Source organism: Elephas maximus, chromosome X (assembly GCF_024166365.1).
Source record: "Elephas maximus indicus isolate mEleMax1 chromosome X, mEleMax1 primary haplotype, whole genome shotgun sequence".
NCBI lineage: Eukaryota > Metazoa > Chordata > Mammalia > Proboscidea > Elephantidae > Elephas > Elephas maximus.
Window position 1 is genome coordinate 37,410,643 of NC_064846.1, and position 288,358 is coordinate 37,699,000.

A 288,358-nucleotide genomic window follows, 5' to 3' on the forward strand; every position below is an offset into this window, starting at 1 on the left:
ATCATTAATGCCTGGTCCTCGGTTTATTTTAATAGCTCCAGGCTTAGTGAGTCCACATCTATTGTAATAACCATAAAGGGGGCTTGGGTCCTCTTGCATTGTGGGTTGCAGCCTTTAGTGGAGAGCCTATTGTCCCTTTTTAGGAAAAAAAAGTCTATATCTGAAAAAGACCTAGGCGGAAGTTTATTTTATATAAATTCTGCACAATATTGTGCATCTAGGCTGTTGCAGAAAAAGAATAGTAGGCTTGAATTCATCCTTGAGTAGGGCTGTACTTTGGCAAATCAACATTCAACAAAAATGAGTGCCTGATTATGGGAGAATCTTCCACTGGAGTGCTTACTAGATGCCAGGCAACATACTAATTGCTGTACATGTTTTATCTTAACACTTACAACACCCCTAGGAAATAAGGCTAGCTCCACTATATCCCCACTCTACAGATGAGGAAACTGAGGCTCGGGGAGATTAAATGACTTGCCCAAGGTCATACAGCTAATAAGCAGCAGACCCCATTGCCACCGTGTCAATTTTGACTCATAGCAACTCTATAGGACAGAACAGAACTGTCCCATAGGGTTTTCAAGGCTGTAATCTTTACGGAAGGAGACTGCCACGGCTTTCTCCCACGGAGCAGCTGGTGGGTTCAAACCACCTACCTTTCTGTTAGCAGCTGAACTGTTTAATCACTGTGCCACCAGAGCTCCTAATAAGCAGCGGAGCCAGGATTCAAATCTAGAACTTCTAACCAAAGAAAAAAAAAAAACAAACGCGTTGCTGTCGAGTCGATTCCAACTCGTAGCAACCCTAGAGCCCCTGAAATCTTAACTATCTAATAATGGTCGTTACCATTTATGGAGGACATATTATGTATATGCTTTCAGGTTCTATGGTAGCTGCCTTGCATAAATTATTTAATCTTTGCAGCAACCCTCTGAGGCAGGCATTATTATTATCCTCATTTTATAGATGAGGAACATTAAGGTTTAGAGAAATTAACTTGCCCAAGGTCCTCAGAGCACACACAGCTAGTAAATGGCAGAGTCCAGATTTTCAATCCAGAACTGACACCAGAACAGAACTAACTAAGCTATATCACAATTCAGTACTTGGCACACAAAGAAAGCCTCTAGGACTAAAGAGATCTCCTGAGCATTAATGCATGCAGTGCAGACCCAGTCTGTTAGCAGCCCTTATATATGCCGGGTATGGGCTGTGGCCTCAGGAGTTTTACTTGTGCGCGCGCATCACCTAGCCTATCATTTTCTTTTAACGTTGTGGCTTGACAGACATGGTGCTTTACTCTTCACACAAATCTCATGTTACAGGCAAAACCCACTGGATTTCTGAGCACTAATGAGGAGCTACAGAAATTGAAAAACATTCACTCGGACTCCAAATTTGGATATGTTTATCTAAAATAAAGATATACGTCCTCCATTGACTAGGCTCATTTAGCAAAATGCAAATGCTACCGTTTCTCTTTTAGAGTGAGCTTTGAGGTCGGGCCATAATCACACCATAATCTTCAACAGCACTGCAGTCTCAGCACTATGTAAGTGCAAGTGCTAATCCTCTGCTCTGAATGGCTCGAGCCAGGCGAAGATGACGGATGGTAACCGGATGAAAATTGGTTAACTATATTATATCTCTGGATTAATAACCACAGGAATAGGAAAGGTGGGGCACAGTACTTTTTGGAGAAAGCTCATTCAGCTATGCCAATCCAAAGGCAACATGCCAGTGCCTTTTGGATGCACTGGGCCTGAATTTCATTTTGCTAATGTATTGGGAGTGTTCACAGGTCACACCACCAAGTTATTCCTTGATAAATGGATGGCTGAGGATTGATTTTCAAAGAAAGCTCTTCATCCCAGAAGCTTAGACCCATAGCTGTAGCATGTATGTAAAAATAAACTGCAAGCAAGCAAAAACTGCATTTCAGATATTTTTATTTCTTCAAACTTTTTATTTATCAGGAGTGACTGAAATAAAAAACAGAACTGAGTCCCATCGTCATCAACACAGAAATGACTTTAAGAGAAAACTGGTCAGATGAATATTATTGCTTCCCATTTTCAACCAGCAGATAGTTGCTGTTGATAGACAGCCAACAGTCTGTCAAGAATGTTCAAGATATGTTATATATAACACAATATGCCTGTTCACAGGGGTAAACAAAGTAGGAAATAAACTTATGTGAACTTCTTGATTTCATCATACAAGACAAGCACAAAAGCACCACCCATGCCTCTGAGCACATTGGACCATGCGCCCTTGAAAAAAGCTTTGCCGCCTTCATCACGAGCAATCTTCCTCCAGCAGTCAAGTGTGCCTGTGTACATGATATCAGCTGCAAAGAATAAACATGGAATTGGTGACTGAGGGCAGATGAAAGGCCGAAAACTCAGTAGGACAAGAAGGGAGCCCTGCCTCCCTAAAAGCTAGTGTCCATTTTTGTAAACCCAACATTTACACATTCCCGTGAGCAATCGTCAACTATTAATGCTGTGACTAGAAAATAGGGATATGCAAACAACCCATTGGTCTTAACCTCTAGGACCATTTAAGCACTCTCATTCAGTCATCTAACAGCCTACTCAAAGGCAGCTGTGACACAGAAGCTATCAGTCCCAACCCAGGATCCAAAGACTGCCATTTTTAAAGTCAGGCACTGCCAGTTTGTGGCCACAGCTTGCCCCATGCCCACGTCTCTGACTATCTCCTGCTCAGGTGGAACTTACTTCCTTTGCGCCCTGACTGCATCATCATGCGGCGACGAACAGTGTCAAATGGGTAGGAAGTCAACCCAGCCACGGACGTGACGGTCTGAGCTATCATCCAGCTGATGATGATGTGAGTATTCCTGGGATCTGGAAGCATTCCTGAGAAAAGGAAAGGAGACACTTTGACCAAAAAGCAGAGTTCTACTTAGTTGTGGTTTTCCACAACCCCCAAACATTTCCTCATTTCTACACTGGATGACCCTGGCTTTCTTAAGCAATTAAAAAAAAAAATCTCTGGAAAATTAGGCTGGCATAACAATCTTTTATAAATGGTCTCTTAACAATGCAGCTTCAAAGTACATCGCAAACTTACCCTTTGCAGTGTCATAGACACCGAAGTAGGTAGCTCGGTAGATGATAATACCCTGCACAGACACATTAAATCCTTGGTACAGGCCCTTAATCCCATCAGATTTGTAGATCTTAGCCAGGCAGTCACCGAGGCCTTTGAATTCCCTTTCGGCACCAGCTTTACCCACGTCAGCTGCTAGACGGGTACGAGCAAAATCAAGAGGGTATACAAAGCACAAGGATGTGGCCCCAGCAGCACCACCTGATGCCAGATTCCCTGCAAAGTAGCGCCAAAACTGGGTCCGCTTGTCCACACCACCCAGGAAGATCTCCTTATATTTATCTTTGAAGGCAAAGTTGAGAGCCTGGGTGGGGAAGTATCGGATGACATTGACCAGGTTACCACGCCAGAAGGACAGGACTCCCTGCTCCTTGGGGATACGGACCACACAGTCGATAATGCCCTTGTACTGCTTATCTGCAGTGATTTGCTTGCTGGCATGCTGCACCTGAGAGAGAACAAGCGGGCCAAGAGGGACATTTATAACCATGTAGAAGCTGAAAGGGAGGCGAAGATATCATCTCAATCAATGTCCTTTAAGGTTAGCTACCCGCCCCGCCCCGCGCCCCCGCAACAAGTCTAGCCTTGGGTATCATACAGGTTGGACCCTCCTAAGCCCTGAAGCTGTCTCAGGTGGAAGAGGTGACATGCACCCTTACAGGCATTAAGCCTCCACCCATTTGGGTGGAGAGGGGGCACCCTCAAGAAGACTGTCACCTTTCTATCTGAGAGAAAGGTCATTACCTCAGACCCAGGTTCACGGGCACTGAGTCCAAGGTAGGGTGCGGTCACCTTGATGACCTATACCTCAGGTCTCCTGCACTGCCTCCCTCCTGCTCCGCCCCAGCTCCTCTCCTAGAAGCGACTGTGCCGCCACCCCGACTTTCACCCAGGAGCTCCCTCTAGAGCCGGAGCGGAGAATGGCGAGGCGTAGGATGGCTGGCCGGGAGGCGGCGGCTGCGCGGGGGAGGTTGTAGAAGCACACGCGCTTCCCGGCACCGACTTCCGGCCCGGCAAGGTTTGCGCGCCACCCACGTTGGGGGGCATGGGACCGGCCGGCTTGGCCTCCCCCGGGCTGTTATTTCCTTGCCGCAACCTTGAGGTCCTCCGTAAGGCCCGGGGCTCCTCTTTCTCGCGCCTGCATTCAGGCTTCGCCCTTGACCCCAAAGCCCGGGGAGATAGTCGCTCGCAACTTGCCGCATCCGGGATGCTGAGCGCCTGGCCTTCCTCCCCTCCCTCCATCCCGAGCCCTTCCTAGGCACCTAAACTTTAAGTCCCTCGTGTTGGCCGTTTGGTCCGACTTTGTCGCGATCTCCGCCCCATCCCGTCACTTCCCCGGACACGTTTTAGAGTTGGCTCCCCTTCGCCCCTGGGGACCCTGGCTTTGTGCGCGACCCCTCCCCACTTCCTGGTTGGGCTCGCGACCCCTGGACTTACCTGCAGCAGGAGCTTGACCCGTTCGATGGGCGCTACCGCGGTCTTGGAGATGGCCGCAGCCACTCCACCTGCCAGGAAGTCCTTCGCGAAGGACACAGCGGCATCTGTCATGTTGAAAAAAAAGAAGGCAGGCGACAGCAGCAATGGGACACAAACCGGCTTTGACTCCGGGGCTTTGGGGCGGAGCAGAGCAAATGGCTGATTTATATACGGAGAGCCGGCGCCAAGGCGGCCGGCGTTGGGGGCGGGCCCCGAGCGGGAGCTGAGCCGCGGCGCTCGGGGCGGCAGCACCGCTGATTGGCTCAGGGCGCGGAGGGCCGAACCTCTGGGACCCGCCAGGGCGCCGCTCTCCCCGCGGCTCTGGGCCGCCACAGCACCTGGTCCGGCAGAAGGACGGGGCGGGCCCAGGGAATACCCAGGATCTGGGCGCTGGAGCCTGAAGGGGGCGGGCCCTTCAAGGGGGGAAAAAGGGTGAGATCACGTGTGCTTGGACAAACCCCCCTGGAGCAGGGCCAAGACCAGGGTGAGGGGAGTGAGGGACTCGTCTCAGACACAATACTTAAGAGGGCGCCAAAAAACTCAGTAATCGCAACAAATAGTATTTTAAAGCAATATTAAAAAAAAATTCCAATAAGCAATCTATGGCCGGTGGGCCAATCACCTGCTTTTTTAAAAATAAAGCTTAATTGGAGGCAAGTGAGGCAGGGACATGCAAGTGCAGGGTCAGATCCTGTCTTTATTTGCAATTTTGATAGTATGTTCAATCGTGGATTTTTTGCATTCATTTATTACTGTGGTAAGTATACAGGTAAGAAAACATTTGCCGTTTCATCATTCTTCACATGTACAGTTCAGTGCCGTTAAACATGTCCATCATGTTGTTCATCACCCTTAACCATTCCCGAATGTTCTGCATTAATTTTCATTCTTTAAAATAAAAAAAAAAATTTTTTAATACTGCATTAAAAATTATCTATCTTGATTACCGAGTTGTTTTGGCTCGCCACCCCCCCCTTAAATTTTGTGTTGAAGTGAGTGCCTCACTCTCGTCACCCTATTCCTGGCCCTGCCATGGAGCTTCACCAATGAAGCCAGAGGAGGTTGGGGTAACCGGTCACAGCAGAGTGGAAACACTGCCGGCTTGTACCAGACCCTGGTTTGCAAATACAGTTTAACAAAGATCTTGCCAGAAATTGGCTCAGGAGAACCCAAAGCCTGGCAGAGGTGTAATTAAGGTATGGCAGGCAGGGCATGTGCCCTGGACACTGCTTGAGGAGGGGCGCTAAGGAGCAGTTTCTATTGGCCATGGCAGTTTTCATCACTAGTTTGTAGCACATCATTCGACCATTTAAAACTAATTTCCCTTTGGTGAGTGGCGTCTGCAGTCTTAAAAGGTAGCGAGCAAGCATCTAAGACACATCAATTATTCTCAACACACCTGTAGCAAACAAGAATGAAGAACACCAAAGACAGATGGAAAATATTAGCCCAAGAGACAGAAAGGGCCACATAAACCAGAGACTCCACCAGCCTGAGACCAGAAAAACTAGATGGTGCCTGGCTACCTACAATGACTGCCCTGACAGGGAACACAAGAGAGAGTCCCTGACGGAACAGGAGAAAAGTGGGGTGCAGAACTCAAATTCTAGTAAAAAGATCGGACTTAATGGTCTGATTGAGACTAGAGGAACCCCAGAAGACCTGACCCCGGGACTCTCTGTTAACCCAGAACTAAAATCATTCCTGAAGCCAACTCTTCAGACAAAGATTAGACTGGATTATAAAATATAAAATGTTACTCATGAAGAGTGTGCTTCTTAGCTCAAGTAGATTGTTGTTGTTGTTGTTAGGTGCCGTCGAGTCGGTTCCAACTCATAGCGACCCTGTGCACAACAGAACGAAACACTGCCTGGTCCCACGCCATCCTTACAATCATTGTTATGCTTGAGCTCATAGTTGCAGCCACTGTGTCAATCCACCTCGTTGAGGGTCTCCCTCTTTTCCGCTGACCCTGTACTCTGCCAAGCATGATCTCCTTCTCCAGGGACTCATCCCTCCTGACAACATGTCCAAAGTATGTAAGACGCAGTCTCGCCATCCTTGCCTCTAAGGAGCATTCTGGCTGCAGTTCTTCCAAGACAGATTACAGTCCATGGTGTATACTCAATATTCTTTGCCAACACCACAATTCAAAGGCATCAAATCTTCTTCGGTCCTCTTTATTCATTGTCCAGCTTTCACATGCATATGATGTAATTGAAAATACCATGGCCTGGGTCAGGCGCACCTTAGTCTTCAGGGTGACATCTTTGCTCTTCAATACTTTGAAGAGGTCTTTTGCAGCAGATTTGCCCAATGCAATGCATCTTTTGATATCTTGACTGCTGCTTCCATGGCTCTTGATTGTGGATCCAAGTAAAATGAAATCCTTGACAATTGAATTGAAATCCTTCAATCTTTTCTCCATTTACAATGATGTTCTGCTCATTGGTCCAGTTGTGAGGATTTTTGTTTTCTTTATGTTGAGCTGTAATCCATACTGAAGGCTGTGGTCTTTGATCTTCATTACTAAGTGCTTCAAGTCCTCTTCACTTTTAGCAAGCAAGGTTGTGTCATCTGCATATACAGGTTGTTAATGAGTCTCCTCCAGTCCTGATGCCCCGTTCTTCTTCATACAGTCCAGCTTCTTGGATTATTTGTTCAGCATACAAATTAAATAGGTATGGTGAAAGAATACAACCCTGATGCACACCTTTCCTGACTTTAAACCAATCAGTATCCCCTTGTTCTGTCCAAACAACTGCCTCTTGATCTATGTAAAGGTTCCTCAAGAGCACAATTAAGTGTTCTGGAATTCCCATTCTTTGCAGTGTTATCCATAGTTTGTTATGATCCACACAGTCGAATGCCTTTGCATAGTCAATAGAACACAGGTAAACATCCTTCTGGTATTCTCTACTTTCAGCCAGGATCCATCTGACATCAGCAATGATATCCCTGGTTCCACGTCCTCTTCTGAAACCAGCCTGAATTTCTGGCAGGTCCCTGTTGATATACTGCTGCAGCCGTTTTTGAATGATCTTCAGCAAAATTTTGCTTGCGTGTGATAATGATATGGTTCTATAATTTCCACATTCGGTTGGATCGCCTTTCTTGGGAATAGGCATAAATATGGATCTCTTCCAGTCAGTTGGCCAGGAAGCTGTCTTCCATATTTCTTGGCATAGACGAGTGAGCACCTCCAGCACTGCATCTGTTTGTTGAAACATCTCAACTGATATTCCATCAATTCCTGAAGGCTTGTTTTTCACCAATGCTTTCAGAGCAGCTTGGACTTCTTCCTTCAGTACCATCAGTTCCTGATCATATGCCATCTCTTGAAATGGTTGAATATCGACTAATTCTTTTGGGTATAATGACTCTGTGTATTCTTTCCATCTTCTTTTGATGCTTCCTGCATCATTTAATATTTTCCCCATAGAATCCTTCACTATTGCAACTGGAGGCTTGAATTTTTTCTTCAGTTCTTTCAGCTTGAGAAACACCGAGTGTGTTCTTCCCTTTTGGTTTTCCATCTCCAGCTCTTTGCACGTGTCATTATAATACTTTACTTTGTCTTCTCGAGACACCCTTTGAAATCTTCTGTTCAGTTCTTTTACTTCGTCAATTCTTCCTTTTGCTTTAGCTGCTCCACGCTCAAGAGCAAGTTTCAGAGTCTCCTCTGACATCCATCTTGGTCTTTTCTTTCTTTCCTGTCTTTTCGGTGACCTCTCGCTTTCTTCATGGATGATGTCCTTCCACAACTCGTCTGGTCTTCAGTCATTAGTGTTCAGTGCGTCAAATCTATTCTTGAGATGGTCTCTAAATTTAGGTGGGATATACTCAAGGTCATATTTTGGCTCTCGTGGACTTGCTCTGATTTTCTTCAGTTTCAGCTTGGACTTGCATATGAGGAATTGATGGTCTGTTCCACAGTCGGCTCCTGGCCTTGTTCTGATTGATGATATTGAGCTTTTCCATCGTCTCTTTCCGCAGATGTAGTCAATTTGATTTCTGTGTGTTCCTACTGGTGAGGTCTATGTGTAGAGTTGCCGTTTATGTTGGTGAAAGAAGGTATTTGCAATGAAGAAGTCGTTGGTCTTGCAAAATTCTATCATTCGATCTCTGGCATTATTTCTATCACCAGGGCCATATTTTCCAACTACTGATCCTACTTCTTTGTTTCCAACTTTCGCACTCCAATCACCAGTAATTATCAATACATCTTGATTGCATGTTCAATCAATTTCAGACTGCAGCAGCTGATGAAAATCTTCAATTTTTTATCTTTGGCCCTAGTGGTTGGTGCATAAATTTGAATAATAGTCGTATTAACTGGTCTTCCTTGTAGGCGTATGGATATTATCGTATCACTGACAGTGTTGTACTTCAGGATAGATCTTGAAACATTCTTTTTGACAATGAATGCAACACCATTCCTCTTCGAGTTGTCATTCCCAGCATAGTAGACTCCATGATTGTCCAATTCAGAATGGCCAATACCAGTCCATTTCAGCTCACTAATGCCTACGATATCGATGTTTATGCGTTCCATTTCATTTTTGATGATATCCAATTTTCCTAGATTCATACTTCATACATTCCAGGTTCCGATTATTAATGGATGTTTGCAGCTGTTTCTTCTCATTTTGAGTCATGCCACATCAGCAAATGAAGGTCCCGAAAGCTTGACTCCATCCACGTCATTAAGGTCGACTCTACTTTGAGGAGGCAGCTCTTCTCCAGTCATCTTTTGAGTGCCTTCCAACCTGGGGGGCTCATCTTCCAGCACTATATCAATGTTCCGCTGCTATTTGTAAGTTTTTCACTGGCTAATGATTTTCAGAAGTAGACTGCTGGGTCCTTCACCCTAGTCTGTCTTAGTCTGGAAGCTCAGCTGAAACCTGTGCTCCATGGGTGACCCTGCTGGTATCTGAACACTGGTGGCATAGCTTCCAGCATCACAGCAACGCACAAGCCCCCACAGTATGACAAACTGACAGACACGTGGGGGAGCTCAAGTAGATAAAAAAAAAAAAGTAGATACGTGGGACTAAATAGGCAGTTCCTGTCCAGAGGTGAGGTGAGAAGGCAGAAAGGGACAGGAGCTGGTTGAATGGACATGGGAAATCCAGAGTGGAAGGGGGAGTGTGCTGTCACATTACAGGGATTGCAACTAGGGTCACATAATAATGTGTGTATAAATTTTGGTATGAGAAACTAACTTGAGTTGTAAACTTTTACCTAAAGCACAATTAAAAAAAAAAAAACCTAATTGCCATAGGCGGTATTTTCTGTAAATGGACCCCTGCCCAAAGGACTGGGTTGAGGGTGGGGAAATGATTTTAGCTAGAAGCCAAATATAGAGGTTGTACCGAAAGGGTTAAGAGGCTGTGTGAGCTAGGCTGGCGTTTGGCTCCCTGGACCCCAGGTAAAGTACTCTTGGAATGGGTAGATTTCTGAACTCCAGAAATATTTAGAGGAATCAATAAAATTAGATTGACAGCCATTGGGTCCATCGAGAAGTGTCTACCAAACCCAATTAGTCTGCATTTACCGCACATGCCCTTCAAAACTTATTGGTTGGCGTGATGCACTCTGAGGTTCAGAGCCGGAGCAGATAGTGTAATCACAAATCCTATGGCTAAAGAAATCACAACAGTGCTTCCAAAAATATGGATGACTGCTGAAAACTGCAACTGCAGCTGAAGTGTAGATGGCCACACTTCAGGATTCTGAAAGACAAAATGCCACAGGCCCTTGCATGCTGAAGGCATACTGGGCGTATCCCTCATTTTTCTTTCCTGCCCTCTCCCACCTCCTCCAGAAAAGACCTGCCTGCTAAAGGACCCAGTTGTTGTTAGGTGCTGTTGAGTCGATTTTTCATTCACAGCCACCCCATGTGACAGAGTAGAATTGCCCCATGGAGTTTTCTAGGCTGTAACCTGTGCGGCAGCACATCTCCAGATCTTTCTCCTGCAGAGCCGCTGGATAGGTTCGAACCGCCAGCTTTTAGATTAGCAGCTGAGCACTTAACTGGTGTGCCACCAAGGCTCCTTTTTAAAGGATCTAGAGAAACTTACAGTTAGGGTTCCTCCAGGATTGTCAACCCTTCCTCTACAAGTATACTTTACAATTTGGTAGTTTTCCCAAGAACCCCCACAATCTAAAGTGACGAGCGCAAATGACAGGTGTTCAAAGAAGAGCACTTTTGAATCTAGTTTTGTGGACTTGGCGAGAAATCTTCGAACGGTACCATTGAGAGGCTGCTATATTTCTCATTAGCCTATTATAACAGAGATGCAGCTGGATACAGAAATGACCTTGCAGTACTACAGCTTAAGGGGATGGTAAAGTATATTCCCTGAACATTAAAGTCACTCCTTTACCTCTACTGGTGAGAGAAACATCCGCTCCAGCAAAAAACTCCTTAGGTTATTTTATTTGGAGGGGAAGTGGTTTTTCTAACCCAGTTCAAAATAAAATGCAAAATCTTTCTTGTTTGAATTCTTGACATTCCTTTTAATGCATTTTTTTCAAATGCTAATTGCTCCTTGATACACCTTGCCACATCTGCTGCTCCCTTTGAGCACGGCCCCATTGTTAAGGAGTTAACAATTGTTAAGGATTCTTAACAATGTTAAGGATTCTGACTCATAATGGCCCTGTAGGACCAGGTAGAACTGCCCCATAGGGTTTCCAAGGCTGTAACGGAAACAGGCTGCCTCATCTTTCTCCTGTGGAGCGGCTGGTGGGTTACAACGGCCAACCTTTCAGTTAACAGCTGAGCGCTTAACCACTGTGCCAGCAGGGCTCCTTTTGAGTGTGAAGCCCCCACTATATTCCCTCCCAGAACTCTTTTACCGGTTTAAGCATTCCACATTTACTGTTCTGTCAGATTTCTATCTCCACAAAAAGATGATCAAGTTAGAATTTATCCCTTCTTAAAAAAAAAAATTTTTTTTTTTTTAGTCTTTGGTGTAGAATTAAGGGTAGTTTTATTGAAAATGAAATACAAGATGGGCCATTTAAAAGCAACTTCATGGCCTGGCTTGGTATTCTGCTAAATCCACTGTGAGCTGGAGCTCCCCTGGTTGCCTATTATCATGTACACTTCAAGAAGTCAGACATTTCCGAAGTCAATATCTTTTGCTGTGTATATTTTTATCACACACATACACACACAAACCTGTCAAGGCCATGAAAGAAAAAAAAAAGATGGCAAAACTGCCACAGATTTAAGGTGACATGATCACAAAAGGCCATGTGTGATTCTGGATTAGATCCTGGACCCCAAAAAAGGACATTGGCAAAAGAACTGGCAATATCTGAGGAAGATTGGTAGATTAGTTAATAGTATTGTACCAATACTAGTCTTAGTTACTGTGGTTATGTAAGATGTTAACATTTGAAGAAGCTGAGGGAAAGATAATGTGGAAATTATTCATATTATTTTTTGATAAGTCTGCAAGTTAAAAGAAATTAATTCACTGAATACAATAAAATATATATATTTTAATTTTAAGTAAAAAATGAAAGAAAAGGAACCAGGAGCAAGAGCCCATGAAAATAGAGAATAATACTAATATCGATAGTGATGATGATGGTGATGATGATGATGAGATATATGGCTGGTCAACTCATTAAAAACAAATTCCTCCGGTGAGGCGTAGTAGGGGCTCTGTGCTAGTAACTATTGTGTTTCTGGAAGCTATGTAGAAAGAAAGTATAATAAAGAAAGAGCAACTAAAGCTAAGGCAATGCCTAGCATTGCTCAAGAAAAAACAAGGAAGAGGGTCAGAAATGATACTTAGGGCCTTGGATATCTATGTACCAACACCCAGAATATGGGTAATAAAGTGAATGTAAAATGTTAATACAAGGAGGAAAACAGTTTTATAGGCATCATTCAGTCTTGGTAGGATGGGACTTCTGATTGGCATCTGGAAAAAGAAGGATGAACCTGATCCAGAGAGGTACCCTATATGAGAGGAAGAGTAGTAGTATATGAAACAATTCATTGGCCAGATGGTGGAAAGTATTCAGTAAGATTGAAAAGGAGGGGAGAGGAGGAGTGTGCTGTCACATGAGAGGGACAGCAGCTAGGGTTACATAGTGAGGTGTGTATAAGTTTTTGTATGAGAGACTGACTGGATTTGTAAACTTTCACTTAAAGCACAATAAAAAAAAAAAAGAATGAAAACAAGAAATGAAAGAGACTGGAGTTGTGGAAATATACAAGACACTGCCCAGATAGATAAAAGATATAAATAATGCTTCATCAAACTGTCACATAGGCAAGAAACGGTGATCAGAGACATAAACCACCTGAATATCTGCTGGAAGTTTTATTGTTCTAACAGCAACCCATCTGATACTTCTTGACTCTCTTGCTGATAATTAAGCTCTCATAAGACTGAAGAAGCTAGGGGTGAAATCGCTAAACTGGGCTTAATCCTGACAATAAATAAAGAAGATCTGGTTAGCAAGGTGAAAGGGACAAGAATCTTGGGGACAGTGACCATGCCATCTGGATTTGTTACACAAAAGAATGTTGGGCATGGCATGGTTAGATAGGTTAATTAAGTAGGTGTGTGTGTGTGTGTTTGGGGGTGGGGTTTAGACTTCAAAAGGACCAGAGAAAAGTATGACCGCCTGGTCAAACACCAAAAGAGAAAGATAGCTCAAAGGAAGAGGGATTTCAAAAATAAAATTCAGAACTGTATAATTTGGAGAAATTCCAGTGAGAAATTAAAAAGGGAGAGAGATAGTTAATAAACTAAAGTGTCCTTATCGATTATTCTCTGATGAGCTCAGATTTTAAAAGGACGTGTATAGATGACAGAAGGAGGGCTAGGTTTCCAAGGGCAAAGACCAAGGAGTATCGTGGATTTCTAGGAACTGAGTCATAAAGGCTAAAGTCCAGAATAAACCCAGGCTTATAAAATGGGAAGTACCATAATAAAGGTTCTAATGCTCTATTTAGTGCAAGGCATTTAAGGACGAGAAGATAGAGCTTAATGGTAGAACATGCGAGAAAGGACTGAGGGTCTTCGCTGACTGTGAGTTGACAGTGCCAAAAATGCTCATGAGTCTTAGTTGGACTATGAGAATGGTAGTGAACAGATCAGGGGGCATTTCAGTCTCACTTAGGTCTCTGGTGGCCAGCCCATAGAATTTGGTGTTCAATTCTGAATGCCATGTTTAAGAGGGCTTTGACAAATGGAAACATATTTTAAAAATGCAATCAGGAAAGTGAAGTGATGTCATACAAGAAATGGCTGAATGAATGAGAGATATTTAACTGGGAAGGAGATTTGGGTGAAGGGGGGACATCATAACTGTCTTCATAACTGAAGAACTGTCAGGTATGGAATTAACACCAGCTGGTAGAAGTTTCAGGAAGGTTGACTCTAAGTCAACAAGAAATAACTTTCTAAAATCTGAGCGACTTAGAGGTGGAATGGGTTGCTTTATGATGTGGTGAACTTCTCGTCACTGGAAATGTTAAAAGTTGAGATGGAATAACCACTTGTTAGGGACACTGTGGAGATCGCTATGTTGGCTGGGAAGAGAGTACTATACAGCCCCTTCCAATCCTAAGATTCTGTGGCTCTAATACTTTTGTACATATAATATTGAATAGACTTGAGCATCTGATTTTAGCAATCTGGGACAAAATAGAGAGAAGTAGTTTAGCCCAATGGTTAAGAGGGTGAGCTCTGGAGTCAGACTGTTTGAGTTGAAATACTGGCTCTGCCACTTGGTAGTTGTCAAGCCTTGGGCACATTGTTTAACTTCTGGACAGGTGATTTTATTCAGGTGTAAAATGGGAAGGATAATAGTACCCATACCTCAAAGGATTGTAGGGACAATTAAATGAGATAATGGATGAATAGGACGGAGTCCGGGACATAGTGAGCATTCAAAAAGTGTTAGATTTTCATTAATATTAAGAAAAACACTAACTTAGGTCGAACAACTCTGAGTTTTAATGAACAATGAACTCCACCCTGCTTAGGCAGTCCTCGGTCTCACGTACCCAGGTAAAGACCCTACCTATAATTTGTCGACTGTGTCAGAAGCCACATAAGCAAGATTTGAGGCCCTAAGAGGTACCAAGAAAAAGCACTCTCAGTTTTCAGACCTGGTTTACATTTTCAATATGGAAGACTGTAATGTCACAGTTGTGTTTGCACAGTGTAATTACCGAGGAGAGAACAAGGTTCATCGTTTGTGGGCCAGTCTTCCTGCCTCTAGTCCTTCACTACTCCAGTTTCTGGAACAATCTTGCTCACATCCAGTTTTCATCACGTTGCCTATGTTGATCAAGAAACTCGTGACTCCTCCTTGCTTATTAGATCAAACCAAAATTCTTCAGCTTATCTTTTAAAGTCTTTTCTCCCCCTCCCCACCCCAAATCTGCTGCAAAAGACCTCTTTAAAGTGTTAAAAAGCAAAAACATCACTTTGAGGACTAAGGTGCGCCTGAACAATTGCCTCACATGCATGTGAAAGCTGGAGAATGAATAAGGAAGAATGAAGAAGAACTGACGCCTTTGAATCACGGTGTTGGTCAAGAATATTGAATATACCATGGACTGCCAGAAGAACGAACAAATCTGTCTTGGAAGAAGTACAGCCAGAATGCTCCTTAGAAGCAAGGATGGCCAGACTTTGTCTCCTGTACTTTGGACATGTTATCAGGAGGGACCAGTCCCTGGAGAAGGACACCATGCATGGTAGAGGGTCAGCGAAAAAGAGGAAGACCCCCAACGAGATGGATTGACACAGTGGCTGCAACAATGGGCTCAAACATAGCAATGATTGTGATGATGGTGCAGGACTGGACGGTGTTTTGTTCTGTTGTACATAGGGTCACTATGAGTCAGAATTGACACAACGGCATCTAACAACAACAACCTACCCCCCAACCCAATTTGTGGAAGGATTTTATTTCTGGACTCTGGCAGGCTTAGAAAGCATTTGGTAGATTCCATCCTTGGGGTAACTGCTTTAAAAAAACAACACAACAGTCTTATTGAGGCATAACTGGCACACAGTAAACTGTACATATTGAAAAGTATACAATCTGATAAATTTTTACATATGTGAAAATATCTTGTCTTAGGCTGGGTTCTCTGAAGGAGCAAAATCAGTGAAACATGTGTAAGTATAAACACATAGAGAGAGATTTAATTCAAGGAAATGGATCACACAATTGTGGAGACTGGCAAATCCTAAATCTGTGGGCCAGGAGTCAGACTGGAGGCGTCTCCCGACTCACGCACCCAAAATCTGCAGGTCAGGCGGCAGGCTGCTGGCTCACATCCCACATCCCAAGATCCAGAGGTCAGAAGATGAGGAGTCGGACGCAAGATCCAGAGCAAGAGTGAGCCTTGCTGTAACATCTATTTATATACTGGAGGCAGGATATGTCCTCAAGGAAACGCCACTCTCAACTGATTGGCTGCTCATAGCAGACCTCATTGTGGAGGTGATTACATTATATCAGATCTCATCATGGAGATGACTACATTATGTTACAGTATGGAAGAGCAATCAATTCAATGTCTGCCAAATTACCGAGAATCATAGCCTAGCCAAACTGACACATAACATTAACCATCACACGTTTCACACTTGTGCGAAAACACCTGTGACACCACCACCACAATTAAGATAGTGAACATATCCATAACCTCCGACATTTTCTTTCTTGTGCTTCTTTCTCTCCTCTCCATCCCTCCATACGCAAGTAACCACTGATCTTCCTTCTGTCACTTTAGTTTTCATTTTCTAGAGTTTTCTATAAATAGAATCATACAGTATGTACTTTTGTTTTGGGGAGGGGATTAGCTTTTTTCAGCATAATTGACATTCATCCATGTTGTATGTATCAATAGTTAACTCCTTTCTATTGCTAAGTAATATTCCATTGTATGGATATACCACATTTTCTTTATCCATTCATCAGTTAATAGACATTTGGGTTATTTCCATCTTTGGGCTATTTTGGATAATACTGCTGTGAACATTTGTGTGCACATGTTTTCATTTCTCTGAAGTATATCTGTAAGAGTATTGAATTGCTGGGTCATACGGTAACTCTACATTTAACCATGTGAGGGATTGCCACACTGTTTTCCAAAGTGTACCATTTTGCCTTCCTAACAGCAGAGTAAGAGAGTTCCGGTTCCTCTGTATCCTGAGGCCTTTCTTTAACCACCATTTCCTTGATGTCATTTCTTGTTGCTTCCCCCTCACAAGAGTTTCTTCCCATTCACTACTTTGGTGGTCCAATTCTGTACCTCGGTGCCATCTGTCTGCTTATGAAACTGAAATTTTATACCCGGTTACCCCTCTCCCCTTAACTCCAGATTTGTCTTGGTTTGCTTAGGACAGTCCTGGTTTATGCCTCTTATTCTGATATAAATTATGGTGTTGGCGAAGAACATTGAATATACCGTGGACTGCCAGAAGAATGAAAAAAATCTGTCTCGGAAGAAGTTCAACCAAAATGCTCCTTAGAACCGAAAATAGCAAAACTACGTCTCACAGACTTTGGACACGTTATCAGGAGGGATCAGTCCCTGGAGAAGGACATCATGCTTGGTCAAGTAGAGGGTCAGCAAAAAAGGAAAATCGTGAACAAGATGGATTGACACAGTGGCTGCAACACTGGGTGTCTTAGTTATCTAGAGCTGCTATAACAGAAATACCACAAGTGGATGGCTTTAACAAAGAGAAATTTATTTCCTCACAGTGGTTGTTAGGTGCCATCGAGTCGCTTCCAACTCATAGCGACCCTATGTACCAGAGAATGAAACACTGCCTGGTCCTGCACCATCCTCACAATCATTGTTATACTTCAGCATAACATTGTTGCAGCCACTGTGTCAATTCATCTCGCTGAGTCTTCCTCTCTTTTGCTGACACTCTACCAAACATGACGTCCTTCTTCAGGGACTGATCTTTCCTGACAACATGTCCAAGGCGACATCTTTAGTTTTCAACACTTTAAAGAGGTCCTTTGCAGCAGATTTACCCAATGCAATGCATCTTTTGATTTCCTGACTGCTGCTTCCATGGGTGTTGTGGATCCAAGTAAAATGAAATCTTTGACAACCTCAATCTTTGCTCCGTTTATCATGATGTTGCTTATTGGTCTAGTTGTGAGAATTTTTGTTTTCTTTATGCTGATGTGTCATCCATACTGAAGGCTATGGTCCTTGATCTTCATCAGTTAAGTGCTTCAAGTCCTCTTCACTTTCAGCAAGCAAGTTTGTGTCATCTGCGGAACACAGGCTGTTAATAAGTCTTCCTCCAATCCTGATGCCCTTCTTCATATAGTCCAGCTTCTTGGATTATTTGCTCAGCATACAGATTGAATAGGTATGGGGAAAAGATAAAACCCTGATGCACACCTTTCCGGACTTTAAACCATGCAGTATCTCCTTGTTCTTTGAATGCCTTCCAACCTGGGGAGCGCATCTTCCAGCACTATATCAGACAATGTTCCGCTGCTATTCATAAGGTTTTCACTGGCTAATTCTTTTCAGAAGTAGACTGCTGGGTCCTTCTTCCTAGTCTGTTTTAGTCTGGAAGCTCAGCTGAAACCTGTCCGCCATGGGAGACTCTGCTGGTATTTGAATACTGGTGGCATAGCTTCTGGAAACCCTGGTGGTGTAGGGGTTAAGTGCTATGGCTGCTAACCAAAAGGTTGGCAGTTCGAATCCACCAGGCACTCCTTGGAAGCTCTACAGGGCAGTTCTACTCTTTCCTATAGGGTCGCTATGAGTCGGAATCAACTCGACGGCACTGGGTTGGGCATAGCTTCCAGCATCATAGCAACACACAAGCCCCACAGAACGGCAAACTGACAGACACGTGGCGGTCCTCACAGTAAAGTAGGCTGAAAGTCCAAACTAAGGGCATTACCTCCAGGGGAAGGCTTTCTCTCTCTGTTGGCCTTCTCATCAATCTTCCCCAGACTATATGCAGGGACTCCGGGCCCAAAGTACCCACTCTGTTCCTAGCACTGCTTTCTTGGTGCTATGAGCTCCCCCTGTCTCTCTGCTTGCTTCTCTCTTTTATATCTCAAGAGATTGCCTCAAGACACAGTCCAATCTTATAGATTGAGTCCTGCCTCACTAACACAACTGACACCCATCTTCCCTCATTAACACCATAGAGGCAGGATTTACAATATATAGGAAAATCACACAATACCAGAAATCATGGCCCAGCCAAACTGATGTACACGTTTTTGGGGGGACATAATTCAAGCCATGACAGTGGGTTGAAGCATAAGAATGATTGTGAGGATGGCGCAGGACTGGGCAGTGTTTCGTTCTGTTGTACCAGGGTTGCTATGAGTCGGAACTTACTCGATGGTACCTAACAAGAACAACATCCTGAACCATAACTATTAATAGTATCCTGGTGTATTAGCTTTCTATTGCTGTTGTAACAAATTACCACAAAATTAGTGGTTTAAAACTACACGAATTTATTATCTTAACAGTTCTGGAGGTCAGAAGTCTGACATGAGTTGCAGCAGGCTAAAATTGAGATGTCGGTAGGGTTGCCTTCCTTTCTGGAGGCTCTCAGGGGAAAAGCTGTTTCCTTGCTCCTTTAGGTTGTTGATTGAATTCAGTTTCTTGTGGCTGTAGAACTGAGGTCCCTATGTCCTTGCTGGCTGTCAGCTGAGGGCAGGTCTCAGCTTTTAGAAGCTGCCCACATTCCTGGGCATGTTCCTGGAATGTCTTCAAAGCCAGCAATGGCAAGCTGAGTCCTTCTTATGCCTCACTTTCCTTGCCTCTACTTCTGTCTTTGCATCTCTCTGACCCCTTCTACTGCCTTCCTCTGTCACTCTTAAGGACTCATGTAATTAGACTGAGCCCACCCAGATAATCCAGGATAATCACCCCATTTTGAGGTCTTTAATGTAATCTCATCTGCAAAGTCCCTTTGGCCATGTGAGGTAACATATTCATAGGTTCTGGGGATGAGGAAATGGACATTTTTGGAGGACCATTGTTCTGCCTACCATAACCGGTTTGGACACGGAGAACCTATGCTCCAGCCGACTGACCACTGGACTTCTCTACTTGGATGTCTCACAGGCATTTCAAATTTAGCATGTTCCCACCAAAACTGTGACTCTCCATAGTCTTCCCCACATCAGCAAATGGCAACATCATCTACCTTGTTACCCAAGTCAAAAGCCAAAAAACCTAGGTGCTGTCCTGGATCCCTTCCTTTCTTCTACTTCCTACATTCATCCCCTCAGCAAATCCTGCTGAGTCTAACTCCAAAATGTCTTGAACTCCTCATTCACTTGTCTCCATCTTTTTTGCCACCAATTCTGATCCAGGCAACCATTATTTGTTGCTTGGCCTTCTGTAATATTGTCCATTACAGGCTTGCTTCTCTCCAATCCATTATCCACACAGCAACCACAGTGGTTTTTTAAAAATGACTATCAAGTTGTATCACCTCTCTGCTTAGAAACCTTCAATGACTTTACTCTGCATTTAGAATAAAATCTGAGAAATGAAGTCGTGATGCATGCCACGACATAAACCTTGAAAATATTATGCTGAGTGAAATAGTCACAAAAGGACAAATACCTTATGACCTCACTTATACGAAAGAGACAAATACATAGAAACTAAAGCTTATTAGTGGTTACCAGGGGTGGGGGAGAGGGGGAAAGGGAGATTTACTGTTTAGGAGGCACTGAGTTTTCTGGTTTTACTTTTATGTAAATGGTAGTGGAATAAGGACAGTGCCAATGGTTGCACACCATGAAGATTGTAATCAGTGTCACTGAATTGTACATATAAAAATTGTTGAATCAGCAAATGTTCTGTTATGTATATTGTTGTTGTTGTGTGCCTTCAAGTTGATTCTGACTCATAGAGACCCAACGTGACAGAGTAGACCCAATGTGACAGAGTAGACCCAATGTGACAGAGTAGAACTGCCCCCATAAGATTTTCAAGACTGTAATCTTTACAGGAGCAGATTCCCAGGTCTTTCTCTCACAGAGCCTGCTGGGTAGATTTGAACCGCCAACCTTTCGATTAGGAGCTGAGCAATTTAAGCATTGTGTCATCAGGTGCCAGAATAAAATCTTAACTTCTTGGTCTGGCTCATATGGCTATGTATGATCTGGCTCTCTGTCCAGTCTCATCTCATACTCATCTCTCCCTCACTCATCACACTCTGGCTACACTTGCCTCCTTTCTGTTCATCAAGCCCTTTTCCATTTCCAGACTTTCGCACTTGCTGTTCCTTCTGCTTGGAATGTCTTCTCCCTATTCTCTGCCTGGCTGGCTCATTCTCATTCTTCAGCTCTCATCTCAAAGGTCTCCTCCCAAGGAGACCTTCCCTGGTTCCCCGATTTAAAGTATCTCCCTCATCCTCACCTAATTCTCTAACAAAGCACCCTGTTTATCTCCCTCATAACATTACAGTCTATAATTACCTAACTTACTGATTAGTTTGTTATTCACTGCTGCCCTCAGTAGACTGTAAGCTCCATGAGGGCAAGGACCTTATCTGCCTCGTTACTGTTAGCTGCCACTGAGTTAATTCCGACTCATGGCAATCCCATGTCTGCAGAGCAGAACTGGTTCATGGGATTTTCAAGGCTGCGACCTTTCAGAAGCAGATCACTGGGCCTTACTTCTGAGGTGCCTCTGGGTGGGTCTGAACCACCGAGCTTTCAGTTAGTAGTCCAGCAACCCTATAGGACAGAGTAGAACTGCCCCATAGGGTTTCCAAGGCTGTAATCTTATAGAAGCAGACTGCCACATCTTGCTTTTTCGGAGTGGCTGGCGGGTTCGCACCACCAACCTTTTCGTTAGCAGCCAAGAGCTTAACCACTGCGCCACCAGGGCTCCTTTTATCTGCCTTATGTACTTTATCCATAGTGCCTAGCAGTTGTTGAGTGAACATGAAGCCAGTCTTTTTACTCTATCCCAAACACCTTTTGTTTGCTTCCATTTCCGTGACACTGTATATGCCCTGCTTCAATCTGAAACGCCCTGCAACCTATTCTTAACCAATTAATGTCCCCTCACTTCCTTCAAAACTTAGCTCAAGACTCACTACCTCCACAAACTCCTGCTCATTACTAGTCCCCTCACCTGTGACAATCCCTCTACTCCTCTTCAATAAATATATATCGAGCCCCTTGGCAATCTGGTAACCAGTCGATACTATACCATCATATCTTTGCTTGTATTTGCTTTGTAATCATAGTTGTTTCACACATGTAGGCAGGTTGTGTTCCTTAAGACAGTAAATGACTCCTGGGTAAGTACCGTATCACACTTCTTTATAATTCTCCTAATGTATGTAGTCCAGTGTGGCGCCCACTCCCAGCCGTAAAGCAGAGCACTCCCCACATAGACCTCCAATCACATGCCTTTTAGGAACAGAGCTACAGTTTTAAAGAGTTGTTTTGCAATTAGAAAAATGAGGCATATCCTTCTTCCCATTAAGTTTATCGAAAAAATAAAAACTGCAGCTCAGAAAACATTCCTATATATAACATTAGGAAGGGCTTGGTTATCTATCTCATCGTATTTGTAGATGAATATATAGAATGTATTAATATGCTATAAATAACCTGGTTAGGCTTTTAGATTTAGTAAAAATAAAAAAAAATTTTTTTGCAGCTTTCAGAACCTTCTAAAAAGTTGTACATTTCAAGGCAAATAAAGAGTAACACACATTAACTATTCACCGTGGGTAAAGAACTTGCCACCCTCTGAACTCTAACAAAGAGCCCTGGTGGCACAATGGTTAAAGTGCTCAGGTGCTAACCGAAAGGTCAGAGGTTTGAACCCACCAGCTGCTCCATAGGAGAATGACGTGACAGTCTGCTTCCGCAAAGATGGCAGCCTTGGAAACTCCAGGGAGGCAGTTCGACTCCGTCCTACAGGGTTGCTATGAGCTGGAATCCACTTGACTGGCAACGGGTTTGGAACTCTAATGGACTGGGCTAGAGATGAGATTTTCGTGAGAAGATTAACTGCCATTCCCCATAAAACACACAGTCTCCCTCAGCAGCTGGAAAAATGAGTTAGTTTGGTATATTTAAACAGGACAAGCTTCTGAGAGTTCAGAGACCTTGGCCAGTATGTATTTAACCATAGTTCTTGTAACTCTAATTAGAAATAAATGACCAACACGTTACTTTTCTTTAAAAATAAATTTAATAGGAAAAATACTTTCAACATACTGAAACACCCTTTCTCTCTCTTTCTATATATATGAATTGACAACTTGATATATTAATATTTTTCAAATCCATAGAAAGGCACTATTCGGTGGAATAATCCTGAAATTTGATTTAAAAAAAATCTAGTACCCTATGGAGCACAGTTCTATTCTGATACACATGGGGTTGCCATGAGTTGGAATAGACTTGATGGCAATTTTTTTTTTAATGTAAGACGTAACCATCGGGCAAAACCGAAAAAAAAAAAATCTAGTGCAGATGATTAGCCTGAAGTGCTTTTATTCAGTTACTTTTGTTTTTGGTATATGTGTCAAATGATCCATTTGATCCTTTCTAGGCAACTGGGACATCTTGTGAGCATAACTTATCTAAATAATTTATTTTCAGGATAGGCTTGCAATGCAAGTTAAAAATGCAGAGAATCCAGGCTGTTTGAACAGTTTGCTGTGTGTCCTCAAGCCAATTCTGGCTCGTAGCGACCCAGTATGACAGAGTAGAACTGCCCCATAGGGTTTCCTAGGCTGTAGTCTTTATGGGAGCAAATCACCAGGTCTTTTTTCCCTCAGAGAGGCTGGTGGGTTTGAATCTCTGACCTTTAGGTTAGCAGCTGAGGGCCACCATTGCGCCACCAGGGCTCCTTGCTTGAACTATACATGACTTCAATTGGAAGATGGTTTTGGGGGGCATAATTAAGCCATCTTGGTCAAATCTGCCTTCCTGAAATACAAGACTCTAAGCCTGGGATGTTTCAAATTTAAATAACAAGAGGATGGTTCTACAGCAATAGTGATCTTTTAAATGTTAAAAAGCTTTCATTTCATTTCATTTCTGGTAAAGCGTAATTTACACTGTGGTAGGTGCGCTCAAAAGGCAGCCAGAACAACTGTATTCACGAATAATTGTATTATGAAGCCTTGGGTCAAACTGAGTGAAACCAGGTGGTAGCTGAGCTCATGAGGTGGAATCTGCTCGGCTACTGCCACTTCGACTGGTTGCTTTGAGAGTCATGGCAATGCCCCCTTCTTTGGCATCTAGTTTCTTCTACTCAGCATGTAAAGTGCACATTTTCTTATTGCCAGGCTTTGGTTATAAGATCGTGGGGGAGTGTCACCATGAAACAGTGGTGCTGGGAAACCTTCCCATGGGACAGGTGTCTGCAGGGACATCGCATTGGAGCTCAGCAATGGCGTCAGGCTAAGCCTTCTCATTTCCAAGAGCAGCAGACAGCAGGACCCTCTCATCGCTCTGCACAGGCACAATTATGAGGTTACACTCATCTGTGCCTGCAACACACCTTTAGTCAGTGCACATCCAGGTCCACGCAGTTTTACAGAGTTGGTTTTTTAGACTTTAGTGTTCTAGTTTTGAAGAATTTCTTTAATTCCCGTAATTCCTGAGGCTTTAAACTCTGATCCACCCCAGGGGTCAATTTATAACTCAGAGGAGACACAATGTAACCATTTTGATAAAGACAGATTCTCTTGCAGAACTCAAAGGTGCTAAACATAACTCCAAAATATGGAACTATCTGTTTAAAAAAAAAAAAGAAATGAAAATCATGTTAAAATCCAGTTGAAGATACCTCTATGGGATCAAGGTGATGACAGCAACTTGAAAGGTTAGATAGGAAGCTTAGGGGGCAGTGAGTTTATGTTAATGGCAGAGAAAACAACTCAGGAAAGGAGGGTGAGAATGGTCACACAACTGGAAGAATGTAACCAGCATCACTGAATTGTACATGCTGAAACGGTTGAATTGGTGTATGTCCTGCAGTGTATACACAACAACAAAATGAAATAAATCGTTTGAAAAAATCCAGTTGAAGAACGAACATAATTCTTAAAGAGAAAACATTAGTGTGTCTGCAGTCAACTTGGATCAGGGCAAACTGAGGTGAACGCTGTGGACAGGACAACATAGTAATTCTTGGCGGAATCAGGGAAGATGGTCAAGTGAAAGCTGGCACTGTGTGGGTGGTAGGAGAGGAATGAAGGTAACTGAAGGGTCTGCCCTGGGGAAGCACTGGGTCTGGGTTAACAGGCATGTAGGCCATCTACATTGCCTATCAACGTATACCTGCCTGGATTGGAACAGGGGCGGATTAACCAGTAAGCAAGGTACACACAGGCTTAATTGTGTTTACTTACTAATCTGTAGTGCATTGTAGCACTATGGATCAGTAAACACAATTAAGCCTGTGCATACCTTGCTTATTGGATACTCTGTCGCTGGTTCAGAATCATTTATATGACAACTACTGCATGAGCTCTTAACCTTTTTATTGGTCATGGAGTTCTTTGGGAACACAATGAAAGCTATGGACCCTTTCCACAGAGAGATGCACATATGCACAAACACACACACTTTGCATACAACTTTAGGATGGGGGCTTAGGCTCCCCATAGGGGTCTGTGAATTCCTATGTTAGGAGCCTCTACACCAATTCTCAGTTCCTCTGGGATGGGGTATGAAGACACACCAACAGTGTATATGGTCTCTTCTCTCCAGGGCTGATGGCCAGGCTGTTCTCACGGGCTTAGTGCTACTATCGGTGCCAGAGGGGGGGTTTCCATGAAAACTGCGGGGGGCAATGACAAAAGAAGAGGGTGGAACTGGAAGACGCAGGGAAGCAGTAGAGACTGGCCACCCCTCTCACCTTCAGTAAGTTGGCTGTCAATCCATTCCAGAGCCCCAGCATCCCTTGGGTCTTTATAATCTGCCGGAAGCAGTCCACTGCTCCTGAGAAATGGACATCTACTCCTCCACAGTGGGGAAGATAGGGGCTATGAGCCTGGCAGGAAATGGAAGGTGGGATCAGGCAATTTAGTCACCAGGACATAAGTATTCTAGTCAAAGTAGCCAGCGTCTGAAGCCTGGACTCTAGGTGCTATGCTCCCGGCCAAAACGATGGCAAAGAATGGCTGCCACAGGGTTCTTCTGGTTCCATGGGCTTAGAATGTTAACATGTAGTAAAGTCATGACATCCCCATTCACATATTTGTGGTTTATTTTGCTTGGATAGAAGAAGCCATTTGGGATAAACTCAATTTCACACTTACATTACCTCTCAACCTATGCCTTCTGGGCATGATAAACACACCCCATGCCCTTCACAAGGAGCCCTGGTGACACAGTGGTTAAAGCAATCGACTGGTAACCGAAAGGCAAGCAGTTTGAAACCACTAGTGGCTCCGCGGGAGAAAGATGTGGCAGTCGGCTTCCATAGAGATTTACAGCCTCAGAATTGACTCAATGGCAGTGGGTTGGGGCTATGCCCTTCACCTTTTTTTAGTGCCCTCTTGCTTACTGAGGCAGTGGTGGTTCAGTGGTAGAGTTCTTGCCTTCCATGCAGGAGAGCCAGGTTTGATTCCCGGCCAATGCACCTCACACGCAGCCACCATCCATCTGTCAGCGGAGAATTGTGTGTTGCTATGATACTGAATGGGTTTCAGGGGAACTTCCAAACTAAGACTAGGAAGAAAACCCTGGGGATCTACTTCTGAAAATCAGTCAATGAAAACCCTATGGATCACAATGGTCCCGATCGCAAGCCATCATGACCAGGCAGGGGTCACCATGAGTCAGGGGCCAACTCGATGGCAGTTAACCACAACCTGTTTCCTTGTCTTAACTGATCCCAGGCTCAATTGGAGACCTCCTTTCCCTGTGAAGCTCTCAGGTGGGGGTTGCTCGTTTCCTGACATCACAGAGGCTACAGGGTGGGGACTGGAGTGATGGGGGCATTCCCAGACCCCTGCACTTGCATGCCAAAAACTCTCATCTGGTGCTCATGTCATTGAACCACACTCCTTGCCACTATTATCATCTATGGACCCCCTGGCCACACTGCCACATTCACTGAAGACTGTGACACCCTCTCCTAGCCTCACCATCATCCCAGGGAACTTCAGCAACTCTAAAGACAACCCATCCCATATCCAGTTTTTGGACCCCAACCTCAGTGATCCTCGCCTTTACACCATCTTGGCCACCCACTCCTTCAGTTACCCCATGGAGGTTATCACCGCCCCAGAACTATCCTTTCTGAATACTGTCATCACCAAAATGTTCCATCCGTGAAATGAACTTCTTTTTGTTCTTTAGAAAAACAATGTTAATGATCAGATGAAATGACTTTTGAATATTCCGTCTACATACAAAATTGGCACTACTCACCTGCTGGGAGGACATCCGTTCATAGCTGGTTTTCAGAAATGGTGATGAGTTTACATTGAGCTATGCACGAACCCTGGTCTGTTGCTGAAATGTCTACTGGGGGCCAGTGTAGCATTCTGTTGCTGTGGAACCAAGATTTCCCACGTGGAAGGGGCAGTCTAGTATAACAGTAAGAACACCATAAACTCTGGAGTCAGACAAGTTGGGCTCTAGTCCTGGCCTCCTCACTTACTGGCCATGTTACCCTGGGCAAGTTACCTAACCCTCTTGAGCCTCAGTTTCCTTATTTAGAAAATGGGAGTAGTACCTGCCTCACAAGGCTGTTGTGAGAATTAAATGAGACGCTGCATGTAAAGTACCAAGCAGTGTCTGACACATAAAAAAAAAATTTTACATGACACATAGTAAGGATCAATAAACACACGCTAATATTGCCATTACTATTACGTGGAAAGGTGACCTCTTAGTGCAATGGTTAAGTGCTCAGGTGCTAACCGAAAGGTTGGCGGTTCAAACCCACCAAGTGGCTGTGCAGGAGAAAGATCTGGCAATCTGCTCCCGTAAAGATTTCAGCCTAGGAGACCCTAAGGGGCAGGTCTACTCTGTCACACAGGGTCGCTGTGGTCGGAATCGATACATTATGTAGAAAGTATTCCAAATAGATATCAAATCACTTACTTATTAGTCCTATGTGTTCACTTCTGAAATCTTACTTTCAGAACTGTTCTGATCAGTATCTTCATCCATCCAGCTCCCCCACCTCCTTATTCTCATTATTCATAATGGCTCATATCATTAACCCCCTATACACTTGCCCTCTCCTTATATCCCAGGCCACCACTTCCCTGCTGGTTCACGGTCCCCTTTTTCACTCATGCAGCTCTTTTTTTGTGCTCCTACTTGCAAAATCCTTACCCCTTGTCCTTCAGCTGGTTCCCATTCCCCACAAACCCCTTTTCTGCTTCAAGCTGCTGAAGACAAATTCCCAGAAGGGCAGATCACTGCCACTAAAGCTTTATGGTCTCTCTCCTCACCTGGGCCCTCATACTGTGAAGCCAGCCTTCCCATTTGTTAGGGACTGAATTGTGTCTCCCCAAAATATGTGTTGTAAATCCTAACCCCTATAAAAAAATAATCCCATTTGGGAATGGGTTTTCTTTGTTATGTTAACGGTGTCTGAGTCAATCTCTTTTGAGTTACAAAAGGAATAGATTAAACAAGCACAGATGGGGGAAGACAGAGGCCATGCCACATAAACATCATCAAGGACCCAAGAAACAGAAGCTGAAAGGAGACAAGGACCTCCCCCCAGAGTTGAGAGAGAGAGAGAGAAAGGGGCGGGGAGAGGGGGAAGGAGGGAGAGAGAACGCCAAGAGAGAGAACACCATCCCCTAGAGCTTAGCCTCCTAAACTGTGAGAAAATAAATTTCTCTTTGTTAAAGCCACCCACTGTGGTATTTCTGTTATAACAGCACTAGATAACTAAGACATCTTCCTCACAGTGGCTCAAAGTCCTGCACCCCACAATCATTCCCTTCACTCTATAGGAGGGTGGTCTTGCCTCCTAGTTCACAGGGAACACAGATTTTACCAGGTCTCAGCTTTGGCTTCTTTGCACAAACATCTTTTTCTTCCTACTAGTACCCAGGACCTCACACCTTTGAATTCCTCTTGGACACCCTTCCCAAGAGAACTGATTTCTCCCTTAGCAAATGAATAAACATATGTCCTTCTCATCTTAAATATATCTCTTGCCTCCAATCCTAACTTTGCCCTTCAGATACTGCCTAATCTCTTGTTCCCAAATTACTCGACAGTAAAATTGACTTTTTTGGGGGGGGAGGGGGTATAACAGCTCTATAAGTTTTAACACATGCATAGATTTGCGTAACCACCACCACACTGAGGATACAGAACCATTATGTCAGCCCCCAGGTTCCCATGTGCTGCCCCTTAGTAGCCAAGCCCTCCCCCACCCTCACCCCCAGGCAACCACTGATCCGTGCTCCATTCCTATAGCTTTGCCTTTTGAGAATAGCATATAAATGGAAGCATGCAACCCTTTTAGACTGGCTTCTTTCACTCAGCATAATGCCTTTGAGATTCATCCATGTTGTTTGTTTATCAATAGTTTGTTCTTTTCACTGCTAAGTAGTATTCCATTGTGTGGATGAAACACAATTTTGTTTATCCATTCATCTGTGGAAGGACATCTCATTCCCTTTTCATTTGTGTTTCTTGAAATAGTTGTCTATACTGGCTGACTCCGCTTCCTCACTTCCTACTCACTGCTCCACTCGTGAGCAATCCGTCTCCATCACTCCCCTTAACTGATTCTTTTCCCTGCTTTTATTTTCTCTAGAGTTAACCAGTTGCCATCAAGTTGATTACGACTCGTGACAACCCCATGTATGGCAGAGTAGAAGGGTTTTGGGAAGTAGATCACCAAGCTTTTCTTCCAAGGCACTTCTGGGTGGATGGGAACCACCTTTCAGTTAGCAGCTGATCATGTTAACTGTTTGTACCACCAGGGACTCCATAAGGACACTCAATAAACCATATAGTAAAACGTCACTAATTCCAACTAGCATGTTTGTGTGTGTGTGTGAGGGATTTATGTATATTAGTGATGCCTGAATTATGAAATGTTTGAAAGACATTCCATTTTATTATATTCAACTGAAGCTGTATTAATGAAGGGCAAGGGCAAGCTTGTAGAGAAACATTTCAGGCCTCACCGTCATGCATAGTTGAGTGGTCTGTAGAAGCCTGGGCAGAACACAAAGTTTATGTGCATGGGCTTTGGCGTCAGACACCTGGATTTGAATCTTTGTCTCTTCCACTCAGGAGCTACGTCATCTTAGGCAAGTTTCTTAACCTCTCTGAGATTCAATTTCCTTATTTCAAAAACGGAGATTATAATACCTATCTCAGAGTTGCGGTGAAAATTCAATGCGTCAACGCAGAGTTCCAGGAACATAATAAGTGTTCAGGAATGTTAGTCATTATTATTAGCATAGATATTCCAATAGGATTTAAAAGCAGCTTCTTTGGGTAAAGAGTTTAAATATCCCCCAATAGTGGTATGTACATTATTAATTTGCTTAAAAGGAGCCCTGGTAGCATAATGGTTAAGTGCTCAGCTACTAACCAAAATGTTGGTCGTTCAAACTCACCAGCAGTTCTGCGGTAGAAAAGACCTGGCGATCCGCTCCCATAAAGATTGTTGTTGTTAGATGCTGTCAAGTCAGTTCTGACCCATAGCAACCCTATGCAAACAGAATGAAACACTGCCCGGTCCTGCACCATCCTTAAAATCGTTGTTATGCTTGAGCTCATTGTTGCAGCCGCTGTGTCAATCTACCTGGTTAAGGGTCCTCCCCTTTTCCGCTGACTGTGTACTCTGCCAAGCATGATGTCCTTCTCCAGGGACTCATCCCTCCTGACAACATGTCCAAAGTATGTAAGACACAGTCTCGCCATCCTTGCCTCTAAGGAACATTCTGGCCACACTTCTTCCAAGACAGATTTGTTCGTTCTTCTGGCAGTCCATGGTATATTCAATATTCTTCCCCAACACTGCAATGCAAAGGCGTCAATTCTTCTTTGGTCTTCCTTATTCACTGTGCAGCTTTCACATAAATATGATGTGATTGAAAATACCATGGCTTGGGTCAGGTGCACCTTAGTCTTCAAGGTGACATCTTTGCTCTTCAACACTTTGAAGAGGTCCTTTGCAGCAGATTTACCCAACGCAATGCATCTTTTGATTTCTTGACTGCTGCTTCCATGGCTCTTGATTGTGGATCCAAGTCAAATGAAATCCTTGACAACTTCAATCTTTTCTCTGTTTATCATGATGTCGCTCATTGGTCCAGTTGTGAGGATTTTTGTTTTCTTTATGTTGAGCTGTAATCCATACTGAAGGCTGTGGTCTTTGATATTCATCAGTATGTGCTTCAAGTCCTTTTCACTTTCATCAAGCAAGGTTGTGTCATCTGCATAACGCAGGTTGTTAATGAGTCTTCCTCCAATCCTGATGCCCCGTTCTTCTTCATATAGTCCAGCTTCTCAGATTATTTGTTCAGCATATAGATTGAATAGGTATGGTGAAAGAATACAACCCTGACGCACACCTTTCCTGACTTTAAATCAATCATTATCCCCTTGTTCTGTCCGAACAACTGCCTCTTGATCTATGTAAAAGTTCCTCAAGAGCACAATTAAGTGTTCTGGAATTCCCATTCTTCGCAATGTTATCCATAGTTTGTTATGATCCACACAGTCGAATGCCTTTGCATAGTCAATAAAACACAGGTAAACATCCTTCTGGTATTCTCTGCTTTCAGCCAGGATCCATCTGACATCAGCAATGATATCCCTGGTTCCACGTCCTCTTCTGAAACCAGCCTGAATTTCTGGCAGTTCCCTGTCGATACACTGCTACAGCTGTTTTTGAATGATCTTCAGCAAAATTTTGCTTGCGTGTGATATTAATGATATTGTTCGATAATTTCCACATTCAGTTGGATCACCTTTCTTGGGAATAGGCATAAATATGGATCTCTTCCAGTCAGTTGGCCAGGAAGCTGTCTTCCATATTCTTGGCATAGACCAGTGAGCACTCCAGTGCTGCATCTGTTTGTTGAAACATCTCAATTGATATTCCATCAATTCTGGAGCCTTGCTTTTCGCCAATGCCTTCAGAGCAGCTTGGACTTCTTCCTTTAGTACCATCAGTTCCTGATCATATGCCACCTCTTGAAATGGTTGAATATCGACTAATTCTTTTGGGTATAATGACTCTGTGTATTCTTTCCATCTTCTTTTGATGCTTCCTGCATTGTTTAATATTTTCCCCATAGAATCCTTCACTATTGCAACTGGAGGCTTGAATTTTTTCTTCAGTTCTTTCAGCTTGAAAAACACCGAATGTGTTCTTCCCTTTTGGTTTTCCATCTCCAGCTCTTTGCACATGTCATTATAATACTTTACTTTGTCTTCTCGAGAGGCCCTTTGAAATCTTCTGTTCAGTTCTTTTACTTCATTAATTCTTCTTTTTGCTTTAGCTCCTCGATGCTCAAGAGCAAGTTTCAGAGTCTCCTCTGACATCCATCTTGGTCTTTTCTTTCTTTCCTGTCTTTTCAGTGACCTCTTGCTTTCTTCATGGATGATGTCCTTGATGTCATTCTACAACTCGTCTGGTCTTCGGTCACTAGTGTTCAATGCATCAAATCTATTCTTGAGATGGTCTCTAAATTTAGGTGGGATATACTCAAGGTCATATTTTGGCTCTCGTGGACTTGCTCTGATTTTCTTCAGTGTCAGCTTGAACTTGCATATGAGGAATTGATGGTCTGTTCCACAGTCGGCCTCTGGCCTCGTTCTGACTGATGATTTTGAGCTTTTCCATTGTCTCTTTCCACAGATGTAGTCAATTTGATTTCTGTGTGTTCCATCTGGTGAAGTCCATGTGTATAGTCGCCATTTATGTTGGTGAAAGAAGGTACTTGCAATGAAGAAGTCGTTGGTCTTGCAAAATTCTATCATTCGATCTCTGGCATCATTTCTATCACCAAGGCCATATTTTCCAACTACTGATCCTACTTCTTTGTTTCCAAGTTTCGCATTCCAATCACCAGTAATTATCAAAGCATCTTGATTGCATGTTCAATCAATTTCAGACTGCAGCAGCTGATAAAAATCTTGTATTTCTTCATCTTTGGCCCTAGTGGTTGGTGCATAAATTTGAATAATAGTCGTATTAACTGGTCTTCCTTGTAGGCGTATGGATATTATCCTATCACTGACAGCGTTGTACTTCAGGATAGATCTTGAAATGTTCTTTTTGACGATGAATGCAACACCATTCCTCTTCACGTTGTCATTCCCAGGATAGTAGACTCTATGATTGTCCAATTCAGAATGGCCAATACCAGTCCATTTCAGCTCACTAATGCCTAGGATATCAATGTGTGTATGCTCCATTTCATTTTTGACGATTTCCAATTTTCCTAGATTCATTCTTCGTACATTCCAGGTTCTGATTATTAATGGATGTTTGCAGCTGTTTCTTCTCATTGTGAGTTGTGCCAAATCAGCAAATGGAGGTCCCGAAAGCTTTACTGCATCCATGTCATTAAGGTCTACTCTACTTTGAGGAGGCAGCTCTTCCCTAGTCATCTTTTGAGTGCCTTCCAACCTGGGGAGCTCATCTTCCAGCACTATATCAGACAATGTTCTGCTGCTATTCATAAAGTTTTCACTGGCTAATGCTTTTCAGAAGTAGACTGCCGGGTCCTTCTTCCTAGTCTGTCTTAGTTTGGAAGCTCAGCTGAAACCTGTGCTCCATGGGTGACCCTGCTGGTATTTGAATACTGGTGGCACAGCTTCCAGCATCACAGCAACATGCAAGCCCCCACAATACGACAAACTGACAGACACGTAGGGGCCATAAAGATTACAGCCTAGAAAATGCTTTGGGGCAGTTTTACTCTGTCCTACAGGGCTGCTATGACTCAGAATCAACTTGACAGCACCTAGGAACGACATTACCAATTTGCTTACTAAGCCATGGGTTATTACAATTTTAAATTAGTGACATGCAAATTAATGAGGTTTCATAGTTCTTTACTTTATATTAATGATTGTTTATCATTAATTCACCTTGAAGGATCAACATTGTATGCTTTAAAAATACAGAGTCCAAGAGAACCTACAGATTGGGAGAAAATTTTCAGGAGCCATATATCTGATAAGGGTCTAATATTAAATAAATAAATAAAACTTCTACAATCTAACAACAAAAAGACAACTCAGTTAAAATCAGGCAGAGGATTTGAACAGACATTCCACCAAAGAGGATGTTCAAATGGCCAACAAGTACATGAAAAGATGCTCAACGTCATTAAAAAAAAAACAAACAAACCCATTACTGTCAAGTCGATTCCAACTCATAACGACCCTATAGGACAGAGTAGAACTGCCCCACAGGGTTTTCAAGGAGTGGCTGGTGGATTTGAACTGCCGATCTTTTGGTTAGCAGCTGAGCTCTTAACCACTGTGCCTCCAGGGCTCCTTAGCCATTCCAAAAGCAACCAAACTCACTGCTGTCAAGCTCATTCAGACTCATACCTACCCTACAGGACACAGTAGAACTGCCCCGATAGGGTTTCCAAGGCTGTAAATCTTTACAGAAGCAGACATATCTTCCTCCCGAGGAGCCACTGGTGGTCCCTAGCCACTGACCTTTTGGTTAGCAGTCGAGTGTTTTAACCACTGCACCACCAGGGCTCCGGTATTAGCCATGAGGGTTGCTGTGGAGTTGATTCTGATGCAAATGAGACACCACCTCACATTCTTTAGAATGGCAATGATAAAAAAAAAATACGGAAAACAGTAGGTGTTGGTGAGGTTGTGGAGAAACTGGACCCCTTATCCATTCCTGGTGGGAATGTAAAATAGTATAGCCACTGTGAAAAACAGCTTGGTGGCTCCTCAAAAAGTTAAACACAGAGTTACCATGCCCAAGCAAGCCCAGTGCCCTCGAGTTACCATATGACCCAACAATTCTACTGTTTACCCAAATGAACTGAAAGTAGGAACTCAAGTAGATACTTGAGATACTTGTACACCGATGTTCGTTGCAGCACTGTTCACAACAGACAAAAGGTAGAAAAAGTGTCCACCAGCAGATAAATGGATAAACCAAATGTGGTATATACATACAATGGAATATTATTCCACCATATAAAGGAATGATGTTCCAGTACATGGTATGAGATGGATGAACCTTGAAAACATTATGCTAAGTGAAATAAAACCAAAACCAAAACCCAACCCATTGCTTTCTAGTTGATTCTGACGCATAGTGACCATATGGGACATAGTAGAATTGCACCATAGGGTTTCCAAGGCTGTAATCTTTATGGAAGCAGACTGCCACGTCTTTCTCCTACGGAGTGGCTGGTGGTTTTGAACTGCCAACCTTTTGGTTAGCAGCTGAGAGCTTTAAGCACTGTGCCACCAGAGCTCCAACTGAAATAAGCCAGACACAAAAGAACAAATATTATATGATCCCATCTATATGAAATATCTAGAATAAACAAGTGCATAGAGACAGAAAGTAGATTGGTGGCTACCACAGTCAGGGGGTAGTGGGGGATGGGGAGTTATTGCTTAATGGGTACAGAGTTTCTATTTTTGGTGATGGCAAAGTTTTAGAAACAAATAGTGGTGAGGGTTGCACAAACATTGTGAGCGTGATTAACGCCACTGGATTGTGCACTTGAAAATGGTTAAAATGGTAAATTTTATGTTGTGTATATTTTACCATAATTAAAAAAAATAGTACAGGGTCCTTCATTACGGTGATGGCTGAAACTTTGGTGTTAGGTCATCCCTTTGAGGTACAGTAACAACCAAGCACAGTCCCAGGGTATGAGAAACAGAATATGAAATGGATGAGCTGGTCTCCCAGCCTGGAGTTACAGGAGCCAAAATGATCAGGGGTCTTTGGTGAATGCCTTTATTTTATTTTTTCATTTATATTGTAGTGAAATATATGCAAGCTAATGTTTCAACCATTTTTACTTTGACAATTCAGTGACATTATCTACATTCACTATGTGTGCAACAATCAGCATTATACATTTTCAAGTTTTTTCCTCACCCTTAACAAAAGCTCTGTACCCCTTAAGCATACCCCTCATTCACCGCCCCCCTCCCCGACTTTTCCCTGGTAACCACAAATGGACTTTGGTCTGTACGCATTTTGCCTATTCTGGGTAGTTCATATACGTGGGATCACACAATGTTTGTCCTTTTGTGTCGGACTTATTTCACTCAGCCTATGTTTTCAGGGTTTGAATGTTTTCCTTTAAAATATTTACCCCAGCACTGTTCAGCCTTGGCTTCCTTTCCTTCTCACTTCGTGGGTAAATACTGCTGTGAAACAAATATTAAGCCTTTTTTCCCCTTAAAAAATCTGCTTAATCCTAAGACTTCAACTTTCTCCTGCTACTTAAGACTGAAATATTGAAAAGAGATTATGTTCATGCAGGAAACTACTCTTATAATTCTGCTATGAAACAATATTATTGATTTATCTTCTGCTGCTTCCTGGTCAAAACTGTAAAAAGCCCTGAAAAAAAAATTTTTTTTAACGTGTCAAGGTAATCATTCTGCAATCTGTTGCCCCCTGCCACAACTAATACAAAAAGGACACTAACCAAGTTGCATGAGTTACCTATATAATAAGTCAACTATAATCAACTTGTGATGAAACACAGGGTCATTTACATTCAGTCTTTGGAAACCCTGGTAGCATAGTGGTTAAGAGCTACAGCTGCTAACCAAAAGGTCAGCAGTTGGAATCCACCAGGCAGTCCTTGGAAACTCTATGGGGCAGTTCTACTCTGTCCTACAGGGTCGTTACTGAGTCGGAATTGACTCGACAGCAACGGGTTCAGGTTTCTTAGGACCTTAACCATCTTTCACATTTCTCTACTTCACTTCCACTGCCAAGCCACCACCATCATTGCTCACATGGACCATCATAGCAGCTTCCTTAGTGGTCTCCTTACCTTCCCACTCTACAGTAGCTAGGCTGATTTTTTTGTGTGTGAAAATATACACAACTAAACATACACCCATTCAAAAAATTTTACACATACAGTTCATTGACAGTGTCGTTAACTTAGACTCTGGCCTGGGTGGTATTTTAAAAAAGGAAATCAGATCTTTTTACTCTCCTAGTTAAAATATTTTAATAGCTTTATATCATGCTTACAATAAAATTCAAGCATCTTACTGTGGCCTACGAGCAGTAGTGTAGTGGTAAATGTTTAACAACTGGTTCTCTGGGTAAAAAAAAGACCTGAGTTGTAGCTTTTACCAATTTCCATGGTGTAAATTCTCCCACCATGGCTGATTTCAAGCCACCAGCCGTGAGGTCCACCAGCCTGCAAATTTTCTGAAAGTTAACAATCAGCTCTCCTGAGCCAGTAGGAGCTGGCTCCAGCATATGACTTGCAGATACAAAACCCTACATGATCTGTCCCTGGCCACCTTTTCAACCTCATTTTATGTCACTGTCTTCCTCACACACTAAACTTCAAGCACACTGGCCTACATTCTGTTCTGTTTGCCTAATGATTTCCAAATTTATATCTCTAGCATTTATCTTTCCTCTGAGCCACAGGATCGTGTAACCAACTACCTATTTGACATCTCCACTTAGAAGTCAAATAAACATCTCAAATTTTACATGACCCAAACAGAACTCTTGATTTTACTCTACTCCAACTCTACAGTTTTCCTCATGTCAGTAAATAGCACCAACATCAACCTTTTTACTCAGACAGAAGCCTGATTCACCCTTAAGTTCTCTCCTTCTCTCACCTTTGAATATCTAATCCACCACCGACAAGTCCCAGTGACTTTAAAATGTTGTCCGAAATCTATTTTTCTCTCTTTCCACTATCATCATCCTAGTCCAAGCCACCATCATCATCTTTCACCTCTACTACAACTGCTCCTAGCTAGCTAACCTGCTCTTATTCCCCAAAGAGCAGTCAGAATGATCTGATTAGGTTACTCTTTTGACTTGAACTCTTCAGTGGGTTCCCATTAGTCTCAGGGTTACCAGGCTCTCCATGACCTCCTGCCTACCTCTTGGTCTGACCTCTTGCTACCCCCTGCATTGTATTCTCTGCTTCAGATACTTCCCCACTGCCAGTACCTTGCATCATCTCGCACTTGAGTGGAAGCAATAGTTTCTTTACCAGTCTCCTAGCCTCAGGTCTCTGCCCTCTCTAATCCGTCTTCCACATTCCAGCTAGGTACCATTCCAAATTAATTAGATGCTTCATTGCTTTGCTCAGAAAACTTCATCAAGTTTTCCAAAGAAAAACTTTCAGATCTCTTAACATAATTCAAAATCCTCTACTATTTGGCCCTTACCTGTCCTTTCAACATCCTTTTTCACTATCTTTCTTCTTGACCAGAATAAAGATTTCCTCAGGGAAGTCTTCTTAGATCCCTAACTACTAGGTCAGGACCCTACTGGACACTTTTGGCCACCCTGTATTTTTCCTTCATGGCACTTGACACCATTTGTAGTAATTTAGTGTGTAATTATTTCTTTATGTATATTATTTCTTTACTGTGTACTTCCCCCCCATCTCTGAGACTGCCATAAGGCCAGCGGCCATGTCTGTCTTGCTCCTTCCTGTTTTTATCCCCAAAGCCTATCAACATACCTGCAGAGAGGAAGTGCTCAATGCCTAACTGAAGGAAAGAGAAACAATCATGCAGTAGATGAAAATGAAGAACAAATATTACAAAGCAAAGTACTTGATTGTTTCTGTGAAGTATTTCAACAGAGGTGGCATTTTAGATTATTCGTTCTTTCCATGAGTATTGAATTGAATAATATTTAGAAAAATGTAAAATGCACATACCCTTTGACCGGAGCAATCCTACCTACAGGAATGTATCCTACAGATATATTTGTACATGTGTGAGATGATGTAGTTACAAGGATATTTACTGCAGCATTGTTAGTAACAGCAAACATTTAGAAATAACCTAAACGTCCACCGATAACGGACTGATTAAAGAAATAGTGCATCATACTATAGAATATTCTACGCCACGATTAAAAAATATGCGGCAGCTCCATCTGGATTGATATGCAGCCATCTTCAAGATACATACTCAGGTAAAAAAAAGAGGGAAGGGGCACAGAAAACTCTATGTAGTATGCTGCTGTTTATCTAAAATCAAGAAGGACCTAAATATTTGCATGCTTATGTGTGTATCTGCACAGACCACCTTTGAAAAGACACTGGTAAGAAACTGTTAGCAACAGTGTAGCCTCTTGGGAGAAGTGGGTGGCTAAGGGACACGAGTTGGGGAGACTTACTTTTTAATGTATCCTCCTGGCACCTTTTGGATTTTATATTGTGTGCATGTATTATCTACTCAAAAAGACAGAATGCTTAATTTTAAAAGAGCATTAAGGAGGGACAAAAGAAAGAAAAGGATAGATAGAAATAGAGAGCAGAAAAGGGTCTGCCAGGTGGAGCAAACAGGACCTGAGAACCTTTTGCTTGTTATTTGAAAACAACTTTTATCTTCAGTAAATGTAGAAGATACAACCTAAAGACCAAGCTATCCAATTCCATAACCATCTAAGGACATATATGCATGGTGTGGCACGAGGCTATAGTCTTTTGGTCAAATCCAAAACCTGCTGCCGTCGAGTTGATTCCAACTCATGGCGACCATGTGTTACAGAGCAGAACTGCTCGATAGGGTTTTCTTGTCTGTAATCTTCACGGAAGCGGATCACCAGGCCTTTCTTCTATGATGCTGTTGGGTGGGTTCAAACTGCCAATCTTTACATGGGCAGTCAAGCACAACCCTTTTGCACCACCCGGGGACCTTTTGGCAAATCCCCAATAATCAAGTAAGCAAATGAAAAAAGTCATTCGGAAGGACCTTTTTGATGTCCTGTGAGCCACATGACCCATGCTTTGCTTGGCGCAGCCAAGACCCAAATAGCTGTGCTAATCCCACCTGGAAAGTACTGTAGACTCCACGGCAGGGATGTTCACACAAGTGGATATAGGCAGTTACCCCCAGCATAAAAAATAAAAAAAAATCATAGAATGCTTAAAAGCTACTCTGAACTGCCCTGCCAGAGTGAATGTCTCGTGCCTCAACAGCAGGGCACAGGAGCAGCTTGCTGCTCACAAAGCCTGCGATAACACCGGGGGAAGCCAGCAAACACACAGCAGACTAGTATTCCACTTGGACAGAGAAAAAAGCCAAGAGTTAGGTCCTGTGCGGAAACTGCAGCTGGGGTGGGGAGGGGAAACCAAAAGTTAGGCACAACTAGAGAAAGCAATTGTGATGCAAGTGAGCAGCTCCTCCAGAGGTGAGCAGCCAACTATTAGGGTATTACCTTAACTGGGGTGGTGGGGGGGGGGCGGGAGATGACAGCTTTCTGAAGGCTAGGAATATATAGACATATGGTACACTTGCACATGGTGGCCTCTTGGTAAATATTTGTTAATCTCACCACACAAATCATTAACTCTCCAACCATCCCTGCTCACAATTCTCTATAGAAATAGAGGGTCTTTTGAAGTTTTGTGGTCTCAGCTCCTTTGCATGTCTACAGCGATCATAGGGAACAAAGAAACACGCCTGGTTCAAACCAGGCCTTCCAATGCCATCCACAGACTCTGAAGAGATGCTTCAAGAATACAAATAGCACCTAGGTGTTACTATTTATTACGTGCCAGGCTCTGTATATGCATTAACCTAATTTAATGTTCTCTGCAGATATATGAGGCAGGCACTGTTTTTATCCCCACATTTTACAGATGAGAAAGGTGAGGCTCAGACAGGTTACAGAACTTGTCTAAGTTCATGAGGGAATAAGGGGGCAGGGCCCACACCCTAACCATGGAACTAGACTGCTTGTGAAAGCCTCAAGATGAACACAACCATCAAAGACAAATAAGCAACAGCTATGTGTAAAAAAAGGATCCCTGGTGGCGCAGGGATTCGAGTGCTCGGCTCTTGCCTGCCCACTTCTGAGCTTGCGCACTACTGCCTTTCTCAGCTCCTCTTGTACCGAAGCTGTGAGCTCCCAGTCTTGGGGTTAGGTGTTCCTTTCCTTCATCTTCCATTCCCACATCAGCGGCAAGGAAATTGAAAAAAAAAAATTTTTTTTAAACTCATTACCTGACATTGGGGAACAAGCTCCTGTACTCCTGATGGATAGAGTATGGACCTAATGAGAGACCCAGGTTTGAATCCCAGCTGCACCACTTACTACCTCTGTGACTATTGGACAAGTTAGTTAATCTCTCTGTGCCTTGTTTCCTCATCTATAAAACAGGAATAATAATAACCAAACCCGTTGCCATCGAGTGGATTCCAACTCATAGCATCGCTATAGGACAGGGTAGAACTGCCGTATAGGGTTTCCAAGGAGCGGCTGGTGGATTCAAACTGCTGACCTTTTTATTAGCAGCTGTAGCTCTTAACCACTATGCCACCATGGCTCTGGAACAATAATAGTACTTATTTTATAGGTCTGATAAAGAGTTTAAGTGGAATAATGCAATGGGATAATAAATGCCTTGCACAATATTAAGTGACCAATAAATGGTAGTTATATTATTATAATTTCTTAATCCCAAGAAAAGCTTTCCCTTTCATCATTTCCCCCGATCAATTTTGTCCCCATCCTTAACCTTGTCATAAGCCTCCCCACCAAGGAAGAACAGATATTTACATATATTCATTCAGATCAAAGTCACAATTACTGAAATCAATAAACTAATGAATATGAACTCTATGATGCTATGATTTGTCCCTGGGTGGCACGAACAGTTAAGCACTCAACCACCAGCCAAAAGGTTGGAGGTTCGAATCTACCCAGAGGTATGTAGGAAGACACGCCTGGTGATCTGTTTCTGAAACGTCACAGCCTTGAAAACACTGTGGATCTACCCTGAGACCAGAAGAACTAGGTGGTGCCTGGCTACCACTACTGACCATTCTAATCAGGGCCACATAGATAGACCCTGAAAGAATAGGAGAAAAATATGGAACAGAACCTCAAGTTCCTAAAACTAACAACAACAACAATAAAAACCAAACCAAACCAAACCAAAAAAAACCCAGCCCTACTAGACTGGTTGAAACTGGAGGACTCCCAAGACTATTGCTCTGAGATACTCATCAAACCTTGAATAGAAACTAACCCCTGAGGTCACCTTGTAGCTAAATAACAGATTGGCTCAAAAAATAATTAATATTACTGATAAAGTACTGTGCTTCTTTTAAAAAACCACCTATACGAGACCAAATGGTCAAGAATTACTTTAAAACAAAGATGAGGATAAGTAAAGCATTACTGAAAAAGAAGAAGAAAGTGGGAGGCCTCACTCTACCTGATTTCAGAACCTATTATACAGCTACAGTAGTCAAAACAGCCTGGTACTGGTACAACAACAGGCACACAGACCAATGGAACAGAATTGAGAACCCAGATATAAATCCATCCATGTATGAGCAGCTGATATTTGACAAAGGACCAGTGTCAGTTAATTGGGGAAATGATAGCCTTTTTAACAAATGGTGCTGGCATAACTGGATATCCATTTGCAAAAGAATGAAACAGGACCCATACCTCACACCATGCACAAAAACTAACTCCAAGTGGATCAAAGACCTAAACATAAAGACTAAAACGATAAAGATCATGGAATTAAAAATAGGGACAACGTTAGGAGCCCTAATACAAGGCATAAACAGAATACAAAACATTACCAAAAATGATGAAGAGAAACCAGATAACTGGGAGCTCCTAAAAATCAAACACCTATGCTCATCTAAAGACTTCACCAAAAGAGTAAAAAGACCACCTACAGACTGGGAAAGAATATTCAGCTATGACATCTCAGACCAGCGCCTGATCTCTAAAATCTACATGATTCTGTCAAAACTCAACCACAAAAAGACAAACAACCCAATCAAGAAGTGGGCAAAGGATATGAACACACATTTCACTAAAGAAGATATTCAGGCAGCCAACAGACACATGAGAAAATGCTCCCGATCATTAGCCATTAGAGAAATGCAAATTAAAAGTACGATGAGATTCCATCTCACACCAACTAGACTGGCATGAATCCAAAAAACACAAAATAATAAATGTTGGAGAGGCTGCGGAGAGACTGGAACTCTCATACACTGCTGGTGGGATTGTAAAATGGTACAACCACTTTGGAAATCCATCTGGCGTTATCTTAAACCGTTAGAAATAGAAATACCATACAACCCAGAAATCCCACTCCTCGGAATATACCCTAGAGATACAAGAGCCTTCACACAAACAGATATATGCACACCCATGTTTATTGCAGCTCTGTTTACAATAGCAAAAAGCTGGAAGCAACCAAGGTGTCCATCAATGGATGAATGGGTAAATAAATTGTGGTATATATTCACACAATGGAATACTACGCATCGATAAAGAACAGTGACGAATCTCTGAAACATTTCATAACATGGAGGAATCTGGAAGGCATTATGCTGAGTGAAATGAGTCTGAGGCAAAAGGACAAATATTGTATAAGACCTCTATTATAAGATCTTGAGAAACAGAAAAAACGGAGAAGAACACATACTTTTGTGGTTACAAAGGGGGGAGGGAGGGAGGGAGGGAGAGGGTTTTTTATTGATCAATCAGTAGATAAGAACTGCTTTGGGTGAAGGGAAAGACAACACTCAATACAAGGAAGGTCAGTCTAATTGGAGTGGACTAAAAGCAAAGAGGTTTCCGGGATAAAATGAAAGCTTCAAAGGTCAGCGGAGCAAGGGCGGGGGTCTGGGGAACATGGTTTGAGGGGATTTCTAAGTCAATGGGCAAAACAATCCTATTATGAAAACATTCTGCATCCCACTTTGAAATGTGGCGTCTGGGGTCCTAAATGCCAACAAGCGGCCATCTAAGATGCATCAATTGGTCTCAACCCACCTGGAGCAAAGGCAAAGGAAGAACACCAAGGTCACACGACAACTAAGAACCCAAGAGACAGAAAGGGCCACATGAACCAGAGACCTACATTATCCTGAGACCAGAAGAACTAGTTGGTGCCCGGCCACAATCGATGTCTGCCCTGTCAGGGAGCACAATAGACAACTCCAGAGGGAGCAGGAGACCAATGGGATACAGACCCCAAATTCTCATAAAAAGACCATACTTAATGGTATGACTGCGACTAGAGGAATCCCGGAGACAATGCTCCCCAGACCTTCTGATGGCACAGGACAGGAACCATCCCTGAAGACAACTCATCAGGCATGAAAGGGACTGGTCAGCGGTGGGGAGAGAGATGCTGATGAAGAGTGAGCTAATTAAATCAGGTGGACACTGGAGAGTGTGTTGGCAACTCTTGACTGGAGGGGGGATGGGAAGATAGAGAAAGAGGGAAGACGGCAAAATTGGCACGAAACGAGAGACTGAAAGGGCTGACTCAATAGGGGGAGAGCAAGTGGGAGAAGGGAGTAAGATGTATGTAAACTTACATGTGACAGACTGATTGGAATGGTAAATGTTCACTTGAAGCTTAATAAAAATTAATTAAAAAAAAAACAAAGATGAGCATGTAATGGGGCAGGGAAACTAGATTAATGGAAACAGAACAACTAGAACGGAAATAATGAGAATGTTCATGTATTGTGAAGACTGTAACCAATGTCACTGAATAACTTGTGTAGAAACTGTTGAGCGGGAGCCTAAACTGCTGTGTAAACCTTCACAGAAAACACATTAAAATTCTATTTAAAACAAAAACAACAACAACCATGTGGAGCAGTTCTGCTCTGTACACATGCGGTCACCATGAGTTGTAACTGACTCGACGGCAATTAACAACAACATGATTTGTGAAGCATTACCAGGCACCAAGCAAAGTGGTAGGAGATTGGAATGAAGAGGAAAGTGTAGATCGAAATGGTGTCCTTCCGATCTGTCCTTTTAGCATGTTTGCCTATTTTGAAATGTGAACAGGTGTTTGTGTTGAGCTACACAGAGCCTGACTGCTACGGTAGGAGATGGAAGACCGTGCATCACCAGAGAGATGAGCATAGGCAATTTTCGATAGGGGAGAAGCAGAGGGTCCCTTAGGGAAGCAGGCTGAAGAGGGGGCAAGCCTGGGTTTCCTGTCTTCAGCGTGAGTAGGTATAGCCACACAGGCTCAGGGTTCACCCAGTGGCAGTTTAGGTTCAATTCTGTACCCACAAACAGTGAGCTCTTAAAAGCCAGCCCAGAGCTTCATTCATTTTTTAACAAGTATCAAGGTGCTGTAGGGATATACAAATGTATAAGACCCCACTTCCCATAAGCAAAGAGCTTGCGATCTAGAGGAAATAATGGATATAAATAATTCTAATACAAGTGACACGGGCCATAAGAGAGTGACAGCAAGAGTGAGCTATGGGCATTCAGAAGGCGAAGAGGACTCTGCGTGGGAAGGACAGAGAAGACTCTAGGAGGTGGTTTTGATAGTGAGGAAACAGCAAAGCAATGGTGCCGAGATGGGTAAAGACAAGGCATGTGGAGAAGAGACATGGAAAATAAATTGGCTGGATCAGAAAATAAACAGGCTAACGGTATCATTTAAAAGTGGAGTCCCTGGTAGTGCAAACAGTTAACACGCTTGGCTACCAAGTAAAAGGCTGGAGGTTTGAATCCACCCAGCGGCACCTCAGAAGAAAGGCCTGGTGATCTACTTCCCAAAAATCACCCACTGAATGCCCTATGGAGCACAGTTCTACTTTGACACACGTGGGGTTGCCGTGAGTCAGAACTGACTTGATGGCAACTGGCGGTGGTGGTGGAGGTGGCAGATTCACCCACAAAGCTCTTGAAAGAAAATAACTGTGCCCTTTGGGTGGGAGTGGTGGAGGATAGAGCAAAGATAGTATCTGCAATTATCGATAGAGCACATTGTTGGTGAACTCAGCTTCTCCTGCCCTAGACTCTCCTCTGAAGTGGTCCGGAGCACCCCTGTTGTGGCTCTACAAAGGCAAAACATCTGTGTTTATCCATTAAGAAAGCACAGCTGTCTTGGGGGTGGGAAAAGCCGCCTTTTTTTTTTTTCTTCATCAAACAAAAGCAACAGATATGTGTTAGAGTAGGTCAGAAGAGAGATCCATCACTGAGGCAAATCTCGGTTGAACTTTTAAGGAGATGAGGCTCTGTGTTCTAGGCAGAGGTAACTGGCAACTGCGAATGCGAAATACACTTATCCTTAGGGGAGTTGGGGAGGTGGAACTAATCAGATAGTGTGGATTTAATTAGAAGGCTGAATAGCACAGATGTCACAAAAAAGCATCTTTTGTTTGGCCCAGCCAGTATTTAGCACTTTTTTATTTGCCAACATTGAGCAACTGGGAAATGTTACAGGAAAATCTGGATTTTAGGCTTCTCTTGAAAACTGGGCCTGCATTTCTACATGGCACCCATCCATTGGCGAAGGAACTGGCCACAGCCTCCACTGGCTCCCTCAATTTTTTTCTGCTATCCATATGTAGATGCTGATCACATTTGGAGAGTACTTGTAGGGTCAGCTATCCAGAATGCTTTCTAAAGCCGTGATGGCTCAGAATATATTTGAAAGCATATTCTTTGGAGGTGTATGTCTGTTATCTAGATTTCCCTTCTCTTTTTCGCGTCACTACTGCAGGCATTTTTTTTTATTGTGCTTTAAGTGAAAGATTACAAATCAAGTCAGTCTCTCATACAAAAAGTTATACACATTTTTTTTTTTACTGCAGGCATTTTTTTTTACTGTGCTTTAAGCGAAAGATTACAAATCAAGTCAGTCTCTCATACAAAAAGTTATACACACCTTGCTATGTACTCCCAGCTGCTCTCCCCCTAATGAGACAGCACACTCCTTCTGTCCACCCTGTATTCCCCGTGTCCATTCAGCCAGCTCCTGTCCCCCTCTGCCTTCTCATTTTGCTGCAGGCATTAAAAAAAATTTTTTTTTGTTTTAGGTGAAAGTTTACACAGCAAATTAAGTTCCCCTTTAACAATTTGTAAATAAATTGTTCTGTGCCATTGGTTACAATTTTTACAATGTGCCAGCATTCTCATTATTTCCATTCTGTTTGTTCTGTTTCCATTGATATAGCTTCCCTTCCCCTCCTTGTCTTATCATCTTTGCTTTTGGGTAACTGTTGACCATTTGGTCTCATCTAGTTAACTGTTTAAGGGAGCACATTACTCATGGGTGATATTGTTTATTTTATAAGCCAATCTATTATTTGGCCGAAAGGTGACCTACAGAAATAGCTTCAATTCCAAGTTCAAAGGATATCCGAGCGTGATAGTCTCATGGGTTTCTCTAGACTCTATCAGTCCAGTAGGTCTGGCCTTTTTTAGGAATTTTGAGTTTCGTTCTACATTTTTCTCCCGTTCTACTCAGGACCTTCTATTGTGTCCCTGGTCAGAACAGTCCGTAGTGGTAGTCGGGCACCATCTAGTTCTTCTCGTCTCAGGTTTGAAGAGGTTGTGGTTCCATGGGCTATTAGTCCCATGGATGCAGGCATTTGGTTTTGTAACTTCTGATATAGAGGGCGTCTGTGAAATGGGGGTGGTAAACTTGGTGAGGTTTGCATGCCTGGCCAAGCGGCTCAGGCTTTATGCTCTAGGGGCAATAAAAAAGAACACAACACAGCCAGATTGTAAGAAAATTAGTTCGACAGAAGTCTCTGTGCTGGGCTGGAAGGGGTTGAAATGAGTCTTGACCCTGGAGATAGGCTGTTCTTGTTGGGTGCTGTAGAGTCGATTCTGACTCATGGCTGACTCCATGTGTTATATATTAGAACTGCCCCATAGAGTTTTCATGACTGTAATCTTTATGGAAGCAGATTGCCAGGTCTTTCTTCCACAAAGCAGCCTGTGGGTTTGAATCACCAACCTTTCGGTTACCAGCCAAGTGCTTAACCATTGTGCTACCAGAGCTCCTTTGGAAACAGGCTACCTGGGCTTAAATCCTAGCTCAGTTACTGGATGGGTAAACTTGGGCAGGTTAAAGAATCTTTCAGTGCCTCATTGTTCTCATCTGTAAAATGGGGTTGATAATAACAGTACCTTCCTTGTAGGGATTAAATGAGATAGTGAACATTTTAAAGCACTTAGCACATATTAGTGCTCGATGCTTATGCTCATTTTTTAAATTAATCCTGTAGACCAATTAAAGGATTACTGAAATAGCTTAGGTATGAGCTAGGTTCTAGACTAGGGTAGGGGCAGTGAAAAAAGGAAGGACCAGGGGCTAGGGTGGGGGGTGTGAAGAAGAACCAACTGAGCTCAGTGCTGCCTGGATGAGAGGGAAGAGGAAGAGTCAAAGACAACTTCTAGATTTCTAGCCTGGGTGACTGAGGGAGTGATGGTATTAAAATGGAAAACTAGAAAGAAAGTTTTAGGAACAGGGTAAGTCAGTCTGATATATAACAATTTAGAGATGACAGTCAAATGGCAATGTCCAGCAGGCAGTGGGAAAAGTAGGACCAGGGCTCTGGGGAATGGTCAGAACTGGAGATGCAGAGCTGAGCATGAGAAAGCATGATAGGGGATGAGCTCTCTGAGGGCTCATGAACAAAGTGCCCGTGTCCAGTTCAGCAAAGGCAGCACAAGGTGTTAAGCATTTCAGTCCAATCTGGCATCTCTGTCTCTGCAGGCTTGGGCCTCGGTTCATTCACTGACCATATATATATTCTGCTTGGTCAGCTGTGTCACTGGGATACCACCTTTGGTCCTTCATCATCTGTGCTCTCAATTCAAATGCTGACCTGGCCCAATCCTGCTTATCTGACGAGCCTTGAATGGGTCAAAGTCCACCGGGGTATAAAGCAACAGGCGGATAGCTTGGTTTTATGTTTGAGGAAATGGAGATGCCTAATACGGACAGCAGGAGAGAGTATCAGGCAGAGTTGTGAGGCGTGCCTCCTCCCTGAGCCTTTTGGAGGCCTGCCTGGCTCCCAGGCGCTCACGTTCTAGGCTGCTCCCTGGACTGTCTGGCAATGTCTCCCAAATTGTCTCCTTTTTTCCTCCACATGCACCTGTCCAGGGTACCATTTTCTCAGGACTCCCTCGTCCTTATGAGGGGCCCACAGATTAATTAGATAAATCAATCTCTCTCAATATTTACCCCTCCTCTAGGGTCACTACGAGCTGGAATTGACTCAACAGCAACGGGTTTCTATGTCTTCTAGAAGGCCTGGTGGAACAGTGGTTAAGCACTCTGCTGCTAACTGAAAGGTCAGTGGATCGAAACCACCAGCCACTCTGCAAGGGAAAGATGTGGCAGTTTGTTTCGGTAAAGATTACAGCCTTGGAAACCCTATGGGGCAGTTCTACTCTGTCCTATGAAAACACAGTAGAACTCATAGGGTCACTATGAGTCGGAATTAACTCGATGGCCATGGGTTTTGGTCTGGGTCTTAAGTCCTCTTAATACACTAAGTGCTGCCAGCACTGGGCCAGGTGTTGAAGATACAAAGATAAAAAGGCCAGGACCTACCTGGAAGAGCTTGAGCTAAAATGCACTGAAGAGTGGAGAGGGCAATTTTAGGCAGGGTGGGCTTGGGTGACTCCTTCCATTTGTGCACAGGGCTGACTTCCCTACCCCCTTCCCACCAGAAACCATTCTACCAAAACATGCACATGCATATGTTACCTCCCCATTCTCTAGGAGCCAACCAGAAGCCAAGGCAAGAAAAAGGAATAAAATAACTAAGTATGGTGATGGAAGGGCGCAGCTGGTTAAACAAGACTTGTGATTATTGCCATTAGTGTTGAAAGCAGTTCCAACCTGAGGTGGCATTAAATGGGCACAGTGTGTGTGTGTGTGCGCGCGCGCACGCAGGGGGGATAAAAGTACATTAGGAGAGTGAGGCATTCAGACAAAGTGGCCAGTCAGGGTGGGGCTTGAGAACATTCCCTGTCTAGCTGGTTATCCAAGACACCTGATGTTGATTTGCTTCCGGAAGGGCGGTACAACAAGGAAGCCAACGGAATGCAAATGTTATCATTAAGTGTGCTTACGTCAGAGCAGCCTGGTTGCTCTGCAAAGGTCCCTCATTACAAATTCTGTTGGCAAACCCTGCTCCCATGGGGGGAGACTATCCTTAAAGCTCTCTCAGAGAATTTTGCATTGTGTGCTTTGCAGAAAACGAAACAGAATTTAGGGTTAGTTTGTTGTTTCTAGGCCCCTTATCCTCCAAATGGATGTATTTTGAGCAGGGATCATGAGGTTGTTAACTGGACTGAGAGATCCCTGAACTGCAAAGCTCGAATACCCACATAGTGCTGACGTATGCGCTACTGACTACAGCGCCATCTAATGGTTAGAGAAAGCAATACCATGTTTGCATTTAAGGGCAGCCCTGTGGTTCTGTCTTGGGGGTGGAGTTTTTCAAAATATAGGATGGACAAGGTATTATTATGTTTATTAACCCCTGAAAAAAGAAAACTTTAACCAAAACCCTAGGAATTCACTTCCTTTATGATTGGATGGCACTTATGATACTATTCATACTTAGATGCTGATCATATTTTGTGGAAACAGCACAATTAACCTCTTCGGAGTTTTTTTTTTTTTTTTAACATTATGACTTTGCATTTATTTGAAAGTTTTCTCAAAGCTCTGTGTGTGCATTATCTAGAAGGCTCCCCGTACACGAGAAAATGTTACCAATATTACCCCTAAGTATCCACTTCTAGTGTATCTTAGGAGCCCTGGTGGCACAATGGTTAAGCACTGAAAGGTTGGCCGTTCAAGCCCACGCAGTGGCTCTGTTGGAGAAAGACCTGGAAATCTGCTGCCATAAAGATTATAGCTTAGGAAACCCTATGCAGCCGCTCTACTCTGTCGCATGTGGTCGCTATGAGTCAGAATCAACTCAACAGCAACGAACAGCAACAGTGTACCCTACTCCAGTTTGTAGGAGATCACTGTGGTAAGGATATATTCTAGTGGAGAATGTAGCGCTGGCTAGATTGTCCCAGAGGAGGCCACTGTTCTAGCTCCCAGGTGGAGAAAGGAAAGCTTAAAGTTTATTGGGAAGACTGAAATCCCCACCCCCATGTTTAGATGTCACTGAGCTTCACCTGAAACGGTTTTGCATGTGACTCCCCTTCCCCCACAGCTCAAAGCCCTGGTTTTTTTGCTATGGGCAGAAGGAGCTCTGGTGGTGCAGTGGCTAAGCACTTGGCTGCTAACTGAAAGGTCGGTGGTTTGAATCCACCAGCTACTTTAGGGGAGAAAGATGTGGCAGCATGCTTCTGTAGAGGTTTACAGCCTTGGAAACCTTATGGGATCACTATGAGTCAGAATCTACTCAAACGCAGTGGGTTTGGTTTTGGTGGGCTGGTTATGCGCAGGAGGAGCTCTGGTGGTGCAGTGGTTAAGCTCTTGGTTCCTCACCGAAAGGTCAGTGGTTCAAACCCTCCAGCTACTTTGGGGGAGAAAGATGTGGCAGTCTGCTTCCGTGAAGATTACAGCTTGGAAACCCTGTGGGGCAGTTCCATTCCGTCCTATAGGGCTGCTATGAGTTGGAATCAACTCAACAGCAATGGATTTGGTTTTTGGCTATGGGCAGGAAGGAAGCTGAGCTCACCACACCTCGAGCGATGTTCTAAGAGGTGGTGGAAAGTGCTAGAGAGATGCCCCTGGCTCCACTATTTCAAAAAGTGATCCTCGAAGCATGGATCACTGATATCCTTTGTTTCATGCATTTTCTGATGAGCAACCAGTGAGAACCTATTCTCATTCCTGACAGTAAGTGAGATTTGGGGGGCCAGGATTTTAAATAAAATGAATAATATCCTTGTAGTATACCATACTTCCTTCCCACTCCACCCCCCCTTTTTTTAAAGAAGTTATCTTTCTGAGAAAGAGTATAATTATTATACGAGGAAAACAACTTTTCCAAGGGCTGAACCATAGGAAATTGTCATTTATGTATGTCAAGAAGGCCAAATATTGGCATTTTCCTCTTGTTGAACCTAATGCATGAAGACTGAAACTAAAGCAGGGATATAATATATTCCTGAATAAAAGATTGAATATTTTATACAAAATTATTACAATTTTATAGGTTTGACAGAATTCTAATCAAAATCAGAAGCTAATTGTAAAGTTAATCAGGACGAATGAGGATAACCAAGGAAATGTTCAATAATCAAGGAAATGAGAAGAATAATCAATGAGGATGAGGATAACCAAGGAAATGTTCAATAATCAAGGAAATGAGAAGAATAATCAGTGAAGATGAGGATAACCAAGAAAATAATCAAGGAAATGTTGTAAAGAAGACCAATGAGGAGGTGCATGCCCTGTCAGATATTAAAATGTATTATAAAACTATAATAATTGAAATAGTGTGGTACTGACTTAAGAACAGACTGACAGATCAACAGAACAGAACACACAGCTCAGAGATAAACCCTAGAATATCTGAACATTTAGTGTGTGGTAAAAGTTGGATCAGAAAGTAGTGGGGAAAAGAAAGATTATTCAAAAACTGGTGCCTGAATAACTGGTAAACCACTTTTTTAATAGCTAGATCATTATCTGACATCCTAACTCAGATAAATTCTAAATGTATTAAACTGTTAAATGTAAAAATTACAACAGAGAAGCATTAAAAGAACACATAAGTAAATATTCATATGATTGTGGGATATGAAGGCTTTTTAGGCAGAAAAGCAAAGTCTGGAAACAAAGAAAAAGTAATAGATATAATTGCACAAAGATTTAAAAAATATGTACAACAACAACACATAAACAGCATTAGAAGCCAATGTTAAACTGTGCAAAATATGTGCAATGTATGACAAAGGAAGAAAAGCCTGGTGATCTACTTCAGGAAATTAACCTATCAAAATCTTGTGGATCACAACAGAATATTGTCTGACTTGCTCGCTTTGGACACATCATCAGGAGGGATACACTGTTAAGGAAGACATCATGTTTGGTGAAGTAGAGGGCCAGTAAGGGCGAAAGAGACCCTCAATGAGATGGATTGGCACAATAGCCACAATGATGGACTCTAACATGCCGGCAATTATGAGGATGACAAAGGACCAGACAACATTTCGTTCTGTTGTACATAAGCTCATGAGTCGGAGTTGGCACGATGGTATCTAACTACCTACCTGTCTATATCAATGGGAAAGTGTTAATATTCTTAATATATAGACTTCTTACTAATCAATAAAAAAAGCTAAATTGGCAACTGATATATGGAAAATATGCAACTCCACTTATACTCAATGAAATTAAAATTAAAACAATATGATACCATTTTTCAGCTATTAGGTTCACAGTGATTTTAAATAGTGACAATAATTAATGTTGATGGGAGTATAGGAGTTAAACCAGTCTCACTTACTGCCAGTGGGAATGTAAACTGTTACCACCTTTCTGGAGTACAACTTGTATTAAGAGCCTTGGAATTATTCCTATCTTCTGACCCAAGTCAATTTCTGGGAATAGGGTATCATCACAGATGTGAAAAAATAGAAGAGTGTTCTTTGTAATGTAATTATACTAAATAATTAGAAACAGCCTAAATATTCAAAAAGAGGGAAACTGAAAGCAAGATACTAATTTTTATATATTTCCACTGCCATCAAGTCGATTCTGACTCTGACCGACCCCCTAGGGTTTCCAAGTCTGTAAATCTCTACGGAAGCAGACTGCCATACCTTTCTCCTGTGGAGCCACCAGTGGTTTCAAACCTCCAACATCCTGATTTGCAACCAAGCACCTTAAACACTGTGTCACCAGGGCTCCTTAATTTTTATATATAGTATGAACAAAATTTTGTAAAAAATAACCTTACATATACATGTATTATACACAGTGAAACCTGTGAGAACTGGAACTCAAATGGACTGCCTTGTTTTGCTGGGTCTCACAAGTTTTTCGCCTTTGATGGTGCAGTCTTACCACTTTTTCACTGCTCTCTATTAGTGGAAAATATTTGAGCTTTCCTTCTCCGATGGGGTTTCTGCCTTACATAGGTTCCAGCTTTCTCAGGTTTTACTGTATATATTTATATTAATACATATATATAGATACATAAAAGAAAAACTATTGATCATTATAATCCATGGGTGTTAGCTTTATGGGTATTTTCTTTTTTGCACTTTTTTATTTCCCAAATTTTCTACAATTAATGTGCATTACTTTTAAAATGAGAAAGAATGGTTTTTATAAATAAGCATGCAAAAAAAAAATTTTTTTTAAGCAGGCTCTAGGAGTCCTGATGGCGCAGCGGTTAAGCACTCAGGTTCTAATTGAAAGGTCAGCAGTTGGAACCCACCAGCTGCTCTGCGGGAGAAAGATGTGGCATTTATCGATTGTATAAATCAAGATTTATCGAGTGTATAAAACAATTTATCAATTGTATAAATCAAGACTTCCCCTAGAAGAGGCCAAGGAGGCAAGTAAGCCTGGGGAAGCCCAGTTTTAAGGGAGGCGAAGGGAGAGTTAGCAGGGTTAAGGGACAAAGCAAGGTTGCAGCCCTGTTTAGACTCTAACCCTGCCCCTACTATACAGATGGGGCTGTAACCCCCCAACCTTATTTGAGTCAATCTGATTTTTCTTTTCTCAAAATTGTCTTATTCTAGGCTAAGCCAATTATTCACTTTGGAGCCCCTGATACCAGGCTTTTGTCTCCATGGTCTATAGAGAAAACGGGAGTTTTTCCAGGTAATGATTAGGGAAATGCATGCCCAATCCCACTGTAACAGTGACCCATTTGAAATGACAGTTACTTCCTCAGTCAAGGAATCAGGGACTATTGAACCACTGATATTTATGTTGTTGTTGTCTTATGCCATTGAGTCAATTCTGACTCATAGTGACCCTATATGACAGAGAACTGCCCCATAGGGTTTCCTGGACTGTAATCTTTATAAGGAGCCCTGGTGGCTAATAGAAAGGTCGGGGTGGTTCAAGCCCACCAGCCACTCCATGGGAGAAAGATGTGACAGTCTGCTTCTGTGAAGATTTACAGCCTTGGAAACCCTATGGGGGATGTTCTACTCTGTCCTACAGGGTCAGTATGAGTTAGAATTGACTTGATGGCAGTGGTTTTTTTTTAATCTTTATGGGAGCAGATCACCAGGTCTTTTCTCCTGTGGAGCTGCTGGATGAGTTCAAACTGCTGACCTTTCGGTTAGCAGCCAAGTGCTTACCCCTTGCACCACTAGGGCTCCTTCCTGATATCTCTAGTTCCCAGATTATTTTCCATCTCTCCAGTCTGTTTCACTGAGGTAAGGTGCAGCTGTTGAGGTAGCAAGGGGAGCGAAAGTGAGCAGGCTCATTCTACTTCCTGTTGGTTTTAGAGGAAGGAGAACCACATGTAATGTAATGGGTGGTGGGGGCCATATTACATTAGAGGAAGGAAAAGTGCCTCTCACCTGGAGGGTTGATAAAAGACGGAAAACAGCATGGGGAGGGGGCGTGGCTTGGCTTGGGCTAGAGCCAATAGGCTTGAGGTTAGCAGCAGCAAGTAGGGGGTGGCAGTTTGCGTGGTATTTGTATAAGCAGTCCCGATCTCCTTGGAAACCCGGCATCACTCAGGGTTGGGGTCCTTTGTACTTGCTACCCACCCACAAAAGCTTCACGTCCCCCCTCCCCAACTCCTCACCTGCATCTTCCTCTTCACCGTGTCAAAGGGAAAGGAGAGGGTCTGCGTCACTGCAGCAGCCAGACAGACATTGGCAAAGTTCTGGAGGAGAGAGAACCGATCTCGGGGTCCATTCCAGATTTTCTCTAGGTTCATGTAAACAAGAAGGGAGCCAGCAGAGAATGGAAGAGCACCTGCAAAACAAGGCCAGGAAGACGCTGCCTATGTCTAAAAAAAAAAAAATTTTTTTTTTTTTGGAGACCCTAAATTCTGTGGGGAATCCAGGGAAAGTAAACAGGTGGGGCCTTGAGCTTATTAAAAATCACTCCAACCAGCCCTGGGGCAGGGACTGGAAGGCAGGAGGGAACAGGAAAGCTGGTAATAGGGAACCCAGGGTTGAGAAGGGAGTGTGTTGACATTTTGTGGGGTTGTTAGCCAATGTCATACAACAATGTGTGTACTGTTTGATGAGAAACTAGTTTGTTCTGCAAACCTTCATTTGAAGTACAAAAAAAAATCATTCCAACCGAAGGAACACGAGGGAACTTTCTTGCATGATGATAATGCTCTATATTATGATAGGGATTTGTGTCATTTGTTAGAATGCGTCAAATGTCTCACTAAAGATTTGTGCGTTGTACTGTAAATTTTACTTAAAAATAATCATACACAAATATTACAATCTAGTTGATGATACACATGCTGAAGGGTTTAGGGGTAAAGTGTACTGATGTTTGCAGTTTACCCTGAAATCATTAAACAAATAAAATGGACTACTGAATGGCTGGGCCATTGGTGGTTCAGGTAGAATTCTCGCCTTTCACGTGGGAGACCCAGGTTCGATTCCTGGCCAATGCACCTTGTGCGCAGCCACCAGCCGTCTGTCAGTGGAAGCTTGTGTGTTGCTACGATGCTGAACGGGTTTCAGCAGAGCTTCTGGACTAAAGCAGACTAAGAAGAAAGGCCTGGCAATCTACTCCCAAAAATCAGCCAATGACAACCCGATGGATCACAAAGGTCTGATCCACAATGCATCATGGGGATGGCACAGGACTGGGCAGGGTTTCATTCCATTCTGCATGGGTTCACCATGAGTCGGGGGTGACTCAATGGCAGCTAACAACAACAGTGATTGGCTAGAGGAGAGAACAGATGGATAGATAGTTGACAAAGCAAATATAGCAAAATATTAACTGTACGATCCAATTGGTGGGTATGTGGGTGCTTACAATTCTTTTAACTTTTCTGTATGTTTGAAACTAATAAAATAAATAAATAAAATGTTGAAAAAAAATCACTCCCACATACACAAAAAACCCAAAACTTAGTGGACAGTACCTAATCAAGTTTTGGAGGTTAGGCAGGAGTGGTCTCTGTTTGGGAAGAAAGGATTTTGGGAAAAATGGATAGTTAGAGGTTCTCAGCAGTGAGGGAGCTGAACTGACCTCACCTTTGGTAATGACATAGTTATATTAGGGCTCAGCGGACCTTACACTATGTGGCATTATCACCTTTCTAGGGAAAGATGGTGAATCAAGTAGTGCAGTAGGTAGCACTTTCAGAAACTTCTAGAAACTCTGGGAGCCATCTTAAGTTTATATAGAGACTGAATTTCTCCTTCAAAATGAGATTTAAAAGAAGGGATGACACAAGTGGGCTGCCTAGCTTTGGAAAAAAGTAATACTTATTTAATAAATGTTTATTAAAAATGACTCTCCAACTCCCCCTACCCCCCAATTTACCTTCATTCAGAAAACATTTGTGGAGCTTTTGCTATGTGCTGGGAATACAAAGGAAACCCTGGTGGCGTAGTGGTTAAGTGCTATGGCTGTGAACCAAAAGGTTGGCAGTTTGAATCCACCAGCTGCTCCTTGGAAACTCTATGGGGCAGTTCTACTCTGTTCTATAGGGTCGCTATGAGTCGGAATCAACTCAACGGCAATGGGTTTGTTTGGGTTTGGGAATACAAAGAGAAGTAGGTTAATTGCTGTCCTGGAAACGTTCATTATCTAGTGAGAAGACAGCCAGGGAAAACAAATATAGCACCCCTGATATCATGGATTGAATTGTGTCCCCCACAAAATATGTGTCAACTTGGTTAGGCCATGATTCCCAGTATTGTGTGGTTGTCCTCCATTTTGCGATTGTAATTTTCCTATGTGTTGTAAATCCTAATCTCTGCCTGTGGTTAATGAGGCAAGATTAGATTATATTAAAGAGGATGAGGGTTGGATTATAATACCCTTACTAAGGTCACATCCCTGAGCCAATGTAAAGGGAGTTTCCCTGAGGTGTGGCCTGCACCAACTTTTATCTCTCAAGAGATAAAAGCAAAGGGGAGCAGAGAGTGGGGGACCTTACACCACCAAAAAAACAGTGCAGGGAGCAGAGCGCATCCTTTGGACCTGGGGTTCCTGTGCTGAGAAGCTCCCAGACCAAGGGAAGGCTGATGACAAGGACCTTCCTCCACAGCCGACAGAGAGAGAAAACCTTCCCCTGGAGCTGACACCCTGAATTCAGACTTCTAGCTTACTGGGCTGTGAGTGAATAAACTTCTCTTTGTTAAAGCCATCTGCTTGTGGAATTTCTGTTATAGCAGCAGTAGATGACTAAGACACCTCATATGTGCCATAATAGGGGGCTATATAAAGTGCTTTAGGTACAGGAGGAGAAGAGTGATTAATATTGCCTGGGGAATCAGGAAGGACATCACAGAAGAGACCTTTTGAACTGGGTCTTGAGGAATGAGTAGGAGTTCATTAGACACCAAGAGAATGGAAAGGCATTTCTGGCAGAGGGATCAGTATGTACAAAGGTGTGGAGTTATGCAAGGGAGTGTTATTTCCAGGAAATGCAAGTATTTCTGTATGGCTGGAGCATGAGTGCCTGTGGAGACATGGCAGGAAATGAGGTAGGACAGGTTGGCAGGGGCCAGGTAGTAGCCCCTCACCAGAGTCTGGGGGAAAGATGATGAGAGCGTTGCCTAAGGCAGAGGGGATGGGGATGGAGAAGCGGGGATAGACTTGAGAGCTAAGAGGTCAAATTGACAGGACTTGACTGTGTGAATTGAGAATGGAGTGGGAGCAAAAACTGAAGTGATTCCTGGGTTTCTTCTGGCTTGAGCCACTGGGTGAAAGGAAGGGAGTATCATTCACTAGGGAATACAGGAGGAAGAGCAGGTTTGAGACAAACAAGGATATCAGGTTTGGTCTGGAATTTGAACCTGGGTGGTGCAAATGGTTAATGTGTTTGGCTACTAACCAAAAGGTTGGAGGTTTGCCTCCATCCAGAGGCACCTTGGAAGAAAGGCCTGGTGATCTACTTCCAAAAAATCAGCCATTGAAAATCCTATGGAACACAGTTGTGTTTTGACACAGACATGGGGTTGCCATAAATCTGAACCAGCTCCACAGCAACTGGCAATGAAGGTGTCCAAGAGCAGATAGATATTCATGCTGCTATTGGAAACTGGTATAAGTCAGTGGTTAAGACAGAGGGCTGTGGAGTCATATTGCTAGGTTCTTCCACTCTCTATCTCTGTGACCTTGGGCAAGTCACTTAGCTTCCCTAAGCATCTATTTCTTCATCTGTAAAATGAGGCTTAAATGGGATTGTATATGGAGCATTTAGCAAAGTACCTGGCACATAGTAAACCAAAAACTAGATGTGCTGCCGTTGAGTCAATTCCAACTCATAATGACCCTATAGGATAGAGTAGAACTGCCCCATAGAGTTTCCAAGGAGCGCCTGGTGGATCTGGACTGCCGACCTTTTGGTCAGCAGCCATAGTAGCTCTTAACCACTGCACCACCAGGGTTTCCAGCACATAGTAAGCACCCAATAAATGTTAGTCGTTGTTGTTACAGAGACAGAGATTGGGAGTCATCAGAATATACTGATGCTTGTTTGAGCCATGAGCTTAGATGAGGCCACCTAGGAAGGGTATACAGGGTGAGAAGGAAGCTACGGTAGAGGGTGAGAAGGAAGCTAAGGAAGGAGCTCAGGGCAATATGTAGGGGGCTGGCAGCATTAGATGAACTAGAGGACCACAGGAGTCAGATGAGAAAGCTGCCAGAGAGGTGGGAAGACACCCAAGAGGTGGTAGGGTCCTAGAAGTTTCCATAAGGGGTGATCAGTCTAATCAAATCCTGCAACAAAGGTCAGATAAAGGATTGAATGTCTACTTGATTTGGCAGTTAGAGGATCCCTGGTGACCTATGTGTATGTATAGCCCCAGCAAAGGGACATACACACACACTAAAGACTTCTTCCTGTAATCAGATAGGGAGTGTTTAGGCTCATGCTCCTTCCAGTTTGTACTAAGGCATCTCCAGTTTCTGCCCTACTCCCCTCTCTGGGCTGTGACTAGCCAAAGTTAGGAGTGAGGTATATGGTTATGGAATAGAATGAAGCTAATTGGCTCTATGTAGATTGAATCCATACAACCTTGACCTCAGTAAATCAATTTAACTGGTCACAAAGGTATATAATACATTCATATATATCAAAGAACATAGCCTTTTCTTGGACAAGGTGAGAAGTTTCATCTTACCTAAAACAGTGAGGGAAACCCCTCGATAAAGGGCCAGGAACCCTTCCTGTTGATAAATAGTAGCCAAAGCATGGAGGATGCCTTTATAAGATGGTTCCAGCATGTTCTGTACAATCAACCGGGTTTTGATGAGGTCTGTAGGGTATGTCACAATGGTGGACACCATGCCTGCAAGACTCCCAGCCATGATGGAGCTCCACTGGGAAATACGGCCCAAGTCGTCTGTGAACAGTATTACAAACCTGGGAGAAAAGGGGGAAAGCTCAAGGGAGTCAGTTATGGATTGTGCTAGAGTGTTCAACACTGCTTCTTGCAACATTTCCCAGCATTTAAGGTGTTTTACAAAGTGAAAATTACTACATTAATGTATTAGGAGTAATGAACAACAGATTTAATTCTACTATATTTATATAATGCTATGAGTCAGAATTGACTTGATAGCAACGGGTTTGGGTTTTTTTTGGTTTAGTTAGCTATGAGGTCCCTGGATGGCACAAGCAGTTTGCACTTATCTATGAACCAAAAGGTGGACAGTTCAAACCGACCCAGCAGTGCCGCAGCACAAAGGCTTGGTGATCTGCTTCTGTAAAGATTACAGCCAAGAAAACTCTATGGAGCTTAGTTCTACTCTGACACACATGGAGTCACCATGAGTCAGAATCAACTTGATGGTAACGGGTTTGGTTTTAACTAGCTTTAAGGAAGAGACGGCCAACCTTCTTATTTATATCTACCCTAAATCTTTCCCACTTCAGTTTTAGCCCTTTCTCCTTTTATCTGCATAACTGTCAACTCTGGCTTGCCTGTGAGGAGTAAATACACAGAAGTACTTGCCCAACACTGAACTGGAATGTACACCTTTGGTTCTGTTGAAACTTGAAAGGAATACAATTGCTTGAATTAATAATTTTGAGCACCCTTAGTAATTAGGTGTTTAAAATGTATTGGTTTAACGACTATAAGAGAAGGCGTTTCGCGTCACTAGTTATCAGGGAAATGACAAGTCAAAACAATTACAACATACCATGGTCCAACCAGCAGACTGGCAAAGATGACAAAGTCTGATGATATCAAGTGATGGTGAGGATGTGTGGAAACAGGAACTCTCATTCACTGCCAGTTCAAGTGCAAATTGGTATGGCCACTTTGCAGTATCTAGTAAAACTAAAAAGACACCTACCTTCACCCCAGAAAGTCCACTTCTAGGAGCATACCCTAGAGAAACTCTTGTACATGTTCATATGAAGACATATAAAAGGACGTTAACTGCAACACTGTAAATGCGAAAAAGCTCAAACAACCTAACATTAGTAGGGGTAATGGATAAATTGTGTAAGTGGGTTCAGACATTTGTGATCAACAGGGTTCTCATTAGCTGATTTTCAGAAGTAGATTGCCAGGCCTTTCTTCCTAGTCTGTCTTAGTCTAGAATCTCCACTGAAACTTGTTCAGCATCATAGCAACACCCAAGCTTCCACTGACAAACAAGTGGTGGCTGTGCGTGAGGTGACAATCGGTTGTGGAGTCAAATTGTGGGGTATCTACTATTTGATGCATTTGAAAACCATCCATGAGGTATTATTCATTTGTTACAAAAACCTAGTTCCTAATAGACTCTTCTGAGTAAACTTTTGATCCTAAATGCAAGTACAGGCAGTCCCTGGGGTATGAATGAGATCTATTCCTAAGAATGTCCCTAAGTCGAATTTGTAGGTAAGTTGGGATAGGTGCATACGGTTCTTAATGAGCCTTACTTTAGTGCAAGAAAAGGAGTCCTGGTGGCACAGTGGTTAAGTGCTCAGCTGCTAACCAAAAGGTCAGCATTTCGAATCTACCAGTTGTTCCCTGGAAACCCCATAGGGCAGTTCCACTTTATCCTATTGGGTCGCTAAGAGTCAGAATTGACTCAGTGGCAGCGGGTTTTAGTGCAAAAAAAGGTTTGAAGCCTTTTCAATGATTTAAAAGCTGCACATGTAGCAAGTGAAGGCCATTGTGATCAAGAATCTGTTGCAGGACAACTGTTTCAAAATAAGGGCAAATTTACATAACATTAAAGGGCAAGTAAGTCCGGAGCAGATATTTCAGCTGTGGAATGGTGGACAGAACCAGGGTTTCAAACTGGTTAGTTCCAGTTGGAATCCCTGCTGGGAATTTGCAATTCTAACAAGTTCCCAGGGGATGCTAATATGGCTGGTTAGGGACTGATTCTGAGAACCACTAGTAGAGCAGTGGTTCCCAAAATTTATTATACATAAGAATCACCTGGGGGTCTTGTTAAAATGTAGATTCTGATTCAGTATCTCTGGGATAGAAATGCAAATTCTCAGCAGGGGCTTGGATAGGAACAAAACAGTTTGTTCTGGTTCAAACCCTGGACAGAACCCTACAGTAGGAAGCCAGAAGATCTGTTTTAAGCTCTCTGAGGGAACAAATTACTGGGCTGAGGGCTGTGGGGACCATGGTCTCAGGGAACATCTAGCTCAATTGGCATAACATAGTTTATAAAGAAAACGTTCTACGTTCTACTTTGGTGAGTAGCACCTGAAGTCTTTAAAGTTTTCGAGCGGCCGTCTAAGATACTCCACTGATCTCACCCCTTTGGGAGCAAGGAAGAATGAAGAAAACTGAAGATACAAGGGAAAGATTAGTCCAAAGGATTAATGGACCACATCTACCTCTACCAGACTGAGTCCAGTAGATGTTTCCCAGGCACGACCACCAACTGCTCTGACAGGGATCACAATAGAGGGTCCCGGACAGAGCTAGAAAAAAATTCTAACTCATGAAAAAATACCAGACTTACTTGTCTGACAGAGACTAGAGAAACCCCAAGAGTATGGCCCTTGGACACCCTTCTGGCTCAGTAATGAAGTCACTCCCGAGGTTCACCCTTCAGCCAAAGGTTAGACAGGCCCATAAAACAAAGCGAGACTAAAGGGGCACACCAGCTCAGGGGCAAAGATGGGAATCCAAGAGGAGACAGGCAAGCTGGTAATGCCGAACCCAAGGTTGAGAAGGGGAGAGTGTTGGCATGTTGTGGGGTTGTCAACCAATGTCACAAAACAATTTGTGTATTAACTGTTTAATGAGAAACTAGTTTCCTCCGTAAACCTTCATCTAAAATACAATAAAACAAACATCTATAAAAGACCAGAAGGTCAACAATTATTCTAAAGGAAAGATGAGAAGAAAAGGGAGCAGGGAAACTAGAGTACTTGAAACCAAATAACCAGAGAGCAATTAAAGAGAATGGTTACACATTGTGAAAAATGTAACTAATGGCACTGAACAATTAGTGTAGAAATTGTCAAATGGGAACCTAATTTGCTGTGTAAACTTTCACCGAAAACAATAAAATATTATTTTAAAAAAGATGTAGATTCTGATTCAGTATCTCGGGGGTAGAAATGCAAATTCTCAGCAGGGGTTTAGACTGGACTGAACAGGTTCGTTCTTGTTCAAACCCCTGGACAGAGCCCTGGAGTAGGAAACCAGAAGATCTGGTTTCAAGCTCTAGCATTGCCACTAACTGTGTTTGCAGACAAGTCATTTACCCACTCCATTCCTTGAACATTCTGGATGTTTATGCTATGTTCAAATCCATGACCATAGGCTGTATCATTAACTCCAGTCAACTGTTTTGCAAATTCATAGTCAGGACAGAGTAGAAATGAATCAGCATAACGATGGACCAAAGGTGTCATCTTCGGCACTGTGATCAATCAACCACTTTGCTTTCCGTCTAACTATGCCTTACCCCAAACCAAAAACCAAACCCGTTGCCATCGAGTCAATTCTGACTCATAAGAACCCTATAGGACAGAGTAGAACTGCCCCATAGGATTTCCAAGCAGTGGCTGGTGAATTTGAACTGCCAGCTTTGTGGTTGCAGCCATAGCTCTTAACCACTGTGCCACCAGGGCTCCAACTATGCCTCTCTATTCACCAAAATATGCCCTTTTAGTTTCTGGGGGAAAAAAAATGATCTTGCAGGAAAAAATTATTAGTGAACCTAGCCTGGGTAACTATCTGTCCTTGCTTTCCCACCCATCTTGTCCTCTCCCCTCCCACTGTCACCACCCGACTTCAGGCGCCCTCAGCTGCAACTAGTGCAACAGGTTCCTAACTGGTCTTGCTGCCCCCAGGCTTCTCTCTAGTCATCCTACCCTGCCACCAGGTGACAATAATTCCTGTTGAATTGCTTTGATCACCCACACTCCCCTGGCTCAAAAATCTCCCACAGTTACCCTTGCATACCAAGTAAAGTCCAAACTCCTTAACCCAGCCCTCCAAGATCCCATTCCAACCTGCTTTTCTGGCTGTGTTACCCACTCTACCATAGACACACCTTATGCTCCAGTCACGCTGAATGCCTGCCCGCCTCTGCAGCTTTGCTCAGTATGTAACTGCAATCTCTCTCCCCATCTTCACCCAGCAAACACCTACTCATTCTTCTCAGGCCAAACTCAAATATTTTTTCTCCTCTGTGAAGCCTCCTGGGTGGTACAAATGGTTAAGCACTGGGTTGAAAGTTTGGAGGTTCTAAACCCACCCAGAGGTGCCTCAGAAGAAAGGCGCAGTGATCTGCTTCCAAATGGTCACAACCATTGTTATGGACTGAACTGTGTCCCCCCGCAAAATATGTGTTGTAAATCTTAACCCCCCTACCTGTGGTTATAATCCCATTGAGGAATGGGGTTTTCTTTGTTGAGTAGCCATATCAGCAGAGGGTGTGTTTTAAACCAGTCACCTTTGAGATGGAGCCCTGGTGGCATAGTGGTTAAGAGTTCAACTGCTAACCAAAAGGCCAGCAGTTCAAATCCATCAGCCGCTCCTTGGAAACCCTATGGGGCAGTTCTATTCTGTCCTATAGGGTCACTATTAGTCAGAATCGACTTGACAGAAATGGGTTGTTGGTTTGGTACCTCTGAGACATAAAAAGAGTACATTAGGACAGAGAATCGAGCAGAGATGGGGGAAGATAGATGCCATACTACATGAAGACCACCAAAGATCCAAGGAATAGAAGCTGAAGAGGCAAGGACCTTCCCCCCAGGGCCAACACAGAAAGAAAAGCCTTCCCCTAGAGCTGGTTCCCTGAATTTGGACATCTAGCTCCCTAAACTGTGAGAAAATAACTTTGTTTGTTAAAGCCACTCACTTGTGATATTTCTGTTATAGCAGCACTAAGAAACTAAGACAGCCATGAAAACCCTGTAGAGGGCTTTCTACTCTGAAACGCGTGGGGTCACTGTGAGTCGGCATCACCTTGCCAGCAACTGGTGGGCGTGGCAGTCTTTGCACCTCCCTCCTCCTCATCCCGCATCAGGAGTGTAACTTTCTGCGATACTTTATCCACGCCAATCATATCCCACCTGTGTATTATGGTTACGGGCACACCGGTTTCATTCTTCCGGTACCTTGTAAGTTCCTGGGGCATACGTACCATGGCCCTTTCATCTTTGCCTTGTCCCCAGCATCATACACACCAGTAAACAACCTGTTGCTGTGGAGTCGGTTCTAACTCATGGTGACCCCATGTGTGTCAGAGTAGAACTGTGTTGCACAGGGTTTTCAATGGCTGTTTTTTCAGAAAGTAGATTGCCAGGCCTTTCTTCCAAGGCACCTCAGAGTGGACTTGAACCTCTAACCTTTCGGTTAGCAGCTGAGTGGATTAACTGTTTGCACCACCCAGGGACTCCCATCATGCAAGCAATGCATACTTAATGAGGGCTTGCTAAATTAATATCGGAGGAATGGAGAGAGAAAGGCAATGTAAAGTAATAGAAAGAGAATGGGATTTGGGGTCAGAAGGCCAGGTGGCGGAGCTCAGCTCTGTCACTGATGAGTGGTGTGACCAGTCTGAGTCCAATTCTGCACCTGTAAAATGGGAATAATAATAATGCTTCCTGGCTCTGCCCTTATAGGGCAGGAGACACGTGGTGTAAGAATCCAATGATGTACATATACTAAGTACATTCCTGGCTAGTACACCTCATGAGTAGTCACCACTCATCTGTCTGTGGAGGCTTCCGTGGTGCTACGATGTTGAACAGGTTTCAGCAGAGCTTCCAGACTAAGATGGACTAGGAAGAAAGGCCTGGCTATCTATTTGCAAAAATTAGACAATGAAAACCCTATGGATCACAATAGTCCAATCCACAACCAATCATAGGGACAGTGCAGGAGCCCTGTGGTATAGTGGTTAGGAGCTCAGCTGCTAACCAAAAGGTCGGCAGTTCAAATCCACCAACAACTCCTTGGAAACCCTAAGGAGCAGTTCTACTTTGCTCTGTAGGGTCGCTATGAGTTGGAACCAACTCGGTGGCACCTAACAACTATATATATATATATATATATATATATAAAATCCATTGCCATTGAGTCAATTCCGACTCATAGCGACCCTACAGGACAGAGTAGAACTGCCCCACAGAGTTTCCAAGGAGTGCCTGGTGGATTCAAACTGCCCACCTTTTGGTTCACAGCTGTAGCACTTAACCACTACACCACCAGGGTTTCCAACATATATACACAGACTAGGTGGTTAGCAGAAAAGCCACAATACTTAAATCAGTCTTAAAGTGTTGCCTCCCCCACCCCCCCACCCTAATACACATTATATCCTATCCAAAGGAAGATTTCCATACCACTTTGTGGAGCACTCCCTCCGTGCTGCAAAGGGTTAAGTATTTGACTACAGGTAACCCAAAGGTTGGTGGTTCAAATCCATTCAGAGGTACCTTTGAAGACAGGCCTGGTGATTTGCTTCTGAAAGGTCACAGCCTTGAAACCCATAGATCTCCATGAGTAGGAATCAACTGGAAGGCAACTGGTTTGGTTTGGTTTTGTGGAGAAGGGGGTGAAGTGGAGAGCAAGTGAGTCATTAAAACTCAGAGTACTGTTTACAGATTACAGACCAGATATTGCTGAGGGCGAGGGGTAGGGTGGAGAGGGAAGACAGCCTTGAGAGAAATTCCATATTACCTTCCCCACTCAGAGGAAGGAAAGGTAACGACTCTCAGGCATAGTGTTGGCCTAGAGGAGTCAGTGATAAGGATGGTCCCACTGGGCTTGTGAGCTGCCAAATGGGCATTCCAGCTCTGGCCTCCAAAGAGAAGTGTAAAGGCAAAATCCTTTGACTGTTAAGACTACTTCTCCCAACCCTGAGCTGTTTGCCTAATTCAGAAGCAAGGCCAGTCTTCAGAGTTGGCACTGTGTCTACTGAATAAGGAACACAGGGACCATCCCAAGTACAGAAACGTCTCTACACTTTCATTCTTTTAGGTTTTGTTTTCAGTCAAAATTCATTCTTTTAGGTTTTGTTTTCAGTCTCTACACTTTTATTCTTTTAGGTTTTGTTTTCAGTCAAAATGCACAAGTCTCTGAGCTTTGAGAGAAGCTTTATTAAGGCTCATACTTTTTTTTTGTACTTTAGATGAAAGTTTACAGAACAGTTTCTCATCAGTTAGTACACATATTGTTTTAGGACATTGGTTAACAACCCCACGACATGTCAACACTCTCCCTTCTCAACCCTGGGTGCCCTATTACCAGCTTTCCTGTTCCCTCCGGCCTTCCGGTCCCTGCCCCCAGGCTGGTGCACCCCTTTAGTCTTGTTTTGTCCCATGGGCCTGTTCAATCTTTGGCTCAAGGGTGAACCTCAGGAGTGATGTCATTACTGAGCTCAAAGGGGCCATACTCTCAGGGCTTCTCCAGTCTCTGTCAGGCCAGCAAGTCTGGTCTTTCTTTCTGAGTTAGAATTTTGTTTTACATTTTTCTCCAGCTCTGTTGGGAACCCTCTATTATGATCCCTGCCAGAGCAGTCAGTGGTGATAGCTGGGCACCATGTAGTTTTACTACACTGAGTCTGGTGGAGCCTGAGGCTCATACATTTTTAGATCTTTTCCAAAGAATGTGGCCAGTTAGGGGTGAAAAAGTAAACTGAGGGGATGGTTTGCAGCTTGGGGAGGGAAGCTGCAGCCCCTGTCGGACCCCTAAGTCAAACTTCATTTAGGTGGTGGTGGAGGATAGAGAGGAGTCCCTAGGTGCGGCAAACAGTTAAGCACACCTCAGAAGAAAGGCCTGGTGATCTACTTCTGAAAAATCAGGCATTGAAAATCCTATGGAGCGCAGTTCTACCCTGACCCACATGGGGTTGTCATGAGTTGGAACTGACTCCACTACAACTGGTTTGGTTTTGGTTATTTTGGGGGCGGGGGGTAGAGACCTGTGGCCTTTTTGTGCCAAGGGATTGGGCCTTCCCCCCTACCAAGCATTTTCTTCTGGTGCCTTTTGTCACCCAGGCACATACATACACATACCTTCATAAGGATCTCTCTCCTCCTAAGCCGGCCAAGGCACATCTTTTTCGAGTTGGTGGAAGATGGGAATGGTTAGGAGCCATCTCTCTGGAGATCTTGTCTCTCCTTTCCCCTCATTCTACCTTTTAGGCTGTCCAGCCCATAGGCCTCTCTGGGCCAGGATTGCGTTCCACAAAACTGCACCTGTTGTTAGGTGCCCTCAAGTTGATTTTTGACTTACAGCGACCCCCACATGACAGAACAAAACTGCCCCACAAGGTTTTCTAGGCTGTAATCATTTGGGGAGTAGATGGCCAGGTATTTCTCCCGAGGAGCCGCTAGGTGGTTTCAAGCCTCCGTTAGCCGCTGAGCGCTTTACTATTGCAGCACCACCAATGCTCCTTCAAACCACGCACCTAAACAAACAAAATCAACTGGCTTCTGACCCATAGCGACCCCATAGGACAGAGTAGAACTTCCCTACAGGGTTTCCAAGGCTGTAATTTTCAGGGAAGAGGAGCCATGGTGGCGCAGCGGTTCAAGCACTCGGTTGCAAACCGAAAGGTTGGCGGTTGGAACCCGCCAGCCGCTCTGCAGGAGAAAGGTGTGGCAGTCCTCTTCCGTAAAGATTTACAGCCTTGGAAACCCTATAGGGCTGTTCTACTCTGTCCTGTACAGTCGTTATGAGTCAGAATCGACCTCAAGGCAACGGTTTGGTTTGGTTTGGGAATCTTTCCGGAAGCAGACTGCCACTTTCTTCCGCAGAGATAGGTTCGAGCCGCCCACCTTTCGGTTATCAGCCAAAATCCCCATAAAACTTGCAAAACCTTGGGACTGCACTTTGGGGGCCAAACTGCTCCGAGGGGCTCCCACGTGATTCCGAAGGGTGCTGTAGCCCACTAAAGGGCCCTGCCCTACGAAGCAGGGCAGCGTCGGCCAGCGGAACCCCCCCGCCGCCGAACTCTGGCTCCGCCCGGCCCCGCCCGCCCGCGCCAGCTCCCGGCTCTTACTTGCGGTAGGCGGCCAGCTGCACTGCGCTGCAGGGGAAGAGGCGCAGGCACGCCACCCCGTTCCCTTTCCAGAGGGCGCGCGGCCCCTCGGCTTGCCACACCTGGAGCCCAGTGGCCCACGGCCCCCGGGCGTGGCCGCGCATGGCGCCGACCTGGGCCAGCACGGCGGCGAGCTCCAGGGGCGCGGTGAGGCTGAGGCTGAGCGCCCCCGCCAGCCCGGCGCACAGCAGCCGTTGGCTGCCGGTCAGCCGGCTGTCCCGCCTCCACGTAGCCATCGCGTTCCGCCGGCCTCTGGGGCCGAGCCGGCAGAGCGCGCGGCTCGGGCCTGGGCCTGGGCCTGGGCCTGGGCCTCCCGGGCCTCCGGTGAAGGGCAGGGCAGGCGGGAGCCTCCAGGGGTCGGGCCAGGCCTCGCCCGCCCCGGCGTGGGACGGATCCGCGGGACCGACGGGAGGCCCCGCCCACACCGAGCCGGGCCTGGGTGCTGGGGGTGGGGCTGAGGACCAACACCCAGAGGGTTGAGGCCTGGTGGATTTAACGTCTGCGTTTCAGTTGTCCAGCCGGGAGTTTCGATTTTCAGATGACAAAGAGTCACCATGTTCTCACCTGGTCTGGCCAGCGAGACTTTTCCTAAGTATTCAGCGCGCCCCCGTCTCTCCTCTTGTTTGCCCTTTCTTTTTCCACCTTCCATCTCTCCCTGTTCCTCTCCTGGCTTGTGTTCCCTTACCTCCAACTTCTTTTTTGTGCCCCATGAAAAAGCCTTGGACGTTTAGCAGTGCAGAAGGAAAAAAAAACTTTCTATAATTATAGCAACCGTGGCTGCTACCCATCTGACACTTGTCAGGTATGAGTCACAATACAGCAGCCCTTAGTACGTATGTATTGTTATTGTCCTCCTTTGGAGAGGCTGTAGGTGTGGTAGTTACAACCTGGACTCTGGAACCTGCGTTAGAATCATGGCTCTGCAGCTTACTAGCTGTGTGGTCTTGGGTAGGTCACTCAGCCTGTCTGTGCCTCAGCTGCGTCATCTATAACCACCACTACCCATTGCCGTCTAGTAGACAGTGTCTTCCCCTTAGGGGTTGTTGTACGGATTAAACGAACAATGGCTGGTACGCACAAGCACTGTATATGTGTTAGCTGTGATCAGATTTCATTTTGCAAAAGAGGAAACCAAGATGCAGAGAGACTGACTTGCTGAAAGTCACACAGCTACTATGAGAATTCAGATCTAGTTTGGTTTAATGGCAACATCCACCACAGGCTACAGTACAGGTTCACTAGGACTGTAGAGTATAACTGGAGTAGGGACGTCTTCAGTGGTTTTGTCAGCTAAGAGGAAAATAGAGGCAAAGAAGGGCCAAGAGTGACTTGACCAGGATTTTGATTAGCTTAAAGAAATTGCAGATTTCTCCGTCTCGCTTTTTAAAGGTGTGGTTGTGGGTGTGTGCATTGTTCCTTGTGTTTTATTTTCGTGCTCAGACAAATATATATTCATTTATATGAGGCTTTCTTTTTAGTTAGCAGCTGAACACTTTACCACTGTGTCACCAGGGCTCCTTTTGAGAATAGCAATGGAAGGGAAATTGGCTTTTCATTGTGCATGCTTTTGTACTATTTGTTGTTGTTGTTTTAAACCATGGGCATGAATTACCAATTTAAAAAAATTTCCAGCATCTATATTATCTCTTGAAGCATTCCCCATTGAGTGCAGCGTTTTCTGTGACATTGTCTTGCCACCAGTGGTTTTTTTGAAATAGTAAGTTCTTAAAACAAAATACAGTCTTCCTTCTATTTACGTGGTACGTGCCTTCCTGAAAAAGTCTGTGTAATAAACACAGTGCAAAAAAAAATTTTGCATTTATGAGTAAAGCAGAGTTAAGTTCTCAACTCAGATCATTATAAACAGGTTTCCCACCTACCTGAATGTTTGTTGGGATCTTTGAAAGCCATGCAGGAGGCAGGACTATGCCTTACAGTAGCATCCCTGGCTTATGCCCATTAAATGCCAGTGACCAAAACCTGTTGCAGTCGAGTTGGTTCTGACTCATAGTGACCCTATAGGACAGAGCAGAACTGCTCCATGGAGTTTCCAAGGAGAAGCTGGTGAATCTGAACTGCCGACCTTTTGTTCAGCAGCTGTAGCTTGCTGTAGCTCTTATCCACTAGGGCTCCAAATGCCAGTAGAGTGTCCCCCCCCCACCCCCGCCGCCAATTTCCAAAATGCCTCCTAGGAAGCGACCCCATTCCTGTTGAGAACCACTGTTCTAGCTGCTCCCTCTGCCTGGAATGTTCTTTCCCCACATGTTTGCAGAGCTGGCTCCTTCTTGGCATTCTGAGCTCAGCTTAAATGTTATTTCCTCTGAGAGGGCTTGCCTGGTTACAGAGCTTCCGTTCACTCTACCACATTATTGTTGTTGTTGGGTGCCATTGAGTCGATTCTGACTCATAGTGACCCCATGTAACAGAGCAGAATTGTCCCATAGGGTTTTCTTGGTTATGATCTTTATGGAAGGAGATCTCCAGGTATTTCTTCTTCTAGTTCTTCTGGGCTCAGGCTGGTGGAGGCTGTAGTTCCTGTGGTCCAGTAGACCTTTGGACTAATATTTTCCTTGTGTCTTTGGTTTTCTTCATTCTTCCTTTGCTCCAGACAGGATGGGACCAATAGATGTATCTTAGATGGCCAGATGCAAGCTTCTAAGACCCCAGACACTACTCACCAAAGTAGGATGTAGAACATTTTCTTTATGAACTATGTTATGCTGATAGACCTAGATTTCCCCCGAGACCATGGTTCCCTCAACCCCAGTAACTTGGTCCCTCAAGATGTTTGGATGAGCATAAATGTTTAATTTTTAGAAGATCCCAGTTACGTAGTCTGTCTTCTGGTGTTTGTGTATTATTAGTTATGGTTTGTATCCTATTTATTCTGTATATCAGGGCCCTTAGTGTTGACCCTGTAGGGCTGCTAGGAGTCAGAATCGACACAATGGCAATGGGTTCGGTTTTTGGTAGTGTTGATCTTGTTTTTTCTTCCATGATCTTTATAATTTTTGGTTTTATACTTAGGTCTTTGATCCATTTTGAATTAGTTTTTGTGTATGGTGTGAAGTATGGGTCCTGTTTCATTTTTTACAGATGGACATCTAGTTTTGCCAGCACTATTTGTTAAAGAGATTGTCTTTCCCATTTAATGGACTTTGGGCCTTTTTCAAAGATCAGGTGACTGTACGTGAAAGGATTTACATCTGGGTTCTCAATTCTGTTCCATTGGTCGATGTGTCTGTCATTGTACCAGTACCAGGCTATTTGGAACTCCGTTAAAAGGTAGCATTCTATAGGTATATCTTTGGCACTTTGTTTTTTCACTGAAGAATGTAGTCTGGATGTCACCACACCAGTTCATAAAGATTTTCCCTCTTTTTATGGCTGCATAGTATTCCGCTGTGAGGCTATGCCACATTCAACCATTCTGGTATATGTAGACTATATATAGAATTCAGGTTGTTTCTAAAATTTCAGTTACAATGTTGTAATTAATAACCTTGTGTGTATGTATTTTTGCATTGGTGGGGGTTTATCTTCATACCCATTTCCAGTTTAAAATCCCATTTGTAACTACTGACCTATGATGAGTTTAACAGAAAACAAAACAGAAAAGAATGACGCACTGGCCTGATTCCTAAGCAAAATTGTACATACTTTTACATACTTCGTGTACTAAAGGGTTGCCAGCTCAGGAAATCACGTGTTGATGTATGATGAAAATAATACATTGATGTGCATGGACCTTCAGGATACAAGGCTCCATACTGGTGCTCTGGGTTGTGAAGTGTTTCCCAAAATGACAGTGCTTGTTGGCAATGGGCAGATAAAGGAAACAAGAGGCTAGGGTGCTGGGTGATTGGTCACGTGAATGCTGAAATCACTGAGAATGATGGGATAAGTTGGGATAAAGAGGACAGGCTGTGTGAGTCAAGAACTGAAGTCTTTGCAAATGAGGGCAGTGAGCAGGAGGGTGACAGTAGACTGCCACCAGGATGGGGGGAGGGTGATAATGAGGGGAGGGTGTGAGCCAAGATGGAGCCAGAGATTTCTCCGGAGAGAGGGGAGCAATGATCAGAAAGTGGCCTTGGAAAGCAAGGAGAGCTCCAGCTCCACCTCCTGGCCTGCCCTGAGGCACTTGATGGTAGGGAGACAAGAGAATAATAAAGTCTGCACTTTTAGAAGGGTCAGCAGACAGGCAAGGTTTCAGTAACATCAGGGAACAGAGGGAACATCCTGAGGAGAGGGTTTGAAGCTACTGGGACTTAAAACCAAAAAACCAAACCTGTTGCTGTCAAGTGGATTCCTACTCATAGCGACCCTTCAGTACAGAGTAGAACTGCCCCACGGGGTTTCCAAGGCTGTAATCTTTATGGAAGCAGACTGCCACATGATCTTTTTCCCACGGAGTGGCTGGTGGGTTTGAACCACTGAGCTTTTGGTTAGTAGCCGAGTGCTTACCATTGTGCCACCGGGGCTCCATTACTGGGACTTAGCCTGTCACAAATTGGGAATTCTAACCCGAGTCCCTGGATGGTGCAAGTGATTAATGCAGCTGACTGCTAACTGAAAGGCTGGAGGTTCGAGTACACCCAGAGGTGCCTCAGAAGAAAGACCTCTTGATATACTGCTGAAAAACCAGTCATTGAAAACCCTGTGGGACGTAGTTCTACTGTGACGCACTGGGGTTGCTATGAGTCGGAGTTGCCTCGAAGGCAACTAGTTAACATCTAACTTGCAGGTAGTAGGGTCCAGCAGTTGTAGTGTAAAGTATTCCTTTACCTGTGGGTCAGCTGGTGTTGGCCTGAGCAATGAGCAGCAGCTGGCTGCAACGAGCCTTAGTGCTCTTTGTCACTGGGGCACCGGGAGTGGTTTTAAATGTCTCTGGTGGTTATTTTCCAAGGTTGGGCCTGAGGGCCTGGTTGTGGGTCACAGGGCTGGGCTCCTCTTGCAAGCATGGTTCTGGAGTTTAATGTCCTCAAACTAAAGACTGGCCGTATGGACCACAATACTACCGTGCTGCTGCTATTTTGTATATAATTTGCATGAGACTTGCGGCATTTAAAAAGATGTCAAGGGGTAAGGCTGACTGAGTACTTAGCCAGCCCCTACTGTCTATTCAAGGAGCCCTGGTGGCGCAGTGGTTAAGTCCTCGGCTGCTAACCGAAAGGTCAGCGGTTTGAACCCACCAAGCTGCTCTGCAGGAGAAAGATGTGGCAGTCTGCTTTCATAAAGATTACAGCCTTGGAAACCCTATGGGGCAGTTCAACTCAGAATCAACTTGATAACAAGGGGTTTGGTTTTGGGGTTACTGTCTATTCCTTAGCTTTGTGGATCCAGAGATCCAGCTTTATCTGTGTACCCTGCAGTGAGCTGACTCAGGGAGCTGACTCTTGATAATCAGCGGACACTCCTTTTGAGTCTCCTTTGTTGGTTCCTCCTTATCTCCAGGACCCCTAAATATCAGAGTGCTCCCGTCTCAGGCTTTGAACCTCTCCTCTATTTCCACTGATTCACATAGTATTATCATCGAGTCTCATGGATTTAGATACCACCTGTCAGTTTGTCCTACTGTGGTGGCTTGTGTGTTGCTGTGGTGCTGGAAGCTATGCCACCGGTATTTCACATACCAGCAAGGTCACCCTGGTGGACAGGTCTCAGCAGAACTTCCAGACTAAAACAGGCTAGGAAGAAAGTCCTGGCTACTGCTGAAAATTAGCCAGTGAAAACCCTATGGATCACAACAGAATATTGCCAGATATAGCACTGGAAGATGAGCCCCTGAGGTTGGAAGGCAGTCAAAATACACAGTGGCATGCTGCAACGGACTCAAGCATACCAACCATGGTGAAGATGATGCAGGACTGGGCAGCGTTTTGTTCTGTTGTACGTGGAGTTGCCATGAGTCGGATCTGACCCTGATGGCAGCTAGCAACAACATGTGCTGATGACTCACAAATGTATATCTCCAGCCTAGACTGCCCCTTCAACTCCAGATTCTCATACCCAGCTGCCTTCGTAATAGCTCCACTTGGATATTTAATGGGCATCAAGACTAATGTGTCTCAAACCAAACGCCTGAGCTTCCCCACCAGATTTGCCTCTGCCCTAGTCTTCCTCATCCCAGTAAATGGAAATTTCATTCTTTTGGTAACTGTCTTAGTTATCTAGTGCTGCTGTAACAGAAATGCCATAAGTGGATGGGTTTCACAAACAGAAATTTATTCTCTCACAGTTTAGGAGGTTAGAAATCCGAATTCAGGGTGCTGGCTCTAGGGGAAGGCTTTCTCTGTGTTGGCTCTGGGGGAAGGTCTTTGTCTCTTCAGCTTCTGTTTCCTGGTTCCTTGGAGATGTCCATATGACTTGGCATCTATCTTCCCCCATCTCTGCTCTTTTTATATCTCAAAGGGGTTTGGCTTAAAACACACCTTACACTGACACACCCTCTTGACATAACGAAGAAAACCCATTCCCAAATGGGACTATAACCACAGGTCTAGGGGTTATGATTTAGAACACACATTTTGGGGGGACACAGTTCAACCCGTAACAGTAACTCAGGTCACAAATTTTATAGTCATGCTTGACATTTCTTTTTAAAATGTATCATCTCTCCCTTCTGTTATTGAAATGGCCTCCTGACAGGTGTCTCTGCTTCCACCATGCCCTCCTACAGTCTGTTCTGAGCTCAGCAGTCAGTGATCCTTTCAAAATGAAAATCAACAGTGGCAGGCAGGAGGGAGGGGAAAGGAGGACTCAGTGCTTAGGAATGATAACCTGGCTTGTTACTGGGTGCCATCGAGTTGATTCCAACTCATGGTGACCCCGTGTGACAAAGCAGCACTGCCCCATGGGGTTTTCTACGCTCTGATCTTTATAGAGACCTCCAGGTGTTTCTTCTGTGGAGTCACTGACTGAGTAAATTTTGGTTAGCAGCTGAGTGCTTAACCATTGCACTACCAGGGCTCCTTAACCAAACTATAAACCAAAAACCAAACCCGTTGCCATCAAGTTGATTTGGACTCATAGGGACCCTATAGGACAGAGTAGAACTGCCCCAGTACGAATAGAACTGCCCTGTAGGGTTTCCAAGGCTGTAATCTTTATGGGAGCAGACTGCCACAGCTTTCTCTCGAGGAGTGGAGGAGTGGCTGGTGGGTTCAGACCACCGATATTTCAGTTAGCAGCTGAGCGCTTAACCGTTGTGGCACCAGGACTCTTTAACCTGACTATAAAAAAATATGCCCAAAATGGAGTCATTTATGCTAAGCCCCACGTTAGCAAACCAAAACCTAAGTTTCTATTTCTTGTGGATGCGTGACCTTCCCAGGAGCCTAAACCCAAGTCAATCAGTTGATTCTCTGGGAACGGAAACCTAAGCTAACCAATTAGAACCTGCCTCCTCAGTTTAACCTGGTTCAGAATTTCCCCTTAATTCCAGATACGGAGGGACAATGCCTACCAGCCAATCCAAAATTTGCCCAGAGTAGTTTCCCTGTTCCTGTGTGTCTATGCTCACAAAAACCCTTCCACTTTGTACTGCACTTGGGAGCTCTTGTCTGACTTTCAGACCAGATGCTTCTCTAATTTATACATTACAAATAAAGCTTATGAGTTTGTACACAAATTTAATATCGCGGAAATTTTAACATTAACAGAGGACACTGAGCTCCTGTTAAGGGTAACGGTATAATCTGGGGATGGATAAGGGTGGTGGGTGAACAACATGATGAACATAATGTCACTGAACTGTACGTGTGAAGATTGTCAAAATGGCCAATGTTATGTTACCTAGATATTTACCACAATTAAAAAATAGACTAAAAAGAAAGGCCGATGATGTCACTTCTCTGCTCAGAAGCTTCCAGTGGCTGCTCATCTCACTCAGAGTAAAATCCAAAACCCTAACATTGCTCAGCAACCCCCCCCCAAAAAAAAACCCACCGCAGTCAAATTGATTCCAACTCATAGCGACCCTATAGGATAGAGTAGAACTGCCCCATAGAGTTTCTAAGGAGCGCCTGGTGGGTTCAAAACTGCTGACCTTTTGGTTAACAGACATAGCCTTTAACCACTACTCCACTAGGGTTTCTATAAAGGCACTGCTGGGATTTGAACCCAGGCTCTCCTGTTTACTAGACAGATGCTTTAACCAACTAAGCCACGGCGCCAATGCCCTGTACAATCTTTCCTTCCGCTCCACCCATTGCTCTCTGACTCATCTTGTACTACTTTCACTCTGCTTCAGTCCCACTGGTCTTTCTGCTGACCCACAAACAGGCCAGGAACACTTCTACCTCAGGTCAGTGCACTTGGTGTTTCTTCTGCCTGAAATGCTCTTTGCCAACTGTCTTGTCTGGCCACTTCCTTCACCTTCTTCAGATTTTTCTAAATTGTCTTCAGTGAGGCCCTCCCTGAAAACCCAATTTAAAATTGTAACCCCTACCCTGACCTCCTTTCCCTTCTTTTTTTTTCCTTATCGGATTTATCACTATCTGACATATTATATACAGTAAAACCTGTGAAAGATGGAACCTGTGTAAGACAGAAACGTGTCAGAGAAGGAAAATGCAAATACTTTCCTCTAATAGAGAGCAATAGAAAAGTGGTAAGACTGTACCCTGCCAAAGCAGAAAACTCTCGAGACCTGGAAAAACAAGGCAGTCCTATTGAGTTCTGGCTCTCACAGGTTTCACTGTACTTTCCTTTTTTTAAAAAAAAAGAAACAAATTGTCTCTGTTTATCCCACTAGAATATAAGCTCCATGAGGGAAGGGGTTTTTGTCTGTTTTGTATATTTTAAAAAAAAATTGTGGTGAAATATATATAACAAAAAGTTTGCCGTTTTAGCCCTTTTTAAGTGTACAGTTCAGAGACATGAATTACATTCTGTTTTGTGTGCTTTTATATTTCTGGCATCTAGAACAGTGCCATGGCACGTAATAGGCTAGTTAGTAGGCATTCAATAAATACTGCTAACCAAAAGGTCGGCAGTTCAGATCCACCAGCCGCTCCTTGGAAACCCTATTGGGCAGTTCTGCTTTGTCCTGTAGGGTTGCTGAGTTGGAATCAACTTCATGGCAACGGGTGTGGTTTTTTTGTTATAGGAATGAATGAATGATCCAACTCATGAGATACCGATATATGGACCAGAATGTCTATTTATTAACTGACAGTGAGAAAAATAATTGCTAAGCAGGCCTGAATACTCACATTGAATAATCAGGGCAGCTTCTTCCCTGTAGATGAGTCTCAATGGGCAATCACATTACAGTGAGAAATTAGTCTAGAGCATAAGATTATGGCAAAGGGAATTAATGAGAGTCTCTTTACAGGTAATGCTATCACCTGTCCACTGTAGGAGTATGCCTTCCAATTGATATCTTATATTCATGGAACCTGCTCTGTGATCACTCCTGCACAGGGCTCATTAGCTCCCTTCTAGTTTCCACATAGAGGAAACAAGGATAACTTCTAAATTTTTGACTTGAGCAAATGGGTGGATGGTGGTGCAACTAACTGAGATGGGGACCGTTTTGAAGCTTACTGATGACTTCAGGACAATAACTTAGACTGAAGGTGTTGTATCAGGATACAGCACGAAGGGTGTAAAAGCCATGGCTAATCCAACAGGAGGGCTTGCTTCATGTGTTCAAGCTGTTACACCACAAGTCAAGTCTACTAGGGCAGACACTGCATACCAGTATCCATGTGCTCCCTACATTTCCCAGGTTTCCTTTTGCTAAGTGGAGCCATGTGATTTTATTCTGACCAATGAAATGTAGTGGGATTGATAAATGCCACTTCCGGACCTGGCCTGTAAAATATTCCTCGTGATTGTTTATTCTAGATCTCTCTGCTGTTGGCACAGCTAGAAGCAAATGATTCAGAGATGGCAGAGGACAATGCAAGGAATCTGGAACCACCCAGGAGATTTTACTGAACAGAAACAATCTTATGGGACTTTGTGTGAGTGAGAAATAAGCCTTTGTGTTAAGTCACTGAAATTTCAGTGTTGATTTGCTACCACACCAGAGACTAGTCTACCCTGACTAACATACCTACTCACTGTTGTTCCCCGGAAAGCCCTCTCCCTCTGAGCTACCCACGAAGATTTAAGAGAAGCGCTCAACCCTTATCAGTCCTGGTCAGGACTTTCTGTCTCATCTTCATGAAGAGATGGACAGTAATTATAAATAACTACTTTTGCTCAAGGAAGTCGCTGACTTTCTTAAGGAAAAGTCATCACTTGACTAATTGAGTTTCAAGGAAAATCTTATGTCTCTCTGGAAAAAAAAAAAAACCTTTCAGTCCTGAATGATCATAAACACAATTAGGATTTGCTTTGAATAACCCAAATTTATGCTCTTCTGGCAAACTTCACCAGTGTTCTACCACGCAAGAGAAACTGAATGTGAGGATTACAAAAAATGTAGCGGCAGCACACATACTTAGATGGAGATTGTGAGGTTGGGGTGTTAAATGGTTTTCATTGTCTGAATTACCTGGTTGTGAATTCAACTGAAGATTTTGCTAAAAATATTTTGATCATAATGAAGAGACTCTTGAAATTCTTGATTAAGTGTCTTTGGAGAATTTTCCCAAGGTGGATGGCAGTGGTGAGTGGCTAATTGTGCCAATTTGGGTCCTCCAGGAAGCAGATGCTAATATGGAGTTGAGAATGCAAGATGTTGACTGAGGATACTGCCTGTGATAGATAAAAGGGCAGGGAGCAAGAATGAGCAGGGAAAGCCTTCAAACCATAATGTAGATCTGACACATGTGAGGGAGCGGGGGAGGCAGAATTGGGCAGAACTGCCTTTCACACACGCCTTTTTTTTAGACTGTAAGGCAGATGTGACAAAGTCTTGGTCAACCCAATGGGGAGTTCTGAGCAAAGACTGCCTGTTAGAGGACTGCTACATTCAGTAGAAATGACCAGGCCCCAATACTCTCACCATGCTTAGTCATTGGCTGGAGGCTGCCCCGGGAAAGCATGGCCTTGTCAAGAATGCTGCAGACATCTTAGAACATGCTGCAGCTGGAGGCTGTCTGCTAGGTGCGGTCCTCACAGTTATATGGCAGTTTCTTCCTTGAAGGGCAACCTGAGCATTCAGTTATCTGTAAAGCTTGGGGTCTTAGTTATCTAGTGCTGTTATAACAGAAACACCACAAGCAGATGTCTTTAACAAAGAGAAATTTATGCTTTCACAGTCTAGGAGGCTAGAAGTCCGAAATCAGGGTACCAGCTCCAGGGGAAGGCTTTCTCTGTGGGCCCTGGGGAGAAGGTCCTTGTCATCAATCTTCCCCGGTTGAGGAGCTTCTCAGCAAGGGACCCCAGGTCCAAAGGACACACCATTCTCCTGTCTCTTGTTTCTTGGTGGTGTGAGGTCCCCCATGTCCCTCTACTTGATTCTTTCTTTTATATCTCAAAAGAGATTGGCTTATAGACACAATCTAATCTTGTAGACTGAGTCCTGCCTCATTATCATAACTACCTCTAATCCTGTATCACAGAGGTAGAATTTACAACACATAGGAAAATCACATCAGATGATAAAATGGTGGACAATCACACAATACCGGGAATCATGGCCTGGCCAAACTGACACATATTTTTTGGGGGGACACAATTCAATCCATGATACTTGGTGACTGTAAATATTATGTTCTGAGTTTGGTCTTTAGGTTTTTCTGCTCTCCCATTGAAGGAGATGAGGATCCCTTTGGTAAGCTACCAAAAAGGCCCTTTGGCCTTCACACTTAGTTTTCAACGATTAACTGGCCTCAGCAGTTTCATTATTCCTCCATAGGTTTTTGCTAATGCGACTTAATAACAGCCAGCCAATTCCACTGTCTTTGTATACAATGTTATCCACTTGTACTATTCATTGCACCTGCCAGAGCATTTTTGTTTTTCATCAGGAAATTCTTTCAAGGAACCACTAGTGACAGTTTTAGCAATGGGGTCACCATCTTGTGCAAGGGACTAACTGTGCCCCACATACCACCTGGAATGAGGTCCTCATTTCATTTTAGGTAGTGATTCAGTGCTAAAACCGCACCTGACACCTGCTTCCTGAGACCACTCCTGGTACCAACAGTGTCAGTTCAGGTCCTCATGAAAGCAGACACTAGGCCAGAGTTAGGATTGCAAGAGGTATATTGGGGGTACCATACCAGTCAACCCCATGTGTGCAGAGTATAACTGATCCATTGGGTTTTCAAGGCTGTGACCTTTTGGAAGCAGATTATCAGGACTTTCTCCCAAGGTGCCTTTGGGTGGACTCAAACCACCAACCTTTTGGTAAGCAACTGAGAGCTTAACCATTTGCACTACCCAGAGACATCTTTACTGGGGATACTGCGTGTGAAATATAAAAGGGGATGTCTTAGTTATCTAGTGCTGCTATAACAGAAATACCACAAGTGGATGGCTTTAACAAAAAGAAATTTATTCTCTCAGAGTTTAGGAGGCTAGAAGTCTGAATTCAGGGTGCCAGCTCTTTCTGTTGGCTCTGGAGGAAGGTTCTTGTCTCATTTCAACATCTGTGGGCCTGGCGTTCCTTGGAGATCTCCATGTGTCTTGACATCAATTTTCCTTACTAGGTTCAATCAGCATAATATCATTAATGTAATGGACTAGTGTGGCGTCTTGTGGAAGGGAAAGGCGACCAAGGTCCCTGTGGACTAAGTTATGACATAGGGTGGGAGAGTTGATATACCGCTGAGGTAGGACAGTGAGGATGTATTGCTGGCCTTGTTAGCTGAAGGCAAACTGCTTCTGGTGTTTCTTTGAAACTGGAATTGGAAACAAGGCATCAGCCAGCTCACTAACTGCATACCAGGTACCAGGAGATGTATTAATTTGCTCAAGCAATAAAACCACATCTAGAAACACAGCTGCAATCAGAGCCACCACCTGGTTAAGTTTACAGTAATCCACTGTCGTTCTCCAAGATCCATCTGTTTTTTGCACAGGCCAAATAGGCGAGTTGAATGGGGATATGGTGGGAATCACCATCCCTGCATCCTTCAAGTCCTTGATGATAGCAGTGATCTCTGCAATCCTTCCAGGAATGTGGTATATTGCTTTTGGTTTACTATTTTCCTAGGCAGAGGCAGTTCTAATGGCTTCCACTTGGCTTTTCCTACCATAATAGCCCTTATTCCACTTGTCAGGGATCCAGTATGGGGGTTTCTGCCAGTTGCTGAGTATATCTATTCTAATTATGCATCCTGGACTTGGGAAAATCACTACAGGATGGGTCTGGGGACCCACTGTGAGGCAAACCTGAGCAAAGACTCTATTAATAACCTGACCTCCGTATGCCCCCACTCTGATTGGTGGGCCACAGTGACATTTTGGGTCTTCTGGAATTAGTGTCAGTTCAGAGCCAGTATCCAGTAATTCCTGAAAATTCTGATTATTTCCTTTTCCCCAGTGAACAGTCACTCTTGTAAAAGGCTGTAGATCCCTTTGGGGAAGGCTGGTAGAAAGATAAACAGTATACATTTTTGGCGGTGTAGTGTGGCCCTTCCTCAAGGGAACCTGGATTCCCCTTCATTCAAAGGGTTGTGGGTTTGTAAACTGGCTCATGTCTGGGAATTGGTTGAGGGACCTTGACTTTCTGTTTTGGTGACTTGAGTTAGGCTGCTGTTCACCTGACCTAGAATTCTTTCACTTGTACAGATCCAGTGAATATTTAGTAGATTTCCTATCTATTTCACTCCTCGGCACACCATAACTAAGTAGCCAATGCCATGAGTTCATATGCGTCAGACTATTCTGATTACTGCTTTGACTGTGCTGTCTATTACAGTAACCATGCCCACCTTGTCTTTGTCGACTGAGTGCCGCCACTTGGCCCCTACCACCACAGGGTCCAGTCAGCCCCACTGTAGTTAGGTGTCTTAATTCACTTAGGGCAGTTCCCACTTTCAAATCTGACTTACATAAAATAGCGATCTCATCAGTCTTCAGGGATGCTGGGGCTCCCTTCACAAATTGATTGGAGCTGCTAATCAAAAGGTTGGTAGCTCAAATCCACCAGCCGGCCCTTGGAAACCCCATGGGGCAGTTCTGCTCTGTCCTCTGGGGTCACTATGAGTCGGAATTGGTGGCAACGGGTTTAGTTTTTGGCATTGTAGTAAAGGTGTGTCCTCTGGGCACTCCATGTGTGGGTCTGTGGTCTTACCTGATAAATTCACTCTAACATGCCAATTTCCCTAAGCCTTTGAATACCTTCTTTCACAGTATACCAAGGCAGGTCTGGTACTTCAACTTGATTTAGTGTAGGCCACTGTGTAATCCATGCTTCAGTGCCCAAACAAAGAAACTATTAGATCCTTTCCTGACCTCTTGAGCTGAAACACTGAATGAAGATTCTGTGCTTAGTGAGCCCATATCAATAAACTCAGACTGATTCGACTTTATGTTCCTTGCACCATTATCCCACACCCTTAATAGCCATTCCTACACATATTCCCCAGGTTTCTGTTTGTACATATTAGAAAAGTTAAGCAGTTCTTTTGGACTGTAGTGTACCTCCTGGGTCACACTTTATACTTCACCTTTTGGGACTCACAGGGGCTTAAGTCTAGTTATAGGTCTCGAAGCCAAAATGGGCTGTGGGGGTGTGTTCTGAGAACATTCAGCAATGTCTTATAAAACATCTGCCTCAGGTGATGCCCCAGGCAATGACTCAAAGACTCTTCAGACACAGCTGGGTTAATCTCATCAGGTGGGGTGGAGGGGCTAATGGTTTTACTGGGGAGGATAGTTAACCGACAAAGATGGAGTGATCTCTTCAGAGGGGAGCGAGAGGTCCGATTCTGCTTGTAGGAATAATTCAATGGAATTTAGGGCCTCAGTGTCCCCAGCTTCCTGATTATCTGCCGGTATGTCCCCATTCCAAGTTTCAGGATCCCATTTCTTCCCAATCAGTGCCTTCAGTTTAACTTCAGACACTGTTTGATGTTGGGAATTCAGTTGGTGTTGCGATTCAGCCACTCTTACAATAAGACCTTGGGTTTGGTTTTCAGCAAAATTAGCTCCGTTGCTACAAGAAATAAGACTTTCTTTCAGGGCACAAGTGGAAACTTTGATGTCCTTTATGCAGTGCTTGAGCTGTGACTCTGAAGCCCTGAGCTCATCTTTTTCTTTCACCACTTTGTCTAGTGAAAGTGGGACTAACCAACCAGTTTCCTTATACTTCTCATTCTGACAAAATAGTAGAAAGGTATCAGACATGCAGTCACCCAGAGCCTCACCACTCACCAATACTTGGTGATATTTTGTGTTTTTCTATTGCTACCTCACTGCATAGATTACCAGTGCCCTCTTTACTATTGGAAGCAGAGTCATTAACATCTTTAAGACTAACCAGAATTGAGAACCAGTTTAGAAAACTCATCCTTACAATTTTGTTTCTCAAGAACCAACCCTGGTGGCAGCATGGTGGTTAAGAGCTATGGCTGCTAACTAAAAGGTTGGCAGTTCGAATCCACCAGGCACTCCTTGGAAACTCAATGGATCAGTTCTACTCTTTCCTATAGGGTCGCTATGCATTGGAATCAACTTGATGGCAACGGGTTATGGGTTAGAACCATTCTTGGTAAGAGATGTCTTAAGCTCGGTTTGATGGATTGACATAGTAGCTGCAACAATGGGCTCAAGCACAACAACTATTGTGAGGATAACACAGAACTGGGCAATGTTTCGTTCCGTTGTATATAGGGTCACTATGAGATGGAACCAACTCAATAGCACCTAACAACAACAACAAGATACACATACACACATATATGTGTGTATACATAGAGAGAGAAAGGGATTTATCTCAAGGAAAGGACTCACATGGTTGTAGAGGCTGCCAAGTTCCAAGACTGTGAGTCAGGTGTCAGACTGCAGGCTTCTCCCAACTCACGTAACTGCAGGGGCTGATGAACCAAAGATTAGCAGGTCAGATCGCAGTCTGCTGGCTCAGAGGCTGCAGAGGCCAACAAATCCCAAGATCGGCAGGCAGTACAACAGACTAGTGGTTTAAGTCCCCAGAACTGGAGGTTAGATGATGACAAGCTGGATGCAGGATCCAGAGTGAGCAAAAGCCAGTGAGCTTTGCCAGAATGTCTGTATGTATTGGATGTAGGCCACACCCTCGAGGGAACTCCCTTACAACTGATTGGCTGATCACATCAGATTGCATCGTGGGAGTGATTACATTATATCACAAAACGGAGGATAACTACATCATTTCATAACTGCCAAATCACTGAGAATCATGGCCCAGCCAAGTTGACACACAACCTTAACCATCGTAGGGGAGGAAGTAGGATTGGGAAGGAAATGCCTCAGACTATGATGCAGATTGGACACTTGTGAACAGAAAGGGGAGAGGCAGCAGAATTGGAAAGGGAGAGCCCCTGATGAGATGCAGGTCTGACCTAGTCTTGGCCAACCCAACAGGAGCTCTGGACCCAAGATTGCCCTTCAGAGGAATCTTGCAGTGGACAGAAATAGCCAGATCCTAGTATCCTCGCTGTGTTCAGCTATTGGCCGAAGGCTGCCTGGGAAGAGCATGGCTTTGGTTCACATGCTGCAGTGGATCCCGAAGTCAGCTAACTGCCCTCTTTGGAGTGCCCATCAGTCGTCCACTGTCAAGTCCGCTTGTCAAGGTCCCCAGTGACTCTTGTGTTGACAAATCTAATTGAAACCTCTCCACTCCTGCTTAATGACTCAGCAGCATTTGACACAGTTAGCCACTCCTGCTTTCTTGAAACTTACTTTTGAAAGTATGGTCTGCTGGATCCTTCTCCTCTAATCTCTAAATTCCAGAAGAATCCAGGGCTCAGTTCTTGACCCTTTTCTCTTTATCTACATTCACTTCCTTCATAATCCCTTCTAGTCCCATGGTTTTAAGTACCACCTATACTGATGACTCTCAGATTTCTATCTCCAGTCCACACCTTGCCCTGAGCTCTAAGCTTAGGTATTCAATTGCCTACTTGCCATCACCACTTGAAGGTTTACTAGATTTCCAACTCATCATGTCTCAAGCTGAACTCTTTTTTTTTTTTTAATTCCCCTCCTGCCTGCTCGTCCTTGCCTGTGGGCTGCTGTGCCCATTTAGTCTCGTTTTGTTTTATGGGCCTGTCCAATCTTTGGCTGAAGGGTGAACCTCAGGAGTGACTTCATTACTGAGCTGAAAGGGTGTCCGGGGGCCATAGTCTCAGGGTTTCTCCAGTCTCTGTCAGGCCAGCAAGCCTGGTCTTTCTTTTTGAGTTAGACTTTTGTTCTACATTTTTCTCCAGCTCTGTCTGGGACATTCTATTGTGATCCCTGTCAGAGCAGTCAGTGGTGGTAGCTGGGCACCCTCTAGTTGTACCGGACTCAGTCTGGTGGAGGCTGCCATGTTTGATGTGGTCCATTAGTCCTTTGGACTAATCTTTCCCTTGTATCTTTAGTTTTCTTCATTCTTCCTTGTTCCCAAAAGGGTGAGACCAGTGGAGTGTCCTAGACGGCCGCTTACAGGCTTTTAAGACACCAGACGCTACTCACCAAAGTAGAATCTAGAACATTTTCGTTATAAACGATGTTATGCCAGTTGAGCTACATGTCCCCAGAATGCTTAGGCCAATAATTTGATCCCTCAGGGAGTTTGGATGTGTCTTTGGAGCTTCCATGACCTTGCCAAGGCTGTAAATCATTACGGAAGCAAATTGCCACATCTTTCTCCCGAAAAGCGACTGGTGGATTCAAACCGCCAACCTTTTGGTTAGCAGCCGAGTGCTTTAACCACTGCACCACCAGTGCTCCTTAGGGTAAGTAGAAAGCACAAATTAAGATGATAGAAATGAGTGTCTCAAAGATTCTTCAAGATTTGTAATGAGTTACAGCTCATTTTCTTCACATGGGACCATAAGTATTATAGCATTTTTCTAACACATGATACATTTTAAAACAATTTTCTTTATGGTTTAAATCCCTTGTAAATCTCAAATCTAAAGTATAAAGCTATAAAATTACATCAATTTCTAACACTCAAATAAGCTTGAGAGAACACTGCTAACTACCTAATGACAATACTGTAGTTCTTTATTTGATATCCCCAACGTGGTACTTATTCTTTTTAAAATATTTTTATTGTGCCTGAGGTGAACGTTTACAGCACAAATTAGTTTCTCTTTTAGAAGTTTATACATGAATTGTTTTGTGACATTAGTTGCAGTCCCCGCAATGTGTCAGCACTCTCCCCTTTCCTTTTCCACCCCGGGTTCTCCGTGTCCATCTGTCCAGTCTTCCTGTCCCTTCCTGCATTCTCGTCGTTGCTTTTGGGCAGGTGTTGCCCATTTGGTCTCCTATACTTGATTGAACTAAGAAGCATGTTCCTCACGCGTGTTATTGTTTGTTTTCTAGGCCTTTCCAATCTTTGGCTGAAAGGTGGACTTCAGGGGTGGCTTCAGTTCTTAGTTAGCAGGGTGTCTGGGGACCATAATCTAGGAGGTTCCTCTAGTCTCTGTCAGACTAGTAAATCTGGTCTTTTCTGTGATTTTGAATTTTGTTCTACATTTTTCTCTTATTATTTTAATTGTATAGTTCTATTGAGTTGATAAACATGCACGACCTTTCTTAAGACATGTTAATCACTGTGAATGTTGCTATAGCAATCCTCTAGCCATTTACATTTTCTGAATATTTGGTATATCCATGCATTAATTTCTATCATTTAATGAAATGACTAAATCAGGAATTAGAATGCTGTGTGTAAGCTTTCTTTAATTAGAAATGGAGACATGAAAGCAGGTAGGGTCCTTAGAAAAAACAGTTTGATATAAGATAGACATGTTTTGGGGAAACCTTTCCCAAAGAAAAAGACAAGCATGTAAGATAGAACCAGAATGGTAGAATAGGAATGACCTTAACATTTTGCTACAAGAAGCGCCCTGCTTTACATTTGGAGAAATTGAGGCATAGAAAGATTAGTAGACTTGATCAAGGTCACACAGCTAGACAAGGACAGAGCTGGGCCTGGAAGTCCGTAATGACAGGGAAATGTAGAAAGCATGCCAATATGTTACCGGTTAGACATGTAAAATACTGAAGGCTGGCCCCTAGGAAGAAAGTGCAAATTAAGCAGAGTTTATATTTAAATCTTTCTCTCCTCCCTCATTTTCTTCTTCCTACCTCTTGGAACCTCCTTAGCCTCACTCTCTCTTCTAGGAATAGGTGACATTTGCTGAATGCTTATTATGTGCTGGGCATTGTGCTAAGCCTAGCTCATTTAATTCTTGTAACTATCCTATGCAGTAAATGTTATTATGATCCCATTTCACAGATGAGGAAATGGAGCTTCAGAGAGTTTAATTAACTTGCCCACAGTCTCCCAGCTTGTAAGTGGCCGTGCTGAGATGCAAACACAGGCAGAGTCCACATTCTTAACTACTCTACTATTCTGCATCTTCCTTCTTGCCCACCACAACCATATGCTTGCACCCCCTTTATACTTTGCCCAAGGACCCTCCCTGGAAGCCTTCCTTACACCTACCTTCCTGGAAAGGGTCCTGCATTTTGGAATCAACTCTTGGCCTCTGCTTGTTGCAATGATAAGGTGGTGAAGAAAGAAACCAGCTGGCTGTGTGGACAGGGCCTCCCAGGGGTCCCAGGTCTGCTGTTGAAACAATCTAGGATCTGTTTCTCAGATTTGAGGATTCAGAAACCTTGTCTTGTTGGCTTCCCCAGGAGTGTTCAGGTCTAGAGACTGAATTTCCCTACCTAAGTTTACAAGTGGTTGATTGCTAATCCAGAATACCAATTTGGGAATTTATATTGAGAAGTATAACTGCCAAGTGCTGCAACCAAACAGCAGTATTGGAAAGGGAGAGCTGCTCCAACAGGGCCTTGCCAGAGGTCCTTTAGTGAGATCCTAATGCCCACGTTCTGGGTCCTGGTCTCCCCCAACCCAAAGGACTAGGGCAAGTAGGGTGAGAGTGCAGCCCACAGGCTTGACTTCTGGGTAGCAGGGTCCCAGGGGCTGGGTTATCTCAGGACTTTTCCTTAGGCAGCCTGAGGCCAAGAGCCAGACGCTATGTGGAGAAGAGCCAAGGTTCTAGCAGGGAAGCCAACTCCATGAATTGAGTCCAAAGGATGTGGGAGGACAGAGAGGGGAATGTGAAGAGGGAATTCAGTAGCTCCGAGAGCCGGGGGCAGGCGAGCTGACATGCCCAATTCTTGGCTTACTCTAGAACTTTGGAGGTAAACCTGCATCAGGTCATCCTGCTGCTTAAACCTCAGCTTGTTCCTAAGGGCTTCGACTTGATTTAACCTTTAGGTTTTTGGCAGCTTATGCTGCCTTGGGTAGAAGCATCACGCTCTGGCTCTGGCCCCGGCCCCGTAAAACCCAGTCCTTCCCAGGAAGGGAGGATTCAGATCTTTAGCCACAAATGCATGGTGCCCGAGTTTCCCACCCTGGCCATGTGGATTTGTCCCTGTCACCCTCCACTCTCTCAGCCTGTGATGCTACAGGAGGAAAAAGCCGAGCTCCATGGGTGAGCTTTCACTTTGGCAGCGCAAAACTGACAAGTGAGGGTAGAGTTGATTCCACAGTTGGTTCCAAGAGCTAGAAAGGCTTTAGGCAAAAAGTTTTAGGAGACACATGTTACATTTTTTCCAAAGTTGCTTGCTTTTGTCTTTTTGTATCATTAGATTCACTTTTTTCTGCCTCCGTCCTGTTCTTTCTTACTTTTGGACATCATGGTGATAGACATAAACTTATTTTATTGTTGACGTGTGCTGTCGAGTCGATTCTGACTCATAGCAACCCTATAGTACAGAGTAGAAATGCCCTGTAGGGTTTCCAAGGCTGTGATCTTTACAGAGCAGCTGGTGGGTTTGAACTACTCTGACCTTTCTGTTAGCAGCTGGGTGCTTAACCAGTGCGCCACCTGGGCTCCTTCTTATTTTATTAGTAGCCATTAACCTACACAATGGCTCATTAGGGTTTCTAAAGGGCCAGATCAACTGCTTCTGGGGTTTGGTCACCTGGTCTGGCCTCTGCAGTCAACTAAATGGGCGAGCCACCTTGGATCAGAGCATTGTCTGTTCATCACCAATGGGCACCAAGCACCTGGCGTATAGCAGGGACTCGAGAAATATTTGTTGAATGAATGAATAATATGATTGTATGAATTGCTGAAGACTCATTTGTAAACTTTGCTTGGGGTCCAGTTTGCCCAAACAGTCACAAGAAAGCAGGCTGTGGTAACTGCTCTTGCAGTAAAGTTATGAGCTAGTTTGTGTCTTTTTTTTTTGTTTGTTATTGAGAATATATACAGCAGAACATACACAAATTCGACAATTCCTCCATTACGACTCAATGACATTGGTTACATTCTTCAAGTTGTGCAACCATTCTCACCCTCCTTTTCCAAGTTGTTTCCCCCATAAACATAAACTCACTGCCCCCCTAAACTTCCTATTTAACCTTTCACGTTGCTGTTGTTGATTTGATCTCATATAGTTTGTTTGTGTCTTTTTTAATCGCACAGGTAATGCTTGAATTACATTCTCATCGTGGAAGGTTCAGTCATTAGAGAAGTATAAAACCCCACTGCTGTCGAGTTGATTCCGACTCATAGCGACCCTATAGGACAGAGTAGAACTGCCCCATAGAGTTTCCAAGGAGTGCGTGGCAGATTTGAACTGCCGGCCTCTTGGTTAGCAGCCGTAGCACTTAACCACTACGCCACCAGAGTTTCCTAGAGAAGTATATAGAACAAAATTTACCTCCCTCCCACGACCTGCACCCTCCATGCACCTCCCTCCTCATAGGGAACCACTGTTACAGTTCAGTCAGCTTACTTCCCGTTGACTTGCCATACGTTTACATACATATGTGTTCATATGTGGAGATGCCTTGATGGGATTACATTATATTTATCTCATAAATGGGATTACATTATATTTATTGTTTTGCAGTGTGCTTTCTTGGGTTTAGCAGTATATCATGAACATCTTTCCATGTCAGTACATCCACTTCATTCTTTTTAATGATTGCTTAGCATTCCACAACATGAATATACTACATATTGGTAGGCATTTCGGTGGCCTCCAGTTTATCTCTAATTCCAACATCGCTGAAAAAAAATCATTGGTATTCATATTTATTGCAGATGTGAGAGTTTCTAGGGTCAAATATTTATAATTTTGATAGCCTTTTGCGTACATTTTATATCTTACATAAGACATGACAGTCTTTAGCTCTAAAGTTTTTCTCCCCTGAGGCAAAGTAATATCGTAGGTATGGACATGGGCTCTGGAGCCACACTGCTTGAGTTTGAGCTCAAACTCTGCTAGCTGTGTGACCTTGGGTGAGTTACTTAACCTTTCTGTGCTTCTACTTCTTCAACTGTTAAAGAGGAAGGATGATAATAGAAATTGCCTCATGGGATTCTTATGTGGACTGAAATTTATAAAGCACTTAGAAGAGTTCCTGCCTTATAAAAAAAAGTGCCAAAAAGGTGCTTGTTAAACAAAAATGACTGACACATTATCTGCCAATGTCGAATTCAAAGGGTTCTGCAAATTTGATAATCCAAATACACCTGTTCCTTCAAAAAGCAGAGGAAACTGAAGTTTATGTTGTACTGTTGGTGTCAACTCCTTGCCCCTGTAAGAGCGAAGTGGAGAACACCCCCTTATACAGTGAGCTCATGTTTTGGGTTTTTAGTTTAGTCTGGAAAGATGTTTGGAAATCTTGGTGGCGTAGTGGTTAAGAGCTGAGGCTGCTAACCAAGGTGTCAGCAGTTGGAATCTGTCAGGCGCTCCTTAGAAACCCTATGGGGCAGTTCTACTCTGTCTTATAGGGTCACTATGAGTCGGAATCAACTCGATGGCAGTGGGTTTTTTACGGGAAGGATGTTTATCATGGTGTACCTCAAGGCCTGTGATCAGGTGAAGCCTTTGTTACTGGCTAGTCTCCCTATAATCTTCTGTGTAAGGAGCCCTGGTGGTGCAGTGGTTAAGCGCTCAGCTGCTAACCAAAAGGTCAGCAGCTCAAACCCACCAACTGCTGTGGGGTAGAAAGATGTGGCATTCTGCTTCCATAAAGATGACAGCCTTGGGAACCTTGTGGGGCAGTTCTACTCTGTCCTATAGGGTCACTATGAGTCAGAATTGACTCAATGGCAATGGGTTTGGTTTTTTGGTTTCATCTTCTGTGTAGCCCATAACAGCTACTGTTGGGATCTCCTGCCCTGCCTCTAACTCCTATTCTGGAAAATTTGACATCAACCTGGAAAATGCCCGGGCTTCGTACAGCTGCAGCTTGCAAGAATACCCAGGGCTTCGAGTCTTTGTGCCCTACAGAATGGGAGATGAATAGCACCCAGCTCTTCTCCAGCAGCCTCTAATATGGAACCAGGGAGGAGTATTGGCAAAACATTCCTAGGTCCCACAGGAGAAAGGAAAGTTTGGCAGCTACACTATGAGGTGTTGCCTGCTCATCCCCAAAATGGGGTAAAGCAACCTATTACAGATTGAATTGTGTCCCCTAAAAATATGTGTTGTAATGGTTTATCTTTGTTATGTCAGTGAGGCAGGATTAGTGTAGGGTGTGTCTTAAAATATAAAGAGATTAGCCAAGCAGAGACGGGAAGAGAGATGCCAAGCCACATAAAGATCTCCCAGGAGCAGAAGCTCAGAAGAGACAAGGACCTTCCCCCACAGCAGACAGAGAGTCTTCCCCTAGAGCTGGCACCCTGAATTCAGACTTCCAGCCTCCTAAACTGTGAGAAAACAGATTTGTTTGTTAAAGCACCTGCTTGTGGTATTTCTGTTACAGCAGCACTAGATAAAGGAGACATTACCTTCTGTTTCAGACCCAGTCCCGGGAAAGCTTCGAGGGACAATACTCGATGGCTTGGCTACAGTTGCTGACCTTGCAAGCCTACAACTGATCTGATTAACTTGAGGCTGGAGATAGGGTTGGGACCCAGGGCTACCATGTGTGGTAGTGTAGTTTGTGTACTGCACAAATGTTCTTAGCTAAAAGGACCCGTGGCAACTGAAATCCAACCTGTGCTGTGTTTCCCAAGCTGAAGACTCGCAGAGCTGTGTTGCTCAGAAGATACTTTTTCTCTTGTTCACAAAAGCACTGTAAATGTTAATGGTGGCCCTGTGGCGACCCAGGAAAGCTAAGATGATCCCCTCCTCACGGCTGGATTGGGGAAGGAATTGATGTGGTTGGCAATAAACACAAATTCCCTTCTGGCACCAGTGGAGTGAACATGCTACCATGTGGGTTAGGGGTGCCTGCAGCATGTGTGGTAGGAAGTATGGGTGCATGGCCCAAGCACCTTTACAAATACTCCTGGGAAACCACAGGACCTGCTGGTAAAGGGGAGACAGGCTGGCAATCACGTGCAGGTAAATGTTTAACAATCTGCTCTTCAGAAAAAAAAAAAATGCTGATTTGTGGCATTTGCTGATTTCCCTGCTGTAAATACTCCCACCACGGCCCATTTTGAGCTGCCAATGTGATGTTACTGAATGGGAAGTTGGGAAAGAGATGGGCACAATATGCTTCCAAGAGTTGGGAGTTGGCGCTGCCAGCTTTGGAGACAGACACTGCTTTGGAATGTGGGGAGGATTTGAGTACAGATGTGCCTGAGGTAAAATAACTTGTAAAACTTTCCTCTCATGTAGTATGAATGAAATGGATTATTGCAAAAAGGGATATCATTTCCAAGTAGTGTTGATTGTTCCAATTTGAGGTTTTAGAGGGACTCTTGCATTAGCATGGTATTTGCAATAGTTTGTACATTGTGGCTGAGTAGCATTTTGCAATATCAGACAATTCATATTACTCTTTAATTTGTATATATGTAGGTCTAGCTATAACATAGGAACCTGGGTGGCACAACCATTAAGTGCTGGGCTGCTAACAAAAAAGGCTGGCGGTTTGAACCCACTGAGCAGCTCTATGGGAGAAAAGACCTGGCGACTTGCTCCTGTAAAGATTAGCCTAGGAAATCCTATGGGGTAGTTCTGCTCTGTCACTCTGGGTCACTACGAGTCGGAATGGACTCTATAGTAAACAACAACAGGCTCTAACATGCATGAAGAATGATGCCAATTCTTTGTGTTACTTCAGTATTACTAGATACTGGTTTAAGAAATGGTAATAATCACGATATAAGTAATGGTGATTTATGTCACCAGATTCAAACCTTTTGTAGTATTTTTTCTGATAGTGATGCTTTATCATCTATAACCCCATTATGATGTTTGAACATGTTCTGTAAGACTCAGGATTCATTTCTGAAACTAAGTACAGTGCTAAGAATCGTCGATAAGTTCAGTTCCTGCTGACTCAGCAGAGAGAAGCTTCTCCAAATTGAAATTCATTTAAAAAATTATCCAAGAACTACAGTGATTCACGCAAAGTGGTCTGATTTGACTTCATTGACAATAGAACACAAATTTTGTGAAAATCTTTATTAAAACAGCATACCTAGTACCTGAGCTAAAATGAAGTTAGGTAAAAATTTGGAAGAAACATATAATAGACTATGAATTATATATGTTTTTATTACTCATCCAAGCATTGCTGGTCCATCAGTAGAACCCCCAGGCATGTGTGATACAGGTAGTCTCCCACTCATGAAAGGGCTCCATTCCGACAACTCCATCATAAGTCGGCTCTGATGTAAGTTGAATACTTCAGTTTTCTAGTTTTCATTCTTATTGCCTTTTATTATCAGTATCTTTATAAATCTGATCTTTGTTTGTCTTTAGGGGTTGGAAACATTACATGTAAACTTACAGATGTGATACCAGCAAATTACATACTGCAACATTGTATACAGTACATATTACTACTGATAAGATGTCCCCCCCCAGAAAAAAGGCAGTCGCTAGGAAGTGTTTCATAAGTTGGGGACTACCTGTAATTACAACTAGTTGTTGATATTTTGCTGACTTTCAAGCATATAAGAAAAAAACATCGATTTACACATATTTTTCTATTTATCATTAGTAAGGTATTTTGTTAAAGTAGGAAGTTAGAATATATTTTATTTAAGGCTTACTTTATAACTTTCAAATTTGTGAAAGTATGATAGTTGGGCCTCCATTTGTACTCTTGTCTCTGAGCTCATAAATGTTAGGGTTAGGCCTACTAGAAACTTACTGACTCTTTCCATGATTTTTATGAGGGTTATTAAACTATAACTACCCAATGTTTTTAGTTTTTGTCTATACAATTAAATTACGTTTAAAAATAGGCAATACTTAACACAAACAAAATGCAAAGGGTACCAAAAAGGGTAGTGTGAAGTTTATCTCCTTCAGTCCTGTGCCCTAGCCACCCATTTTGTCTTGCCTAGAGATAAACAACCTTACCCATTCATTTTGCAACTTTAAGAGGTATTCTATGAATGTAATTATAATAGCTAACATTTACTGAGTACTTGCTATGTGCCAGGTGCTGTTTTAATTGCTTGAGCTATATTAACACATTTAAGACTCACAATAAGTTGATGAGATAAGTTATTATTAAAAAAAAAAAATTACCATCCAATCAATTCTGACTTACAGTGACTCTACAGGACAGAGTCGAGCTGCCTGATATGGTTTCCGAGGAGTGGCTATTGGATTCGAACTGCCGACCTTTTGGTTAGTACCTGCGCCCTTGACAACTGTGCCACCAAGGCTCCCTCAAGTTACTGTTACTGTCCCCATTTTACAGAGGAGGAAACTGAAGCACAGAGAGATGAACTAACTTGTCCCAGGACCACATAATTAGCGAATGGTGAGCTGGGATTTGAATCCTGGCGTTCTGACTTCAGAGTTCCTGCTCATAACCTCTCATGGAATATATATAAACATACAGAACTTTACAAGTGTACATATAAACATAGACATGTATATACTTATACCTTTCCATTCAGAGTATTTTAAAAATTCCTATTTTTGTAATGTTTTTAGCATTTTATTTTTGAGACTTAAATTGTTGATCTACCTGGAATTTCTTTTGGTGTATGATGCGAGACATGTATCCAACTATATTTTGTTCCCGATAGCTACCATTTTTTACAATGCCACCTTCATCATATACTAAATTCCTGTGTATATTTTTGTCTCTGAACTTTTTATTTTGTTCCATGAATCTGTCTATTCATGTGCCAGTACCACATTGCTTCATTGTAGTTTTGTAATACGCATTAATATTTAGTAAGACTAGGCCCCCTTGCCCTGTTATTATACTTTTTCAACAGCTTCCTGGTTGTTCTTCCTTATTTACAAACATTAGATAAACATCACTAGTTCCAAAAGCAGGCATTTTGACTGGGATCATGTTAAATTTATAAATTAACACACAGCATTGACATATTTTCATGTCGTGTGTTCCCATCTAAAAATATGATGTGTCTATTTGTTTAATCTTTGTCTGAAGTGCCTAAAAAGGTTTTATTTTCAAATTATTATTTAAAAATGAGTAAATGTCTTAAAAATTTTAACCCACTTGTCGTTGTTAGGTGCAATCGAATTGGTTCCAACTCATAGCAACCCTATGTACAACAGAACGAAACACTGCCCAGTCCTGCGCCATCCTCACAATCGTCGTTATGCTTGAGCTCATTGTTGCAGCCACTGTGTCAATCCACCTTGTTGAGGGTCTTCCTCTTTTCCACTGACCCTGTACTCTGCCAAGCATGATGTCCTTCTCCAGGGACTGATCCCTCCTGGCAACATGTCCAAAGTATGTAAGACACAGTCTCACCATCCCTGCTTCTAAGGAGCTTTCTGGCTGTACTTCTTCTAAGACGGATTTGTTCGTTCTTTTGGCAGTCCATGGTATATTCAATATTCTTCGCCAACACCACAATTCAAAAGCGTCAACTCTTCTTCGGTCTTCCTTACTCATTGTCCAGCTTTCACATGCATATGATGTGATTGAAAATACCATGGCTTGGGTCAGGCGCACCTTAGTCTTCAGGGTGACATCTTTGCTCTTCAACACTTTGAAGAGTTCCTTTGCAGCAGATTTGCCCAATGCAATGCGTCTTTTGATTTCTTGACTGCTGCTTCCATGGCTGTTGATTGTGGATCCAAGTAAAATGAAATCCTTGACAACTTCAATCTTTTCTCCGTTTATCATGACGTTGCTTATTGGTCCAGTTGTGAGGATTTTTGTTTTCTTTATGTTGAGGTGTAATCCATACTGTAGACTGTAATCTGCTCTTCATTAGTAAGTGCTTCAAGTCCTCTTCGCTTTCAGCAAGCAAGGTTGTGTCCCATAGGTAACGTGGGTTATCAGTTCAGGGTGGTAATCTATGAGACACAGTCTCTCTCTGTCTCTCTTAAAAGAAATGGAATCATGCAATTCATATCATTTGCAGCTTGCTTTTTTTACTTAAAATATCTCATGGGCAGCTTTCCATGTCAGCACACACATAGCACTGCCTCAATCTTTTTAACTGTGGCAGAGCATTCTACTCTGTGGGCATACGATATTTTTTAAAAAATGCAATGCCCTGTGATAGACATTTAGGTGTGTTCAAATTTTACTGTTACAAACTATGTATAATAAACATCTTTATAATGCAGCGTTACACACATTATTTGACTATTCCTGTAGGTTAAATCCCTAACAGTGGAGTTGCTGGTGTCCAGAGGTACTGTGCATTTCAAATTTTGATTGATATTGCCAGATTGTACCAGTGGTAAGAGAGAGTGCAAGTTTTTTCTTAACCTTGTCAGCACTAGGACTACCAAGCTTTTTAATAACTGCTGACCTGTAGTTTTGATTTCTGTGTCTGAATTAAGGGTCAGGTTGAGCATTTTTTAATATGCTTATTGACCATTTGTAATTTGTCTTCTGTGATTTACCAATTCTTGTCCTTTGCCAATTTTTCTACTTTTTTAATCATTTCTTATTGATTTGTTACAGTACTTTGTATATTACTAATATTAGTAATTTGCTTGTCATAGTTGGTACAAATATTTTCCCCAATTTTATGCCTTTTGGCTTTGTTTATGATGCTTTTTGGGTGTTCACAAGTTTTAAAATTTTATATAATCAAATGCTTGCAACTTTTCCTTTTGGGTTTCTGGATTCCAAGGTTATAAAAAAAATCCCCCCATATTTTATTTTACTTTCTGTATTGTTTTATTTTTTCTAAAATTAATTTTGTTGTTGAGAATACACAGCAAAACATACATCAATTCAATTTTCTACATGTACCATTCAGTGATATTGATTACATCCTTTGAGTTGTGCAACCATTATCACCCTCTTTATCTGAGTTATTCTTCCTTCCTTAACATAAACTCACTGCCCCTAATCGTTCCCATCTAATCTTTCCAGTTACTGTTGTCAATTTGATCCCGTATAGGTAGTTCTTAAAAGAGCACAATGCTCAAGACAGACCTTTGTTACTAGTTGAGCTGAACTATTGTTTGGTTTTAGGATGACTTCAGGGGATATTTTTGGTTTAAGGTTTAAAGATGATCTCAGGGCAATAGCTTCAGGGGTTTAGCCAACCTTCATGGCTCCAGGAAGTCTGGAGTCCTTGAAAATTTGAAATTCCATTCTGCATTTTCCCTTTTTTGATTAGGATTCTTCTGTGGAACTTTTGATCAAAATGCTCAGTAATGGTAGCCAGGCACGATCCAGTTCTTCTGCCCTCGTGGTAAAGGAGGGAATTAGCCACACATTCCATGTCCTCCTCCTATTTTTGACTCCTCTTCTTCCTCTGTTGCTCCAAGTAAATAGAGACCAGTTTTTTATTGTGCCTTGGATGACTGCTTGCAAGCTTTTAAGACCCCAGGCACTACACAATGAACTAGGAGGTAGAACAGAAGCACTAAACACATTATTAGGCCGATTCATTGGGATGGCCCATGAAACCATGACCCTAAACCTCCAAACCAAGGAACCAAATCCCATGAGGTGTTTGGTTGTACATAAGCAGCCTCAGCAGCTACCTTTTTTTTGTCATTGTTGTTAATATATCTATCACACAACTTTTGCCAATTCAACTTTTTACAGGTGTACAACTTATTAATAGCAATTACAATAATCAACTGTGCAACTCTACCCTTAATCGGTGTGATGTTTCCACCACCGTTAACCTACCCTTTCCCCTTCCCTCCCACCCCTAGTAATCACTGATAAACTTTGTTTTCCGTATATTTGCATTTTCTTGTCTTTTTACATAAGTCAGGTCATACCATATTTGTCATTTTGTGATTGACTTATTTCATTCAGCATAATGCCTTCCAGTTCCATCCATATTGTAACATGTATCAAGACTTCATTTCTCCTCCTGGCTGAGTAGTATTCCATTGTATGTATGTACTGCATTTTGTTTATTCATTCACTGCTGATGGGCATTTAGGTCGTTTCCATCTTTTGGCTATTGTGAATAGTGCTACAATGAACACTGGGGTGCAAGTCCCTTTTTGAGTCTCTGCTTGGAAACCCTGATGGCGTAGTGGTTAAGTGCTACAGCTGCTAGCCAAAGGGTTGGCAGTTCGAATCCACCAGGCACTCCTTGGAAACTCTATGGGGCAGTTCTACTCTGTCCTATAGGGTCGTTATGAGTCAGAATCGACTCGATGACACTGGGTTTGATTTTTTTTTTCAAGTCTTTTGAGTATATACCTAGGAGTGGAATTCCTGGGTCATGTGTAGTTCTATTTTTAGTGTTTTTAGGAACCACCACACTGTTTTTGCACAACGGCCGTACCATTTTGCATTCCCACCAGCAGTGGATAAGAGTTCCAATTTTCCCACATCATCCTAGTGGGAGTAAATGGTATCTTATTGTGGTTTTGATTTGTATCTCTCTGATGACTAATGACACTAACATCTCTTCTTGTGTTTGGTGGCCATTTGAATGTCTTCTTTGGTGAAATGTCTGTTCAAATCCTTTGCCCATTTATGACTGGATCATTTGTATTTTTGTTGTTAATTTGTCAAAGTTTTATATATATTTTGATTATTAGATTCTTGTCAGATATATATGTTTGTGCTTTTGTTATTATATTAGATAATCCATTTTTGAAAGCTAGGCCAGATAGCGCTGCCCCTCCTTGTTCTTCTGAAACTTTTATGGTTTTAGTTTGCACATTTAGGTTCTTAACCCATTTTAAATTTGTTTTTGCGTATGGTGTGAGGTGTGGATCCTGTTTCATTTTTCTACATGTGGAAATTCAATTTTTCCCATACCATTTATTGAAAAGACTCTTCTTTCCCCAGCAAATGGATTTAGCACTCTTGTCAAAAAATAGTTGACCAAAGATGTGTGGGTTTATTTCTGGACTCTCAATACTTTTCCATTGGTCTGTTTGTCTATTGTTATTCCAGTACCAGGCTGTTTTGATTATTGTAGCTGTATCTAAAAAAACAAACCTGTTGCTGTTGAGTCAATTCTAACTCATAACAACCCTATAGGGCAGAGTAGAGCTGCCTCACAGGGTTTACAAGGAGCAGCTGGTGGATTCAAACTGCTGACCTTTTGGTTAGCAGACAGGCTCTTAGCCACTGCGCCACCAGGGCTTCAACCAAACCCATGGTCATCGAGTCGATTCCAACTCATAGCGATGCTGTAGGACAGAGTAGAACTGTTTCATAGGGTTTCCAAGGAGTGGCTGGTGGAATATGTTTTAAAATCAGGAAGTGTGAGTCCTCCTACTTTGTTCTTCTCTTTCAACAGTGTTTTAGCTATTCAAGGCCTCTAGCCATTCCATATAAATTTGAGGATTGCTTTTTCTTTTTTGTAAAGAAGGCTGTTGGAATTTTGATCAGGATTGTGTTGAATCTATAGATTGCTTTGGCTAGTATTGACATCTTGCCAATATTAAGTCTTCCAATCCATGAACATGGAACATCTTTCCATTTACTTAAGTCTTCTTTAATCTCTTGCAGCAGTGTTTTATAGTTTTCATTGTGTAAGTCCTTTACGTCCCTGTTGTTTTATTTTCTAATTGAAATCTAAAGTCCATCTGGAATGTAATTTTGTATAGGCAGTGAGATAGGGATCCACCTTGTGAGTTAAAGATCTTTGACTATGGGTAAAGAAGCTAACTGAAATGAGCTTAATGAGAAAAAAAGGGAATTTACAATACGAATATGGAGTATTTTTCTGGTACTCCAGGTCTGAAATGGAGCTTAATCTTCAAAAAGGCTGGAATCTGGAGAGGAAAAGTTGAGAGGAAGGCAAATAGTAATTTCTTTCCACCTCTCATCTCTGCTTCCTTCAGAGCATTTGCTTCATTCATGTCTGTCTGGATTAGTTTTGTCTGGTAATTGCTCCTGCTGGTGGAGGATGACTATGCCATAGCTCAGCAACTAAGGTTTTAGGTCAGCTCTATTCAAAACTCCAACATTTCAGACTGGAAGAGATTCTGATAAGCTCATCTCAGGTCAAGGGTTCACCTCTGATCCATTCACAGGTTACATTCAGGAGATATGGGTTACTTAATAATACATATGGCTGTTGTGGGCCCAAGGAACCCTGGTGGTACAGTGGTTAAGTGCTTGTCTGCTAACCTAAAGGTTGGCGGTTTGAACCCACCAGCTGTTCCACAGGAGCAAGATTTGGCAGTCTGCTTCCGTAAAGATTACAGCCTTGGAAACCCTATGGGGGCAATTCTACTTTGTCCTCTAGGGTCTTTATGAGTCAAAATTGAATCGACGGCAATGGGTTTGGTTTTGGTTGGTTGTGGGCTCATCCCTGAAACTCTTTGGATTGTAACGGGGAAGATAGAAGATGGAAATTCTCTAGGAGTAATCATTGTGACCTGGACAGAAACATCTATTACACCATTTGCCCCAGCTTATCCCCACTAATGGTCTATTCACTCTTCTACTCTCCTGGACGACTGTTGCCCATTGCATTAACAGCAGCAGGCCAACATGGTTTAACTGCTAAAGAAGACTCACAGGACCCAAAATGGCAATGCTTACAAATGTACAGTTTATTTTAGCACAAGGATACAAAATAACAAGGACACACACATGACAGCCAAAGGCTGGTTTACAGCAAGGGGTTTAGAGAGGTCAGGTGCAGAATCCTGTTGCCCTCCTTTATAAAGGCTGTGGAAGGACACGCTTTCTCACTCAGACCAGGAAGCACTGATGTGTATGTAAAGCACCTCAAAACCAAGCAGCCTAAAATGGAATGCAAATGGAGTCCAAAATGGAGCCTTGGTAGTTAAAAAAAAAAAAAAAAGTATTTTGCTGGTCACATAGGTATATTTCTGCTATGTTACCTGCCTCAACACTAGATCCCGGGAAGGAGGGGGAGTTGTGTAATCATTCCTTTTCTGAGTTGTTCCTCTCCCATTAACATAAACTCACTGCCCCCTAAGTTTTCTGTCTAATCTTTCGACTTGCTATTGTTAACTTGATCACATATAGATAGGTCTTAAAAGGGCACAATGTTCAAGGCAGACATTCTTTGCTAGTTAGGCCAAACTGTTGTTTGGTTTAAAGAAGACTTCGGGGGATATTTTTGGTTTAACGTTTAAAGATTATCTCAGGGCGGTAGTTTTGGGGGTTCATCTAGCCTCAGTGGTTCCAAAAAGTCAGGATTCTATGAGATTTTGAAATTCTGTGCCACATTTCCCCCCTTTTGATCAGAATTCTTCTATAGAATCTTCAATCAAAATGTTCAGTAATGGCAGCCGAGCACCGTCCAGTTCTTCCGGTCTCATGGCAAAGGGTATCATAATCTTTTAATTATTATGGCTTTATAATGCATTTTATTACCTGGTAGAGTTAATCCTCACTTATTACCCTTCTTTTCCAGGATTTAATGCAATTTATCATAATTTTGTCAAATTCCTCATTTTTCTCTTCAAAAAATTTCTTTTTGCACAACTGGACTAAAGCAAAAGCTAAGAACTTTCCTGAATGCAACCAAACACTTTGAGAGACAGAATAGCTGGGGCTGGGGTCTGGGGACCATGATTTGGGGGGACATCTAGGTCAATTGGCATAACGAAGTTTATTAAGAAAACGCTCTGCATCCCACTTTGGTGAGTGGCGTCTGGGGTCTTAAAAACAAGCGAGCGGCCATCTAAGATGCATCAATTGGTCCCAACCTACTTGGAGCAAAGGAGAATGAAGAACACCTAAGACACAAGGAAAACATGAGCCCAAGAGACAGAAAGGGCCACCAGAGACTCCATCAGCCTGAGACTGGAAGAACTAGATGGTGCCCAGCTACCACCGGTGACTGCCCCGACAGGGAACACAACAGAGGGTCCCTGATGGAGCAGGAGAAAAGTGCAATGCAGAACTCAAATTTTAGTAAAAAGACCATACTTACTGGTCTGACTGAGACTGGAGAGACCCCAGAGGTCATGGTCCCTGGACTCTCTGTTAGCCCAAAACTAAAACCATTCCTGAAGCCTACTCTTCAGTCAAAGCCTTAGACTGGACTATAAAACATAAAATAATACTCGTGAAGAGTGTGCTTCCCAGTTCAATCAGATACAGGAGACCAAATGGGCGGCTCCTGTCTGGAGGCAGGATGAGAAGGCAGGAAGGGACAGGAACTGATTGAATGGACGCAAGAAACCCGGAGTGGAAAGGGAGAGTGTGCTGTCACATTATAGGGATAACAATTAATGTCACATAACAATATGTGTATAAATTTTTGTATGAGAAATTAACTTAAGCTGTAAACTTTCACCTAAAGCACACACAAAAAAATTTTTTTTAAAAAGGATCAAAAAAATTCTTTTTGGAATTTTGATTGTGTTTGTGTTGGGTTTCTAGATTAACGTATGGAGAAATAACATTGTTAATAATATCGAGCCTTCCTGTTAAGAGCAAGATGTGTCTCCATTTACTGAAGTCTTATTTGATAGTCCTTAATAGTTTTATAGTTTTCTTCAAGAGGTCCTGCATTTTTCTTGTTTAGTCCTAGATATTTTATGCATTTTATTGCTATTGTGAATGGGATAATTTCTAGTATTACAAATTCTAACTGGCTGTCAACTCTTATGTGATAATCTCATAACCAGTCACCTCAGATAAAAAGTCTGAGGAAAAATGTAAATAGTACATTTTTTTTTTACTTGTTTTGCTTCCCTAACAGGGATGCTTGACATGTCTATTTCTGCATATTGATATTTTAACAACTTAACAGGTTTTTTTTGATCTGACAGATTTCATAAATCTGTTTTTCAGTAATTAAAGTTCCGATGCTCTGTTTGGTTTTCCTTACTTTGGATACTTAACTGAGTTCAAATTTACCTCCAAAACACCTGCATTACTTTACGAAAGCAGCAAGAATTGAGAACTCTTTATTCTGTAGGTAGTGAACAGCTTTTTGAAATTTGACTTGTCAGTCATTAAGAAAATTACTTGGACAATTCAGTTCATTTCAAAACTCTTATGTCAGCTTTTAGATTAAAAGTAAGTTCAACTTGCAGTATTCGAACAACTGTGGAAGCCGGTTCATTAATGGGCCAATAGTGTTTCGAAGCCATGCAAGGCAAAAACATCTCACCAAAAACATCTTTCAAAAAACTCACAATTAAAAAATATTTTTGGAATGGAATCACTTTATTTCAAATCTGCTTTATAAATTGAATGAACTGAAATGTATTCAAAACTAGAAAACCGTATTGCTACCATTTGATGTGATTTGCATGATATAAATGTCATATTTTGCAAAAGGCCTGGAAAAGCCCATAATAGGCTGTCTTATTCATGTTTGCAGAGGTCTTAGAGAAGCACATGGTCCCATTAGTCCCTAGGCATTGTCAGGCCAAATACGCAGAAGCATTCATCAAATACACAGGAGTCTCAATTAAGCAGTAGTTTTGGCCCATAATATAAAGAGAAAAGTGCCTTGATTAAAGCTGGGGGTAAGGAGGGGATAGAAACCACACCAATTTGAGCAATTTGGCCCCTTTGCAGATGTCTGATTAGCTATGAAAAGGGAACATGTTCTTTCTAAGCTTTGGGTTAATAATCGTAAAAGCTATTTCTGTGACTCTTGTTAAAAAACAATCAGATGTGACACCATAGGTATAAACCTTTAAAAGAAAAGAGTGAAAGCTGAGGCCACATTTTAAAAAACCAAACTCTGTATAAAAACACCATAAAAAAAAACCCAAACCCAGTGCCGTCGAGTCGATTCCGCTATAAATAATGTCAAAAGTAAAACAACGTATTGGGGAAAAAAATTTGCAACATATATGCCATAGTTCTAACAAATTTATTAAAAAGAAGACACACACTCAAATAGAAAAACAGCAAAGAACCCAGTCATGATACACAGGAAAAACAAACAGAAATAAACATAGAAAGAGCCGTTGTGCTTCACAGGCGATCACAAACATGCCAATTAAAATAACATTACTATTTTAAAAACGTATTAGGGTGGCCCAGATTAAAAGATTATTAGTATCGAGTGCTTATAAAGGTGTGGGGAAAAGACATTCTCATCCATTCTTGATGAGAAAGTCAATCGATGAAATCTCTTGGAGGGCAATTTGGCAACGTGTCAAAACTGAAATGTGCATACTCTTTATTTAGCAATTCCAGAATTCAGAAATATATCTTAGAAGGATATTTTTGTACATAGGCACAAAAATGTATGTTTAAAGATATTCGCTGCAGCCTTGTTTATAATTGTCAAGAAGGTAACAGGCTAAATGTGCATCAAAAGGGAACTTCATAAATAAATTATGGCACTCCTTACACTAAGCAACTTTTTAAAATAATGAAGTAGATCTATATGTGCTGATAGTAAAAAATCCCAAGGTCTGTTACTGAGACAAGCAGATTTCAAAACACAATGTATGATCACAGTCTCCAGGTCTACTCCTTCCATTCTCAGACTCACTCCAGCCAACTCTTGGCAATTTCTCTGTTGCCATGGACTTCCATGATGCTGAATTACTTGAAATAATTGATCACCCCTTCCACCTGGAAACATCTTTTTCACTTGGCTTCTCCACACTCTTCTAGTTTCTTTCGACCTCACTGGTTGCCTTTTCTCATTCTCCTTTATTCATCCCTCTTCCTTTCCTCAACCTCTAAACTTTACGGTGTCCCAGAGCTCCACCCCTGGTCCTTTCCTTTTCTCTCTGTATACTGGCTTCATATCCAATCTCATGGTTTCAAATACAACCCATGTACTATTGATTCTCTGGTTTACTTCTTTAGCCAGGATCCTTTTTCCTGAACTCTAGACTTATATATCCAGTTGCCTACTTTGTATTTCCTCTTAGCTGTGTAATAATAATCATAAATAAAAAACAAAGGTAAACAACCAGTTGCCATTGGTTTAGTCGACCCTGACTCATGGCAACCGCATGTGTGTCAGAGTAGAGCTGTGCTCCATAGGATTTTCGATGGCTGATTTTTTGGAGGTAGATCACCAGGCCTCTCTTTTGAGATGCTTCTGGGTAGATTCGAACCTCCAGCCAACCTTTAAGTTAGCCACTGAGTGTGTTAACTGTTTGCACCACTCAGGGACTCCAGCTGTCTTTAAAAAAACACACACAAAACTCGTTGCAGTCGAGTTGGTTCCAACTGCTGGCGACCCTTGTGTCACAGAGTAGAACTGCTCCATAGGGTTTTCTTGGTTGTGATCTTTACAGAAGCAGGTCCCCAGGCCTTCTAGTAGTCAAGTGCAAACCGTTTGCACTACCCAGGGACCTCCAGCAGTGTAAACGTCATCTTAAACTTCTCATGTCCCAACCCGAACTTCTGATTTTTACCTCTGAACCTTCTCTCCAGTCTTCTACATCCTAGCAAATGGTAACTCCCCTCACCCAGGTTCTCAGGCTAAAACCCATGGCAACATTCTCAATTTTCTTCTTCTCATACTCCACCTCTAATACCAAATTTACTATGAAGCTAATGGAATTTAAGTGTTAGAGCCCCTCACTTGCAGTGGCCCCTTATAAGGCCTAGCAGTGGGATCACATGCTTTTGTAATATTTGCAAAAGTAAAATGTTTCAATTGCAATCAGTTAAGACAACAGTCTTGTTCCACTCCAACTTCCCCTCTGTCATATTTGTCCTCATGTCGGGGTTGGCACTGGAGTGGCTGTGGACAGTTCTGGGGTCACGCAAAGGGGTAGTTGAATTGAGGTTACATTTAGTTTGGGTTTGATCAGATATATTTACATGGCTTGTGGTCACTTTCATGTAGAGTTAAGCCATTATAAGCCACCCCTGTAGCAATAGCCTCCAGGAAAACTCCTACCAGTGCTGACCAATGGAGCAGGGCCAGAGATCGTATCTTGATACTAACGCATCCGACAGCACTCAGAGTTGGAAGTATGTGTAGTGAAAGAGAAATGAGATTTGGAATGTACTGGGCGAGAAACTAGTCTGTGGAAAATTCTTCCATTCACTGGACATGTAAAACTATACATGAAGAATTCAGTACTGCCTAGTCAGATGGGACTTTTCTTCTGTCACTAATATACATGGTAATGCAACATGCACAATTATAAATACACCATGAATTTCAAAATATTTTTATAAAAGTCTTGTGAAATAGAATTTATCAGAAATCTTGTGTTTGCAGAGCGCAAGCCTGTAGCAGTATTGCAAATAGTGGCTTTGTCTGTGTATGAAGTTGCATGTTTTATGCATCTCAACAGGTTGGATTATGTTTTAGGAGATCTGACTCATCTTCTTCTGATGAAATCTGGTAGTTTCAGATGAAACAGCACATAAAATTGTCAGAGATTTACAGCAAAATCGCCTGAGGAAACAAGTGTTCCAATCACAAAAAGCTGAAGCGTATTAATCAATAATTCAATGTATGAAGTGTTAAGAGTGATTTGATTATACAATTACATACATACATAACTCAGTATGCTGCACTGTCAATTTTAAATATATTTGATTGCTCTTATAAATGTCTTATTTTCAAATTCATTTTGTATTTGCTTTTCAGAATTTTTGTTGAACCAAAATTTTAAATCTGACAGGAAGGAAGGACCCTAGTGGAAGCCAAATGTATAAACTGAAAGACTAGTGTGTCAAAACACACTTATTAAGATCACAAAGGCAATTAAAAACTATCGATGATGAAAAACAATAAAAAGTGTCAATAATAAAACACTAATTTTGATCAACCAAGCTTGAGGAAGATTGAATTTTCTATTCTCTCTGGAGAAAATATTACAAAATCATCGTGGGGGGAGATGAATGAAGAATTTGCAATCAACAGTACAGGAAAAAGGTTTTATAGGGTTTGTCAGGAAGTTAATTACTTAAAATATTATTTTCCAAGATTTTCTGGTTGTATTATTTGTCAGATATTATAAGTTTATAATATGCTGTGATTTATTTTCTCATTTTAAATATATATTCATTTTTGTATCTCATTTTGTATTCTTCTTAACATGGCCCCAAATTGTATGAACTTCAGTCTCCGCAAAGCCTAGCTCTCCCTGGACCTATATCCAGTCCTTCAGCAAATACTGCTGGCTCTACCTTTAATGTATGTGCAGAACCCCAATGCTTCTCCCCATCTTCACTGCTACCACCCTGGTCCCAGCCACCATCCTCTGTCACCTCGATTATTGCAAAAGCCTCCTAGTTTTGCTTCCTGCTTCTTGTATTACCCTCCTTCAGTCTAATCTCACCACAGAAGTCAGAGTGACCCTTTTAAACTTAGTCATGCCATGTTCCTCCTTGGCTCAAAACTGTCCACTGGTTTCCATCCTCACACAGTATAGAATCCAAAGTCCTTTCTATGGCCTCCAAAGCCCTATGTGATCCGTGCTTCTCCATACCTCTCTAACCTTCTTTCCTACTTCTCTGCTCTAGTTTACTCCATTCCAGCCGTTCTGGCTTTTTCGCTGTTCCTTGAGCATGCCAAACATATTCCTGCTTTGGGACATTGGCATTGCTTTTTTTATGGCCCCTGCCTGGAATGATCTTTCTCCACATAGCTGTATGACTTGTTTGCTGCTTCTTTCTAGTCTCTGCTCAAATGTCGCCTTATCAGTGAAGCCTTCCTTATATAAAATGACAACATCCCCAGCACTCGTTATCTCCTTTCCCTGCCTTACTTTTATATTTATCATTTATTCCCATAAAAAAAATTTTTAACATAATATGTACCTCCTTGGTTATTTGTTTACTTTCCTTCTCCCCCAATTAGAAGTAAACACCATACTGGGAAGGACTTTATTTTGTTCACTAGTGTATACTCGGCCCCTAGACATGTGCTTGGCCCATAGCAAGCATTCAGTAAATATCTGTTGAATTAATGAATGAAGAATGAATCCTATCTGCTAGCATAAGTATTTGAGTTAGAGGGTGAACATCTCTTTCTTCTTTACACGCTCAGTTAATGCCTGAATTTCTTACAACCAATATTTACTATTATAATTTTAAAAGGCCGTTTCCATTTTGGGAACAGACTAATCAGAAATTTATATTCATTGTCTAAAATGATAATTGAGAAAAGACTGTGTTCCTCTTCCTCGAACAGATTAAATGTGAAGCTGTCCAGCTTTTCAAATGATTCATTAGTGTGTTCTCCTGGGAGCCTAAATATTCAGTACCAGCTGTTTTCCTTACTCATATGTGAATTTAATATTTTACCTTGAGAAATTTGATGCCAAAGGAATAGTAAATATTTAACCACTTATGATATCATTTTAATTGGTTAACATTTTTTTTTCTTTACTTACAGTTTGACTATTTAACCATACTTTGCAGCTCTTGACATCATAATACAGGGAAGGGAGGGAGGAAAGAAATTGGCATGAATTGAGAAGCAAAGCAGTATCAGGTGCTTTGTGGACATGTACAAAACAAAAAACCAAACCCATTGTTGTCAAGTCAATTCTGACTCATAGTGACCCTGTAGGACAGAGTAGAACTGCCCCATAGGGTTTCTAAGGCTGTAATCTTTACAAAAGCAGATGGCCATATCTTTCTTCTACAGAGTGGCTGGTGGATTTGAACCAATGACCTTTTAGTTAGCAGCTGAGCGCTTAACCACTATGCCATCAGGTCTCCTATGTAGCATGTATAGTGACCTCCGTTTCCTTACATCCTAATCACTCATCAGTGCACTCCACGGTGACTTTCGTCATCTTCATTTCACGGAAAACGTTCTTGACAAGGTCATCAGTGATTTCCCTGTCACTAATTTCCAACAGCTTTTGTTAGCTTGACCTCCCAGCAGCAGTCAGTACAGATGATCATCTCCTTCTTATCAAACCCCTTCTTCCTTTGGCTTATCATCAGAGCTTTTGGATTCTACTTCCTAAGCATTTTTATTGTCTCTTCATATCCACTGTCATCACTTTAGCTAGTCTTGGCCACTATCACCTCTTGCCTGGGCTACTGCTGTAGCCTCTTAACTGACCTGTTTGCCTCCAGTCCCCTCACCCCCCATCCATTTCCCACTCAACTACAATGATCTTTTCCAATTATGATCACACCACTGGGCTTGGTTATAACTTCTCAATGGATTTCCCTTGCAAGACTTCATCTTGCTTACTTTGGACATGTCATCAGGAAAGACCAATCACTAGAAAATGATATTGTGTTTGGTGAAGTGGAGGGTCAGCAAAAACAAGGGAAATCCTCCATGAGACAATAGCTACAACAATGGGCTCAAATGTATCAAAGATTATGAAGATGGCATAGGACTCAACGGCAACTAACAGCAACAACAGCAAAGTTCGGTGTTCTTACTGTAGCCTACAGGCCCCTTTCACCACCTGATTCCTGCCTGCCCTGGCAAGCTCAGCTTGGGTCACTCTCCTTTTTGATCTTTGTGCTTGAGCACACACTCTTTCATCTCTGGATCTTTGCATATGCTCTTTCCTCTGTCTGGACCACTGTTTATTCATTTATTCATTCATTCATCCAACAAATATCAGTTGAGGGTCTATAAGGTCCTAGGCATCACTCTAAGTATTAGGGATACAGCAGGGACAAAATAAAGATTCCTGTGCTTGCAGAGCTTGCAGTTTATGAGAGGTAGAGAGATGAAAATTATAAATATAATAAGTAGACTGCATAGTGTTTTATGAAGTGATAAGGGCTATGGGATAAAGAAAAAGTAGAGAGCAAGGTAAGAGGGGTCAAAAGTTCAGAGGAGGGTAGCTGGGTGAAATCTTTAATGGGTAGGTTAAGATAGGCCTCATTGAGAGGGTGATATTTAAGCAAAGACTTGAAGGAGATGAGGGTCTAAGCCACGTGGATATCTGGGTGAAGTACATTCTAGGGAGAAGAAGCAGTCAGTACAAATCTATGAGGTGGGATCCTGCATGGTGTGTTTGAGGACCAGCAAGGAGGATCGTATGGCTGAAGTAGAATGAGCGAGGGGAAGTACAGTAGGAGATGGTGCTGAAGATACAGCTGGATGCTAGATCATGAAGGGCGTTGTGGGCCATTTTAAGGAGTTTGATGTTTTCTCTGAGTGAGCTGTGAAACTATTAGAGGGTTTTGAGCAGAGTAGTTATGTAATTTGGAGTCCCTGAGTGGTTCTTGGCTGCTAACTGAAAGGTTGAAGGATGGAGTCCACCCAGAAGCACCTTGGAAGAAAGGTCTAGAGATCTACTTCCAAAAGATTACAACCATTGTAAACCTATGGAGCACAGTTCTACTCCGAAACACATGGGGTTCTCACGACTCGGAGTCAACTCTACAGCAACTGGTTACAGGCAGTTATGTAATCAACTTTATATTATAAAAGGATCCCTCTGGCTGCTGTGTTGAGAATAGGTTGTAGTGAAAAAAGGGTACAGGGGCAAGAATAATGGTCAGAAGGCTATTACAGTAATCAAAGTGAGAGATGATGGTGGCTTGGGCCAGAGTTGGAGCAGTTGAGGTGGTGAGAAGGGGTTGGGTTCTGGATGTATTTTGACAGTATAGCCATCTGGACTTGATAATTGGATATAGGGTGGGAGGGGTCACATATAGCAGCATACCTTACATGTAGGACTTGAAGCTTATATAATTCATGGGGTCTTGTTTAAGGAAAATTAAGAAAAAGAATGTAAAACTAAGTGCAAGATATGTATTTGAAGTAAGAAAAAAATCACAACAATCAGTCAGACTTTGCCAGAACAAGATGGGTCAAATGCTCTAAGACATGATTTGATCCACTGGGATTCATAAAACATGCTATTTCACACACATACTTGTTGCTTGTAGAACTACTACAGGTTTGTGCCCTACAAATGTAGGAATTTTGATCATTTCTATTTAATAGGATTTCCATCAAAAAAGAAGAACAATGCTGCATTTATAATTGTGTATGCTACATCGTCAAGTATATTCTTAACAGGAGAGAAAATCTATTTTATCTAGGCATCAATAAGAACCAAATCCTCAGGATCAAACTGACAACAGCAACTTGAAAGATTAGATAGGAACCTAGGGAAAAGTGAGTTTATGTTAATGGGGGAGGAACAATTTGGAAAAGGAGGGTGAGAATGCTTGTACAACTTGAAGAATGTAATCAGTGTCACTGAATTGTACATGTAGAAACTGTTGAATTTGTGTATGTTTTGCTGTGTCTATGCTCAACAACAACAAAAACCGAATTCTCTGCTTATATTTCTAGAATTTGGAAGAATTTTCCACAGACCAGCTTCTGGCTGTGTACATTTCAAATTGCCTGTATACTACCAGTGCCAGGTACCATCGGACGGATTCACATCACAGTATGACTTCTGGTCCTCTGCTGTTCTGTCACAACACCAGGTAAGTCAGGACAGTGGGGTGTAAAGGAATGTTCCAGGAAACCAGGCCTTCCCTGTACCATGCTGCCCTGGGACAGCAGGCAGCATGACAGGAAGTGACTGAAAACCACCTAAATCTCACCAAAGCCCAGCTAAATGTATCCCCAACTCCATTTTATCTTAGTTGGATCCCAGAAATGCACATGAAGACTCCAATACCACCCAACACGAGGAGCAATATGATAGAAGGAAAGAAGTGGAGAGAGACTGCAGTCGAACTGACTGCAGTTGAAAGATCTTCCTTGTCCAAATTTTATAAAAATATAGGACTGTGTTAACACATTCCTAGGGACCTTTACAGGGACTTGGAAGGAGTTTTGGAATGTGAGGAGACCTGAAGCTAAAAGTTTCATTAGCTTCAAATGAAAAAGCTGGCACCAAGGAACCTTGGTGGTACAATGGTTAAATGCTGGGCTGCTAACCAAAAGGTCGAAAGATCAGTAGTTCTAAGCCACCAGCGTCTCCTCAGGAGAAAAGACCTGGTGGTCTGCTTCCATGGAGATTACAACCTAGGAAACACTATGGGGCAGTTCTACTCTGTCCTATAGGGTTGCTATGAGTCAGAACCGACTGGACAGCAAACAACAGCAAAGTGGCACTGGGTATGGGGTGTGGCAGAAAGAGAGGCATTAGGACAATTCCAAAGTTTGGGGCCTGAGGCGTAAGAAGGATGGCAGATGTTACCATTACTGAGATGCTGAAGATGGCAGGAGGAGCAGGTGGATGGAGGTGGGAGGGGGAGAGGAAAGATCAAGCGTACAGCTTGGACCATTTTAAGTTGGAGATGCCAAGCGGAGATGTCAAGTAGCTCTCCTCACCATTCCTTTTGCAGCCTGCTCTGAGGCTGGGGAAAGAACCACCTGAAATGATTAGAGGGCACTGTGCCTTTTTTTTTTTTTAGTGCTTTGCACTTAGGAAACTGTGGCGGCACATTACAATTTTGGATTTGTATAGGGTTGCTGGAAACCCTGGTGGCATAGTGGTTAAGAGCTATGGCTGCTAACCAAAAGGACACCGGTTCGAATCCATCAGCTGCTCCTTGGAAACCCTATGGGGCAGTTCTACTCTGTCCTTTAGGGTCACTATGAGTTGGAATAGACTCGACAGCAACCTGTTTGGTTTTTTTTATTTTTGGTGCCTTACACTTAAACACAGGGCCCCAAATAGTGCTTGTTCCCACTAGGCAGACCAGAAAAATTCAAAATTCACCAGGCATTGAATAATGCCTCAGGAAGGTCCCTCATTAGTGAGAAATAACTATCCCATTTAAGCACTGCTGCAAACCCACCTCAGCAATCATAAACCAAAAACCAAACCCATTGTCATCAAGTCGATTCCAACTCACAGCGACCCTATAGGACAGGGTAGAACTGCCCCATAGGGTTTCGAAGGCTGTAATCTTTACAGGGAGCCCTGGTGGCGTAGTGGTTAAGAGCTCAGCTGCTAACCAAAAGATCAGCAGTTCCAATCCATCAGCTGCTCCTTGGAAACCCTATGGGTTTCAGTGACCTCTTGCTTTCTTCATGGATGATGTCCTTGATGTCATTCCACAACTTGTCTGGTCTTTGGTCACTAGTGTTCAATGCATCAAATCTATTCTTGAGATGGTCTCTAAATTTAGGTGGGATATACTCAAGGTCATATTTTGGCTCTCATGGATGAATCTTCAGATAGTTATGCTGAGTGAAAGAAGCTAGATAAAAAGAGTACATAATGTATGATTCTGTTGTTGTTGTTAGGTGCCGTCGAGTCGGTTCCGACTCTTAGTGACCCTGTGCACAACAGAACGAAACACTGCCCGGTCCCGCGCCATCCTTACAGTCATCGTTATGCTTGAGCTCCTTGTTGCAGCCACTGTGTCAATCCACCTTGTTGAGGGTCTTCCTCTTTTCCGCTGACCCTGTACTCTGCCAAGCATGATGTCCTTCTCCGGGGACTGATCCCTCCTGACAACATGTCCAAAGTATGTAAGACGCAGCCTCGCCATCCTTGCTTCTAAGGAGCATTCTGGTTGTACTTCTTCCAAGACAAATTTGTTCGTTCTTTTGGCAGTCCATGGTATATTTAATATTCTTCGCCAACACCGCAATTCAAAGGCGTCAACACTTCTTTGGTCTTCCTTATTCATTGTCCAGCTTTCACACGCATATGATGATTGAAAATACCATGGCCTGGGTCAGGTGCACCTTAGTCTTCAGGGTGACATCTTTGCTCTTTAACACTTTGAAGAGGTCCTTTGCAGCAGATTTGCCCAATGCAATGTGTCTTTTGATTTCTTGACTGCTGCTTCCATGGCTGTTGATTGTGGATCCAAGTAAAATGAAATCCTTGACAACTTCAGTCTTTTCTCCGTTTATCGTGATGTTGCTCATTGGTCCAGCTGTGAGGATTTTTGTTTTCTTTATGTTGAGGTGCAATCCATACTGAAGGCTGTGGTCTTTGATCTTCATTACTAAGTGCTTCAAGTCCTCTTCACTTTCAGCAAGCAAGGTAGTGTCATCTGCATATGCAGGTTGTTAATGAGTTTTCCTCCAATCCTGATGCCCCGTTCTTCTCCATATAGTCCAGCTTCTCGTATTATTTGCTCAGCATTCAGATTGAATAGGTATGGTGAAAGAAAACAACCCTGACACACACCTTTCCTGACTTTAAAACAATCAATATTCCCTTGTTCTGTCCGAACAACTGCCTCTTGTTCTATCTAAAGGTTCCTCATGATTACAATTAAGCGTTCTGGAATTCCTATTCTTCGCAGTGTTATCCATAGTTTGTTATGATCCACACAGTCGAATGCCTTTGCATAGTCAATAAAACACAGGTAAACATCCTTCTGGTATTCTCTACTTTCAGCCAGGATCCATCTGACATCAGCAATGATATCCCTGGTTCCACATCCTCTTCTGAAACAGGCCTGAATTTCTGGCAGTTCCCTGTCGATATACTGCTGCAGCCGTTTTTAATGATCTTCAGCAAAATTTTGCTTGCTTGTGATATTAATGATATGGTTCTATAATTTCCACATTCGGCTGGATCACCTTTCTTGGGAATAGGCATAAATATGGATCTCTTCCAGTCAGTTGGCCAGGAAGCTGTCTTCCATATTTCTTGGCATAGACGAGTGAGCACCTCCAGCGCTGCATCTGTTTGTTGAAACATCTCAGTTGATATTCCATCAATTCCTGGAGCCTTGTTTTTCTCCAATGCCTTCAGAGCAGCTTGGACCTCTTCCTTCAGTACCATCGGTTCCTGACCATATGCCACCTCTTGAAATGGTTGAATATCGACTAATTCTTTTTGGTATAATGACTCTGTGTATTCCTTCCATCTTCTTTTGATGCTTCCTGCATCATTTAATATTTTTCCCATAGAATCCTTCACTATTGCAACTTGAGGCTTGAATTTTTTCTTCAGTTCTTTCAGCTTGAGAAACACCGAGTGTGTTCTTCCCTTTTGGTTTTCCATCTCCAGCTCTTTGCACGTGTCATTATAATACTTTACTTTGTCTTCTTGAGAGGCCCTTTGAAATCTTCTGTTCAGTTCTTTTACTTCATCAATTCTTCCTTTTGCTTTAGCTGCCCGACGCTCAAGAGCGAGTTTCAGAGTCTCCTCTGACATCCATCTTGGTCTTTTCTTTCTTTCCTGTCTTTTCAGTGACCTCTTGCTTTCTTCATGGATGATGTCCTTGATGTCATTCCACAACTTGTCTGGTCTTTGGTCACTAGTGTTCAGTGCATCAAATCTATTCTTGAGATGGTCTCTAAATTTAGGTGGGATATACTCAAGGTCATATTTTGGCTCTCATGGACTTGCTCTGATTTTCTTCAGTTTCAGCTTGAACTTGCATATGAGCAATTGATGGTCTGTTCCACAGTCGTCCCCCTGGCCTTGTTCTGACTGATGATATTGAGCTTTTCCATCATCTCTTTCCACAGATGTGGATTCTATCTATACAAAATTCTAGAAAATACAAACTAGTCTATAGCGACAAAAAGCAGATTAGTAGTTGCCTGGGAATGGTGTGGGGAAGAGAAAGAGGTGACTGAGATTACAAAGGGGTGTGAGCTAACTTTGGGGGGTCTTAAATATGCTCATATCTTGATCATGGTGCTGGTTTCACAAACCCACACCTTCGTCAAAATTTATCAAGTTGTACACTTTAAATATGTGCAGTTTATTGTATGTCAATTATTCCTTAATACAATGGTTTAAAAAGCCGTTAATCTATTTGGCTCTTTAAATGGATCTTTTAGCCTTACTAGACTTTTTTTTTTAACATTGTGCATTGGTCTTTTGGAAATTATTGTTTTGCTGAGGTATGCAGATCTTCCAAATGTTGACAGGTTTTACTACATGTTATCAGAAAGTCACATTTCTTAGTATCACCACAGATCTCGTCAGAAAATTCTTTAAACAGCAACAAAAATAAAAGAAATTCTTTTTAAAAATGGAAAAAAAAAAAAGGAACTTGATCCAACTTCTCACCAAACACAAAAGTCAGTTACAGATAGGTCACATATTTACATGTGAAAGGTAAAAAAATCAATTTTTTAGACAAAAAGAAAAAGAGTCTTTAAGCATCAGGAAGCTGTCAAGTTCATGGCGGTGGATACAGATTTCCAAAATTTGAATTTTTACTTGAAAGCCCAAATTTAATTATTGGTAGCAAATACTGTCAAGTATTAAGTGACAGACTGTCTTTGTTCATTTTTAAAAGGTGTCTGCCAGATGCCTAAATTTGAATAACCATGGTTTGTCTTTCAGTCATTCTTTCAAGAAAAAAATGGTGTTCCATGAAAAAACTAAATAGTTCAGCTCACAACAATCACCAAGTACTTTTCCTCAAGACGACCATCATACAGTGGTATGTAAGAGCCATGCTTTATGTATGCTTCCTATTTCATCGCACAGGGAGTAATTTTTAAAATGTACTCAGGGGTTGAGATTTAATAAAATGATTTTTTACTGTTCCGTCAAGGACTTTGTTTACTGTGAGTGTGTGGGGATGAGGAATGCAATGAATGCCTGTACAGTTGGTACCACTGCCTTGATTTGTGCTAAGGCGCCAGAAGTTTTATCCACCTTTGGTTTTGCACCATCAGTATAAATGTCAACATAGTGAAAAAAACAAATAGCCTCATAGTATTATTATGAACGTGGTTTTGACCATGAGGATCCTCTGTGAGGGTTTTGGAGAGAGTAGGTGTCCAAAGAGTATATATGTATATTTACTTATCAATAATTTTTAATTAAATGGTTAATTTTGATATAATTGTAGTTGTAATATGCAGTTGTAAGAAATAATACAGTGACATCCCATGAACCCTTTACCCAGTTCCTCCTAATGATATCAGCTTGCAAAGGTATATGGCAATGTTACAACCAGGATATTGACATTGATACAGTCAAGATACAGAACATTTCCATCACCACAAGGATCCCTCATGTTGCCTTTTATAGTCACACCAACTTCTCACCTGCGTCTCACGTTGTATATAACCCTTGTAACCACTAGTCTGTTGTCTATAAATTGGCCATTTCAAGAAAGTTTACAAATAGGATAATCCAGTATGTAACCTTTGGGATTAGTGTTTTTCACTTGGTATAATTTTCTGGAGATTGATCAGGTTGTTGCATGTGTCAATAGTTTGTTCCTTTTCTTTGCCTGGCAGTATTCCATGGTGTAGATATACTGCAATTGAACCAGTCACTTGTTGAAGGCCATCTGGATTGTTTATAGTTTTAGGATATTACAAATAAAGTTACCATAATCATTCTTGTATAGGTTTCTGTGTTAATATAAGTATTCTTTTCTCTGGGATAAACACACAGGAGTACAATGGCTGGGCAGTATGGTACTAGAATATTTAGGTTTTTTTTTTTTTATGAAATGGCCACGTTGTTTCCCAAAGTGGCTGTGCCATTTTATATTTCTACCAGCAATGTATAAGTGACTCAGCTTATCCCCATCCTGACCACCATTTGATATTCTCACTGTTTTTTATTTAAACCATTCTGATGGATGTATGGAAACCCAGGTGGTGTAATGGTTAAGAGCTTCGGCTGCTAACGAAAAGGGCGGCAGTTCGAATCCACCAGGAGCTCCTTGGAAACTCTATGGGGCAGTTCTACTCTGTCCTATAGGGTCACTACGATGGATGTGTAGTGATAGCTCATTGTGGTCTTATTTACGTTCGCCTAAGGGAAACCCTGGTGGTGCAGTGGTTAAGTGTTACGGCTGCTAACCAAAGGGTTGGGAGTTTGAATCCACCAGGCGTTCCTTAGAAACTCTGTGGGGCAGTTCTACTCTGTCCTATAGGGTTGCTATGAGTCGGAATCGACTCGACGGCACTGGGTTTGGTATTTTGGTTTTTAATGACTAAGGATATTGAACGTTTTTCATGTGCTTATATGTCATTTGTATATCTTTTTCTATGAAATGTGTCTTCATGTCTTTTGCCCATGTACTAACTGGACCGTTTGTGCTTTTTTTTTTTTTTGGCTGTTGAGCTTTGGAAGTTCTTTATATATAAATTACAAATTTTGAATGCTTATTACCTCCAGGCACAATATGATATCATTTTTGTATATTATTTTATTTTGTTTCCTAATAAACAATGAGTGAGGCATCATTATCTCAACTGAGGTTCAAAGAGGGTAAGGGACTTGGCTAAGCAAATAACAGAATTTAACCTGTCTCTATCACTCATGGTCTTTTCTAAGCTATCTTAATTTTATTTTATTAACTTTTTAAATTTTGCTTTACATCGTTGAGCTACATGTATTATTGTTTGTTTTATGGACCTGTCTAATCTTTCGCTGAAGGGTGAACCTCAGTTGTGACTTCATTAATGAGCTGAAACGGTATCCGGGGGCTGAAAGGGTATCGGGGTTTCTTTAGTCTCTGTCAGACCAGTGGTCTTTTTTTGTGAGTTTGAATTTCGTTCTACATTTTTCTCCAGCTCTGTCAGGGACCCTCTATTGTGATCCCCGTCAGAGCAGTTGGTGGTGGTAGCTGGGCACCATCTAGTTGTGCTGGACTCAGTCTGGTGGAGAGTGTGGTAGTTGCAGCAAAGACCATTTTTTTATGTTTAATTTTATTTTTGGTGAAAATATACACAGCAAAACCTGCCCCCATTTCATGGTTTCTAGACATAATGATTAGTGACATTGGTTACATTCTTCCATTGTGTCAATATTCTTCTTATTTTTGTTCTAGTTGTTTCAGTTCTATACACTTAATCTCCCTACCCCCCAACCTTCTCATTTCTGCTTTAAAATATCTGTTTACCCTTTGGTCTTAGATAATTTTTAAAATGCAATACTCAAGAATGACAATCATTCTTTGGGCTAAAGTGTTACTTAGTTTAAAGGTGCCTTCAGGGAATAGTTTCAATTCAAGGTTTGAAGAGTAACTCAGGGCCATAGTCCCAGGGGCTCCTCTAGCCTCAGTAGGTCCAGTCAGTCTGGATTCTTTAAGAATTTGAAGTTCTGTTCCACATTTTTCTCCCTTTTTATCAAGATCCATCTATTGTGTTCCTGATCAGAACGTTCAGTAGTGGTAGCCAGGAACTATCTAGTTTTTCTGGTCTCAAGGTGGAGGAGGCAGTGGTTCATGTAGAAAATTAGTCTTCTAGTCCAGTTCCTTCTCTGATTCTTGGGTTGCCTTCTTTTTTGTTCCAGACAAATAAAGACCAATAGTATCTTAGATGGCTGCTCATAAGCTTTTAAGACCCCAGACACTACACATCATACTGGGAGGTAGAACATAAACTTTAAGAACTATATTATGCCAATTGACTGAATTCCAAAGACCACATTTTTGAGAAAATGTAAAATATGAAGCCATACAAATATTAAATGGTGAATTAATTCCTCTTTAACCTTGGATTATGGAAATGCTCTTTAAACATCACTCAAATTAGAGACAATAAAAGAAAAAAATTGACAAATTTGACTACATAAAAAAAATTGCATGGCAACCCCCTCATCACCATAATCAAAGTAAAAAAAAAAAAGATAAAATGGAAGTAAATATTTGCAACTTTTATCACAGATAAAGGGCTGAAATTATCAATATATAAAGAACTCTTAAAAATTGATGATCAACTGTTTGGATTGATGAAAAAGTTTTGGAAATAAATGCACATGGGGTCACCATGAATTGAAATCAACTTGATGGCAACTGGTAGGTAGGTAGATGGTTACAGAAAAAAAGATTGATGGTCAAAGGACCAAAAATCCAATAGAAAATTGGGAAAACACATTCACAGACAATTCTCTGTCTCTATCTATCTATCTGTCCTGGCCCTTAAACATGAAAAGTTGTTTACATATAATTAGATAAATGCAAATGCAGATATCATTTTATAATAGAGTATCATTAAAAAGTATAACAATACATTCTGTTGGCAGGTCCATGCTGATATAAATAAATAATTGAATTAATATGTAAGGGGACAAGGGAAAGGCCTTTCTTACAGTACAGTTCCAATGAATAGATGCAGAAGGAATGATGGAAATGGAAAATCACCACTTGACAAATATCACAGTAATAATTGTTAGGAAGAATCATTAATGGATGGTACAATTAATGGACAAGATATGATGAGAAATAGATTATTTACATACTCTCAAGCTATCTCTCCATTAGATACCTGGTTAATTGCAAAAGGAAAAAAGTAATTACTTTACAGTGGAGTAACCCAGCAGACATCCCTTAACCAAAACATCAACCTCCTGGTATGCACCGAGAAGAACATGGCATCACTCCTATGGTTTTCTTCCCCAAAACCCATAACCTGAATTCGACCATGAGGAAACACCAGACAAACTCAAATCGAGAGACATTCTACAAGTAACTGGGTGTTATTCTTCAAAAATGTTAAGGTCATGAAAAAGGAAGACCAATGAACTGTTGCAGATTGGAGAAGAAACACTATGAGGCAGTTCTACTCTGTCCTATAGGGTCACTATGAGTTGAAATCAACTCGACAGCAACAGGTAAAGGGACAACTAAATACAATATGAAATTATGGATTGAATTATGGACCAGAAAAAGAATATTAGTGGGACAATTGACAACACTTGCATAAGGTATCTAGTTTGGTCAGTAGTATCATGTCAATGTTAACTTCTTGGTTTTGGTAATTGTATGTGGTTGCGTAAGATGGTCCACTACTCCTCCATCTGTTTGTTGTACTCTGATGGTTTACGTGTTGCTGTGATGCTGGAAGCTATGCCACCGGTTTTCAAATACCAGCAGGGTGGACAGGTTTCAGCTGAGCCTCCAGACTAAGACAGAATAGGAAGAGGGACCTGTTAATCAACTTATAGAAAATGGCCAGTAAAAACCTTATGAATAGCAGTAGAACATTATCTGATATAGTGCCAAAAGATGAGCCCCTCAGGCAAAACATGACTGGAGAAGAGCTGCCTCCTCAAAGTAGAGCCAATCTTAATGACGTGGATGGAGTAAAGCTTTCTGGGCCGTTATTTGCTGATATGGCATGACTCAAAATGAAATGAAATAACTGCAAACATACATTAATAATCAGAATGTACGAAGTATGAATCTAGGAAAATTGGAAGTTGTCAAAAAAAAAAAAAGAAGAAGAAGAAATCAAATGCTCGAAGATAGATATCCTAGGCATTAGCGAGCTGAAATGGACTGGTACTGGCCATTTTGAATCAATCAATGATATGGTCTTCTATGCTGGGAATGACAAACTGAAGAGGAATGGCATTCCATTCATCATCAAAAAGAACATTTCAAGATCTATCCTGAAGTACAATGCAATCAGTGATAGGATAATATCCATACGCCTACAAGGAAGACCAGTTAATGTGACTATTATTCAGATTTATGCACCAACCACTAAGTGTCAAAGAGGAACAAACTGAAGATTTTTTCTACCAACTTTTGCTGTCTGAAATTGATCAAACATGCAATCAGGATGCATTGGTATTTGCCGGTGATTAGAACGAGAAAGTTGGAAACAAAAAGGACCGGTAGTTGGAAAATATGGCCTTGATGATAGAAATGTTGCCACAGATCACATGAGAGAATTTTGCAAGACCAACAACCTATTCATTGGAAATATCTTTTTTTAACAACATAAACCATGACTATACATGTGGACCTTGCCAAATCGAATGCATAGGAATCAAATTGATTATATTTGTGGAAAGAGACAATGGAAAAGCTCAATACCATCAGACAGAACAAAGCCAGGGGCCAACTGTGGAACAGACCATCAATTGCTCATATGCAATTTCAAGTTGAAGCTGAAGAAAATTAGAACAAGTCCACAAGAGCCAAAGTACAACCTTGAGTATATCCCACCTGAATTTAGAGACCATCGAAAGAATAGATTTGATGCATTGGACACTAATGACTGAAGACCAGATAAGTTGTGGGATGACATCAAGGACATCATACGTGAAGAAAGCAAGAGGTCATTAAAAGGACAGGAAAGAAAGAAAAGACCAAAATAGATGTCAGAAGAGACTGGAACTTGCTCTTGAACAGAGAGTAGCTAAATCAAATGGAAGAAATGGTGAAGTAATAGAGCTGAACAGAAGATTTCAAAGTAAAGTATTATAATGAAATATGCAAAGACCTGGAGATAGAAAACCAAAAGGGAAGAACACGCTCGGCATTTCTCAAGCTGAAAGAACTGAAGAAAAAATTCAAGCCTCGAGTTGCAATACTGAAGGATTCTGTGGGCAAAATATTGAATGATGCAGGAAGCATCAAAAAAAGATGAAAGGAATACACAGAATGACTGTACCAAAAAGAATTGGTCGACATTCAGCCATTTCAAGAGATAGCATATGATCAAGAGCTGATGCTATTGAAGGAAGAAGTTTTACTGTTGACACTGGCGAAAAACAAGGCTCCAGGAATTAATGGAATACCAATTGAGATGTTTCAACAAACAGATGCTATGCAAAAAACACTCACTTGTCTATGCCAAGAAATTTGGAAGACAGCTACCTGGCTAACCAACTGGAAGAGATCCATATCTGTGCCCATGCCAAAGACAAGTTATCTAACAGATTGCAGAAATTATTGAACAAGATCATTAATATCACATGCAAGTAAAATTTTGCTGAAGATCATTCAAAAACACTTATAGCAGTACATTGACAGGAAATAGCCAGAAATTCAAGCTGGATTCAGAAAAGGATGTGGAATGAGGGATGTCATTGCTGATGTCAGATGGATCTTGGCTGAAAGAAGGGAATACCAGAAAGATGTTTACCTGTGTTTTATTAACTATACAAAAGCATTTGACTTGCAAATCAAAACCACAGTGAGATGGCACCCGACCCCGGCATTACTGGCACGATCAATAAAACAGGAAATAACAGATGTTGGAGAGGCTGCAGGGAAATCCGAACACTTATGCACTGCTGGCGGGAATGCAAAATGATACAACCATTTTGGAAAATGATATGGTGCTTCCTTAGAAAGCTAGAAACAGAAATACCATATGATCCAGCAATTCCACTCCTAGGAATACATCCTAGAGAAGTAAGAGTCATCACACAGACAGACATGTCCACACCCATGTTCGTTGCAGCATTGTTCACAATTAACAGAAAGATGGAAACAACCTAGATGGCCATCAACAGATGAATGGATAAACAAACTGTGGTACATACACATGGTGGAGTATTACGCAACAATAAAGAACAATGATGAATCTGTGAAGCATCTCATAACATGGATGAATCTGGAGGACATTATGCTAAGTGAAATAAGCCAATCACAAAAGGACAAATATTGTATGAGACCACTACTGTAAATACTCATGAAAAGGTTTACATACAGAAAGAAACAATCTTTGATGGTTTTGAGGGGGGGAGGAATGGAAAAACACTTAATAGACAATAGATAAATGGAAACTTTGGTAAAGGGTAATACAGTACACAATACTGGGAATGCCAGCACAACTTGTACAAGGCAAGGTCATGTTTTTTTTCCATAGACACATCCAAACTCCCTGAGGGACCAAATTGCTGGGCTGAGGGCTGTGGGGACCATGATCTTGGGGAATGTCTAGCTCAACCGGCATAACATAGTTTATAAAGAATATGTTCTACATTCTACTTTGGTGAGTAGTGTCTGGGGTCTTAAAAGCCTGTGAGCAGCCATCTAGGGTACTCTGGTCTCACCCCTTTGGGAGCAAGGAAGAATGAAGAAAACTAAAGACATAAGGGAAAGATTAATCCAAAGGACGAATGGACCACATCTACCATGGCCTCTATCAGATTGAGTCCAGAACAGCGAGATGGTGCCTGGCTACTGCCACTGACTGCTCTGACAGGGATTACAATAGAGGGTCCCAGACAGAGCTGGAGAAAAATGTAGAACAAAATTCTAACTTAAAAAGAAAGACCAGACTTGCTGGCCTGACAGAGACTGGAGAAACCCTGAGAGTATGGACCCTAGACACTTTTTCAGCTCAGTAATGAGGCCACTCCTGAGGTTCACCCTTCAGCCAAAGATTGAATGGGCCCATGGAATAAAAAAAGACTAAAGGGGTGCACCAGCCCTGGGGCAGGGACTGGAAGGCAGGAGAGAACAGGAAAGCTGGTGATAGGGAACCCAGGGTTGAGAAGGGAGAGTGTTGACATGTCATGGGGTTGTTAACCAATGTCATAGAACAATGTGTGTACTGTTCGATAAGAAACTAGTTTGTTCTGTAAACCTTTATCTAAAGCATAATTTAAAAAAAAAGGCATTTGACTGAATGGATCATAACAAATTATGGATAACATTGCGAAGAATGGGAATTCCAGAACACTGAATTATGCTCATATGGAACCTGTACATAGACCAAGAGGTAGTCATTCGAACAGAACAAGGGGATATTGCATGGTTTAAAGTCAGGAAAGGTGTGTGTCAGGGTTGTATCCTTTTACCATATGTTATGGATTGAAATATATCCCCCTAAAAATTTGTGTATCAACTTGGTTAGGCCATGATTCCCAGTATTGTGTGGTTGTCCCCCATTTTGTGATTGTAATTTTATGTTAAAGAGAATTAGTGTGGGATTGTAACACCCTTACCCAGGTCACACCCCTGATCCATTGTAATGGGAGTTTGGCTAGGGCGTGGGCTGTACCACCTTTTATCTTAAGAGATAAAAGGAAAGAGAAGCAAGCAGAGAGTGGGGGACATCATATCACCAAGAAAGCATTGCCAGGAGCAGAGCGCATCCTATGGACTTGGGGTGCTGTGCAGAGAAACTCCTAGTCTGGGGGAAGATTGTTGAGAAGGTCTACAGAGAGAGAAAGCCTTCCCCTGGAGCTGATACCCTGAATTTGTACTTTTAGTCTACTTTACTGTGAGAAAATAAACTTCTCTTTGTTAAAGCCATCCACTTGTGGCATTTCTGTTATAGCAGCACTAGATAACTAAGACAAGTTTTGGTACCGGGAGAGTGGTGTGCTACTCTAACAGATACCTAAAATGTAGAAGCGATTTTGAAACTGAATGGATAGAAGACTCAGAAGGAAGTGAGGAAAACTGTTAACATCAGAGAAGGTGCAGATGGTGAGAAACAGCAGCAAAGCACCGGCGGCAGTAGCAGCAAACCGACAGCAGCAGAACCAGGAGACCAGTGCCAGACAGGGCTGGAGCTGACCCATGGAGCAAGAGAGCTGAGTGCCTGTGTGCAAGAGGCTTCCTGGCAGAGTAGGGTGCCTCCAGGCACTTATCGGTGGAGCTTCAGAGCTTTGGAACACTTGCCCCAGCAGAGCAGATGCAGGCGTGAGGCCCAAGGAGCTGAGAAGCCAAGAAACCAGGAAGCAGAAGCTGAAGAGACAAGGTACACAGGAAACTGAGCCACCTCAGTCTCAAAAGGTATGGCCTGGACCTCTGGGGTTTCAAAGGGTGGAGCCATGGCCTCTGATGTTTTTAAGGGTGGGGTTTTCACTCAGATGGACTAGGAGAATTGTGCGCCTAAAGCCGAGGGAGCAGAGTTGCTGTCCCAGTGGGCCTGGAAGGCGGAGCTGAAGCCCAGGGCTGAGGGGACTCCACTCAAAATCTGGAGAGTGTGGCCAATACCTAGAGTCTGGAGGGCAGGGCTATTGTGTAAATTGTCTCAGAGAACAGAAGACTATTTTCAAGCCTTGAGGGATAATGTAATGTGTTCTGCTGACTGGCTTGGCACCTGTTATCCCTTCTTTTTCTCCAGTTTTTCCCATTTGTAATGGAAATGTCTAGCTTGTGCCTATTCTGCCATTACACCTTTGGAAGCAGATAACTTGTATTCTAGATTTCACAGATGAAGAGGAATTTTTGGATTTTTGACTTGGAGTTAAGACTTTTGCTATGATATGATGGGATGAATATGTTTTGCATGTTGCAAGGATGTGATTCTTTGGGGCCAAAGGGTGGAATGTCATGGATTGAATTATGTCCCCCCCCCCAAATTTGTGTATCAATTTGGTTAAGCCATGAGTCCCAGCATTCTGTGGTTGTTCTCCATTTTGTGATTATAATTTTATGTTAAAGAGAATTAGGATGGGATTGTAATACCCTTACCAGGCTGCATACCTGATCCAAGTAAAGGGAGTTTGGCTAGGGTGTGGTATGCACCACCTTTTATCTCTTAAGAGATAAAAGGAAAGGGAAGCAAGCAGAGAGTGGAGGACCTCATACCACCAAGAAAGCAGTGCCAGGAGCAGAGTGCATCCTTTGGACCCGGGGTCCCTGTGCAGAGAAGCTCCTAGTCTGGGGGAAGATTGATGAGAAGGCCTACAAAGAGAGAAAGACTTCCCCTGGAGCTGATACCCTGAATTCAGACTTTTAGCCTACTTTACTGTGAGAAAATAAACTTCTCTTTGTTAAAGCCATCCACTTGTGGTGTTTCTGTTACAGCAGCACTAGATAACTAAGACTCCATACTTATTCAATCCGTATGCTCAGCAAATAATCCGAGAAGCTGGACTATATGAAGAAGAATGTGGCATCAGGATTGGAAGAAGACTCATTAACAACCCATGATATGCAGATAACACAACCTTGCTTGCCAAAAGTGAAGAGGATCTGAAATACTTACTGATGAAAATCAAGGACTACAGGCTTTAGTATGGATTGCACTTCAACATAAGGAAAACAGAAATCCTCACAACTGGACCAAAAAGCAACATCATGATAAATGGAGAAAATACTGAAATTGTCAAGGATATCATTTTACTTGGATCCACAGTCAACACCCGTGGAAGCTACAGTCAATAAATCAAATGACATACTGCATTGGACAAATCTGCTGCAAAAGACCTCTTTAAAGTGTTCAAAAGCAGCAATATCACTTTGAGGACTAAGGTGCACCTGACCCAAGCCATGGTATTTTCAATCACCTCATATGCATGGGAAAGCTGGACAATGAATACGGAAGACCGAAGAAGAATGGATGTATTTGAATTAGGGTGTTGGCGCAGAATATTGAATATGGACTGCCAGAAGAATGAACATATCTCTCTTGAAAGAAGTGCAGCCAGAATGCTCCTTAGAAGCGAGGGTGGTGAGAGTTCATCTCACGTACTTTGGACATGTTATCAGGATGGATCAGTCCCTGGAGAAAGACATCATGCTTGGTAAAGTAGAGGGTCGGTGATAAAGTGGAAGACCTTCAATGAGAAGAACTGACACAGTGGCTGTAACAATGGGCATGAACACAGCAACAATTGTGAGAATGGTATACGAGCAGGCAGTGTTTTGTTCTGGTGTAGATAGGGTTGCTATGAGTCAGAACCAGCTCAATGGCACCTAACAACAACAACATGTAAGATGTTAATATTTGGGGAAGCTGGGAATATAGGAGAAATTTTTGTACCATTTTTGCAACTTTTTTGTAAGTCCATGACTATCTCAAAATAAAAAGTTAAAAAATGAAAAAAGAATAAACATCTATTGTTTATATAATCAGAAAAACAAAACAATTATTTTTACCGTGAAAATAAGCCAAAATATAAATAAACCTCCAAAATTGACCAGCAAAATCTCCCTTCCCTTCACTGTCACCCTCAGTTTCATTTGTTACCATTTTCTTATTTATCCTTCCATAAATTTTTGCTTTATATACAAGCATATGAGATGTGTAACCCTTTAAACACACACACACACACATACACAGATGAAATCATATTATTCGTACTATTGTGCTCCTAGCTTTTTTCTTCTCAGTGAGCAGTATCAGCACACGTATTGGTGATCCTCTTTCTTTCAAATAACTACAAGTATTTTATCATTTGGTTGAACCTTTATCAGTTAGCCAGTCTCTATTAATCGCCATTTAGATTGGCTCCTGTTTTTCACTATACAAGAAATGTGGCCGTGAACATCTTTGTCCGCACATCTTTGTGCAGATATGCATGCATGGCTCTCTCAAGAAGGAAGTTATTTACTGCTGGTTAGAATCACCTCTCTGCTGCATATTCTGGCCAGATAGTGAGCAAATCTGCATTAGACCACAGTGGAGTTTGGTCCCCTGTGGGAACATGAGCTTAACTTGAAAAGCAGTGAGGCTCCTGGACCTCTTCTGTATGCTAGAGGTCACATCCTAGTGGCCAGAACACTAGTGTGGCATAGCAGGAGTATGTCTCTCCCCTGAATGGGGAGACAAAGTCTTACCGGCCAGCTGTAAATTTTTAGGATTTTATTTATTGCTTACCGCACATTTCTGTCATTCCAACTTTATTTTTTATTTAAGAAACACTTGTTGTTTTTGGGTGCTGTCAAGCTGATTCCATCTCATAGTGACACCATGTTACAGAGTAGAACTTCCCCATAGGGTTTTCCCTTTATTTACCTTCCCATTTTCAGAATGAGAAATAGACTCACAATGGACTAATAATAACAATGACTAATAAGATACAACTATTGGTCTCTACTTGTCCAGTGCAAAAGAGAAAGAAGGAAACCAAAGACTCAGAGAAGAAACTAGTCTACAGAACAAGTAGTCTACATGAACCATGACCTTGTCTACCTTGAGACCAGAAGAACTAGATCGTGCCCAGCTACTACTTCTGGCCATTCTAATCGGGGCCACAATAAATAAACCTAATAGCATGAGAGAAAATGTGAAACAGAACCTCAAATTATAAAAAAAAAAAACAAATAAAACAGCCCTACTGGACTAGCTGAGACTGAGGCACTCCCTGAGACTATTTCCCTGAGATACTCTTCAATCCTTGAGTCATAACTAACCCTTGAGGCCACCTAGTAGCTAAATAGCAGATTGGCTCACAAAGTAATGAATATCACCCATAAGTACTGTGCTTACTATGCTTCTTTTAAAAAATCATCTATATGAGACCAGTCAGCAATTACTTTAAAACATAGGTGAGAATGTAAGAGGGCAGGGAAACTAGATTAATGGAAACGGAACAACCAGAACAGAAATAACAACCAGAATGTTCATGCATTGTGAAGAATGTAACCAATGTCACTAAACAACTTGTGTAGGAATTGTTGAATGGTAACCTAAACTGCTATGTAAACCTTCACTGAAAATACAATAAAATATTATTAAAAAAAAAAAAGATTACATCCAAGAAAACCCTATAAGGTAGTTCTACCCCCTAGGGGTCCTTTCATGACAGACATACTTTTGAAACTTTGTAGATTTAGAGGGGATGAAACACTGCTGGGTTGTAGTTGTTACTTTGTTTCATCTGTTAGCGTTTCTTTCCTGTAGCTCTAAGCAGAGGATCTGGGATTTGTCTTGGGAGGAACCTGCTGTTTCTCTGGTAGTGTCTGCTCCGTTGAGCCCTTTTGGTCATGTTTTAGTTAGCTACCTGCCAATACTCTTGGGGGGAAGCCTTGAATGCTGGTGAAAGTGGAAATGCTAATGCTTTAGACTGGGAGTTTATATATTTTATTTAATAACGTCAAAGGTTGTCTTCACTGGGTTTTGCTTTAGCTGGCTGGGGATGAGGTGAAAAGAACATAGTAGTCTTTGGCCAAGGCAGAGGGATGTGGAAGCCACTCTCCATAGATGTTAACCATCTATTTGGGGGTGGTATGATCAGCCTAAGAATTAGCAAGGAGTCTCTGGGTTGTGCAACAGTTAAGTGCTGGGCTATTAACCAAATGGTTAGCAGTTTGAATCCACCCAGAGGCATCTTGGAAGAAAGGTCTATTGATCTACTTCTGAAAGGTCACAGCCTTGAAAACCCTGTGGGGTGCAGTTCTACTCTGCAACACATGGGGTTGCCATGAGTTGGAAGCAACTCAAGCGTAGCTTGTTTAAGAATGAGCTGGGTTGGGCATGGCCCTCTGGCCTTTCACTCCCTGTCTGCTAAGAGAGGTGGGGTAAGATCAGTACTGGGGTAATGGCATCATTCAAAATCTCTTGTATCTTGTCTTCAGGTTTCTCATTTTGCAGCATTGGATCCTAAGGGTGTAGGGTGCAGGGTGGAGTCCTAGATGGGGTTGAGTCCAGGTGGGTCTAGTAAGGAATAGTGAAAGACCAAGTGCATGTGCGTGAAAAACGGGAAGGTATTTTTTTCTTTTCTATAGAGGTGAAGGCGACAGGGCTCATTATCTCTGAGAAGGTGATTGGGCCCAGGGAGTAGTCCCTACTTATGGAACAGGGGCAGGTGGACCAGACACTGTAGGAAGATAGCTAGATAAGATCTTTGGCAAATGTGGACATCCTATAGGCCTTGTGGGGGAGTGAAATCTATACTGCTCCCAGAGAGTGACAAGACCCTTTTTTATTGTTGAATCCCTATAAGCCTGCTGTGTACAATTGTGCAGATTGTTCACTGCACTAGGGAATCTGACTAAGAAGGTCAGTGGGGTCTGAAATCTAGTTGTCACTATTCTTACCATACCATGCACCCTGGTGTAGAGTTGTATCAGTCTGGAGAAGGAGTGTCTTTTTCAAATTAGCACGAAGGTATCATGTGCTAATGGCAGCCATGGCCCTTGCATTATTAAGAAAGTGAAAAGTCAGCCAAAAGAATGGAAGAAAATATTCTGAAAATCATATATCTGAGAAGAGTTTAGTACCCAGAATATATAAAAACTCCTATAACTCAACAACAAAAAGGAAAACAACCCAATTTAAAAATGGCCAAAGGACTTGAATAGACATTTCTCCAAAGAAGATATACAAATGGCCAATAAGCACATGAAAAGATACCCATTAGTCATTAGGGAAATGCAAATAAAAACCCCAACAACCTACCACCTCACACCTACTAGGATAGCTATTATCAGAAAAAGAGAGAATAGCAAGTGTCAGCAAGAATGTGGAGAAACCAGAACCTTGTGCATTGCTGGTGGGAATGTAAAATAGTGCAGCTGCTGTGGAAAACAGTTTGGCAGTTTTTCAAAAAACTAAACATAGAATTACCCTATGACCCAGCAATCTCACCCCTAGGTATATACTCAAAAGACTTGAAAGCAGAAACACAGATACTTGTACACCAATATTCCTTGCAGCATTATTCACAATAGCCCAATGCTGGAGACAGCTCAAGTGCTCATAAACAGATGAATGGATAAACAAATGTGGTATATCTACGCAATGGAATATTATTCAGCCATAAAAAAGTAATGAAGTTCTGATTCATGCTACAACATGGATGAACTTTGAAAACATTAAGCTAAGTGAAGGAAGCCAGTCATAAAAGATCACATATGATTCCATTTATATGAAATTTCTAGAATATGTAAATCCATAGAGACAGCAAGTAGATTAGTGGTTGCCAGGGGCTAGAGGAAAAGAGGGGGTTGGGTGGTGATAGATAAAGGGCACAGGCTACTTTTTTTCTTTTTTTATTGTACTTTCTATGAAGGTTTACAGAACAAACTAGTTTCTCATTAAACAGTACACATATTGTTTTATGACATTGGTCAACAACCCCATGACATGTCAACACTTGCCCTTCTCAGCCTTGGGTTCCCTATTACCAGCTTTCCTGTCCCCTCCTGCCTTCTAGTCCTTGCCCCTGAGCTGGTGTGCCCCTTTAGTCTCATTTTGTTTTATGGGCCTGTCCATTCTTTGGCTAAAGGGTGAACCTCAGGCCCGACTTCAGTACTGAGCTGGAAGGGTGTCTGGGGGGCCATACTCTCACGGTTTCTTCAGTCTCTGTCAGGCCAGCAAGTCTGGTCTTTCTTTTTAAGTTAGAATTTTGTTCCACATTTTTCTCCAGCTCTGTCTAGGACCCTCTATTGTGATCCCTGTCAGTGCAGTCAGTGATGGTAACCGGGCACAATCTAGTTTTACTGGGCTCACTCTGGTGGAGCCCATGGCAGATGTGGTCCATTAGTCCTTTGGACTAATCTTTCCCTTGTATCTTTAGTTTTCTTCATTCTTCCTTGGTCCCAAAGGGGTGAGACTAGTGGAGTATCCTAGATAGCCCCTCACAGGCTTTTAAGACCCCAGACACTACTCACCAAAGTAGAATCTAGAACATTTTCTTTATAAACTGTGTTATGCCAATTGAACTAGATGTTCCCCAAGACTGTAGTCCCACAGCCCTCAGCCTAGCAATTCGGTCCCTCAGGGAGTTTGGATGTGTCTATGGAGCTTCCATGACCTTGACAGGCTACTTTTCGAAGTGGTGAAAATGTTCTAAAATTGATTGTAGCGATGGTTGCACAACTCTGAATATACTAAAAACTATTGAATTTTACACCTTGAATGGGTGAATTTTGTGGTATGTGAACAATAGCTCAATAAAATGGTTATGAAAAATTTTTAAAAAGAAGCCTCAGTGACCTGTGGGAATATATCGAGCAGTCTAACATACATTTATGTGGAGTCCTCAAAAGAGAAGAGAGAAAATAGAAGAAAACATTTTTTTTAATGACTAAAAATTTTCCAAGTTTGTTGAAAAAATTTATCAGCCCACAGATCCAGGGATATCAAAAAATGACAAGCAGAATAAATGCAAAGAAAAACCACAGTAAGGCACCATATTTCATACACATACACACACATATTTGGCAAATCAGTGGTAAAAAGAAAATCTCAAAAGCAGCCAGAGAAAAAGTATGCATTTCATGAAGAGGCAGAAAGATAACAGTTACTGCATACTTCTCATCAGAAGGTATGTAAACCAGAAGGCAATGGAACATTTCTGAACTGCTGAAAGAAACAAAACAAAACAAACAAAAAACACAACAATCTAGAATTCTATACTAATGAAAATATCTTTCAAAAATGATGGTAAAATAAAGACATATTCAAAGAAACAAAAAATAATTCATCCCTAGCTGACTCGCCCTGTAAGAAATGTTAAAGTATATTCTGTAAGCTTAAGAGAAATTAAACCAGATAGAAATTCTGATCTATATGAAGGAATGAAAAACGCTGGAAATGATAAATATCTAGGTAAATATTAAAGACTTTTTTCTCATTTCTTAAGGTATTGAAAAGACAATTGACTGTTTAAAGCAAAAATAATAATGTATTGAGAGGTCTATAATCTATGTAGAAGTAAAAATTCATGACAACAATAGCACAATGGAAATGAGAGGGGTAAAAGGAAATACAGTTAGAAGGTTCCTACATTATATGTGAAATGGTTATTAATTCAAAGTATGGATGCATATTGTAATCCCTAGACCAACTACTAAAACACAAAATAAGAAATATGGCTAAAAGACCAAAATAAAATATTCTTGTACTCTTAAAAAAGGATAAAAAGGAAGAAAAAGGAACAAAGAATAGATGGGACAAGTAGAAAACAAATACCAAAATGGAAGACTGAGAAACAACCACATCAGTAATTATATAAATGTACTAAACACTCCAAGTGAAAGGCAGAAGTTATCAGACTTGCAAAAAAAAATTTTTTTTAAAGGCAAGACCAATCATATGCTGCCTGTAAGAAATCCACCTTAAGTATAAAGACCTAGGATGATGGAAAACACACCACCCTAATACTAATCGTAAGAAATCTGGAGTGACTATATTAACATCAAAGTAGACTTCAAGACAAGAAGCATTACCAGAAATACAGAGGGACATTTCATAATGATAACAGGGTCAATTCATAAGAAGACATAGTAGTCGTAAACATGTATTCACCTAATAATAGAGTTGCAAAATACGTGAATCAAAACCAGATAGAATTGAAAGGAGAAATAGACAAATCCATGATTATATTTGGAGACTTTAACACTCTTCTGTCAGTAATCAATAGAAATACTAGTCATTAGTTGACATTCTTTCCACCCAGTATTCTGTTCAAGTGCCTGAGGAACATTCATTATTATAGATCATATGCTGGACCATGAAGGAAGTGTCAATAAATGTAAAAGATTATAATAATACAGTGTATGTTCACTGACCATAAGGGAATTACATTAGAAATCAATAATACAGAGATACCTGGGAAATTCCCTAAGTGTTTAGAAATTAACCAAATGTAGTGTAAATGGGCTTTTTTTTTTTTATTGTACTTTAGATGAAGGTTTACAGAAACAAACTAGTTTCTTATTAAGAAGTACACATATTGTTTTATGACATTGGTTAACAACCCCACGACATGTCAACTCTCTCTTCTCGATCTTGGCCTCCCTGTTACCAGCTTTCCTGTTCCCTCCTGCCTTCTAATCCTTGCCCCTGGGCTGTTGTGCCCCTTTAGTTTTATGGGCCTGTCTAATCTTTGGATGAAGGGTGAACCTCAGGAATGACTTCAGTACTGAGCTAAAAGGGTGTCCAGGGGCCATACTCTCAGGGTTTCTCCAGTGTCTGTCAGGCCGCAAGTCTGGTCATTTTTTTCTGAGTTAGAATTTTGTTCTACATTTTTCTCCAGCTCTGTAGTGGACCCTCTAATGTGATCCCTGTCAGAGCAGTCAGTGGTGGTATTTGGGCACCATCTAGTTGTACTGAACTCAGTCTGGTGGAGGCCGTGGTAGATGTGGTCCATTAGTTCTTTGGACTAATCTTTCCCTTATATCTTTAGTTTTCTTCATTCTCCCTTCGTCCTTAAGGGGTGAGACCAGTGGAGTATCTCAGATGGCTGCTCACAGGCTTTTAAGACCCCAGACATTACTCACCAAAGTGAAAATGTGGAACATTTTTTTATAAGCCATGTTATGCCAATTGAGCTAGATAGTCCCCTAGACCATGGTCCCCACAGCCCTCAGCCCAGTAATTCGGTCCCTCAGGGAGTTTGGATGTGTCTATGGAGCTACCATGACCTTGCCTTGGACAAGTTGTGCTGGCTTGCCCGTAACTGGGCATTTCGACAGGCTGAACTGGAGTCCAGTCACTGCTAAAGTATACAATCTCTATTCCTCCTCCCTATCTCCCAAACACACATCAGCGTTTGTTTGTGGGTTGTTTGCTTTGTAATTATGAGAGAAGAGAATTTTTGATGTTGAGAAGGGCTAGAAAAAGATTAGGGGAACTTCAAGGGGATATGGCACCTATTCCTTTTCCAGACCTTTAATTCCTCTGATTTATACAAATGAGAACCATAAGTTGCAGAACCTGCCCAGGGGAGACTTTGGGATACTGAGCAAAAACAGAGCTGTTTCAAGGCCCAGGTGATGGAGCTGGGGTTAGTACAGAAGCAGGAGCCCTGGTGGAGCGGTGGTTAAAGTGCTTGGCTGCTAACAGAAAGGTTGGTTTGAACCCACCAGCCACTCCACAGGAAAAAGATGTGGCAGTCTGCTTCCATAAAGATTAAAAACCAAAACAGCCTTGGAAACCTTATGGGACAGTTCTACTCTGTCCTATAGGGTTGCTATGAGTAGGAATTGACTTGATGGCAGTGGGTTTGGTTTTTTTGTTTATTTGTTTGCTTGGTTTAATACAGAACCACTTGGGCACTCCAAGCTTTGGGAAGATCTATAAAAAACACTGTTAGCATGGACATTAGCATCTCATTATGGACACTAAGCATTCAGATTTCTGTAAGTAGCTTTGCGAGCAGAAGATATAGAGAAGTTGAAACTGGAGCAGTATATGAAAAACAGGGTGGGACTTCCAGAAATAAATGGTGTGGAGTGAGGCTCTTTTTATTTTCTCAAATAATTTATTCTATTTTTGTCATTGTTGAGAATATACACGGCAAAACATACACCAGTTCAACAGTTTATACATGTATAATTCAATGACATTGATTACATTCTTTGAGTTGTGCAATCATCCTCACCCTCCTTTTCTGAGATATTCCTCCCCCATTAATGTAAACTCACTGCCCCCTAAGGTGCCTATCTACTTTCCAGTTGCTGTTGTCAATTTGATCCCTGTAGATGGTTCTTAAAAGAGCATAATGCTCAAGACAGACCTTTGTTACTAGTTGAGCTGAACTATTGGTTGGTTTTAACATGACTTCAGGGGATATTTTGGGTTGAAGGTTTAAAGATTATCTCAGGGCAATAGTTTCAGGGGTTTATTCACTCTTCATGAGTCCAGGAAGTCTGGAGTCCTTGAGAATTTGAAATTCTGGTCTGTGTTTTCCCTTTTCTGATCAGGATTCTTCTATGGAGTCTTTGATTATAACGGTAGCCGGGCACCACCCAGTTCTTCTGCTCTCGTGGCAAAGGAGGGAATTAACCACACATTCCATATCTCTTCCTATTCTTGACTCCCCTTCTTCTTCTGTTGCTCCGGGTAAATAGAGACCAGTTTTTTTTGTTGTGCCTTAGATGGCTGTTTGGCAAGCTTTTAAGACCCCCAGGCACTACACAATGAATGAGGAGGTAGAACAGAAGCACTAAACATGTTATTAGTCCAATTAACTGGGATGTCCCATGAAACCATGACCCTACGCCTCCAAACCAAGGAACCAAATCCCATAAGGTGTTCGGTTGTACATAAGCAGCCTCAGTAGCTACTCTTTTTTTTCGGTCATTGTTGTAAATATATGTTGTACAACTTTTGCCAATTCAACTTTTACATGTGTACAACTTATTGACAGCAATTACAATAATTGGTTGTGCAATCCTGCCCTTAATCAATATGATTTTTTGGGGTGGGGTACTTTAAAGTGATGTGTGGTCTTACTATTCCACATATGCTTATCTAGTAAGCATATATAAATTACTGTAGAGCAAAAGGAATAAGTAACAACATTCTCCAGCAGTCAGTTGTAGGCACCCTCTTGCTAATTTAGCGTTTTTTCGGGGCCCATGCAGAGAGAGAGAGAGAGGGAGATATGGCAACTCCTTCTGAGTAGTCTGTTGCTTGGACTCCAACAGATTTCCCTGTGCAGAGAATTACTGTGCCTTGCTGATCTTTGACCAAGAAAGGCCCCTTACCTTCAGTTGTTATCAGATTAAACTTGGAAAGGAGCCCTGTAAGTCAATGATAAGTGCAGGAAGCTGGCATAAACAGTGACCAGGAAGCTAGACATCAGTGGTTGACCTGAGGCCTTCAAGGAATGATAAACGCTACATAAAGAGCTTTTTTTTTAAAAGTTAGGTTTGGAGCCAAATAATCAAGAAAGGGATACAATTGACAATGAGATACTGATAGATGGTGAAGATAGAGCATAACTCCATTCCCACTTTTGGCCTATGTATTTTGACAAGGAGAAATTTTCATACTGAAAAGTCTAGGCCAGTGCTTCTCAAACTTTAACATGCCTATGTGTCACGCGTAGTGGTTAAGTGCTACAGCTGCTAACCAAAGGGTCGGCAGTTTGAATCCGCCAGGTGCTCTTGGAAACTCTATGGGTTAGTTCTACTCTGTCCTATAGGGTTGCTATGAGTCGGAATCGACTCGACACCACTGGGTTTTTTACTGGGTATGTGTCACCAGGGATTTTGTTAAAATGGAGATTCTGAATCATTAGATCTGAGTGAAGCCCAACAAATTATATTCCTCACAAGCTCCCAGGTGAGGCTGATGCTGCTAGTCCTTGAACCACACTTTGAATAGCAGGAGTCTATGCCAAACATTGGTAAAGATGTAAAAGTCCAGGATGGGTAAAGTGATTGATTGTCAAAGGTGTCTCATTGTTTTAACGAGGTTTCAGTCTCTGTTCCGGACAAAATACATGTCTCAGAGTATTCGGAGAACTTGCAAATGAGACCTCTAAGCCACTCCTGGGGTTATTTTTATTTTCATCACTTTGGAGACTAGGAGAGGTACTAGAAGCCTGAAGATAGGCAAATGTGATCATGAATTTCAAAAGGGAAACAAGAGAGAAAGTGTAATGATGGGTCTGTAAAGTTGATGTTGATTCCAGAAGACAATCTAAAATGGGTTATTTAAAAGGATGGTTTATGTTCTCTGGCCCTAGTGTTCACTGGGAACAAAACCTGTCACACTAGTTTCATTATCTTCTTTGGTAGGGTTTCTAGAATGATAGGTCAGGGAAGTGCAATAGATAGAAAATGAAATTTAGAAAAACACTAGCTGAAGACTTTCACATTATTTGTGCAAAGCAGCACAATAGGGACTGGCTGCTAGGACAATTATGGGTATTAATAACTGGTAGATCAAGTCTGACCAGAGCGCTCTGATTAATGACCGAAAGCTCCCAAAGGACAGTCTCCAGGCCTGTTACAAGGCTTTTTCTTTTGCCTAGTTGGTTTCAGCAATTTTATCAGTGGCTTAAATCAGTAGTTCTTAAATGTTAGGGTATACCAGAATCTCTTGGGGATGGGGGATTGCTTGTTAAAATGTAGGTTCCAAGTCTCCAAACTTGGGCTCTGATTCAACAGATGTGGACCAGGACACAGTCATCTGCATTTTTTCTTTTTTTCATTTTCATTGTGCTTTAAGTGAAAGTTTACAAATCAAGTCAGTCTCTCACACAAAAACCCATATACACCTTACTACACACTCCCAATTACTCTCCCCCTAATGAGTCAGCCCGCTCTCTCCTTCCAGTCTCTCTTTTCATGGCCATTTTGCCAGCTTCTAACCCCCTCCGTCCTCCCATCTCCCCTCCAGACAGGAGATGCCAGCATAGTCTCAAGTGTCCACCTGATCCAAGAAGCTCACTCCTCACCAGCATCCCTCTCCAACCCATTGTCCAGTCCAATCCATGTCTGAAGAGTTGGCTTTGGGAATGGTCCCTGTCCTGGGCCAACAGAAGGTCTGGGGGCCATGACCACTGGGGTCCTTCTAGTCTCAGTCAGACCATTAAGTCTGGTCTTTTTATGAGAATTTGGGGTCTGCATCCCACTGCTCTCCTGCTCCCTCAGGGGTTCTCTGTTGTGTTCCCTGTCAGGGCTCATCTGCATTTTTAATAAGCATCTCAAGAGAATTCTGAGGAAGGTGCCCTGCAGGGCTCAATTTGAAAAACACTGCTGAATAGGAACTAGCCCAAGCAGCTCAAAACACTTTTAATGTGTGTATTTGGGGTTTCCTAATTGATTAAGGGATAGTAAAGCCAAGGGTAATATTTCCTTAAAGAGAGAGAGAGATCCCCATGCCCTAAGGGGGACCTATTTTCTTGATTATGAATAATACTGAGAAACAAGAAGGTATTTTTACCTTTGGCATATATTGTTTGAATTAATTTATTTTAAAAGGAAGTCTAGGACCTCTGCTTCTAAGAAAATGTTGTTGTTATTAGGTGCTGTCGAGTCAGTTCTGACTCATAGCGACCCCATGTACAACAGAATGATGTACAACACAAAGAAACACTGCCCAGTCCTGAGCCATCCTCACAATCGTTGTTATGCTTGAGCTCATTGTTGCAGCCACTGTGTCAATCCACCTCGTTGAGGGGCTTCCTCTTTTCCGCTGACCCTGTACTCTGCCAAGCATGAAGTCCTTCTTCAGGGACTAATCCCTCCTGACCACATGTCCAAAGTATGTAAGATGCAATCTCGCCATCCTTGCTTCTAAGGAGCATTCTGGTTGTACTTCTTCTAAGACAGATTTGTTCGTTCTTTTGGCAGTCCATGGTATATTCAATATTCTTTGCCAACACCACAATTCAAAGACATCAATTCTTCTTCGGTCTCACTTATTCATTTTCCAGCTTTCACATGCATATCAGGCGATTGAAAACACTATGGCTTGGGTCAGGTGCACCTTTAGTCCTCAAAGTGACATCTTTGCTTTTTAAGAAGATAGACTACGTATACTTTTCACCATTCCTCTCACTAAGAACAACTAAAAATCCTTGACATTGTGTAAGAAACAAACATAAGGAGCCTATGTCCAGTTTCTCTCTTGAACTCATCAAACATTCCACCTAAACTGCTTTTATCAAGGCTACTTCCTATTGCTAAGTTTAATTTAAAAAAACCCATAAAATATAGGCAATACTGGGTCATCTTCTTACATGACTTCTCAGAAGCATTTAACATAGTTGATAACTTCCTTTTCCTTGAAATGCCTTCTTCACTTGGCTTCCAGGACATCATACCCTCTTGGTTTTTCTCCTGCCTAATTGGTTGCTTCTTCTCAGTGTTTGTTGTTGTTTCCTCCTAATCTCCCCAAACTCTGAACATTGGAGTTCTCCAGAGCTCAGGCCTCAGACCTCTTTTCTATTAAGTCACTCTTTTGCGGGCCCCATCCAATCTCGTAGCTTTAAATACCATCTGTGTGTTGATGTTTTTGTTTGTCTTTTCAAAAACAAAAACAAAAATCCTCACAACTGGACCAATAAGCCACATCATGATAAATGGAGAAAATATTGAAGTTGTCAAGGATTTCATTTTACTTGGATCCACAATCAACACCTATGGAAATGGCAGTCAAGAAATCAAATGATGTGTTGCATTGGGCAAATCTGCTGCAAAGACCTTTTTAAAGTGTTCAGAAGCAAAGATGTCAGTTTGAGGACTAAGGTGCACCTGACCCAAGCCATGGTATTTTCAATTACCTCATTTGCATGTGAAAGCTTGGACAATGAATAAGGAAGACCAAAGGAGAGTTGATGCCTTTGAATTATGGTGTTGGCAAAGTGCATTGACTATACCATGGACTGCCGGAAGAACGAACAAATCTGTCTTGGGAGAAGTACAGCTAGCATGCTCCTTAGAAGCCAGGATGGCGAGACTACATCTCACATATTTTGGACATGTTATCAGGAGGGACCAGTCCCTGGAGAAGGACATCATGCTTGGTAAAATAGGAGGTCAGTGAAAAAGAGGAAGACCCTCAATGAGGTGGATTGACACAGTGGCTCCAACAATGAGCTCAAGCTTGACAAAGATCATGAGGAGGGCGCAGGACCTGGCAGTGTTTCATTCTGTTGTACACAGGGTTGCTGTGAGTTAGAACCAACTCAGTGACACCCAACAACAATAATAATGTGTGTTGATGACACCCAAAATATATGTTCAACCCAGACCTCTGCCCTGAACTCCAGACTCATACATCCAATGGCCTAATTGACATCTGCTCTTAGATGTTGTGGTAGACAGAATTACAGTATTGACCCCTTGATTCCTGCCTGCTGGTGTACATGCCTTGTATAATCTCCTTCCCTTTAATTTTGAGTTAATCAAATGGGAGATTATCCTGGGCAAGCCTGACTTTATCAGCCCTTTAAAAGGGGGTCCAGAGGTCAGAGATCCACTCTCTCGTTGGTCTTGAAGAAGCAAGCTGCCATGAGTTCTACAGTTTTAAGGAAATGAATTCTGCTAACAACAACATGGTCTTGGAAGAAGACTTTGAGCCTCAGGTGAGCAATGCCTAGCTAAGACCAAGCTAAGCCATGCCCATACTCCCGTCTTAGGGAAAACTAAGAGATGATAATATACGTTGTTTTAAGTCTCTAAGTTTGTGGTAATTTTTAAAGCAGCAATAGAAAACAAATATAGGTATTACATAGGCATCTCATACTTAGCATGTCCAACATCATGTCTTTAGTCTCCCCCACCCACAGCTTGCCCCTCCCACAGTCCTCTCCATCTCAGTCAATGTTGTTATTGTTGTCAGGTGCCGTCAAGTCACTTCCAACTCACAGGGACCCTATTTACAACAGAACGAAACACTGCCCGGTCCTGCGCCATCCTCATAATTGTTGCTATTTTTGAGTCCATTGTTGCAGTCACTGTGTCAATCCATCTTGTTGACGGTCTTCTTCTTTTTCGCTGAGCCTCTATTTTACTAAGCATGATGTCCTTCTCCAGGGACTGATCCCTCCTGATAACATGTCTAAAGCATATGAGACGAAGTCTCGCCATCTTTGCTTCTAAGGAGCATGCCTGCTGTACTTCTTCCGAGACAGATTTGTTTGTTCTTTTGGCACTCCGTGGTATAGTCAATATTCTTCACCAACACCATAATTCAAAGATGTCAGTTCTTCAATTTTCCTGTTACTTATGCAAACACCTGGAGGTCATCATTCTCTCACATCCCACATCTAATCCGTCAGCAAATCCTGTTGACTCTACCTATAACATATATTTAGAGTCTAAGCACTTCTCATCACTTCCACTGCTACCACCCTGATCTAAGCCATCATCATCTGTCTCCTTACTCATTACATTTGGTCTTCCTGCATCCATCCTTGCCTCCCTTAAGTTTATTTTCAACACAGAAGCTGTAGTGATCTTTTTAAAATGTACTTCAGATCAGTCACTTCTCTTCTTGTAACTCTCCAATGGCTCTTCATCTTATTCTGAGGATGAAGTAAAGTCACAGCCTGCAAGCCGCTACGTAGTCTGGCGCCCAGTTCCTTCTCTGATCTCAACATCCACAACATCTACAACTCTTCCCCCTCCTTCCTTCAGTCCCAGCCCTGCTGGCCTCTTTGGTCCTCCTTGAACATGACAGATATGCTTTCACCTCTGGTCTTTTGTACTTTTCCCTTTGCTAGAATGCTCTTGCTCCAGATACCCTCGTGGCTCCTCTCCTTCAGATCTTTACTTAAAATTTTCCTTTTCAATAAGTACTTCTTTAGCCACCATTTCTGAAATTTTAATACACCCTCTAAACTCCTTTTGTCCTTTGCTTCTTTATTTTTTAAATATTTTATTTCTTTTTTGGTGGCAGTACACACAAACATACATTCATTCACAATTTTTACATGAACAGTTCAATAACATTGGTTACATACTTCACTTTGTGTCACCATTCTCACTGTCTCTACCCATACAGTTTCATCACCATAAACTTAGGCTCTCTGCCCCTTAAATTTCCCACCTGTGCTTTATATTAACTGTTGCCAGTTTACACATATGTAGATAATTCTTTATGCTTGAGTCAAAATTCTTTATGAATTGGGATAAACCGCTATTTAGTTTAATGATGGCTTCTTGGGATGGTTTTGGTTCAAGGCTTAAAGATTATTTCCCGGCATTAGATTTGGGGGTTCCCCCGGTCTCATTGAATCCATTAAGTCTGGTTTCCACGTGAGTTTGAAGTTCTGTTCCATGCTTGTCCTCCTTTGATCAGGGCCCATCTGTTGGGTCTCCCTGCTTTATTTTTCTCTGTAGCACTATTCACCATCTCACATACTGTATATGTTAATGATTTGTTTATTGTCTGCCTTACCCTCCCCATGTAAATTCCACAAGGGGAGGAATTTTTGTTTGTTTTATTTGTTGATGAACCCCTAGTGCTTTAAAAAGTTGCCTGTCACATAATAAATGCTAATAAATATTTGTTGGATGAATGAATAAATGAATTTTACATGTTCCCCCAACCCAGTCCCCGCACTATTCTATCACCTGATACTACCACCATAAACTTCCACGCCTACATTGGGACATAAATTCATCTTATGCTCTTAAATATGATGTGTCAAAGTATTAGCCTCACCTTCACTGAGGATGTTTCAGGGATTCTAATCAGAAAGCTCTCACTTTTGGCAGATATCTTGGTTTGGAGGCCAGGTGGACCTGGATGTGAATGCTGGCTGTTTTACTTGATAGCTGTGTATAAGACCTAAAGCAAGTTGCTTCACTTCCCTGAGCCCCAGCTTCCCCTCTGGAGAGTGGGAATAATAGCTCAATGGAAAAGGTTACTGGGAGTACTGAAAGCAGGCATAGATTGCCTATACCAAGATCAGTGCCTGGCACAAAGATGGGATCATACTATACACATTACCCTGCAACTTACCTTTTTCCACTTAATATTTCATGACTACCCCTGCAAAAATCATTTATATATATATATATCCTTATATACTGGTCCTTTCATTTCTATAGAATGGATTCCCAACGTAGGGTTACTAGCCCCAATAGTATGTGCTTTAAAAAAAAAAAAGCTAATAAATAGTGCCTGGCTGTTTTCTAAAAGTTGTAACAATTCACTCTCCTACCAACTATGTATGAGAATGCCTGTGTCCTTACATGCTTGTCAGTACTGTCGCTGTTGTCGTTAGGTGCCATTGAGTTGGTTCCAACTTATAGTGATGGGGGTAGAACTGCCCCATAGGTTTCCAAGGAGTGGCTGGTGGATTTGAACTGCCAACTCTTTGGTTAGCAGCTGAGTTCTTAACCACTGCAACACTAGGGCTCCTTGTCAGTACTAGATGTTATCAGTCTTTTTCAGTTTTGCTAGTCCGATGGGGGAAAATGGTATCTCATTGTGTTGATTTCCATTTCCTTTATCACTTGTAAAGTTGAATGTCTTTTCATATGTCTAGTATTCATTTGCATGTCTTCTATGTATTGCCTTTCCTTTGTCCAAACTTCTTTTGGGCCATTTGTATTTTTTTTGTCAATTTATAGCTCTTTTATGTTAGATGTATTAGCTCTTTGAATTATGCATTGTACATTTTTCTCCCAGTTTATTATCTGGCATTAGACCTTTTGCCATATAACCAAAAAAAAAAAAAAAAAAAAAACCCACTGCCCTCAGGTAGATTCTGACTCATAGCAACCCTATATAAAAAAAAAAAAATTTTTTTAACCCTATAGACGTGTACAATTTCTTTTTTTTAATTGTACTTTAGATGATGGTTTACAAAACAAACTGGCTTCTCATTAAACAGTTAGTACACATATTGTTTTATGACGTTGGTTAACAACCCCACATGTCAACACTCTTCCTTCTTGACCTTGGATTCACTATTACTAGCTTTCCTATCCCCTCCTGCCTTCTAGTCCGTGCCCCTGGCTGGTGTGCCCCTTCAATCTCATTTTGTTTTATGGGCCTGTCCAATCTTTGGCTGAAGGGTGAACCTCAGGAGTGACTTCATTACTGAGTTAAAAGGGTGTCCGGGAGCCATACTCTCAGGGTTTCTGCAGTCTCTGTCAGGGCAGCAAGTCTGGTCTTTTATTGTGAGTTTGAATTTTGTTCTACGTTTTCTCTAGCTCTGTCTGGGGCCCTGAATTGTGAGCCCTATCAGAGTAGTCAGTGGTGGTAGCTGGGCACCATCTAGTTGTACTGGACTTAGTCTGGTGGAGGATGTGGTAGTTGTAGTCCATTAGTGCTTTGGACAGATCTTTCCCTTGTGTCTTTGGTTTTCTTCATTCTTCCTTGTTCCCAAAGGGGTGAGACCAGTAGAGTATCTTAGATGCCATATACAATTTTTGTGTAGTCAAATTTGTGAATATTTTCCTTTATGACTTCTGGGTTTCATGATTTGCTTAAAGAAAATCTCTCCTCAGCCCAAGGTATATAAATAATCTTTTAAATTTTATCCAAAATTTTATTTTATTTTTTGTATTTTACATTTAGATTTTTAATTTATCTGGAATTTATTTTTGTGTATGGTGTGAGCTAGGATGTAAAAATTTTGTGTTCTTCTAGACAGACAATAACATCAGTGCCATTTAATAAATATACTGCATTTTCTTAATTCATTGAAGATAATATTTATCATTTTTAAATTCCTACATATTTGAATATCTATTGGATACTCCATTCTGTTCTACCTATGTAATTTTATCTGGCCTTTTTTTTGTACACATACACACACACACACATTGGGATTGCACAATATATACTTTTCATTTTACATAATAGTATGAGCATTTTCCCATGTCATTAAAATTATTTATGATTCAATTTATATGAAATGTCCAGAATAGGCAAATATACAGAGAAAAAAGTAGATTAGTGATTACTTAGGGCTGAGGGGACGGGAGATTGAGGGGTTGAGGAGTTACTGCTAATGGGTACAAGGTTTCTTTTCGGGATAATGAAAGTGTTCTAAAATTAGATTATGGTGTTGGTTCCACACTGTGTAAATATAACTAGAAAACATTGAATTTTACATTTTAAATGAGTGAACTTTATAGCATGTGAATTATATCTCAATAAACCTATTTTAAAAAATCGACAAGTTGGTTTCAAGGACTGCATTCCCTTTTATGGAAGTATCCATATTTTATTTAATCACCCCCATTGCTTCTAGTTATTTCCAAGGTTTCATTCATAAGAAAATGAATATCTTTATACGTAAATCTCTGCTTTTCCTTAGGGTACATTCTTAGAAGAATTACTGGGGGGAGAAGGGAATAAATTATTTTTTAAGGAGGAGGTGTGATTTTTAATAAAAGTATGAAAATAATTGACAGTAATTCCATGTTGATCTGAACATTTTGGAGTTTTTTAATTAAATTCAGAATGCCATCTTTAGCACCTCAAAATTGCTGGTCTGGCCCCTTCTACTATGCTATTATGGTGATGCCAAGCGCTACCATAGTTGGTGATAGAGAGCATTTTCAGTTCTCTTCACACAAAAATACAAAGTGCATGTCTCTCTCTATCACCAGTTGTTTAATTGTTACAGGCTGATTGCTAGAAAAACAAGATGAGAAGCTAAATTGCTTTTCCCTGGCTCAAATCCATGGGGACTGGGGGCTAATTTTAGCACAATTTTTGGCAAAAGCAGGAAGCAGTGGTTTCGTCTACTCCAGTTCATACCACCTTCACGTCTTGCTAACATATGCTGGAGAAAATAGAATAAATGATAAGAGCAATAGTAATAAAGACAGATACTATTGACTAGCAACCATAAGGCCCTTCTCTTGACAGAAAAGACCCTATCTTCTTGGTTACTTGTGCTGAATACTAAGAAAGAAATTCACTCAGAAGCAGGGATGGATTACACAATAAGCAAGGTACATACCAGCTTACTTGTGCTTACTCATCTGTGGTGCACAATTTCACCTGTTTTTCACCGCATCAGAGCTATGCTATGACATGCTATGATTCATCAAAGACGTAAGGAAATGCATGTGAAATTGTGCACTACAGATTAGTAAATAAACACAAGTAAGCCTGTGCATACCTTGCTTACTGCTTAATCCGCCCCTACCCAGAAGGAACATGAAGGAAAAGAGCTTGTATTTCCTACCTGTTTTCTAGACCCACCCTCAACCCAAGCCCTTGCTTCCTCATCAAGTCTTCAGGTTTACCTGGGAAATTGATTGATAGTGGTTGATTTATTGATCTCGAGGATATTTTAGCAGTGCTGGAGGAAAGAGGCTACGTATTATAATGGGAGGTGTATTGGGCTTAAAACAAGAGTCCTGATTCTGCCTTTAACCTGTTCTATGACTTTGGGCAAATCATGAGCCGTTTCTGGATCTCAGTTTCCTCATTTCTAGTTAATTTCTAAGGGACCTTCCAACTCTGGCATGCTATGATTCTAAGGAAATAATAGAATTAGAAATCTTCCATGAAGGAGTGGGGGAGGAACTAGACTGGGGAGTTGAGGTCAGAATAGAAACACTGAGTCATATCAGAAACCTGTTATGATCTAGGATATTTTCAGTTAGAGTTTTAAGATCCTCCTGCAAAAATATACATTTGAGGTTGCACAACTCTATACACTTACCAAAAATCATAGAACTCTACACTTAGAACGGTGAATTTTGTGGCATGCAAATTATACCTGGATAAAGCCATTAAAAATATGCATTTGATTGTCATTTTCTCTCTATTTTCCCAACCCAATCACAGACAGGGTGTACGTAATCATGTGAATCGAGGATCTGCGCATTTACTTGCATGCATGGAAATGAGTGAGAGCAAAGGGACATGTTAATAACCTTGGGAGTTTTGTTGGCTCAGAGAAGCTGCCGGGCTCCGGGGAGATTGATGGAGCTAAAATGTCATCGACACAAGGGAGGCAACTATTGATTTCACTGACAAACCCTGTGATTATAGAACACAATGCCTAGTTACCGGTACATTAATTAGAAGGGAGTGAGAGAGTGGAGCTGGAGGCCCTGCTGGCAGGAAGGGAGAGAGAGTGGAGATCATTCTTCTTCAAGGTGTGGCTGTGGTGCGTGAGGTGTGGAGGGTGGGCAAGCTGAAAAGTAACTTGAAGGTTGGAACCCAGTTTGAAGGTCTCTATGAGAAAGGCATAATATTTACTACCTTGGGTTGCGTGTATGTATCCTAAATAAAATCATATATGTGAAAATGCTTTAAAAATTGCCACATCTTTCTGATCCCTCCTAAGTGCAGGGACATGTTCCTGTATTGTCAGAGCCTACTGATGGGCAGTGGAGAACTAGCCCCGGAAGGCCCCGAAATGGATAAGGACAGTATGTGAATTAAATTAGCTCCTAAACAAAGCTCTACCCAAGGCTGAAAATCCACCCTATTCTGTGACCCAAATTATGTCCATCTCTCTTGTCTGCTGTAAAGCACCAGAAGTTCTGCGAGTAAACTAAATGGCCAAAAATAAAAAGCTAACAAAATTAGTATATATCCATTTTATTTTATTTTTACAAGGAGAATACCAAATCTCCATCCTCAGCACAGGAAAGCAGCTGCAACAAAGCCTTGCAGGCACAAACATCAGCAGAAAAGGATTCCTGCTGCACACAAATGCGGCCTTGTATTGGCAGCCTTGGAATACCCAAAACGATACATAATAATATTCTGTGGACCAAACTGGAATTTAAAATCTTTCCCGTTATCAAGTTCCCAGGGAGAAATCAACATTCAAAGATTAAATTATTGCCATAAAGAGAAATGAATTCCTGATGCATGCCACAACATGGATGAACCTTAAAAACCTTAGGCTGAGTGAAATAAGTCAGTTGCAAAAGGACAGATATTGTCTGATCTCGCTTGTGTGCAATAGGCAAATATATAGAAACCAAAGCTTGTCGGTGGTTACCAGGGGTGGGAAGAAGGGGGAAGGGGAGGTATTGTTTTGGGGGCACTGAGATTATGTTAATGGTGGTGGAATGAATCATCGGAAAAAAATAGTGGCAATTGTTGCACAACATGAAAATTGTAATCAACGTTACCGAGTTGTCCATGTACAGATTGTTGAATTGGTAAATGTTTTTTTATTTACATTTTTACCACAAAAAAAAAAGATGAAAAAAAATGCCACATCTTTCTCCCACAGAATGGGTTCGAACCACCAACCTTTTGGTTAGCAGTTGAGCACTTAGCCACTGTGCCACCAAGGCTCCTGTGTATGTACACACACACATACACACACACACTCATATATATGGAGCCCTTTTTTTTGGCACAGTGGTTAAGAGCTTGGCAGCTAACCAAAAGGTAGGTAGTTTGAATCTACCGGCTGCTTCTTGGAAAACCTATGGGGCCGTTCTCTCTCTTATAGGGTAGTTATGAGATGGAATTGACTGGATGGCAATGGGTTTGGTTTTTGGTGATGCAATTGTAAGCACTGGGCTGCTAACCAAAGGGTTGTCAGTTTGAACCCACCCAGCAGCTCCACAGGAAACCTGGCGATCTACTTCCGTAAAGATTACAGTCAAGAAAACCCTATAGGGCAGTTCTGTTCTGTCACATAGGGTTCCTATGAGCTGGAATTGATGTGACACCCCCCAACAACATATGTGTATTTCCTTATACTGCAATTTACTTCACCAGCTTCCCTTTGAAGGACATTTCCTTTGTTTCAGTGCCATCTGGTTATCTTCTTAGATAAAGTTTACCACCGAACAACAAAACCAGTTCCCAATATAGTGTTAGTGGTAGAGATTTAAAAATATATATATATCTTGCTTAATATATCAATTTATTTATTTTTTATCAAGAGAATAATTTCAATGTCCCCGGCACATTTTTTAAATTGTATTTTAATGACGTAATAAACAGCAGCAGGGAAACGAGTACAAATCCCTTCTGAAGTGCTGATTTGTCCTGGTGCATACAGTCTTCCAGGCTGAGCAGGGGTTTTTACATCTTCAGGCTCAGGTGGCAAAGAGCTAGTAGAATGGAGTGAAAGATTTCAGGGTTTGGAGTCGGAAGATTTGATTGGCAGCCCCAGCTTGGTCATTGACTAGCTGAGGGTTCAACTTTTTCTCATGTGTGAAATAACCAAACCAAAACCAAACCCAGTGCCGTCGAGTCGATTCGGACTCATAGCGACCCTATAGGACAGAGTAGAACTGCCCCATAGAGTTTCCAAGGAGCACCTGGTGGATTTGAACTGCCGACCCTTGGGTTAGCAGCCATAGCATTTAACCACTACACCACCAGGGTTTCCATGTGTGAGATAGGGGCAGAAATACTGAACTCATAATGCTGTTGTAAAGATTAAATGAGTTAACAGAGTTTCATGAAGTGCTTTATAAATGTTAATTGTAAGTATTACCTGAAAGAAGAGAGACAAAAAAAAAATACCAGAATAACTAGAGCTCCAGGTAAACACCCATATTTGTACAAATTGTAACCCTAGAGCTAAAAGGTGGGCTGAGAAAGGAATGGCCCCCTTTTAGCTTGATATTTATTATTCCAGAACTTAGCAATGAGCAAGGTAGCCCTTTTTGAAAAAGTTGCCGCAGGTCTACAATTTAAATGTCCATCCTTGTCACAAACTGTTGGAAACCATACTGCTCTTTTTTATAAATGAATACCTCCTTTTCCCTTCTTTACAGCTCTCTCCATTACAACTCACTGACCAACAATGTGCGCTCCTAACTGTCAGTGAGCATGCAAGAGAGGATTTGCATTTCAAGGGGAAAATGCTCTCTATTTAGATATCTCAATACAGAGAAACCGAGCAGATGTTTTTCAAAAGAATTGGACCATTTGACATTTTATCAGGAGGAGACCTAGAAAGAGTACTAGGAAAAACCAACCAGCACTTTGTGAGAGAGAGAGATCACTACTAGAGTACAAATTGATACAGGCTTTATGCAGGGCAATTTGGCAATATATATGTCAAAATTAAAAATGCACATACCCTACCTTTCCCCCTCCCCTTCCTCAACAATCCAGTCCTAAAGCCATTGGGAGAGGCAGAGTAAGGTAGGCACGCAGGGTGGAGGGTGTGGGGGCCCAGACTAGAGTGTCTGAGGTCCAGTAGGGGGAGAGGGTGTCCCTGTGGAGGGCAGCCTCATGTGAGGGACTCGCATCGAATGGTTAAGCACTCGACTGCTAACCAAAAGGTTTGCAGTTCGAACCCACCCAGTGGCTCCTAGGAAGGAAGACCTGGAGATCTGCTCCCATAAAGATTACAGCCAAGAAAACCCTATGGAGCAGTTCTACTCTGTCACAGGGGTTTGCTATGAGTTGGAATTGACTCGATGGTACCCAACAACAACATTATCAGAAAAATCGAAAACAACGAGTATTGGAGAGGATGTAGAGAAATTGGAACTCTCATCCATTGTTGGTGAGATTGTAAATTGGTGCAGCCACTGCGGAAGACAGTTTGGAGGTTCCTCAGAAAAGCTAAACAAGCAAACAAACAAAATTTCCATATGACTCAGCAATTTCCTACCTAGGTATATACCCAAAAGACCTGAAAGCAGGAACACAAACAGATACTTGTACACCAATGTCATTACAGCACTATTCACAATAGCCAAAAGATGGAAACAGCATGTCCATCAACAGATGAATGGATAAACAGAACATGTGGTACATGCATACAATGGAGTGTTCTTTAGCCACAAAGGGAAATGAAATCCTGATAGATGCTACAACATGAATGAAACTTGAAAGCACGCTGAGTGAAAGAAGTCAGACACAAAAGGACAAATATTATATGATCCCACTTGTATGAAATATCTAGAGCAGGCAAATGCATAGAGACCAAAGTTTATTAATGGTTACCAGGAATGGGCTAGAGGGAGGGTGAAACGGGGACTCATTGCTTAGGAGACACTGAGCTTCTGTTAAGGGTAATGGAAAAATTCTGAAACATAATGGAGATGGTTGAACAACATGATGAATATAATTAATGTCACTGAACTGTATAGGTAAAAGTAGTTGAAATGGCAAATGTTATGTTATATATATCTTACCATACACACACACAAAAAAAAGCTAAAGTGAAGGGGGAAACCTCACCCTTAAGCCTACCAGTCAGAGATCAGCACTTTTAACCTTTTGGTAGATGTCCATCCAGTCTTTAGTATTCTTAACCTAGTTGAGATTGTATTGTATATACAATTTTGTATCCTTTTTTTTTTTTTTTCTTTTCATATAATACCATTTTTCCTTTTAAAATGTCTCTTTCAAGTCCTCTTATAAATAGTCATAGTGTTTTAGAGCTGGTGATGAGGGTCCCATATTCATTTTAGAGAAGAGGCAGAGTAATGAAATCCTTAGAAAAGAAAAACATGGAGAAAAGATGGGAAAAAGAAAGTAGAGGCCTGCAATTACTAAGAAATGGCTTCCATTTACTTGTTCACGAATATGAAAGTCTAGATTCCACTTTCTTTCTATCTTTTTGTATCTTTATTACATTTTGCTCTATTCATATTTGGACAGTTTTGTTGGGGTTGGTATGCTTAAATGGATGGCCAAGTCTGGGGAACAGCAGAACATTCTGGAAACTTCTCCAGGAATATAAATTTAGGAAAACCAAAAGTAGATTATTACTCTTTTAAGCTACTACAAAAAGGAATAAGATGACAGTGAGTCCTAGAGTATTAGAGTGTTAGACCCAAATTATAATTTAAAGATTGTTGTTGTTAGGTGCAATTGAGTCCACTCTGACTCATAATGACCCCATGTGACAAAGTAGAACTGCCGCATAGGGTTTTCTAGGCTGTAATCTTTGCAGGAGCAGACCATCAGGTATTTTCCCCAAAGAGTGGCTGGTGGGTTCGAACCGCTGACCTTTCAGTTAGCAGCTGAGTACTTAATCATTGTGCCACCAGGGCTCCTTTAATTTAAAGATTATCTAGCCCACTGGAGCAAAAGAGAAAGAAGGAAATCAAAGACTCAAAGAAGAAAATGGTCTACAGGACAGATAGTCTATGTGAACTGCAGCCCAATGCCAGAAGAACTAGATGGTGCCCAGCTACCACTGCCGACTGTTCTAATCAGGGTCACAATAGATGGACCCTGGTAGAATGAGACAAAAATGTGGAACAGAACCTCAAATTCCCAAAACAAAACAAAACAGAAAAATAGATCTACTGGACTGATTGATACTGGAGGACTCCCAGAGACTATTGCCCTGAGATACTCTTCAAACCTTGAACTGAAACAAACACCTGAGGTCAGGCACCTTGTAGCTAAATAACACATTGGCTCAAAAAAATAATGAATATCACCCGTAAGTACTGTGCTTCCTTGAAAAATTACCTTTATGAGACCAAATGATCAACAATTATTTTAAAACAAAGATGAGACTGTAAGGGGGCAGGGAAACTAGATTAATGGAAATGAAATAACCAGAAGGGAAATAATGAGAATGTTCACGCATTGTGAAGACTGTAACCAATGTCACTGAACAACTTGTATAGAAATTACTGAATGAGAACTTAAGCTGCTGTGTAAACCTTCACCGAAAACACAATAAAATATTATTTAAAAAGATTATCTAGCTAATTTTCTCCTCATTTTAAAGATGGAGAAACTGAGCCCCAGAGAAGTTAGATGAATCACTCAAGGCCACACAGCTATGGAAGGCAGAATCTGGACTAAAATCTAGGTCTCCAGATTCCTAGGCCAATGTTTTAGAAACTTCCTGAAGCCCTTTATAATCAATTAGTTAATCCCTGTAAGAACTTGGTGAAGTAGGTTAGTGTTATTTATTCAGACTTTACAGCCATTTACTGAAAAACTGATTAGATGTCTGTAAGCCAAAACGGATCCGACTGTAATTAAACATGCTTTTAATCACTCCAAAAAGAACAGACTATTAAGTAGGCTTATCATCTGAGGAATTAGCTTTCAGTTTCTTGTGTACCAGTTTGAAGATCACCACTTTTCACCTGGCATCTTAAATTCCTTTTATATTAGGCATAAATCCTGTATTTTCTTAGTAAGATTAAGCAAATGCATAGTTATTAGATTAGCTGTATCTCAGTGCTCCTCCAATCACTGAATGGCAGAGAGGGAGCATATCACTTCTGGACTGGCATAAATGATCAGAGTGCATCCATTCCCCTGTTGGCGTTCCTTCCTAATGACTTCCTTAGGCTGCAATTTCTTATCTGCCTACTTTGCTATATGGAGCAGGCAGGAAACACACAATAGTTTCTTTATGGAATTTATTGCAATAATCATTGTCTGACTATGATCGAATACTTTGCCAAAGCAGACCTTAATTAAGATTTGCATAGAAGACTCTAATCATTAAAGCAAACAAGTTGGAATTCTTAGTTCAAATTTTGAATTAAAGTGGTTGTAGTATAGACCTAGGGAGTAGATGAGCTTGGGGTTCAGGACTTCTTGTCTTTCCTTTCTCGTATTTTCCTCCTTCTACTATTCACTGTTTTCATGCTGTCTGCTTTGGCATTCTATCAGTTTGTCTTTTCCAAAAAGTACCTCTAGTGCCGGAGTGGTTTCCTGACATCATTAGAAGGCCCAGCCCCCCGGTGCCGTGATATCAGCCAGTAGGAGCGGAGGGGTTATGGACAGGGTTGAAAGGAACCTTGAAGAACATCTCATCTGATTTTATTGATGGGGAAACCGAGACCTAGAGTGGCATGGTCAGTTGTCCAAGGTTCATGGCAGGGTTGGAATTCAAATATTCTAAGGAATGATTTCACCTAGATGAGTCTTAGCTTCCTCTCCTGTAAAATGGAAATCAGGATATTTATTCAGGTTACCATGAGGCAGTGGTGGTTCAGTGGTAGACTTCTCGCCCTTCCGTGCGGGAGACCGGGGTTCAATTTCCAGCCAATGCACCTCAAGTACAGCTACCAGCCGTCTGTCAGTGGAGGCTTGTGTGTTGCTATGATGCTGAACAGCTTTCAGCAGAGCTTCCAGACTATGACAGACCAGGAAGAAAGGCCTGGCAATCTACTGCTAAAAATCAGGCATTGAAAAACACAACCAATCATCGGAATGATGCAGGACTGGGCAATGTTTAGTTCTGTTGTGAATGGGTCTGCAAGAGTCGGGACTTGACAGCATCTAACAACAACAACTCAGGTTACTGTGAGGATTAAATATGACAAAATTAGTGAAAACACATTGAAAACTGCAATTTGGCACAGGTACCTTAAAAAACGTTCCCATTAACTCATGCTGCTTTCCTTATGCTGGGTGTTAATAACTAATAAATGTTAACATGTGGCTCTTCCAAGTGGGATTTAAAGACGTTCCCATTAACTCATGCTGCTTTCCTTATGCTAGGTGTTAATAACTAATAAATGTTAACATGAGGCTCTTCCAAGTGGGATTTGCATTTTGAAAGAGGAGGTCCTGAAGAGATAGGATCTAACTCTAGAGAAAAAAAATGGGGAGGAAAGCATTCTGATCATCCCTCAAATCACTCCGGAGGGAGTGAACTTAGCCTTGTAGAGCCAGGGAGCTGAGAACGTTGTAAAGAATCTGAAAAACTGCCCAAACAGTAGTTCAAGCATCTAGGGTGGGGTTTGACTAAATTAACTTAAAAGACCCCTTTAACACTGAAATTCCGTGATTGTGATTCCAGTTGCTTCATTTTTACAACATACAGACCTGTCCATGTGCATCCTCTTCAGTCTCAGAAACAACACATATACAGGTAGCCCCCAAATTATGACGGTTCCGTTCCGAAGACTCTGTCATGATATGCTTCTGATGGAAATTGAAGACCTCATTTTTTTTTTTTTACTTTTCATTATTATTGCCTTTTATTTTCTGTACCTTTATAAATCTGGTGTTTGTCTTTTGGGGTTGGAAATATTACATGTAAACTTACAGATATATTTTAACATTGTACATAGTATGTATTACTAATGATAAGATGTAAAAGAAATAATAGTAAGTGTGGTTTGTTGTAACTTGAAGACTTCCTAAGTTAGGGACTACCTGTAGTATGTTACAGATTGCTATCCTGACGTTAAAAAAAGAAAACTAAAAGGGAAAAAGAATCCAACACACTCACTAATAAGCACATACTCCCGCATACATGGTACACTTTAAAAAGTTGGTTTTCTCTTTTTTAAAGTCAACATGAAGGATGGTGAGTTGCTCAGTTGGTTAACTGAAAGGTTGGCGTTTCAAACCCACTTAGCAGCTCTGCGGAAGAAAAACCTGGCAACCTGCTTCTGTCCAGATTACAACCTAGGAAACCCTATGGGGCAGTTCTATTCTGTCGCATGGGGTCGCTATGAGTTGGAATGGACTTGGTGACACCCAACAACAACAACAAAACATGAAGGAAAACGGTCATGACCTCTGGCCTTCAAACTGCCAACCTTAATGGAATGGGTTTGAATATTATTTAATGATACTCAGCAAGGGAGAAAATCCCTGTCTCAGTTTCTCCTCTCCCATCAGTTATTTGGAGGAATCTGAAATCCAAACCAATGATTCCAATGAGCTGCCTTGATGTCTGTGTGGCAATATGCATGGAAACAGGATCATTACATCCCCACTCTGAAGCACCTCGATGGAGGGGTCAAATCTTACACATTTTTTTTACCCCCAGTACTCGACACATAGTAGTTTTCATGACATACTTGTTCAATAAATGAATATATTAGTGCTTTGTAAGTTAGGCCAGGAGGGTTTAAGAAGAAGGTTATTTCAGACTTTGTCTAAGAGGCATGGAAGTGTCTGAGACCATGCTCATTTGAGAAAAAACAGGAAGGTCAGTTTACGAAGTGTAGTGTGTTCTGTAATAGAGGTGGAACAGCCAGAAATGAGGTTGGACAGGTGAGGCCAGATCACCAAGGGCTTCCTATGCACTGTCATGAGTTTTGGATCTTATCATGAAAGCAATGGGGGTGGGGGAGGTTAGAGAAGGATTTGCAGCTGGAGTGGGCTTTGCTGCTGGGGTGTGGTGACATGATTATATTTGTGTTTTAAAGATAATTCTGGATTCTGGTGTAAAATGGATGAGGAGGGGGTGTAGGTAGGCCAGGTGACCTGGTGTATGTGTGGACACTCACACACACACACAAGAAACTTACCAGCTAAACAAATAGAAAGTAAAAACAAAACAAAAAACAATGAATCAGTTGCCGCAGAGTTGATTCCAAGTCGTGATGACCCCATTGATGCTCTGTAGGGTTTTCAAGGCTGTGACCTTTTGAAAGCAGATTGCCAGGCCTTTCTTCTGAGGTGCCTCTGAGTGGATTCAAACTGCCAACCTTTTGGTTAGTAGCCCAGCTCTTAACTGTTTGTGCTACCCAGGGACTCCAAACAGAAAACAGGGTCTGTGATAGCAGCAGCAGTGAGAAATAACCCCAGGGGTGAGTTGACAGTAAATCCAATATGAGTCAGCCTGTGATATGGCAGTCAAGAAAGCAAATGGCACCTTAGGGAGCTTGAATAGAAAAGCCTAGCATCTAGACAAGGGACACAACAGCCCTGGTCTGCTCTGTGCAGAATGGTCTGAGCCCCAGTGGGGAGAAGAGATAGACTCAGATCCTGACTTCTACTTTCAAAGGATATAAAAGAAATGGTGTAAACTCAGAGGAGAGCCTTGAACCCAGGTCTTTGGAAGAACAGAGCTTGGGTGAACAGCGGGGCCAGAAGAGTTGTCTTCAAATCATTGGACCACCATGGGGACGATGGACAAAGCTGACTTTGTGTGATCTCGAGGGGGCAGAAGTTACCAGGGGGCAGATTTCATTCAACCTCAAGCCAAGAGGTAGAGACCTAAGGGTCGTTTAGAGGAGTCAGTGAGTCCCTGTTGCTGGAAATTGCCTTAGCCTACTCAGCCTATTTAGGGACCCTATACAGGGGACTCGAATAACCAGTGCAGGGATAGAGTCAGTTGATGACCTCGGAAGTTCTTGCTGACCCTGTGATGTCTATGTTCTGGCTGGAGGTGGGGGGGAGAGCATTTCTTAGCAGTCTGGCCTCAGGGATGAGAGGGACAACTGTACCTCTCTCCTTGGCCTTTTAATACCTATTTATGCAAAGTAAAAGAGCCCTGGTGTGCAAAGGTTAAGTGCTTGGTTGCTAACAGAAAAGTCGGCAGTTCAAACCCACCCAGGAGCTCCTCAGGAGAAAGACCTGGCAATCTGCTCCTGTAAAGATTGTTGTTCATGTTAGATTCTGCCTCATAGGGACCCCAAGTACAACAACGAAACACTGTCCTGTCCTGCGCCAACCTCACAATCGTTGCTATGTTTGAGCCCATTGTTGCAGCCACTGTCAATCCATCTCACTGAGGGTCTTCCTCTTCTTCGCTGACCCTTTACTTTACCAAGAATGATGTCCTTCTCCAGGGACTGGTCCCTCCTGATAACATGTCCAAAGTATGCGACACTTAGTCTCGCCATCCTTGCTTCTAAGGAGCATTGTGGCTGTACTTCTCCCAAGACAGATTTATTCGTTCTTCTGGCAGTCCATTGTATATTCAATATTCTTCGCCAACACCATAATTCAAAGGCGTCAATTCTTCAGTCTTCATTATTCAGCCTAGGAAACCCTATGGGGCAGTTCTACTCTCTCCCCTGAGGTCACTAGAATATACTCGATGGCACAAAACAACAACATCCAACGGAAGTAGGTACTACGAAGGTCGGTAGATCAGGTAAGTTGCAGCCTTTAAATCATTATAACTTCGTCAGGGGGCAGAGCCTTGGAATCGTCAAGAACGACCACAACAGCCAGAAAAACTTTGGCGGGGCTCTGGCGCACGCGAGGGGCGGGGTTATTTGAATGGTTCCTCGGGAGAAGACGATTGGCCCTGGGGAAATTCAGGGGGCGGGACTAACCCATTGTTGCCATTGGTCCTGCGGGCGAGTTGAAGGATGGCAGCGAGGGGGGCGGAGCCACGGGGGAGGTATTGGCGGGCGTGAGCCCACCGCGGGGAGCGGGCGGGTGAGCAGGAGCCCGAGCCAGGATCCCGAAGGCCGCCGCGGCGAGCTCGCCAGGGCCGCAGCAGGCCAGGGGTGCACCGGGCGTGGGCGCCCGGGTGCGCGCCTGCGTCGGCGATTTGGATGCTGTGGGGACGCTTCTGCGCCCCGTGTGCTCAACGCGAGCAGTTCAACAGCTCGCCTCACGGGCAGCAGTCGCAGGGAGCGACAGGGAGCTCTGAGGGTTAGGACTGCGGCTGCTGTAGGGAGGCGGCGGCGGCGGCGGAGGAGGAGGAGGAGGCGGCGGCGGCGGCGGCGGCGGCGGCAGCGGCAGCATCTCCGCTACCTCAGCGGGGGGAGCCTGGAGTGGGGACGCCACGGTGCCTTCGGCTCCCGGTAAATGCCCTCCGTTCTGCCCTCAGAGAAGGCAGCCACGTCCCGCTGCGTCTCGACCGGCGGGCTGCCCGCCCCGGCCTACGGAAGCTGTGGGTGCCTCGCAGAGGGGCACGCGGCTCCCTCGGTGGCATTGGGGAGCGGATGCGCTGTAGACCCGGGTCGCCCCGTCAGCCCCAGCAGAATCAGGTTTTCCAGAGATGCGCCTCGACTCTTCCCAGGTCCTCTCCTTTCACCCTGGACCCCACACGCCTCCTTCGGGCCTGACGCCACACTAGGGGGCGCTCTGTCACCCGCTCGAGGACTCACTGGAAGCTGCTCCAGGCGGAGGTCACTCGAAGCATTCCCCTGGGGTATGCTGGCGGTGACATCTTACTAATGGGAACTGGAGGTGCCCTTTCGTGCTTGATCCTCACGCCAAGGGCCCCGGGCGGTTGACTTCCTCACTGCTGTGGCTGCTGCGCGTCCAATTAATCATTAGCACGGTTCCCCCCGCCCTGGCCTCCCGGTGACCCTGTCCTTGGCTTAGGGGACTTGTCAGGAGACTGTAGTCTCTACTTGAGGTAAATCTGGTCTGTTTTTCAGCGCGGCTGAATAAGACCATTTCCAGTTTAACTAGGAGAGCAGGGCTTACCCAGAATTCTTGAGGGGCGCGGGGTCCTGAGCTGGGGTTGTTGGGCAGCGGAGCGAGGGGAAGAAGCAAGTTGGAGAGTCTCGTGCTGTAAGTGAATCTGCAGTCCCCACGGGGTAATCGCTTAGACTTGGTTCTGGGAACCCGCTCCTTCTTGACTTTTGGTCTGCTTTCTGAGATTTTCTTAAAAGCTCATCACCTGCGCCCACCTCTTCCGGTGAACTTTTGAATGCTAACTCTGAGGGGTGACTTGTATTGGAAGGTTGGGTCACAGCATGGGAGGATTGATTAACTCTTGGGCCTGTCATTTTCTGTGTCTTTTCTACATTGAGAACAAGGTCTCAAAGATCATGCTCATTTTGCCCTGTTTTCCAGCCTGCCTCTGATCAAACTTGAAACCTTATACTTAGAGTGTGCACTTGTACAGCACAGCTGGTAGGACTCGGTCTTCATGCTGAGAAAACCACTCTTTGGGATGTTATAGTTGGGACATCTCAAGTTCTGGTTTTTCGTTTGTTTGTTCGTTTGGTTTTTAAGGAATGTGGCATTCCAGTAGTCATTTTTGTATGCCCTAATTTTTTGTGTGTGGGGGGGGGGAGGAGCCCTCGCACATGGAGTAACCTCCACAAAGGTTTTTTTTTTTTTTTTTTACCTAAGGCTCATGTTTGGCACTTGTTAAATGACAAATGGAAAAGCCCTGCTGGCTCTGGGGCTTAGGGGATCCAGAAATCAAGCACATCAGAAGATGGGTAGGGCTGACTTGAGGCAGAGTAACACTGAGAGAGACAGGGCTTGCAGACACCATCTAGGCTCCTGTGATGAGTCACAGGCTTGCCATTTAATCCCAGCCAACAATCCTACCTGCAGTGTAGCCCATTTCTTCAGGTTCCCCATCATATACTCATGCAAAACAGTGGCCTTTGAGTGGCTTCATGTGTCATCTTCAGCATCAGAAGGCAAGGTGAGGTACAGAAGTTAGGGAAAGTGGAGGTGGTGTGTGTGCATGTGTGAGTGAGAGAGAGACAGAGACAGAGAAAGACTTGTTCCACACTTGGAGGCATCTCTCTGCCACTCGGAGCGGATACATTTTATCTTCCAGTCTGCATTCCTACCTTTGTGGAGAGAGGGACTTTTGCTGTGTTGTTTCAGAGCCAAGGTGCTGTTAATTGTCATACTCTCTGCTACAGTGTCCACTTGGGTCTGTGGGTTCTATGTTGTATCCAGTATGCTCCTGGCACTTTAAGAAGCTTTAAAGCCAAGTGGGGGGTGGGGCAGACTAACACACCGTGCACACTGTGGAATCCAGTAGGGCTTTGCTCGGAAGAGACAGTGTCAGGGCTGGAACACTTACAGAAGAGGAAGGTTAGTGAAAATCGAGTAGCCATACTGCTAATATGAAAAAAAAAATTTTTTTTGAGCTCCCATTAATTGAGCACTTACTGGGGGTTAAGTGCTTTATCATAATCATTTCATTTAATCTCTCAAAAATTCTTTAAGATAGGCACTACTATCATCTTCTGAAGCTCAGAGAGGTTGGGTAACAAGCCCAGTTGGTAAATGGCTGAGGTGGGATTTGAACCCAAGTCTGCTTGACACCAGATCTTGAGCTCAAAAACACTTTGGTTTTTACTATCACAGAATTTTCATAAAAAAGGTGGGATGTTAGCAAGGCCTTGAAGGATGGGTAGAATTTAAATGTGGAGAGAGGGCATTTATCTGAGGGTGTCATATGTTTGAAGGAACTCGAGGAAGACCCAGCTAGAATAGGGCAAGGACCCAGGGGCATGATGAAAAAATAAGGCTGATGATGAGGTGGGGTAGGATCATAGTTCAGAGGGCCTTGAAGGGAACTTGTGACTTGGTGCAGCAATAAATAGAATTGTGGGGCAAGGAAGAGCATGATAAAAGCAATACAAATTGCTGAGCCTGTCTTTAGTCATCTAGTGCTGCTACAACAGAAATACCACAAGTGGATGGCTTTAACAAAGAGAAATTTATTTTCTCATTATAAAAAAAAATTTTTTTTAGTAGGCTAGAGGTCCGAATTCAGGGTGTTGGCTCCAGGGGACGGCTTTCTGTCTCTGTCTGCTCTGGAGGAAGATTCCTTGTCCTCAGTCTTCCCCTGGTGGAGGAGCTTCTCAGGTGCAAGAACCCTGTGTCCAAAGGATGTGCTCTGCTCCTGGTGCTGCTTTCTTGGTGGTATAGGGTCCCCATTTCTCTGCTTGCTACTCTTTCCTTTTATCTCTTCAGGTAAAAGGTGGTGCAGGCCGCACCCCAGGGAAACCCTCTTTACATTGGGTCAGGGAGGTGACCTGAGTAAGGGTGGTGTTACAACCCCACCCTAATCCTCTTAACGTAAAATTACAATCACAAAATGGAGGACAACCACACGATACTGGGAATCTTGGCCTAACCAAGTTGACGCATATTTTTGGAGGGACACAATTCAATCCATGACATTCCTGTGGGTGTTTCACTCTTCCTTGATAACCTTGCCCAGTTGTCAGCATATTTAACTTCTGTTTTTGAATTGCCTGAACCCTTAGGGAGCACTAGAGGCACGTGACCAAACAGATTCCTGGGTCTAGTGTGCAGAAGGAGCAAACTAGGGACCCTGGGTCAAATTCTGCCCTAGGTGGGTGCATTTCAGCTTGCACAATATTTGAAAAGGCAACTGAATTAGGGGCCAACGAAGATCTCAATAAAAATCAGGATTTCCAGCTTCTTTTGAAATGTTAGAAGATCTGGTCTGGGTTCTACCTGAGGAAGGCAATGCCTTGCAGCGCAGACTCCTTTAGCTGGGGTCTGCGTGCTTCACTTCCCCGCAGTCCTGCCCAGCCTCCAGCCCTCATTCCTGTGACCTACCTGATGCTATCGGCCCCTGGCCCCTCCTCTAGGGAAACGAGCCACCATCTGGGAAGAGTCTACTTCATGATCAGCTACTGGTCTTACCATGTAGCCAGGGGGTTGTTGGACATGCAGCAGAACCATTTCTGTGGAATGCAAATAATCTTTTCAAAAACATAATTATCTTATTTTTTTGTCGCTGCAGTAACAATATATACAGCAGAACGTACACCAATTCGACAATTTCTGCATGTACAATTCAGTCTTACCCTCCTTTTCCGAATTCTTCTTCTGCCATTAACATACTCACTGTCCCCTAAGTTTCTTATCTAATCTTTTCAAGTTGCTGTTGTCAATTTGTGCACAAAGCTCAAGCCAGATAGTCTTTGCTAATTAAGCTAAACTATTGTCTGGTTTAAAGAAAACTTCAGGGGATATTTTGGATTGAAGGTTTAAGGTTTAAAGATTATCTCAGGGCAGTAGTTTCAGAGGTTCATCCAGCTTTCATGGCCCCAGAAAGTCTGGGGAATGTACATGATCTTACCCCACAGGGATGCCGTGGACACCATTGTGGAAGGAAGAGCTGATTGCCAGGGACTGGGCATCATCCATAGGTGGCAGCTTCCTTCTAGACTGGAGTTCTGAAGCCCGCTATGCTAGGGCCCAAAAGAGACGTTCTGGTGGGCCTTGCTGTTCTCCATCCTTCATCTTTCACTTGGACTCAGATTTTCTTTCTGCCGAATACTTGGTGGATATAAAATCTAGGTCAAAATGATGGACAAAACAACTCAGAAATGGCTACCTAAAAAGTAGCATTTTAAAAATGTTAATCTGGAAATCCCTTCGAGCACTCCATATGTTCTAGAAGGGCAGGTATAAGCCATTTCTGTGTTGGCATTTGGGGTGGGAAGGTCTGTCTAGGCATTGCAAGATGTTTAGCATCTCTGGCCCTCTGGTTACCAAATGGCTGTCGTGCCCCTCCCCTACACCAGTTATTGTGACAACTACAAATGTCCCTGTGCATGTCCCAACATACCCAAAGGGAGTAGTCTTGGTACACTTGAAAGCCACTGAAACATATTTCCAGGAATTTGAACACTCCAAGTGAAAGGATGTTAACTTCACTATTGTTTGTGGCCTCAAGTATCCTATGCCTCCCTTATGGCATTCACCATTTTCTTCCTTAGATTTCAGCTAGTTGTCTTAAGCTCTTTCTCTTTCTCAACTCAGTTCTTTCAGAGTAACTCATCACTGTAACTCCCAATATGCCTTAAAGGAAGTAGGGGCTTGATAGATGTGCTTGAGTTAATAAATGTTAATAGCTCCAGGAGTCCAAAGAACAAGCAAATCTGTGTCATCAATACTTCAGTATTGGCCTTTAGAAGCTATTATTGGTATTTTAAATATGCAAGCAACACCTTTTAACTGTAGTTAATGAGCAAATCCTGTTTTAGGTAAGATTTGACATTATTAAGTTCTTACTGTGTCAGATCGACTCGTTGGCAACGGGTTTGGTTTGGTTTTACTGTGTACCAGTCACTGTTCTAGGCACTGAAAAGAAAACGGTGAACCTGATAGATGCAGTCCCTGCCCTCTTGGAATTTACAGACTAGTAGGGGAGGGGGCAGATAATGAACAGGTTAAGAAATACGCACGATAATTTCAGTGTTACAGCAAAAGTAAAGCAGGGTGATATGCCGAAAAGTAACGGGTGGGAACAGTGCTACTCAGAGAGTGTTCAGAGAAAGCTTCTTTGAGGAGGTGACATTCAAGCTAAATTTGAAAAATGAGAAGGAGCCACGCATGAGAATATCTGGGCGGGGGGGGGGGATTAGGGAGGGAAGGACTCTCCAGACAAGAGGGAACCACAAATGCAAAGGCCCTGAGGTAGGAGTGAACCTGATATATTTGAGGAACAGCTGAAAGGCCAGTGTGACTGGAGATGGTGAGAGCAAAGGCAGAAGAGTACAATGTGAGATGAAAGAGGTGGGCACGGGCTATATTTTGAGGGTAAGCAGTTTGGATTTTATTCAAAGCATGATAGAAAGCACTGGAAGGTTTTTATTCAAAGCACGATAGAAGCCACTGGAAGGTTTTGAACAGAGGAGTGATATGACCTGACTTAAGGTAAAAACAAAATCACTCTGGCTACTGTGTAGAAGAGATTTTATGGAGGCGGGGATGGAAGAAGAGACACTAACTAGTTAGGAGACTGTTGCAATAATCGGGGCAAGAGATGATGGTGGCTTGGACTTGGGTGACGGCAGTGAAGATGGAGAGAAGTGGATGGATTTGGAATGCGTTGTAGAGGTGGAATCAGAAAGGCTGGCTGAAGGATCGAATCTGAGGGCAAGGGAGGAATAACTCCTAGGTTTTGAGCCTGAACAGTCGTGTGAAGGATGATTCTACTTAGGGAGATGGGAAACACTGGGGTTGGGGGTCGAGATTGAGGTGGAGGAATTTAGGGGGCTGCATTTGTACACTTCTCAGGTTGAGATGCCAATGAAACATTCAACTGGAGATGTTGAATAAGAAGCTGGATATCAATGTAAGGCTTGGCTGAAGTTTCAGCCTACATAAAAATTAAATGCAAATTAAAGCTACTTTAAGTTGCCATTATATACTAATAAAAGTAGCAGAACTAAATAAAAATGGTAAAGACCCAATGTGAGCAGGGCTGCCGGGGGATCAGGCGTGTTGGTAGTGCTGATGGCGTGATATATTGACTTAACCTTTCAGGGGAACAATTTGATGATATGTAATGAACCATACTGGTGATATACGTTGAGAAAATAATTATAAAATTTCTGTACAAAGATTTTCACAGCAGCGCTCTTTCTTATAGTAGTAATATAGAGCAGTAGTACTCCTCTTTTGGAAAGAATAGTACTCTTTCCAATAATACTTGGAAAACCCAAATGCCCAAAGAGGAGGAATAGCTAACTAAGTGTATAGTAACAGTGCAATTCTCTATAAGCAATAGCCATGGAAAATGAGAACTATGTTGACCATATCAATATCTGGAATTATTATTACGACGAAAACAAAAGCAATTGCCGTTGAGTTGACTTCGACTCATGATGACGCCACGTGTATCAGAGTAGAACTGGGCTCTATAGGGTTTTCAGTGGCTGATTTTTTGGAAGTAGATCACCAGGCCTTTCTTCTGAGACACCTCTGGGTGGACTCGAACCTCCAACCTTTTGGTTAGCAGCTGAGTGCGTTAATCATTTGCACCACCCAGGTACTCCCAATATTATTAAAACAGGTAAAAAACCAGATCATGATGGTATATAAGTACAACTGTATAATGTTCACATGCTGCTCGTGCTGAAAAATTTACATTTACAGTTGTTTTATTTTTTTTGTTAATCATTACATCTTCTTCTGATTTTGTGCCTCTTTCTCTCTGGCAGAACGTTCCCGGGTAGGAACACCACAGTGGTCCATCATGAAGAGTTTACATAAATTGTGGTTTCTCTAATCTTGCCTCCCTTGATCTCAGTTTCAGCATAAGGTATTGGGTAATATCCTATTCTGCCAGCATGTATTCAAATAAGTTTGCCTTGGGGTTTTTAAAAGAATGCTGCTACTCTCAGAAATTGTTTAGTATTGCAAAGCACAGCCCCATGTGAGGGTTGCTTTTCCCCTGTAGGTGGCGACTTGTGGGCAGGAATTCTGCTCGTAATTTTTATATCATGAAGATAAAACTCAGCAACAAAACACTGGTGATTTCGTGATATCCATTCCCCACAAATAATACTCTGATTATACAATGAGTGAGGCAAAAGTAAGAAAGATACTCAGCCATATAGTCCTTTAAATCCCTCCCTGATAGTTTTTTTTTTTTTAATATTATGAAGAAGAAGCAGTGAGTATAATTTAGTAGCCTTGTGGTAAATTGGAAACCCTGGTGGCGTAGTGGTTAAGTGTTATGGCTGCTAACCAAAGGGTTGGCAGTTTGAATCTGCCAGATGCTCCTTGGAAACTCTATGGGGCAGTTCTACTCTGTCCTATAGGGTCACTAGGAGTTGGAATCGACTCGACGGCAGTGGGTTTTTTTGTGGTAAATTGATCCAAAGTATAAAGCAGCCTTCCTGGGTTAGTTGGGGTCAGAAGTATCTGAGGAGAGGTGAGCTGTACTAAAAATGTTCCTGGTGCTGCAAAAGGGGCAAAAACCCAAAAGACTGGTCAAACGGGTCTGCTGACTGGTCTGTGCATATTTTGAAAATAGCTCCCTTCCTTGCAATTATGGAATGGCTCCTGTACACGCTGGCATGCGGAGTTACGTAAATGCCTGGGCATAGTGAGGGCTAACACAGACCTTTCTGCAGGGTCATTTCTTTAGTGTCAGCCTCAGAAACGCTCAAAACACTTGGCTTTCACAAACATTATCTCATAAAGGAAGCATTAATATGATCTTTGAACATAGGGAAAAGAAAAAGTTGCACAAAGAGATGAACTAACATGCATTCAGTTTCTTCATTTCCAGATCAGTATCCTCCCCAACTAAACTCTATCAGAGCAGATTTGCTTTGAGTGGTGGTAGAAGAAATTTTTTTTTCACTGTTGCTGTTAGTTGCCGTCGAGTCAGTTCTGACTCACGGCGGACTCTAATATTTCATTGTCACAAATTCATTATTGCTGAATGGCTATGGACCTCCAAAAGCCCCTCTCTATCCAGAAAGTCCCTAGTGCCCCAAGAAGCTCTTTCGGACTATCTTAATTTGGGAATTTGGTCCTTTGGAAGGTCATCTATTGGCTGTATTCCTACTGTTGCAACAATGAGTGCCGCTCATTTTAATGATGTGATTTTTAAATTATACGACATCACAGCATATGGTCAGCCTCATTTTTAAAATGTTGTTCTGGTTAATGATGTGTCAGAACACATGAATGTTCATCCGTGGCATCTTGACTGAAAAGCCGAGGAATATTTCTATTTGGTCAAGATTTACTGGGATTTTGCGCTAGCCAAAAAAATTGGAAATTGGCTAGGTTGGACTGACTCACATAAATTGTGGCTGCCCTGTTGGCTTCCATAAATATGTTGGTATCATTTTATACATCTTAAATGTTTTCAACATGACTGACTTTTATATTCAAATGCCTGGAGGAAAATAAAGAAAGGCAGCAAAGATCTACTTCGAAAGAGGATACCGAATTGTGCAAATGGTCTTTCCTTCCACTGTTTTTAAAAAGTGAACCTCATTTGAGTGGCCTTGCTAGCACTCTAACAGCAAATGTTAGAGTGAGAAAGAGCAAGAGAGAATGCGTGGATGGATACTTTATGACTCAAGTCATAAACTTTTAAGTTTGTATTTCTGATCAAAAAACCTGAGCTGTATAAGATGGATCTCTTTAGTATCTTCTTTTTGAAGTGAGAGAAGGAAGGTATTGGGGTGACTTCAGGTGTGGACAGTGCAGAATTGCTTGAGTCTGCACTGCAGGCTTGTGAGAACATCTCAGGCCCATTCTTTCTCTCTATTCTCTTATTCTGCTGTTATTCAGTCAGCTTTGTTACTAGATAGAAAAAAAAATTTTTTTTTTAGAGAGGCAAAGAAGATGGGGTGGCCAGATGACTAAAGAAAGTAGCCACGTCCTCTGAGAATCTACTGGAAATGTTCTGGCATGGGGAGCATGTTGAGTGAAATACCTTCATAAAGCTATGTACACAAGATATTGCTGGAATGCACACTGTGTAAACATTACTGAATAACTAATGTTTTAAAGTTAGAGGCACTCTCATTTCCCTCTGCAAAGCTATAAAGAATAAGTCATCTTAGTAGCGTTGCTTTTAATCACAAGGCTAGAAGAAAGATGTATGTTGTGTGTGTGTGTGTGTGTGTTGGAGATGTGGTGGAAGAGAACATGAGAATAGTTAAAATCTTTATTAAAATTCAACTTTTTAATAATTTTTGGAGGTCATGATCACGACATTGTTTGCCATCAGGGCTTGGTTTACACTAAACCCCAAACCAAACCAAACCCATTGCTGTTGAGTCTATTCCAACTTATAGCAACGCTATAGGACAGAGTAACACTGCCCCATAGGTTTTCAAGGCCATAAATCTTTATGGAAGCAGACTGCCACACCTTTCTTCCAAGGAGTGGCTGATGGGTTCCAATGGCCTACCTTTCTGTTAGCAGCTGAGTGTTTAACCAGTGCGCCACCAGGGCTTCTCTGGTTTATCCTAGGCTCTTAATAAACCTTAATTGAGTAAATTAACCTATACATACGAAGGTGATGAGAAACTTATTAATGAATTATGCCATTATTGTCAATTGAAGCACAGACCTATTAAAAAGGAATTTATAGGGCAAATTTGGTTGTTCAAAAAAATCAATTTTTAAAATTTTATTGTGGTAAAATATATGTAACAAAACTTTTGACTTTTTAACCCCTTTTAAGTGTACAACTCAGTGACATTAATTATATTCACCATATTGTTCAACCATCACTACTATTTGTCTCCGCATGTTTTTCGTCATCCACACAGAAACTCAGTGCCCCTTAAGCAATAACTCCCCATTTTCCCCTCCTTCCAGTCCCTGATAACCACTGATAAACTTTGGCCCCTATACATTTTTGCCTATTCTAGGTATTTCATATAAGCAGAATCATACAATACTTGTCCTTTTGTGTCTGACTTATTTTACTCAGCATGATGTTTTCAAGGTTCATCCATGTGGTAGCATGTATCAGGACTTCATTTCTCTTAGTGGCTGAATGATATTCCATTGTATGTATGTAACACATTTTGTTTATCCGTTCTTCTGTTGATGGAAAGTTAGGTTGTTTTCACTTTTTGGCTATTGTGAATAATGCTGCAATGAACGTTGGTGTGCAGGTTTCTGTTTGTATTCCTGCTCTCAATTCTTTTGTGTATATACCTAGGCAAGAAATTGCTGAGTCATATGGTAATTTTTTTGTTTAACTTTTTGAGGGGCTGCCAAACTTTCCATAGCAGCTGTACCACTTTACATTCTCACAGCAATGGATGAAGGATCTGATTTCTCCACATCCTCACCAACACTTGCTGTTTTTCATTTTTCTGATAATAGCTATCCTAGTGGGGGTGAAGTGGTTCTAAAGAATCAATTTTAGGTTATAGCCTACTAACTTATCTCAGTGCTTCTACTTGTTTTTGGTTTATATTTTTGGATATGTTTATTTGGCTTAGTTAAAAGCAAGGATCGTGTGTGGGGGAAAACAGATCTTTTCAGATCTATTTTCAAGAGGAAAGTAGGGCCTCATACAGATTTAACTGGATTCAAGGATTGGTACATACAAGTTTAGAGTTGAGACAGTATTTTTTTAATAATTTTTATTGTGCTTTAAGTGAAAGTTTACAAATTAAGTCAGTCTCTCACATAAAAACTTATATACACCTTGCTACACACTCCCAATTACTCTCCCCCTAATGATACAGCCCGCTCCCTCCCTCCACTCTCTCTTTTTGTATCCATTTCACCAGCTTCTGAACCCCTCTACCCTCTCATCTCCCCTCCAGACAGAAGCTGCCCGCATAGTCTCATGTGTCTATTTGATCCAAGAAGCTCATTCTTCACCAGTATCATTTTCTATCCCATTGTCCAGTCCAATTCCTGTCTGAAGAGTTGGCTTTGGGAATGGTTTCTGTCTTGGGCTAACAGAAGGTCTGGGGACTGTGACCTTTGGGGTCCTTCTAGTCTCAGTCAGACCATTAAGTCTGGTCTTTTTATGAGAATTTGAGGTCTGTACCCACTGCTCTTCTGCTCCCTCAGGGATTCTCTGTTGTGTTCCCTGTCAGGGCAGTCATGGGTTATAGCCAGGCGCCATCTCATTCTTCTGGTCTCGGGATGATATAGTCTCTGGTTCATGTGGCTCTTTCTGTTGAGACAGTATTTTCATTTAACTGAGAGGAAAGAACCTGTTAAAGTTTAATATTGGATGTAATCATGAGTATTTTCCAGAAATATCTGCCTGTTTTTGCTATGTTATGAAATAAATCAGTTATAACTTAAAATTTCTGCAGCTAGATCAGTGGTTGCTGGATTAGGGGTGGGGGTAGGAAAGCAGACAGAGAGAGAATTTGAAGTAGCACAGTACACATTTCTGGCTGATGAATATGTTCAATATCTTGATTGTGGAATGGTTTTACAGTGGGTATGTGTCTTAGTCATCTAGTGCTGCTATAACAGAAATACCACAAGTGGATGGCTTTAACAAAGAGAAATTTATTTTCTCACAGCCAAGTCCAAATTCAGGGCGTCAGCTCCAGGGGAAGGCTTTCTCTCTGTGTTGGCCTTCTCATCAGTCTTCCCCCTGTCTAGAAGCTTCTTTGCACAGGAACCCCAGGTCCAAAGGAAGCCCTGTGTTCCTGGCACTGCTTTCTTGGTGGTATGAGGTTCCTGTATCTCTCTGCTTGCTTCTCTCTTTTATATCTCAAAAGAGATTGGCTTAAGACACTATCTAATTTTTTAGACCTCATCATTGTAACTGCTGCTAATCCAGTGTATTACATCATAGTGATGGGATTTACAACACACAGCGAAATCACAGCAGAAGACAAAATGGTAGAGAATCATACAAGGGAATTATGACCTAGCCAAAGTTGACAGATATTTTGGGGGGACACAGTTCAATCCATGACATTTCACACTTTGGCCCCCAAAATTCACATCCTTGCCACACATAAAACATATTCACTCCATCATATCATAACAAAAGTCTTAATTCAATTCCAAGTCCAAAATCCAAAACTTTTTCTTCATCTGTGAAATGCAAAGTATAAGTTATCTGCTTCCAAAGTACAGTAGTGGAACAGGCACAAGCTACACATTTCCATTACAAATGGGAGAAATTGGAAAGAAAGAAGGCATAACAGGCACCAAGCAAGTCAGTTAGAACACATTACATTAGCCCTCAAGGCTTTGCAAATACCTGTCTCCTCTGAGACCATTTACACAATGGCCCTGCCCTTTAGACTCTAGGTGTTGGCCACATTTTCCAGATTCTGAGTGGAGGCCCCTTGGCTTGGGCTTCAGCTCCGCCTCCCAGGCCCACTGGGACGGCAACTCTGCTCCCTCATCTTTAGACACACCATTCTCCTGGTCCATCTGAGTGGTGACTCCACCCTTAGAAACATCAGAGGCCATGGCTCCACCCTTTGAAACTCCAGAGGTCCTGGCCATACCTTTTGAGACTGAGGCAGCTCGGCTTCCTATGTTCCTTGTCTCTTCAGCTTCTGCTTCCTGGTTCCTTGGTCTCTTGGCCCTCGGGCCTCACACCTGCATCTGCCCTGCTGGGGCAAGTGTTCCAAAGCGCAGCAGCTCCACCGATAAGTTCCTAGAGGCACCCCACTCTGCCGGTAAGCCTGCTGCGCACAGGCACTGAGCTCTCTCACTCCGTGGGTCGGCTCCAGTGCCATCTTGCACTGGTCTCCTGGTTCTGCTGCTACTGCTGCTTTTCTGCCACTGCAGGTTCTCTGCTGTGCTGGTCCTCTGCCGCTGTCGCTCCTCTATCCATTCACAGCTTCAAAATGGCTTCCGCATTTTAGGTATCTGTTAGAGCAGCACCCTAGTCTGTTGGTACCAAATTCTGTCTAAGGCATCTAGTGCTACTATAACAGAAATACCACAAGTGGATGGCTTTAACAAAGAGAAATTTATTTCTTCACAGTAAAGTAGGCTAAAAGTCCAAATTCAGGGTGTCAGCTCCAGGGGAAGGCTTTCTGTGTCAGCTTTCTCATCAATCTTCTCCCAGACTAGGAGCTTCTTAGGTGCAGGGACGCTGGATCCAAAGGATGCACTCTGTTCCTGGCACTGCTTTCTTGGGGGTATGAGGTTCCCACGTCTCTCTGCTCGCTTCTCCCTTTTATATCTCAAAAGAGATTGGCTTAAGACACTATCTAATCTTTTAGACCTCATCAATCTAACTGCCACTAATCCATCGTATTACATCATAGTGATAGGATTTACAACACACAGAGAAATCACAGCAGAAGACAAAATGGTAGACAATCATACAATCCTACAAAGGAGTCATGACCTAGCCAAGTTGACAGATATTTCTGGGGGACACAATTCAATCCATGACAGTATGTATATCAAAACTTACCAAAATGAACGCTTTAAACGTGGAATTTATTTATATCAATTATAAATCAATAAAGCGGTTTTAAAAAAATAAATTCTGCAGCCTATGGTGTAAAAAAGTAGCTAGCATTAAAGTTGCCAAACTCTTCTTTGTTATTCAAAGCCCTATTGTAATCTCCCAGGCTTCAGTCACAAACTTTGATTATAGGTTCTGTCACCTATATGCATTTACAACGATGGCAGATAGAGTCTGGCAGATAGAGTCGTGTCTTTGGTGGCAGGAAAGGAGTTGTTACTGTGTTAATTTGCTTTGACCCTTTTCCTGGGCAAGTTTGTGTCAGCAGTTGTCAATTGCTTCCTTTTAATAGTTTGTCATTATCATTGTGTGTTTCCTCTTTTTTCTTCCTTTTTTTTCCCATTCCTCTCCTGTACTCCCAATCCACTTCCCAGGGGAAATACTCTTAACAATTTGATGTACATCCTTTCCAGATTTTATATATGGAGGCAGGTGTGTATGTGTGCACGTTTATATTACCTTTATTATATTACTTTTGCAAAACAGGGTTATATTGCACATTATTATTCTATAATTTACTTTTGCTTTTTATTTCTTCCTCAAAAAAGTATCATGGACATTCTTCCATGTCACAGATAGTGAGGATGGTAGACACAAATCTACCTTTTATGTCCTTTCTTTCTTCCTTTCTTACCTTGCTCCCTCCCTCCCTCCTCTTCTCCTTTCTCTCCTCCTCCTTCTTTCTTTCATTTTTTTTTGTTAGTGTTTTTTTGCTTGAGGAAAAACTTAAGAAGCTTCACAAAAAGAATGAATAACTGTGCATCCATGTGCCAGGCACTGTGCTAGTTCATCTTCAGTGACCTGCAAGAAGTTGCCAATGACATTGCTGTAGCATTGAGGACCTAACATACGTAAAAAACCTTCTACTTGGTACCCATTAGGTCCTTAATAAAATTTTTTTACTGTTGTAAAAATTATATAACACAACATTCCAATTCAGTATTTTCAGGTGTGCAATTTAGTGGTATCAATTACATTAATCATGTTATGCAACACCACCCATAATCACTGCCAAAGTTTCCATCACCATAAACACCCTCTGCTTCCTAAACAATGGCTCCCCCTTTCCTCTTCCCTCCCGCCCCAGGTAACCACCAATGAATATTGGTCTCTATACATTTACCTATTGTTCAATAATTTTTTTCAAAAATAAGGTTTGAAAATTAGCTGTCTATTTTGGGAGATTATTTCAAGATAAAAATATTTCATCTTAAGTGATTCATCATAAGCGAATAATTTTAAGAGCTAAAACCTGTGAACAATTGGGGAAGATAGGAGAAGAACAAATGTCTCAGTTTATTGTTCTTGTTATTGAGAAACAGGACTTTGAGTTGTGAGGATTTTAAAGGAGACTAGTGTTTTTTATTTTAAAAACAATTTCTCTTGGGAATGTCAGAAAAGAGCTTGAATGCTTCATAATTAAGGTTTAGGGTCCTAACACCGGAGAGGCGCCAGTGAAAAAATAGACTCTAGAACAGAGGTCATAGAATGGCAAGCCAAATGGGGCCCGCATAGTGCTTTCAATTTTTTTGAATTGATAGCCAACATCTAAAACTCAGATTTCACATTATTGTTGTTAGTTGCTGTCACCTGGGCTCCGACTCGTGGTGACTTCATGTATAACAGAACTAAATGTTGTCTGGTCCTGTGCTGTCTTCATGATTGTTGGTATGTTTGAGTCCATTGTTGCAGGGGTTGTATCAGTCCACCTCATTGAGAGTTTCCCTTGTTTTCATTGGCTTTCTACTTTACCAAACATGATTTCCTTTTCTAGTTTTTGGTCTTTGTTGATGACATGATCAGAGTAAGAATGTGGAAGCCTTGCCATCCCTACTTCTAAGGAACATTCTGGTTGGGTTTCCAACTCCTCTTGAATAATAGGGGTATCTGGCCTTCCTAGAACTTCCTTCCCTCATGGCAGCTGGTGCTAAGTAGCAGTTACCCTTTTTAGACTGAACATGTACTGTCTGGGTCCCCAGTCTCTGCCCAGTATTCTTTGCTTACTGATACCATCTTGTTGCCTGCTGTAGTCATCTGAGTTGTGACCCCTGGTATAGAATTTACTGCTTGTTTTTGCTTCAGTGCAGGATGGAAGCAATAGCCAGTTTTTTAAAAATGTCAGAAATACAGTGCACCAAATACTGTAAAATACTATTTGACTCACTGCTTTCCAAATTTGCCAGTAATCTTTATTACAGTTCAGGAAAGCATGGCTAAATTATAGAAACTTGTTTTACTGTGTAGAAATCACCATAAAGTGTTAGCTGTTTGTGACACATATGAAGCATAGATTTAGTTTTAAAAAGTTGATGATTTTTAATAGTAATTGTGAATTTAATCTTAAGTGGAACAAGAAACTGAAGTTTTAAATAAGATGCATTTATATCAATCATAATTTTAAATGATTAAGAAATGAATCTATTAAGAGTTTGATTAAATCAGTAAAAAATTTTTTAAAACTGCTTGGCAAAAACATCATAACACAATCTCTGAACTTTCTTCCAAGGTATACTTAGTCTTGATAAGATTGTAGTTAAAATGGCACTACAATCAGCAGCTTCATACATTTTTTTTTTCTTATTTTAAGCTATTTCCCTAGGATAAATTTGTGGAGCAAATTACTGGATCAAAGAGGGTGACTATTTTTATGATTCTTGGTTTGTTTTGCCAAATTATTCTAGAAAAAAGATGTAATTTTACGTGATCTCTAGCGAGATATGAAGGTGCCATGTTTTTTCAATTCTCCCAGAAATTGGTTTTCATAATTCTCATTTGTTTTTGTAAAACCGATTGAATTGGAATTTTATATCTTGAAACTAATTAAAATTTAGATGTTTGTATCAGTTCGCCTTGTTGCGTAACAAACCATCCCAACACTTAATGAATTAAGCAACCACCATTTATTATTTCTTCCAAGGTTGGTGGGGCTGTTCTGCTGATCTGGCCAGTTTCAGCTGATCTTGGCTGGACTTGCTCCTGTGTCGGTGGTCAGTTGGTGGGTTTATTGGGGCTGACCAGTCTAGGATGGCTCATCTGTGACAAGTGGGCTCTTATTCATGTGGTCTCTCATCATCCAGCAGGCTATCCCAGGTTTGTTTTTGTAGTGTGGGCAGGTCCCAAGGGAGATCGGGGGTGCTTGAAGCCTAGGATTAGAACTGTCTCTCTGCTGTTTCTGCCTCGTTCTGTTGGCCCAAGCAAGTAAAAAAGCCAGACCAGATTCAAGGGCTGGGGAAAGATAGACTCTAGCTCATGATAGGAATATCTCAAAGCTACACTGCAAAGGATGTGGATACATGGAAAGGGGGAGAATCAGGGTCACTTTTGTAGTCTTTCTACCACAACAGTCAAATGAATGTCATCCTTCAAAGTTGTCATCTTTTAGTGCTCTATTCTCATTCCAATGATGTACCCACTCACTTAAAAAATAATTAGAGTATATGGGTTTTTGTGTGAGAGACTGACTTGATTTGTAAACTTTCACATAAAGCACAATAAAAATTATTAAAAAAAAATAATTAGACTCTGTCTTGGAATTTCCATCTAAGGAGGATAATAAGTCAATTAAGAAAACCAGTTTGTTCTTTATAGTTGTTCATTCTATCCAGCATTCATGATTCTAAATATTTTTGGGTGATTTCTAAATATCAAATCTATGATAAAAGAATTTACAAGTTGACCTCAGCCGAGGCCAATTAAAAGAATGTAATCCAGGCTTTGAAATCAACCCAAGAGATGCATTCTAAAATGTTGAAACAAAGACAGTATCACTGGACTAAATGGAGAACTTGACATCCTGATTACTTTGTAGTGGCTAGCTCTATCTCTTAAATTTTTTTTTTCTGGACTGTTTTTAAAAAGATGTTGCTTTAAGTTGGGTTGTATAAATAAGTACCTACGGGCAGTAAATCGTTCAGTTCAGTATATCATTATTGAATATCAAATTTATTTTTCTCCTAAAGGAGCTTAGTGTTGGTTCGTATTTATATTGCTCAGTACACCAAACTAATTGGATTTTTTTCTTTATTTTGCTATTTAGATAATATTTTTGGAGAAAGAAAACCCATTTATTCTCATCCTAGTTCAGTGTTGCTATCATATAAGGATTTCTGGAACCTAATATCTAAGGATACTGCTTTTGATAACCTTTTAAAAAGCCTATACAATCCTTGTCTCCTGAAGGTAAGTTGACTTGAGTTGTCCTTCAGGGACAGCTATTAAAGAATTCTGTGCCTAAAAAGTTACCCAAGATTTAGTAGTAAATTTTGTGTTAGAATTTCCAACATCTGGCCATACATATTTGGGTCTAAATCTGAAGTTAACAACATTTAACAACTTAGGTGACATATACTCTGAACAAAACCCACTTTTAGAAAAAAACTCCATTATTGGGAAATGATATTTTAAGTAAGCAAATAGGAACAGAAACCCCTTATTCCCACTGTTAATGATCTTACTCACCTTGAAACAGCTCAAAAGAGTTTGTTAGTATGAAATGCCAGTAAGCATTCATGTTTTGAAGTTTTCCCAGTTCCAAAGTAGAGGGCAAATTCACTGTCATCAGTAGAAGAGGTTGTCCCCTCCTCACTTGAACTTGGAGTTCAATTTAGTTAAAGTCAGCAGACTGGAGGAATAGGAGTAGATGTTTATTTCCATGTAAGACTTGAAAACAACCTAGACAAAAGATACTAAATCACATGCCTAGGTTAGAACTATCAGTTGGGTGCGTGTTCATGAATGTGCTACGTGTATTTTACCGTTGCCCTGTTTCTGTACCACTCCAGCAGGTTTTTATAGGACTTTACATTTGAGAATAATTGTACATTTGATTGGAGGCTTGGAATCTTGGGGTCTTATTGTATGGACAAGTCATTTAATTTTCTTGAATCTATCTGAATTTCCCCAACTATAAAACAGGCATGAAACTACCTATGCACAGGTTGCTTCATCAATCAAATGAGATAAAGTAACACTATTACTGCTAATAATAATAGTCATAGCTTATGTTTATTGAGAACTTCCTATGTGTCAGGCACTGTTCTAGGGATTTCACACACATTCACTCATTTAATCCTTCCAGAAACCCTACTATCTCTATTTTACAGTTGAGGAAACTGAGGCATAGTGTATGGAAACTCTTTGAAAACTCTAAAACAGACAAAACAAATGGAAGAGATTAATTTAATTCTACCAATAGTATACTTTTTCCCTACGAATTTGGCATAAGTCCAGCAATGTTAGCACCATTTCAAAATTCAAATCTGTGTTTTGCTCCATTTATATCAAATTTTTCTCTTTTGCTCTCTAAGAGATCCTGAGGCCACCATGACGGTCACAGTGGTGTATGATAACTCTGAGGCAACAGAGCTCTGTGCAGCTCAGCACCTCTACCTCAAGCCCATAGCAAAATTGATGATCAATGTGTTGCTCCCAGAGAGTACAGAACCTGTGAGACCCTTCTCTAACTGGGAAGTTCTTGATCAGCTCAAAAGCCTGATTTGTCCTGACCAGTTTACCACAGTTCGGCTCTCCAAGAGTACCAAGGACTTCATTCGATTTGAGGGTGAGGCTGAAACCCGAAGTTTGGTTCAGATCCTGAAGGCAAAGTTACATGGGAAAATCATCAAGCTGAACGGTTTGAAAACCGACTTAAAAGTAGTGGCTACAGATGCCCAGGGAGAATGGGAACATTTCCCCAAGGCAAAGGAGACCTCTTTGAGTGATGGGACTGAAGAGCAGGACCATGATAAAAGCCCAGATTCTATATATTTCCAAGGCTTGCCCTGTAAGTGGTTTGCACCTAAAGGTTCCAGTGGGGAGAAGCCATGTGAAGAGATTCTTCGTGTCGTCTTTGAAAGTTTTGGGAAGATCAAGAATGTGGATATTCCTATGCTTGACCCCTACAGAGAAGTAATGACTGGTGGGAGCTTTGGAAATTTTAGCTTTGGCTTGCAGACATTCGAGGCCTTTATACAATATCAAGAGTCAACTGACTTTGTAAAAGCCATGGAGTCCCTTCGAGGAATGAAGTTAATGCTTAAAGGGGATGATGGGAAAGCTCTGGCATGTAACATTAAGGTAAGAAGTGGCCAGAGTTGCTTTTATTTTTACTGTTCAGGTGGTCCTGAGTAAAAGCTGGAAGGGAACTACTAGAATAAATTTCCTTGGATCCCACTAAGCTCTGATCTATAGGTAATGTAAAAATTTGGGTTGTCATTAGTAAGTGTCTTAGTCATCTAGTGCTGCTATAACAGAAATGCCACAAGTGGATGGCTTTAACAAAGAGAAATTTATTCTCTCACTGTCTAGTAGGCTGCAAGTCCAAAGTTAGAATGTCAGCTCCAGGGGAAGGCTTGCTTTCTCTGTTGGCTCTGGAGGAAGGTCCTTGTCATCAATCTTCTCTTGGTCTGGGAGCATCTCAACGTGGGAACCTCAGGTCCGAAGGACGTGCTCTGCTCCTGGCTCTGCTTTCTTGGTGGTATGAGGTCCCTCTGTCTCTCTGCTTACTTCTCTTTTTATATCTCAAAAGAGATTGGCTTAAGACACTCTAATCTTGTAGATCTCATCAATGTAACTGCCACTAATGCATTCCATTTCATCATAGTGATAGGATTTACAACACATAGGGAAATCACATAAAATGGTGGACAGTCACACAATACAGGGACTCATGGCCCAGCTAAGTTGACAGATATTTTGGGGGGACACAATTCAATCCATGACAGTAAGTAAGTGTTTAAGAAGAAAAACAATATCCTGATTTGAGTACTTGTTCTTCTGCAGTTAGGCATGCTGCTAGTTGTGGTTTTAAAGTAATGGTTGTTATAACCTGGGACTCTGCCCCAACTTTTTGAGGGCACTAAAGGATTCTTCGTGGCCCCTATGGAGCTATCTCATATGCTTATTCTATTTGACAAGTTGCTGAGAGAGAGGGATACATGCAGTTTCTCTCCTCTTTACTTTTGGGGTCACAACCCATGTGACTATCTTAGGGCCACAGATCAGGTGATAAACTGTGGCAATTGTTCTTTTTTCCTTCTCATTCTGTCCCTACACCCAGGAATAATATGAATATATGAGTGATCTTTATTGCATAATAACTAGTAAGGTATTAATAACCATCTTGAGCTCTTATATTATCTGTTTCTGAGATGTGAATCTTGGTTATCGTGGCTTTGGTTTCTTCATTTGGAACTTTTCTTGTTAAAGAAAAGACATACGGGCTTCAGGTTTTGATACCTGGGGTATGGGTTAGCAGAGGGGGGAAGACTTTGCTTGAAAGACAGATTTTTAAGAACTCAGAAGCCCTTGTGTTGAGAAAACAGCACTGCTAGAAAGATTGTCAGTGCTTGTAGAATAAAGTCGAAACTCCTTAGCAGGGCACTTATGGTCCTCCACAATCTTACCCCAACCTACCTTTCGAACTTTCTCCTCCCAACCTCCTCTTCCCACCCCTTAGTCTCCAGCTAAGTGGAATTACTGACTAATCTCCAAATGCTTCTCAGGCTTTCTCTGCTGTGTCTTTCTTTACACCTGATATTTCCTCTTCCTGGAATCTCCCTACTACCCCAATCTCCAGATGGTGAAATCCTATCCATTATCCAAGGCTACCATCTTCATGAAATACTGCCCCCTTCAGTTCTTCCCTGTGTTCCCAAAGCACTTTGTCCCTACTTATCCTTTAGCATTTCTCACATTGTCTGCTGTATTAAAGCTATTGATATACATGGCTGAACTCCTCTCCTATATTATGAGCCCCTTGAGGGAAAGGAGTATGTCCGTATTCCCCACAGTACTTAGCACTGGATGTTGTCTAGAGTAAATGTTGTATAAATGTGGTTGAAATGAATAGAAGAACCATCACTGATACTGCCTTTGGAAAACAGGCAGTATCACCAGCAACATAGCCTGTGTCCTACGTGTGATTAAGGGTCCTAATCCAGTCAGAGAGAAGGAAACAAAGAATGGGTCAGATCATCTCTTACAGCCCTAGTTATTCCACCTGTGAAATATTTGACTGAAACTTCTTGAAGACTTTAAAGGATTCTTCATGACCTCTATGGAACTATTTCATATGCTGATTCTATTTGACACGTTGCTGAGTGGGATTTGTGCAGTTTGAAACCACAAGAAGAGCTGTTTACTCCCTCTTTACTCTTTGGATCACAGTCTGTATTTTCAGGTGGTCTGTCAAATAAGTTGCTAAAATATAATGTCAACAAAGTTGGATCCTTTATTTTCAAAATCAGCCTGTCTATCCAGTCATGGGGTCCCTAGGTGACACAAGCAGTTTGCACTTGGCTACTAACATTGGTGGTTCAAACCCACCCAGAGGTGCCTTGGAAGAAAGGCCTGGCGATCTGCTTCTGTAATGATTACAACCAAGAAAATCCTATGGAGAAGTTCTACTCTGTCACATGGGATTGCCATGAGTCAGAACTGACTCCATGACAACAGGTTTGGTTTTTTACCCAGTTATATCACTTCATTGATCTGAATGCTTTGGTCATCACCCCTTGAAGTCTTTATCCAGCAGTGGAAAAAAGGATGCAGCTAAACCCTCTCTTTTCTCTAAATCAGTCTTTAGCATTAATTTGGACTTTGAGCTTCACTAGCTTCCTGTGAATGTGAAGTTTCCAGTTACAGTGCCAGTTGCTGTCGAGTCAACTCTGACTCATGGCAGCCCTGTGTGTGTCAAAGTAGAGCTGTGCTCCATGGGATTTTCAGTGGCTGATTTTTTGGAAGTAGATTGCCAGGACTTTCTTCTGAGGTGCCTGTGGGTAGACTCAAATCTGCAACCTTTCTGTTAGCAGCCAAGGGCGTTAACCATTTGTACCACCCAGGGACTCCATATGACACGCTCCTTATGTTAAAATATTGTTTTAAAGTCATGAGCTAGTCAGTCAGAGCTAAGATACGGCAAACACTCTAATGACCATCTGTGTATAACTGCCCAGCTTAAAAAGTAAAACATTACCAGTAAGATGAGAATCAGCCCCTTGACGTACTCCTCCTTTGGTCACATTCCACCCAAAGGTAACCGTGATGACAGAGTTGTTGTTTATCATTCCCGCGCATGTTTAAATAGCTACTTCTGCTTCTTTTTTTTTTTAAGCAAATCTATTTGTAATTCTCAATCAGATTTTCACTTTATTTCAAGATTTGAACAGTAGGTTAATAATCATGATAGCCAGATCTTATGTCTCATTAGGTCAGTCTTCTTGCATCTTGCTTCCTCCCACCCCCTTTTAGGCTGTTTTTGCCTCTGGTGATTAAAAAAAAAATGCTTTAACGCAGTTGATTTTTATAACAAACCAGGGGTGATTTACTCAGGTCTCTCAGAGCCTGTGCCTGTAAGGGCACTGTGAAGCTGCCTGTGATTGTATGTGAAGTGAGCTTCTCAAGGATTCTGCCAGAGAACATCCTGGAGCTCACAAGTGCTGTTCAGCAGGAGGCTGACGAGCAACGGAGCAGTATGGGTACTGGGATGGAGAAGATATTTTGAATTCGCTTGATTTTGAAATGACATATACCATCTTCATTTTATCCTTCTGGCCTAGGACACACTTGGCCAGCTGACAAACTTTTCTAGTGAAACTTTGAATTGTTTTGGAGCAGGTTATGTTTGATACAACCAAACACTTCAGTGAAGGAGCTATAAGGAGGAGGAATCAGGAAAGGCTAAAACTACAAGAGCTGGAGGAAGAAAGGAAAAAAGAAAAGAAGAGAGAAGAGGAAGAAGCTGAAAGGTAAGGAGACCAACTTTAATGAAGAGGTTTTTTTTTTTTCTTTTGGTTTATGGCTTTATCCTTTTGGGTAAATGACTAGACTTGATAGATAACATTGAGGTAGGTGCAAGAATTGGCCCAGACTGGAAAACTCCATTGAAATATACAGTCTTTCAACTGTGCTGTTATAAAACCAAAGTGACAAAACAGTTGAAAACAGCAGACTTCAAACAAAATATGTTGGTTAGAGGAACAAGTGGTAAGGAATGATGGGACTAGATGAAAATGTCTGGGAAGAAATGATAAAAACACCAGGAACTTTTATAGTGGAGATTCTAGCCTACCACTGTAAAAAAAAAAAAAAATTTAGGTCTGGAAAAAATTCCGTTCCATTAATGGTCAATAATCAAACTAACCCATAGGCAAGAAGGCATGAATTTGTTGGGACCATTTTCATTTTTGGCCTGAGTTCTTTCTGTGAATTTAAGGAGCTTCCATCTTTATTTCTTAAGTTTATAGTTGTTTCCCAGTTTAGGGGTTTGAGCCTAGAAAAGACTATTGGATTGCCAAAGGCTTACCAAGAGGATATAAATGGGCCAGAATTATAGGGTTCTGAAAACCAGTTTTACCTTCTGGCCCCTCCCCTTCCATGTTTATTCTTCTAGTTTTCCATGTAAATTGTAGTGATTCCAAAAAGGAGATAAAGGGTACCCTTACATATGCCTCTCACTTTTTTGCCTGGTGGGGTGACAGGAACTACCTGAGATTCATGTCTGTGAAACTTGGCTAGAGCTTGAGCCCAGTCAAGACAACTATTACCTCCAAAATTCTAGGCTGAACATGCAGTTTAGGTAATCAGTCGGCTTTTGGCTAAAGTCCTAACTCCTCAGGTAATTGTTCCTTCTTTCCCTCTCCCCATGTTCCTGTAAGGGCCTAACCACAACAGTTATAGTTTTCAGAAAACAGCAGCAAAAAAGCCAATATTCTTTTAGGCCAGCATGTTTTTATGATAGTACACTGTGTTAAGTAATGTGTGCCAAGGACCAGTTCTCACCCTTAAGAGGTTCTGAGTGCTTTGACTATCTTTATTTGCCTGTGTGAAACCAACCCACAGAAGGTTTTGATGTCAATAAATAAATAAAGAAACAAATAAACAAATAAATAAAATCACCACTTTGAAAGCTGGATCCAATGGTTCCTGCTTGTGGCTTGAGAAAGTGGGGGCTAGAGGCCCTTTCCTTTGAATTCTGTAGCCTCCTTCTTTTGATACTCTATCTCTGCAAGAGACCTGGGTTCGATTCCCAGCCAATGCACCTCATGTGCAGCCACCACCTGTCTGTCAGTGGAGGGTTGTGTGCTGCTATGATGCTGAACAGGTTCCAGTGAAGCTTTCACACTAAGATGGACTAGGAAGAATGGCCTGGCAATCTACTTCTGAAATTCAGACCCTATGAATTACAATGGTCTGATCCACAACTGATCACGGAGCTGGCACAGGACCAGGCAGTGTTTCCTTCTGTTGTGCATGAGGTCACCATGAGTCGGGGGCTGACTTGACGGCAGATAACAACAACAACATTGCAGCATAAGGTCTCCTTTACATGCTTCTGTTTGCCCAAATCAGATTATATGTCTTTCCCCCTTGACTGATGCAAAGGGCCTGCTCATAAATTGTTTGCCTTTTTTTTTTTTTAATCATAAGTTGTCTGTCCCAGGCCCTGGGGTTAGCAGCGGTCGATTCCTGGAGACCTAAACCATCTCTACTCCCCTGGTGACGGGGTGGGGGAAAGTGGGGGTGGGGGTCAAATATCTAATAAATACCATCTGAATAGTTTATGGTAATCATAATCATTCTCCAGAAAAAGAAAAGACGAGGAGAGGAAAACCCAGGAAAAGAGGAGGAAGGCCAGGGTCAGGAGGCGAGTCTTGAAGGAAAGAGACAGACATCGGAGAAAGAAACAGAAGGACAAAGCCAAAGCTGAGGTGTCTCAGGAACCTGACTCCTCAGAGGAGTGGAAGGAGAGGAAGTACCTGCTGGCTCTGAGGCGTGTTGAGGCCCTTCGGTTGCTACGCATACTCCTGAAGAAAATTGCAGTAAGCCCATTTCCCAATTGTTGTTGAGTTTGGGTAGGTATAACCTTTCTGAGAAGTCCCTGGGTGGTGCAAGTGGTTAACGTGCTCAGCTGTTAACCTCAAGGTTCGAGGCCCAAGTCTACCCAGAGGCTTCTTGAAAGAAAGACCTGACAGTCTACTTCTGAAAAATCAGCCATTGAAAACTCTGTGGTGCACAGCTCTACCGTCACACACATGGGGTTGCCACGAGTCAAAGTTGACCTGAAGGCAGTTGGTTTATCATTCTGAGACATTACCTTTATACTTAATGAGTGGCTTCTTTAAAATCGGGAAACCCTGGTGGCGTAGTGGTTAAGTGCTGCAGCTGCGAACCAAAAGGTCAGCAGTTCAAATCCGCCAGGCGCTCCTTGGAAACTCTATGGGGCAGTTCTACTCTGTCCTACAGGGTCGCTATGAGTCAGAATAGACTTGACGGCAGTGGTTTTTTTTTTTTAATTTAAAATCAGGGTCACAGAAAACCCATTATACTCATGGGATTATTTTAAAATAGGCTAATCTAATCTGTAATAACCCCAATTATGGATTTATAAAAGGGGTATCCAAATTCTCTAAAGGAGTTGTGTCTCATCCCTGCCATCCAACACACACACTTTATGTTTCTAAACTTCTGGATGCTATTACCCAGAGCAGTTAGTTAGTGTATCTACTTTTCTGTTTCTGATCCATGGAATAGAAAATAGCAGGGGGAAGAAATGGATGGTGTGAGTGTTAGGTTTGTCACACTGTAACCTTACTTGTCCATTCATCTACAGCAGGTTTGGATAAGAAGGAAGAGCCTTGAGCAGATACCTTTGTGTAGCAACTCATCTTAGTCTAGTTGTAAATGATCTGATAAGGAATTTCTCATATTACAGAGCAATTGTTTGCTTTGGAGAGTTTCATTTTTGAAAGGTGTTTTTTTTCCACTGAGTGAGCTCCTTAATATAGCCAGACTCTGCAGCTGCTCCAGATTAAAAGCCAAAAAGGCTCCCAAAGTGTTAATTTAAAAAATCCACAGTCACTGTCTTCAAATATAAAGAGTGAAGGGCATTCGTATTAGGTAGTTAATAGATACTTAATTAATATTATATATAGTTAATAGATTATAGAGAGTTTGTGGATATTTATGTACATTTGCAGTCTGGGCCTGTAGTGTGGACAAGCATTACACACAAATCACTCATTAGTGTGGACGATCAAACTTAGTAAAATCAGGATCAGAAAAATCTTACAATTACATTTTTAACAAGGCTGGCTGGATCTTTTATAGTTTACCTTAATGACTGCCAGGGGTGACTCCTTTTTAAAGAATTTGTCTCTAAATGTATGCGCCACCTAACTCTTGGCACCAGTAATATACCTGTTACACAGTCTGCAGGTTTGAATCCCAGGTAATCGGCAAACACTGTGCCCTGATTTGTATCAGGTGTCAGTGGGTGCACAGGGCAAACTCTCTCCGCAGGGCGAGGCTTGTGGGCAGCACCTTTTACATGCCCAGCAGTTACGCAGAGCAGAGAGCACCACTGTCATGGCCACGTTTTCTCCTTGCTGCCTTGCTTCTTACTGAGATGGGGAGGGGAGGTGGAACTCAGAGACTCCTCACCTGCAATCCATAGTGAGAGACTGGAGTGAAAAACAGAAAGACGTCTTATCTTTTAAGCCAGTTGATCCTTTTAGACAACTCCATCTGATATGCCACACATTTCTCCCATCAGTCTTGTATGAGAATTTTCTGGAAGGGCTAGAGATCGTTTCTTATTCCTCTTCATATCCTCAGCCCCTAGCACAATACCTGGGACATTAGGCTCTCAGAAGTTTTTGAACCAATGAAGAAAAGGTCATGAACTTTGAAGGCCACGTAAGGCATGGTGCCTTCTAGTGTAAGGATGGGCACAGGCATAGTAAAAGCAGCGCATATTAGACTAAGACATCTAATTGTGTGCCTCCCATTTCCTAGCACAGTATTATTCCTGGAGCCTTGGTAGCTCAGTGGTTAAGAGCCCAGCTGCTAATCAAAAGGTCAGCAGTTTAAACCCGCCAGTTGCTCCTTGGAAACTCTATGGGGCAGTTTTACCCTGTCCCGTAGGGTCGCTAGGAGTCGGAATCGACTCGACAGCAACAGGTTTTTGGTTAATGTTGTTCCTAATTTGGATCTATCCCAGGTGTTATTAGAAATCTCTTCAGAACAATATCAGAGAGCCCAACTTCCTCCGAAAAATTTTAATGTGTTTAGTTTTTCATGTGAGATTTTTAACCTTTTTCTTTAAAGGGATCCACACAATTTAACCCACAGGTGGTAGATGTTGCAAGCCCTGAAGCAGAGAAAGATCGTGCTCTGGGGAACACACTGGAAACTCTGGAGAAAGAAGAGTTAAACACACAGTATCTTCAAAATCAGGAGGAAATGCCAAAATATCAGGTTGCCAAGTCAGACAATAAACGAAAACAAAAAATGAAGAAAAAAACTGGGACTCACTTACGTAAATCTTCCCACCGCCTAGGGAAGAAAAAATTAAGGTATTCAACTAGAAAAGAGACAACCAGAAAATTCTTAACTGAGAGATACAGTCACAGTTTAATCCCTGACCAGAATTCTTTGCAGATTACAACAATTGAAGCTCAGTCTTCCGAGAAAGAAGATTGTCACAGTTCTGATAAATTTGATTCTTCCAGATTACTTGAGAGAGACTGTGGTAGAAAACAGAAGATCTATGAAACCGATGAATTTATCGACTACCTATTAAACTATTATCAGACTCCAAAATATGCCCGTATCTTCCTAAAACCAGGTCACGTAACAAGCACATGTCAGTGGCAGAGGGTTGTCCATCCCAAGGGAAATGGATTTCAGATCAGTTTGAGAAAACGTAGACATCACTTAACCAGTTTCGGCTCAATGCAAGACCTGGAATGGAGAGAACATACTCAAGAAGATGATTACCGGACAAAGATTTGTACTCAAGATCCTGACCATAAACCACAAGAAAGAGAAAAAGTGGACTATGCCAAAGAATGTTCCAAGGACTTTAAAAACCATCTCAAGGATACAGTCAGTGAGGCTGGCAATCAGCTTTCCCCAGCTGATGGAGAGAGCCATCTTTTGGAAGAGACCCACGATCACCAGATCGAAGATCTGAAATCCAGAAAGAAAAGCCAAGTTTCTTCACCCGGCAGGTCAGTAGGCTTAGCTTTGGAATTGAAAGATGTCTTAGAGGAAATCAGTAGTGATTCCGAATGCTTCAACGAAACCCTTAGCAGCGTAAACAAAGAGGAGCAAGAGAATTCTGTGGCTGCATATCATAGCTCCCCAGAAAAAGGACTTCTTGACCCTGATGAAATCATCACTGATGGTGAAGAAACTAGGTCAGGTCAGACCTCGTATTCAAAATGTAAACAGGATGGTGAGAAAAAACACTCTAAATATAAGCTTAGAAAACCAGGCAAGCAGTCTAAGAATGAACTGAGATGCTCATGGCTTGAGGGTGAAGACAGTTCCATGAGAGACAAGAGAAGCGACAGCAAAAAGAGAAAGCCAGCCTCCAAATACTTGTTTGATGAAGGCTACTATGCTAAGTCCAGTTCTAGCAATCTATTAGAGGACATTACAAGAAAGAGAAGGAGATTTAATGGTACCACGTTTGACCAGAAAGTGAACTACAGACCCTCTCATGTGCCAATAATGTCATCAGAAAGTGCTAACACTTTCTATTTAAGAGATTTTTACACAAGAAGAGAGACTCCTTGGAAGTCAAAATATAACCAGGACGAAAGAAGGCTTAAAAGACATGGAAATTCTGAAGATTTCATGCTGAATTCTGGCAATTATTATATTAGACATAACAGTCAGGAAGACATTGACTATGGAAGCTATTTACGAAACAACTACACTAGTTCTTTATATTTCCAAATGTTTTGATGGTCACTTAGGTCAGGAACACTCTTCTTCATAGTGAACAATTTGCAAGAAGAAAACTTAAAACCAGATATCTAGCTAGCAACTACAGAGCAAAAGAGCAACATTTAAAAGCTTGAGCAAGGTTAAATGCAATGCCTTGTCTCAAAATTACTGCAGGTGTGTTGGCAAGCTTTGGCAATACAAAGCATCCAGATTCTGAAGCTTGGTAAAACAATGTGCTTGCAAAACTTCTTGATCCAAGGACAGTCGTTTCTACAGTTCAACTGCAACTTTAATTTGGTGCCAGCGAAGGAGCAAATTAACACTGAGAGGGGTGTTGATAGCCCTCTGACTCCTTAGCTGTCATAACGTCATCATTTAGTAGCAGGAGCAACGAATACGGATCTTTTTCTATGTTCCGTGATTTGGTCAGAGGCACCATGTGCGACAACAAACTTTCCTAACTGACTTTTATCTACAAATAATTATAGATAAGAGAAGAACATATAATAGACTTCTTCATGACATTAGAGTGTCTCATGAGCATCCACCGGAAGGAAATTATCCTATTAATATGTTCGTAGTACTCAAAGAGTTATTCTTTTGAAAACAAAGTCTTGAGGCTTAAATGTATAGCAGATCATTAGCAGAGTTGTTTTTTGAAGAACCCAATGTCTTCCCATCCTAGAAAAGCAAAAGGATTGAAGTGACTTAACCAGTGGGATTTGCAAAAGGAAATATTGAAAGATCCTCAGGCACCAATAATGGCACTTGGGAAGAGAGGACATGACAGTATTCCATTTCGGGTTATGTAATCCTTTGACTCAGGGTTGGGTGACATCGGTTGGTAAAAAGTCACTGAATATCCCCAAGCTGACTTTTATAAAACAGTAACAAGTGCCTCCTTAATTCTCAATAATGCCATGGGGCTAGGAAGAGTCAAGGGCAAAGCTTATAGTTAGTTTTCTAGCTGGGGAAAAAAATATTGTATGTAGGATTTGTAAACTCTCAACATAAGCAATTTATCTTTCTACCTGCTGGTTTTGGACTTCTTAAATATGTTTTTAAATGGAGATATTTTATAGATTCTTAAAGACTTACATCTTAGTGTGGTACATGTTCTGTAGAAAGCTTGGCTGATTCATTCTGCCTTACACAGGATTTAGGACCTCAGGGGCAGTAGATGACCCTTTTTTTTTTCTCCCTGCAACAAAGCTGTCTATTACCTGACCTGACAATTGAAGACACATCAATGAGATTAGAGACTGTCTGTAGCAGAAAAAGATGATTTTAATCCACAGAAGTAGCGCAAAGCGCCATTTTCATATGACATGGTGCATTCCAAACAGTCTTAACTAGATATTCTGTAATAAAGGGTGCCAGTCAGTCCCACGACAAGTGCTCATAACTAGCCTCCTGTGCAACCTGGTATCTCAAGGGGCTACAAAATCTCATCATTTGTCTGAAGAGCCACACGTTGTTTCACTGATCTCTTCTAATCACATCTTAATAGAGGTCTGTTCGTGCACGTAAAGTTCAGAAATGACCATAACGTAGGAGATCGTGTTTATTATTAATGAGATAGTGACCAATGAATGACTTGTTGGCTCTCTTGTGTTCGATTCTACTTGCAAGCCAGTGACTCTGTCATTGAAGCCAGGTTTGGCTTGTCAAGTTTGAAAAATCACTCACAGGGTGAGTGCCTTTTCTCAAGACTAGCAATGACTATTAATGTTGAAAGTACTGTTTTCCGGAGTAGCCTTTTAAACTACTAACAGCTTGTATTTGGTCAGACAACTTTCGGTAACTAGGTATTATTCTCCTCCAGTGATGATCTGCCTCTTAATTTTTTTCATGTTTCATGCCATTGAGACAAAGGACATTATGGGTTTGTAATGGAAAGCAGCTATGCTTGCTTTGACAAAATAAATCTCAATTTCTTCTGTAATTTGGTATTTTTTTTCTTTGCAGTTTATAGACACAAAAACAATTTGCTGCTCAGTAACCAGATCTAAAAAATAAATTGCAGAATACAGCATGTGCAAAAATTTTTTTTTTTTTGTATAATAGAACTGGTGCTAAGTCACTTCCATATAACAATTTTGTTTTGTTTAATAAATACTGTCCTGGGAGCCAGAAGAAAGTAAAAATACCGGTTTTTTGTTTACTTTCTGTACAGCCTTGGGTTATTATGTCTGTTTTGTGGTAATGCAGTCTAGATTTGAGTAAACCTCTTTTTGAGTGGGCCTTAAGTGGGGAAGAGAACAACTTATCCTGTACTTTCCAATTGACTGGCTCAATAAAGAATAGAATAGCACTGAATGTATTATAACCACTTTCTAGTAATTAATGTCTTTATCCTTTGTTGTGCTGTTACTTTAGTGGTGCAAAGTAATTTCTCCTATTTTTCTTCTATGTCTTGTTAAGTAAGGGCCTCAACTTCAAACTTTGTCTTTTGAAGTGTTTTCCATGTTTTTCTTTGTATGCGCTGCTGATAGTGTTTTAAGAAAGCTAAAAACCTGTCCATGTATTTTTGTTCAATTTCTCAGGTAGTAAGCCACCCACATAACCTGATAATTTTGAAAACGAGAACCAAATAGATGTATTTTTATTTGTTAAAAAGATTGTTCCAAACGTTAACTTTTCAATAAATGCTGGTAATTCCACTTTTGGGTGAAAGTTTCTACCCTGTAGTATGCTGCTTTGCACTGACGTCGCTGATCCCTCTCATTTGCATTGGTAGCGAAACAATACATATTTAATTTTCAGAGAGATTAAAATAAAATTGTTATAGTGAGTATCGAGTCTTTGTTCATTTGCTAGGATGTATTGGCTAGAGCGTCGCACACCCACAGTAACAGCTTCTGTGAAAATATTGGTGTCTAGTTTTAATATGACATTTCTGTGCAGCTTTGTCCTTTACGATGCCAGTTTGTGGAAACTGACTTTGTCAGAGTTCATGCAACTGAAGATCTGTTTTTGTTTTGGATAAACTGAAATCATGATATTTAGGTTTAAGATTATCCTCCCGTCAGCAAATGCTTTATCAGAACTATTTAAAATGTAGAAAATTGGACTCGATTGAATTTTATCTCATCCCTCCAGCACCAGGTGGTGTTAAAAGTTATACTATATTCAAAATAAAAGTATGGGTGCGGGATAGGGAATCTAGTCCAAGAAGCTAGGGCCCTCAATAGTCTTTGACCATACAAGAGTTAACTGTATTTTCACATGAAATGTACAGCAAACTGCCTCTAAGCATTACATTACAAAGGCACACTGTGCCTTAGACTAAAATCTCGTTACTTTAGAGCTGAAAGGGTCCCTGTTGGGTTCAAAGAGCTCCTTCTGTAACAGTAAGGAATGTATGGATATTTGTTCTGGATCTATGATTTGCATAAACTTGGCCCTCTGGGATAAGGTGAATGTTAAATTATGCAGAGAAGCCACAAATATGGAGACATACTAAAACACATGTAGCAAAATGCCGCTTATGAACAACATGCTGGTACTGAGAACAAAATACCTCTGCAGCTGGTTGGATGAAAGCAGGTGGGGAACAAACAGATGTTAACCTGAACACCCCCACCTACTATAGCGGTTTTACCGCTACTGCCGCCTCTTCTTGCGTGGCACCTTTTACATAATATGGCTTAGGAGTATGCTAGCTAGTTTTGAGAAGTTCTTAGAGCAAAACTCGGGCTTATAGTAATATCCCTTTACATGGAATCAGTACAGTATTGATTCATCTCTGAATGGATGGGTATCAGGCTATCGGGAGTGAAACTGTAACAAGGCTCTGGATGTTTCTTCTTGGCAGCAAACAAACCTGTTTAACTTTGTAAAAGAAGTAGCCTAATCTTCACATCTAAATGAGACTTCAGGCTATAACCAGGCCCAACTTCCCTCCCCGACCCCTTCCCCAAAGCATAAGGCCTAACAGGTTGCCTGGCACAAAATAGGCACTCAAGTATTTGTTGAATGAAACCGAGTGAGGAAGAAAGGCACACTTAAATATGCAGTATGGTTTGATGGCAAGAAAAATGGAAAACTGCGCTTTCTTTTGTTCAGAGTACATCTCTTGTAAGAAAACACTGCCAATTTCAACAGTAAAACAACAGAACGCTAATATTCAGGGTAATAGGCTGCTTGTGTTTATATGACTGCATATGCAAATCTGATGTCCTCCTTTGCTATGAGGTGAACTGACTTTGCTAATACATAGATTCCTGGATACTTCCCTGATCCGACATGACATTAAAACAAAACCAACAAAACCCTTTCTTAGCACTTGGTAACAGTGCCTTCAGTACAATTACTCCTCAATGACCTTGCTATAGACCTCAAGATGGTGGTTTGCCATTTACAATTTTAAGACAGAATTTGATAAGTAACAACAACAACAAAAAAAATCAGTAGTTCCTAATGTGACAAGCTCATACTTGGTTTGTGGTACAAGGTTTCCGAATTTTTGCTCCTTCCCTTGTCTCTTTTGGAATAAAACAAATTTGTATTCAAAAGTGAAACCCTATTAAGCTAATGTAAAATGACCGAATCTGGTTCTTTAGATTAAAGTAAAAAAATAAATAAAACAACCCACCACACTATACTGGGTAAAACCATTTTATTAACTCACCAAAGCACATCATTTATTTTCTGATTTGAGGTAAAACCACTAAACACAGTTCACAAGAAAATACAATGATTATTTAACTACAAGAGTTTGAAATCTCACTAGTTCATATAATACTTTTGCTAATTTATACAACTGTACAGTCTACTTAAGCTAAGTGTAGTATTAACACACAAACATTATGAAACACTTAGACACTTTACTACTAGTTTTTGCAGTGGCTAGTCTGGTAACAATGCAATGACTGTTACCTTATGAATAATTTTTAAAAATCACTTGGCTAGTGACGTTTCCAGTTTTCTCCTCGTTCTTTGGGGCCATGTACGACGGTTCTTAGGAGAGCGAACACCTACCTGGCTCCTTCTGTTCTGTATGCCTCCCCCTCACTTCGAATTGTGTAAAATAACCAGTACCTCGCTATGAACACAGGAATTGGGAAGACAGTGCTACAATCTTCACAAATTTAGGTTTGCAGGCAAGCCAGCTTTTTTTTTTTTTTAAGCTTTTCCTTTGTATGTTCAGATCCTGTTTTAATACAAAGCAGTCCAGAAACACAGTAAATATCTTTTGCCAAATAAGTCCAGCTTTGTGATACCGTTTTGTTACCAGACAGCTCTCAGGAACCGACATCAAATTCTTTGGAACACTGCAGATTTGCTTCAGAGGTAGATATAACAGAAATCATGCAGTTTACATCAATCGAAAAATACAGTTCTTTAAAGAACATCATGACTAAAAGTTGGTCCTTTGTCCTTGGTGTTTAAAGGACTTTGCACATTTAACATTTTTACCTGTTTTGGGACTATGAAAGTCTTACCTGTCAAAAAATTTTTTTAATTTAGCCTATACTAACTACAGGTAGAAGAATATTAACATTTTTATTACAGCACTACCGTTCACTTTCTGGATCTGTGACACATCAACATTATCATGCATATTCTAAGACAGAACTTACTTTTATCAGTGCCACTAGTGATGTTACGAATAATTAAAAAATTCACAGCAAGTTCAAAACTTATCTAAATGTTGAAATCACAACGCTTTAAGGACAGACTGGAATGTTACAAATGATTTTGCAAAATACAAAAATAGATATGCTTCCACCGAATGCTTTAATCATTTTTCCGATCATTCTCATCTTTTGGTTCTTCTTCATCTGAATACACAGTGGGCTCCTCCCCCTCCTTCAGCAGCTTGCCCACGTGATGATACTTGACTGGAGGTAGAGGGGAGAAAAAAACACCACAAATGGTCATTCGCATGCTTTATAGAAAATTACTTCTAAGTAATTTCATTCTAAAGCATTTATTGGAGACCTACAATATACTCAGCAATGTGCTGGGCTTTTTGAAGAATTCAAAGATGGTTTATGACATAGTCCTTGCCCACAGGGGATTAGTTTTGTTTAGCAGACAGACTATAAAACAGGCAGCAATGTTGGACAGTGAGTCAAAATGAATCGTGTTTGTGTGTAGAAATGTTTAGAAGAGCAAGGGTTCATTCTGAGTTAGAAGAACTGCAGAGCACTCCGTGGAAGAAAGATAGGTACTAAGGCTGAGCTTTGCAAACTGTAGGATTCAGGGAGGGAGAGATCTGTAGGAGATGAAAACACCATGTATAAAGGAATACAGGTAAGATTGAACCCACCCGGGGAGCAATCAAGAGACCAAGTTGACAGGAACAGAGTTGCCATTTGGAAGTAGTAGGAGATAAGGTTGACTAAGTAATATGGAGAAATACTATGAGGTATCTGAAAAGAAAGCCTAAGGAGTTTGGACTTATTATCCTATAGGTGGCAAAGGGCACTGAACAAAGGAATGACACAGTAAAACAGGGTGCACAAGGCAAATTACAGTAAGAAACTAGGAGCAGCATGACCAGGAAGCTACTGTGCAGATCCAGGTATGAAAGAACAAAGCCAGGAGAAGGATGGTGCCCATTGGGAATGGAAAGGGAAGGATGTAAGACTGGAAAACTGACATAATGAGGTGCTTAGAAAACGAGATTCCAGACAGAAATGGGGACCTTATAATGGTGCCTGGCTAGCCTACCGACCGCTCTGACTGGGATCACAGTGAAAAGTCATGGACAAAGTGGGAGAAAAACATAGAACAAAATTCAGATTCCTAAAAAAGACCAGACCTACTGGTCTGATAGAGGCTGGTGGAACTCCCGAGACTATGGCCTGTAGACAGACACCCTTCAAACCTGAAAGTGAACCTACTCCTGGAGATCACCTTTCAGCCAAACAATAGACAGGCCTATGAAGTGAACAATAATACGCATAAGGAACATGCTTCTCAGAACAATCAACCATGTGAGACCAAAAGGGAAGCATTTGCCCAAAAGCAAAGTTCAGAAGGCAGGAAACCTGGGCGAATGGAAATGGGATCCCAGGGAGGAAGTGGGGAGAGCTGACACATTGAGGGGATAACAACCAGCATCATGAAAGGAGTTGTGTATAAAGAAAGTATTGGGGATCCCATAGAAGGAGCTACTTTAGAGAGGAACATGACAAAAGAGCCACAATAAGGACTGGAGAAGTGAAGTCAGTGTTGACAAGAAGCAGGCCCCTGGAAACCTTTGAGAAAGAAAGTTCAACAGAATTGTAGGGACAAAGGCCGTACTGTAGGAAATAGGAGGGAAGGTATAGAGAGGAAATAAAGCAGTGATTATGGACAATTTACTACAAGTTTGTTTGATAGTGAAGGGATGATGATAGTCTAGTGGATGGAGAGGATAGCAGGAGACAGAATTTCCCTCCCAACACAGAGAAAACCTATGCAGAGTGAAAAAAAAGTGGTAAAGGAACCAGGTGAGAACTGGAGATGTTGGAGAAAACAGACATAAGTGTGCAAAAGCATAGTGCTTTTTTTCCCAAGACTTGAGACGGGATGGAGTAAGCCAAACACCACATTATTGCAGCCAAGCTAATACAGGGTTAAACATCTCAATGCCAGAGGCCAAGAGGACTGAACCTCCTCTTTCTAATATGGGCAGGAACTAGAGCAGTAACCAACCTGTCTAGCCAGGTAACCATAGCTGCTTTTGTGTGAAATAATCATTGGGAACAATGGGAACTTCCCTATTTGAACTTATTATAAAGGTCCCTAGGGTGCTTGGGACTGTGCAAGACAAATAAGAGAAAAAGCTGAGTGGTGCCTGGGAAATCAGCCTTTAGGGGAATCCACACTGGCTTTGACCGTAGCTGAGGTGTCACAACAGTATTTGGGGCAAGAAAAAAAAAAACAACACTTTTTCTCACATTAATGCAGGCAAGCCCTAGCAAATGGAGCTTTGTAAATCACACATTATAAACTCACTTATTTCACATAGAAAAATCCATTGTTATAAAGGCATCCTTAGGATGCAAAAAATGAGGAACTATGCTAGGTAGCTGGATTATGTTTTCAAAGTACAAAGACTTGCCTCAAGATTTAAAAGTTATACTTAGTCTGCCTGAGAGCCAGACTCTAAAGGTAGAGCCACATCTGGCTAATGATTAACCCAGAACTCTCTGAAGTCAGCATTATTTTCAAAGAAAATGGATGGATTTAGCCAAAAGAGCCAGTAATATTTAACTCATCATAGCAAACAGAAAAAAACAACTACATTTTAAATGAAAAATTTCCCCCCCAGAAATGGTCATTGTCTTTGGACACTGTTTTATAAAAGCTGGGAAAGATTTTCATTCAAATTCTTGGCAGTAAAATATTGCCAAAGCAATAATTATACACTTAGCTTTGACAGAAGTCAATTCCTGAATTCTCCAGAGTTGAACTTCCCATCCTTACTTCCCCCCAAAGACCTGAGCCCACAGCATGAGCCATGAAACAAGTGTCTCCTTTTTTCTTTCTTTAAATGCAGACAACACTGTTGCTGGGCAGATCATAAGCATCATTTTTATGAGGCCTACAGTTAGGCTCAATTTGATTCAAAGAGAAGCTGTTTTGTAGAATACAAGTCTCCATTCTTCCACAAAAATGTGGGCTGCTTTTAAACGGCAAGTTCTACAAGAGAGGACTTATGAAAACTCCTCTTTCTGTAGTCAAGATGGCCACTGTCCTTTCCACTACACGCCAAGCACCAAATACTAGTGTGGAATCCATATAAACCTTCAAAATTTTAACCAACAAAACCAGAAACCGAAGTTTCAATTCAGAACTAGCTAAAAATTGGTATGCAATCATAGCAAGTGACTCGGCACTGCTGCAATTACTTCAAGCCATGAACTTGATCCATCTAACATTCAGGAGCCTATCAAAATGTTCCCAGGTTTCAGGCTGCTTAGCAATAACTATTGTACCGCCGTGAATCCCCATTACTGGTAGAAATTTGATCCTGGAACAATTTAAAAAACGCTTACAAGTGAACTGAGAGTCCCAGTCACTCAGGGTCTCCTGCTGGGCAGGAGTGAGGTCAGACAGGTCGTCATACTCGTCCTTCAGTGCTTCCTTATCCAGGCAAAATGTGGCAAGGCCCCTGGATGCATCTCTTCCGGCAAAGACCCCGTATGGCCCATCTTTAAAAACAAAACCAAACCAAACAGCGATTCTTTATTAGGCAGTGAATTTTCGTGTGGTTCATACACAGAAATTGGGTTCTCTACCCATCAACCCAGAAAGTCCCCTTTTTGAATATCCAATTCTGTTCGGAAACCGTAAGTGATACTGAAACCTTAGTCATTACATAATGGACATTTAAAGACCTGCTGCTATTTACCTTTTAAATAACTAAAAAGAAACCAAAATGCTATACATTTTCTTCAATCTTCTGTGATTTTCAAATAGCTAGTAAAAAGTCATAAATGATTATTCCCTGAGGGTGGGATTTACCAAGATAACACTGAGTCTATGGGCCAGAATTTGATGTGAAGACGTTGAACCTGGCTCTGTTCTAGTCACTGGAGCTACACCAGTGAGAGTTATGGTTTCTTTTTTTTGAGTTATGGTTTCTTAAAATAAGCACGAATGAGTAAATGAAGATATTTCCTTATAAACGTATTGATTTCTTAAAAAGTGAGTCAAAGGTATCTTATATTGTTGATTGCGAGACTCAATTAAACATTAACATGGGCAAGAGAAATCACTTTTTAAGATTATCAGTGGTTCAGAAATCTGTCCACATGTTACACAACCTTCACTATCAATAAATAAGAGAGCGCACAGGAGATCAGCGCCTTCACTGTTTTTTAGGTGGCCTTGAAGAGAAAATACTAAAACTTTCATGGAAAAAAGGCCAAATTAATACTCCTAAATAATTCTATAAAATATTAGAATGCAACTATATATAAGACGTTGTACTGAATGTGTGCAAGGGCAGTAGATCATCCTGCAGGTACAGTCAGTCCCCGGGTTATGAACAAGATCAGTTCCCAGGTGTCTTTTTAAGAATTTGTAGGTAAGTGGAACAGGTGTTCTTACTTAGACTTACTTAAGGAGCCCTGGTGGAGCAGTGGTTAAAGTGATTAACTGCTAACCGAAACGTTGACACTTCAAAATCACCAGTGGCTCCATGGGAGAAAGATGTGGCAGTCTGCTTCCATAAAGACTTACAGCCTTGGAAGCCCTAGGGGGTAACTGAGTTGGAATCAAATAGATGACAGTGGATTTGGTTTCTTTGTTTGTAGTGCAAGAGGACCCCTGGTGGCACAGTGGTTAAGCTTTTGGCTGCTAACCAAAAGGTCGGCAGTTCGAATCCAACAGCCACTCCTTGAAAACCCTATGCAGCAGTTCTACTCTGTCCCATAGGGTCGTTATGAGTCAGAATCGACTTGACGGCCGTGGGGTTGGTTTCTTTTTTTGGTTTAGTGCAAGAAGGATTCCCGGTGGTGCAGTGGTTAAGTGCTTGGCTGCTAACTGAAAGGTAACTGGTTTGAACCCACCGGCTGCTCCACAGGAGAAAGATGTGGCAGTCTGCTTCTGTAAACATTAACAGCCTTGGAAGCCCTACGGGGCAGTTCTACCCTGTCCTACAGGGTCCCCATGAGTCGGAACCAACTCAATAGCAGTGGGTTTGGGTTTGGTTTAGTGCAAGGCTCCAAGCCTTTTCAATGATGTCAAAGCTGCACTTGCAGCAAGTGAAGGCCACTGTGATAAAGAATTTGTTGGCAGTAGGGACTGGTTCAATTATTTCAAAGTGAGGGCACATTTATATAATATTAAAGGGCAAGTACAGTTGTGGAAGAACTTTCCTAACCTGGGGACTTACTATACTTAAAGTAGATGTTTAACCCATCGCCATGGAGTCTGACTCATAGTAACTGGGATAGAGTAGAACTGCCTCACAGGGTTTACAAGGCTGTAACCTTTCCAGAAGCAGACTGCCACATCTTTCTCCCTCGGAGCAGCTGGTGGGTTTGAACTGCTGAACTTTCGGTTAGCAGCCAAGTGCTTAACCACTGTGCTACCAGAAACAAACAAAAAAATCCCCATTGCCGTCGAGTGGATTCTGACTCATAGCGACCCTACAGGACAGAGTAGAACTGCCCCACAGAGTTTCCAAGGAGCGCCTGGTGGATTCGAACTGTCTACCTTTTGGTTAGCAGCTGTAACACTTAACCACTATGCCACCAGGGGGCTCCTTTTAAAAAGTAGATGTTTAAAAAAGGCTTATTTAAATATTGGACCAGAAAATGAAGAAAACCCAGTGCACTTTAAATAATGTATTCTTTCCCCAAAGGTATATTGAGTACCAAACAAACAAAAAACCAAACCCTTTGCCGTAGAGTCGATTCCAACTCATAGTGACCCTACAGGACAGGGTAGAACCGCCCCATAGTTTCCAAGGAGCGCCTGGTGGATTCGAACTGCCAATCTTTTCATTAGCAGTTGTCACTCTTAAGGACTACGTCACCAGGGTTTCCAGGTATCATGGGTAACCTCTATACCATGTGTGAGAATAGATCAAGTTTCAATATGACCTGGTCACCTGAAACTTCAATCCACCAGAAATATTTTAATAATTAGACAAATTTTATGATCAATTTTAAGATTCCAAAGGAAAATGGTTGTTTTTAATTATCATTAAGTGGTACTGTTTCCATTACAGAAGGTAAAAAAAAAAGAAACCTTCACACATATTCCACAAACATACGCCTCCAGTGAAAACAGTAGCACCTAGTGCTTGAAAATAGGCGACGTGTACTGGTTTCAACCCACCATTTCAGAAATTATAGTCATTATGTGGTGAAACCTCACAGAATACATAAACAAGGTATAGGGGAGCATTACGTCTTTGGAGAATACATAGCATTCACCACAATGTATATTCCCTAGAATGTAAGCTTCATGAGCAGGGATTTGTGTGTTTTGTTCACTGCTATATTTCCAGCACCTACAACAGTGGCTGGCATAAAACAGTAGGCACTTGAATGAGTAATTTTCAGGACTCCTTTATAATGTGAAGCATCACTTCCATGATGTCATATAGTCACAGGCTTACTGGATGACAGTGCAGGATGGAGACTTAGAGGACTCATAATGGGCCATTCCTATCATTTTTTTCCAAGGGAAAACTAAGGCCTAGAGAAACAAACAATGCTTTGTACAAGGTCAGACAGCTGGTTAGTGAATAGACCAGGACTAGAACCCAGGTTGCCTGATTTCCAGTCTTGTGCTCTGTGCACAGGCCTACATATCTCACAATGACTTTGCAAACTACAATCACTGAGAGTACCCCAAGCACATGTTTTGACTACTTCATAGTATAGCTCAGTAACAACAGATATTTACATAATTGTTCACTGATAAAGCCTCTAAGTGCACCACTAAAGGTGGCACATAATATAGGAATGCCATTCAAATTATTTTGACAGTTACATGCCTTCTGGACGTAGGTATTCTAAATTGTCCACAAGGAAAAATTACTAAGTGGGAAGTGTCGCAAGAACCTTTACACATCTGATTTTAATTGGCTGATTGGGCGACTAAGGGGTCAGTGGGGAGAGAGCACTATCAAGTGGAAATACCTGTTCCTGTTTTCAGCAGGGCTTCGAACTGGTTTGTTCCGGTTCGAACCCCTGCTGAGAATTTGCATTTCTAACAAGTTCTCAGGTGATGCTAATGCTGTTGGTTGGGGACCAATTCTGAAAACCACAATAGAGCAGTGGTTATCAACATTTATTATACATATGAACCACCTGCGGATCTTGTTAAACTGTAGATATATCTGGGGTGAAAATGTAAATTATCAGCAGGAGTTTGAGCCAGAACGAACCGGTTTGAAGCCCTAGTTTTTTGGAGTCCAAATGGAGTAGCTAGTATCTTTTTTTCCTCCTCTGTAAATAATAAATCAGAACTTTCCAAATCTGGCTGCTTCTCAAATTTGCCTGGGAGAGCCTGCGAAAATGCAGATTCTTGGACCTCGCCCACAAAGGCTGTTCTGTGGTTACGGTGGTTAGGCCAGGGAATCTGTATTTTTCATCAAGTAATTGTGATGCGCAACAAGGTTTGGAAAAATCTTACCTCTAAGAAACCCTTCAAACCTGCTCACTCCAACAGCCCAGCAGTCATCCATCCCTCATTTCCCCTCTGGTTGGTTTCTCCTGAAATTCTTCCACCCAGCAGCCTTCCTAGCCCCCCTAGCCCGACCCCTTTTGTTTCTCAGGGTCCTCCCACTTCTTCCTCCCTCCATTTTTTACAGCCCTTTCTCTCCTGCTTCAGACTAAACACTGTATTACCTTATCATCTTGCCACAAAACCACGGTCCACATCTTAGCCTTTATTCTTCCCTCAACAGCTCACTTCCCCCAACGCAGTTGCCCTTGTCCAGTTTCTCGCCTTTCCATCCACCACGCATAGCACACACGCGCGCGCGCACACACACACACACACACCAAACACATGCCACACACATACTTGACACATGCCACACTGCGCGCGTGGACAGACACCTAATAAACCACATACACTCAACAGGCACACACCGCACCCGCACATTACTCACCATCAAGCACAATGCTGCTACCTGCTGCTAATCCCATCTCCGCTTTCCTTCTTCCACACCCCCACATTCCACCATGGCTACTTCTGGCGTCATTGGCCTTCACTTAGTCTCCAAGCCTGGACTTCCCTCCGCTCGCTCCCCCCGCCCCTCATGCTCCCTCGAGACACCCTTATTTCTTTTCTCGAGCCGAACACCACTACCCCTTCCAGGAACCGTCAAACATGATACCTTTGAAAACTGCCCCCGCACTCCGGGCTCTGATGTGCCCCCTACCCGCCCCCCCCCCCGCCATTTCAGCACCGCAGTCCCACCCACCCCGGGTTTAAGCGCCTTGGCTTTCTTCCTCCGTCCCGGATCGATGACCGGGTAGCGCAGGCCGGGGATCTGCGCCCCCCCCCCCAGGCCCGCAGCCCTCCTCGAGCACCGCAGCCCCGCCACCACCGCGGGGCTGTCGGAATGACCGGCCCCCGGCTCTCCGCCCCCGGCCCTTCTTCGCCCCCCTCGCCTCCCCTGTGCCCAGCCCCGCGCTGAGGCCCCCCTTTCTTTTGTCTCAGCGCCGCAGTCGCCCACGGCCATACCGGGCCCGTAGAACTTGCGGCCCTTGGTCACGTCAAACACCTTGCCGTTGATGGCCATCAGTATACGTGGGTCCTGGACGCCGTCGAAGCGCCGCAGCTCGGCCGGGGTGAAGTCGCGCCGCTTGAGGCGGGGCAGCGGGGGCGGCTCGTCGTCGTCGCTGTCGCTGCCGGCCGCCGGCTGGTCCCCGCGCACGATCTTGTAGAGCAGGAAGATGCAGAGGCCGAGTAGCAGCAGGTTGAGGGGCGAGGTGAAGATCTCGTGCAGCAGCCCGCCGCCCTCCAGCTCGCTCGGGTCGGCGCCCATCGCCGCCACATCCTCGGCAGCCATGATCTCTGGAGCAAAGGTTGGGCCGGGATTAGGCACGGCTCCGGAACTCACCGCTTCCTCCTCCCTCTCAGCCAGCGAGTGGCGGCGGGAGCTAGCCGGCAGGACGGCGAGCCGGCGGGAGGAGGCGGGGCCGGCGGGGCGAGGCGGGACCGGCGGGGCGGAACCTTCAGGCCCCGCCCCCGCGTCCTCCTCCCGCCGGGCGCAGCCGGCCTCGCTCCCCCATGTTGCGTCTGGCTCTGGCCTCCCCCTGCACCCCGCCCGCCCAGTGCTGACTCCCCAGCCGCGGAGCGCAGCCCACCCCTCCCTTCTACCTGCAGTTCCCTGCGCCAGCCTCACGCCATTCCCCCTCCAGCCACTAGCTAGGCCCTCCTAGGCCACCCTCATTGCTCCTCGCTGACAGACCCGCTCGGGCTTGGCAGTGCACTGTCCGAGGCCCCCTCCCCCACCTGCTGCGCGCCAGTCACCGACTGCTTGTCTCCTGCTTCAGACTTAGCACCCCCCGCAAGACCCCGTCCACCCCTGGGGGCCACGAGGCCCTGTTAAAAACAAGAATTTGAGCTCCTTTTTTCCACCTTAAAGACTCCGCCTACCCATTCTTTCCTTGGGGATCCCTATTCCCTCTCCTAGAGCGAATGCAACGCACCCCAACCCCCAGATGCTGCGGGTAGACACCAATGGGACAGCTGAAAGCACCCAGGCCTCTGGCAACTTTCACAATATCTGGGGAAAAGGATAGGATCACCGATTTACTTCGGGATTGTTCTCAAAAAACTAAACCCTTTTGCAGTCTCTGATTTGCTGGGTCACTAGGCATCAGCAAGCAACATTCTCTTGTTGCACTTTAAAAAAATTTTTTTGGCCCAGAATAATGTTCGAAGTTTCTTTGTTTGGCAACGTTCTTCTGTTTGAAGTCTGTCGAGCTACCCCTTGGCAGTTGGCAGTCACAATAACCCTGAGCTGGAGGCCAGACGAAAGCGGCAGTTTGGAAATACCCTAGGTTTGGCCTCCTATTCTTTCCTAGGTATTTCACCCTGCTAGCAGGCTTTGCGTGAGTAGGCTTCCGTGGAGGAAGGATTGTCTCTACCCTCCAAAGCCTTAACCTGGCCGAGCTCTTTATTGTGGAAGGGGGAGGGGAGCGGAAGAAAGGCTAGAGAGAGGGAGAAAAATAATTAAAACCAAGCCATGCACACATCTGCTGCCCAGAGCAGTACTTTTCCATCAAGGATTCTGTTCGCCTGCACATAATTTGCTCCCCCCCTCCCAATACGCAGGAGACTTGAGGAGAGAGAACTGGCTTTTCTTACCTCAAAATTCTAAAACCTGACTTGGCCAAAGATTTCTGGCACAAACTCTTCCATTCCCCCACCCCCAATCTTCTTAAATGATTTTAAAGTGCATATGAACAAAACAGTCTTTAAATTGGGCCCACACGTTTTTCTCACAGAGCTAAATTTAGGATTCCCTGAAATGGCCCTTCCAAGATCTTTTGTCAAAACTCTTTAACAATGGGGAAACTAGAGCTCAAACTGAGAGCATTCATCGGTAGTTACAATCTAACTATCTTTTTTAAAAAAATGTATATGGCCAAGACACTTAAAAAAAAACTTGCAAAAAATATTTTCGTTTGCAACTAATATGACACAGGATTAATATCCTTTAGGAGCTCTTTTTAATTGATAAGGAAATTCATAAGATTTTAATCAATAAATGGGCAAAAATAGGAAGAGGTAGTGTACAAACGAGGGGATTAACAATGATGAATAAGCCTATGAAAAATGTTCAGTCTCGCTAGTAATAGAAAAAAAAAATCAAGATACCACGTTCACCTATCAGAGTAGGAAAGATGAAAGAAAAGGTAGCATACAATGCTGACAAGAGTGATGAGATGCTCCTATACCGTTGGGAAGAGAACTTGGTAAAACCTTTTGTTGTCCATAAAAAATATTTTCTATCCATTAATCTCACTTCTTGAAATCTACTCTTTGACCCAGTAATTCCACTTGTAGGAATCCATCTCAAGGAAACACTTAGAAATGCTGACAATGATTTCATACTAAGATGCTTATTAGAGAATCATTTTTAATATAGTGAAACTGGAAACAGCCTAAATGTTCGACTTTAATGAAATACCAAATTAATTCATCTATTTGAATTGTAATAAAACCATAAAATGGCATATGGTTCAGCTATCCAGATATCATCATGTTTTGGGAAAATACTTATGTTTTTATTTTAAGAGAGAAAAGCAGGAAACAAAGCTATATACAGTCTGAACTCAACTATGTAGAAAAAAAATACATAAAAGGAAGCCTGAAAGGAAACATGCTAAAATGTTAACTGTTGTGACTGTTAGTTTCTTTATACTTTTCTACATTTTCAATACTTGGCACATGTCACTTTTAGCCTTGGGAAAAAATGGTTTATTATTTCTTTTCTGAAAAATGTAGAACCATAATACATGTTCACGATAACAAACTTGTGGAGCCCTCGTGGTGAAGTGGTTAAGCACTCAGGCTGCTGATCAAATGATCAACAATTCGAATCCCCCAGCTGCTCCTTGGAAACCCTATGGGGCAGTTCTACTCTGTCCTATAGGGTCGCTATGAGTCAGAATCCACTGTATAAAAATATAGCAATGGGTTTATAGCAAACTTAAAAGGATCCCTGGTGTTGCAGTGGTTAAGTGCTTGGCTGCTAACTCACCAGCCACTCCACTGGAGAAAGACTTAGCAATCTACTCCCATGAAGATTACAGCTTAGAAAACCCTATGGGGCAGTTCTACTCTGTCTTGTAGGGTTGCTATGAGCTGGGATCAACTTGACGGCAACAGGTTTTATAACCAGCTTGATTTGTAAGTGCATAAGTTTTTGTTTAAACTGAAAAAAAAAAAAGAAAATGAACCTGGCAATTTCACTCCTAGGTGTATACCCAAAAGACTTGAAAGCAGAGACCCAAAAAGAGACTTGTACACCAGTGTTCATTGCAGCACTATTCACAATAGCAAAAACGGGGAAACAACCTAAATGCCCATCAACAGATGAGTGGATAAACAAAATGTGGTACATATATACAATGGAATACTACTCAGCGAGTAGGAGAATGAACTCTCGATATGTGCTACAGTATGGATGGAGCTTGAAAACATCATGCTAAGTGAAATGAGCCCATCACAAAAGGACAAATATTGTATGACCTCACTTACATAAAAACACAACAAAAGGCAAATGTACAGAGACCAAAGTTTATTAGTGGTTACCAGAGTCAGAAGGGAGGGGGAGGAGGGGGAGGGGGTTAACGGTGATGGAAAAATTGCATTGCTTAAGGGTAGGGTTGCACAGCTGATGATTATAATTGCTGTCAATAAGCTGTACACTTGTAAAAAGTTGAATTGGCAAATTGTGTGATAGATATATTTACGACAATGACAAAAACAAGAAAGAACAGCTGCTGAGGCTGCTTATGTACAACCAAACACCTCATGGGTTTTGACTCCTTGGTTTAGAGGTTTAGGGTCATGGTTTCATGGGACATCCCAGTTAATTGGCCTAATAACATGTTTAGTGCTTCCGTTCCACCTCCTAGTTTGTTGCATAGTGCCTGGGCTCTTAATAACTTGCAAGTGGTTATCTAAGGCACAACAATTGGTTTCTATTCCCCTGGAGCAACAGAGGAAGAAGGAGAGTCAGGAATAGGAGGAGGTTATGGAATGTGTGGCTAATGGCCTCCATGAACAACTGTCTCCTTTGCCATGAGACCAGAAGAACTGGATGGTGTCCGGCTACCATTACTGAACAGAATTTCAAATTCTCGTGGACTCTAGACTTTCTAGAACCATGGAGGCTGAATGAACACCTGAAATTATTGCCCTGAGATAATATTTAAACCTTAAATAGAAAATATCCCCTGAAATCTTCTTAAAACCAAACAATAGTTCAGCTTAACTAGTAACAAAGCTCTGTCTTGAGCATTACGCTCTTTTAAGAACTATCTATACAAGATCAAATTGACAACAGCAACTGGAAAGATTAGATGGGAACTTTAGAGGGACAGTGAGTTTATGTTAATGAGGGAGGAACCCCTTGGAAAAGGAAGGTGAGAATGGTTGCACAACTCGAAGAATGTAATCAATGTAGCTGAATTGTACAGGTAGAAACTGTTGAACTGGTGTATGCTTTGCTATTTTTTTTTGCTGTGTATATTCTCAACAATAAAAAATAAATAAAATTTAGAAAAAAAGTTAGGTAACAATAAACTGTGTAAGTTTTAAAAAAAAGATTATTATGGAAATAAAACATCCAGAATGTAATTAATGAGAATGTTGACACATGTGAAAAATGTAACCAATGTCACAGAACAATTTGTGTAGTAATTGTTAAACGAGAACCTTAATTTGCTCTGAAAACACAATAAAATATTATTTTATAAAATTGTGTTGTGACTGGGTACAGTGTTTCTAGAATATTCTCTGGCAATATACAACAAGAGCCTCAAATTATTTGTAACCTGTGACCAAAGAATTGCCAAAGGGCATGTTTTCTAGGGAAGTATTAAGAGAAAAAAATTTTTTTTTTTTTATTCAGAGATGTGACCAGAGATAAGTGTCGAAAAATCACAGAACATGATATATGTCAGCAAAAAAGACTGAAAACCACCCAACTGTCCAAAGATGATCTTCATCTCACTCAGAGTAAAAGCCTAAGTCCTTACAAGTGGCCTACAGGATCTGCAGTTCCCCAACCCACACTTACCCCACCCTTACCTTTAGGAACTCATCTACCACTCTGGGTCACTCTACTCCAGCCACAGTGGCCTCCTTGCTGTCCCTTGAACAACCAGGCTTATATCCAACTCAGGGCCTCTGTACTTGTGATTCTTCCTATTGGGAAATCTGTTCTCCAGATATTCTCATGGATCGTTCCCTTACTTTTTCATGACTTGCATTATCACTGCCCTACCCCCTGTCCCCCTACTCGGCTTTATTTTTCTCCACCACATTTGCTGCTTCCTGGTTTTTTTTTAATATACAATATCATTTACTCATTTTAAAAATTGCTTATCTCCTCTAATGGGAAAAGAGATTTTATATATTTTCTTCACTGGTGTATCCCCTGCCCTTAGAATACAGTCTAACATACAGTCGGTGCTCAATAAATATTTGTAGAATTGAATTGCTTTGAATGTGGTCACCTGTTATGTTAAATACACATGCACAGGGGAAAAAAATTAAGGAAATACACCCAAAAGTTAATAGTGGTTACCTCTGGGCTGTTGAGATTATGAGTGATTTTAAACTTAAATTACTTTATTACTGTAAAAAGCAATAAAAGGTTTTAAAAATGTCTTGAGCAATAGATTGTTCCACATTTTCAATTTCACGGACTAGAGTAAAAAAACAGTGCTTAATGCTGAGATTTTAAAGAGACCCAAAAGGAGCCTCCCCATCTAATATCCATTTTGCCAATCTTTTTTGAGCTTTTGCTCTGTGCTAGATTCTTTGTTGGGTGCTAGGGTGCAAAGTCTCCGCCTTTCAAGGAAGGAGCTTATAGACTAGCAAGGGGAGATAGTCAAAAAGTTATAGATGCTGTGGTTGGGGTCTGTACACACTGAGGGGAAGGTGGGCAAGGGGGGCTGAGAGGTGAGACACAGGAAGGTTACGTACAGGAAGTGACATTTGAGCTGAGTCTTAAGAATTGCTCAACAACTAGATAAGGAAGAGGATGAGTTATCCATGGAAACCAATGATTCTTAAACGTCAGTGAAGATCTGAATAATCCAGAGGGGTGAGGTACTTATTAAAACATCTATTCTTAGGATCAGCCGCTAAAGATTCTGATCCAGCAGGGCTAAGGTAAAGCCTGAAAGTCTGCATTTTTAGAAATAGCTAACATCGTTTGCAGGAGCCCTGGTGGTGCAATGGTTACGCTCTCAGATCCTAACTGAAAGGTTGGTGGTTGAAACCCACGCAGCAGCTCTGTGGGAGAAAGACCTGGTGATCTGCTCCTGTAAAGATTACAGATTAGAAAACCCTATGAAGCAGTTCTACTCTGTCACATGGGGTTGCTATGAGTTGAACATCTACTCGACGGCATGTAATAAAAACAACATTGTTTGAGCACTTATATGCCAGGCAATGTTCTAAACCCTTTATATGGATTAACTCATGTATTTTTCACAAAACATCAGGAGGCAGCTGGTTATATCAACCCCACAGTGCAGCTGAGGAAACTTAGGTACAGAGATGTTAAGGAACTTGCCCACTGTCACACAGCTGGGAAGTGGCAATGTTCAAATGAGAATACAGTGTGTCTGGCTTGAGTGCTGTGCTGTTCCCTAGCTATGTCACCGCCTCTCCAACAAGTGATCAAGCACCCCATGTGATTCCAATCCTCGTGAGAAACACTGAGGTGGGAAACAGCCTGTCCCATTCTGGGAAAACCTTTTAATGACTCCTCATTGTCAATAAAATCAAGTCTAAAGTCCTTATAAGGGTTACTTAACTGTGGTGGATGCTGTGGTGTGCCACCCACATTTCACCCTCCCTCCTGACTTCAGGACTGAAACACTCATTTGCTCAGCTGCTGAAAGTGTTGATGACTCACCGCTTTCAACTGAATCCCTCTCCGGAGACTGCGTTGGGTTGAAGAGAGCTTCCTAGCCCCAAATCACATCCCCTTCTTAGGGTTGTTGTATGCCATCAGTTGAGTCGATTCCAACTCATAGCCACCCTGTAGGACAGGGTAGAGCTGCCCCATAGGGTTTCCTAGGCTGTAATCTTTATAGAAGCAGATCGCCAGGTCTTTTCTCCCTCGGAGTGACTGGTGGGTTTAAACCACCGACCTTTCAGTTAGCAGCCAAGTGCTTAACCATTGCACTACTGGGGCTCCTTCCTTCTTAGGGTAGCCCGTATGTAATGGCTAGTCAATACAGGAGTATAAAGGCTGTAACCCTTGCCCCAACTGGAGACAACTCTGAGGGGCCATCCTAGCCTCAGAGCTCTCTGGGGGCTTGGCTGAGGCTGTGTTGTGACTGTAGCACTCCAGTCATACTGAAGCTAGGAATGACATGTCCAACATCACAGCTAACATGTTTATTTACAAAAAAATCAAACCCTACCCACTGCCGTCTAGCCAATTCCAACTCATAGCGACTTATAGACACTCATAGGACAGAGTAGAACTCCCCCATAGGGTTCCAAGGAGCAGCCTGTGGATTCGAACTGCCAACCTTTTGGTTAGCAGCCAACCTCTTAACCACTGTGCCACCAGGGCTCCAACATGTTTGTTTATTGAGTGCTATATATCCACCGCCAGGCACTCCTTGGAAGCTCTGTGGGGCAGTTCTACTCTGTCCTATAGAGTCGCTATGAGTCGGAATCAACCCGACGGCACTGGGTGGTTTCTGGGATATACCAGGCCAGGTGCCCTGGTGGCACAGTGGTTTATCACTCAGCTGCTAACCAAAAGGTCAGCAGTTGGAACCCACCAGCCACTCCGTGGAAGAAAGATGTGGCGATCTGAGTCTGTAAAGATTAAAAAAAAAAAAAAAATTTTTTTTTTTTTTATCCTACGGGACAGTTTTACTCTGTCCTACAGGGCCGCTATGAGTTGGCAATAGGTTTTTTTGATATACCTGGCACTGTTCTTAAACACTTTACTCATCCTCTTTTATAGATGTTGGAACTGATACACAGACAGGTTAAGTGACTTGCCCAAAGTTAGTAAGAGGCAGTGCTGGGATTTAAACTCAGGTTTTTTTAGTCTGGCTCTAGAGTCTGTGCTTTACATGAGATCAGTTTTGCTTTTTGTTAATGTGTTAATATTTGCCTCATTAACATAACATGAAGCTTGTTATGCTAATATGGCAATGTCAGTGTAGGGTGTGTACCACGCTGGCAAAACCCAAAAACCAAACTGGTTGCCACTGATCGAGTTGATTCTAACTCATAGCGACCGTATAGGACAGAGTAGAACTGCCCCACAGGGTTTCCAAGGAGCGACTGGTGGATTTGAACTGCTGACCTTTCTTTTGGTTAGCAGTCACAGCTCTTAACCACTGCACCACCAGGGCTCCACCATGCTGGTAGAAGCACTGAGGATGCATTGGAGGAATAGACACTGGAGCAAGGGCACCAGTGAGGAGCTTCACCGCAGTAGAAAATGAAAGCTTAAACCAAGATCGTGATAATGAGGGCATAGTTGAGGGATCCAGGGACTGATTACCCAATAAGCAAGGTACACACGGGCTTACTTATTAATCTGTAGTGCACAATTTCACCTGTTTTTCAATGTGAAATTGTGTACTACAGATTAATAAGTGAATACAAGTAAGCCCGTGCGTACCTTGCTTAATGGTTAATCAGCTCCTGGGATGGATATATGTTAAGGAGATAGAAGGGACCAGGCTTGGGATTCCTCCTCTACTTTTCCCATCCCCTCTACAGCCAATTTATACCTAAAACCTTTGCTTGGGTGACCGGTGTATCACTCACTGAGAGAAGGTATAAAAAATTGGTTGCCGTTGAGGTGATTCTGACTCATAGTGGCCCTATAGGACAGAGTAGAACTGTCCCATAGGGTTTCCAAGGTTATAAATCTTTGCAGAAGCAGACTGCCACATCTTTTTCCCATGGAGCAGCTGGTGGGTTCGAACCCCTGAACTTTTGGTTAGCCGATGAGCACTTAACCATTGGGCCACCGGGGCTCCTGAGAGGAGGCATACATGGGTGTTATGGATTCAACTGTGTCCCTCAAAAATATATGTTGTAAATCCTAACTCCTATACTTGTGGAAGGAAACCCTGGTGGTGTAGTAGTTAAGTGCTATGGCTCCTAACCAAAAGGTCGGTACTTCAAATTTACCAGGCGCTCCTTGGAAACTCTATGGGGCAGTTCTACTCTGTCCTATAGGGTCCCTATGAGTTTGAAGCCAACGGCAGTGGGTTTGGTTTCTCCCATTTGGGAATAGGTTTTTCTTTGTTATGTTAATGAGGCAATGTCAGTGTAGGGTGTGTTTTAAGACAATTACTTTTGAGATATAAAATAGCAGATTAGACACAGAAGCAAGGAAGCACAGATGGGGGAAGATAGGTGCCACGCCACATGAAGATCGCCAAGGAACTGATGAACAGAAGCTGAAAAGAGACAAAGATTCTTCCCCAGAGCTGGCAGAGAGAAAAAGCCTTCCCCTAGAGCCAACACCCTGAATTCAGACTTCAAGCTTCCTAATCTGTGAGAAAATTAATTTTTGTTTGTTAAGGCCACCCACTTGTGGTATTTCTGTTGTAGCAGCACTAAGAATATAAGACACATGTCCAGTTGGATATTTGGACTTGGAGCTCAGGAGAGAAGTCTGGACTGGAGAGGCAAAGACAAGTGGTATCAGCCTGTGGGTGGCAGCTGAAATCACTGGTGTTGAATCAGATCAGCAGGGAGATTAGAACACAGAGGCCTTTCCAAGACTTATTGCACAATGTGCTAAGCCAAGGTTGAAAATTGTTGGCCCTGGTGACTAGAAAAGGGCTTGGAGGCATGTTTATTTGACCCTCACATTATTTTACATTTTTTAAAAGTATTACTTGTCAACATTCAAAAAAAAAAAAAGATTTTTACACAAAACTCACATTTCTTTTTTTTAATCCATCGAATTAAAAAAAAAATCTTATTGTGATGAAATACATAGAACAAACATTTGCCATGTCAACCCTTTTTATGTGCACAATTCAGTGACATTAACTACACTCACCGTGTTGTGTAACCATCAGTATTGTTTCCCAATATTTTCATCTATTTCCCCCGTCCACCTACCCCTAATCCATTGCCATCAAGTCAATTCAAATTCATAGTGAACCTATAGGACAGAGTAGAATGGCCCCATAGATTTCCAAGGCTGTAATTTTTTAAAAAATGTGTACTTTACATGAAGACAAAACCCATATTCCTGACTGCTTTTATACTTGGAAGATCTAGCATCACATTCCTGCATGGCAATGATTGGCCAGAGCTGAAAAGCAGCTTCCTCCTTTAGAGGGCACATCTAAAGGAGACCTATTTCTCCCTACTGTATTCCTAACACTGAGACCAAGTATCAGCTGTCTTATCATATTTTCTCTGTTTTTGTTAATAGTAGAGTTAAGAGGGAAGCCCCTGGGTAGCGCAAATGGTTAATGCGCTTGGCTGCTAACTGAAAGGTTGAAGGCTTGAGTCCAACCAGAAGCACCTCAGAAGAAAGGCCTGGCAATCTAATTCCAAATGGTCATAGCCATCGAAACCCCTGTGGAGCACACTCAGTTCTATTTTGACACACATGGGGTCTCAATGAATCAGAATCGACTCAATAGCAACTAGTTTGATTTTTTTAGAGTTAAGAAAATAGTCAAATCTTTTTTTGAACCCATGTGGAAAATGAAAGATGGAGAAGAGGGTTGCTGTTTCAAGAAAAAAGGGAAATAACATATTTCTTTGTGACTTTTCAGCACATACTATACTGTTACACATCCACTGTACTTGCATTGTTGCTGGGTGCCCTCAAGTCAATTCTGACTCATAGTGACCCCATGTGACAGAGTATAACTACCCCGTAGAGTTTTCTTGGCTGTAATCTTCACAGAAGCAGATCATCAGGTTTTCCTCCTGCAGAGCTGCTGGGTGGGTTTGAATTGCCAACCTTGTGGTTAACAGCCCAGCGCTTAGCTGTTGTGCCACCAGGGCTCCTTCTGTACTTGCATTACTCATTCCTATTACTTGCCTGGTTGAGAAGAGAAAAAGAAGGCCAAGATAAAATCTCAGGGATATTAACATTGTAGGGCTAGAAAGAGGAACTCACCAAGGATATTGAGAATAAACCAACTAGGCGGTAGGAGGATAACCAGGTGAGTGTGGTTTGGGAAGAGAGAGTTTCCCAGAGGGAGACATTCAGAGTGTTGAGTGCTACCAAGGAATCAAGAACGATGACGACTAAAGAGTAAGTTGGATTGGGCAGTTAGGAGGTCCACAGTTACCTACACTAGAGCCCTTTTAGTGTGGCTTGAGAAGGATGGAAGCCTAGGGTGTGAGGAGAAGGAGCCCTGGTAGAGCAATGGTTAAGCGCTGGGCTGCTAACCCAAAAGTCAGTGGTTCAAACCCACCAGCTGCTCCATGGGAGAAAGATGTGTCAGTTTGCTTCCGTAAAAATTACAGCTTTGGAAACCCGACGGGGCAGTTCTACTTTGTCCTATAGGGTCAGTATGAGTTGGAACGGACTTGAAGGCAGCAGGTAGGGGGTGAGGGAGATGTTAGAATCAGGGAAGCCTATTGATCAAACAATTACTTCGAGAAGATCTACTGAAGGGGAGGTGGAGGACAGAGGGAAGTTGGATTTCTTGACTTGGATTTTTGTTTTTCTGAAAGCTATAATAGATTGAGGATGCAGCAACATAGCCAGTAGGTTGAAAATACAGGGAAGAAGGGGTATTAACTGATCCTGTGGCTTGAAATGAGACAGGACAGGATAAAATCAAAAGGTCAGGCAAAGGGATTATACCTCATCCTTTGAGAGGAGAGGGAGAGAGATGTGAAGACCTCAAGGCTGACGGAGTTCACCCCTGACGGCCTCACTGTTTTCTGCGAAGCAGGAGGCAAGGTCAACTGCTGGAAGAGTAGAGTGATAAGGGGGAGGAGGAGGGTAGGGACTTGAGTGCTGGCCAAGGTTAATGTTTTCACCATTCCCTCCAAAGGGGCTTTTGGAAACAGGAGAAACAAGAGCATTATGTTGCCTAGGAAACGCAGTGGCTTGCTAAAGAAACAGTAGGTTGCTTTTATCTTATTAACCCATTCATCTCTGTTGTCACCTAAAAGAGAGCTGGTGAGTAGGGGTGAAAGCAGAGAAAATTCTGCTCTACAGGACACACAGTGGGCACTCTCTGTAGCCTAGGAAAATTAGGAGTAGCCCAGGGACAGGGGATTTAAACAAAATGGGGGACCATCCAATGAGAGGCAGGCAGTAATGTGTCAAGGACAAATTTTCCCTGTTTACTTGTGTTTGTGGTGTGTCCATAGACACACAAACAGATACACAGACACACACACGCACATATGCACATACCTCTGCAGGTGTATAGGTGATCCCACCTGTGTGACGCTGTCTCCTTGTCTGTTCACCCCTTTTATAAGATACCACGCAGATGGAATTAGGACCTACCCTGCTCTAGTAGGAGCCCTGGTGGCACAGCGGTTAAGAGCTCAGCTGCTAACAAAAAGATCAGCAGTTTAAATCTACCAGCTGCTCCTTGGAAACCCTATGGGGGCAGTTCTACTCTGTTCTATACGGTTGCTATGAGTTACAATTGACTGGCCTGCAACAGGTTTTTTTTTTTTCTTTTTCTGCTCCAGTATGACCTCATTTTAACCTAACCAATAACATCTTCAAGGAAAGAACCTACTTCCAAACAAGGTCGCATTCATAGATACAGGGGTTAGGACGTCATGATATCTTTTTGGGGGACACAATTCAATCCGTAACACTGGATAAAAGGGTATGGGTGAATGTTTAGTAGCCAAAGGAGTATGGGCTGTGGTGGATAGGGCAAATTAGCCCTCTCATTAACAAGAATGGTTTTGAAGGAGTGGTTCTGGGCAAAAGCCCAATGGTGGGTGGCTTATTTTCCTAGGGGGAGAGAGCAGGAAGCAAGGATACATATAAACAATGCTTTTGAGAAGTTTGGTTTTATAGGGGAGCAGCAAAATGTGACAGTAGCTAGAAGGAAGATTTGGGGTCAAAGGAGGGGGTTTTAAAAGAGAACAAACACTAGAGCATGTTTACTTGCACATAGATATGATTAAGAGGAGTCCCTGGGTAATGTAAACAGTTAACCTGCTGGGCTGCTAACCAAAAGGTTGAAAGTTCGAGTCCACTCAAGGTGCCTTGGAAGAAAGGTCTGGCACTCTACTTCCAAAAAATTAGCCATTGAAAACTCTGTGGAGCTCTGGAGCCATGGAGGGTGGATGAACTCCTGAAACTATTGCTCTGAGATAATCTTTCAATCTTAAACCAAAAATACCCCCTGAAGTCTTCTTAAAACCAAACAATAGTTTAGCTTAACGAGTAAAGAATGTCTGCCTTGAACATTCTGCTTATTCAAGATCTGGATTAAACTGACAACAGGAACTTGAAAAATTAGGAAACTTAAGTGGCAGTGAATTTATGTTAATGGGAGAGGAACAACTCAGAAAAGAAGGATGACAATGGTTACACAACTCGAAGAATGTAATCAATGTCACTAAATTGTACATGTAAAAACTGTTGAATTGAAGCAAAAGCTAAAAACTTTCCTGAATACATCCAAACACTTTGAGGGACAGAGTAGCAAGGGCAGGGGTCTGGGGACCATGTTTTCAGGGGGCATCTAGGTCAATTGGCATAACAAAGTTTATTAAGAAAATGTTCTGTGTCCCACTTTGGTGTCTTCTGGGGTCTTAAAAGCTTGCAAGTGGACATCTAAGACGCAACCCACTTGTAGCAAAGGAGAATGAAAAACATCAAAGACACGAGGAAAATGCTAGCCCAAGAGACTAAAGGTCCACATAAACCAGAGACTCCCCCAGCCTGAGACCACAAGAACTAGATGGTGCCTGGCTACCACAAATGACTGTCTTGACAGGGAACACAACAGAGAGTCCCTGATGGAGCAGGAGAAAAGTGTGGAGCAGAACTCAAAATCACATAAAAAGACCAGACTTAATAGTCTAAGACTGGAGGAACCCTTGGAGCAATGACCGCTCTGTTAGCCGGGAACTGAAACCTTTCCCACAGCCCACTCTTCAAAGAATAGACAGGACTGTAAAACAAAAAAATAACACATGTGAGGAGTGTGCTTCTTAGTTCAATCAGATACATGAGACTAAATGGGTGGCTCCTATCCGGAGGCAGGATGAGAAGGCAGGAAGGGACAGGAATTGATTGAACGGACACAGGGAACCCAGGGTGGAAAGGGGGGACTGTGCTGTCTGTCACATTGTGGGGATTTCAACTAATGTCACAAAAAAAGTGTATGAATTTTTGTATGACAAATTAACTTGGGGCTGTAAACTTTCAACTAAAGCACAATTAAAAAAAACCGTTGAATTTGTGTATATTTTGCTGTGTAATTCTCAGCAACAACAAAATAAACAAAATTTTTTTTAAAAAAGAAGAAAAAGAAAACCCTATGGCGCAAAGTTCTATTCCAACACACATCAGGTTGCCCTGAGTCAGAATACGCTCAACAGAAATTGTTATTTATTTTTTACTTATGATCAAGTAGAAAGGATGTAATTAATATGCAGGAGAGAGAGGGGATTATTGAAGGAGCCGAAGTCTTGAAAATATGTGAGGCAAAGGGATGCAAAGTCCAAAGGAAAGAACTGGCCTTTGATAGCAGGAGGGACACTCCCTGCACTGTACTAAGGAGGAAAACAAAGAATGCAGCTGCAGATAGGGTTGGTGAGTTTGGTGGTGGAAAGACGGAGGAGTTTCCATCTAATGGCTTCTATTTTCTTCATGCAGTACAACACAAGGGCATCAGTTGAGGATGAGAATAGAGAGGGGGCACTGGAGATTTGAAGAGAGTGGAGATGGTTTGATAAGGACCCTTCCGGAGAGCGGGGGTGGGAGAGAAAATGGACTGTGGGCGTGTAGTACAATTGTGAGGCAACTCTGTCCATTTGTGACTCAAGGGCAAATATTTTAAAATGAGACCAGCGCAGCAGAAAGTGCTGTACTTTCTACACCAATGTTCAATTATTTATGTGAATTAAGGAGTAGGGGGACAGTTGGCTTTAACCAGGGTTGGGCTTTTGAAAAAGTCTACTGTGTGACCAAGAGAGAGGATGGCAGATGCAGGATGGAGGAAAAGATGGTTGGAGGTGAAGAAGGTCATGGAAGTGAAAAGTCAGGATGTAGAATGGCTATCCATGTAGATCAGATGTCAAAGTCACCGAGAATCATGAACCCGAATCAGTGTTGGGAGGACAACTGAGCCTGGAGGAAAAGACTCCCCCAGTAGAACTTAAACTACCTGTTCCAGGCTCCTGCAGCATGCTGGGAGGGAGACACAGATCCCCTGGGCACTCTGAGACTCTACCTCTCTGACATTTGCGCTGGCTCAGGGGATCTAGCACTTCCTTGGGCTGGCCTGCACCACACACTCTACTCCTCCCACTCTCAGAGGCTTCCACTCTCAGATATTCCAGCTCTAAGCTCTCAAGAACCTAGAATTTTTAGAAACAAAGACTTCTTTACTCTCTTCCTAGGACAAGTAAAAACCAGACCTCTATATCATAAAGCCCTGGTGACTCTTTTTTTTAAACTTTTATTGTGCTTTAAGTAAAAGTTTACAAATCAAGTCAGTCTCTCATACAGAAATTTATATACACCTTGCTATGTACTCCTAATTGCTCTCCCCCAAATGAGACAGCACACTCCTTCTCTCCACCCTGTATTCGCCATGTCCATTCAGCCAGTTTCTGTCCCCATCTGCCTTCTCATCTCCCCTCCGTACAGGAGCTGCCACCATAGTCTCATGTGTCCACGTGAGCCAAGAAGCTCACTCTTTGCCCTGGTGACTCTTTGTGACAAGATTGAGAATGAAGAGAAAAACAAATTTTATTTAGTGATGAACCTACAGCAGAGAAGACAGGGGACAGCTAATTTCTCAATTAGGTTATCCTGCCACACAGGAAAAAAAAAATCAAGCAAGAAATGTTCTAGGATTTTAACCCTAGATATTTCTAGTTGGTGGGATAGTTTCTTTAGCAAGCCACTGCGTTTCCTAGGCAACATGAGAAGATGCATCTAAAAGCCAAAGAATGTCAAGAAATGCCTGGAGCTGCCAGAAACTGGAAGAGACAAGAAGCAGACAGAGAGAGCATGGCCCTGCCGACACCCTGAATTCAGACTCCTAGGCTCCAGGACTGTGAGACAAAAAAATTTCTGTTCTTTAAAACCACCCACTTTGTGGTATTTTGTTATGGCAGCCCTGGGAAAATAAGACACCCACACATAAAAGCAAATCAACATACTCCCACCTAACAGAATGCAACTAACCTACGTACAAAGGCGAGTGTTCTCACCCTCTCTCCATAAGGAGAGCGGAGGCTCAAAGCCCCATCCATTGCCATATCCATCTCTGGGTGATGTTAGGTCTCAATATCACCTTGAAATCTTATAACACAGAGACTGTGATGGTTCAGGTTATGTGTCAATGTCCCTGGGCCATGATTCTCAGGGGTTTGGCAGTTACATAATGATGTAATTTGGCAGACATTGGACTGATTGCTCTTCCATAAAGTAATCACCTCCATTATGAGATCTGCTAAGAGTAGCCAATCAGCTGTAAAGGGAGTTTCCTCAGAGGTGTGGCCTGCATCCAAAATATGTGGACATTCTGGCAAAGCTCTCTGGCTTTTTTTCTGCTCTGGATCCTGAATGCGGCTCATCATCATCTGAACTCCGGTTCTTGGGACTTGAACCAGTAGCCTGCCATCTGATCTGCCGATCTTTGATTCATCAGTCTCTGCAGCCCACGAGCCAGCAGTCCACTGTCTGACCTTCTAATCTTGGGTTCATCAGCCCCTGCAGTTATGTTAGTCAGGAGAAGTCTCCAGCCTGATGCCTGACCCATGAACTTGGGACTTGCCAGTCTCTACAACTGCATGAGCCATTTCCTTGATATAAATCTCTCTGTATGTATGTATATATATATACCAAAAACCAAACCCATTTTCTTTGAGTCAGTTCTGACTCATAGTGACCATATATATATAAATATATATATATGGTCACTTCACTGGTTTTGCTTCTCTAGAGAACCCAGCCTAAGACAAGGACTAAATTAAAAATTCACTATCATCAACACACCTTATAGAAACTAGTAGGAGTAGGAGAAGGGAAAAGGGGAAAATCATTAAAGTAGTCAATAAATAAATACTGCATATACATAATATAGCAAGCAAGAAAATATGAGTAGCTACTTTGTTTCTCATATCCACAATTGGTCAAGAAGCTGTGTTTGATATTTACAACTTCCTTCCTCTAGCACCCGTTCCATGTTCATTTTGCCCTTGGCTGGCATCTCACGTGGTTTTTTCCAAGAGGACCCAAACTTTTATTTCAAAGGAGCCTGAGTCCTTGATGATCCATTCTGTATTGGGTTGCCTCTACTCTTTTGTTAGCTTGTACCACTGTATGATGGTGGCACCAGGCAGCACTCACAGGATCTGCAGAATGCCAGACATACTCCTCTCTGCCCCCATTGTATAACAGTAACCCTACTCCCTGTTAATAATCAGGGTATTCCCACCCCCCTTTTCCCTGTTGGTTCAGTGGTACAAGAAACTCAAAGTGGCCAGGTGACAGTCTCAACTTTCAGTTCAGTGGAACCATTATTGCGCCCCCTGGTGGAAGCAATCCTCTGTTGAATACTAAAACCTCTAGACCAGCGGAGTCCAAAGTTGCAATACCAAAAAGCCCAACCAAATCCATTGCCTTCCAGTCGATTCTGACTCATAGCGACCCTACAGGACAGAGTAGAACTGCCCCATAGGGTTTCCAAGGAACAGCTGCTAGATTCGAACTGCCAACCTTTTAGTTAGCAACCACAGCTTTTTTTTTTTAATTAATTTTTATTGTGCTTTAAGTGAAAGTTTACAAATCAGGTCAGTCTCTCTTACAAAAATTTACATACACCTTGTTATACACTCCTAATTGCTCTCCCTCTGATGAGATAGCACAGTACTTCCCTCCCCTGTCTCTCCTCATGTACATTCGGGTAGCTCTGGCCACCTCTGCCCTCTCATCTCCCCTCCAGACAGGAGATGCCAACAGAGTCTCATGTGTCGACTTGATCTGAGAAGCTTGTTCTTCACCAGTCTCATTTTCCAGTCCAATCCCTGTCTGAAGAGTTGGCTTTGGGAATGGTTCCTGCCCTGGGGTAACAGAAGGTCTGGGGTCCATGGCCTCCAGGGTTCCTCCAGTCCCAGTCAGACCATTAAGTCTGGTCTTTTTACGAGAATTTGGGTTCTGCATCCCACTGCTCTCCTGCTCCCTCAGGGTTTCTCTGTTGAGTTCCCTGTCAGGGCAGTCATCGGTTGTGGCCGGGCACCGTCTAGCTCTTCTGGTCTCAGGCTGATGTAGTTTCTAGTTTATGTGGTCCTTTCTGTCTCTTGGGCTCATAATTATTTTGTGCCTTTGGTGTTCTTCATTCTTCCTTGTTCCAGGTGGGTTGAGACCCATTGATGCATCTTAGATGGCCACTTGTTAGTGTTTAAGACCCCAGACACCACTTTCCAAAGTGGGATGCAGAATGTTTTCTTAACAGACTTTATTATGCCGGTTGACTTAGATGTCCCCTGAAACCATGGTCCTCAAACCCACCCCCCTCACCCCCCGCTATGCTGGCCTTTGAAGTGTTCAGTTTTTAAAGGAAACTTCTTTGTTTTTGGTTTAGTCCATTTGTGTTCACTTCTCCTTTATTGTGTATCATCTTTCCCTTCACCTAAAATGAAACTTATCTAGTATCTAATTAGTGCATACCCCTCTCCCTCCCTCCCACCTTCCCCCCTCTCGTAACCATCAAAGAGTATTTTCTTCTCTGCTTAAACTGTTTCTCCAGCTCTTATAATAGTGGTCTTATACAATATTTGTTCTTTTGCAATTGACTGATTTCACTCAGCATAATGTCTTCCAGATTTCTCCATGTTATGAAATGTTTCATGGATTCAACATTGTTCTTTATCAATGCGTGGTATTCCATTGTGTGAATATACCATGGTTTATGTATCCATTCATCCATTGATGGGCACCTTGGTTGCTTCCAACTTTTTGCTATTGTAAACAGTGCTGCAATAAACATGGGTGTGCATATATCTTTTCGTGTAAAGGCTCTTATTTCCCTAGGATATAATCCAAGGAGTGGGATTGCTGGATCGTAAAGTAGTTCTATTTCTAGCTTTTTAAGGAAGTGCCAAATTGATTACCAAAATGGTTGTACCATTTTACATTCCCACCAGCAGTGTATAAGTGTTCTAGTCTCTCCACAACCTCTCTAACATTTATTATTTTGTGTTTTTTGGATTAATGCCAGCCTTGTTGGAGTGAGAGGGAATCTCATTGTACTTTTGATTTGCATTTCTCTAATGGCTAATGATCGAGAGCATTTCCTCATGTGTTTGCAACCATAGCTTTTAACCACTATGCCAGCAGGGCTCTAAAGTTGCATAAGAGATAGCATTTTTTTTTTTTTTTTGGTTAGGGAGTCATTAGGGCAATACTAAGAGGTATGTCTGCAGATTCCACCCTTAGTTCCTGTGCCTATATTTCCAGCTATGAGAGAAACAACACTATATATTGGGCACTGGTTCAGAGTATATATCGTATCCTGTTAAACAGTATTCCAGCCTAGGGGACTGTGTTCTAATTGGAGCCGTAACTGAGTCTTCAATGGGACATTCCACCCATCTGTGAGGCCAGCTGCTTCTGGTTGATGGAGTACATAAGATTAATGAATCCTTTGAGGTTCATCTTCTCTTCTGTATAACGGATTCCTCCGTGAAAAGCATCGTGTAGGGGCACCGTAATGGCAAAAAGGCATGCTTCTGCCAGAACCAACGTCCATGAATTTACTGAATGTCTTATTTGCCATCAAATAGCAAGGATTCTGGGGAGGGATAGAGAGTGACTTCTAATGGGTACCAACAAAAACCCATTGCTGTCCAGTCGACTCCAACTTGTAGTGACTGTATAGGACAGAGTAGTAGAACTGCTGCATGGGGTTTCCAGGGCTGTAATCTTTATGAAAGCAGACTGCCACATCTTTCTCCCACAGAGCGGCTGGTGGGTTCGAACCGCCGACCTTTTGGTTAGTAGCCAAGTACTTTAACCGTTGTGCCACCAGGGCTTCTTCCTAATGGGTACAAGGGGATGTAAATGCCCTAAAATTAGATTGTGGTGATAGTTGCACAAGCCTGTGAATGTAAACAAACTATTTAATTGTACGCTTTAAAACACACAAAAAACCTGTTGTCAGTGAGTGGATTCCGACTCATAAAAAGCCTGTAGGACAGAGTAGAACTGCCCAATAGGGTTTCCAAGGATGTAATCTTTATGGAAGCCTATTGCCACATCTTTCTCCAGAGGAGTGGCTGCTGGGTTTGAACCATCGACCTTTCGGTTAGCAGTGGAGCACTTAACCACTGAGCCACCAGGGTTCCTTATCATACACTTTTTTTCTTATTGTACACTTTTAAGTGGTGGATTTTAACTTATGTTAAATTTCATGTTATATAAATTACATTCCTTTGTCAGAGTTTTTCCTGTAACTAAAATTCTTCATAAACGTAATTTGAATGACTGCATAAGATATAATCATATATTTACTATAATTTATTTGACCCTATTTTGCATATTTAGGCTTTGTCATGGATTGAATTGTGTCCCCCCAAAATACATGTCAACTTGGTTAGGCCATGATTCCCAGTATTGTGTGGTTGTCCTCCATTTTGTGATTGATATAATTTTCCAATACGTTGTAAATCCTAATCTCTGCCTGTGATTCATGAGAAAAGATTGGATTATGTTGAAGAGGATTAGGGTGGAATGTAACACCCCTGCTCAAGTCACATCCCTGATCCAATGTAAAGGCAGTTTCTCTGGGGTGTGGCCTGCACTACCTTTTATCTTACAAGAGATGAAAGGAAAGGAAAGCAAGCAGAGAGTGCGGGACCTCATACCACTAGGAAAGAAGCACTGGGAGCATAGTGCATCCTTTGGACCCAGGGTCCCTGCGCTGAGAAGTTCATTGACCAGGGGAAGATTGATGACAAGGACCTTCCTCCAGAGCTGACAGAGAAAGAAAGCCTTCCCCTGGAGCTGATGCCCTGAATTTGGACTTGTAGCCTACTAGATTGTGAGAGAATAAACTTCTGTTTGCTGAAGCCATCCACTTGTGGTATTTCTGTTACAGCAGCATTAGATGACTAAGACAGGCTTATTTGCAATTTTTCTTCATGAATAACCACTCTGCAATGAACACTATGTGCACAAATTATTTTTCCTATTTCTGATTATTTCCTTAGATAAACTTCCTAAAATGAAACTCCTGGGTCAAAAGTTATGGTGATTTCTAAAATTAGAGCTATTGGATAAAAGGCTAAAGATACTATTAATGCACTTGGGTATACCAATGGATATACTAACTGGCAATTTATGAGAGTACAAGTCCTACAGTGCTCTCCTCACCAATACTTCGCAGGATTGTCTTTTCAAGTTGTACTGTATTTCCTATGCAATATTTGCATATTTATACTAAAAAAATTCATTGTTTACCTGAAACTCAAATTTAACTGGGTGTCCTCCGTTTTATCTGGCAACCCTATATAAGTTGGATATCCAAATCCTCTTCTTTTTTTGAGGTAAATACCCATTGTTTGGAAATCCCTGGATGGTGCAAATGGTTAACACACTTGTCTGCTAACTGAAAGGTTGGCAGTTCAAGTCTACCCAGAGGCACCTTGGAAGAAAGGGCTGGTGATCTACTTCTGAAAAATCAACCATTAAAAATCTTATTGAGCATGGTCCTACTCTGACATACACGGGGCTGCCATGAGTTGGAATCAACTCGCCAGCAGCTGGTACAACTGGTACCCACTGTGGGAGTCTGGAAGGCAAGGCCTCACCTCTGGCCATGGAACCCAAGAGATCCACATACTGCCTCTTCACACGCCCTGGGTGGTTAGGACACCAGTAGAGGAACTAGGCTCCCATTAAAGACTTTGAATCTTGAGATGTTTATACCAAAAGTGGTAGTTTTGAATTTATTCATAGAAAGTGCACCCAGCAGAGTCCCCAGCAACCTATGTCGGATCAGTGGAGTCCAGAGGCAGCCGAGTCTTGTGGTGGTGGTACCTAGAGGTGGCTGCTGTCAATGGTGACATACTAACCAAGCTGGCAAGCTGGCCCTGTGGCATGGCCTTGACTGGGATTCCTGCTGCTCAGCCTACCTTGCTTCCTGTACGTATCTCTAGCCTGGTTCATCTGCCTTCCTGCTGATTCTGTGAAATGCCTAATAATTTGCTTAAATCAGGGAAAGTAGGTTTCTGTTATTTGCAACCAAGAATCCTGAAAGTTATAGCGACAAACCCAGATAGACCCAAAAAATTGAAATATGGTAGCATATTTCCCCCCGGAAATTTTATACACCTAAAAATTGGTCATTTTAAAAAAGATACTCTCATACTCAGAATGATTATTGGCTGAGGGATGCTGTTGTTAGTTGCTGTGGAGTTGGCTCCCGACTCACGGGGACCCCATGCACAATGGAATCAGACCTGTTGTGGTCCATAGGGTTTTCATTGGCTCATTTTTTGGCAGTAGATTGCCAGGCGTTTCTTCCTAGTTTGTTTTGGTCTGGAAGCTCTGCTCCAACCTGTTCAGCATCATAGCAACATGGTGGTGGCTGGGCTTGAGGTGCACTGTTGTTAGTTGCCATCAAGCCATTTCCGACTCATGGAGACCCCATGTGTGCAGAGTAGAACTGTTCCATATGGTTTTTAAGGTTGTGACCTTTTAGGAGCAGATCACCAGGCCTGTCTTCTGAGGAGCCTCCGGTTGGGTTTGAACTGCAAACCTTTTGCCTAGTAGTCAAATGCAAACCATTTGCATCACCCAGGGACCAAACCCACTGCCGGTGAGTTGATTCGGACCCATAGCGACCCCATAGGGTTTCCCAGGCTATAAATCTCTTTGGAGGCAGACTGCCACATCTCTGTCCCGTGGAGTCGCTGGTGATTTCCAACCACCCACCTTTTGGTTAACCACTGCACCGCATGGAAGATGAAAATTCTACCATTGAACCACCACTTGGAATTTCCCAAAATAAGCACTAGATGGTGCTATGAGGTAACCCGTTCTTTCTTTTTTAATATACAGTAAAACTTGAGAAAGCTGGAACCTGTGTAAAGCAGAAAATCTGTCAGAGCAGGAAAACTCAAATGCAGTACTTTCCACTAAAACTAGAGATAGAAAAGTGGTAAGACTGCACCCTGTCAAAGGTGGAAAACTTTCAAGACCCGGAGAAACAAGCAGTCCCACTGAGTTCCGTCTCTCACAGGTTTCACTTTATAAGACTTTAATAGAAAATGGAATAATAAAAAAAAAGAAAATGGAATACAGATTATAAAATACAACCATTCAATTTTTTATACAAGTACTCCAATATTCTAAATTGTGGACAAGATATTTATTCACTTGCTAAATAAAACACATGTAACTAGAGATGCTGAACGATTCTGTTAGACTTTGACTAAATTCTCTAAAGAATAAAATGGTGAAAACTCAAAATGGCCTCAGTTATGTATGGCCTTATCTATTTAGTATTTATTATAGATGTTAAAATGATCATGGTTAATATCAATTTAAGCATTGACACAATACCATTTAGTCCCAACATTAGCAACCAAATGCAAGTATCAGAGAAGTGGGTGTTTATGGCATCAGGTTACAAAGAAGCTTTATTCAAAACCATCTTTGTCGAACTTTTAATAGTGGAACAAAAGCCAAATGAATCTAAACAATACAAGAAGCTAGTGTTGCTAATTGTACACATTTTGTCATACGTATATTATTATTTTTGTTTTTCTCTTTATATGAAAACTTAAATATACTATAACTGATATACTACCTTGTAGTTTTATCATTCTACAAACAAGTGTCTTGGTAATTAAGTAGCATATTAACGTCATAAACCCAGTAATTACCTCTTATGTCAAGAAAACCAAACCAAACCAAACCCGTTGCCATTGAGTCAATTTCGACTCATCGTGACCTTATAGGACAGAGTAGAACTGCCCCATAGGGTTTCCAAGGAGCGCCTGGTGGAATCAAACTGCTGACCTTTTGGTTAGCAGCAGTAGCTCATATGTCAAAGGTCTATTATTATTCACTGACTGGGAACTTTTCATTTTTATGTGTGTGTTACAGGGTTAAGAAATAGATCAGTAGAAATATTTTTTTCTCTTAGTAAGTTTTCCTTTTTTTACTGGAGCTGGATTTGGGGTATAAAATAAGGCAGGGTTCAGCAATTTTACATTTTATCCAAGTAAAAAGATCTTGAAGAATACAATGATGGCAAATAATTTTACTCTTATAGCACAAATCCTCAAATAAATTAAATGATTTTGCTACATAGGAAAAAAAAAACCCAAGTATAATGCTTTACACAAAAAATTTAAGACACATCAATGAGCAGCAAATGTAAGCAAGTGAAGTCATCAGAACAGTGAACTGTCCTCCCTCTATCCAGCTTTTACAAACACAGTCTTCACTGCCTAAGCAAATAAATTGTAGTTTCTTCATAGTCCTTCATCGGTCTTTTAATATGACGCTGATCTGGCTGTTGATTTGATGATATAATAGGGTGTTAGACTGGTTTCTCTCCCCATATTTCCTCACAGCACATTTTAGATTCTTGTTTTCTTCCAAAACCATGTCTGCTTTTTTCTAGATGGATGTTTTTCCGAAGTGACTGGTTGATTGTTTAAAACACCTATTCTCATGCTTTCAGTGGCTCTTCACTGTTTTCTTTGTTCTTTCTTCCACTTGGAAAAGCTTCCACTCTTGCCTCTTTCTTATCAGGATCTTGTTGTTAGTGTCCATGTTTAAACCAAGATAAGAAGAGATTCCTGGGAGACCTCACTGAGGTCACTGTAGCCCCTGAGGATTCATTCACGGCCAACTGTCGCTAACACTTTCTCCTATATCCAATTTAGCTTCAGTTTCCATTTCAATATGGTCACCATTAGGTTGATCTTGAGAAACAATTGTTCTAGCTCTTTCTTTTACTTTCTGCTACTTTTGCTGCTGCCTTCATTAGAGAGATAGATTTTTTTACTTATACGCAATTCACATAGCTCCTCATTTTTTCATCATGTGGTTGTAGTGAAGTGTTGAAACAAGGAATGGAACGCACCTTTCTGAGAGACTATCATGAGTCATTTCCTTTTTAAAGATGTATATGAGTATTTGGAGCCCTGGTGGCGCAGTGGCTAAGAGCTACGGCTGCTAACCAAAAGGGCAGCAGTTCAAAATCACCAGCCACTCCTTAGAAACCTTTTGGGCAGTTCTACTCTGTCCTATACGGTCACTGTGAGTCGGAATTAACTCAATGGCACTATATAATTTGGTTAAAGATGTCTGTTTCCTTAATATTGCCATTTTCCACATAAAGAGCCACAGCCTAAATTTTAATTAAATTCTGTTAAGTCTTCATGGAGTTTGTCACGTTCCTATTCAGCTGAAGCTCAAATCATTAGGGCTGATTCCCAAGGTGTAATTTGTTCATCACTTTCACGCTGTGCATCAAGGGTTTTTCCTGCTGCAATTCTTGTCAAAAACTGACATATATGTATATAGTTCTCAGTCGATAAGCTGTTAGACTGAACCAAAACCAAAAACTCATTGCCCTTGAGTCGATTCTGACTCACAGACCTTATAGGACAGAGTAGAACTGCCCCATAGGGTTTCCAAGGCTGTAATCTTCGTGAAAGCAGACTGCCACATCTTTCTCCCACGGAACGGCTGATGGATTCAAACCACTGACCTTGCAGTTAGCAGCTGAGCAATTAACCACTGTGCCACCAGGGCTCTTAGACTGGACAGTCCATGAATAATAGCCTTGGCCCTGTTGTGGGTCCAGTGGAAGTACTCTGAGCCACTATTGTGGAATTCCCGGCAAAGACAGAGGTATCCACCCAACTGCCATGGAGCTGGTCTCAGCTATCAGGCCCGTTGTCTTCCTTCTTCTTGGGGGCCCCCACCTGCACCTGGCACTCAAGTAGCTCCTGACACTAGAGCTGCTTCTAGCCGTCTCTCGCCTTTCACGCCATCAGCTCCTTGGGAGGCTCTGAATCCTTACTATCCGCATGCCCCCTGGGCAAGAAGAGTCCTCCTAGTAACACATTCTTGATTGTGGCATGTGAACAAATGACTAGGGTTAAGGAATAATGAAAAAACAAAAACCAAACCCAGTGCCATCGCGTCGATTCCAACTCACAGAGGGCAGAGTAGAACTGTTCCATAGAGTTTCCAAGGAGCGCCTGGCGGATTCTAACGGCGCACCCTTTGGTTAGCAGCCGTACCACTTACCCACTACGCCACCAGGGTTTCCGGGTTAAGGAATACCCAACCCAACTACCATTTATTAACAGTCCCTGGGTGGTGCAAACGGTTTGTGCTGGACTACTAACCTAAAGGTTGGCGGTTGGAATGCACCCGGCAGCACTATTGAAGAAAGGCCTAGCGATCTGCTTCCGTGAAGATTGTTGTTGTTAGGGGCCTTCGAGTCAGTTCTGACTCATAGCGACCCTATGTACAACACAACGAAACACTGCCCAGTCCTGCACCATCCTCACAATCGTTATTCTTGAGGCCATCCTTGCAGCCACTGTGTCAATCCATTGGGTTGAGGGTCTTCCTCTTTTTTCACTGGCCCTTTCCTTTACCAACCATGATGTCCTTCTCCACGGACTGATCCCTCCTAATAACATGTCCAAAGTATGTGACACATAGTCTTGCCATCCTTGCTTCTAAGGAGCATTTTGGCTGTACTCCTTCCAAGACAGATTTGTTTGTTCTTTTGGCAGTCCATGGTGTATTCAATATTCTTTGCCAACACCACAATTCAAAGGTGTCAATTCTTCTTCAATCTTATTTTTTCATAGTTCAGCTTTCACATGCATATGAGGCAATTGAAAACACCATGGCTTGGGTCAGGCTCACCGTAGTCTTCAAGGTGACATCTTTGCTTTTCAACACTTTAGAAAGGTCTTTTGCAGCAGATTTACAGCCAGGAAAACCCTATGGAGCAGTTTCACTCTGTAGCACATGGGGTCACCTTGAGTCAAAATCAACTCCAGGGTAATGGATTTGGTTTTTTAGATACGAATACTTGCATAAGTTATCTCCATGTTTCAATGAAGGTGCAGAAAAAAAAGCAAAAATGGTAATGGCAGAGAACAAGCTAAGTAGTCCATTAAGTTTTGAGATGACACTGACCCAAAGAAGGCATGAGCTTATCAGGATGTTGGTAAAGGGAGTTAGCATTCAAGAATTTGATTTATCAAAACCAAATATGTGTTGGAATGCTGCTGGTTAGATTAAGACCTTTTGCTGACTGATGTGAAATGAACTGCTTTAAACAGGTTTTCTTAGGGTCTTGCACCAATATTGGCCAGCCCAACCCAAACCAAACCCATTGCTGTCAAGTCGATTCCAACCCATAGTGGCCCCAGTCTTGGGAAAAAAAAAAAAAACCAATAGACAGTTACTTCTGAGTTATTAAAAATTTAACAGAAAGCATGTAAGTTATATTCTGCTTTTGTATTTAGCATTATGATGTAGGCATTTCTGCATGTTTATAAAAAATTCTGTGAAATAATTTAATAAGCTGTATGCATTTTATTTCATACCAATAAATATTGTAATTGAATTCAAAGTTTCTACATGGCAAATAATGAATATCTTTACTTATAAAGATACCTCCCTGCAATTTAGAAAAATTTCCTTAGAATATACTACTGTGATCCCTGATGAAGCAGGGGGGCAGTGGGATGCAGACCTCAAATTCTTGTATAAAGACCAAACTTAATGGTCTGACTGAGACTAGAAGGACCCCAGAGGCCATGGTCCCCAGGCCTTCTGTTAGCTTAAGACAGGAGGCATTTCCAAAGCCAACTCTTCAGACAGGGATTGGACTGGACTATGGGATAGAAAATGATACTGGTGAAGAGTGAGCTTCTTGGATCAAGTAGACACATGAGACTATGTGGGCATCTCCTGTCTGGAGGGGAGATGAGAAGGCAGAGGGGGTCAGAAGCTGGCTGAATGGACATGAAAATAGAGGGTGGAGGCAAGGAGTGTGCTGTCTCATTAGAGGGAGAGTAACTAGGAGTATATAGCAAGGTGTATATAAATTTTTGTATGAGAGACTGACTTGGTTTGTAATCTTTCACTTAAAGCACAATAAAAATTAAAAAAAAAAAAAAGGAATATACTACCATGAGTGAACTTGCTGGATCAAAGGGCCTGGGCATTTTTGAGGCACTTGATATATACTAAAAAGCTTTTCTAGCAAACAGTCTATTTGTATCTTCCTATGTGGAGCACTGTGTCAGGTTCTTAGGAGGGTATAAAATTATAATAAAAATAACTGCTACCATTTAGGAAGTGTTTATTATAATCAAGTACAGTGCTAGGTGTTTTATTATATTCTCATAACAATCACGTGAAATAGGTACCTTTATTTTATAAATGAGAAAATAGAAGCTCATAGAGGTTATGTAATTTGCACAGGAAACAATCTAACAAGAGGTGGAGCTGGGATTTGAGAATCCAGGCAGTCTGATTCTAGGACCCAAGCTCTTCTCCTCTACCCAGCCCTCATCAAATCCCTGCCTCAAGCATGAGGCCTACCAACCCAAGGCGCCCAACGGGTACCATCAGCCAGCATGCCCTGACTCCCTGTAGTAGGCAGAATAAAGCCCTTCCTAAAGATGTCTGTGTCCTAATCCCCAGAACCTGTGAATATGTTACCTTACATGCAAAGAAGAATTAAGGCTGTTAATCAGAGCTAACTTTAAGATAGAGGGATGATCCTGTATTATATGGATAGGTCCAATAGAATCACACCAGACCAAGCCAAAAGCCAAACCCATTGCTGTCGAGTTGATTCCAACTCAGAGAGACCCTAGAGGATAGAGTAGGACTGTCCCACAGGGTTTCAAAGGAGTGGCTAGTGGATTTGAACTATCCAAGCTCCTTTGGTTAGCAGCCAAGCTCTTAACTACTGCGCCACAGGGCTCCAGAATCACACGAAGGTCCATAAAAGTGGAAGAGAAAGGTTGAAGGAGTGCCAGAGAGATGGCAGTGTTGGAAGGACTGAGCTTGATGTTGCTCGCTTGAAGATAGAAGAAGAGGGCCATGAGCCAAGGAATGCAGGAGCCTCTAGAAACTGGAAAGGGCAGGGAAGGGGATTTTCCCCTAGAGCATCCAGAAGGAATGAAGCCCTACTAACACCTTAATTTTAGCTCAGTGAGACCCATTTTGAATTTCTGACCTCCAGAACTGTAAGATAATAAATGTGTGTTAAGCTACTAAGTTTGTGGTAATTTGCTACAGTAGTCATAGAAAACCAATATACTTCCCAAGGCTCAGGGAACATCAATTACCCAGAATGGTTTTACTTTTTTCCTTTTTTTTAAGCAAAACATTTTTTTTTAAAAGAGGCAAATGCATCATCTCACTGAATCCTAAGAAACTCTGTGATGCAGGTTACCATTATCCCGCAATAATGGAAACACCATCTTGTTTTCTGCTGAATGTCCTTGACTGCTAGGGAAACCTACCTCTTGGCCATTTTTTCCTCTTCCTTGTGACTCAACTGTTCTGGGATTTTGCCTAGGGTTATATTTCGTTCCTTACCTTTTTAAACATGAGGTTTGGAAGGGCAAGCAGGCGTTCCCACAGTTTACCCCTGAAGCCCCTGCCAGAGATGGCATCCTGGGCTGGGTGGATTGATTATGGGACAGGGTGTAGGGGTGGGGGATGCAGTTCTGATCCCCTTATCTGATAGGAACAGATTACAGAGATCCTCATTCTGTAACACATATTTATAGAAACCATGCTGAGTTTAGAGATCTGTTTGTAGTGTTATAAAAAATTTGGGGGGGGGCAGTTAAGAGATATGCCTGGTAACCAAAAGGTTGGCAGTTCAAATCCACCAGCTGCTCCTTGGAAGCCCTATGGGGAAGTTCTACTCTGTCCTATAGGGTCGCTCTGAGTCGAAATCGATTCGATGGCAACGTGTTTGGTTTTGTTTATATTGATACTGGAGCCCTGGTGGAACAGTGGTTAAGCGCTCTGCTGCTAACCAAAAGATTGGCGGTTCCGACCCACTAGCTGCTCCTTGGGAGAATTGTGTGGCAGTCTGCTTCCTTAAAGATTTGCAGCCTAGGAAACCCTGTGAGTCAGCCCTACTCTGTCCTATTGGGTCACGATGAGTTGGAATTGAATCGATGGCAACGGATTTGGTTTTGGTTTATATTGATATTATCCAAATCATACTCTATTCTTTCATTATCAAAAGAAGCCTATAAAGCAATCTCATGTTTCCTTAACAGTGGACAGATTCTTCAACATTGGGAAGATAAATTACAGCTCTTTCTATGTTCTTTCCTCCTTAATATAACTAAAGATGGAGTAGAATCACATTTTCCAAGAAATGGAAACTGTCCCTCTCCTTTCATTGGGTCAACGGTGATATTAGATGGAATAGAGTGACCTGGCACCAGATGATCAAATCAGGAGAGAAAATTATGTGTGGGCTAGGAAGAACTCCAAAACATAGCTTCTTATCTACAACACCACTCTATCTGATCCCTGGGGAAAGATGTTCTTCACGCTAATCTAACAGGCCCGATGGCCATCTCCACTCATTATGCCTCCCCCTATTCCCTATCTGTACCTCCCCAACCCTTTGTAAAAAAAAGAGTCTTTTTGAGATGAAACAAACTATAGATGGTTGGGATTCAGGTTCTGGACCAAGGAAACACTGGAAGTGGATAAGGTTTGTCTTCACCTCCCCCTTACCTACTTTTTTGTCCATCTCAGATTCACTATTTCCTTTTTCTGGTGGCCTTCTGGTATCATCACTTTCCCCTCCAGCAAAATTTGCTCAAAGGTAAAGAGCAAGTAAACTAATTTATACTCAGTTGTGCTTGGCTGATAATATATACTTTCTCTGGGGATATTTGTGTGTTGATAGAGGCCAAAGCCTTAGCCAACAGAATCAATCCTTACATGGCCTGGAATTCAAGGTCATTCACTACCTTCCCAACTAGTCTTCTATCTTACTAGTCCCGAATACAAACTGAGCTATATACAAGATGTCTTGCTCTTTCAGTCACATGAATCTAGTTGCTGCTCCTGCCCCAGAATGCCTTATATATGCTCAGCTTTTCCCGGGATTTCCCTCCATTTGGAAGCCTTCTTACCTACCTACTGAACTCTTACCAATCTGCCTTAGTTATCTAGTGCTGCTATAATGCAAATACCATAAGTGGGTGGCCTTAACAAAACAGAAATTAATTTTCTCACAGCTTAGGAAGCTAGAAGACAGAATTCAGAGTGCTGGCTCTAGGGGAAGGCTTTTTCTCTCTGTTGGCTCCAGAGGAAAGTCCTTGGCTCTTTGAGCTTCTGCTCCTAGGCGATCTTCATGTGGCTTGGAATCTCTCTTCCCCATCTCTGCTTTGGTAGTTTAATCTCTTTTTATATCTCAAAAGAGATTGATTTAAGACACACCCTACACTAATCCTGCCTCATTAACGTAGCAAAGACAATGCATTCTGTCATGGATTGAATTATGTCCCCCTAAAAATGTGTATATCAGTTTGGCTGGGCCATGATTCCCAGTATTGTGTAATTTTCCTATATGTTGTAAATCCTGCCTCTACGATGTTAATAAGGGAGGATGGGCAGCAGTTGTGTTAGTGAGGCAGGACTCAATCTACAAGACTGGATTGTGTCTTGAGGCAATCTCTTGAGATATAAAAGACAGAAGCGAGCAGAGACAGGGGGACCTCATACCACCAAGAAAAAAGCACGAACAGCAGAATGTGCCCTTTAGACCCAGGGTTCCCGCACACAGAAGCTCCTAGTCCAGGGGAAGATAGATGAGAAAGACCTTCCTCCAGAGCCAACAGAGAGAGAATGCCTTCCCCTGGAGCTGACACCTCGAATTTCGACTTTAAGCTTTTACTGTGAGAAAATAAACTTCTCTTTGTTAAAGCTATCCACTTTTGGTATTTCTGTTATAGCAGCATTAGATAACTAAGACACATTCCTAAGTTATAACCATAGGCACAGAGGTTAGGATTTACAACACATATTTTGGAGGGGGGCACAATTCAATCCATAACACCATCTTTCAAGGCCACCTAAATCCCACATCCCCCATGAATTCTTCTTTCATTTATTCAGTAATTCCATGACTGTTTCTTCAGCATCTACTGTCTTCCTAGCACTGTTCTAGGTACAGGAGATATGTTGTTGTGTGCAGTTGAATCGATTCTGACTCATAGCAACCCCATGTGGCAAAATAGAACTGGTCCATAGGGTTTAATAGGCTGTAATCTTTACAAGAGCAGATTGCCAGATCTTTTCTCCTGTGGAGCTGCTGGGTAGGTTCAAACCCCCGACCTTTCGGTTAGAAGTTGAACACTTAACCGTTGCACTACCAGGACTCCTACAGGAGATATAAACCCAAAGCAAACCCATTGCTGTCAAGTCAATTTTGACTCATAGCAACTCTGTAGGACAGACTACAACTGCCCCATTGGATTTCCAAGGCTGTAATTTTTTAAAAATTTTTATTGTGCTTTAAGTGAAAGTTTACAAATCAAGTTGGTCTCTCATACAAAATTTATAAACACCTTGCTATATACTCCTAATTGCTGTCCCCCTAATGAGACAGCACACTCCTTCCCTCCACTCTCTCTTTTCATGTCCATTCTGCCAGCTTCTGACCTTCTCTACCCTCTCATCTCCCTTTCAGACAGGAGATGCCAACATAGTCTCATGCGTCTACTTGATCCAAAAAGTTCATTCTTCACCAGTATCATTGTCCATTCCATAGTCCAGCCCCATCCCTGTCTGAAGAGTTGGCTTTGGGAATGGTTCCTGTCTTGGGCGAACAGAAGGTCTGGGGGCCATAAGCTCCAGGGTCATTCTAGTCTCAGTCAGACCATTAAGTCTGGTCTTTTTATGAGAATTTGGGGTCTACATCCCACTGGTCTCCTGCTCCCTCGGGGATTCTCTGTTGTGTTCTCTGTCAGGGCAGTCATCGGTTGTAGCCAGGCACTATCTAGTTCTTCTGGTCTCAGGCTGATGTAGTCTCTGCTTTATGTGGCCCTTTCTGCCTATGAGGCTCATAATTACCTTGTGCCTTTGGTGGTCTTCATTCTCCAATGCATCCCATTGATGAATCTTAGACGGCCACTTGCTAGCGTTTAAGACCCCAGACACCACTCCAAAGAGGAATGCAGAATGTTTTCTTAATAGATTTTAGTATGCCAATTGACCTAGATGTCCCCTGAAACAATGGTCTGCAAAACCCTGCCCCTGCTACGCTGGCCTTCGAAGCATTCACTTTATTCCGGAAACTTTTTTCCTTTTGGTTTAGTCCAGCTTTGTGCTGACCTCTCCTGTATTGTGTGTTGTCTTTCTATTCACCTAAAGTAGTTCTTATCTACTATCTAATTAGTGAAAACCTCTCTCCCTCCCTCCCTCCCTCCCTCCCCCCTTTCTTTTTTTCAATAATTTTTATTGTGCTTTAAGTGAAAGTTTACAAACCAAGTCAGTCTCTCACACAAAAACCCATATACACCTTGCTTCACACTCCCAATTACTCACCCCCTAATGAGACAGCCCACTCTTTCCCTCCACTCTCTCTTTTCCTGTCCATTTCTCCAGCTTCTAACCCCCTCCACTCTCTCATCTCCCCTGCAGGCAGGAGATGCCAACATAGTCTCAAGTGTCCACCTGATCCAAGAAGCTCACTCCTCACCAGCATCCCTCTCCAACGCATTGTCCAGTCCAATCCCTGTCTGAAGAGTTGGCTTCAGGAATGTTTCCTGTCCTGGGGCAACAGACGGTCTGGGGGCCATGACCACCAGGGTCCTTCTAGTCTCAGTCAGACCATTAAGTCTGGTCTTTTTATGAGAATTTGGGGTCTGCATCCCACTGCTCTCCTGCTTCCTCAGGGGTTCTCTGTTGTGTTCCCCGTCAGGGCAGTCATCAGTTGTAGCTGGGCACCATCTAGTTCTTCTGGTCTCAGGATGACGTAGTTGCTGGTTCATGTGGCCCTTTCTGTCTCTTGGGCTCATAATCACCTTGTGTCCTTGGTGTTCTTCATTCTCCTTTGATCCAGGTAGGTTGAGACCAATTAATGCATCTTAGATGGCTGCTTGCTAACGTTCAAGACTCCAGACGCCACTCTTCAAAGTGGGATGCAGAATGTTTTCTTAATAGATTTTATAATGCCAATTGACTTAGATGTCCCCTGAAACCATGGTTCCCAGATCCCTGCCCCTGCTACGCTGGCCTTTGAAGCATTCAGTTTATTCAGGAAACTTCTTTGCTTTTGGTTTAGCCCAATTGTGCTGACCTCCCCTGTATTGTGTGCTGTCTTTCCCTTCACCTAAAGTATTTCTTATCTACTACCTAATTAGTGAAAACCCCTCTTCCTCTTTGCCCCCTTTCTTAACCATCAAAGAATATTTTCTTCGCTGTTTAAACTGTTTCTCAAGTTCTTACAATAGTGGTCTTATACAATATTTGTCCTTTTGCAGCTGACTAATTTCACTCAGCATAACACCTTCTGGATTCCTCCATGTTATGAAATGTTTCACGGATTCATCATTATACTTTATCGATGTGTAGTATTCCATTTTGTGAATATACCATAACTTATTTATCCATTCATCCACTGATGGGCACCTTGGTTGCTTCCATCTTTTTGCTAGTGTAAACAGTGCTGCAATGAACATGGGTGTGCATATATCTGTTTGTGTAAAGGCTATTATTTCTCTAAGATATATTCCAAGGAGTGGGATTGGTGGATCATATGGTAGTTATATTTCTAGCTTTTTAAGGAAGCGCCAAATTGATTTCCAAAGTGGTTGTACCATTCTACATTCCCACCAGCAGTATATAAGTGTTCCCCTCTCTCCACAATCTCTCCAACATTTATTATTTTCTGTTTTTTGGATTAATGCCAGCCTTGTTGGAGTGAGATAGAATTTCATTGTATTTTATTTCTTTTTGGTAAGGATAAAATTTATTAAATACTCTAAGGAATTAAATTTACAATTCAATCCTTAGTCTTTTTTAATCTTTTTTTTAAATTGTGCTTTAAGTGAAAATTTACAAATCAAGTCAGTATCTCATACAAAAATTTGTATACACCTTGCCATATACTCCTAATTGCTCTCCCCCAAATAAGAAAGCACACTCCTTCCCTCCACTCTCTCTTTTCATGTCCATTTGGCCAGCTTCTGACTCCCTCTGCCCTCTCATCTCCCCTCCAGACAGGAGGGAGTCTCATTGTTTTTTGATTTGCATTTCTCTAGTGACTAATGATCATGAGCATTTCCTCATGTATCTGTTACCTACCTGAATGTCTTCTTTAGTGAAGTGTCTGTTCATATCTTTTGCCCATTTTTTAATTGGGTTATTTGTCTTTTTGTAGTTGAGTTTTTGCAGTATCTTGTAGATTTTAGAGATCAGATGCTGATCAGAAATGTCAGAGTTAAAAGCTTTTTCTCAGTCTGTAAGTAATCTTTTTATTCTTTTGGTGAAGTCTTTGGATGAGCATAGGTGTTTGATTTTTAGGAACTCCCAGTTATCTGGTTTCTTTTCTGCATTGTTAGTAATCTTTTGTATACTCTTTATGCCATGTATTAGGGCTTCTAGTGTTGTCCCTATTTTTTCTTCCATGAACTTCATAGTTGTAGATTTTATATTTAGGTCTTTGATCTACTTTGAGTTAGTTTATGTGCATGGTGTGAGATATGGGTCTTGTTTCATTTTTTTGCAGAGGGTATCCAGTTATGCCAGCAGCATTTGTTAAAAAGACTGTCTTTTCCCCATTTCACTGACTTTGGCCTTTGTCAAATATCAGCTGCTCACATGTGGATGGATTTACGTCTGGATTCTCAACTCTGTTCCATTGGCCAATGTATCTGTTGTCGTACAAGTACCAGGTTGTTTTGACTACTGTGGTGGTGTAATGGATACTAAAATCAGGTAGTGCTAGGCCTCCCACTTTATTGTTCTTTTTCAGTAATCCTTTACTTATCTGGGGCCTCTTTCCCTTCCACATGAAGCTGGTCATTTGTTTCTCCATCTCATTAAAAAAAATGCCGTTGGAATTTGGATCAGAATTACATTGTATCTGTAGATGGCTTTTGGTAGAATAGACATTTTTACAAAGTTAAGTCTTCCTATCCATGAGCAAGGTATGTTTTTCCACTTATATAGGCCTCTTTTGGTTTCTTGCAGTAGTGCCTCGTAGTTTTATAAGACTTTTACATCTCTGGTAAGATTAATTCCTAAGTATTTTAAATTTTGGGGGGCTACTGTAAATGGTATTGATTTGGTGATTTCCTCTTTGATGTTCTTTTTGTTACTGTAGAGGAATCCAACTGATTTTTGTATGTTTCTCTTGTATCCTGATACTCTGCTGAACTCTTCTATTACTTTCAGTAGTTTTCTTGAGGATTCCTGAGGGTTTTCTGTGTATAAGATCATGTCACCTGCAAATAGAGATACCTTTACTTCTTCCTTGCCAATCTGGATGGGCTTTATTTCTTTATCTAGCCTAATTGCTCTGGCTAGGACCTCCAGCACAATGTTGAATAAGAGCAGTGATAAAGAGCATCCTTGTCTGGTTCCCTATCTCAAGGGGAATGCTTTCAGACTCTTTCCATTTAAGATGATGTTAGCTGTTGGCTTTGTATAAACGCCCTTTATTATGTTGAGGAATTTTCCTTCTATTCCTATTTTGCTGAGAGTTTTTATCATGAATGGGTGCTGAACTTTGTCAAATGCCTTTTCTGCATGGATTGATAAAAACTTGTGGTTCTTGTCTTTTGTTTTATTTATATGATGGATTATGTTAATTGTTTTTCTAATGTTGAACCATCCCTGGTATGAATCCCAATTGGTCATTGTGAATTATTTTTGTGATACGTTGTTGAATTCTGTTGGCTAGAATTTTCTTGAGAATTTTTGCATCTAAGTTCATGAGGGACATAGGTCTGTAATTTTCTTTTTTTTGTGGTGTCTTTACTTGTTTTTGCTATCAGGGATATGCTGGCTTCATAGAATGAGTTTGGGAGTATTCCGTCCTTTTCTATGCAATTAAATACCTTTAGTAGTAGTTTTGTTGATTCTTCTCTGAAAGTTTTGTAGAACTCTGCAGTGAAGCCCTCTGGGCCAGGGTTTTGTTGTTGTTGTTGTTGGGAGTTTTTTTTTTTTAATTACCTTTTCAATCTCTTCTTTTGTTATGGGCCTATTTAGTTCTACCTCTCTTTGTATTAGCTTAGGTAGGTAGTGTGTTTCTAGGAATTCATCCATTTCTTCTGGGTTTTCAAATTTGATAGAGCACAATTTTTCATAGTAATCTGATATGATTCTTTTAATTTCAGTTGGGTCTGTTGTAATATCACCCATCTCATTTCTTATATGGGTTATTTTATTCCTGTCCTGTTTTTCTTTTGTCAGTTTGGCCAATGGCTTATCAATTTTGTTAATTTTTTCAAAGAACCAACTTTTGGTCTTGTTAACTCTTTCAATCATTTTCTGTTCTCTATTTCATTTAGTTCTGCTCTAATTTTTATTATTTCCTTTCTTCTGATGCCTGAGGGTTTCTTTTGTTGCTGTCTTTCTATTTGTTCAAGTTGTTGGGATAATTATTTGATTTTGGCCCTTTCTTCTTTTTATATGTGTGCATTTATCGACATAAATCGACCTCTGAGCACTGCTTTTGCTATGTCCCAAGGGTTCTGATAGGAAGTGTTTTCGTTGTCATTGGATTCTATGAATTTCTTTATTCCATCCTTAATGTCTTCTATAACCCAGCCTTTTTTGTTCAGTTTCCAAGTGTTGGTTTTCTTTTCCCTGCTTTTTCTGTTATTGATTTCTACTTTTATGGCTTTATGGTCACAGAAGATACTTTGTAATATTTCAATGTTTTGGATTCTGCTAAGGCTTGCTTTATGACCTAATATGTGGTCTATTCTAGAGAATGTTCTATGTGCAGTAGGAAAGAAAGTATACTTGGCTGTTGTTGGGTGGAGTGTTCTGTATGTCTGTGAGGTCAAGTTTGCTGATTGTGGCATTTAGATCTTCTGTGTCTTGATTGAGCTTCTTCGTGGATGTCCTATCCTTCACCAAAAGTGGTGTGTTGAAATCTCCCACTATAATTGTGGAGCTGTCTATCTCACTTTTCAATGCTGTTAGAGTTTGTTTTATGCATCTTGCAGCCCTGTAATTGGGTGCATAAATATTTGATATGGAAATAAAACAAAAGACAAGAACCCTGTGATTTTACCAATTGATGCAGAAAAGGCATTTGACAAAGTTCAACACCCATTCATGATAAAAACTCTTGGCAAAATGGGAATAGAAGGAAAATTCCTTAACATGATAAAGGGCATTTATACAAAGCCAACAGCCAACATCATCCTAAATGGAGAGATTCTGAAAGCATTTCCCTTGAGATTGGGAACTAGACAAAGATGCCCTTTATCACTACTCTTACTCAACATTGTGCTGGAGGTCCTAGCCAGAGCAATTAGGCTAGATAAAGAAATAAAGGGCATCCAGATTGGTAAGGAAGAAGTAAAGGTATCTCTATTTGCAGATGACATGATCTTATATACAGAAAACCCTCAGGAATCCTCAAGAAAACTACTGAAAGTAATAGAAGAGTTCAACAGTGTATCAGGATACAAGAGAAACATACAAAAATCAGTTGGATTCCTCTACAGCAACGAAAAGAACATAGAGGAGGAAATCACCAAATCAATGCCATTTACAGTAGCCCCCAAGAAGATAAAATACTTTGGAATAAATCTTACCAAAGATGTAAAAGACCTATACAAAGAAAACTACAAAGTACTACTACAAGAAACTAAAAAGGACCTACTTAAGTGGAAAAACATACCTTGCTCATGGATAGGAAGACTTAACATTATAAGAATGTGTATTCTACCAAAAGCGATCTGTACATTTAGTGCAATTCCGATCCAAATTCCAATGACATTCTTTAATGAGATGGAGAAACAAATCAACAACTTCATATGGAAGGGAAAGAGGCCCCAGATAAGTAAAGCATTACTGAAAAAGAAGAGCAAAGTGGGAACCTTACTCTACCTGATTATAGAGCCTATTGTACTGCCACTGTAGTCAAAACAGACTGGTACTGGTACAACAACAGATACATTGACCAATGGAACAAAATTGAGAATCCAGATGTAACTCCATCCACCTAGGAGCAGTTGATATTTGACAAAGGCCCCAAAGCAGTGAAATGGGAAGACAGTGTTTTAAATAGTGCTGGCACAATTGGATCTCCATCTGCAAAAAAAATGAAACAAGGCCCATACCTCACTCCATGCACAAAAACGAGCTCAAAATTGATCAAAGACCTAAATATAAAATGATAAAGATCATGGAAGAAAAAATAGGGACAATGTTGGGAGCCCCAATACATGGCATAAACAGTATACAAAACATGATTAATAATGCAGAAGAAAAGCTAGATAACTGGGAGCTCCTAAAAATCAAACACCTATGCTCATCCAAAGACTTCACCAAAAGAATAAAACGACTACCTACAGACTGTGAAAAAGTTTTTAGCTCTGACATTTCCGATCAGCGTCTGATCTCTAAAATCTACATGATACTGCAAAAACTCAAGTACACACATAACCCAATTAAAAAATGGGCAAAAGATATGAACAAACACTTCACTAAAGAAGATATTCAGGTAGCTAACGGATACATGAGGAAATGCTCATGATCATTAACCATTAGAGAAATGCAAATCAAAACTACAAAGAGATTCCATCTCACTCCAACAAGGCTGGCATTAATCCAAAAAACACAAAATAATAAATGTTGGAGAGACTGTGGAGAGATTGGAACACTTTTAAACTGCTGGTGGGAATGTAAAATGGTACAACCACTTTGGAAATTGATTTGGCGCTTCCTTAAAAAGTTAGAAATAGAACTACCATATGATCCAGCAATCCCACTCCTTGGATTATATCCTAGAGAAAGAAGAGCCTTTACACGAACAGATATAAGCACACCCACATTTATTGCAGCATTGTTTACCATAGCGAGAAGATGGAAGCAACCAAGGTGCCTGTCAACGGATGAATGGATAAATAAATTATGGTACATTCACACAATGGAAAACTATGCATCAATAAAGAACAGTGATGAATCTGTGAAACATTTTACAACATGGGGGAACCTGGAAGGCATTATGCTGAGTGAAATTAGTCAGATGCAAAAGAACAAATATTGTGTAAGACCACTATTATAAGAACTTGAGAAATAGTTCAAACTGAGAAGAAAACATTCTTTTGTGGTTATGAGACGGGGAGGGAGCGAGGGTGGGAGAGGGGTATTCACTAGATAATAGATAAGAACTACTTTAGGTGAAGGGAAATACAACAGAATACATGGAAGGTCAGCACAACTGGACTAACCCAAAAGTAAAGAAGTTTCCTGAATAAATTGAGTGCTTCAAAGGTCAGCGTAGCATGGGCAGGGGTTTGGGGACCATTGTTTCAGGGGACATCTAAGTCAATTGGCATAATAAAATCTATTAAGAAAACATTCTGCATCCCACTTTGAAGAGTGGCGTCTAGAGTCTTAAACACTAGCATGCGACCATCTAAGAGGCATCAATTGGTCTCAGCCCACCTGGAGCAAAGGAGAATGAAGAACACCAAAGACACAAGGTAATTATAAGCCCAAGAGATAGAAAGGGCCACATGAACCAGAGATTACACCGTCCTGAAATCAGAAGAGCTAAATGGTGCCTGGCTACAACCGATGACTGCCCTGACAGGGAACACAACAGAGAACCCCTCAGGGAGCAGGAGAGGAGTGGGATGCAGACCCCAAATTTTCATAAAAAGACCAGACTTAATGGTCTGACTGTGACTAGAGAGACCCCGGTGGTCATGGCCCCCAGACCTTCTGTTGCCTCAGGACAGGAACCATTCCCAAAGCCAACTCTTCAGACATGGATTGGACTGGACAATGGGTTGGAGAGGGATGCTGGTGAGGAGTGAGCTTCTTGGATCAGGTGGACACTTGAGACTATGTTGGCATCTCCTGCCTGGAGGGGAGATGAGAGAGTAGAGGGGGTTAGAAGCTGGCGAAATGGACAGGAAGGGAGAGAGTGGAGGGAAGGATCGGGCTCTCTCGTTAAAAAAAAAAGGGGGGGGGAGAGTAATTGGGAGTATGTAGCAAGATGTATGTAGGTTTTTGTGTGAGAGACGGACTTGATTTGTAAACTTTCACTTAAAGCACAATAAAAAATATTGAAAGAATTTAATAAGGTTATATCCTTCTGGTATATTGTCCCTTTAATCATTAAATAGTGTCCTTCCTTATCCTTTGTGGTAGATTTAACTTTAAAGTCTATTTTGTCAGAAATTAATATTGCCACTCCTGCTCTTTTTTGGTTGTTTGTTTGATATATTTTTTCCATCCTTTGAGTTTTAGTTTGTTGTGTCTTTAAGTCTAAGGTGTGTCTCTTGTAGGCAGCATGTAGACAGATCTTTTTTTTAATCTATTCTGGCACTCTCTGTTTATTGGTGTATTTAGTTCATTTACATTCAGCGTAATTATGGATAGGTATGAGTTTTTTTTTTTTTTATGAGTTTAGTGCTGTCTTTTTGATGTCCTTTTTTATGTGTTGTCGACAGTTTCTTTTTCCCACTTAATTTTATGTGCTGAGTAGTTTATCTTTATATGTTGTCTTTTCCTCATATTTGTTGTTGTTGATTTTGTTTCTGCTGAGTCTCTATTTTTTTCTTGTATTTTATTTTGATATGTAGGATAGTTTGTCTCCTTCGTGGTTACCTTAATATATTTTTTTTAAACCCCTATTTTTCTAAATTTAAAACATTTCTTTGTACCACCTTGTCTTCCTCTCCATGTGAAAGATCTATGACTACATTTCTTAGTCCCTCTTTATTGTTTTAATGTTGTCTTCATTTACATAATAACATCATTATTGCCCTTTTTTGAGCTTTTTTTATCTTGATTTATTTTTGTGATTTCCCTGTGTGGGGTGACATCTGATTGCTGTGTCCAGGGTTCTAGTCTTGGGTCGATACATGGTATTATTGATTTTTTAACCAAAGAACTCCCTTTAGTATTTCTTGTAGGTTTGGTTTGTTTTTTACGAAATCCCTAAACTTCTGTTTATCTGGAAATGTCCTAATTTCACCTTCATATTTGAGAGATAGTTTTGCCAGATATATGATTCCTGGCTGGCAATTTTTTTCCTTCATTGCTTTATATAACTCATCCCATTGCCTTCTTGCCTGCATGGTTTCTCCCGAGTAGTCTGAGCTTATTCTTATTGACTTTCCCGACTTTTTGTTTATCCCTAGCTGCTCTTAAAATTCTCTCTTTATCTTTTTTTTGGCAAGTTTGATTATAATATGTCTTGGCAACTTTCTTTTAAAATCTACCTTATGTGGAATTTGATGAGCATCTTGGATTGATATCTTTTCATCTTTCATGATGTCAGGAAAGTTTTCTGCCAACAAATCTTCAACAATTTTCTCTGTATTTTGTGTTGTCCCTCCCTGTTATGGTACTCCAATCGCTCGTAGGTTATTTCTGTTGATAGAGTCCCACATGATTCTTAAGTTTTCTTCATTTTTAAAAAATTCTTTTATCTGATTTTTCTTCAAATATATTGGTGCCTAGTAGTGTATCTTCATGCTCACCAATTTTGCCTTCCACTTGCTCAATTCTGCTCCTCGGACTTTCTGTTGTCTAATTCTGTAATTTTATTGTTAATTTTCTGAATTTCTGATCGTTGTCTCTCTATGGATTCTTGCAGCGTATTAAATTTTTCATTATGTTCTTGAATAACCTTTTAAATTTCTTCAACTACTTTATCTGTGTATTCCTTGGCTTGTTCTGTGTGCTGCCTGATCTCCTTCCTAATCTCCTTCCTGATGTCTTGAAGAGTTCTCTATATTAACCTTTTGAATTCTGCATCTGGTAACTCCAGGAAAGTACTTTCATCCAGAAGATCCTTTGATTCTCTGTTTTGAGAGCTTTTTGAGGCAATCGTGGTCTGTTTTTTTGTGTGGTTTAATATTGACTGTTGTCTCTGAGCCATCTATAAGTTATTGTATTAGTTTATTTTATGTTTGCTTACTGTATCCTAGTTTCTTGCTTTGTTTTGTTTTGGTTTGCCCCAATGTGTTGCTTGAGTGAGCTAGCTTGATTATTTTTGCCTTTGGAGCTCTGACTTCCTATCGCCAGAATGTTAGAGCTGTTATCAGGTATATGAGCTTATGAGTCCGTTCACTTTTCTTGTGTGGATTCAGCTCAGGTGTCCAGATAGTTAGCCATCAAGTGTGTGGTACAGGGTCTGTCCTACAGTCTTAGAGGGATGGGGGTGTTTGGTGTAGGTACCAGTATCTGGTTGCAGCAGGGGGTCACGCTCTGAACAAGAGAGTGTGCTGAGAACCGTCCCCTGAGTGCATCTGAGGAAAGCGCATCCCTGTTCCCTAGAGCGTAGAGGTGGGTGAGTTCTGCAGAGGGACTATGGGCACCCAATGCTTTTGGTTCCAGGACTGGGAGGTACCAGTTATCCTTGGACCCCTCTTTCAGATTGCCGGGTGACCTGAGTGGAGCTACCAGTCCTTAGGTGCCTGATGTGGGTAGGTGAGGACCCTGTTTAATAGGCAAAGTGGTGTCAAATACCAAACACCCACCTCTCCACCGCACAGCTTAAACAGTTGTAGTCTGCCAGCAGGAGCCTATTCTCCTGAAATAAACCCACACAGGTCCATGCAGGGGGGAAAGGTAATCAAAGTCTACAGCCCATTTATGCCTGGACAGGCGCCACTTCTGTCCTGAGCTCCCCAGGTTACTGGAGCTGGAAAATTATATTTTTCCGCTGTTTTGAATTTATTCCTTTTCCAAATCCTGGATCATGGCTCATGGTGCTCAAATGGGCCTATCTCAGGCCCAGGGAAATCAATAGCCACTGAAGCCAGCTTGGGGGCTGGGGGCACAGTAAAATATAGGCAAATACTTAGCTTTTGTCGAGAGTACTGTTCTTCTCTGGTTCTGGAGATTTGAGCAGGCTGTGTGGCTGGCTGCTTCTGCCTGAGGAAACTGCGGCCGAATGCTAGTACCAGCCTGCCGCCACCACCGCTGCGGGAGTGGTGCCTGAGGGTTACTGGTGATTCAGGTCCTGCAACTCCTCTCCACTTCTGCACCGTCTCTCTCTCACCCTGCCACTCAGTCTGTTTTCTAACTTCACCTTTGATGTTCAGGGCTCCTAGCTTGTCATAAATATAATCGTTTCACTTGATTTTTTGGGTCTTTGTTGTAAGAAGGATCGCCAGATGCATCTGGGCATTCCATCTTCTTGGCCCTGCCTTTCCCAAGGCTATAATTTTTATGGGAGCATACTGCCACATCTTTTTCCTTTAGAGTCTCTGGTGGGTTTGAACCACCAGCCTTTAGGTTAGCAGCTGAGCACTTAACCATTGCATCACTGGGGCTCCTACAGGAGATATAAGAACCAAAACAAAACCAAACCCGTTGCTGTGGAGTCAATTTTAACTCATAGAAACCCTACAGGACAGAGTAGAACTGCTCCATAAGGTTGCCAAGGAGCAGCTGGTGGATTCGAACTGCAGACCTTTTGGTTAGCAGCCGAGCTCTTAGCCACTGCACCACCAGGGTTCCACAGGAGCTATAGTGGTGGCTGAAACACACACAGGCCCCAGTCTTATGGAGCATAGTTTAATAGGAAAGACTGACATCAAATAAGTAGACAAATGCGTGTTTAAATGCAAAATGTGATATGTGCACTGAAAGAAAAGAACAGGGTGCAGTGAGAGAGAATAATAGGTTCAAGTAGGACAGCTTCCTTGAGTGTCTGAGCTGTCCCTGACCTTTCCCTAATCTAAGCTCTTAAAGCTATGTGTACCATTCAGGTACCTACTCAAATATGTATTTGGCATCCTGTACCAGTTACCACTGATTGAGCAATCATTACATGTCAGGCACTATGCTAAATGCTTTGCATATATCCTCTCGTCTAATTCTTTGCATATGTCCTCTCATCTAATTCTAACAATGACTCTTTGAAGGAAGTACTGTTAGTATCACCATTTTACAAATGAAGTAAGTGACAGATAGTCCAATGGCTTTCCCAAGGTCGTTCATTTAGTTAGTGACGAAGCTGGAACTCAAACTCAGGCTGTCTGGATCCTGAGTTCATCTGCTTTGTCATGATGCTGTATCGTACTCTGTATGATTCCTGTGTGTGCTGTGTGTTTATGTGCGGGGGGCAGAATGGGGTACACGGTTGAAGAGATTGGCCTGGCTGGGGAGTCTGCCATGCCTGCAGTGACCATGCAATGCTACATCCTAGCACACTCCTTAGTGCAGGAAGGAATGCACAGGGTGTTCCTAGAAGCACAGGGAAAGAAGTCTGACCTTCCGGAAGTTGGGGGGGAGGAGGTGCATGGGCAATAGAGGTCGTAAGACACAGTGACAATATTTGAGCTAGAGCTTGGCTGAACTGAATTTGGAATTTGTCTGGTGGGGGAAGGGGAAGAAAATCAAAGCCTCCGAGAACCGCTTGTCCAAAGGCAAAGAGATGGAAAGAACACAACGTGTTGAAAGAATGAACAGTCCCTGCTGTGACTCCCAGAGAATGCTTGGGGCTGGGCCTGGGGCTGGGGCAGCGGATGGTGAAGGCTGGGCTGTGCTAACTTATCTTGTTCCTTCTCTTTTTGGAGATATGTATCCTCTTTCCCCAAAGAAAGTGTCCGTTCCTTCATGTTGGAGACCAAGCCTGGTATTGAGGAGGCAGAGCTGCAGGAGGTCACATGCCACCCCTCTGCTTTCCAGAGAGTGAAAAATGGTAACTGTAGGAAGCACCATAAAACTGTCAAAGGCACGTTCGACCTCTTAGATAAATTGTGAGAGACAAGTCATGGCTGTCTTTGTTCTGGGACAGTATAAAAATTGCAGATTTGTCCTCCAGATAGAAAATAAAAACTTGCCACAAGGAGCAATCTGTGCTCTCCCCCAACTCCTACATAATCTTTTAGTGACTCTCTCCTCTGGTATCCCCCACAATTCCCAGAAGAGGAGTGATCACATATTACGTGCCTCATTTTCCTCATCTGCAGGAGGGACACAATAATGGTCCCCACCTCATAGGATTGCAGGGAGGACTAAATAATATATTGGAGAGAAGTAAATCTCTTAGCACAGACCCTGGCACACAGTAAGCACCCCCAAATAATGTGAATATTATTATTAAGATGTGTTGATTGGATGTGGGGTTTTTTTGGTTTGGCCTAGTTTGACTTTGCAATAGTAAGCTGGGAAAAAGCGGTATTTGGTGAGGAATAAAGGATTCTGTTCCTGTTGTTGTTGTGTGCCACTGAGTTGATTTCAACTCATAGCAACCCCATGTGTCAGAGCAGAACTGCCCCATAGGATTTTCTAGTCTGTAATTGTTACGGGAACAGATTACCTGGTCTTTCTCCCTTGGAGTGGCTAGGTGAGTTTGAACTGCCAACCTTTTGGTTAGCAGCCGAGCCCTTAACCATTGTGCCACCAGGGCTCCTTTTCCTCTTCCTAGTGCTCCTAAACACAGACAGCGTCTAAGTTCAACCCCACTGGGGCTATATGAATCATCATAAAATATTATGGATTGAATCATGTCCCCCAAAAATGTGTGTCAACTTGGCTAGGTCATGATTCCCAGTATTGTGTGATGGTCCACCACTTTGTGATCTGATATGATTTTCCTACGTGTTGTATATCCTACCTCTATGATGTTAATAAGGTAGGATTAGAGACAGTTGTGTTAATGAGGTAGAACTCAATTTACAAGATTAGGTTGTATGTTGTTAATCTCTTTTGAGATGTAAAAGACAGAAGTGAGCAGAGAGACAGGGGGACCTCATACCGCCAAGAAAGAAGAACCAAATGGTGAGCGTGTCCTTTGGACCCGGGGTCCATGCACTGATAAACTCGTAGAGCAGGGGAAGGTTGAAGACAAGGACCTTACCCCAGAGCTACACAGAGAGAAACCTTTCCCCTAGAGCCGCCACCCAGAATTCGTACTTCTAGCCTCCTAAACTGTGAGAAAATAAACTTCTGTTTGTTAAAGCCGTCCACTTGTGGCATTTCTGTTATATCAGCGCTAGATAACTAAGACACATACAAACTTAAGAAAGGCTCCTGGTCAGTCACCAAAACACCTCCCTCCATCTTCCCTGGCTTGTTTCTTTACCCAGAGCAAGCACAAACACCCTCTAAATCATTAGCTTCTCTCTCCAGGGAAATCCGCCTAGATAAACTCAAAATGGTTTAAACTTAAAACCTGCCCCTTTCTTCTAGGCCTCTGGTCTAATCAGGGCTAGGGTGACTTTAGGAAGTATCCCACTGGTTCTCAATCCTGGTCTCAGCTTTAACCCCTTCCTGGCTGCTCTTTCTAAGTTGGTGCACTTCATTAGCTATGGTTCTATAAACCATAAGACGGCCAAGCTGGGAAAGACCCTTAGTTATCGAGTAGCCACATTCCTGTCCCTCGTTTTATAAAGGAGAATACACAAGGGAGGGTGGGGGTGCTGGTTTAGCCAAGGTCACTTGCTGAGTTTGTGACAGATCCATGCCTAGTGCCTGGAGGCTTTGCAAATACAGTCCTACGTTAGTTCTTCAGGTTCATGAGGCAAATCCCGGTGTGGTGTTGACAGTAGTGTTAAAAGGACTGGCCAGGCATGTCACCTGGGTATCGTTAGAGTGGCCAAGCATGACTTTGAACTTGAGGCATTTCGTGACTTTCAGCCCTAAGCCAGGAGCAGAGCTGGCCTTGGACAAGAGTGAAGCCTGGTTTTGGCACGTGCCTATCACACCATTTCACTAGAGGATTTTGACACCCAGGCAACATGGCTCTGGAGAGCAATTACACACTCAGGGGAGAGGATGGCCTGGGGAGACTTCTGGTTTGCCTATGGTGCGTTGCTCATGGTAGGTACCTAATAAACATTTGTCGAACCGAATTTCATGTTCCTCCGAGGGGAGGTATTCATTGCAGTGTGGATGGGGCTATGCGCTGGACCAACAAGCCTCAAAAACACCCTTGATAGCACATTGAAAATAAAGAGGTGAATTAAATGTCTCCCAGATGTTGAGGAAAAACATGTTCATATCTAGAATCCCAGGGAAGTGACGTAAGCACAGTTCATCCTTATGTCAAGATTCCTTGGCAGTACTGCCAAGGTCAATGAAACTGTAAAAAACCCCAAACCAGTTGCTGTCATGTTTGTCTCTGACTCACAGTGACCCCTTGTGTATCAGAGTAGAACCATGTTCCATGAAAACCATAGGGTTTTCAATGGCTGATTTCTTGGAAGTAGATTGCCAAGCCTTTCTTCTGAGGCACCCGTGGGTGGACTCGAACCACCAACTTTTTGGTTACCAGTTGAGTGCAGTAACCATTTGTACCACCCAGAGACTCCAACAAAACCTTAAACCCGTTGCCATCAAGTCAATTCTGACTCATAGTGACCTTGTAGGACAGAGTAGAACTGTCCCACAGGGTTTCTAAGGCTTTAATCTTTAGAAGCAGATCGCCACATCTTTCTTCTGCGGAGTGGGGGCTGGTGGGTTCAAACCACAGACCTTTTAGTTAGCAGCCTAGCTCTTAACCACTGTGCTACCAGGGCTCCTAATGAAACCTTAGATGACATAAAATATATACACTAATCACATTCATAGGAGCCCTGGTGGTGTAACAGTTAAGTGCTCTGCTGCTAACTGAAAGGTTGATGGTTTGGAGCCACTTCTGTGGGAGAAAGAGCTGGTGATCTGTTCCTGTAAAGATTACAGCGTACATACCCTATGTGGCAGTTCTACTCTGTCATATGGGGTCGCCATGAGTCAAAATTTAAGAAAATCTGACAGCAACAATAATCACTTTCATGGGGTTTATTGGGTTTTTAGTTTTTGTTTTGGTAGTTTTTGTTTAAACCTTTTGTCCTAGTTATCCAGGGCTGCTGTAACAGAAATACCACTGTTTGGATGGCTTTAACAAACAGAAGTTTATCTTCTCACAGTTTAGGAGGCTAGAAGCCCAAATTCAGGGTGCCGGCTCCAGGAGAAGGCGTTCTGTCTCTGTTGGCTCTGGAGGAAGGTCCTTGTCTATTCTGAGCTTTTGTTCCTGGGTGATCTTCATGTGGCTTGGCATCTCTCTCCATCTCTGCTTTGCTCACTTGCTTGTTTAATCTCTTTTATATCTCAAAAGAGATTGATTTAAGATACATCCTACACTGATCCTGTCTCATTAACATAACAAAGAAAACAAACCAAAAACCCGTTGTGGCTGAGTGGATTCCGACTCATAGTGACCCTATAGGACAGAGTAGAACTGCCCCATAGGGTTTCCAAGAAGCGCCTGGTGGATTCAAACTGCCAACCTTTTGGTTAGCAGCCGACCTCTTAACCACTGTGCCACCAGGGCTCTTTTTTTTTTTTTAATAATTTTTATTGAGCTTTAAGTGAACGTTTACAAATCAAGTCAGTCTGTCACATATAAGCTTATATACACCTTACTCCATACTCCCACTTACTCTCCCCCTAATGAGTCAGCCCTTCCAGTCTCTCCTTTCGTGACAATTTTGCCAGTTTCTAACCCTCTCTACCCTCCTATATTCCCTCCAGACAGGAGATGCCAACACAGTCTCAAGTGTCCACCTGATACAAGTAGCTCATTCTTCATCAGCATCTCTCTCCAACCCATTGTCCAGTCCCTTCCATGTATGATGAGTTGTCTTCGGGAATGGTTCCTGTCCTGGGCCAACAGAAGGTTTGGGGACCATGACCGCCGGGATTCCTCTAGTCTCAGTCAGACCATTAAGTATGGTCTTTTTATGAGAATTTGGGGTCTGCATCCCACTGATCTCCTGCTCCCTCAGGGGTTCTCTGTTGTGCTCCCTGTCAGGGCAGTCATCGGTTGTGGCCCGGCACCATCTAGTTCTTCTGGTCTCAGGATGATGTAAGTCTCCAGTTCATGTGGCCCTTTCTGTCTCTTGTGCTAATAGTTATCGTGTGACCTTGGTGTTCTTCATTCTCCTTTGATCCAGGTGCGTTGAGACCAATTGATGCATCTTAGATGGCCGCTTGTTAGCATTTAAGACCCCAGACGCCACATTTCAAAGTGGGATGCAGAATGTTTTCATAATAGTATTATTTTGCCAGTTGACTTAGAAGTCCCCTTAAGCCATAGTCCCCAAACCCCCGCCCTTGCTCCGCTGACCTTTGAAACGTTCAGTTTATCCCGGAAATTTCTTTGCTTTTGGTCCAGTCCACTTGAGCTGATCTTCGTGTAATGAGTATTGTCCTTCCCTTCACCTAAAGTAGTTCTTATCTACTAACTAATCAGTAAATAACCCTTTCCCACCCTCCCTCCCTTCCCCCCTCGTAACCACAAAAGTATGTGTTCTTCTCAGTTTATACTATTTCTCAAGATCTTATAAACTTTTTTTTTTATAATAGTGGTCTTATACAATATTTGTCCTTTTGCCTCTGACTAATTTCGCTCAGCGTAATGCCTTCCAGGTTCCTCCATGTTATGAAATGTTTCACAGATTCGTCACTGTTCTTTATCGATGCGTAGTATTCCATTGTGTGAATATACCACAATTCATTTAACCATTCATCCGTTGATGGACACCTTGGTTGCTTCCAGCTTTTTGCTGTTGTAAACATAGCTGCAATAAACATGGGTGTGCGTATATCTGTTTGTGTGAAGGCTCTTACTTCTCTAGGGTATATTCCAAGGAGTGGGATTTCTGGGTTGTATGGTAGTTCTATTTCTAACTTTTTAAGAAAATGCCAGATAGATTTCCAAAGTGGTTGTACCATTTTACATTCCCACCAGCAGTGTATAAGAGTTCCAATCTCTCCGCAGCCTCTCCAACATTTATTCTTTTGTGTTTTTTGGATTAATGCCAGCCTTGTTGGAGTGAGATGGAATCTCATTGTAGTTTTAGTTTGCATTTCTCTAATGGCTAATGATCGAGAGCATTTTCTCATGTGTCTGTTAGCTGCCTGAATATCTTCTTTAGTGAAGTGTGTGTTCATATCCTTTGCCCACTTCTTGATTGGGTTGTTTGTCTTTTTCTGGTTGAGTTTTAACAGAATCATATAGATTTTAGAGATCAGGCGCTGGTCGGAGATGTCATAGCTGAAAATTCTTTCCCAATCTGTAGGTGGTCTTTTTACTCTTTTGGTGAAGTCTTTAGATGAGCATAGGTGTTTGATTTTTAGGAGCTCCCAGTTATCTGGTTTCTCTTCGTCATTTTTGGTAATATTTTGTATTCTGTTTATGCCTTGTATTAGGGCTCCTAATGTTGTCCCTATTTTTTCTTCCATGATCTTTATCGTTTTAGTCTTTATGTTTAGGTCTTTGATCCACTTCAGGGCTCTTTTTTAAAAAAATTTTGTTGTACTTTAGATGAAGGTTTAGAGAACAAACTAGTTTCTCATTAAACAATTAATACATATATTGTTTTGTGACATTGGTTAACAACCCCACGACATATCAACACTCTCCCTTCTCAACCCTGGGTTCCCTATTATCAGCTTTCCTGCCCCCTCCTCCCTTCTAGTCCTTGCCCCAGGGCTGGTGTGCCCATTTAGTCTCGTTTTGTTTTATGGGCCTGTCCAGTCTTTGGCCGAAGGGTGAACCTCGGGAGTGACCTCATTTCTGAGCTATAAGGGTATCTGGGGGCCATAATCTCAAGAGTTTCTCCAGTCTCTGTCAGGCCAGCAAGTCTGGTCTTTCTCTTTGAGTTAGAATTTTGTTCTACATTTTTCTCCAGCTCTGTCTGGGACCCTGTATTGTGATCCCTGTCAGAACAGTCAGTGGTGACAGCCAGGCACCATCTAGTTTTACTGGATTCAGAGATCACCAGGGCTGTTAACAAACCCTTTCCCAAATGGGATCATAACCACAGATATAGGGGTTAGGATTTGCAACACATATTTTGGGGAGGGGCCCACAATTCAATCCATAACACCTTTCTTTCACTCTGTAGCTTCATCATCAGAGAAAAAAGCCTTCCATTTACCCACCTTTACCCTATCTCCTGGGTTTCTTAGCTTTAGCAAAGATGAATTTAGAAAACATAAAATTGCTAAATATTGATATAATATTAACAACTCTTAAGACAAATTTGACAGAGAAAATGCAGCTATCCTCTGATGCGTATATATATTTATGGACTTTGAATGCAGAAATCTACCTGATCTTTTTTCTTTAAATAACCTCTTCACTGAGATATAATTCATATGCCTTAAAGTCCACTCTTCCAAAGTGTACAGTTCAGTGGCCTTAAGCACATTCACAGAATTAGGCAACCATCACAACTATGTCATTCCAGAACATTTTCATCACCCCAAAAGGAAATCCTGTACCCATTAAGCAGTCACTCCCCATTACTCCCTCTCTTAGCCCCTGGCAACCGCTAACCTGCTTGCTGTCTCTTTGGAGTTGCCTATTCTGGATATTGCATATGATTGGAACCAGACAATATATGGCCTCTCTGATTGCCATGCCCTGCTACAGTAGTGAGCCCTCTATGCTACCTCTCAGCGCTTTGTCTATATCATCATCTTATAGGCAATAAACACAAAAGAAGAGGCCATTCAGCCATCATGACACGGAGCTAGGAATGTAATCAGGGCCTGAAAAGTTGGCATCATGAAGGGAACCCCTCTCTAAACACCCATCTCTCTTCCCCAACCCAGGCAGAGATAGGAGACCTGGGTTGACAGGATCATGGTGCTGACCCCAGGACCAGGGCTTACTAGAGAGTGTGTTGTGGCTGAGGCCTTCCAAATTTATCTCCACAGCTCATCAGGGTGCAGCCCCACGGCTAGCCCTTGCCTGGTTCAGACAATTAGGCAAGCAGAGCTGCTCCGTACCTTTGTTACCAGGCAGTACAAAGGAACACAACCAAAGGATGAGATTCATGGTAAAAGAATCAGTTCCTTGCCTTGGTCACCATGGCAATCCAGACAGCTCTAATCTCAAATTAACATCTAAAGCCGCGCTCTGCTTCTCCTCTCATTTTAGGCAGATTTCCTCCATTGAGAATGCTGGAGGATGAGGCGAATGGGGAACCGGCCTAGCGTGATCTGCCCTATCTCAGTACCCCTTAAGGATATTCACCTTTCCAGTAGCATTCCTCCCACTTGCAGGAATTAGTCTCCAGCTACCTACTCCAGCACAGTGTTTTTGCTTCACTTAGGTGTCTTACTATAACCAGGACACGTATGGCATGTACCATCCTATCTTTCCCCTCTAAACTGAGCCCCCGCCTCCTTTGTTCCCATAAAGGCAGTATTATAGCTCCAGTACCCCTGGTGGGAAACATTATGGTCATCTTTAACTCATCCCTTTCCTCCATGCCCAGCAAGGTACCAGGTCTCAGAATCCGTCACCTAGATTACAGTTTTTACTGGACCCCTGTCTTCGGTCCTGCCTCTTTCCACACCAGACTCCACATGCTCACATAGGAACCCTATCAAAACAGCATGTCATGGTCATCCTCATAAACTATCAAGAATACCCCCCCACCCGCATCGCATTTACTACCCTAGCAGTCAACTGGTAAGCTCAACCCTGTGATTCAGCATCCGTTTCCATGATTAGCTAATGCCCCCATCTGGGCTCCTGTACTGCCCCCTCCTCACTCACATTCCTTAGAACTCGTGGACCTGTCGGAACCCCTCCTTCCAATACATGCACACACATACACAGTGTCCTTGTGGCCCCAGATTTCACGTACAGAAAAAAAAGGATAATCAACCTATTTATTGAGCACCCCTTGTATGCCAGGTGCTGATCTTCATGGTCTCATCTAATCCTCAAAACAAGCCCATGGTTGTAAATTATTATCCTTATATTATGGAGGAAGAAACTGGGGCTCAGAGAGGTTAGGAGAAGTGATCAAGCACCAGGAGCCTAGATCTACTCTGACTTCAAAGCCGGGCTTCAAACTGGTTCCTTCTGGTTCAAACCTCTGCTGAGAATTTGCATTTCTAACACGTTCCCTGCTGAGAATTTTCATCTCCACGCCAGATATACTGAATCAGAAGCTATATTTGAACAAGATCCCGCAGGTGATTCTTATATATAACTTCCTGGAAACTTGTTAGAAATGCACATTCTCAGCAGGGGGTTGAACCAGAACAAACCGGTTCAAAGCCTTGCTTCAAAGCCATTTAACCACTAGGTTACTGAAGGCCAACAGTATTGAGGCCAAACTTCTCTTCCTGGCATTCAGAGCCCCTGTAAACTAGCCCTGCAAATCCCCAATGCACCCCATCTGCTCTAGTCATTTGTTTCTGATGGGTAGTCTTGTCTCCCCAACTATGAAGATGTTCCCTCAGGGCTGTGACAAAGGGCTTACTCTTCCTAGGGTCTCTTAAAGGGCCTAGAGCAGTGTGCAAAGCATTAGTCCTTGTGGAATAGAATCAAATTGCTTAAAATGTAGTTCAAGTGATAGCAAGTTTTGCAGAGCAGTGTTTTGCAAAGGAAAGACCTGATCTGTGACCTCTGATTATAAGCGCAGAGCAAGCCTTTTATGTTTGCAGGAACAAACTAGAAATGCTGAAAAGAAAAATTTCCAAACCAGACTTGGAAAGGAGATAAAAAAGAAAAAAAAAAAAGGAATATCTCTGAAAGGACATAGAAGAAACTGGTAACAGTGTCAAACTCAGCTGAGGGGTCCTAGATAAGAAGGGACATGGGAGGGAGCCTTTTCCCTGAATGGCTTTTTATACTGTTTGCGTTTTGAACTACAGCAATACCCTCACAAATAAAAATGAACTAAAAGCTAAAAATTTAAAAGAAAAACTGCACAGCTAAGTGAGATATAGGATAGTATGGTTTGGTCTTCAGCTCTTGTCCTGCAATGGTTTCATTTACCGTATCCTGTGAAATGGAGCCTGTCTTAGTTATCTAGTGTTGCTATAACCAAATGCCACAAGTGAATGGCTTTAACAAACGGAAATTTATTCTGCCACGGTTTAGGAGGCTGGAATACTGAGGTCAGGGTGCCAGCTCCAGGGGAAGGCTTTCTCTCTCTGTTGGCTCTGGGGGAAGGTCCTTGTCATCAATCTTCCCCTGGTTGAGGAGCTTTTCAGTGCAGGGATCCTGGGTGCAATAGATGCACTTGCTCCTGGCACTTCTTCCTGGGTGGTATGCGGTCCCTCTCCTCTCTGCTAGATTGATTCTCTCTTTTATATGTCAAAAGAGATTGACTGAAGATACAGCCTAATCCTGTAGATCAAGTCCTGTGTCATTAATGTAGCTGCCACTAATCCTACCTTATTAACACCATAGAGGTTAGGATTTACAACACATAGGATAATCCCATCAGATGACAAAATGGAGAGCAACCACACAATACTGGGAATCACGGCCTAGCCAAGTTGACAAACATTTTGGGGGACATAATTCAATCCATAACAGAGTCCATAGGGCCTTTTCTGTCCCCAGGGTCTGAGGTCAGTATCTGAAGGTACAAGATATGTCTCTCAAGCATTCCAGGAAACCACTTGCTTCCCCCAACTTGACCTCAGGCTTTACATATCGTTCAAGCCAGCAAGTGGTGGAATCATGCATGCAGGCATCTGACAATATACCTGATCATTCTGTAGGAAGACGGATTCTTCTGTTACCTTCAGAGGTACTTCCCAGTCCCAGGAGCTGGAACTATTTGAGGCACAAATATTTGGGAGTCTGGGCCTGAGCAGCAGCCTCATGTTGGGGCCAACATCTGCTGAATGATCTGGACATGGCAATAGGAAGAAAGAAACGTAAATCAGGCCCACAAATATTGTATGATCTCACTTAGTGAAATAAACAAATATACATAAACCGCAGATTATTAGAGGTTACCAGGGGTGGGAGGGAGGTGGAAAAGGGGGAGTTTTTGCTTAGGGGTCATTGAGGTTATGTTAATGGTGGTGGAATGATTTGGAAAAGGACAGAGAGAATGGTTGTACAACTTGAAGAATGTAAACAAGGTCGCTGAATTGTACATGTAGAAACTGTTGAGATGGTGTATGTTTTGTTATATAGATTTTCCCCACCAAAAAAAAAAAATGCAAATTCTGCCCTTGATTTCACTAAGCCACAGTCCTTGAAGCCCTCTGGAGAAAATGTTCACTGGACTAAGGAATGAGAAAGCCTCCACAAGAAAGAATTATCCAGCCCACAATGTCAATAGTGCTAAGGCTGAGAAACCCTGGATTAGAAAGGCATGAGAAACAGGGCCTGGAACTGCCCTGAAAGGTGGAGAGAGATGGCAAATTACTTGTCTGTCAATATGGCCTAAATACCTCTATTGACCTACGTGCCTTTGAACTTGAGTCAGCTGGAGAACAGAGGTGGTATGTGATGGGTAGTGGGTCTCACACTTTCTGAGTAATTAATGGGTGGAGGCCCCCACAATGGTAAGAAGTCTGATTGCATTAAACAGAACACTGTTTAAAAAGAAGTTATTTTCGAGTAACTTCGATTAATGGCTAACAGAATGTAAGTAGTGATTCCCTTGACTTTTGTTAATGCCTAGATAATGTAATTAGCACATAATTACCATGCAAATTAATGCTGTTTCTAAACCAGTTGAACTATCCCCCATCCATTTTTATTCAGGTGACTGATTTTTACAGTTTACTTCTTTTTTTAAATAGTTGATTGGCAACTTCAACTGCCTGGACTAGCATTTGCCATGTATTCTGAATTATGTCCCTTTCATTTTCACTGTTTTTCAGAAATCTAACCACGGCTCCATTTTTACATGAAGTGAAGAGTTTAAAACTAAGACCAAATCAGGTAGGAAAAAAAATGACATGTTATGTATGATATAAAAAAAAAATATGCCACATTATATATATATGGAAACTCTGGTGGCGTAGTGGTTAAGTGCTACGGCTGCTAACCAAAGGGTCGGCTGTTCAAATCCACCAGGCGCTCCTTGGAAACTCTACAGGGCAGTTCTACTCTGTCCTATAGGGTTGCTATGAGTCGGAATTGACTCGACAGCTCTGGGCTTGGTTTTTGGTATATATATATATATATCTCATATTCAATTTCAATACCCTTCAGCAGCAAGGAAGAATACACAGTACTCTAGGGACCCATTGGGCGTCTCATTAAGAGGGTGTTAGAAAGGACTTTATATAGCATTTGGGCTTGTATTCTGTGATCTTGGGAGTGTTTAGGAAGCCAAGGTTTGCTCTAGATTGTATGCTATCAGAAGTGGGGGTAATTCTATGATTTGGTATCCTAATAAGTCTTATCAGGGAGGAGGGAAGACTACAGCAAGCTAAAGCTGTAATTGGTAAAGCAGCAGCAGCAGCAGCAGTCACTCATGTCAGCCAGGACCAGGAGATGTTTGGTCATTTCTGTGGCTTGGACAAAGTACATGATTTTTCCTGTGTTTTTGTCCAATTCATCATGGTCAGAGTGGCCTTACCTGATGTTGATGTTCTGTGAAATGGTTCTTGTTCAACAGGAAAACACCAAGACCCATCTGTGAGTGCCAGGTGGGCTCCTAGCAACACCGGGGCCTGGGCAATAGTACCTGGTCAGCTCCTGGATGTTAGGGGATATTTTTTTCTCTTTCTCTCTCGCTATAACATAACGCGCTCACGTGTGCACGCACACACACATATGTACACATCCATATTCCCATATCCCAGAGTCAACTGCTATTAACTTCTTAGTGTTTTTTCTTCAGTCATTTCATTACTTCCCACGTTTTCATTTGTTGGTTTGCTTTGCATAAATATTTTAAGCCTGTTATTTGGCTACATTAGGGTACAATGATTCTCCCTTCCTAAATATTTACAAAGAACACATTCACCAGCACCCCCTGCCAGCTATTCTTCAGCCCTGCCCTCATCTCTGTATGGTCTTTCTCCCAGCTTGCCTACCTCTCTATCTCTACATCCATCCAAAGCTTCTGTCATACCTGGGATTCACTGAGAGGCAGCTGGCTGAGAATGAGAGGCATACGGCCTGTCTTGGGGAGGTTTGCATTTTGGCAGCTGAGTAGACCTAGCTGGACCCTATCCCACATAGGAGAGGAGGCCCTAAACTAAAGGAAGGGTGGGAGTTTAGACATAGCAAATGAAGGGAGGAGTACCAATACCATTACCCACTGCCATCGAGTCGATTCCGACTCATAGAGACCCTATAGAGTAGATGTGTCCCATAGAATTTCCAAGGAGCACCTGGTGGATTCAAACTGCTGACCTCTTGGTTAGCAGCCATAGCACTTAACTACTACTGCACCAGGGTTTCCAAAGGGAGGAGTAGGCATCCTGAAATCACACTGCTCAGATTTTAGGCCACCCAGGTTTCTTGGGGAGCCCCGGTGGTGCAGTGGTTAACAGCTTGGCTGCTAACCAAAAGATTGGCAGTTCGAATCCACCAGCTGCTCTTTGGTAACCCTATGGGGCAGTTCTATTCCATCCTATAGGGTCGCTATGAGTCGGAATCGACTCAACGGCAACGAGTTTAATTTTGGGGTTTAGGTTTCTTGATGAGGGATGGGAGTGCCCAACTTGATGGAGCAGGAGGTCTGAATCCAAATATGTGACTAAATTGGGGTTCTAATCACCCACTGGCTCTTTATCTGATCTCTTTTAGTGCCTATTACCAGGGAACTGGGAGGCTAACAGCCATAGGTGAGCAAGGACTGACTACCGAGGAAGGATGAGGTTTCCTGAGAAGAGCGTAGGGATTTGGTGCCAGACTGACCTGAGTTCTTAACCTGCCTCTGTCAAGCTTCTCGACCTTTCTAAAACTCAGCTTCCATATTGTTAAAGAGGTGCTATGGGGGCATTGTTCTCGACTTTCATGCAGGAGATCCAGATTCCCGGCCAATGGACCTCATGCGCAGCCACCACCCATCTGTCAGTGGAGCCTTTCGTGTTGCTGTAATGCTGAAGAGATTTCAGTGGCATTTCCAGACTATGATGGACTAGGGAGAAGGGTCTGGTGATCTGCTTCCTAAAGCCAGCCAATGAAAACCCCATGGCTCACAATGGTCCTATCCCCAACTGATCATGGGGTTGGCACAGGACTGTTTCGATGTACATGGGGTCGCCATGAGTTTGAGGTCGACTTGACAGCAGCTAACAACAACAACCCGAAACCCATTGGCGCTGAGTCGATTCCAACTCATAGCGACCCTGTAGGACAGAGTAGAACTGCCCCATAGGGCTTCCAGGGCTGTAATCTTTATGGAAGTGGGCTGCCACATGTTTCTCCCACAGAGTGGCTGGTGGGTTCGAACACCGACCTTTTGATTAGTAGCTGAGCTCTTAATCACTGCGCTGCCAGGGATCCTTAACAACAACAACAACAAAGAGGTGCTAATAACTGTAACTTTCTAATAAGATTTGTTGTGAAGATTAGAGGAAATGTATGCATCGTTCCTGGCACATAGTAGGTACTTAAAACATGGTAGTATCATCATTACCATCATCTTCATTGATCCTATCATCATCTTCATTGTCATCGTCATGGACCTGCTTGCTCAGCTCTGCTGCCCTGAGCTCTCAGCAATGACGAAGGCGGGTAATGTGCCCTGATGTGATGAGTTGTACATGTAGACCCTGGCCAACTTATACAGGAAGGGAAGACTTCCCCCTCTTCTTACTAGTCCCCGCCCCCCACTGCCCTCTTCCCTCCCCTGAGAGCTCTCATAATCTCCCCTAGAAAAATCTGCTCTTAGGCAAGTTTGAGGTTGTTAACAGGGAGCCTGGCCTTAAGCTGAAGGACTACAATTCTAAGGGAGAAAAGCCAAGTGTCAATCAGTGGATAGGAAAGAATTGTATTGGGCAGAATCTCCTCAGTGCCCCCTGAAATCCCAGCTGACTACACACAAGAAGCAAAATGGGTTTTGGTCAGGAGAGAGTAATACATGAAGTAACATGGTCCTGGCAGGACACAGTCATTTCCACTGATGTGCCACCAAGAGAGCTCCCAATGCTGAGGCTTTCCTGACTTCACCACTTAGGGTTTCAGTTAAAGAGTTAATGCAGGCTGGTCTTTCAAAGACCTTTAAAGGTATTTCTTCTGTAACCCTAACTTCTAATTTTGCCTAATTTAAACTTCTAGTTTTTTTTTTAAGTGCCCTCATGGATTCCCTTACCCTCTTTGCCCTCCTTCCAACCCATCCTCTCTGCTTAACACAGCATAAGTCTCCCAAACTCAAGAATGTCACCCTAGGCACCCATTGCCATTGAGTCAACTCTGACTCATGGCAACCCCATGTATTACAGAGTAGAACTGCTCTTTAGGGTTTTCTTGGCTATAATCTTTACGGAAGCAGGTCATCAGGCCTTTCTTCCACCATGCTGCTGGGTGGGTTCGAACCGCCAAACTTTTGGTTAGTTTGCACCACCCAGGAATCTCATCCTAGGTCCAGGCCCATTTATTTCTCTGCCCTCAGGGCCAGGCTAGAGGCTCCCTTAAAACGGGGGCCTTGCCTGGTTTTAATAGTAGCTGCATTTGTCAAATGCTTTCTACATGCCAGGCACTGTGCTTCATCTCTCTTTTTAAAAACTTTTAAATTTTGAAATAAGTATAGATTCACAGGAAGTTGTAAAGATAGTACAGAGGCTTCCCAAGTACCTTCACCCAGTTTGCCCCAATGGTTAAATCTTATGTAACTATAGTACAATATCAAAACCAGTAAATTGACGCTGGTACGATGTGAGTGTATAGTTTTACGTCATTGTGTGTAGAATCCTGTAACCACCACCACAATCAAGATGCAGAACTACTCCATCATCACCACAACCATCTCCCTTAGGCCGCCCCTTTATAGTCACACTCACCATCTCTCCCACATCACCCCTAACTTGGGCAACCACTGATCTGTTTTCCATCTCTATAATTTTGTCACCTCAAGAAATATATTATAAATGGAATCATACAGTATGTGACCTTTTGAGATTAACTTTTTTTCACTGAGCATAATGCCCTTGAGAGCCATCCAAGTCATTGCATCACTGATAGTTTGATTCTTTTATGGATAGTGCTTTTTGTTTCATGTCTAAGAATTCTTCACCGAGCCCTAGGTTTGGAAGATTTTCTCTCTGTGTTTTCATCCCCACTCTAGAGAATGGGAATGACTTCTCCCTTTCCTGAAGCTCCACGGCCAATGCATCACCATGCCCTTTTGATTCCGCTTCCTAAATGTGTCTGGCGTCTGTCCATTGCTCTCCATCTTCACCACCCTGGCCACCCTAGCACAAGCTTCTATCATCAATATCTGAATGACTGTGGCAGTTTCCTAGCTGTGCCTCTATTTTTTTTCTTGCCTGCTCCCTCACAAAGCCAATTCAAACCTGATTGGGTCTCTTGCCCAAAGCCCTTCAGTGGCTCCCCAAAGTTCTTATGAAGCCACCCAAAACCTTATCATGACCTGTGAGGCCCTGTCTGGTCAGGCCCCTCCCTGCATACCTTCTAGAACTCATCTTGAGCGTCTTTCTTTTTACTTCACCCAGCTCCAACCCCTGGCCAGCTTTCTATTCTTTGAAAGTAGCACACATCTGGCCTCTGGGCTTCCACATGCTGTGTCCTCTGTAAGATAGCTCTTCCCCTTCTGCTACCTCTTCACCTGGTCAAATCTTGCTCATCCTTCAGGTCTCAGCTTTAGGAAACTTCAGGAAAGCTTTTTGTGACACCTCTACTGGGTGAGGTCCTCTGTGTTATGGTCTCTTTCATAGCACTTAGCATAAATGTAATAATTAGTTATTCATTAAATTAATTAATCTCTGTCTCTCCCATTGACTAAACTGTAAGGTCCCCAAGAGGCTGTAGCTATCTAGGTCACCCTTGATTCTCCAGCTCTCAGAGCAGTATCAGCTCCTCCTGGCTGCTCAGTAGATTCCTCTAGAGTACAGGAATAAAGAGTTGACTGATCATAAGTCACTATGGCTTTAAAAGACAGGGAGGAGCGTTATGGAGCTATTGGGAATACGGGATTACTTGGAGGACACGCTGACTGAACAGCTGGATGTTCAAGAGCCCTCGATGAAACCTCATCCCACTCCTTCCCCAGTCAAACATTCCTGTGTACTAGTGAGAGGCCCTGTGAAGGGATAGCTTTCTACGAGGTGCTAGAGACCCATTTTTGAGTCTTGTGTGTCTGCAAAATGTTGGCAGCTTCTTCAGGACACTGTTAGATTTCAGGTTTGGCAGCACTAACTGGAAAGCATCTGTGGATCTTTAAGAGGTAGGGTGTGACTGCATGGTAGTGGGGCCTCTTTTAACTATCCCATCTAAAAAAGCTCTCCCCTTTACCCCTTGTCTTTTTTCTTCTCCCCCATTAGGCTGGAAGCTCCAGAAGGACAGAGATCTAGGTCTGCTCTTATCCATTATATCTCCAATACCGAGCACTTACGGGCACTGCATAGATGTCTATGGAAGGAAGGAAGGGCTAACGAATGAATGAATCAACAAAAGAACAAATGAACAATTAAGTGAGTTACCGAAGGTCCCACAAGTTGGCTGGAAGCCAAAACTGACTGGCCCGAGCATGTGCTCTTGCCTCCTGTCTTCCCTGGGAGCTCTGTCCCTCATCCTAGACTGAGAGCAACTGGAGGGCAGGAGCAGTGGCCCCCAGGACACAGCATGGGCTGGACCCAGAGGAGGCGCTATGTAAGGGATTGCCTTGGCAAATGACCAAAGAGCTGGATGCTCAAGAGCCCTCACTGCAACCTCATCCCCCTCTTCCCCCATTCAAACTTTCCTGGCCTTGAAGCTCTTCTCTGCTTTCCAAGTTGGCAACCTGCAAAAAGATGAACTAATCCAAGCTAATGGTTTCCTGCATTCCCCCTCCCAAGCAGCATTTGTATTTTCCCATTTCAGCCTTACACCAGAACTCTGGTGGGGGCCAGAGTGGAGAGACAGGGCCATTGGAAAGCATCCAGACCCTGGGGGTGGGGCTGCTGCCTCCTCAGCCTGCCTTCCACAGAGGCCCTGACTTGGTTCTCTCCAGTCTCTGGGTGAGCCTCCTAGGACACTTTGAGCCTTCGGAGAGGTGAGAAGAAGAGCTGCCGCCCTACCCCACCCCACCCCCAGCTGTTACCACTGAGGAGAGGCAAGAAGAGGTGCCTGGGAAGGCCTTGGGGGGCCACCTGTGAGAAGCACCACCTGCTCAGGAGAGACCCAAATCTCAAACTGGTTTCTCTGCCTTTAAATAGGTCACAAATAAGCTGGAAGCTGAGAGGGAAATCATCTCACCTGGTAGCACCCCTGGAGACTTCCAGGCCTTCTGTGATAGTAGACAGGAAGTTGTGTACAGAAGCGTGGGGAGGCCCAGCCTCGATTCCCTCTGGAGAGGCTTGGGGTCAGGGCAGGGGAAGACTGCATTTTCTTTGCCTTCGCTTTTCCATTTGGATACCATCCGTGCTGTGGAAAATGCCTGGCCTTGAAGTCTGGCCCCAGCTGTGCCACAGACTCATTTACTCTGTGAAACTTGGGCAAATCTCAGCCCTGGCAGGCTTCAGTTTTTGCAAATATAGAACAGCAGTGATCCCTGCCTCAGGAGGATGGTGAGGAGCAAAGGTGGTAATGGATAGGAAAGTTCTTGGTCAAAGTGAGAAAAAAGCCTTTCTTCTTTCCAGTCCTGTTTGGTCCCCAAAACTGACAGCTGGCCTGTTCCTTGGGCCCCACCTCTCCATCCCATGATGTCTCCCAGTGAAGTTATGCCTAGGGCAGAGAGCTGTCTACTGGGTATGCTAGGAAGGTCTCTTCAAAGTCTCACTGAGGGAAGATCTCTGCCTTACTGGAGGCTGAACCTCTCTTCTCCCCCACTGGAGCCAACTCCTCGCTTTAAGCATTCTGCCGTAATCAGTATTAACAAGCACTTCTTAGAGGATCCCTGGTGGTGCAATGGTTAAGCACTCAGCCACTAACCAAAAGGTTAGCAGTTTGAACCCACCAGCCACTGTGAGGGAGAAAAGACCTGACTGTTGTTGTGTGTCGTCGAGTCAATTCCGACTCATAGAGACCCTATAGGACAGAGTAGAACTGCCCCATAGAGTCTCCTAGGTTGTAATTTTTACAGGAGCAGATTGCCAGGTCTTTTCTCCCTCAGAGCCACTGGTGGGTTTGAACCACTGACCTTTCGATTAGTAGCTGAGCACTTAACCATTGCACCACCAGGGCTCCTTCCATAAAGATTACAGCCTAGGAGACCCTATGGGACAGTTCTACTCTGTCCTATAGGGTCACTATGAGTTGGAATCATCTTGACTGCACACAACAACAAGCACTTCTTGAGTACGGGGAATTGGACTAAGCCCTGGGGATACAAGAAGGCGTAGGACACAGTCCCTTCCTCCTGCTGAATTAACGAGGACAGGAAGAAAGGGAAACAGGTTTTGTATCCTGTGACTTTCCTGAACTCACTTATTAGTTTTAGAAGTTATTTTGCAGATTGCTTGGGATTTTCTACATAGGCAATCATGTCATCTCCAAATAGGGAAGGTTTAATTTCTTCTTTCCCATCTGTATGTTTTCCCACATGGCCTTCACTGATACCACAGGGAAGAGAGAGGGAAAGGGGACTCATTACTGCTGAGTGATGAAAAAAATCCTTGACTTTTCACTAAATCTCCTTTGACACCACCCTGACAGGCTTGGAGATGCCTTGGGCCTTAGTTACCTGGCGCTGCTGTAACAGAAATACCACAAGTGAGTGGCTTTTAAAAACAGAAATTGATTTTTCTCGAAGTTCAGAAGACTAGAAGTCTGAATTCAGGAGGCCAGCACTAGGGTAAGGCTTTCTCTCTCTGTCTGCTCTGGGGCGCTCAGGAGTGGGGTGGGGGAGGAAGTCCTTGTCTCTTTTCAGCTTCTGTTTCTTGGTTCCTTAGTGATTTTCATGTGGCATGGTATCTACCTTCTCCTCTGTTTGTGTTTGCTTCTCTGTGCCTAATCTGCTCTTTTATATCTCAAAAGCGATTTGTTTATGACACACCTTACACTGACATATTCAGGAGCCCTGGTGGTGCAGCGGCTAAGGGATACGGCTGCTAACCAAAAGGTCAGCAATTAGAACCCACCAGCTCTCCTTGGAAACCCTGTGGGGCAGTTCTACTCCGTCCTATAGGGTTGCTAGGAGTCAGAATCGACTCGATGGCAGTGGGTTTGATTTTTTGGTTTTTACACTGACATGGCCTCATTAACATAACAAAAATTCCTATTCCCAAATGGGATTGCATCCACAGGTCTAAAAACCAAACCAATTGCCACTGAGTCAATTCCAACTCCTAGCGACCCTGTAGGACAGAGTAGAACTGCCCCATATGGTTTCTGATGCTGTCTGTAGATCTTTACAGAAGCAGACTACCACATCTTTCTCTGACTTGTGGGTTCAAACCGCCGACTTTTTGATTAGCAGCCGACCACCTTACTGCACCACCAGGGTTCCTTATATCTGTAGACATAGGGGATAGGATTTACAACACATATTTTGGGAGGACACAGTTCAATCTACATCACCTTGTTTTGGACTCGTGAGGGTGGAAATCTAGGCTCCCCACTAGGGCTTTGCTGGTTTAGGTGGAGGTGAGACCACAGTTTTTCTGTGTTGTTTGGCTGGAGTAGAACAGTTATTTTTAAGTGTTTTCTGACTTCTAGACTCCCCCTTTCCTGTTCCTTTAGAGAAAGCGGAACTTCTTTGGAGATTTTTTTGACTGCTCCTGTTGGTTTTTTCTGGTTGCCAGCTTCTTCAGCCCATCTGAGACACATGAGGCAAAAGAAAACCCAGGGAACTCACCACCATGTTGTTTCTGGCAAACCAAGACCCCTAGTCTACCTTCTTCCCTTTACCTTTCAGAGTATTCTTTTTAGTTTTTAAAAGTATATAGTGCCCAGAGTTCTCATTTGTACTTAGGGGAAAATACATCTATTCCATCTTCCCAGAAGCAGAAGTCTCCACAGGAAGGTTTTGTTTGGGAAAGGAAGCAGGACAGAGAGGACGAGACCTGGAGTGCAGAATTTACAACACTGCCTAAAGATGGTGGGCCTGCCTCTGGGCCAGGTCTGCCATGGATCCAGATTAAAGTCATCCCAAGGGTCCTGGCTGCATGAGGTAAGAGATATTGAAAGGGATGCATAAAGGGGCAGATGGGAGACCCCAAAACATGGCCTGGACCCAGATTATCCAACAGGTTCATGCTGAGGCCCCAGGGACTTGGGTAGGCCCTACACTTGCTTTGGCCAGGAATCCTGAATGAGTGGGCCAGACTCTTGGCAGCCTGTAGATGGCACCTGGCATCAACAAGTTCAGATGTGGGACTTCCAGTTCCCATTCTTGTTAAGTCTACAGGCACTCCACAGTGAAATGGAGCCCCTACCTCCAAAAAGAGAGACTACTCGGGACACGGCTGCTCAGAAAGTGGGAAGTTCTCATGAAGCTTCCCTGACTAACTAGTGGGCAGGAAGAAATACCTTCTTATTTCACTTTTAATGAAGCTTTTTTTAGAAAGTTCTGGTTCACTGAAAATTAACTCACCAAACATCAGGAGCTCCTTTTCGCTAGCCACCATTTATTCATTCATCAGAGATTATAGAGTACTAGGCTTGCTGTAGGCAGTGTGGATACAAAATAGGCATAGTCCTTTCTCCCAAGGAGTTTTCTGTCTATTGGAATTATTTTTGGCAATCTTTCTCTTCTCAGTGAACAACACTCAGCGTAGGTTTACTGACTCAGTTGATGATGTGGGTCTCAGGGTCAGGGTTCTGAACAGCAATCTAGTCTAGGGGTTCTCAATTGGGCCTGAACCTCAAATCATCTGGGGGGATACTTGTTAAAAATGTGGCTTCCTTGCTCTTTTCTCAGACCTACTGAAAGTGATTCTCTGAGCCTTTCATCTGTCTGTTCTGTCCTTGACCAAACCAAGTACATTATTATCTTGGCAGAGCCTCTGCACTTGTTCTTCCTTCTGATATAGCACCCCTCCCATGGCTGGCTCCTGTTCATTTAGGCCTCAGAGACGCCTGCCCTGGTCACCCTTCCTGAAGTCACAACCCATCCTAGTTTTTCCATATCACCTTGCCATATTGTATCTACTTCATAGCATTCGTGAATACCTGCAGTTATCTTCTTTCTTTCTTGACTATCTCTTCCACTAAATTGTAAGCTTCTTGTGGTCAGAGACTCTGTCTTGTTCACTTTTGCATCCTTAGTGTCTACAACAGTGCCTGGCACAGAGTAGGTGTTCCCTAAACATTAGTCAACTATCCAGTTGGCAGAGCCCTGGTGGCACAGTGGTTAAGAGCTATGGCTGCTAACCAAAAGGTCAGCAGTCTGGATCCACCAGCCACTCCTTGGAAACCCTATGGGGCAGTTCTACTCTGTCCTACAGGGTCACTATGAGTCGGAATTGATTTGACGGCACCAGGTTTGGTTTCGGTATCCAGCTGGCTGACTAGAGGTGAACCTGGGACTCTTCCTATTGAACAAGTGCCCCAGGTGATTCTGGTACACACTAAAGTCTGACAACCAATGACCAAGAACCAGAGATAGGGAAGTAGGAGACTGGGCTAAAAGTGGATGTGCTCAAACTGCTCCTCTATCTTTGTGTTCCTCTGTCTTTCCCACTGTTTTGTGATTTGTCTCATTATTCTACAAGGGGCCGGTGCAAGCCAGGAGAAAATTGTTGGTTGTTTCAAGTCGCTGGTCAAGAAGGTTCTAATTCATTAAGGTTCAGGTCTAGCTCCAATGGAACTGGAATACGTTTATATTTCAGTCTGAGATTTTATTACAGCACACTTCTGCCTTTTCAGTCCATTCCTGACTTACTAAACACTCATAACAACAATCAGTGTGATCACCCTGTGTGCACTGCAATCAGAGGGAAGCGAGTCTAGAATTGTTGTTTATAAAACTCATCACAGAAATCTGCAAAGCATAGGATTCCCATATGCCTAAGGAAAAATGGACTTTGCTGCATTCCTTGCCCAGCTGAGAGCCCTCCCTCATGACCCCTACATTCACGGCTGGATCTAAATTGCCAGAGGAGCCAGCAGTTTTGCTAACATGTGGGGTCTTGGTTCTGCCCCACAAGTGTGACTGTTGCCTTGGCACCTGCACCAGGCTGGGGGTAGACGGGCAGTAACATCAAAAGGGATCCAGAGATACAGTGGTAAGTTGGTGGCAGAGTGGCTTCCAGGAGAATCACTTGAGAGGCTGGACCCTGTTCTCCTCCTGCTGTGGTCAGTTGGCCGGGGTGCTAAATGTCCCTGCAGTGACGCCTTCTGTAAGTGCACTTCAGAGTGCATATGCCACCACTTTCCGTTTGTGGTTTCTTACAACTAAGTCTTGTCATGAAAAGCAGCTAGAGCCTGCCCCTGAAACCCTGGGTCCTGGGCAGAACAATGGGACCAGGAGAACAATGGCGCCAGTGTTGCCCAGAAGATCCATTGTTGGAGAGAGATTAATAGGCTCTTTGGACTCTGGACCCCACACAATTTGTCATCTGTTGACCCCTGCTCACCAGGCCCTCAAATCCTGTAGCCCTTTGCAGATGTGGTCTACAGGATCCCAGAAGAATGTAGTTGTGACCAAAGGCAATGAGGTCTGTTTTGTTGTGTGGGTGGATTTGCCTGAGCTTGCTTATTATTCTGTCCTTATGGTTTTTGTTACATCCACTAAAGAAGGGTTTGTTTTTATTTAAAATTATTGATCCAAGAGTCATTCAAGATTCTGTTTAGGGAAAACCAAATGCTTCATGTTGCTTATTTACCAGGAGTTGTGGAGGTTTCTTTTGGTCTTATTTAGCTGCTACTCAGCTGGCATCTTTATTAAGTACCACTCACAGAAAATCAAAATAAGGAGCAGGATGTGTGCTCAAGAGCAGATTGTAGGACATCCCTTACAGTTTTGTAGACTGGTTGGACTTGGAAATTTGGAGTGGCTAAAAATGCTTTAGTGCCCTTCTGGATTAAAAAAATAAACCCATTTAAAGAAATAACCACAGTTATTAGAAACAAATTAATTAAATAAAGAAGGACTAGTAGCCAAAAGGTTGACGGTTCGAACCCACCCAGAAGCATCTTGGAAGAAAGGCCTGATGATCTGCTTCCAAAAGATCACAGCCTTGGAAACCCTATGGAGCAGTTCTACCCTGCACACATGGGGTCTCCACGAGCTAGAATTGACTTGACAGCAACTAACAACAACAACAGTTTCTAGGAAGGGAGTCCCATCTCTTTTCCATTTTCTGCTAACATGACGCTAAAGTAGGACTTCTTTTTGGAAAACTTGAGAGAGGGAACAATTTCAGCTTGAATGGTGAAGGACTGATTCAGTGTGATTCATTAGAGTTTAAGTCATCGTACTCAGAGTGTTGGCAAACTGATGGCCAACCCTAGGTGAAAATTGGAGAAGAGAATCATACTCTGTGGTCCTTTCCCCTCTGGCTTAGTGCTCATCCAGAGCCCTGCAGTGGTTAAGAGCTCTGCTACTAACCAGAAGGTTGGCAATTTGAATCCACCAGGTGCTCCTTGGAAACCCTATGGGGCAGTTCTACTCTGTCCTATATGGTTGCTATGAGCCAGAATCGACCCAATGGCAATGGGTTTGGTTTTTTTTGGTACCCTAGACTTACTGAATTGGAAACTGTGAGGGTAAGATAAAGCAATCTTTTTTTTTTTTGTAACAACTCCCCCAGGTGATTGTGGTCACTATAAGGCAGAATGAACGCGAAGGCAAGGGGTTTTAAAGCTGATTTAAAAGAAAAATTAACCTCGTCATCTAAAACCTGTTGCTGTTGAGTAAATCCCTACTCATAGCTAACCTATAGGGCAGAATAGAACTGTCCCATAGGGTTTCCAAGAAGCACCTGGTGGATTTGAACTGCCAAACTTTTGATCGGCAGCTGAGCTCTTAACCACTGTGCCACCTAATTCACATACCGTGCAATTCACCCTGATTTTGAAAACCTTTATTATGGATATTTCTAAACATACACAAAAGCACAGAGAACAGTGACATGAATTCTCTTATACACATTTCCCAGCTTTGACAATGATCAACTCATGACCCATCTTCTTGTATCCATACTTCCATTCCCTACATCCCCATCCTCACATACTTGGGAGCATTTTAAAACAAATCCCAGATAGCATAACATTTCAACTACAATATACTCTAGTATGTATCTCTAACACAGAAAGGATTAAAAAAAAAAACTACAACACCATGATTATACCTAATAAAATTAACCAAAAAAAAGGAGGCAGGGCCAAGATGGCAGAATAGCAAGGTGCTTCCAGCAATCCCTCTTACAACAAAGACCCGAAAAATCAAGTGAAACAATTATATTTATGACGAGCTAGGAGCTCTGAACACCAAAGGCAAAGTTAGAAAATGGACAGAGCTACAGGGAGAGAGAGGTGGTTCAGAGGCAGAGAGAAAATGGCAGACCTGAATCACTGGGATCCCTCAGGCACCATTCCTGGAAGCGGCTATGGTGGGCAGGTAGTAGTGTTCGGCTGCAGTTTCTGTGGGGAGAAGCACCCAGCTGCACAACCTACTCACACCTCTGGAACCAGAGAAGAACAGTGCTCTCGGAAAAGCTAAGTACTTGTGTATATTTTCCCACGCCCTCCACCCCTAAACTGACTTCAGTGGCTGTTGATTTCCCTGGGCCTGAGATAGGCCCATGTGAGCACTCTGAGCCATGTTCCTGGCCTTGGAGAAGGAATAAATTCACATCAGGGGTAAAAGATAATTTGCAGCTCCACTAACCGGGGGAGCTCAGGACAGAAGCGGCTCCTGTCCAGGCATAAACGGTCCGTGGACTTTGAATACCTTTCCCCCCTGCATTGACTTGTGTTGGTCTATTTCAGGAGAGTAGGCCCTTGCTGGCAGACTGCAACTGTTTCAGCTGTGTGGTGGAGAGGTGTGTGTTTGATATTTGACACTACTTTGCCTATTAAACAGGGTCCTCACCTACCCACATCAGGGGCCTAAGGACTGGTGGCTCCATTCAGGTCACCCAGCCTCCCATGACAGAGGTCTAAAGATAACTGCTACTTCCCAGCCCTTGCAACCAAAAGCATTGGGTGCCCATGGCCCATCTGCAGAAACCACCCACCTGTACATTCCAGGGAACGGGGGCGTGCTTTCCTCAGAGATACTCGGGGGACGGTTCTCAGCACCCTGCCTTGTTCAGAGCATGACCCCCTGCTGAAATGAGATACTGTACCTACAACAAACACCCCTGTCCCTCTAAGACTGTACGACAGAGACTGTATCACACACTTTATAATCAGCTACCTGGAAACCTGAGCTGAATCCACACAAGAAAAGTGAAGGAACGCATAAGCTCAGGTACCTGATAATAGCTCTAGCCATCTGGTGACAGGACATCAGAGCTCTAAAGGTGAAAATAATCAAGCTAGCTCACTCAAGCAACACACTGGGGCAAATCGAAACAAAACAAAGCAAGAAACTAAGATACAGTAAGGAAACATAAAATAAACTAATATAACAACTTATAGATGGCTCAGAGACAAGAGTCAATATCAAACCACATAAAAAAGCAGACCATGATCACTTCAACAAGCTCTCAATACAGAGAATCAAAGGATCTTCTGATGAAAGTGCCTTCCTGGAATTACCAGATGCAGAATACAAAAGATTAATATACAGAACTCTTCAAGACATCAGGAAGGAGATCAGACAATATGCAGAACAAGCCAAGGAACACACAGATAAAACAGTTGAAGAAATTAAAAAGGCTATTCAAGAACATAATGAAAAATTTAATAAGCTGCAAGAATCCATAGAGAGACAGCAATCAGAAATTCAGATTAACAATAAAATTACAGAATTAGACAACTCAATAGAAAGTCAGAGGAGCAAAATGAAGCAAGTGGAAGGCACAATTAGTGAGCTTGAAGATAAAGCACTTGGCACCAATATATTTGAGGAAAAATCAGATAAAATAATTTTTTTAAAATGAACAAACCTTAAGAATCATGTGGAATTCGATCAAGAGAAATAACCTATCAGTGATTGGAGCAACATAGCACAGAGGGATAACAGAAAATACAGAGATAATTGTTGAAGATTTGTTGGCAGAAAACTTCCCTGATATCATGAAAGATAAGAAGATATCTATCCAAGATGCTCATTGCACTCCACATAAGGTAGATTTCAAAAGAAAGTCACCAAGACATATTATAATCAAACTTGCCAAAACCAAAGATAAAGAGGGAATTTTAAGAGCAGCTAGGGATAAACGAAAAGTCACCTACAAAGGAGAGTCAATAAGAATAAGCTCGGAGAACTCGGCAGAAATCATGCAGGCAAGAAGGCAATGGGATGAGTTATATGAAGCATTGAAGTAAAAAAATTGCCAGCCAAGAATTATATATCCAGCAAAACTGCCTCTCAAATATGAAGGTGAAATAAGGATATTTCCAGATAAACAGAAGTTTAGGTAATTCATAAAAACCAAACCAAAACTACAAGAAATACTAAAGGGAGTTCTTTCGTTAGAAAAACAATAATATCAGGTATCAACCCAAGACTAGAACACTGGACAGAGCAATCAGATGTTAACCCAGACAGGGAAACCACAAAAATAAATCCAGATTAAAAAACACTCAAAACAGGGAAACAATGACGTAACTATGTAAAACAAGACAACATTAAAATAATAAAGAGGGACTAAGAAATGTAGTCATAGATCTTTCATATGGAAAGGAAGAAAAGGCGATATAAAGAAATAAAAGTTAAGTTTAAACTGAGAAATATAGGGGTAAATATTAAGGTAACCACAAAGGAGACTAACTATCCTACTCATCAAAATAAAATACAAGAAAAAAATACTCAGTAGAAACAAAATCAACAACAATCAATAAGAAGAAAACACAATAAAAAAGGATAAATTACTCAGCATGAAAAATTTAGTGGGAAAAAGAAACTGTCAACAGCACAAAAAAAAGACATCAAAATGACAGCACTAAATTCATACTTATTCATAATTACACTGAATATAAATGGACTAAATGCACCAATAAAGAGACAAAGAGTGGCAACATGGATTAAAAAAAAAAGATCCGTGTATATGCTGCCTACAAGAGACACGCCTTAGACTTAGAGACACAAGCAAACTAAAACTCAAAGATGGAAAAATATATATCAAGCAAAGAACAATCAAAGAAGAATAGGAGTGAGCAATATTGATTTCTGACAAAGTAGACTTTAAAGTTAAATCCACCACTAAGGATAAGGAAGGACACTATATAATGATGAAAAGGATATACCAGGAGTATATAACCACATTAAATATTATGCATCCAATGACAGGGCTGCAAGATACATAAAACAAACTCTAACAGCATTGAAAAGTGAGATAGACAGCTCCACAATTATACTAGGAGACTTCAACACACGACTTTCGGTGAAGGACAGGACATCCAGAAAGAAGCTCAATAAAGACACGAAAGATCTAAATGCCACAATCAACCAACTTGACGTTACAGACATATACAGAACACTCCACCCAACAGCAGCCAAGTGTACTTTCTTTTCTAGTGCACATGGAACATTCTCGAGAATAGACCACATATTAGGTCATAAAGCAAGCCTTAGCAGAATCCAAAACATTCAAAAATTACAAAGCATCTTCTCTGACCATAAGGCCATAAAAGTAGAAATCAATAACAGAAAAAGCAGGGAAAAGAAATCAAACACTTGAAAACAGAACAAGGCCCTGCTCAAACAAGACTGGATTGTAGAAGACATTAAGGAAAAATAAAGAAATTCATAGAATCCAATGAGAATGAAAACACTTCCTATCAGAACCCTTGGGACACAGCGAAAGCAGTGCTCAGTGGTCAATTTATTTCAATAAATGCACACATACAAAAAGAAGAAAGGGCCATAATCAAAGAATTATCCCTACAACTTGAACAAGTAGAAAGAGAGCAACAAAGGAAACCCTCAGACACTAGAAGAAAGGAAATAATAAAATTACAGCAGAACTAAATGAAATAGAAAACAGAAAAACAATCAAAAGAATTACCAAGACCAAAAGCTGGTTCTCTGAAAAAATTAAGAAAATTGATAAGCCATTGGCCAAACTGAAAAAAGAAAAACAGGAGAGGAAGCAAATAACCTGAATAAGAAATGAGATGGGTGATATTACAACAGATCCAACTGAAAAGAATCTTATCAGATTATTATGAAAACTTGTACTCTATCAAATTTGAAAACTTAGAAGAAGTGGATGAATTCCTAGAAACACAATACCTACCTAAGCTAACACAAAGAGAGGTAGAACAACTAAATAGATCCATAATAAAAGAAGAGATTGAAAAGGTAATCAAAAAGCTCCCAATAAAAAAAAGCCCTGGCCTGACGGCTTCACTGCAGAGTTCCACCAAACTTTCAGAGAAGAGTTAACACTACTAACATTAAAGGTATTTCAGAGCATAGAAAAGGACGGAATACTCCCAAACTCATTCTATGAAGCCAGCATATCCCTGATAGCAGAACCAAGTAAAGACACCACAAAAAAAGAAAGTTACAGACCTACATCCCTCATGAACTTAGATGCAAAAATCCTCAAGAAAATTCTAGCCAATAGAATTCAAAAACATATCAAAAAAAAATTAACCATGACCAAGTGGAATTCATACCAGTTATGCAGGGACGGTTCAACAGTAGAAAATCAATTAATGTAATCCATCATAGAAATAAAACAAAAGACAAGAACCCCGTGATTTTACCGATTGATGCAGAAAAGGCATTTGACAAAGTTCAACACCCATTCATGATAAAAACTCTTGGCAAAATGGGAATAGAAGGAAAATTCCTTAACATAATAAAGGGCATTTATACAAAGCCAACAGCCAACTTCATCCTAAATGGAGAGATTCTGAAAGCATTCCCCTTGAGATCGGGAACTAGACAAGGATGCCCTTTATCACTACTCTTACTCAACATTGTGATGGAGGTCCTAGCCAGAGCAATTAGGCTAGACAAAGAAATAAAGGGCATCCAGATTGGTAAGGAAGAAGTAAAGGTATCTCTATTTGCAGATGACATGATCTTATACATAGAAAACCCTCAGGAATTCTCAAGAAAACTACTGAAACTAATAGAAGAGTTCAGCAGACTATCAGGAGAGAAGACAAACATTCAAAAATCCGTTGGATTCCTCTACAGCAACAAGAAGAACATCAAAGAGGAAATCACCAAATCAATAGCATTTACAGTAGCCCCCAAGAAGATAAAATACTTGGGAATAAATCTTACCAGAGATGTAAAACACCTATACATAGAAAACTACAAGACACTACGGCAAGAAACCAAAAGAGACCTACATAAGTGGAAAAACATATCTTGCCCATGGATAGGAAGACTCAACATTGTAAAAATGTCTATTCTACCAAAAGCCATGTATAGATACAATGCATTTCAGATTGAAATTCCAACGACATTTTTTAATGAGTTGGAGAAACAAATCACCAACTTCTTATGGAAGGAAAAGAGGCCCCCAATAAATAAAGCAATACTGGAAAAGAAGAACAAAGTGGGGGGCCTCACTCTACCTGCTTTTAGAACCTATTATACTGCCACAGTAGTTAAAACAGACTGGTATTGGTACAACAGCAGATACAGAGACTAACGGAACAGAATTGAGAATCCAGACATAAATCCATCCACAGAGGAGCAGCTGAAATTTGACAAAGGCCCAAAGTCAGTTAAATGGGGAAAAGACAGTCTTTTTACCAAACGGTGCTGGCATAACTGGATATCCATCTGCAAAAAAAATGAAACAAGACCCATACTTCACACCATGCACAAAAACTAACTCAAAATGGATCAAAGACCTAAATATAAAATCTAAAACGATAAAGATCATGGAAGAAAAATAGGGACAATGTTAGGAGCGCTAATACATGGCATAAAGACTATGCAAAACATTACTAACAATGCAGAAGAGAAACCAGATAACTGGGAGCTCCTAAAAGTCAAACACTTATGCTCATCCAAAGACATCACCAAAAGAATAAAAAGATTACCTACAGACTGGGAAAAAGTTTTTGGCAATGACATTTCCAATCAGCATCTGATCTCTAAAATCTACATAGTGCTGCAAAAGCTGAACCACAAAAAGACAAATGAGCCAATTAAAAAATGGGCAAAACAAAAAAAATGCTCAAAACAGGGAAACATTGAAGTCAATATGTAAAAGATCACAATAGTCAAAAAGAGGGACTGAATACAGATGGCATAGAACTGCCATACGGAGAGGGATACAAGGCGATATAGGACAATACAAGTTAGGTTTTTACTTAGAAAAATAGGGGTAAATATTAAGGTAACCACAAAGAGGTATAACAACTCCCTAACTCAAAATAAAAGCCAAGAAAAACGTTAACGACTCAACAAACATAAAGTCAAATACTATGAAAATGAGGATCTCACAATTTACAAAGAAAAACGTCTCAGCAAAAAAAATAAGTGGGAAAATGAAATTGTCAACAACACACATAAAAAGGCATCAAAATGACAACACTAAACACTTACTTATCGATAATTACACTGAATGTAAATGGACTAAATGCACCAATAAAGAGACAGAGAGTCTCAGACTGGATAAAGAAACACGATCCGTCTATATGCTGCCTACAAGAGACACACCTTAGACTTAGAGACACAAACTAAAACTCAAAGGATGGAAAAAAATATATCAAGCAAACAATAAGCAAAAAAGAAGAGGAGTAGCAATATTAATTTCTGACAAAATAGACTTTAAACTGAAAACCACCATAAAGGATAAAGAAGGACACTACATAATGATGAAAGGGACAATTGATCAGGAAGATATAACCATATTAAATATTTATGCACCCAATGACAGGGCTGCAAGATACATAAATCAAATTTCAACAGAACTGAAAAGTGAGATAGACACCTCCACAATTATAGTAGGAGACTTCAACACACCACTTTCGGAGAAGGACAGGACATCCAGTAAGAAGCTCAATAGAGACACGGAAGACCTACTTACAACAACCAACCAACTTGACCTCATTGACTTATACAGAACTCTCCACCCAACTGCTGCAAAGTATACTTTTTTTTCTAGCACACATGGAACATTCTCTATAACAGACCACGTATTAGGTCATAAAACAAACCTTTGCAGAATCCAAAACATCGAAATATTACAAAGCATCTTCTCAGACCACAAGGCCATAAAAGTAGGAATCAATAACAGAAAAACTAGGGAAAAGAAATCAAATACTTGGAAACTGAACAATACCCTCCTGAAAAAAGACTGGGTTACAGAAGATATTAAGGAGGGAATAAGGAAATTCATAGAATGCAACGAGAATGAAAATACTTCCTATCAAAACCTCTGGGACACAGCAAAAGCAGTGCTCAGAGGCCAATTTATATCGATAAATGCACACATACAAAAAGAAGAAAGAGCCAAAATCAGAGAACTGTCCCTACAACTTGAGCAAATAGAAAGTGAGCAACAAAAGAATCCATCAGGCACCAGAAGTAAACAAACAATAAAAAGTAGAGCTGAACTAAATGAATTAGAGAACAGAAAAACAATTGAAAGAATTAACAAAGCCAAAAGCTGGTTCTTTGAAAAAATTAACAAAATTGATAAACCATTGGCTAGACTGACTAAAGAAATACAGGAAAGGAAACAAATAACCCGAATAAGAAACGAGAAGGGCCACATCACAACAGACCCAACTGAAATTAAAAGAATCATATCAGATTATTACGAAAAATTGTACTCTAACAAATTTGCAAACCTAGGAAGAAATGGATGAATTCCTGGAAAAACACTACCTACCTAAACTAACACAATCAGAAGTAGGACAACTAAATAGACCCATAACAATAAAAGAGATTGAAATGGTAATCAAAAAACTCCCAACAAAAAAAAGCCCTGGCCCGGATGTCTATACTGCAGAGTTCTACCAAACTTTCAGAGAAGAGTTAACACCACTACTACTAAAGGTATTTCAAAGCATAGAAAATGATGGAATACTACCTAACTCATTCTATGAAGCCACCATCTCCCTGATACCAAAACCAGGTAAAGACATCACAAAAAAAGAAAATTACAGACCTATATCCCTCATGAACATAGATGCAAAAATCCTCAACAAAATTCTAGCCAATAGAATTCAACAACATATCAAAAAAATAATTCACCACGACCAAGTGGGATTTATACCAGGTATGCAAGAAGAAATGCAAGGCTGGTTTAATATTACAAAAACCATTAATGTAATCCACCATACAAATAAAACAAAAGATAAAAACCACATGATCTTATCAATTGATGCAGAAAAGGCATTTGACAAAGTCCAACACCCATTTATGATAAAAACTCTCACCAAAATAGGAATTGAAGGAAAATTCCTCAACATAATAAAGGGCATTTTTTTTTATGCAAAGCCAACAGCCAACATCACTCTAAATGGAGAGAGCCTGAAAGCATTTCCCTTGAGAACGGGAACCAGACAAGGATGCCCTTTATCACCGCTCTTATTCAACATTGTGCTAGAAGTCCTAGCCAGAGCAATTAGGCTAGACAAAGAAATAAAGGGCATCCGGATTGGCAAGGAGGAGGTAAAATTATCTCTATTCGCAGATGACATGATATTATACACAGAAAACCCTAAGGAATCCTCCAGAAAACTACTGAAACTAATAGAAGAGTTTGGCAGAGTCTCAGGTTATAAGATAAACATACAAAAATCACTTGGATTCCTCTACATCAACAAAAAGAACATCGAAGAGGAAATCACCAAATCAATACCATTCACAGCAGCCCCCCAGAAGAGAAAATACTTAGGAATAAATCTTACCAAGGATGTAAAAGACCTATACAAAGAAAACTACAAAGCTCTACTACAAGAAATTAAAAAGGACATACTTAAGTGGAAAAACATACCTTGCTCATGGATAGGAAGACTTTACATAGTAAAAATGTCTATTCTACCAAAAGCCATCTATACATACAATGACTTCCGATCCAAATTCCAATGTCATTTTTTAATGTGATAGAGAAACTAATCACCAACTTCATATGGAAGGGAAAGAAGCCTCAGATAAGCAAAGCATTACTGAAAAAGAGGAACAAAGTGGGAGGCCTCACTCTACCTGATTTCAGAACCTATTATACAGCCACAGTAGTCAAAACAGCCTGCTACTGGTACAACAACAGACACATAGACCAGTGGAACAGAATTGAGAACCCAGATATAAATCCATCCACATATGAGCAGCTGATATTTGACAAAGGCCCAGTGTCAGTTAATTGGGGAAAACATAGTCTTTTTAACAAATGGTGCTGGCATAACTGGATATCCATTTGCAAAAAATGAAACAGGACCCATACCTCACACCATGCACAAAAACTAATTCCAAGTGGATCAAAGACCTAAACATAAAGACTAAAACGATAAAGATCATGGAAGAAAAAATAGGGACAACCTTAGGAGCCCTAATACAAGGCATAAACAGAATACAAAGCATTACCAAAAATGACGAAGAGAAACCAGATAACTGGGAGCTCCTAAAAATCAAACACCTATGCTCATCTAAAGACTTCACCAAAAGAGTAAAAAGACCACCTACAGACTGGGAAAGAATTTTCAACTATGACATCTCCGACCAGCGCCTGATCTCTAAAATCTATATGATTCTGTCAAAACTCAACCACAAAAAGACAAACAACTCAATCAAGAAGTGGGCAAAGGATAGGAACACGCACTTCACTAAAGAAGATATTCAGGCAGCTAACAGATACATGAGAAAATGCTCTCGATCATTAGCCATTAGAGAAATGCAAATTAAAACTACGATGAGATTCCATCTCACTCCAACAAGGCTGGCATTAATCCAAAAAACACAAAAGAATAAATGTTGGAGAGGCTGCGGAGAGATTGGAACTCTTATACACTGCTGGTGGGAATGTAAAATGGTATAACCACTTTGGAAATCTATCTGGCGTTTTCTTACAAAGTTAGAAATAGAACTACCATACAACCCAGAAATCCCTCTCCTCGGAATATACCCTAGAGAAATAAGAGCCTTCACACAAACAGATATATGCACACCCATGTTTATTGCAGCTCTGTTTACAATAGCAAAAACCTGGAAGCAACCAAGGTGTCCATCAACGGATGAATGGTTAAATGAATTGTGGTATATCCATACAATGGAATACTACACATCGATAAAGAACAGTGACGAATCTGTGAAACATTTCATAACATGGAGGAACCTGGAAGGCATTATGCTGAGTGAAATTAGTCAGAGGCAAAAGGACAAATATTGTACAAGACCACTATTATAAGATCTTGAGAAATAGTATAAACTGAGAAGAACACATACTTTTGTGGTTACGAGGGGGAGAGGGAGGGAGGGTGGGAGAGGGTTTTTCACTGATTAATTAGTAGATAAGAACTGCTTTAGGTGAAGGGAAGGACAATACTCAATACATGGAAGGTCAGCTCAACTGGACTGGACCAAAAGCAAAGAAGTTTCCAGGATAAACTGAATGCTTCCAAGCTTAGCGGAGCAAGGGCAGGGGTTTGGGGACCATGGCTTAAGGGGACTTTTAAGTCAATTGGCAAAATAATACTATTATGAAAACATTCTGCATCCCACTTTGAAATGTGGCGTCTGGGGTCTTAAATGCTAACAAGCGGCCATCTAAGATGCGTCAATTGGTCTCAACCCACCTGGATCGAAGGAGAATGAAGAACACCAAGGTCACAGGATAACTAAGAGCCCAAGGGACAGAAAGGGCCACATGAACCAGAGACCTACATCATCCTAAGACCAGAAGAACTAGTTGGTGCCTGGCCACAATCGATGACTGCCCTGACAGGGAGCACAACAGATAACCCCTGAGGGAGCAGGAGAACAGTGGTATGCAGACCCCAAATTCTCATAAAAAGACCATACTTAATGGTCTGACTGAGACTAGAGGAATGCCGGCGGTCATGGTCCCCAAACCTTCTGTTGGCCCAGGACAGGAACCATTCCTGTAGACAACTCATCAGACATGAAAGGGACTGGACAATGGATAGGAGAGAGATGCTGATGAAGAGTGAGCTAATCATATCAGGTGGACACTTGAGACTGTGTTGGCATCTCCTGTCTGGAGGGGGGATGGGAGGATAGAGAGAGTTGGAAGGTAGCAAAATTGTCACGAAAGGAGAGACTGGAAGGGCTGACTCATCAGGGGGAGGGCAAGTGGGAGTACGGAGTAAGGTGTATATAAACTTATATGTGACAATCTGACTTGATTTGTAAACGTTCACTTGAAGCTCTATAAAAGTTAATAAAAAATGGGCAAAAGTTATGAACAGACGCTTCACTAAAGAAGACATTCAGGTAGCTCACAGACACATGAGGAAGTGCTCATGATCATTAAAAAAATTTTTTTAGCCATTAGAAAAATGCAAATCAAAACTACAATGAGATTCCATCTCTCTCCAACAAACAAGGCTGGCATTAATCCAAAAAACACAAGATAATAAATGCTGGAGAGGGTGTGGAGAGACTGGAACACTTCTATACTGCTGGTGGGAATGTAAAATGGTACAACCACTTTGGAAATCTTCTTGGCCCTTCCTTAAAAACCTAGAAATAGAACTACCATATGATCCAGCAATCCCACTCCTTGGAATATATCCTAGAGAAATAAGAGCCTTTACACGAACAAATATATGCACACCCCTGTTCAATGCACTACTGTTTGTTGTTGTTGTCAGGTGCCGTCCAGTTGGTTCCGACTCATAGCGACCCTATGCATAACAGAACGAAACACTGCCCAGTCCTGCGCCATCCTTACAATCATTGTTATGCTTGAGCTCATTGTTTCAGCCACTGTGTCAATTCACCTCGTTGAGAGTCTTCCTCTTTTCCGCTGACCCTGTACTCTGCCAAGCATGATGTCCTTCTCCAGGGACTGATCCCTCCTGACCACATGTCCAAAGTATATAAGATGCAGTCTCGCCATCCTTGCCTCTAAGGAGCATTCTGGCCACAGTTCTTCCAAGACAGATTTGTTCGTTCTTTTGGCAGTCCATGGTATATTCAATATTCTTTGCCAACACCACAATTCAAAGGCATCAACTCTTCTTCGGTCTTCCTTATTCATTGTCCAGCTTTCACATGCATGTGATGCATGTGAAATACCATGGCTTGGGTCAGGCGCACCTTAGTCTTTAAGGTGACATCTTTGCTCTTCAACACTTTAAAGAGGTCATTTGCAAGCAGACTTACCCAGTGCAATGTGTCTTTTGATTTCTTGACTGCTCCTTCCATGGATGTTGATTGTGGATCCAAGTAAAATGAAATCCTTGACAACTTCAATCTTTTCTCTGTTTATCATGATGTTGCTCATAGGTCCAGTTGTGAGGATTTTTGTTTTCTTTATGTTGAGGTGTAATCCATACTGAAGGCTGTGGTCTTTGATCTTCATTACTAAGTGCTTTAAGTCCTCTTCACTTTCAGCAAGTAAGGTTGTGTCATCTGCATAATGCAGGTTGTTAATGAGTCTTCCCCCAATCCTGATGCCCCGTTCTTCTTCATATAGTTCAGCTTCTCGTATTATTTGCTCAGCATTCAGATTGAATAGGTATGGTGAAAGAATACAACCCTGACGCATACCTTTCCTGACTTTAAACCTATCAGTATCCCCTTGTTCTCTCTGAACAACTGCCTCTTGACCTATGTACAGGTTCCTCATGAGCACAATTAAGTGTTCCGGAATTCCCATTCTTCGCAGTGTTATCCATAATTTGTTATGACTCACACAGTGAAATGCCTTTGCATAGTTGATAAAACACAGGTAAACATCCTTCTGGTATTCTCTGCTTTCAGCCAGGACCCATCTGACATCAACAATGATATCCCTGGTTCCACGTCCTCTTCTGAAACAGGCCTGAATTTCTGGCAGTTCCCTGTTAATATGCTGCTGCAGCCGTTTTTGAATTATCTTCAGCAAAATTTTGCTTGTGTATGATATTAATATAGTTGTTCTATAATTTCCACATTCGGTTGGATCACCTTTCTTGGGAATAGGCATAAATATGGATCTCTTCCAGTCAGTTGGCCAGGAAGCTGTCTTCCACATTTCTTGGCATGGAAGAGTGAGCACCTCCAGTGCTGCATCTGTTTGTTGAAACATCTCAATTGATACTCCATCAATTCCTGGAGCCTTGTTTTTTGCCAATGCCTTCAGAGCAGCTTGGACTTCTTCCTTCAGGACCATCAGTTCCTGATCATATGCCACCTCTTGAAATGGTTGAACATCAACTAATTCATTTTGGTATAATGACTCTGTGTAGTTTAATATTTTCCCCATAGAATCCTTCACTGTTGCAACTCGAGGCTTGAATTTTTTCTTCAGTTTTTTCAGCTTGAGAAATGCTGAGTGTGCTCTTCCCTTTTGTTTTTCCATCTCCAGCTCTTTGCACATGTCATTATAATACTTTACTTTGTCTTCTCGAGCCACCCTTTGAAATCTTCTGTTCAGTTGTTTTACTTCATCATTTCTTCCTTTTGCTTTAGCTGCTCGATGTTCGAGAGCAAGTTTCAGAGTCTCCTCTGACATCCATCTTGGTCTTTCCTGTCTTTTCGATGATTTCTTGCTTTCTTCATGTATGAATGTCCTTCATGTCATTCCACAACTCATCTGGTCTTCAGTCACTAGTGTTCAATGCACCAAATCTATTCTTCAGATGGTCTCTAAATTCAGGTGGGATGGACTCAAGGTCATATTTTGGCTCTCATGGGCATGCTCTGATTTTCTTCAGTTTCAGCTTGAACTTGCATATGAGGAATTGATGGTCTGTTCCACAGTCAGCCCCTGGCATTGTTCTGACTGATGATATTGAGCTTTTCCATCATCTCTTTCCACAGATGCAGTCAATTTGATTTCTGTGTGTTCCATCTGGCGAGGTCCATGTGTATAGTCGCCGTTTATGTTGGTGAAAGAAGGTATTTGCTATGAAGAAGTCGTTGGTCTTGCAAAATTCTATCATTTGATGTCTGGCATTGCTTCTATCACCAAGGCTATATTTTCCAACTACTGATCCTTCTTCTTTGTTTCCAACTTTCACATTCCAATCTCCAGTAATTATCAAAGCATCTTGATTGTATGTTCGATCAAGTTTAGACTGCAGCAGCTGATAAAA

The 288,358-nt window shown here is 42.1% G+C and overlaps 4 protein-coding genes, 1 non-coding gene and 1 pseudogene across 12 annotated transcripts; 1 reads left to right on the forward strand and 5 right to left on the reverse strand.

Annotated features, from left to right (window-relative positions):
* Positions 1–1,940: 1,940 nt before the first annotated feature.
* SLC25A5 (solute carrier family 25 member 5) lies at positions 1,941–4,847 on the reverse strand. Its single transcript, XM_049872914.1, has 4 exons — positions 4,576–4,847; positions 3,100–3,586; positions 2,745–2,885; positions 1,941–2,353 (listed from the first exon to the last, which is right to left on the reverse strand). The coding sequence occupies exons 1-4, from the start codon at positions 4,684–4,686 to the stop codon at positions 2,196–2,198; spliced, it is 897 nt and encodes a 298-aa protein (XP_049728871.1). The 5' UTR covers positions 4,687–4,847; the 3' UTR covers positions 1,941–2,195.
* An 18,020-nt stretch (positions 4,848–22,867) lies between these two features.
* Positions 22,868–69,433, reverse strand: SLC25A43 (solute carrier family 25 member 43). 3 transcript variants are annotated; one of them, XM_049871716.1, is made up of 5 exons: positions 69,159–69,433; positions 59,846–60,087; positions 55,315–55,487; positions 25,529–25,663; positions 22,868–24,400 (listed from the first exon to the last, which is right to left on the reverse strand). In XM_049871716.1, the coding sequence occupies exons 1-5, from the start codon at positions 69,431–69,433 to the stop codon at positions 24,200–24,202; spliced, it is 1,026 nt and encodes a 341-aa protein (XP_049727673.1). In that variant the 3' UTR covers positions 22,868–24,199. The 3 variants fall into 3 exon arrangements, with proteins under 3 accessions (XP_049727673.1, XP_049727676.1, XP_049727674.1); XM_049871719.1 differs by lacking the exon at positions 69,159–69,433 and adding an exon at positions 60,870–62,968; XM_049871717.1 differs by lacking the exon at positions 22,868–24,400 and adding an exon at positions 24,409–25,450.
* Positions 69,434–73,246: 3,813 nt separating this feature from the next.
* Positions 73,247–192,469, forward strand: LOC126068936 (A-kinase anchor protein 17B-like). Of its 6 annotated transcripts, none has more exons than XM_049871711.1 (9): positions 73,247–79,168; positions 112,790–112,929; positions 117,729–117,828; positions 167,206–167,306; positions 177,982–178,124; positions 179,252–180,020; positions 183,561–183,691; positions 185,530–185,764; positions 188,052–192,469. In XM_049871711.1, the coding sequence occupies exons 6-9, from the start codon at positions 179,268–179,270 to the stop codon at positions 189,696–189,698; spliced, it is 2,766 nt and encodes a 921-aa protein (XP_049727668.1). In that variant the 5' UTR covers positions 73,247–79,168; positions 112,790–112,929; positions 117,729–117,828; positions 167,206–167,306; positions 177,982–178,124; positions 179,252–179,267; the 3' UTR covers positions 189,699–192,469. The 6 variants fall into 6 exon arrangements, with proteins under 6 accessions (XP_049727668.1, XP_049727670.1, XP_049727667.1 ...); XM_049871713.1 differs by lacking the exon at positions 167,206–167,306 and having other exon boundaries at positions 73,247–75,326; positions 79,050–79,168; XM_049871710.1 differs by lacking the exon at positions 167,206–167,306.
* On the reverse strand, positions 77,298–77,371 carry TRNAT-AGU (transfer RNA threonine (anticodon AGU)). Its single transcript has one exon. It is a non-coding gene; the product is annotated as a tRNA-Thr (tRNA).
* A 1,817-nt stretch (positions 192,470–194,286) lies between the features above and the next one.
* Positions 194,287–204,270, reverse strand: PGRMC1 (progesterone receptor membrane component 1). Its single transcript, XM_049871720.1, has 3 exons — positions 203,835–204,270; positions 198,677–198,832; positions 194,287–195,526 (listed from the first exon to the last, which is right to left on the reverse strand). The coding sequence occupies exons 1-3, from the start codon at positions 204,160–204,162 to the stop codon at positions 195,423–195,425; spliced, it is 588 nt and encodes a 195-aa protein (XP_049727677.1). The 5' UTR covers positions 204,163–204,270; the 3' UTR covers positions 194,287–195,422.
* A 272-nt stretch (positions 204,271–204,542) lies between these two features.
* LOC126068681 (telomeric repeat-binding factor 1-like) lies at positions 204,543–230,089 on the reverse strand (annotated as a pseudogene).
* Positions 230,090–288,358: the final 58,269 nt, after the last annotated feature.

Bases quoted from the DNA above. Each gene is read 5' to 3' on its own strand.
- SLC25A5 (XM_049872914.1), bottom strand. From the start codon at position 4,686: ATGACAGATGCCGCTGTGTCCTTCGCGAAGGACTTCCTGGCAGGTGGA. The intron at 3,587-4,575 runs GTAAGTCCAGGG...GTTCTCTCTCAG, and splicing joins GGGTCAAGCTCCTGCTGCAG to GTGCAGCATGCCAGCAAGCA. The intron at 2,354-2,744 runs GTAAGTTCCACC...TATTCTTTGCAG, and splicing joins GCAGTCAGGGCGCAAAGGAA to CTGATATCATGTACACAGGC.
- SLC25A43 (XM_049871716.1), bottom strand. From the start codon at position 69,433: ATGGCTACGTGGAGGCGGGACAGCCGGCTGACCGGCAGCCAACGGCTG. The intron at 55,488-59,845 runs GTAAGATGAAAC...CTTGTTTTGCAG, and splicing joins GGTTTCCCTCACTGTTTTAG to GTGCTCTTCCATTCTCTGCT. The intron at 24,401-25,528 runs GTGAGAGGGGTG...TTTTTTAAACAG, and splicing joins TGACAGCCAACTTACTGAAG to ATAGTTCCATATTTTGGAGT.
- LOC126068936 (XM_049871711.1), top strand. From the start codon at position 179,268: ATGACGGTCACAGTGGTGTATGATAACTCTGAGGCAACAGAGCTCTGT. The intron at 180,021-183,560 runs GTAAGAAGTGGC...GTTTTGGAGCAG, and splicing joins CTCTGGCATGTAACATTAAG to GTTATGTTTGATACAACCAA. The intron at 185,765-188,051 runs GTAAGCCCATTT...TTTTCTTTAAAG, and splicing joins TACTCCTGAAGAAAATTGCA to GGATCCACACAATTTAACCC.
- PGRMC1 (XM_049871720.1), bottom strand. From the start codon at position 204,162: ATGGCTGCCGAGGATGTGGCGGCGATGGGCGCCGACCCGAGCGAGCTG. The intron at 198,833-203,834 runs GTATGGCCGTGG...TTGTTTTTAAAG, and splicing joins CCGCAAGTTCTACGGGCCCG to ATGGGCCATACGGGGTCTTT. The intron at 195,527-198,676 runs GTAAGCGTTTTT...CTCTACCTCCAG, and splicing joins CTGGGACTCTCAGTTCACTT to TCAAGTATCATCACGTGGGC.